Source organism: Micromys minutus (genome assembly GCF_963924665.1).
Source record: "Micromys minutus genome assembly, chromosome: 4".
Lineage (NCBI taxonomy): Eukaryota > Metazoa > Chordata > Mammalia > Rodentia > Muridae > Micromys > Micromys minutus.
In genome coordinates this window covers 16,824,362-17,112,719 of record NC_137973.1, presented here as the reverse complement: position 1 = coordinate 17,112,719, position 288,358 = coordinate 16,824,362, and the positions used below count along the sequence as shown (strand labels likewise).

Sequence of the window (288,358 nt, the reverse complement as noted above, 5' to 3'; positions counted from 1 at the left end):
TCACTGATCTTCACATATACATCTTATGTACACATTCGCTCAAGTGCACATGCGCACATACATACACACACACACACACACACACACACACACACACACACATACACACTAAATAAATAAATTAAAACTAATTCAGGACACAGATAAGCACTGGGTGATGAAGGCAAAACCAAGCATGTAACAGTAGAGGTGTGACAGTGATGTTGGTGACAGTGATATTTTAAAGTTGAAGCTGACATCAGAAGATATCTAACCTGAGACAGAAAGGGGAAAAGGCCAAAATAAGAATAGTCCTCACATCTGAGGGTACGTGGAGAAAGGGAGAATTGGGGAAGATTTCTCTATTTCTAAATAGACTGACTCAGTCAACACTGCCACTTAGGGAGACACGACTCCAGGAAGAAAATGATAGGAAAATGTGTGTTCATCAGAACTCTTGATTAGAAATGGAAGAAAACAACCTACTTAAGCAGAAAGTTACTTACTGCTGCTCGGAGTCCAGGAAAGAATTTTACCAACAACAAAAAAATGGTGTAGCACAGTGTGGTTAGGAACAGTGGGTCTTCTCGGATTGTTATCTACCATCTATAATAATAGTATCTCCCTACTTCTCCTATTTGGGTAAAGCTTATATATGACCTACTCTTACCAAAGATGTAATCTATGAAGGGTCTGGACAGAACTTTTGGCCAAAGTAGTTGGCTTGGAAGTGGTCATTTGACCCTTTCCTTCCCAAGGTCCCTTTGGTCATGGTGTCTCATTACAGCAATAGTAACTAAGACAGTAGTGAAGACAAACTCCTTTATCATTGTCTTTTACACATTTAAGGAATAATTTCAGTGGGTCGCATTTCCTTGATTTCTTTGGACCCCACAGGATCTCAAATTCAGTACCTTTAAAAATTCCATCTTTCCTTCAGTGGCATTTCTGGCTGTGCTCACCCATCTTCTTGGAACAGGTCATGTATATCCTTAGTGTTACTCTGCTCCATAGAGTTTGTAACTGAGTGTTGTCACTTTTACAGGAGTCTGCCTCACGTCACTGGTCCCAATCAAAGAAGATTTTATTCGATTTCTCCATTAACAGAGACTTCTCTCTAGAGGCTTTGTCTTTGGGAAGAAGACTATAGCGGCTTGCTAGACACAATCCTAGAAAAAATCCAGCCCTAAAAAGGCTGATTGAAACTAATTCAAAAGTTGAATCAAGACGAAAAGGGAGAGGCTCAAGGGGTGGCTTCAGTGGTTAAGAGCACTGGCTGCTCTTCCAGAGGACGCAGGTTCGGTTCCCATATAGAGACTTACAACCATTAGTTCCACGGGATCCAATATCTTCTGGCCTCGATGAGCACCAGATAACAATCATATATCCAGCAGAATATTTATATACATAAAATAAATAAATAGAAAATAGAAAAGGGAACTGGATTGAAAGAGAAGCTATTTCTTGTTGCAGTAAATATTAAGAAATAGAACGGGTTTATCTCTTTACCGGCCCTGAGGTCTCATTCCTCAAGCCTGGTTTTAGTTCGGAGCTGCACACTCGCACCCCTCTGGCGCCCGGTCTGAGCCGCTACCACGGCTCAACTTGTCCACGCAACTCCTTTCCTTTGGTGGTTTTCTACCGCCTGTTCTCTGCCTCTGTCCTGGGGTGTTTCTGTACCACAAAATTCCACACAAACACAACTCTACAGCCTGATAGCTTTTCATACAGGTTTATATATTCAACTCTCAATCCACAAATCCTCTACACAACAAGATTGCATCAAATAGACAAAAATACAAACTGTCCTTCTATATGAGATATTAGACCTGTAAAAATCCTTAATGTTCATAGCTTTTTAACACCACTAAATCCCACCTGGGTCCAGCTGGTCCTTGGGAAGCTCCATGTTGCCTTGACCTCTAACCTCCATCCTCCGACCTTCTTCCAACCTCTCAGCCTGCTCTACTTCCCTTCCCCTTCCCAGCCACTGGCTTTCCTTTATTTTACTAATTAAAATGGGAAGGTTCAGTTGGGGTCATGTGACTAGCCAACACTTCTTGGGTAAGTAGAATTAACATTAAAATACAAACAGCTTCAGGACAATCTACATTTTCTGACATGTCAGGCACAGAAAGGGCAGACAAAAGCAACCCTTTCTCTGAGCATGTTAGGTACTTTGATTTCATTGCCAGGCACACTGGAAAGTAAGTTTACTTCTCTCATAAAGTAGTCATCAATGGGTCTCCAAAACCTGCAGTACAAAATTCTGAGCTAATGTTTGCTGAAATCAAGGAAATGTGCCTCACTGAAATTATTGCGCAAATCTGTAGAAGACAACATATTCATTTGATTTTGATAAAAACAGGTTATCTTAACTACTTATCTTAGTTAAGGTTACTATTCCTGTAATGCCCAAGGACAAATGAGATTCAGAGACTGGGTTGTCACTGGCTGGTCCTCTGTTTCTTTGCAACTCTTGGCTCTGGCTTCAGGCCCTGCCACTGTGGATGCCCCCCATAGTTTTGTTTCTCATCTCTTTATCAGGGGGTAACAGTCTTTGTTCTGCTCAGTCTAATGAAGAACTGTAGTTGGCCCACTCTACACCACAAAATAAATTGCTCACTTTAACTATGTTTTTTTTTTAATATTGGTTAAGCTCAGATCAAGTTGATACCCTCAAGCCAATGGGGCCAGTAACAATGAGGTGGACTCCTGTAAAAGTGACAACACTCAGTTGCACACTCACTGAAGCAGAGTAGTGCTAAGAATATACATGACCTGTTCCAAGAAGATGGGTGAGCACAGCCAGACATACCACTGAAGGAAAGATGGCATTTTTAAAGATACTGAATTTGAGAACCTGTGGGGTCCAAAGAAATCAAGGAAATTCATCCCACTGAAATCATTCCTCAAATGTAAAAATGACAATGATAAAGGAGTTTGTCTTCACTACTGTCTTAGTTACTATTGCTGTAATGAGACACCATCACCATGACCAAAGGGACCTTGGGGAGGAAAGGGTTTATTTAGCTTATACTTATACACCACTGGTCATCATAGAAGGAAGCCAGGACAGGAATCTCAAACAGGGCAGGAACCTGATAGCAGAAACTGATGTAGAGGACATGAAGGAATGCTGCTCACTGGCTTGCTCCTCCTGGCTTGCTCAGCCCACTTTCTCACAGAACCCAGGACCATCAGGCCAGGGATAGCACTACCCACAATGAGCTGGGCCCTCCTCCATTAAATTCTAATTAAGAAAATGTCCTAACGGCTTGCATATAGCCCAATCCTATGAAGGCATTTTCCTAATTGGGGTTCCCTCTCAGACGAATTATATTTATATCAAGTTGACACAAAAAAAAATCTATACAGCACAACCATAAATTTCAAATTCCCTTTATAATTGTACTTCTAGATTACCTGCATCTATAATTTAAAAAAAAAAACACACACAACAACCCTTTAAATGAGTATCTGTTATTCACACAGAATAGACAGTGTGAATTAAGAAAAAGGATTGAATTTGAGAATGAAAATTTAGTTATTTCCAAGAGAGTCTTGGGGAAGGGAGTTAGGGACTAATCAAGGGCAAACTACATGTTCAGCAAGTGATGCTCATTGTATAATTCCTTGTCAGGGCTCTTTATCTTATTTTTTATTTTATTTATATATCTCTATTCTTTTTCACCCTCTAGGTTCTTCGCATATGTATCATGGCTTCTTCCTGTTTCGTGTTTTTATGGGATTCCTGAATGTGCAAATGAGTGAATCCTCTGTTTCTTGTCACTTCTCTTTGGCTGGTTTAATTTTTTCTTCTGTATTTTTGTGCCTACATCTGATGTGTTTCATTATAATCCCTTAGAAGTCTGTTTCCTAATAAGAGACAGAAAGTCTGTATTTGGGTGGGAGGGAAAGTAGGGAAGGGCTGAGAGAAATAGAGGGAGGAAAAAAACGTAATCTGAATATATAATATAAAGGAAAAATCTACAAAATGGTTGGGGACAGCTATGGTGGCACAAACCTTTAATCCCAGTACTTTGGAGGCAGAAGCAGGCAGATCTCTGTGAGTCTGGCACCATCCTAGTCTACATATGGAAATCTAGGCCAACTAGGGGTACATAGTAAAAGCCTGTCTCAAAAAGAAAAGGAGGGAGAGATGGAGGGATGGACAAAGGAGGGAGGAGGGAGGGTTGGGGAGGGGATGAGAATCACAGGTACAAAATCTTAAAAGCAAACATCCCTGTCCAATGTTCTCTGTGCTGAACAAAAGACAACAACACAAACATTTTAGAAATTATAGAAGATTAAATATAAGGTATGTTTGGGTATATCTGAATAAGATATTAACATATATAGGGCAAGGTTTCAGAAAAGGATTCTGGACTCCTTAAGACTAGGAGATCAGGAACAATAGGCCAAACCACCTGAGGAGATCGATGAAGGAGGTTGCAGGGCAATGAAGGGAAATGCAGAGAATGTGGTGTCTTTTGCCATGTGAATAGAAAGCTGCAAAAAAAAAAAAAAAAAAAAAAAGTCAGAAATCAGTGGTAGCACAGGCCATTGAAGAGCACAGAGAATTTGTTATTGGCCCTGGAACACGGCTGTTAAGGGTGGTTAGGCAGCTTCTGTAGGTGACTAGTGCAGAGGACATGTCCTGAGACTTGGGTATTGAGCCTTGAATGCCAACCAATCCAGAATAGGCTTTAAATTCAAGAATACACTTTTTTCCTTGCCAGCAGTTGTGGAGGAAGAACTCTAGACACAGAATCACATTAGGTTTTCATGTTGGATGTGTCATCTAGATAAAATGTTGGTTTTAATTAATGAACACAGCCAGTTTTTTCTCAAGCATGTCTGCTCTTTTTCTTATAGCTACTTGGGAACTCTGAAACTTTTTTTTTTTCCGGAACACCGGTTTGTGAACTAGAACAGCACCTATGTGAAATCCTAAAGAGAGAAATCGATGCTCTCAGCATGGAGTGGGAAATTTACTGGAGAAGTAGAAGGGCTGTAGGAACAAAGCCAAAATGAGACTTCGAATTCAGAAATTAAAAGCCACAGGGCACATTGACTGGCAGTGGGGAGGGAGCAGTAGAACCTTTGAATGCACACTTAAAGACATAAGCACCACAGCACATCCTTACTCTACTGAATGTTTTGTGTCAAATTAAGGGGCCAAATGAGGCGCATAATCTCACATTACGTTGAAAAATGTGTTAATCAATAGCTCGGTCACCAGATTCAGAAAGTCTTTGGCTTAAGAACTACACTAACAATATATGGACTGAACAGGTTTACTTAGAAATATGTGTGTGTGTGTGTGTGTGTGTGTGTGTGTGTGTGTGCATGTGTATATACACACACATGTATACGTATACATGCAATAACACTGGGAAAAAGTCATGAATTTGAAGAAGAATGAGAAGGAATATTGTGGGGCTGGAAGGGAGGAACGGGAAGGGAAAAATGTAATTGTCCTATAATCTCAAAACTTTTAAAAAGATAACTCAAAGAAGAAGAGGAAGAGGAGGAGAAAATATTAAGAAAACAAAGTGCTGGGTGGTGGTGGCACAGGCCTTTAATCGCAGCATTTGAGAGGCAGAGACAGGCAGATCTCTCTGAGTTTCAGGACAGCCTGGTCTACAGATTGAGTTCCAGGACAGTAAAAGCTACACAAAGAAACCCTGTATCACAAACAAAGAATAACAAGAGGGAAACAAGGCATATTTTACTAAGTATAATTACGGCTTAATAAATGCTGATTAGTGTGGAACTTTGATCAAGCTGTATATTTTTAAATAAAAAAAGACATATCCTTAGAGTAAGTTCCTCCCTGAGCTGAGGGACCCTCTTCCATTGGATTAACAGTACGTAATGGGCAAAGCAGACAGAACAAGATAATGGACGCAGAGAAGAATCCTTGTGCCTTTGTGCCTTACTTGCCCAAAGAAGATACTCAGTCATTTTTTAACTAACGTAATATTTGTATTGATTCTTTGGGAATTTCCGATCACACACGCTCTTCTCACATCTGCTTCCCTGTCCTTCGCTGTCCTCTCTCCTACCCCTCTTATCCCCCTATCCCACCCCCAGGCAAAGAAGAAGTTCAATTTATGTAATCTATATACTCCCTGGAATGGAGTCAAACTCTCAGTGGCCTGCCCCTTAAATGAAGCTGAGTCCTTCCTTTCCAACATGGCTGCTGGAAGTCATCTGCTGTGGAGGACGACCCCTTAGCATCCTATCAGAGTTTTTACTTTTTCTCCAATGGCTTCCTGTCTAGGCCGTTACAATTTTGGGGAGATAAGGATTCTCAGAGAAGTCTCCCAAGTCCCTCTTTCTCAAATGTGCATCTTTAGTCACTGATATCACTGTGAAAGTAGTTGGCTCGTTACAGACTGTGGGGCGTAGATTATGGGCTTTTACATGGTTTATAGCGTCAGCGCAGACCACAAACAGGGCTTCCGGTTGCAATGGGGTCATGGACCCTGATGCAGCTGGAGGGAATCGTAGACATCAGTGTGGCTTTCAGCTTCAGCACAGACCACTGACATCTGAGTGGCCAAGCAAATGGATCCCTGGTGACAACATTGCCTGTGGACATCAACATGCTTCAGGCTGTAACACAGACCGCGGACATCCATCTGGTTTTCTGTGGTAGCTCAGGTGGTGGCCACCAACACAGCCCTAGCTGCTTTAAGGACGTGGAACCAAACGCGGCCCTCAGTAACAGCCTGGACCTGGTCATCACTATGGTCTCAAGTAGCAATTTAGGCCACTGACATCAGTATGGTCCCCAGGGGTAGCACAGACATGACCACGGACGGACTCAGGCTATGGACCTCGGCCACATTAGTGACTCCCCATGGCCTTCAGCAGCATCACGGGACACAGTAGTCCTTTGATGAGGTCTAATCAAGAAAGTGAACTGTTCCTTATCTCCCGCCTCCATCATTGCCAAGATCTTCAGTGATACTCCGCTGTTCAGGGATTGAGCCCTCATCTGTTTAAGCTCCGGACGACTCCACTGGGCGATGACGTGATCCACTATCGACCTGTGCTCTGTCCCAGCGGTCACAGCTGTCGTGTCCCAGTTCTGCGTCTTTCCACGTGCACCTCCTCCATCACTCCGCATCTCTCAGCCGCCCTTTCCTGGCAGTGGAACCCACAGGGAGGGGCGGGCCGCGAATGCAAGCAGGTGGCATGGGTGTCCCACCCCCGGAGGCTCGTTCAGTGTTGATCACTGGTTAGTACCATCTCAGCTTTGTTCCAAGGCTGTTCCATTTTTTGCCTTTTCTCTTTCTCACTGTGTGGATTCCTGTTTCGTCGCGTCAAGGATGCACCCTCCCACATCCCAGCTGCGCTTTCCCCTCTGCCCTTCCCCCATCATAGACGTACAAAGCTTCCCTGTAAAGCCACTGACTCCGGGAGACGCTTAGTATTGTTTGTTTGTTGTTTTGTTTTTGTAAGTTTTAAGAACTGCTTACCAAAGAGGAGGCGCAGAAGCCAGGAACAAAGTTTCTAAGACTATGAAGGAACTGCTTCAGGGAAACTGTCCTGGGTCTAACCTGCCCCCAAGGCCGGCTCTTGGCAGGCGTTGCCGCTATGAACACAGGGAAAGAGCGCCCCCTGGTGGATTGTCCCTATTACAGCAACAGTAGATGTCCAGACCACGCCTAGCCAGCAGTTGATACCCTGACCAAGCGAGTGTAAACTCGCCACTAACGGAACCCGTTTTAACAATCAGCATGCCTAACTGTGGACCTTAGATGTGAGAATTTCTAAACGTGCTGCAACAGGTATTCTAATTGGGATGCTAATATCAAAATAAAACTATTCCAGTAATAATGAAATGTCCGACTCTTGTGCAGAAGAGCAAAATCCTTGCACAGTAAAGCAGCCTTGATCGTATTCCACCCGGAAGCTTCTGATATGACTATGGTATGTGAACACATTTGGCATCTTGGTTTCCAAGGAAACGGGATCATAGGTCCATTTTGTTGTCCAGAAATGATGCTGATTTCTTGAACTCACTCACATCCACTAAAATAGTTCACTTGATTGCACCCAAGCCTGACTTGCACAGAACTTCACTTTTATCTTAAAGAGACAGCCTACCGATCCTCTGACATCTGACATGTCTCCTTTCTGCCCTCCCTCACACCACAATGAGTCAGTGAACCTAAGACATTCAGTGGTTTTGTCCTTGGTTGGTTTTAGGAAGATTGGGCAAAGACAAGACTTGGTTTGCTGTGTGTCTGTGTGTGTGTTCGTACAAATGTCCACGTGTGCATATGTGTGTGTGCATGTATGATTGTGTGTGTGTGTGTGTGTGTGGTGTGTTCGCACAAGTATTGTATGTGTGTATGTTCATATGTTTGCGGATGGGTGTGTAAGTACAGATTTGCGTGTACTTGTGTGCTTGTGCTTGGGTAGGCCCAAAGCTAATGCCCAGTGTTGTTCTAGATCACTCCCCACTCCCAACTGTAGCTGGTCTGTCAGATGCCATGCCCAGGGATGCCAAGAGCAGGCGGCCACTGCAGCAGACTTCACACTGGCACAGCAAAGTCCTATTCCACGGAGCCATTACTGCAGCCTGCTCTGGTTCTAGTTGCTTCCTTCGAGCACACTTGATTCTCTTCCAATTGCTCTTTATCATATGCAGAAATAACAATTTAACTGCAAACCAAAGAATGATCTGGAAGTTTCCATGCCATCAGTATAAAAAGCCTCTGAAGCAAAAAAAAAAAAAAAAAAGATGTTTATCATAATATATATATATATATATATATATATATATATATATATATATATATATATATATATACTTTTTTCACTTTACAAAATATCAGAATGTGTCTTTTATGATAGAACAATGGTCCAAGGGATGATGGTTTAATATTCTCTCCTAAAAGATGTATTTAAGCACTCCATTTGTGCCCAGAGCCACAGGCAGAGCTGGCACACATCCATCAGGACTTATGGCTTGCCTAAAGAGAGCTGAATACCCAGAGGAGACGCAGGAGCATTCTAACTCCTGAGCCCATGTGTGAGCCTAAACTCTCTCTTCACTGACTATCTGGAAAGAACTCTCAGGGTGTGGGTATCACAGTACTGCTTGGGTCTGTACCCTTCAGACCTCCATTCCATCTGAACCCATTGCCACTGGAACTCACAGCCTGCCCATAGAGAGCTGAACACTGAGGACCAATCTCCCTCCAAAGCCCACGGCCAACAGACGCACAGAAAAAACAAGATCTATTCAGAGACAACAAGATCAACTAACATCACAGATAACAAGATGGCAAGAGGCAAGTGCAAGAATCTAAGCACACAAACCAAGACAACCTGTCAACTTCAGGACCCAGCTTTCCCACCTCAGCAAGTAGTATATATCCCAACTCACCAGAAAAACAAGATTTGGACTTAAAGTCATACCTCATGCTGATGATAGAGGGAGTCAAAAAGCACATAAATAACTCCCTTAAAGAAGTACAGGAGAACACAGAAAAACAAGTACAAGCCCTTAGAGAAACACAGGAAAACACAAGAAAACAGATGAAGTAATTGGACAAAACCATCCAAAATCTAAAAATGAAAATGAAAAAACAAACAAACAAACAAAAAAACAAAGAGAGACAACCCTTAATAGAGAAAACCTAGGGAAGAGATCAGGAGTCATAGACACAAGCATCGCCAACAGAACACAAGAGATGGAAGAGAGACTCTCGGGGCAGAAAATAACACAGAAAGCATTGACACAACAGTCAGAGAAAATGTAAAAATTAAAAAGCTCCTGACCCAAAACATCCAAGAAATCCAGGACAAAATGAGGAGACCAAACCTAAAGATAATAGGTGTAGAAGAAAGCAAAGACTCCCAAAGAAAGGCCCAATAAATTCAACAAAATTATAGGGGAAAAAAAGAAAAGAAATTTCTCTTGACACATAATTGTCAAAACACCAAATGTTCAAAACAAAGAAAGTATACTAAAAGCAGTAAAGGAAAAAGAACAAGTAAAATATAAAGAAAGACCCATCAGAATTACACCAGACATTTCAACAGAGACTGTAAAAGCTAGAAGATCCTGGACTGACATCATACAGACACTAAGAGAACACAAATGCCAACCAAGGTTACTATATCCAGCAAAACTCTCTGTTACTATAGATAATATTCCTGGACCAGACCAAATTTATACAATATCTGTCCACAAATCCAGTCCTACAAGGGATAATAGATAGAAAACTCCAACACAAGGAGAAAAGCTACATCCTAAGAAAAGCAAGAAAATAATTCTCCTGCAACAAAAACAAAAGAAGAAAGTCACACAAACATAATTATACCTCTAACAACAAACAATAACAGGAAACAGTAATCATTATTCCTTAATATCTCTTAATATCAGTGGACTAAATTCCCCAATAAAAAGACATAGACTATCAGACTGGATAAGTAAACAGGACCCAGCATTTTGCTACATACAGGAAACTCATCTCAGAGACAAAGACAAGCACTACCTAAGAGCAAAAAGTTTGGAAAAAACTTTCCAGGCAAATGGTCCAAGAAACAAGCTGGAATAACCATTCTAATATTGAATAAAATAGATTTTCAACCAAAAGTCATTAAAAAAGATAAGTAATGACACTTTTTACTCATCAAAGGAAAAATCTATCAAGATGAACTCTCAATCCTGAACATCTATGCTTTAGATACAAGAGCACTCACATTCATAAAAGAAACTCTACTAAAACTCAAAGCATACATTGCACCAAACACAATACTAGTGGGAGACTTCAACACCTCACTCTCATCAATGGATAGATCATGGAAGTAGAAACTGAACAGAGAAACAGTGAAACTAACAGAAGTTATGAACCAAATGGATTTAACAGACATCTATAGAATATTTCCTCCTTCAACAGAAGAATATACCTTCTTCTCAGCACCTCATGGCACCTTCTCCAAAACTGACCATATAGTCGGTCACAAAACAGGTGGCAACAGATACAAGGACATCAGAATAATCCCATGCATCCTATTCAATCACCAGGGACTAAGGCTCGTCTTCAATAACAAAATAACAACAAAAATCCCACATATACATGGAAGCTGAACAATGCTCTACTCAATGATAGCATGGTCAAGGGAGAAATAAAGAAAGAAATTAAAGATTTTCTAGAATTTAACAAAAATGAAGGCACAGCATACCCAAATTTATGGGATACAATGAAAGCAGTGCTAAGAGGAAAACTCATATGTTGAGAGCCGTTTGTGCCGCACCCAAACATGGCGCCGGCTTCCTGCCCATGACTCAGCAAACAGAGCCCAAGAGACATAGTGCGCATGTGCCACAGATGTCACAGCCCAATCTCGGGGCATGCTAATAAGTTACTGGAGGGTGCACCAATCAGGTAGTGATACGAGTCTCCTGGGCATATTTAAGCAGTGCATTTTCCTTCCACGTGGGTCCCCTGCTCAAGAATATTGTACAATAAAGGTTGTTTGTAGAAGAATCCTGTTGTTGCACGCCATTTCTGCCGGCGGGACATGGGGCTCGAGACACTCATAGCTCTGAGTGCCTCCAAAAAGAAACTGGAGAGAGTATACACTAGCAACTTGACAGCACTCCTGAAAGCTCTAGAACAAAAAGAAGCAGATATACCCAAAAAAAGTAGATGGCAGAAAATAATCAAACAAAGAGCTGAAAACAACAAAATAAAAACAAAATCAACTATACAAAAAAATTAACAAAACAAGGAGCTGGTTCTTTGAGAAAATCAACAAGATTGACAAACCCTTAGCCAGACTAACCAGAGGGCTCAGAGAAAGTATCCAAATTGACACAATCAGAAATGAAAGTGGAAACATAACAACAGAAACTGAGGAAATTCAAGAAATCATCAGATCCTACTACAAAAGCCTATACTCAACAAAACTAGAAAATATAGAGGAAATGGACAATTTTATAGAGAGATACCAGGTACCAAAGTTAAGACAGGACCAGGTAAACCATCTAAATAATCCCATAACACTTAAGGAAATAGAAGCAGTCATCAAAAGCCTCCCAAACAAAAAACAAAACAAAACAAAGAAAAAGCCCAGGACCACATGGGTTCAGTGCAGAATTCTATCAGATATTTATTGCAGATATAACACCAATACTCTCCAAACTATTCAACAAAACAGAGACAGAGTTAGCACTACCCAACTCATTCTTCGAAGCCACAATTACTCTTATTCCTAAACTACACAAAGACCCTAAAAGGAAAGAGAACTTCAGACCAATCTCCCTCATAAACATTGATGCAAAAATACTCAATAAAATTCTTGCAAATCAAATTCAAGAACACATCAAACCGATCATTCATCATGATCAAGTAGGCTTCATCCCAGGGATTCAGGGATGGTTCAATATACGGAAATACATCAACGTAATCCACCATATAAACAGACTCAATGAAAAAAAAACACATGATCATCTCACTAGATGCTGAGAAAGCATTTGACAAAATTCAACACACCTTCATGTTAAAAATCTTGAAAAGATCAAGAATTCAAGGCCCATACTTAAACATAATAAACATAATATACAGCAAACCAGTAACCAACATCAAACTAAATGGTGTGAAACTTGAAGCAATCCCAGTAAAATCGGGGACTAGACAAGGCTGCCCACTCTCCCCCTAAATATTCAATATAATACTCTAAGTACTAGCCAAAGAAATCAGGCAGCAAGAAAGAAGTCAAAGAGGTATAAATTGGAAAAGAAAAAGTTAAAATATCACTATTTGCAAATGATATGATAATATACTTTAATGACCCCAAAAATTCTACCAGAGAACTCCTTCAGATAATAAACAAGTTCAGCAAAGTGTCTGGATATAAAATTAATTCAAGCAAATCGGTAGCCTTCTTCTACTCAAAGGACAAATAGGCTGAGAAAGAAATTAGAAAATAGATACCCTTCACAATAGTCACAAAGAATATAAAATACCTTGGTGTGACCATAACCAAGAAAGTGAATGATCTGTAAGACAAGGACTTCAAATCTCTGAAGAAGGAAATTGAGGAAGATCTCTGAAGGTGGAAAGATCTCCCATGCTCATGGGTTGGAAAGATCAACATAGTAAAAATGGCCATCTTGCCTAAGGCAATCTACAGATTCAATGCAATGGCCATCAAAATTCCAATGCAATTTTTCATAGATATAGAAAGAGCAATTTGCAAATTCATTTGGAATAATAAAAAAACAGAATAGAAAAAACTATTCTCAACAATAAGAAACTTCCGGAGAAATGACCATCCCTGACCTCAAGCTGTATTACAGATCAATTGTGATAGAAACCTCATGGTATTGGTACAGAGACAGGCAGGTAGATCAATGGACTCGAATCAAAGACCTAGAAATGAACCCATTCACGTATAGTCACTTGATCTCTGACCAAGGAGCTAAAAACATTCAATGGAAAAAGGGCAGCCTCTTTAACAAATGGTGCTGGTTCAACTGACAGCATGCAGAAGAATGCAAATCGATCCCTTCTTACCTTCTTGTACAGAGCTCAAGTCCAAGTGGATGAAAGACCTCCACATAAAAACATGTACACTGAAACTAATAGAAAAGAAAATGGGGAAGAGCTCAGAACACATAGGCATAGGAGAAAATTTACTTATCAGAACACCAGTGGCTTATGCCCTAAGATCAAGAATCGACAAATGGGACCTCATGAAATTGAAAGATTTCTGTAAGGCTAAGGACACTGTCAAAAGGACAAAACAGCAACCAACAGATTGAGAAAAGATCTTTGCCAATCCTACATCTGATAGAGGGCTAATATCTAATATATACAAAGAACTCAGGAAGCTAAACTCTAGAGAATCAAATAATCCTATTTAAAAATGAGTACAGAGCTAAACAAAGTAGTCTCAACTAGGAAATATCGAATGTCTGAGAAGCACCTAAAGAAATGCTCATCATCCCTGGTCATCAGGGAAATGCAACTCAAAACCACCCTGGGATTCTACCTCACACCAGTCAAAATGGCTAAGATCAAAAACTCAGGTGACAGCAGATGCTGGTGAGGATGTGGAGAAAGAGGAACACTCCTCCATTGTTGGTGGAATTGAAAATTGGTACAACCACTCTGGAAATCAGTCTGGTGGTTTCTCAGAAAACTGGACATAGTATTACCTGAGGACCCAGCTATTCAACTCCTAGGCATATACTCAAAAGATGCTCCAACATCTAACAAGGACACATGTTCTGCCATATTTATAGCAGCCTTATTTATAACAGCCAAAAGCTGGAAAAAACCCAAATGTCCTTCAACAGAGGAAGGGATACAGAAATTGTGGTACATTTACACAATGAAGTACTAGTCAGCTATTAAAAACAATGACTTCATGAAATTCCTAGGCAAATGGATGGAACTTGAGGCTATCATCCTGAGTGAGGTAACCCAGTCACAAAAGAACACTCATTGTATGTACTCACTGATAAGTGGATACCAGCCCAAAACACTCTGAATACCCAAGAAACAATTTACAGAACTTATGAAGCTCAAAGAGAAGGTAAGCCAGAATGTGGATGCCTCAGTCCTTCTTAGAAGGGAGAACGAAACACTCATGGGAGAAAATAATGGAACAAATAGAGGAGAAAGGATTGGAGAAAAGATTATCCAGAGACTGTCTCACCTGGAGAACCACCCCATATGCAGCTACTAAACCCAAGCACTATTGCTGATTCCAAGTAGTGCTTACTGGCAGGAACCTGATATGGATGCCTCCTCAGAAGTTCTGCCAGAGCCATACTGATACAGAGGAGGATTCTTGCAGCTCACCATCGGACTGAACACAAGGACCCCAATGAAGGAGCTAGAGAAAGGACTGAAGGAGCTGAAAGGATCTGCAACCCCAAGAACAAAATTATCAAATAACAAAACCCTACACAGCTCCCAGGGACTAAAAGACCAACTAATGAGTTCTCATAGAGAGACCCATGGCTCCACAAACATATGCAGCAGAGGATAGCATTCTCTGGGATCAATAAAACAAGGGTCCTTTGGTCCAGTGAAGGCTCGTTTACCCAGTGTAAGGGAATGCCAAGGCGCTGAGTTGGGAGAGGATTAATGGGAGAGGGAGCGCCTTCATGGAGGCAATGAGCTGGGGCGATGGGATTTGGAGAAAAGGGGATAACATCTAAAATGTAAATACAGAGAATATCCAATAAGAAACAAAACAAAAAGAAGATGTATCTAAGCAAGATTATTCACAATAAGCACTAATCACCTACAGAATACTGAGACATCTTAAACACTTATATAGCTCTATCAGCTCCATGTGGTCCTGACTCATGACCTATGACTGTGTTTCCTACCTCACCAGGAAGCAGGAAAGGCCTGGAGAATTCATGCATGAGCTATTCCACACATCTTCCTGCCAGACTCTTCACCACACCCGGGTGTTATGTCACCGTGCATGTGAATACCTGACAAACTGCTCTCCTGGTCTTTCGCACTGGGCTACTTTTACGTGTTCTGGTCCCTTGAGTCTTTTCCTTTTCTCTACTGGGTATCAGACTCCAAAGAGCCCTTGGTGATGGTGGCCTCTAGGTACCCATGCTTTCCTGTGGTCTCTCCTCCCACTGAATAAGGGACATTGTGATGAACAAGGAAGAATTGACAGAGTGTGACCTCAGAGGCCAGCTCACAAGGAAAAATGGACGGACATGCTCAGTTCCCTAAACCTGTCACTCTGTGCAGACCCAGCACCTTGTCAGAATACTCCAGCAGCCCACGTAAGGAGGAACTGAGCTCTCAAGACAGCAACTAGAGCAGCCCATAGTAATGTGGGTAAGATGCCATTTCCAGGCCCCGCCATACCTTGGGTGCTGAGACTCCAAGGTCTAGACAACCTAAGGCTATGGGAGATAACAAAGCTTTTTATATATTTTTTTAAATGTTACACACTTGGGGTGTCTGTAAAAGATGAATTCCATATGATCTGTGATTAGAATACTCTAGGCACTCTGTTTGCCTCAAAAGAGTAGCCAAAGCCTTTCAGAGCTCCAGCTAGCCAGCCAGCCTCTCAGCTGCCCAGTCCAACTTTAGTGTTCTATCTCAGAATCAGCTGCAGCCACACCCTGACATTCCTCAGAGGCCTCAAACTGCCTTTTTTTGGGCCACTCCTCTCCTATCTCACTTTTTCTCTTATCTCAGATTATGTAGAGAAAGTTAAGCTGATTCCATAACAGGCTTGAAATTGGCAGTTTAAAGAGACTAGACCTAAATCTCTGTCTCCAAGAACTGGGCAATTTCAGGCAAGTCCAAGCTTCAGAAGCTGCCCTGTCACCCGGCCTGAGGCAAGGACAATGGGTCAGCAGCAGTTTCCAGGCTTCCTCAGCTACTTCCTCAGCAACAGTTTCCAGACCTCCCCAGCAAGTTTCTAGCCCCCACACTCATGTAAGGGAATGTCCTTAGAGATGGATCCAACAGGTTAACATAGAGGTCACCTACCCTGGAATTCCCTAATGTGCTTTAAATCGGCCCTGTGAGCTCACTATCTTGGTAATGGGAGACCCAAGCATGCTGGACTTCTGCAGATTAAAACACTTTTTATGCTTATATACTTTGAGTCATTCTTCCGAAGAATCAAGGACTCTTACGACATTCCATAGATATCATTCACCGTCGGGTTCCTCTTATTTGATTGTAAGTTAAATTGGTACAGAATGGTTTTTGTTTTGTTTTGTTTTGTTGTCATTTTTTATCTATCCCTGGTGTCATGAACAGTGTCTAGTTCCAAGAATTCATCGGAATTTCTCAAAAGAGTAACATGGATATTTAGACCCGCAGAGCCCCGAGCTGAGCATGGCACAGTGAGAAGGCAGAGGCAGGAGGAGCGTGAGTCTGAACCAGCCTAAGACAGTGAAACACTGATTTAGAGACAAATGAATAAATAAGGGCTAAGAATGGGAAGTAGCTCAGTCAGAATATTTACCTAACATGCCCAAGGCTCTGGATCCTATCCTAAACACATGCTCATCTCAGGACTGCCTGGTAATTCCAGTGTGCTCCCCTTCTCCCTCCCCCCGCCCCCCCCCTCTCTCTCTCACACACACACACACAACACACACACACACACACACACACAATTTAAATGAAAAACGTTTAGAAGCAAATATAAATAAGTAGGTAGTGTTAATGTTTCCTTAAGCTCAAAATGTGTGATTAAAAGTATATTTGTTTTATTTCTAGAATTAATAAAGCTTTAACTCTTAGTCAATCCTGTCTTGAAAAAGTAAAGGTTAAAAGTAAAAGATTAAAAGCTTTAATCTTTATTGGAGTAACTGTTAATCCTAAAATCAGAAAAACCAACTCCAGTGAATGCTTTGGGCCAAATTTGAAGCAAGCTTTATTAAATAGTCAATACTGAGCAAGCGATGGACTTTGATCAGAACCACCCCCAGGAATTTCCCAGCTGGAAATGGCCTGCAGCCACCTGCTGCCGGGATTTATAATGACAAGCCAACAGGTTGCTGTACTTTCCCATGAGGCTTTGTTATTTCCCAAGAACTACAGTTCCCAGAATTCCAGAAAGTTAACTCCTTTGTGGGCAGGTGGGACTTACAGGTTAATTTGGGGGCATTATATAACTTTTATTGTTAAACATTTTGTGTGGAAATTATGCCTTAGGAAGGGCAGAAATATTTATTTCAACTTCAACTCAGCACCATCAATTTTCAATAATTTTCTAGTCCCAAACTGCTTTCGAAAATGTGGATTAGCTTGATTTTATGATAGGATCTTCTAGAAAAGAATATATGGAAGATGATAGAATTGATTTTTTTTTTTTATTAGCGACTTTAAATAGCCCCATTCCCAACACATCAATAAGGTTCTTGTGTTGGGAATGGGGTTAGTTAAAGGTCATATTAGCAAAATATCAGTTCAAAGTGAGGGATGAAAGGCCTCAGTTATGGTTTCAGGGAGCCTCTCACCCCCTGCCTACATGGCAGATGCTAAGGAGCCAGGCCCCAGGTATGTGGGTGGAGGCAGAGCCGTTTTCAGAGACCCAACACTTTTTCCCTCTTTCGTGTTCCTGCTCAAGTTACTGACATGGGACAAATCAAGGAACACTCAGAAGACCCACACATGCCCTGACCCAACAAGGAAGGAGCACATGTCTCTGCACACTTCGTTCACTTGGGTGCACTTGGCCACCCTCTAAGGCAGATCTCTCAGTCCTTCCATGTATAAAAGTGTCACGTGTCTTGTATCCTCCAGACCAACAGGGATCAGATTGTAGCTCAAGTACAATGTAGGGAAATGCTGTGTATTCTCCAGGACAAAATATTGTCCTTGAGTGCAAGATCCAACACATATGCACCACCAGCAACCATGTGACATGTGAGAGAGTCACACCCTGTCCCTGTGTAAAGAAAAAAAAGAGAGAGAAAGTCTTATAGAGAAGATCATTGAGTTTTTCCGACATCCAAGGAAAGAAAGCAGCCACTATATTACCAGGTGCTTGGGGCTCGTCACATTGAAGAACTGCAGGTAACTCTCGTTTCAAAGACAGTAAACTGTACTGGAACCCTGGCAGCAACTTCAGCCTAGAGGTCATTCACTCAGTCTGGGCAATGGTGGCATACACCTTTGATCCCAGCTCGTGGGAGACAGAGATAGGCAGATTATCTGTGAGTTTGAGACCAGCCTGATGTACAGAGGGAGTTCCAGGTCAGCCAGAGAAAAGAAACCCTGTCTCCAAAAACAAACAACCATAAAAAGAAGAGGAAGAGGAGGAGGAGGAGGAAGAAGAAGAGGAGGAAATAAAAAGGAAAAAGAGAGTTCCTGCGACTTTCTTCCTGCTGTGAACATCGTGGCTCTGGCCTCGGTCTCCAGGCCACAACCCTAACGCCATGGCCCCGAAGCGGCAATCTGCGATCCTGCCTCAGTCCAAGAAACCCAGACCCGCTGCTGCCCCGAAGCTGGAGGACAAGTCGGCCTCTCCAGGCCTGCCGAAGGGAGAAAAAGAACAGCAAGAAGCAATTGAACATATTGATGAAGTACAAAATGAAATAGAGAGACTTAATAAACAAGCCAGTGAGGAAATTTTGAAAGTAGAACAAAAATATAACAAACTCCGCCAACCGTTTTTTCAGAAGAGGTCAGAATTGATCGCCAAAATCCCAAATTTTTGGGTAACAACATTTGTCAACCATCCACAAGTGTCTGCACTGCATGGGGAGGAAGATGAGGAGGCCCTGCATTATTTGACCAGAGTCGAAGTGACAGAATTTGAAGACATTAAATCAGGTTACAGAATAGATTTTTATTTTGATGAAAATCCTTACTTAGAAAATAAAGTTCTTTCCAAAGAATTTCATCTGAATGAGAGTGGTGACCCGTCTTCAAAGTCCACCGAGATCAAATGGAAATCTGGAAAGGATCTGACAAAACGCTCGAGTCAAACGCAGAATAAAGCGAGCAGGAAGAGGCAGCACGAGGAGCCGGAGAGCTTCTTCACCTGGTTCACCGACCACTCCGACGCGGGGGCTGATGAGTTAGGGGAGGTCATCAAAGACGACATTTGGCCAAATCTCTTGCAGTACTATTTGGTTCCGGATATGGATGATGAAGAAGGAGAGGCAGAGGATGATGATGATGACGATAAAGAGGAAGAAGGGTTGGAAGATATTGATGAAGAAGGAGATGAGGATGAAGGTGAAGAAGATGATGATGAGGATGAAGGGGAGGAAGGAGAGGAGGATGAAGGCGAGGATGACTAGCACAGAAGACTGATGGATCCAACCTTCTTTTTTATTTTCTTTTTATTTTTTAAATTTCTCCAGTCCCTGGGAGCAAGTTGGCAGTCCTTTCCTCCCTGTCCCTCTGTGCTCGGTCGCCCTGTTTGTGAGGTCTCAACATCATGGTTCTCGACTATTTGGGGGGAAAATATCTTGAGCAAAATACAACAGGAAAAGAATCTCCATGTTTCTGTTCTAAATTTATTTTTATCCTTTCTTGTCTCAAACTGTGGATTCAACGCCTCCACCGTGCTCTGGGGAAAAAAAAGAAAAGCCCTCCAGTTCTCTTGGCTCTGCAGGAGGCTGGAGGGTGCTAGGCCCCTGTGATGTAGTGCATAGAATTCTAGCTTCTTTCTTTTCTCTCTCGGTATATTGGGCTCAGAGATTACACTGTGTCTCTATGTGAATACAGACAGTTAGCATTTACCAACATGGATCTGTCTACTTTCTTTTGTTTAATAAAAGGAAAAAAGGGGGGGTATAGACGGTGAGCAAGGGTGGGTTTGAGGAGTCGGGGGGTAGGTGGGCATTTGACAACATGGCTTCTCCTTTGGCATGTTTAATTGTGATGTTTAAGAGACATCCTTGCAGTAAGGTGACACTTAAAATAAAATTCTCTCCTGATGACCTGAGCCTTGCCACTCAATGGGAGAATCAGCAGAACCTGGAGGGTTTTAATTGGAGTTGGCATTCTCTGTTGTAACTTTATCTTTTTTTTTTTTTTCCTTTTTCCTTTTTTATTTTTATTTTTTTATTTTTTTGGTTTTCACTGGAAGGAAAAAGATGCTCATTTTAAATGTTGAAGTGTACAAGTTGCTTTGTTGCAATAAAATCAATGTGTACACAAAAAAAAAAGGAAAAAGAAAGAAAAGAAGGCAGGAAGGAAGGAAGGAAGGAAGAAAGGAAGGAAAGAAGGAAGGAAGAAAAGAAATTATTAGTCTCTTTTACATAGAGAAACCCTGTTCCAAAAAAGAAAAAGAAAGAAAATAAATCATTAGATCCAGAGAACTTAATGAAAAGAATGGAGCCTGATGGGGGAGGGGTGGGAGAGTGGGGGCTGGGGAAGGTAGAGAAGATGAGTGTGGCTCATGAGCTCATGCTTCCTTGCCTCAGCATGGCTGTTGCTTTCTCATCCTCCATTAAGTCTTTTAGGAAAAATTGGACAGGATACTGTTGAGACTGGGGGAGGAGAGGGAAGGAAAGAAGAGGAAAAGAAAGGAAAGGACACAAGCTAAGTATTTCACATCTTTTAGAACATGAAAAAGCATAATGCAGTGAGACCAGCAGATTTTGCCCTGCCTCCACACAATTCTTAATTTCACATTATACATGGAAATCCTCTGAGAGAAAAGCAGAATCGCTCGATTTGAAATTACTTAGAAAGTAGGGAACCTAAGTAAATAGTTGAAAATTTTAAAAGAAAAAAAAAAGTCTCCCGAAGCCCATTTACTGGAAGAGGTTGTGGTGACGAGTTTCCACACAGCTTTTCTCTCCTCTTAGCTGCCTGTTAGCACTGTGTCTTCTGTATTAACTGTGTTGAAGGTATATGCAATCCACATTGCATACATTATCCTGAAAAAAATGAATAAAAGTGTAAGCTGTACCTTATAGCTAATCTTTATGTTGTGTGTTTTACAAAATGTAGTTGATTTCACTTGCCCTTCATTTGAGCTTGGGAAGAAATAAATTCTGTTGTTCTCGGATGAAATACCATATAACTTCACCCAGGCCAGTTTCACTTTGTCTAATACCGAAGAGAAATGGGGGCCTGATGAACCTCCCTCCTTACGGTTTTCCCAGGTTTGCCTCACAGGCGGGGATGCTGCTGTAAGACACATGAAGCGTTTTCTTAGAAAACTGGCTTTTTCATTATGCAGTGTTGCTCTTAATCTCTGATAATCTCCTGGTCTGTTCTACTTTGAAGATAATGCTGGTACTCCGGCTTCCTCGGGATCTTTTCTCATCTTTCTAAATCTACATGTTTATCGATAAAATGAAGGTGAATTTCTCATCAACAATGTCTACTTAGGTCCTGTAGTTTAGTCTTTGTTACTGATTGTCTTTGATTGTCTTTTCATTGATTTTCTCTTTTTTGCCCTTTCTAATTTTAATTCCACACATTATAAGATTCTGTTTTCTTAGTCTATCAATATACGTCATTCAGAAAAAAAGCTTCCTAGGGGTTGTTCTAATCAGATTTTTCCCCTAATCTCACGTAGACATTATCAACTAATCTAAGTCCACCATTAAATCACACAGTGTCTACATAATCTAATGGAATCAGCAGAGTGTTTTCTGCTATAACACAGTGCCCCATTGCCACACACCTGCTATCCTGGCACTTGGGAGAGTGCAACAGGATAATTAGGAGTCTGATACCAGCCTGGGCTATCTGGTGAGACCTTAAGGCTGAGATGCAGTTCAATGATAGACTTCACTTTGAGTGCTAAAGGAAAACCAAAATCTATAAATCTTACTGTTGTATGCAGTTTATAATTTTGACCATGTGAAAAGATGAAGAAAAGCTAATGTTTAAGAGAAAAAAGATGACTTTTCTGATTTTATTTGCAAGGAAATGGACGGACTGGAGATCATGATGTGCAATGATATCATCCAGACTCAGAAAGACAAATAACCCGTTTTCCCTCATGTACAGATCTAGATTTAAACATGAATGTACATGTACGAGGGAAGCTATGTGGAGGAGGAAAATGTTTAAGTGAGAGAAAGGATGAGAAATGTAACAAAGATGATGTCAAGAATCTTCTCTCATATGCAGTCTATGTTTAAGTATGTGTGCATATGAGGGAGGGAGGGAGGGATGATGAGAGGGAGGGAACAGGGCACAAGGCATAGAATATCTGGGAGAAAAAAGACCAGTAAGGGGGCTTGGGGTGTATGTGGAAATTCTAAAGTGTCTCACCAAGGATACCACATGTTACCAAGGAATTTGTGGATTCTTAGGCTTATTAATAAAATAATTTAATAATTGACTCAGAAGAACACTTCTGAAAAAAGAACTTAAGGGGGGGGGGGAAGCCCAGGATAAGCAAGCTTCAAAAGTCAACAGCTATCCCGAGAAAGATGGAGAAGAGGAAATTAAGCCATCTGAAGGCAGCCACATGGTAGATGATCCGGGGTGGCTTCTGAGAAATAGAGGGGAATGTCATATGTATGCTCTGTCCGAAATTCTAACGAGAGGGACAGAAAGGGATAAGAAAGGAAAGTGACACCTCTGTGAAACCAGATTCAGAAAGGTGGACAGGTAACAGAACCTTAAGGAGGCTTCTCTATACAACCTCATCAGAGGTGTGAGAAAGGCATGCTATCTCCATGAAGAGATAATTATTGTCTCATCTCTTTACCATCCCTTAAGGTAAATCACCCATTCCAGGCACAGTCAGTGAGCCTGCAGCCTGACCAGCCCAACTGGATTAACTCACATGTTCTGGGTATCTTGGAATGTTAACTTTTCACCTGGAGCCATTGAAATGCACTTCTCTTAAGGAGACTCAGTGGAGCACCAGTAACTCTGTAGAGTTCCCCCTCTGAAGAGGTAACCCTAAAATCATTTAGGCAATGGGATAAAGTTGGGCACTAAATATATAGAGCCTTTTTACTGTAAAAATCTAGATATCCAATGCTAAAACTTCACCAGAGGGGATTAGTTCCTGGACTGGAGTTTAGCTTCCAGATTTGGTGCTGGTTAACAAGGAGATAATTCTCCTTACACATCCGCACCAGGGACTTTCCTGGAACTGCCTATAAACTTTTCACCAGTTTCAGCCGCCCGTCCTCATCAGATGGACAGCAGAGAGTGGGAGGGTGAATAGAATTAAGATACAACGACATCATGGATGAAAATATCATAACTAAAATTCATCATTTTTATGCTAAATAAATTTTTTTAAGAAACACTGAAAGTGAGTTTCCTGAAGAAATACTGCTAACAGATGAAGCTAAAGTTAGCATCTAGATCTTATATTATAAACATTTATGCTTATAACAAACATTAGTGCAAAAGGTACATTTTTTGAAAACAAATCTGCAGGGAAGTCTTATATGCTTGGACTTTCTCTTTAGTATGATGTGCAAAACACTAGATAGAAATGTCCATAGAAGGAGTTCTCAGCGCTATTGCTATTGCCAAGAAGTACTTACTGGCAGGAACCAGACAGAGATGCCTCCTCAGGGCCTCTGCCAGAGCCATACAGATACAGCTGACTATTCTTGTAGCTAACCATCAGACTGAACACAGGGATCCCAATGAAGGTGCTAAAGAAAGAACTGAAGGAGCTGAAAGGGGTTGAAACCTCATGGGAAGAACAACATTATCAACCAGCCAAACCCTCCACAAGTCCCATGGACTAAAACACCAACCATTGAGCACACATGGAGAGACCCATGGCTTCAGTTGCATATGTAGCTGAACATAGCAGTGTCTGGCAACAATGTGAGAAGAGGCCTTTGGTCCAGGGAGGGAACGTTTTCCCAGTGTAGGGGAACCCCGTGGAAGGGGCGGGGAATTGTAGGAGCCAGAGGAGCACCAGAACAAGGCCGGCAGAATGAACTAAGCAGGGCTTGTAGAGGCTCACAGAGACTGAAGAAGCAATCACAGAGCCTGCGTGGGTCGGCACTGGGTCCTCTGCAGATACATTATGGTTGTTGCTAAAAACCCCTTAATTTAATGTGGGAAAATTTAAGGAAATTAATTGCAAAGTACGTAAAACTGAACTCAATAAGCAAATCTCTGCCCGTTTAAGTATGTGTGCCCACAAACGGGAAGTTGTTTCTCAATTTTTTTTTTCAATCGCTAAATTAATCATTCCCTTAAGAAAAGTATCTTCTTTCATTCTTCATGATCCTCTGCCTCCTAGTGTGCTTCTCTGATGAACGTAGAGTTAAAAGCAAGGCTTCCTTTTAAGAAACCTTATCTTCCAAAGTCTCCACTTTTCTCTTCTGTCTTGTGAGTCTCACATGACCAGCAGCTAGCTGAGGCTGTCAGCTTAATCCCCTGTCAGCAAGAGGCCCAGCCAGCCTCAAACTCAGACGAGGGCAGAACCTAGCACTTCCTCTTCTTGAAGTCCTCATCTGTGTCCCCTGCGGTGCTAGTATCTGCTCTAGAGAGACAGCATTGCTGTGGTCTGTCACACACACACACACACACACACACACACACACACACACACACGTGGTTTTTAGCTACAGGAGAGTCTACACTCTAACCCATTGATTAAGCTAACTCTGATGATTCTTCCAGTTAAGGTGGGGTGTGATACAGCTATTGATCCGGAATGTGATTCACAGCCTGGTTTCCCAGGAAAGCTTCCCAGGGGATATTTTCAAAGAAATTAACTCCTGGACCAGCTTTATTTTTAGCTACTCCAGTGGGTGGATTTGTATAAAAGCCGCCTCCCTTGACAATTGAAATGTGCCAGGGGGCCACAAAGGCAACGATCCGACAGGTACTAAGTACACACTGCTTTAGCGCACACACGTTAGTCCATTAATTGTTGAAATGTCTTTGTCTAAGCTCCGGATTCCAGCTCCATGGAAGGCTAAGGCTGGAGGATCACAAGCCTACTTCGGCTATGGAGTGAGTGTAAGCCAGTTTAGGCAACCTTGGGATGCCTCAATTTCAAATGGGGAGGGGCGGGGGAGTATTTGGGAGTGCAAATTAGGAGAGCGCTTGCCTAGAAAAAAAGGCAAAACAGGGTGGACTGGTCATTTTTTTATAATGATGTGCGATATCTCCTACTTTGTCCTATCCACAAGCGGCACAATTAAAGGTGTGCCTGCGGTTTAAGAGAAAGTAACTTGCTACTCCCAGACCGATCTTCTCTTTAAGGGTGAAAAAACTCTCTCTGGTTAACTTGCTGATTGACAGAGAGTCTGACTACTCCTTAGTCACCTGGCTGAGCTCCAGCCCTCCCTGGGAGGGACTCTGGTCTCTCTTCCAGATGCCGGCAGGAAGTCGGCACACGTCCAAGGAAGAGCCCTTTGGGACTCTGTAGCCAGTGCAAAATACCCACCTTGTCACCTGAGTCTAATGTGGCCCTGGGTCTGAGAGCCGCCCCGCAACCTGCGCTCCTTGGGGACACTCACAACGCAGAGCAAGTAAGTGCCAGCGCCAGTGACGTCAGCCCAGAGGCAGGCGAAGCTGCCCACAGATTGGAGGGAATTAAAAGAACCCAGAAATGAAGTCTTTGAACTAGAGCAGGCGGAATTATTGATCGAGTGCAGGCACTGTCTTAAACGGAAGGGAGGAGCTACTCAAAACTTAGTAGTCGTAGGAAATTCAGCAGATGTACCAGTAACGAAACTGAAGGAGTAAATTCTTTAGAAAGGATGAGTTTGGCTTAATAAAATATCAGTGGATACTTAACATGGAAACCTTAAGATATATGGACTTGAGACTTTTCAACAGAATGTTTAAAAGCTTTTATCTTGGAGAAACGCAAACTATTCCGGTAACTGCCTCCTGGTTGATAACCTGCCTAAGGTAAAACTGCACGGGCAGGTCACGTGCTACCCGACCCATGTGATATTTATGGTTTTATTGTCCGACTAAAAATGAAACGTTTTTTTAAGTGAATGTGGGGATATATCACAAGTTTAAAGCTTGACTGGGCTTTGGAGTGAATTTAAAGTCTGCCTAGAAAAGCTTGTGAGACTGCCTCAAATCAAACAAAGTAAAAAAGGGGGTTGGGTATAGCTGAGCAGAGCATTTACCGATCACTCTGGACTATTGCTTGCTTTTTTAAAGCAGAGTCTCACTCGTGTAGTCCTAGATGGCCCGGAACTAGCTATGTAAACCAGGCAGGCGACAATCTCAAAGACCTGCCTGCTTCTGCCTTCCGAGTGCTGGAAATTAGTTTGCTACCAACCTGGGCTGAAAAACTACAATTTTTTAAAGGGATCGTTTAGGATAGGTTTGTGCTAAAAGGAATTGGGTGTACATATCTGGTAAACTAATGATGCTTCTCTTTATGACAAAAAATGTCACCAATTTAGAGCGAGATGGAGGGTTCTTGGTAGCAGCCTGGGACTGCCAGTTCACGGGGAATTAGATCATGTGCTTTTTGAATGGCACTGCAGCCGTGTGCTGTGGATGAACATCATTTATCTAAGGCAATAACTGACTGAGGTTGATTCAGCAGTCAAATGAGGTCATGCGCTCTAATTAGCACTACTGATTATTCATTCAATTCCGGCTGAAACCTGTGGCTGCCCATCAGCATCCCTTAGCGGAGTCTGCTATCCTGTGAAATCATCTACCTCATTAAATGGCTAGGCGCTGTCTTCTTATCCATGTACTTGCTCTGCTTGTTTTAATTAAAATGGAAAAGGTGGTTTCTGAGCTATTAAGCCTGCATTTTCAGTGCCATGACAGCTTCCCAAATGGCTGCTGCCTCGTGTTAAAAGTCCTGTTGTTTATTTGTGTATTTATTTGTTAATTCTGGATGGGATCTCCTGCCTCATATTTACAAGCCCTAATATTTATGTGTCTGCCTTATTTATTTAGTGAACAAAGTCCTCTTTGTTCTTTACTCAGTTTCCCAAGTGCTGGGACTGTGGGTATGTGCCAACTTCCCTGACCCTACATCCCTCTTGACCCTTGAGCAGGAGCCATTGGAAGCCACTTAAAGGTATAGGCTTTCTTGGATCCTATAGGCAGTAGAGTCTTTATATTGAACAGTGTTACTGTGATACTTTGTAAATGGGTCTTGGTGTCTCCTCCTTAGCTGCATCCCAGTACAGAAAGTGTTTTCTACCCACTATGATTTTGTTTTTAAGAAGATATATGTATGCATGCTCATATACCAAATAGACCTTTACCTTTCTATTGTAAACGCTTCTTTGAAGTGGTTTCTGTTTTCTGTTAAATCCCCCATAACAATGACAAGACTTCTTGTTGTTGCTTGGGTTTGGGGGTGGGGGGCTGAGGGAATGGAGGGGTGAGGGGGTGAGACAGGATTTCTTTGCTTAGCCTTGGCTGTCCTGGGACACACTCTTTAGGACAGGCTGACCCAGAACTCACAGAGATCCACCTGTCTCTGCCTCCTGAGTGCTGGAATTAAAAGCCTGTGTCACCACCGCCTGGCCAGTATCAGGATGTTATGTATTCTCTACAAGACCATGTAAACAGCCATGCATGGACTTTGAATATTTTTTTCCTTAAGATAGGAAGAAAGATTGGATTCAAGGGTGCCTTCCTTAACACATGCCAACAGGGTATTATCCCTGCATTAAATCTGCAGGGAAAAAAATAAATCTGTACTATTCTGAACTCCATTTCAGAGAGGTTATGGCAAAGGGTCAGCATACAAAATATAAATCTGAAATAAGATTGTGAGAATGAGGTGACAAAGTAGCTGGTGACTCGTGTTCCGCAGGCTTGATCAAAGTGTCTGACTTTTGGTTACTGGTGGGCTTGATCCTTTTGTTTTATGTGTATGTGTATGGCGTGTGTGTGTGTGTGTGTGTGTGTGTGTGTGTGTGTGTGTGTGTGAGTGTGTATGCTTGTGAGTGCGCAGGTGGAGGTCAGAGGAAGACATGAGATGACAGGCTCTACTTTATTGTTACTTTTTAACTGAGGGAATTACAAGACTTTATAAAATATCAAACACTCCATGAATTTGTCATCCTTGGGCAGGGGCCAGCCTGGTTTTTCTCTGTATTGTTTTTAACTCCAGTATCTATGATGCCGACGCAAGCAGCATTTTTAAAAGATTCATTTTTATATTTGTGTGTGTATATGTGTGCAGGTATATGTACCTGTAGAGGCCAGATAATAATGTTGCCTCTTTTGGAGCTGGAGTTAAAGCTTTGGTACAAGGAGCCAAAAGCTCAGGTCTCTGAAAGAGAAGCAAGCGCTGAGCCATCTTTCCAGCCCTTCCACCTAGCGTTTTGAGACAGGGTCTCTCACTAAATCTGAACCATTTAAGCCAAACTGGCTGACCAGTGAGCCCCTTTGAACACCCTCTCTTTTCTGCCTCCCCACCCAGCCACCATTCAGCAAGTTTGAATTTGATTGACACAGCCACCAGTCAAAGTCAATAGAGTCTAGAAACCTGTTCGTCATGGGAAAATGATCCTTGTCATATAGAAAATAAAAACTAGATCCAGAGTCTGTAAAAAGTTAGATTTTCAAACTCGGAAGGGGAAAAATGATAAGTTCCTGATTAAGAAAAGGAATGACAGAACAAATGAGGGACAAAGCAAACGCTCGAGCATCGTCTACAGTCGATGATATCTGCATAGCAACCTGTCTACAAAGAGGAGCCTTTGTCTCCTGTTGACCTTAGACTCCATATCTACATCACAACTGGCTCACAGGTTCACAGTTTCTCACCTTCATTTTTTTTTTTTTTAGAAACTCCTGTAAAACACACATTTAAAGTGAGACGTCTGCTGTCTGCCGTCCAGCAACCATGAGCAATAACGTAACAGACCTCACCACCGGCTACCTCTCCTCTGCTGTAGCAATTCTCCTGTATGGCTCCAACTTTGTACCACTGAAAAAATATGACACTGGGGATGGTAATGGCAACTTCTTCCTTCTTCCTCCCTTACTCTCCCTGTGGTCCCTGCCTCAGACCCCAATCCCAGGACTTCCAGCTCCACCTACCTCTCTTCTGTCCAGCTTCTGTAGGCATCTTTATTAACCAATCAGAGATAACTTGGGGGCAGGGCTTATACAACAGAAGCTGGTATACGTGAGGATCTGCACATCTTAGAGCAACCAAGCTTTGGAGTACAGAATTTAGCATTTGGATACAGGCAGCACTAGGCCAACGCTCTACTAATGTGTCTGTCTGTTTCTGGAAACTGAACCCAAGGCCCCTTCATGTAGTAGAACATTCTAGTCTGAGCCACTGCCAACCCAGCAAGTCTTACCAGTTTTTTGTTTTTAGTTTCTCACTTGTAACATGAAGTTCCTTTTCCACTCCAATACTGCTTGGTTACAAGTCCTGGAGGTTAGCAGACATTTTCCCCCCTCTGTTGTGAAATGAACAGAAATGAAAGTTTTGCAAGTTGCAGCCAAAAATGGCAGTGTAGAAATACAGCTTCCCCCATGCTTTGTTTGTTGTGGAATAAATCTTTTCAGTCCCTGAGAATTTGGTGGCACAGGAGTCTTGAATGGCCACTGCCATGTTCATCCTCTGGTAAGTAGCCAGTAGCACCTTATCTCACAAAAAGCAGAGGAGTGCTGGCTTCAAGAGGTTAAATCTATCTCATCACGGGAATTACACTCCAACTGTGTGAGCCACAAATGGCCAAGTGTATCCCAAGGTTCAAGCACTACTGCGTTGTTGGGAAGTTCTCGGTGCCATGTTTTGACAGTACAGTAAGACTAGTAGCATCAGTGGAGATACAGGCTTCTTCTTCCCAAAATTCTTTAATAGACATTTCTCGATTTGACTAGGAAGTAAGAGAATAGCAAGTTAAGCAGGAACGCATTGTGGATTTCAGTGTCAAGCATCTAGTCCAGTGAGAAGTGTCTCTATCAGATTTTTGACCATATTTGTTTCCTTGATGTCTGAGATTGGCCCCACCCTGACATCAAGTAGCTGAAAGAATAAATAAACCACTTGCCCTCTATGGGGACATGTCATGATTTGTGTCTGTCTCTCTAAGAACATCTTACAGATATTTTTAAACTTGCATATGCTAAAATCTTTTCTGTCAAGTAATGCCAGGTTGTCTTATTTTTAGGGATGTTCCTTCAGTGGGTTCTCTGTGCTGCCATTTGGTTGGTTGCCTTGGTGGCCAACTTAATACTACACTGCCCTAAATTCTGGCCATTTGCAATGCTTGGTGGCTGCATTTGGGCAACAGGTAACGTGCATATTCATTTTATACACGAGTTACACTGTATATTCACAGCTAGGAGAAAAAGCACAGTGGGCTCGTAATCATTAAGTACACATGACAAACATGAAGTGTGTATTGTTTTCCTTTCATATATTTTGGGACATTTCTTTATTCCCCCGCCCCCGTAAATGTTTTAAGTTTCTGCTAGAAAATTATTGAAAATATTTGATCCTTTTAGCACATAACTCAAATGTCATTGTATACATGTGACCTTTCTCCAGCATGTTTATTGGAAAATGTTTATCAGAGAGCAACCTTTTGTTAACATCACTAATGAGCTTATCCTTCAATGGTGGTGTGTAATTGTGTTTTTTGATTTGAGTAAAATTTAGCAAAGAAAACGGACAGTTAAACATCTCTTCATTGCTTTATCAATGCCTTAATGATAGAATCAACTACTCCAGGTAGCCATCAGAAACAGTTTCCCTCTCACTATGGATTCAGCCTGAAAAGTCCTCTTTTTTTTTTTTTAACAGAGAGTTACTGAAAATCTTTAAGAGATGAATTTGTTAAATGCAAATAAAATTTAAAATGTTAAAACGATACTGCTTACCCACTCGAGTCTTTGAGGGATTAAATGACTTAATGAAATTCATTAATCAGAGATCAAAATAAGTAAAGGCTTACCTTGAAGCCAGCAGAACTTTCCCAGTCGGGACAATAAGTGGAGTGTGGTTTCCTCAGAGTCTAAAGCTCCAGCACTGGCCACAGTGGGGACATTAGCTTCGGGCTGCATCAGCAGTTCAAAGCACAGCACTGGGACTCGAGATGGTCGAGACTGGATCTGTGTTAACAGAGTACCTGGACCTCTGATCAACTGCTCCAATCAGGAGACAAAGCTGATTCACAAATCTAAAGAAGAAACCTGGGAGAGCAAACTTACAGGGCTGAGTCGGGTTGCAGAGAGGGTAGTAACTGTTCTACAGGAAGCAGCAGTGAGCTGGGTAGGATGGAGTATCCATTGTCCCAGCTACTAGAAAGGGTGAGATGGGAAGGTCTCTTGAGTCCTAAAATGGGAGACCAGACTGTGTGGCATAGCAAGACTTTGTCTCCATAACAATTATGCTAATGACAACATTCAACGCCATCTTGAATTTGACCCTGAGTGACCCTCAAGAGCGTAATAAGTCAATGGTTGTGAGAATCTGGGGAGTGCCAGAGAGTACATTCTAGAATTGTGTTGAAGCAAAAGTTAAAATTTAAAAAATATATACTAATTTAACTTAGAAATGTATTTGTCGTACGGAAAGTGATCCATGTTTCCTGCATGTTGTATCCACAGGGAACATTGCTGTCGTTCCAATTATCAGAACCATCGGTTTAGGTCTCGGAATCTTAATCTGGGGATCATTTAACACCTTAACTGGCTGGGCAAGCTCAAGGTAACACAGTTGAAACTATCTCAGCTAAGAGTCCTGCACCCTGTAGTCAGTGTAAACTGGGGACTAGCCATTCTGTGAGAAACAACGATTCTTACTCTCAGATTATGGCTGGCACATATAAATGAACTATGCCTATTCTTTGTCTGAAGCTCTTTATAGGTGATCTAGATATTTTTATGAAGATAGAGTAAAAGAAATCAAAAAGTAAAAAGCTGTATCTGGGAGACAAGTGGGGAGAGAGGAAGGCAACTGATGTCTGCTTTCTCTCACTGCTGCCTAACCTGGTACCTGTTCAAATGTAGGTGATGCTTTTCCTTAGAGTCGAGCAACAATCTGTGGCTCCATCTCCCTGGTAGTTTGTAAAGATTTAGTGACATGTAGCCATGCTAAAACATTTAAGGACTTGGGAGGTGGAGGCAGAGTCAGGTGGATCTCTGAATTCCAGGCTAGCCTGGTCTACAAAAGGAGTTCCACCACGGTGAGGTGAAACCCAGTCTTAGGGGAAAAAGAAGGTAAGTATCATTGCCTGTAGCTGCTTTTGCATATAACAGCAGAGAGAAGGGGATACAGCTAGCCACACCTAAAACACCCTGGCTCCTTAAGAACTTCTTCAAGGCTAGCTAGAAAGTTGTGTTGTCCTAAAGGTTAGCAGCAAGTCACCGGTAGCCTTTGTCTGGAAACTTAAGCTAATTAAAATCACAAAGTTGAGCCTTCTGGGTCCTTGTGGCACTAGTACCTTTGCAGAGGCGCTCCCATTCCACACAGGGCAGGGATGGGAACATGTGACACTCCGTGAACAGCGTGTGATGCCCATGGCCAGTATGCTTCAGGCCAGGCTTGCAGAAATGAGAAGTGAGGGTGTTATTCCTGCCTCACTTTAAGGCTTCCCCTCTACTGAAAAGCATTATCCCGCCCCAAAAGAACAAGGCAAACCAGTCTACCAACTTACAGTATATACACCTTTTCCCATCCCTTCTCTCCCAGTGCTCTGGAAATTTGATTTAATACACTGTTTTTTCTCCTCGCCTCGATCTCTTAGCCTTGGGTGGCTCTCCATGATGAGTGCTAATGATTGTGACCAGGTTGAACCATGATGAAAAGAAAAGATGGTAAACTAATGCCCATGAATAGGAATTTTTATCCAAGAAGTCATTTTAAATACCTCAAAGATTTTAGAAGGGCTTGAGATGTAGCTTAGTGTTAGAGTACTGTCTAGCATGTGTAAGGGCCATGAGTCAGGTCCCCAGCAATGAGATACATGTGTGTGCATTTTCCCATGGCTGTTTTTGGATTGGTTTGGGTTCTATTGAGTTGGGTTGGGTTTGTTTGGTGTTTTTTGTTGTTTTGTTTTGTTTTATTTTTGGAATAAGATTGCACTCTGTAGCCTTGGTTGTCCTAGAAATCAACATAGAGACTAAGAGGGTCCCAAATTCACAGAGATCCAACTGCTTCTGCCTCCCAAGTACTATAGCCCAGACTGGCCTTGAGTTCTTCTTGTCTTCTCTGGGGATTGCAAGAATGTACCACTGTGCCTCAATTACTATTCTCTCCACTTTAACTTGGACGTCAGAGGCACGGTGTAAAAAAGTAACTTACTCAATGGAAGATGGTGCATGAGAGAAGCAACTCAGGAGTCTAGTCCCTAGTCCATTCTCATAAGCATTCCTGAGAAGCATTTTAGCAGTATCTGATGTGATGTTCTTCTGGATTTCCAGGTTTGGCTGGTTTGGGATGGATGCAGAAGAAGTGTCCAAGCCAATGCTGAATTATGTTGGAGCTGGGCTGTCAGTAGTAAGGTCTGCAGATGTTTTATATATATATATTTCATTTATTTATTATATATGGGCACACTGCAGCTGTCCTCAGACATACCAGAAGAGGGTATCAGATCTCATCAAAGATGACTGTGAGCCACCATGTGGAGGCTGAGATTTGAACTCAGAACCTCTGGAAAAGCAGTCGGTGCTCTTAACCACTAATTCATCTCTCCAACCCTCAGAGTGTTTTCTAAAGATTTGTTTTATCTTTATTTTTTTGCGTATGAATGTTCTGCCGCTGTGTATGTGCGCCATGTGTGTGCCTGTCAGAGAAGAGTGTCAGATTCCCTGAAACTCAAGTGACAGATGGTTGTGGACTGACATGTGGATGCTTAGAATCAAGTCTTCACCAAGAGCAGCCAGTGCTCTTAACCACTGAGCTATCTCTCCAGCCACACTTTCTAAAGTTTTTTAATACCCTTACATTTTCTTTAAACCTACATTTCATAAAATTTATCTGTTTCCTGATTCTTAATTTTCAATGACAGACCTTACTTCCAGAATAAGACATACCAGATGTGGGGGGGGGGGTCAAGAACCCTAGTTTTAGTTCTCAAAAGCTCTGAGAAGCTCAGAAAAGTCACAGAACTGTTCTGAAGTTCACTCTCAATATCTACACTAGATAGAAAATCAAAATACATTGCGCGTGAATAAGAACCAGGATGTATCGAATGAATTGTTTTGCTTCCCAATGTATGCTATCCAATACTTTTATAGTTTGATAGCTTCAGTAAGATGAAAAAGCTACAAGAAATATCTATCTATGTCTTACAACTTTATGAGTTAGCTTTGTTCAGGTCTTAGAACTGTTACTGTGGTTCTTTCTTCTCTTTGTTTTTTTTTTTTTTTGTTTTTTGTTTTTTTTTTTTTTAAGCTAAGAACGTCTACCTTCTCACTAAAAGGCAACTCTGAATGGCTCCTCTGTGGCACATTGGTTTCTGCCAGCTGGTCTCACCACTCTCGTGATTTGTGCTCACATTAGCTGAATCCAACACTGCAAACCACTGTAGTGGAATTGACGAATGGGATTTCGAGTGACTAAGTGCTGGGTAGTTCTTCAAGGGGGTGAACTGGGCAAAGGGATGCCAGTGCATGCCTCGGGCATCAGACAAGGAGACAGCACCGTGCTATGCAAGGCGGTGCACATGTTAAAATTTAGGGATACGTATACCTTGAGTTTAACATGTCAGATCATGGCTAACCACAGGTAAGGGGGAGCCTTTCTGAGTGTTGATTCCAGCTTCTACTGACCCATTCTCCCATTCCTTCTTATCCCAGTTACAACTCTCTCATATTCTCTTTTGAATACTGAGTTTTCTGCGTTTCTTCCTCTACTTGTCTATACTGTATCAATGAGGATGAACATGACTTTGAATCTCTACACAGTGGAGTTTTGCCAATAAAACTCAAGCAAGAATTGGGTCACCTTAAATTCAGTCACCTTTTCTCCCTGGGTTCCATTTATATCTATGTCAGCTCTGCACATACTGAATAGCATTTCCCTCAAAGACTTCAGTACTTTTTCAGTCCTCTGGGATAGAACAGTATATTTTCCTTCCAGTAATGGTGTCTTTCCCCAGCCACTTTCTCCAGCAATCTCTTTGTCATTGAAATGTTGCCTTAGAGAGAAGTCCCTAGGCAGTTGGGGACGAATAGCAAAGCTTATTCTAAAATTATAAATTCTTGACACACTTGGTTAGAGGCAGTTTTATGTGTTCTATACAGTTCACATGGAATTCCAGCTTTCACTAGTTCTCGGGCAATTTCTTCACATTGTTAAATTCAAATTCAGCATGTCTAGTTTTAACTTAATGGTAATAATTTAATGTTGGCCTATCCAGTACATTAAGCACTTTTCTCCTCCAAATTTATTCTTTATAAACACACAAAAAGAATGTTCCTAAGATTACAAATCAGTTAGTTTCTCATACTCTGAGACTTCTACCCAGATGACCTTGCTCAGATCTCTCCTCAAGTCCTTGGATTTTGTATCCTTAAAAAGGAGGTAATGCTAGTATTAATCTTTTAAGGTAGTTTGAAAAGCAAATGTTTTGAGAGCTTTGCAGACCTTGATACATGGTTTAGGCTCCGCATATAAGATGGTGTCTGATAGCATTCACTATCTACTATCTATCTACTATGTTATGAGATCATCAACATAAGTGAAAAGGTTGTAACAAGTCAGCCCCATGGTTGGGGCTGTGGCGAAGTTGTACAATAGGACCACAGTATATGGAGGAGCAAAGCTATCTACCAGAGGACAACGGAAGTGAAAGACAGGGAGCCCCAACGAACCCCTTTACAGACATGCCCCAAACACCAAACTTCCCGTTAAGTTTCATCTCTGAAAGGCTGACCGCCTGCCCACAGCAAGTAGACCAGTCACCAAACATTTGACATAGCTTTTTAGGGACACTTAGAACCCAAATACCTATTCTATTATATTCATACATAGTTGCCCCTTTGGACATTTGTTGGTGTCTCAACCTAATGTTAAATTAGGGAGTGAACTGGAGGGGTTCTGTAGCAGGAGAAATGCAGGGATCTCTTCCTGTGAAGCATTCAGGCCCCATCTCTATTGCTCTCCTGGGTAGAACTGCACCAAACTGTTATTTAATTAGTTTAACTTAATAGCTTTAATAGGTTCATTTTGAAGGGCACTGGTTGAGTGAATTTAGAACTCATGGTAGTGTGAAGAAACAAAATATAGTGTCATTAGTTACAGAGTGGCTTTGTACTCTCTCTGTCTCTGTCTCTGTCTCTGTCTCTGTCTCTCTCTCTCTCTCTCTGTGTGTGTGTGTGTGTGTGTGTGTGTGTGTGTGTGTGTGTGTTTATGTCTGTATGTGTGCATGCCTATATGTGTATGTGTGGTGCCCCTGTGTCTGTGTGTCTGTGTCTGTGTCTGTGTGTATGTCCCCATACATATTGATGTAAGAATTTGGGTGCACAGGTATCTTGGCACATGTGTGGAGGTCAGAGGATGGCCTCAGCTACTGACCCCTGACTTCCATCTTTTTGAGACCCACCCTCATCTCTCCTGCACATACCAGATTACTTGGCTTACAAGGTCACAGGCACTCTCCTGCCCCAGTTTCCCATCCTTCTGTGGGATTGTTAGGACTCCATACACTCATCGATGTGTTTGCTTTCACATAGTTCTGAGGATTCAAACTTGGGTCCTCATTCTTTCACAGCGCACACTTTGCCCTCTGGACCATCTCTCCAGCTAAGGTGCTATTTTTCCTTTTATAATTAAAAATGATCCTTTCAGTCCACGGTGCAGTCTTTAAAGAACTAGTGAGACAATCTCCAGTTTTACGTTTTTCCTGTATAACATATACTAGTCTGTTTGTTTATACAACAGGAACTACTCTAGGGCTTTGAATCAGCAGAGGATTTATTTGCTTGCTTGCCTGCCTGCCTGCCTCCCTGCCTGCCTGTCTACCTGCTCGCTTGCTTGTATGCTTGTCTTCTTACCTGCTTTCTGCTTGCTTGCCTAAGTGCTCACGAGGTAGTAGTCCAGAATGGCTTTGCACTTGCTGTCCTCTTTCCTCAACTTCCAGACAGATTTCCTTTTCTATTGAAAAATAAAATGATGTGCTGTGGATTATCCAAGAGTCTGCTCTGTTTCTGTCTCCTTTCACCTTCTCTCTGCAGTGTTGTTTTTCCCCAACCTCAGCCATCATTCTGCATTGTGAGGAATTGCAGGTCTTTGTTTCTAGCTTTGCCTTTCATGGGGCAGCAGTCCGTTTGTCTAACTGTGGACCAGGCTGGACAGCCCTACTAAAATCCCACAGTACCTCCATGAGAGACGACAAGCTGGAGGCAAAATTTTAATTAGAAAAATAGAGCTACCTTTAACTTCCTCCTTTACAACACAAAATGTATGCCGCATTTAATCTCATAAAATTCATTCTTTCTGTCATTTTGTTTTCTCGACAAGGTCACTGAACCGTGGTCCTTCCTCCTCTGTTGCTCTCTCAAGTGCTAGGATCACAGGCACTTATGGGTTAGAAGACATCACCTTTCTAGTTTCTCCTCCAGGAAGAGTGTCCTTTATTACAAATGTGACTGTCATATAGAGGTGACCGTCTCTTACAGCTGTCCAACAGGATATTGTCACGTTTTTGGCAGTTGCTTCAGGGTTGTGTTCACTTTCATTTGCACATGGTGCAATGTCACTTATCCAACCTAGGAGAAGTCTCTTGTGTTTGTTCTTTACCCTGCAGGATAAAAGACACCAAGGAGAATGGGGTGTTTAAGAGACAGCAAGCCCCCCTACAGGGGGTGTGTGGAAATAATTCCATAATCAGGACATGGTTTAAGTTTTGGTTTCTCTTAAAAATCGGGTAGCTTGATACAAAGACAAAGCAATCATGTCCCGGCCAGCCTCACCAGAATGTATTTTCCTGCAGTGCCCTCACGTTTTTGTTCATCAAAAGTGAAATTCCAAATACCCCAAGCAGCTCGGACACCACACCGCTGATGACAGAGCCTGTGAGTATTGTGTGGAGCGATTTGGTTTGACATGTAAGGTCAGGGTGTGTCTTAGGGCTTCTGTTGCTGTGAAGAGACATTATGACCACCGCAACTCATAAAAGAAAACACTTAAGTGGGGGCTGGCTTACAGTTCAGAGGTTTAGTCTATTATAATTATGGCAGAAAACATGGCGGCTTGCAGGCTGAAATGGTATATAGGGAGGTATCGAGTTCTACATCTGGATTGGCAGGCAGCTGAAAGAGAGAGAAACACTGACTTGAGCTTCTGCCTCGAGTGACACATTTTTTACAACAAAGCCACATCTATTCCAACAAAGCCATACCTAATAGTGCCACTTTCTGTGGGCCTATAGGGACCCACACTCATACTACCAGAATGTAAAGACAAACCATAACTCTGACCCACATGAGAGAAGGTGGTATCCCCCCCCCCCCATTATAGCCATGAAGTGGATCAGGTCTCCATGGTGATACCCCTTCCCAACCATGAAGCTGACTTTTTTTATCAGTAGACCACTATAAGGTATACGAATGTAGTTTTTCGTTGATGATCCGTTGGGGACTTGCACAGCCCTGCAGGGAGTTGAGAGAGTAACATGGGGAAAGGAGGAAGGAGGCTGAGAAGGAAGCAGAAGGAAGGAATGGGCAGTGGGAGCTAATGATGCTCAGTGAGATCATGTGCCAGTAGGAAATGGTCTAGACTTTTTTTTCCATTTCTGGTTTTATCTTTATCATGTTTTGCTCAATGGCAATGACAGAAAATACAAGGAGACACTGTTTTGACCAGGAAGATATAAGTTGGTTTGGAATAGCCAATCATCATTAAACAAAGCCATTCTTAAAGAGACATGCCACTGTCCAGCTGTCCAGAGTCCGTCCGAGTTGCCAAAAACCCAGTGCAGTTCTTCAGTCTCAGTCACCCTCCCTTCTGCTCAGCACCCTGATCCCACACCCATAGCCACAGGCGTGGCCTCCCTGCAGCTTCTCCCCTGTGCCATGGTTCTGCCCCTCCCCTTCTCTTTCATTCTATCTGAGATGGCTGATACCTTCATTAAACTGACCTAAAAAAGACAGAGAGGGAGAGAGGGATATTGATTCCTGGGCATCTTTAAGAGCTGTGTGCTTCAAGAAAAGATAATTTGGCCCTGAGAGGATGCTCTTGTCCTTCTTACTTGATCCAGGGATATAGATGATGCCTTGCGGTTAGCCAGGCTTGAACAAGGAAACAAAGTTAAAGACAAAAACAAAACCTTGAGAAGAGATATGTGGTGTGCCTAAGCCACCTTCTAAGCCAGGTGGAGGATACAAACAGCCATGATTAAAGATAAGCAAGCTAGAGTGGAAACCTGACTCGGCAGGGACAGTGAATTCAGACCTTGCTTCATATGTACACCAAGAACATGGTCAGCCAGAGGGTTCAAGGATTACAGTCATTAATAGAAATGTTAAATGGTCTTCAAGTTTGCCTCACAGATTTTCCTCAACTTAAAGTAGCAGCCTAACTTTGAGACATGGCTGGAAGCATTTTAATTCAGTAAAACAAAACAAAAATTTTTAAATGAAGCTATTGAGAGAAAAGAGACATTAAAATGCTTATTGATTTTGTGCATTCTACTGTAGAAAGTCTTAGTTTTCCTCGGGTCTAATTTCTTTACGGCTTATTAAGATACACTAGCGAGCTATGAAATCTAAATTTATCAAATAGCTACACATTAATCCGTGGAAAATGTTTAAGTTGAAAACTGGAGGGGTGGAGTCAATACGTGTGTTAATACACGTTTGAGAGGGAAGGAAACCTTGGAAGTCTTGGTGTGGCTCTGAAGTTGTCTGCTGAAGGTCCTTGTATGCGGGTCTCTCTGATGACTTCCACAGGTGATCAACAGAACCGAAGACCCGAGTGTGGATTCCTCCTGGGTGAATAGACTTTCTACCACACACCACCGCATTGTGTAAGACGAGGCAGCTTCCCTCTCCTGTTGTGTTTGGTGTTTTCTAAATCAGAGAGTCCAGAGAGATGTGGTGAAATTCATCTGATCCCAGGAAGAAAGTGGTCATGAAAACTTGTCCCCTCCTAAGGGACTCTGCTGAGATTTAGGTACCAAAGATGGCCCTGATGCACACTTGTATCTGACCAATTAGCCAGTGACGACAGCAACTGTATTTTGTAGAACTTTAGAACCAAAAGTACAACGTTTGCATAAGGACCATGCTGTGAGTACTCAGTCTAATAAAACAGTGTGCCCCGTTTGATCAGTCCATGGCTGCCACCCTTTTTCCCCATGGGACTGTTTATGATCCCATATATCTGTGGTCAAATATAATAGAACATTGTGTGCCTGGGTACGTCCTAGAAAGTGGTTTGGTTTTTTTTTAACTTTAGTTTGTATTTATTATTTTTTAGTATTTCCTGGCGAGCCAAACTATTTTAAACACGCCATAGTGCACAGTTTTCCTTTTACAATCATGGTTGTTTGAACTTTGTGGCAGGATACCTTCTTTGGACCCCCAGTCCATTGAAGTGGTTTCTTGTTTTGTTTTGAGGATGCTAGCCAAACACTGCCATTGAGCTATACACCCACAACCTAAAGGCAGAAGTAGATAAGTTGCCTTCACCATGGGAAAGAAGCCATAGAATAAATGTTTTACTAAATTAAGCAAATTTAGCCCAAAAAAAAAAAAAAAAAAAAAAAAAAAACCACACAATAAAACAATCGAGCTGCAAAAGACAAATATATTGCAATTTTTGCATTCAGGGTGGACTAGTCTCCTAAAAATATTTTTTTTAAATATTTTCATATATTGTCTCACAGAGCATGTCTTTCATTAACAGAATATTTGTGAAGGGGAAGATTTTTAGGGCTGGGGATATAGCTTAAGGATGTAGTTTAAAGCACTCACCTAGGGTTTAAGAGGCCCAGGGATCCATCCCAAGTACCACCTAAAAAGAAATTCTAATTGTCTCTCTATAACTATGTGTCTAGAGCCCTGGCGTCCCGTCCTCACTCAAGTCAGAGGCCTGCAGAGTGCAGGGAATGTATTGTCCACATGGACCGAGAACTCTGGATTCTCATGTCCTTTAAGCATCCTTAGATACAATTATTCAAATTGACAAGGATGTGTTTTCAGGCCTAGGGGAGATTTTAATTTGTTTTATGGTTTTGGTTGTTTGTTAGCTTTTTAACAGACCCTTGGTATGTACTCTATACGGCTTCAAACTTGCAGTCCTCCACTCTCTGAGATCACAGGGTTGTGGCACCATGCGTTGAGGACAGGGGTCTTTTCTAAAATGGCTTCCCTCTTTTAAGTCCTTGTTTGTATGAAGATGGAGAGACTGTCCTAAAACGCCCATCTTCTCCCTCAACCACCCCCACTCCCATAAACCCCAGCTTCTATTCGATGGGTGCAGGGCCCACGGCCAAAGAGTTGGCAGTGTTTGAAATAAAACATTACTTCTTCTCATAAAGGGATTTTTTTTTAACCTTAAATATTCAGATTCTTAGAGTCAGTTAATATTTCTTGACATGGCCATAATCGAGTCTGTCTCTGTGGCCACTGTAAACAAAAAGATGCATTTGTCCATAGTCGGTCCTGGCTCCATGAGGATCTTGGAACGGGTGTCTGAGGGGAACTGGAAGCGTATGTCCATCCACAGATGCCTCATACATCAGTCTATCTGAATGGCGTATGACCCTCAGCTTGTGCATAGCGACCATTTGTAGTAATGGTTCCTTACTCCCTCTGCATGGCATGTCCTTCCACTGTGACACCATAGATGGCTGAGGCTACACTTCTCTCCTCATGACCCACAGAGACCAAGTTAGGGGTCTGGCTTCTGCTAAACTGCTTCAAATTGTCTGGCCAACATGCACAGTGATGGTCTTTTCGTGTCTTAAGGGGCTGCAGCCTTGCAGTGATATCTGGGATGCTCTACGGATCTACATTTGTGCCAATCATCTACATCAAGGACCACAGCAGACGAAACGACAGCATGTACGCAGGCGCCAGCCAGTACGGTGAGCAAAAGGCTTTCCTACCGATAGTCTGTTAATGGAAGAAAGCTCTGTGTGCATTTGTCTCTTCATCTGTAAGTGGTGGACTAGAAGGTACCCGGAGCAAAGGTAGCAGTGGACGTTGAAGTGTTTCCATGGCATCTGTAATATACAAATGGAATCAACTGTAGTCAGGATTCACTTCCGCCGCTGAGATCTCAGCACGGGGTTCCCTGAGATCTCAGCACGGGGTTCCCAGCTTTCCAGTAAAATTCAGAGACTATGAAGAGCCATTAGTGTCTTAAACATGACCTCTAGGAGGAGACATGTATTCTGTGCTTTTAAAAAGTTAAAGTAGGGAACACAGTGTCCTTGAACCAACTAGATGTCAACGTATAAGCCTGTTTAGTCAGAGGATAGTCTTTGTCAAGCACAAAGTGACCCATGTGAAAGTATCGGCACAGTGTCTGCAGCTCTGAAATCAGAGTCTCAAAAGCGAAGCGGACATTCCGCGCAACAGCCCTGAGCAGGCTGAAAGGAAGATGCGAGGGTCCTCTTTGGGGCTCGTCTCCACCGAAGCACAGCAAACTTAAGGAAGCAAGGAGGATAACGTGAGCTTCTGGCTTATGTGATGTAGAAAAATCAATGTGATTTGTTAACTAGGTAAGAGAGGGATTTGAAATGCACAACTCCTAAGACGCAGATAAGACAGGAGTGGAGCCTTCTACTGACCTTTTTTTTTAAGGTTTTTATATAAATTCTTTTTAGATTATTTTTTTAAAGATAATATTTAAATGAAAACTTAATCAAAGTAAGGAGAGAAAAAAAAAGGAAATAAAAACACTTGTACACTTGGCTGAAATCAGAGTTCTCACGGCCACAAAGGAAATCAGTTCGGTCCCAGAAGTCAGCGAACCCTGATGAAAACAATTGACTGTCCCGGTCCTGGGACATCAAAAACAATGCCTGCCACTGTCACCCTATCAATAGACAATGAGTTTTTAGGTGTTGTTCTCACAGTTCTGGCTCGGTGACACAGTGTGACGGGAGCGAACGTTGTTCCAGTTTATTAAACAATAATCCTCAGTGGGCGATACTCTGTCTTGTTTAACAGCACATCTGTATCACACGCTCTGTTGTGAGGATTTTTGCAGAAGCCAACTGGTTTGCCCCTATATCAACTGGCACCTTTTCTATTGGTACTTCTCGGGAGGACTATTAAACTATTAGGCAGTTTCTGAGTCCCGCGTCAGTGAGGAAGGACTCGCCTTCGTGGTCTGGGCCTTTAAAGCACTGTGACCCTTCTGTGGATAGATGGATGGATTTCTACAATATGGTTCTGGGTTCAGAAGAGGAGATAGGCGTTCAGTTGGAGCCTTCATCCGTGAGCACCCCAATCATCCGTGTCGACACTGTCAATGTGGCATCGACTCCGAGGTGGATTTTCTAGCCAAGCTCCCGCAGTGCACCCATCTGGGTGGCACAGTGCCATCTGTTCAGCCTGCCAGTGATATTAGTGTCCCCAGGATGAGCCACCATCACGTGTCATTACCCTTCCTCGTCTTGCAGCTAGTTTGCTGTAAACAGAGAAAACTGTCTTTGGGATAACTTCCAACACTTTATGACCTCCAGCTCAGCTGGGGCACCGATCTCTACAATGTCCTTCTTAAAAGGACACTGGACATCATAGTCGGATGCCATTCAGTTCCTTACTGAGAGTTCCAGGAACAGTCGCCGGATAGACTCCCGCTGTAATTAACTTACTTACCGCTTCTAGATTTTAAATCCGTTTATTAAAATTCAAAACAAACAGCGCATTGGCGATTTAAAATGATTAAGTGTAATGAATGGTCCTGCACATTTAAGGTTAGTTTCTGTTGGTTTTATGTTCAGAAGTTAAAACATGCTGAGGTGGCTGGAATAATGTTTGCATTTCATTTGTTTACATTCGCAGATTTAGACTATGTTTTCGCACACTCCAGCGGCATCTTTCTTACAAGCACAGTCTACTTTGTGGTCTACTGTGTGGCCATGAAAAATAGGCCAAAGCTGTATCCAGGGGCAGTCTTACCAGGTAAGAAAGAATATTTACTACAAAATCTTACATTCTGTGTAAGTGCCAGTCCCACTAAATGAACTGGAATATTTATTAGAGAGGGGGGAAGGGGAAAAAAAAAGAGAAGGTCTCGGAGATGGGGGAAAGGGAGGGGGGAGGGAGAGAGACAGAGACAGAGGGAGAGGGAGAGAGAAAGAGAGAGGAGAGAGTGTTAGGTGTCTTAAGTGTCCTTGCTCAGTTCACCATAAAATATGAAGCACTGAAAAATAAATTAATTAATTAATAAGCAAGAAACCATATACAAGATGTTACATTACTACAGAACCTAAATGGTAAAAAACATTAATTTTGATTTTTTTTTTTTATTAAAGCCTCTTCTATTAGGGTCATCAGTCTTTACTGCTTTATTTTTCCCTACCATTTTAAGATTAGTGTTACATGCTAGCTCCCTGTACCTGTATTTTTAATAAAATACATATCAAGAGATAAGAGTCTGAAGTCACTTAGAAAAGTAGTTTATTCCAAAAGCTCAAAAGGAAAAAAAGTTTCTGGAGCCTTAATAGAAAGTGTGTTTTGGGTCATAAACCTTTCGTTACAATAACAGTTAAAGAGTTTAGTATAATTCAGTATGGAGTGTATCTCCACAAGTAAATATTTTTACATAAAATAAAGCATCTGGTCATTTTGAGTGTCCTGTTGATAAGCAACGGTCTAGCACTTTCTAAATTCCTCTCCCTCCCTCAGTCCCTAACTCAGCTCCTCCCTAACACCCACAAAGGGAGTAACTCCTCCTCCTTCTCCTTTTCACAGCAACCTAGAACAGAGGGATCACTCCTAAAATGACCAGGAAGCATAGCTCCAAACTCCAGAGGGGCCAATGTTGTTTGTAGGAATGCTTTTATCCGTGTGCTTTCTTTCACATTCGCTGGTGGAGGAGGTGGAGGAGGTCCTTAGCAGAGGACCACATGCCTCCCACATATGCTCTCTTGTGTTCCAGGCTTCCTGTCAGGGGTGCTGTGGGCCATTGCCACCTGCTGCTGGTTCATAGCCAACCACTCGCTCAGCCCTGTGATCAGCTTCCCGATCATCACTGCTGTGAGTGGCCAGTTTCCTGGGTTGTTTTCACCATAAAAATAGCCAAACTGCCACTCTCGAGCCGACATGCGCTTGGTGGCTAGGGGGCAAATGTTATGACCACTCTTCTGCATCCCCAAAGTGTTCCCTTCGGTCATTTTACCTAGGGACATCTGGGATACATTATAATTTTCTACCCGTGACTTTCTCGGGCTCATTTGTGTGACATTGTATAAATATAATGTGAGACGAGAAGTTCTTCAAACTCCTCTTGGCTCTCACTGTGTATCCCTGGGTTGGGGAAGTTTTCAGTTCACAGTTTCATTGTGGTGACATTAATCATAAGAGCTGCTGTCTGCTTCCGTGGGTTTGGAGGGCTTAATCCTGTGAAACATAGGCAACAGCCAAAACCAAAATGCTTATTTGGACACAGTATAAATAATGCTAACAGCATCCCCACTTGGAAGATAAAGAAGTCGAGGTGCCAGCAAGAGTGCTGCCTGAATCACAGAACTGATAGAAACCAGGACTTCCGACAACAGTTCCTACAGCTCCTGTGGGCCCCTGGCTCATCACTACACTAGACAGTCTCCAGTCTCTCTTCCTATAGCTATACAGAAAAACAAAACCATGTAAGCAAGTGATGGGAGCCCCTGGAGGAAATGACGAAAGTGAAAAAAGTATAATATATATGTATGTATGTGTGTGTGTGTGTGTATATATATATATATATGCATATATATGCATTCTCATCATTGGTATTTGTAATTCTGTCTATGCATGTGTGCCTGTGTGTGGAGGGACATGTGTGCCTGTGTGTGGAGGGGCATGTGTGCCTGTGTGTGGAGGGACATGTGTGCCTGTGTGTGGAGGGGCATGTGTGCCTGTGTGTGGAGGGGCATGTGTGACGGTGTGTGGAGGGGCATGTGTGCCTGTGTGTGGAGGGACATGTGTGCCTGTGTGTGGAGGGGCATGTGTGCCTGTGTGTGGAGGGACATGTGTGCCTGTGTGTGGAGGGGCATGTGTGCCTGTGTGTGGAGGGGCGTGTGTGACGGTGTGTGGAGGGGCATGTGTGCCTGTGTGTGGAGGGGCATGTGTGACGGTGTGTGGAGGGGCATGTGTGCCTGTGTGTGGAGGGCATGTGTGCCTGTGTGTGGAGGGGCATGTGTGACGGTGTGTGGAGGGGCATGTGTGACGGTGTGTGGAGGGGCATGTGTGACGGTGTGTGGAGGGGCATGTGTGCCTGTGTGTGGAGGGGCATGTGTGCCTGTGTGTGGAGGGGCATGTGTGACGGACGGTGTGTGGAGGGGCATGTGTGACGGTGTGTGGAGGGGCATGTGTGCCTGTGTGTGGAGGGGCATGTGTGCCTGTGTGTGGAGGGGCATGTGTGACGGTGTGTGGAGGGGCGTGTGTGACGGTGTGTGGAGGGACATGTGTGACGGTGTGTGGAGGGGCATGTGTGCCTGTGTGTGGAGGGGCATGTGTGCCTGTGTGTGGAGGGGCATGTGTGCCTGTGTGTGGAGGGCATGTGTGCCTGTGTGTGGAGGGGCATGTGTGACGGTGTGTAGAGGGGCATGTGTGCCTGTGTGTGGAGGGGCATGTGTGCCTGTGTGTGGAGGGGCATGTGTGCCTGTGTGTGGAGGGGCATGTGTGACGGTGTGTGGAGGGGCATGTGTGACGGTGTGTGGAGGGGCATGTGTGCCTGTGTGTGGAGGGGCATGTGTGCCTGTGTGTGGAGGGGCATGTGTGACGGTGTGTGGAGGGGCGTGTGTGACGGTGTGTGGAGGGGCGTGTGTGACGGTGTGTGGAGGGACGTGTGTGACGGTGTGTGGAGGGGCATGTGTGCCTGTGTGTGGAGGGGCATGTGTGCCTGTGTGTGGAGGGGCATGTGTGCCTGTGTGTGGAGGGCATGTGTGCCTGTGTGTGGAGGGGCATGTGTGACGGTGTGTGGAGGGGCATGTGTGCCTGTGTGTGGAGGGCATGTGTGCCTGTGTGTGGAGGGGCATGTGTGCCTGTGTGTGGAGGGGCATGTGTGACGGTGTGTGGAGGGCATGTGTGCCTGTGTGTGGAGGGGCATGTGTGACGGTGTGTGGAGGGCATGTGTGCCTGTGTGTGGAGGGGCATGTGTGACGGTGTGTGGAGGGGCATGTGTGCCTGTGTGTGGAGGGGCATGTGTGACGGTGTGTGGAGGGGCGTGTGTGACGGTGTGTGGAGGGGTATGGGTGCCTGTGTGTGTAGGGGCATGGGTGCCTGTGTGTGGAGGGGCATGTGTGACGGTGTGTGGAGGGGCATGTGTGCCTGTGTGTGGAGGGGCATGGGTGCCTGTGTGTGTAGGGGCATGTGTGCCTGTGTGTGGAGGGGCATGTGTGACGGTGTGTGGAGGGGCATGTGTGATGGTGTGTGGAGGGGCATGTGTGCCTGTGTGTGGAGGGGCATGTGTGCCTGTGTGTGTAGGGGCATGTGTGCCTGTGTGTGGAGGGGCATGTGTGACGGTGTGTGGAGGGGCATGTGTGACGGTGTGTGGAGGGGCGTGTGTGCCTGTGTGTGGAGGGGCATGTGTGCCTGTGTGTGGAGGGGCATGTGTGACGGTGTGTGGAGGGGCATGTGTGCCTGTGTGTGGAGGGGCATGTGTGACGGTGTGTGGAGGGGCATGTGTGACGGTGTGTGGAGGGGCATGTGTGACGGTGTGTGGAGGGGCATGTGTGCCTGTGTGTGGAGGGGCATGTGTGCCTGTGTGTGGAGGGGCATGGGTGCCTGTGTGTGGAGGGGCATGTGTGACGGTGTGTGGAGGGGCATGTGTGCCTGTGTGTGGAGGGGCATGTGTGCCTGTGTGTGGAGGGCATGTGTGACGGTGTGTGGAGGGCATGTGTGACGGTGTGTGGAGGGGCATGTGTGACGGTGTGTGGAGGGGCATGTGTGACGGTGTGTGGAGGGCATGTGTGACGGTGTGTGGAGGGGCATGTGTGACGGTGTGTGGAGGGGCATGTGTGCCTGTGTGAGTACAGATCCGCCTGGAGCTGGAGTCACAGGCAGCTGTGAGCCACACAACATAGATGTTAGGAACAGAGCTTGGGTCCTCAGCAAGAGCAAACAGGGCCCTACCTGTTGAGCCTCCGCCCCTGTGTTCCTCTCTTCTGACAGTTGTTCTCCTGATCCCTAAATAATCACCACAGACATTTCTTCTTTAAGTCAGTTTACTAGCACACCTGTGTAAACCTTAAAAAAAAAAAAAAACATTAAACCTTGGCTAGTCTAAAACAGATTCCATAAAGGCTTGATGTGGGTTTCAAAGAATATTTGCTTCCAAGATGGCGCCTTTGTAGCCCAAGCTAGTCTCAAATTTAAAATCCTCCTACATTAGCCTCCAAAATGTTAGCAATCACATGTCTCACCAAGCCTGGCTCACACAGCATCCTTTGGATTTTTCTATATTCTTTAAATAACCTGCAAACAAAACCAAATTCAAATAAGATCTTAGTGGCTTTTTTGTTTGTTTAAAGGGCTTGCATGTTGGCCTGAAAAGGAAATGCCTAACTCTGCAATTCTCAATAAAAATTTTATTAGATCCAAAGTCTCTATGAAAGGAAGGAGGAGAGGGAGGAGGAGGAAGGAAAGAAGACCCCATTTCCCAGAGCATGGGTCCCCTTGCTCTGTTTCCTTTCTGTCCTGGTGATTCTATAAGTAAATCATTTGGAAAGTTTCGTTTCTTTTTCATTATTAGTACCTGTGTACCAAGCACCATGCTAAGCCCTTTAGGTTTGGCTTCCTAAGACAGAACCAAACCCACCTTCCCCTTCAAATGGGAACACACAGTCCAAGCGTCCGGAGCCGCTGAAGCTGCTGTAAAATGCCCTCACGCCTCCGCTCTCCTTTGCCTGGGCTGTGCTTTCCGCTAGCACAGTCCTAAAAGCACGCATATCTTTACAGCAATGCTCAGGGCATGGCTAAAGGGGTGATTAAAAAGCCATCAGAGACCAGTGGCACCCCTATGACCCTTTTTCCTCTGGAGGAAAATTCATTTTCAGAATGAAGAGGATAAAGACTCCTGAGCAACTATTGTGATATTGGCGTCTCTGCCTACCCTCGCAAGGGCAAGGGCGCGCTTCTCCTTTGAGTTGGATTCCTGGGATCAGCACTTTGCAAATCTGATGTAAGGCGGTTCCTTTGACCTATTCCTCTGGCCCCTTTGATGCTGACTTCCCAGATGGTGATAAATGGAGAACAAGGCATTTTTATTGCTTCCCTTACAGGCTAGAAGCAGAGGAATCAAGCTTTATTGGGCCTGCGCTGTAGACAGTGGGAGTAGCGCTGGGAGAGAACACTGTGGGGTTGTTTATTGAAGCTCTTCCAGAGTCCCCGTGGGGCTTGAAGAGGAGCCATTAAAATTCTGCTCTTGTCTGTCTTCTTCCCCGACCTCACAGCTAAACCAACTCCACTGTTTTCCTTGCTGGTGAAAAACATTCACGCCAGATCTGAACATCTTCACGGTTTCAAATTGTAGAAATGTGCCTTTCCTTGTCTCTTCTTAGTTCTCATTTTGTATACTATTTTTCACCCTTGTCCTTGCCTCCGGAAACTCTCACTGCTTACTTACATGGTTTTGTTTTTATATATGGCTACCGTTAGCGTCCCTTCGGGTTTAGTGTTAGAGAAGATTGGTCTACATGGGAGCTTGGTACTGCCGTTGTCTATCACAGATTTAGATTATAGGGTGTCCCCCCCAAAAAAAAATTTATGTTGCTTGTAGCTTACTGTATTTTTCTATGGTGCAATTATATTTTTAAAATCCAATAAAATTAAAGGATTTTTTTTTACTTTAAGGGTCCCGGACTTATTGCTGCACTTTGGGGGATTTTCATTTTCAAGGAAATACAGGTAAGGATGAAGATATGATCGCTGTTCCCTAATCTCAGTCTCCTTTAGGAAATTAAGAACTTTGTATAGACACTTAAATTCAAAGGGTTAGCAGACCCCATGAGAACATGATTGTTTGCTATGAGATGGGATGAGGCTTGGCAAAGTGCTCCCATAGTCCCGTTAGTGCTCCCATAGTCCCGTTAGTGCTCCCATAGTCCCGTTAGTGCTCCCATAGTCCCGTTAGTGCTCCCATAGTCCCGTTAGTGCTCCCATAATCTGGTTAGTGCTCCCATAGTCCGTTAGTGCTGCCATAGTCCGGTTAGTGCTCCCATAGTCCGGTTAGTGCTCCCATAATCCGGTTAGTGTTCCCATAGTCGGGTTAGTGTTCCCATAGTCGGGTTAGTGTTCCCATAGTCGGGTTAGTACTCCCATACCCTGGTAAGTGCTCCCATAGTCTGGCTACAGCACTTAATAACAGAAGGCTCAGATTTTAAATTTCATTGCATCCCCCCCACTTCTAGTTCACCAAGTCTATCTGGAAATCCCGTGAATGTATTTCTTCTTGAAACAAAGTTGCTGACCGCCTGTCCTGCACTAGCACTAGTAGCTTGGTTAAGACTTCTGAAAACTAAGACAAGGATTTTAGGAGACCTACAGCTCTAGCGTGGGACTCGTCTACCCGTGAGTGTGTCCAACAGGAGCTGGGCTCCACCGGGCAGCTCCGGGTGCTGCTCTTCACTAACAGAGAATTAGACACAGTCTTTAGTGCTGAGGCTTCCAACAAGTTAGACAACTTACCTGGTCTAGACCCAAGTTACAAAGCTCTGATCAAAGGCAAATTAATGTACTCTAACCTGATTCCTTATTAAGTTGCAAAAAAGAGTATGTAAAATCCAGGTCTTTGAATTATATGTTAAGGGTAATTACTAAGTCTTAGAAATAGTTCTTAAATGGGATGCTGCATTCTGGGACTCCCTGGCCTAAGTCACAAGGCCACCGAGGTGGAGTGCGTCTCTAGAATTAGTAAGGCATTATCCCAGTTTTCTCTGAAGTGTACATGTCTTGCCTTGTCATGTACAGAGTCTGTCTGTACAAAGGGGGCGTGAGCACCCACTAGCCATCATTCGGAAAGAACGGCCAAGACAAAGAGGGTGCTGGGAACCATCCTTTGTGAAAAGATGGCTTACAGGGCAAAGACATTGTCCAGAAAGGGATGCTCAGAGATAGAAGATTGTTGTTTCTCGGTGTTTGAGAGTTCAGTCTCAGGAGGGAGCTATTGAAATTGATCTGCGTGTATCCCTGAAGATAAATCTCATGGAAATCAAATATGTCTGCTTACAGCTGGAAGGTATTTCTCTGAGACTCGGATGGTGACTGAGCTGCGTTAGGATGAGGCTGTTCATTTCTTCCATTAACACAAATGCTCATACATAGCAAAATCTAGTGATCTTCCTCGAACCTCCCTCCATCCCTTTAGACCTGTCTCCATCATACCGTCAGTACCCCGTCTCCTTTCTTGTAGGGTTACCTCAATGGTTCATTCTGGTCCCTTCCATCTGATTCACATCAGACTTTCCAGAACACAAATCTAAAATTTCAACACCTATATCTTCCTATTCCTTTAACACCTTCTCTTTGCTCGAAAAAGTAAGACCCATAGGCTCTTGAATACTGGGCGGGCCATTCACTCCCATCCCCACCGTCTTAGGATTTTATTGCTGCGAAGAGACACCATGACCACAGCAAAGGAGAACCGGGGCTGGCTCGTACTTCAGAGGCCTAGGCCATCAGCAGCATGCCATACCACGGTCATGCAGAGGAGCTGAGAGTTCTACATCTGGATCTACAGGCAGCAGGGAGACTGACACACTGGGTGTGGCCTGAGCATCTGAGATCTCAAGACCCTCCCACAGAGACACACCCCTCAGTGAAGCCACACCCACTGTAGCAAGGCCACACCCCCCTGAGGGCCATTCATTCAAACCACCACACACTCACCTCCATGTTCCCACCTGTACTTGCTCCAGACATACTGAAACCACCCTGGAAACAGCCATGCTTCCTAACAACAGCCTTCGCACATAAAATCCTTTCCTCTAGGAATCTCCACTCGCTCTTTTCACTTTCTTGGGCAATACCTAATGTTGGGAACCCAGCTCTACCCTCACAGCCAGCGCCATAAAGAGTCCAGGAACACATGAACAAACGTGGCAGTTGCTTGTTAAAAGCCCTCACCTGCCTTCACCTGTAATGTTCCTTTACTTTGTTTCTCAGGGTGTGGGTTGAGGGTGCTCACATATGTTTATTCGGTGGATGAATTAGGAAGACTCTTGCAGGTTTTCTAAGGAGATTCGTTGATTACTGGGAGAGGACAAAAAAGAAAAAAGGGTGTGTGTGTGTGGAGAGAGAGAGAGAGAGAGAGAGAGAGAGAGAGAGAGAGAGAGAGAGAGAGAGAGAGAGAGACAGAGAGAGAGAGAGAGAATCAGGCCAGCATAGCAATAGCCAGAACATATGATGCGATAAAGATCCATGATCCGTAACAGTCTCTTTAAAATATACGTGTTGTAAATTCAAATTCGACTCACGTTTTATTCAATGCAACCATTCTTGTTTATATTACCCAGGGTCTCCGAAACTACCTACTGATGATGCTCGCTTTCTGCATCATCTTGACTGGGGCCTTGTGCACGGCGTTTTCTAAAATGTAAGCTGTTCACAGCAAGAGCAGCAGATGGCAGCAGCGGCTTGGGGGAACGCCTCTACTGCACCAGCTAACGCTGCGGACAGCCAAGCTGTACAGCAGCGAGTCTCTGCCACTCTGGGAATGAGTGGACAGATGACTGTTTACTCCACAATGTGAGAATGAAGAGAGACCGTGTCTCAACTGAGCGTGTATGAAGACTCCCTCCGATGAGCTGTTACCGAAGGCTGGACCTCGCTGGGTGGCTCAAAGGCGTGCTGCATTCTTGGATCATCCTGTCTGCCGGTTCTGGCTACGTCGGCGTTTACTTAATGTTATAATTCAGAAAATAGAATGGAGTTTGTGCAAAGGGAATTACCATCCAAACTCATAATTTATTAATAAAGAGGGGCAAAAATAAATACTTTCTTGGTTGAGGGAAGGAACACACACGTACCTGGTGAAAGGAATTTAAATTCAAAGATATCGGCCCCTTAGCTAGAGAAAGTAAATGTCATAGTTGCTACCTGAATGTTTAAAAGGCCAGTTCATTATTTTTAGCCAAATTATTACTTTAATATTGCTCAGAACTTTACATTGCCTGCCCTTCCCAGCTCAAAATATTTTGATAATTATTCCAGATAAAACCGATCCTCAGAGAGCAAGCCACCACCATTCATGTATGTGTGATATAATGTGTACATTCAAAAGCGTGTGTGTTGTGTGTGTGTGCACGCGCATGTGCGCACACGCGTGCACACACACATGCATTTTGTTTAACTGCAGAACTATTTTTTGCCCTTAAACATGGTTACTTAAAAAGCCATTTTAACTGGAAGTGTTTGTTTTGATCTTATTTTAACTGATTTTCAGGAGACAAAGAAATGTAGCAAGTGTGTTGATTTGATTCTTTAAGGGAAAACCCTTCGAGCACACACATTCCTCACCCTCCGTCTCTGCAACCTTGACATCATGATGGTGTTCGGCTGTGCGGTTTACGTTCTCCCTGCTGAGGCTGTGGTGCTTTTCCTGCCAGAGAAACAGAGTAGCAACCTGCACCTGCCTAGGCTTAAACCTCAGACGCTCCATTTGTGTTATGTGACTCTGGACCTGAGCATCCTGTGAGACAGGGTCAAAGATAATGTGAGTCTTGAGTTCTGTTGATCAGGGTTTAAATCTCTAACATGTTCACAACTGTCTCCTTGCCTGAGAAACACTGTAAACTTGTTTGCTATTGTTACTACGAGTTAATCAAGGGGACACAAAGTTTACAGTAGGAAAAACCTTAGTATTGAAAACTACTGGACTTACCACCCTCAGCCCAATTAGACTTAGTCTTGCCAAGTCTGAAACGTCACTGGAGTCCCTTCTCATCACTAAATTGCTCACACAAATAATGTTTAATAACAATAATGTCTTTTAACTGTCTCACTTTTTACTTGAAATGTCATTAAATTGTGACGCTATGACAACCTCCGAATAAACTTATAGCAGAAAAGCGATTTTTCTTCTTTAGATATACTTGAGAATTCCATGGTGGGCAGCCTTTAGTTATTCTTTGTGAGGTTTCCAGTTCTAAACAGGAAGTAAGGAAGTTGCAGGGGGAAAAACAGTTAAAGACAAAAAGGGGCCCTTGTTCCTCCCGGAGGTTTTGGTGTCCGTCCGTCTGTCTGTGTCTCTCCCCTTCTGCCAGTTAACCTAAGGGAGCAATTTTGTGGTCTCCATTTTGTCTACCCGCCCTTAGAGGTAGGTTCTGAGGTTCTGATTCCCCTGGTCTGGTGCAGCCAGATTCTGCTGTTTTGACCTTTTCTGCCCGTGCTTTCTGTTGCACCTTAATGGAAATGACAGCTGTGTTTGTTCCAAAGAGCTCCTGCCCCCTAGTGTCCAGAGACAAAAACTGCATAAGAAGCCACCCAGTAAACCTGAACTTTCATTGTGAGACGTGCAGAATAGAAAATAAGGAGTCTTGGGCTTAGCAATACAGCATTTCCTGTGAGCTACTAATGTGTCTTTATTCCTGACTTACTTCACTTAGTGTGACTGACGACTGTACCTCTCGGTGCTAAAAGTCGCACTGAGTTGAAGATAGTTAAATCGTACAACCGTGCGCACAGCATGATACCCTTGAAGAAAATCTGAGCACAATGACCTGCATGTATATTTATATAAAACAGTAAAACCCAATGTCATGTCAGGTGGGGGCAATGCACCCCTTTAATCCCAGCACTTGGGAGGTAGAAGCAGCCGATCTCTCTGTTCCACAGAGTAGGTTCCAGAACAGCCAAGGATACACAGAGAACCCCTGCCTGGAAAACAAACAAACAAAAAAAAAACAAAGCAAACGAAAACAATGTGTCAGTCATAGACATGGCTTTGGGACCGGGAAAGACTGACATATCAGTGTGGGAAGACAAAAGCTGCCAGCATTAAGCAGTCATGTGAATGTACTTAGTGTTGTATCTTTTGACACATTCTGGTTTTTTTTTTTTTTTTTTTTTTTTTTTTTTTTTTTTTTTTGTCTTTTGTAATTTTCAAAAGATTTAAAAGAACTGGATGGGAGCAGGGCACAGGACTTCTCCGGGTATACACAATCTAGTTGAGTCATTGGGTTGAAAATAAACAGATGTGGACGAAGAGGGGAACAGCCCTGGGTGTCCTTGCAGCGTAAGTCAGTCGTGTGCAAGGTTACTGTGCACGATCTCACGGCCATAAAATGACGGAGGGGTGGGTCTGAACAGTCCATTCAGACTCCTGCTCTCTCCAGCACATCCCTTTTACAGCTAGCATGTAGGCACGTATAGCTCTCTGTCAGAACCCTTGGACAAGACACAGCACTGGGAAGGTCTCCTTTTTCAGAAAGGGTGCATGTTCCTGTGTCTCTCTGCACACCATCGACCCTTCCAGTTCCATCCAGACCCCACCTGCCATCCCTTCCAGTATTGCAAAGCAGGGAATGCATTTGAAATGTCCCTTTTCATCCACACTGTGTGTCAGATCCAGGAGCTGCCCAGCACCGGCACCACAGGCTTCTGGACTTCAAACCCATCATAACCCTCCTTAAGTCTGCGAGCATCCTGATTTCACCAGACATTTTCATGTACCTCGTAGTTTCCCCTCGGTGATGTCATCATTAAGTCATTATGAAGTCAAGAAAGTTTACAATTTTTTGGCATCCATTAAGAATCGCTCACACACACACACACACACACACACACACACACACACACACACGATTATACCTCGTGTGAAAGCTATTCTGCTGGAAGACCTTTAAACTCTCTTTAGTCTTCACAGAGCAACAATGGAACAGCAGGTTGACTCAGAGTAAATCAGATGCTTGCCACCAAATCTGACAGCCTGCCTGGGTTGGGTCCTGCAGACTCACAGTGGAAGGATGGAACCATGAGCGTGCACACAACCATGTGAGTGCACACAACCATGAGAATGCAGCTGAGACCCGGACATAGGTTCATGTCCATAAGTAGTGGAAAAGATAAGCAAACTGTGATATCCTTGTAAACTATGGTGGAATACCAATTACAAACAAGAACTAAGCCGCCAACACGTGGACTAAAGTATTCTATCTCCAAAACCATTAGGCAGAGAGGAAAAAACATCTCTAAAGCTTGTCACACTGAGCATCATTCTCTCGTGTAAACTACAAGGAGTCAGCTGGGGAGCTAGAGAGATGGCTCAGCTTTCGCTGATCTTCCAGAGGTCCTGAGTTAAATTCCCAGCAGCCCCATGGAGGCTAAAGACTGTCTATAACTGTAGACTCATGGGATTCGGTGCCTTTTTCTGGGGTACATGTAGGGAAAACACCCATATACATAAAATAAGTCAAGGGCTGGAGAGATTGCTCAGTGGTTATAGCACTGACTGCTCTTCCAGAGGTCAGGAGTTCAATTCCCAGCAACCGCATGGTGGCTCACAACCGTCTGTAATGGGATCCGATGTCCTCTTGTGTGTCTGATGACAGCTAGAGTGTACTCATGTATAAAACAAATATTTTTAATTGAACAACTTTATTTTAAAAACAAAGATAAATGTACAGATTTTAAGCATTTTTGCATAAAAGTATATGAATACATTTTTGTAAATACATGGTTTTTTAAAGGTTTGATAGTATTCATTAAGATCTTACTAGTTACAATGAGCATAAAGTACATGTAAAACAAGATGTAACCTGGAATTAGTCAAAATTTTCTTGGTGTGTAAAGATTAAGCATAATGGTAAAACAAATATTTTTTTAAAATCATCTTAAAAGAAAAGTCCAGGTTTTCTACTTGACTATTATTTACTGCCCACTAAATGCCACGTGTGTCATTCTCCTGAGGACCAAACAGACATTTGCTGACAAGATGTCCAAGCCCTCAAAAGGACAGCTTGGGTCTCAGCCTGATGCCATTATCCATGTCTTCCTTGGAGCCACTGCCAAAGATGGAAAAGTTTGCAAAACTTAAGAATCTCTTCTAAGATAATACATTCAGCTTTAATGACTGAGGAAAATTTGATCAAATGCTTAAAAGGAGTTATTCTCGTAATACCAGGTGCTTGGATGCCCAACTTTAATCTTTAAGGACTATTAATCATTTATTCACATGGAAGCTGCAGTTTCACATTTGACCACCAGAGGGCAGTGTATACCTGCTTGATCATTTGGGATCAGCTCAGAAACTGCCCCACATCCTCTGCCAGCTCTTGCTCTCTCCTACAACTCTCCTCCTCCACATATGTGGCCTGTGAATGACAGTACCGACTGCGTTTGTGTGTTTGAAATCACTAATGTACCATTTATGTCCCAGCTGGGCCTCTAACTCCATGCGCCATCTGTGGCTCAATGATTGTTTTCATCATCCTTTGACTGGTGTTTGGACTTTGTCATGACATTTCCTATAAGGTAGAGACATCACTTACATAGAAGTATGTAAGTGCAGAATGCCACCAACACCCGGGGCACGGCTAAGCCATGCTAGTCTCTGACCACACAGCAATGCGTCCCCACTGGCCCGGCCTCGCTTTTCTCAAAGATGCACTAGTAATTCTTTAGCTTAATTAGATGCTTCAGGTCACAGAGACCTGGAACTATTTGCCCTGTTATTTTTGAAGGCCTTTTTCCAATAAGAGGCTGAAATGTTTCCCCCCTGGGCTCATTAAGTCAAGCACTTGCTGTAACTACAAGTCCAGGGAACGTGGAATCTTACAGACTTAACTCTCCCTGGCAGACTGGGTTGAGAACCCTGTCACTGTCCCTTTCTCCTGGGTGTGGAATTATACTGGGCAAAGGCAATGTGCGGGCGTGAGACCGTGTTTATTTCAGTTCTGAAGCACCTAGTGGAAAATCACAACACAAATTCTACTGAAGACAGAAAGTTGGACATGCCTGACATCTCATCGCAAGGCAAGATGCTTTGCAGAATTGCCTCAGTTACTGGCTTAGAATCATGCCGTGGCCTGTGTTGGGGCACTTTATTCTTCCAGGCTCCCCAACACAGAAGTAATATTCCCTGTGTACCATCTTGGCAATAAATCTGTTCACCTCAACGTAAGAATGAGATATATTTCTTAACTCTGAGGTGAGGAAACATAAAACTCAATATCACTGCATTCCACTGGGTCTGTGCGCATCCTGCGGGGGGGGGGGGGGGGCGTGGAAACACAGGGAAGTTTCATACTGGATACTTGCACACCAGAGAGACTTTCTGGGGCAGCAGACAACACATGCCTCATGATTTCTAGTAGGCGTGTCTCTTCTCAATGGCTGACGCAGCACCTGTGGAGGTCCAGTCACCTAGGATTAACCTTAACACTGGATACTACTTATGTTTCTGCCTGAGGAGATGTTGTTTCAAGGCTACGGAGCCAAGGAAGACAATAGAATTTTCTCAGCTCGTGTGTAGATGTCCCTGGCTCCATTGGCTAGCTCCCTAACTCTATTCAGACAAGAACACACTTTGAGAAGCCCACCAGGGTCCCCATTCCTAGTCGATCCCTTTGCCTAAAAGAGCACACAGACAAAAAGCTGCCCTGCCCATGGGCTGGGGCTCAAAGCTGTCATGAAGAAAACTCTTCCCGGGATGAGAGTCTGATCTTTTCTGAATGATTCTTATGATGAACATCAGTTCTGTCTGGAATGAACATCAATTTCACTAAATTAGTTTTCCTTGTTATTCCAACAAATTTGTCTTCAGAACAGCAGCAATAACTATCACTTTTTAATCTCTCCCAATTGCTAAATTTCTGTCTGTTTGTTTTTCATACAGGCTTAGAAGTTGTTTTCAGTATCTCCCTACCAAGTGTGTTTATCTAACAATACCTGCCTACACATTGTGGGATAGGTACACATTTAAAGTTTTGGTCGATGCTGTCAAAATGCTCTACAAGAACATTGTAGCTAAAGTTCATTCCTACTAACATTCCCTCACACTCTGGCCAAAATAATTTTTTGAATTCCTACTGTGACAGGAGTGACATGTGTGACCACATGTGTGTCATCTGTGTGTGCCTTTGCATCTTAGGCATCAGCCATACTTTCTTTGGGTTCAGTCCCTCTGCTTCCTTTTCTGGAACTTTCTTCTTACATATAACTCTCAATAATGGATTCTCATAAGTTTTGGAATTTAGACTTACAATTTGCAAGAAGGGCCCCTTAGCCCAGAGAATAAAATATGTTCAATCTGTTATTTTTTTCATTTGGGTTGACACTTATCATGCATTACAAACCACAGACAACTCCTAGCTTATTCCCTTGTTGGTGGTGTTGAGTTTGATGACTGGATTAAGAACTTCTTCATCAGATTTACAATCATTGTTTTTATTGTTTTAACTGTGATACAGTTCTCCAACAATGTTTGCCTAACGATTTTAGCAATTAGTGGTAACTTTGCTTAAATAAATGATTGCGTCAACAGTTGCAAAGGGGAGGTTATATGATTATGTTATTAACTATATGTTCATTACCCTTTGTTCTTCTACAGAAACCTCTCCCTGTGTCCATCCTGTGAACTCAGGAATAAATTCCTGCAACATGACCAGCAGGAGCTCCTTGGAATTTCTATCATGATTTACACGCATTTTGCTTTGCCAGACGATGTACCTCGCACTTTCTCTCAACAAATGTGTGTTTAGTTCCTGTTTTCAAGAGATTTATTCCTGTCGCTTAGAAGTGATTCCTAAAGCTAAGAATTGTCTAATTTTTTGTTTTCTGGAGACACAGTTCTGCTTGTCCACCTTTTATCGGCCATTGACTCGCCGTGGTTTGTTTCTTGTGGATGTTTTCTGATACCTGAATAAATTTCCCATGGAAGGCATCCCTGAGCTCCACATTCTTAATCAGACTCCTTTACTGAGGTCTGAATTTACTCAAATATTGTCCTGGGAGAGTCTGAGATTAGTAATCCAGTCTTAATCAAGGTAGAATCTTACAGAATCATTTTCAAGTGTGTCTACGTGTTCCAGGCCTGGAAACTTGTCTCTTCTCATCTTGTGTTATTTCTTCCAAGAAAACAGACCTCCATCCCTGGCGGCCCAGGGGAGGACAAGGCTAAAGAGAAGGCGTGTGACTCCTTACTCCCGTGAGTGTTGCTCTGTTCTGACTCACGTGCCCACCCTCCCCTGCTCTACAGCCAAAAGCAGGCTCCTGTGTGTCACCATGTGTCCCCTTGCTGTCCTACCTAATTTGCTTTCCTCCCCCCCAACTCAAATACTGTCAGTTAAGACTATAACAAACAGTACTAGACCCTTATTTCAAAAAAAACAAAAACAAAAAACAAAACTATAAAATCAGAAATGTGAGTCATCTGTTGAAAGAGGAATTTTCTTCAACTTTAGCCATTTCTTTAAACCTTTAAAATGAGTAGCTTTAGGATTTGATATTAGTTACTATGTCCTGGGGGCCATCCTCTGGTCCTGTTCTTGTCTTAAACTTGAAAACACAAACAAACAAAAAACTTAGAAAGCAACAAAGGCCTAAGATTCTTTGTTTTGTTTTGGGTTTTTTTTTGGGGGGGGGGGTGATTGCTTTGCTTAGTTAGTTAGTTCGTTAGCTTCTTTGTTTTGCCAAAATGCATTAGACTTTAGAACGCAGTGCTTTGTGGGAACTTGAATTATACAAAATTGAGAAACTCGGGATCTTCCCTATTTTCTAAAGAGGCAGATGCAGGCTCTTGGGTGTGTTTTGGGAATGTTTCTGTAGTAAGCACTCAGTGAGAGTGCAAGAGAGGAGATATGATCAGTGAACTGAAGCCAGGACGGCTCCAGAAAGGCTTCAATGCGGGCTCCAGTTTATATCCGAATTTCTACTCTAAAACCGCAGGGTGGGTCAGGAAAGCAGACAAGGTTTTCCAGAGCTTAGTGGCCGTCAGGTTTAAGGACAATGGCCCATTGTCTCATCTATTTCTCCAGGACATTGTGCTCCAGGTAGCAAGTGACGTCATGCTTGGCAGATGCGCAGTGACAAACAGTGCTTTAAGTAAATCACTAAATACATCAATATCTAATAATTGGACTTGTCTGCCTTATTCTATTTCAAGTATTTGCCGAGGTAAGAGCATTGGCCACGTGAGCCAACTGGAAACGTGTGCTTGGCTTCACTCTAGCACGGATCATCTCTTAGCTACGTCTCTTTTGATTTCAAGCAACAGAAACCAACTTGAGGAGAACAGATACTACACAATTTATGTCGTTGTTGTCTCATGGCTATAAGAAAAAACCTTGGAAAGAGCAACCTTGGGAAAGAGGTTTTCTTTTGGCTCATAGTTCCTGGGTACACTCAGTTCATCGTGGCTAGGAAGTCCTGACAGCGGAATCTCTAGGGAGTTGGTCACATAATAGGAATTATTGTTGTGGCAGAAGCCTGATTTGGGCTTAGGGTATATCTTTAATGAAAATGCAAGTCAAATTATTTATTCATGTTTACTGAATGTTCAATTTGGCTTTTCAATTATAGAATCTTACACAGGTCATTTCATGTTCAACAAAGAGCTATGAAATGGTTTTTTTTTTTTTTTTTTTTTTTTTTTTTTTTTTTTTTTTTTGATTAGTAGCATCAATATTGCAAGGGAGGAAAGCCACTAACCTGGACTTCCCCATAAGCAGAATGAACGGTTTACTGGGGATCTGACTGACAAGCTCTGGGGTGAAGAAGGGAACACAGAGAGAAACAGAAAGGAGAAAAAGCATATACATTTCAATGACCAACAAGGTGGAGGTACGCTTGGAATTGACTGGGAACCAGATGCCCTTTCCTGAAATGCAGATTGCCTTTGAGGCAGATTAAACGGAATGTCTGGTGATCTAAGGACAGTTCCTAGCAAATAGAAAGCCACCTCTAGGCCTCCATTTATCCAATAATAGTTCCTCTACTTACCTATTGTAATTGTAATTTTTTTCTGTTTAGGACTTTGTCACTACGAATGTGATTTTTGGGGACAACTTTGGGCCTAACTTTCCAGCCTTTTGTTGATAATAAGACAAGATGCTAGACTTCTGGATGCCTCCTTCTGACCATGAGCTTGGGAAGAGCAAAGTGAGGAATGTTTGCCCAACAGGGGTTAAGTAAGCAGCATATGATCAGAGACACTAGGAAATTCCATCAGAAGCACCTGGTTTACTGGCCACAAGCGGGTTATTTCACTAATTCTCTCCCGGAATAAGTTTTCCCACTGTCAGCTGAGTTAAGGGCTAAGCAGTTTTGCAGGACCCACCTGAAGCTGGAAGATGAGCAATTGCAGAGCTGAAGTTGATCCCTACTGAGTGGAAATCTACTGGGACAGATATAGACTATGGACAGAAAGAACCTGGGAGGATTTTTATCACAGACATATGCTAGAAATCTGTTGGCCTGTCTTGGGTAAGGGATCTAGAGCCCATTTAAGCTGTGACAGATGGATCCAAGTCACACATCCCTAAACCTTACATAATTTTTTAAAAAGTTGACAAGAAGAGACAGACATTTTAGATATGTTAGCAGGATCACTGTCTGTAATCTGTGTTGACACCCCCACTATAGAAAAAGCAATTAATAAATCTACAAAGAGCTTAATTGGATTCACACTTTTGACCATAGCAAAAATAAGGCCTGAAGGTTATTAATGTGATAGAAGCGTGAACATTCATCTGTAGCAAGACAGAAATGTCTTGGGAGGGAAGGGAACAAATTGGAAGACAAGATTGGGGACTCAGAAGATGGTCCTAGGGTCGAAACAAAAACACCCATTCCTCTTGGACAAAGCACTGTGTAGATAGAGATTGGATAGAGATGTTTTCAGCACAGTGAGAGGCACTTTAAAGCCTAGATTTAGAAAATAAGCAAAGGAAATTAAATTTTTTTCAAGCCTGAGACTATGATAATTTTATTTTCTTAAGAGCTTTAGTGGCCAGTGTTTCTAAATATCACCAAGACTAAATTAATAACTTATCAGAACTCTGTTGATGTTAAACTCAGAGCTTTGAGTTTAATTTAACATAACATGTATTATTTTGTCTCATTTTCCACATGCATTAAGTCACTTTCTCAGATCCCCACTACTTGCATAAACAATCTATTTTTCTTTCCCTTTGAAACATCCAATTGCTTTAGTCTTTACTACAACTTGAATATTGAGAGTAGTTATAGAGGAAGTAAGTCATTTTAAATCATCATTGAGAATAAAGGACAAGTAAAAAGCATTTTATTTTTGCAAAAAGCAATTTTTACATAACAGCTGCATTGCAGTTTTGAGTTTGTGTTTTAATGAAACCTGAGCTCGTAGCCCAGTGGTTCACAATCCGAGTTGATGCCTCTTTTGCAAACCTCTACCTCCAAAAAATATAGACATTACAAATTCGTAACAGAAGTAAAATTACACTTAATAATTTCATGGTCGGGGCTCACCACAACATGGGGGATTGTATTAGAGGGTTGCAGTATTAGGAAGGTTGAGAATCACTCTAACTCTAAGAAAAAGCAAGTCTTGACTTTCACACTTGAAAGCAATTTAGGCTGGCAGGTAATTGGGCCTCAGATTTGAAGCTTTTTTATTTAAGTAACCTAGTGTCATGGTCCTACCAGGTGAAGGCCAAGTGAATCTGGGTGTGAATGAATGGTCAATAAATGAGTGCCCTTCCTGTCTATAACAGGAAATTAAAACACAGAATGGGAGTTAAGGAAAGGATTGAACATCGCTGGGTGTATAGGAGCAACACCCCATTACTAATTCTGAGGTCCTGAGCAGGGGTTAGGAGTCTTCAGGTTTTAGGACAGGCAAGATTGGGCTGGTATAGGGTGAGGGGGTAGTTGTGTGAATAGCTTTATTATGAAGACATTGCATGATAGGTTTTAAGGCTTACCCATGTTTTTAAAGATAGGGTATTGAGAGTGACAGTGTTATGAGGAAGGGTCCCAGACTAGAATCGTAGAATCATATATCATAGAGTCAAAGAATCATAGACTATGATTCTAGCCACTGAGGAAGAGGAGATAGCTCATTCTTTAGGGTCAGTGAGGAAGTCCGAAAGAGGACGGGGCAAAGTATTAGTGTCATTCAGTAGACAAAAAAAATTCTTCTGAGGCTAGGAGAAGAAAGAAAATTCTGGAAGGAGTTAGATGAACACAAAAGGAGAAGTGTAATTTAGTCACAAGATTCCCACACAGTAATGGAGTTGAAGAAGGAGTAGTCAGCAAGGTGGCCCTGGGAGATTTATTCATCTTCTATTTAAGTTTCTTAAATATATGCATAACTGCTTTTTGGGAGTCCTTATTCTTTGATTCAACTATGCTGAATTTATCAAAGCCTACTCTAGTAGAGTTACTGAGTTCTGGTGGAGGCATTCTGTCTTAGCTGTTAATGTTTGTTTTGACACTGTTGTCTAGGCATCTAGCACTGGGATGGTTGAGATAATTCTAGGTGTGAATATCAGGACTGGTCTTTGTTGAATCTTAGGAAAACTGTGGTAGCTTGGCTTGAGGGCTTCTGCAGGGCCATGGGTCACAGAGAGGAAGAGAGGTGGTCTAGGAGAAAAGCCTGACAGGGACATCAAGAAAGAGCTAAGGGGATCCTGTAAACAAGAGGCTGGGTCTCTAAATACTTGGAGGTGTGGTAGGAATTAGGGATCCTGTAAGTAGGTTACAATAAGGCAAAGAAACTCTGTAGAGACAGGGATAAAAAGGTTGGATCTGAAAAAAGCATTGGAGTCTCCAGGAATGGAGTTGAGATGGGAATATGGTCATATATAAGCAGTTACTGGACTGAGGGCAAGACTAGAGAGATCAGAACAGAGGCCAGAATAATAATGTGATTCATCTACCTGACAGTGGAGCTCCTGTAGGGACCAGGTAGAAAAAGTGTATAGGTACTGGGAGGGTAGCAGAAAGGAAGGGGGTTGGGTTAAAAGTTGGGTCCACAGGAAGGAGGAAATCTGGGTCCAAACCACCAAGGCTTGGCAGATAGGACTGGGGGAAGGGTGGGAGGAGTGGCATCTTCAAAAAGGTTGATATAAGATTGGGAAAGAAACAGAAGAGCTTGGAAGGTTAAAATGGAGGACGGGAAGGAGCTTGAGAGTCTCAGACTCAAAAGTTTTAGAAAGTTATCAGTGCCACATTTAGAATTATATGTTAAAGAAAATATAGGTATATCTTCAAATAATTTTTCTTCTGAAGTGTGGCAACCATTTGAGAGAATTTATTCTTTTTGTGATTGGTTATAGGTAGAACCGTGTAAGAGAAGACCACTATTGCCTTTTCAAAAATGTGTATCTACCATGTTTGCGCTGACTAGGTTTGTTGTGACACAAGCCAGTCATCTGAGAAGAAAGAATTAGAAAAATGATTCTATCAGAATGGCCTATGGGCAAATCAGTAGGCCTACAGGCAAATCTTGACTAGTAATTGATTGGGGTGGAAGTCAGCATTTTGTAGATGGCACCATCTCTAGGAAGGTGATCCTGGATTGTGTAAGGAAACAAGATGAATCAGCCATGAGGAGCAAGCCAGTAAGCAGCACTCTTCCATGGTCTCTGCTTCAGTTCCTGCCTCCAGGTTCCTGCTTTAAGTTCCTGTGCTGATTTCCCTTCATGACAGATTGTAAACTGTAAGCTATAATAAACCACTTAATCTGATTTGCTTTTGGTCCTGCCTTTTATCATAACAACAGAAAGCAAACTAGGACATTTTGCACAAGAAAATGACACAGACTTGATAAAATCATCTCTTACGAGCAAAACTTTGGAATACTTAATGCCACAATTTTTATAAACATTGCAGAGCAATGGTGATAGTGGAGACAATACCATGTCAAAATGCAACAAAATGAAAGAAAAGGTGTCATTACCAGTGGTTCCAAGTATCAAGTCATGCTTAGCTGAAGTACATCCTACTGGTCTACCTTTGACTTGTTCTTATGAGATGTATACTTATCAGCCAGTGGCTTGAGGAAACCTGGACCTCTACAAACCCTACACAGAGAAACACCATCAACTTCTTCCTCTGAAATTTCTTCTGTTGAATTGATGGGACTTTTGACAAGACTTTCCTTATGTGCATGGCTGCAGGGTAATGAATGGGGACTCTCCACTCACATCCAACATGCACATGTTATACCTGCATCTATGTACGTGTTCCATGTATGTGCGTGGTGCCTGTGGAGGTCAGAAGAGAGCATCAGATCTTCTGCAGCTGGATTCATGGATGGTTGTAAGCCACTCTGCTAGTGCTAAGCATCAAGCCTGGGTTTCTGCAAGAGCAACAAATACATTTAATGGTTGAGCCAACTCTCCAGCCCAGTGTCAACAATTTTTAAGAAAGATAAATTAGCTGGCTAGAAAGGAAACACCCAAGTGCCAACACCCGAAGAGCCACTATAATGAGTGAACAAGTGCCCAAGAGATGGGAAAGAGGGAGTGCATGATGGAGAGACTTGAGAGGAAGCAAAGCCGAGTTGCTCCTGCACTGTGGAGAGAGGCAGAACTGGAAACTCAAAATGGCTAAGAAACAGGCAGTTATGAGAAGCCCATACAACCACCTGAGACCAGATTGATGGTGAGCCCAAGCTGCAGCCAAGGGTTGCCTGGGTCCATGGCCTTACTGCTGCTGGGATATGTGCTCTTTGTGGCCCAAGTTACCACTGAAAGCCATCTGGATGTCAGTGGTCTGGGCTGCTGCCTGAGATTATATTGATGTCTGGGGACTGTACTGATGCCAAGAACCAAACTGATTTGAGTGGCCTGTGCTGCCAGCTGAGGCCATGGTGACATCCTGGCCTGAGTTACCGCTGAGGCCCATGTCTGGGTTCATATTCCTGCTGCAGCTGGGGTTGGTGTCGATGCCCATGGTCCAAGTTACCACCAAAGGCCACACAGATATTCTTGATTTGTATAAGCACTATACTGATCTGGCTCCACCCAGTCGCCTGGGAAGCATGGCAGAGCTGGCTCTGGTGGTGTCAGTGCAAGTGCTGGCCATGATGGAATGAGCTCAGGAGCTGGCCCTGCCCCTCATCTGTTATGCAACAGGTCCTCCCACTACCTCCACCTGCAGCAGGAGGGTGAGATGACCCACCCCTCATCCGCAGCAGCACTCAAGACTGAGCTCTTTGCCTGAGCAAATTGGGACAGCTGGTCCTGGTGGTATGGGTGCAGTGAAGCTGATAGGCTGACCAACTCAACTACCACCCAGGCCCAGATCCAGGGCTTTGACTTGGCTCACCCCAACATCCACCCCATCCATGTATGAACTGCTGGAGCACATGAAGGGCCCAATCCTGCAGATTCAAAACTGCAGGGTCACCATGACACAGGTGAATATACCTGAGAGGAGTCCTGGTGAGGATCCAGAATTAATAGTGTAGCAGAAACCAGAGGGGTCAAACCAGGCCAATGACTCATCGCAATGAATGTTTGCAAGTAAAGCTGTGTGGGCATGACCCACTGTAACACACCACAGCTTCAACAATGAGATTTGGTGGTGGTAGTGCTGGTGGAGGTGGTGGTGGTGGTGGTGGTGGTAATGGTGGTGGTGGTTCTCAACTTTATTTTTTGTTTTCTTTTGGAGGAGAGGTTGCAAGAGTGGAGGGTGGTTATGGTGGTGAGTGGGACTAGAATGAAGGATGGGAAATTCACAAAGAAGCAATAAAAAATTTTTAAAAAGAAATATGGAACTTAGAAGAACTACAAAATAAAAGAAACAGATTGTTCTCTCTCTCAGTTTGTGTGTGTGTGTATGTGTATGTGTGTGTGTGTGTGTATGTGTGTGTGTGTGTGTGTGTGTGTGCTTATTTCCCAGTGTAGAAAACAATAAGTTAAAAATTATTTTTAAAAAATCTTGACATAGGACCAACTAAATGATGCTGTCAGATGGTTTTGAACTCTATATGAGTTTCTAATTTATGAAACATACAACATTATTTATAAACACATAGGCTAATATTAAGGTGAGGTTTAACAATCATAGCTAATGAAAATATTTTCCTTTGAAGAATTGATCTGCCACAAAATGAGATACGTTCTTTCTCTATACTAAGAAACTTGGCCTTCATGTTTGTTCTAAAGAAAGCAATGAACTGAAAGCCTTTCTGCAAATGTGACTTGTTGATCATCTTTTAAATTTTAAAGGTAGATTACAACTACCCATCAAAAATAAACCATGTTGCTGAAAGCAATATATACTCAATAGTTTTAAGAGACAATACAATATCTAGAAAGAAAGCTTTAAGTGAACTTAATTATCCTTGAAAATTAAGCACTAGCAACCTAACTCCAGTTATACTGTTTCTTTTCCCTATCGATACATCTTTCAGGCCTCTGCTATTATAGCAATTTTGAATTCTTCTTAAGAAGACTGGCTCAATGGGGAGCAAATCTAAGTCATGTTAGACACTGTAACCACAGAACACAAAATACAGAGCTTTAAAATACCAGGTTATTTGTGCAACAAACCTGTTACCCTGATTTTATGAGGGAAAATAATTCTTTTCTATTCCAGTAGTTTTATGTGCTACTCCAGACTCTAAAAAACCCAGTTTCCCTCTCCCTAAGTGTGTTCTGCTGGAAATAAAGCTCTTCATATAAATGTCTGAACCACTTTGCTCCCTGCTCAAGTCTCACATCATCTGAAAACTTCACTTCTAATTCATCCCCAGTGCTTTCTGCTAAAGATGGAAAATGTGATGAGGTCGTCGAGCTTTGGTTCCAGGAAGAGGGTGGAGAAGGTCAGCATTCTATGCACTAACCGTACAGAGGAGAACAAAATCAGGTACAGCGGGTTCCACCAGCATCTGCTCCCTTTCTCTTCCCTAGTCTCACTTTAGTGAGCTGCAATATTCTGAATGTTCATGGTAGGACAGGAGAACAAGGCAGTCTGCTTACAACGTTGTTTGGCTGTAGTCTTGCCATTAGCCTGGGCAGAATGAAGGAAAGAATACATTGTTTGATATGAGAAGAAGAGAGGGTTTTCCCTTTTTTCTTCTGATGAACAGGAGCAATGGAACAGCTGTTGGTAGCTTCTCCATTTGAAAATCATAATTCACTGCCCTCTTTCCAAACCTGGGTCAATTTTCATGTTCCAAGCTCACTAACTGAACTATACCCTGTCATAAGGACCCTGTATCTCTAGAGCAATGATGTAATGCTGTAGTCTCTGGTAATGATGTCTCATACTTCACAGAAATGTACAACCACTTGCTACCCAACTTGGCTTGGGAAATGGTAGCCATATATGGAGCACGGTCAGATACAGAGTCTGAGTTTACATTAGGATCAATGCATAGATTTCTGAGACCACACTGTAACCCACTCATGTGAAATACAGTAAAAAGTTGAACAAGGACCTTGTATTGAAGGAGTTTATGTCATATATAGTCATAAACAATAAATACATTAGTATTACGTGCATGTGGGCATACACACACAGAGAAAGAGAGAAAAGGAGGGAGGGAGAAGAGTGAAATAGTAGTTTGTGTCTCCTGGAGATAGATAAGTTGCACAGAAAAAATGTATACAATGAATTACATACTTTAAAATTCATAATAGTGCTTATTACTTTAAAATTACCACTCTTCTAAAGATAATTTTTAGATATTTTTCATGATTGCCTCTCTCTAGAAAAATGAAATAATTAGTTAAAGAAAGAAAAATCTGCTGCATAGATTCAGGCTGTGGAGAGCCACCAACCACTGCAACATTTAAGATTGTTCACGTTTCCCTCACCCAAGAACCAACCCCTTAAGGTACACTTGGAGGAACAGACCCCTGAGGGTGTGAAGGAGTGTCCCTGTACAGTGTAGAAAGGAGACTTTCAGAAGAAGGGTAGGAAAGTCTATCAGGAAGTAAAACAAAATGGTTTTGAAATACATTTATAATTTGTTTACAAAATGAAAGCAGCTGCCAGGTGTTGTGAAACATGCCTGTATCCCAGCATCCTGGACGGTAAGGGAAGAGGATCACAAATGTGGGTTCAAGGTTAGCCTTTACCATATAGCAAGAAACTAGGGAGTTAGAGCAAGGGAGAGAAAGGGAGGGTGGAGGACAGGCTGAGGGAGATCCCCATGAGTGCAAGGCTGAGAGAGGAAAGAACCTGAGTTCTTAAGAGGCTCCCCTATTACATATTCCTTAGCTGTAGTGAGTGATGTGCAAGTTCTGCCACAGAGGAAGACTGAGAGCATTCTGGAGCTAGCTGAACTATTCTGTGGTCAGCTGGACTACTCTGGAGCTAGCTGGACTACTCTGGAGCTAGCTGGACTACTCTGGAGCTAGCTGGACTACTCTGGAGCTAGCTGGACTACTCTGAAGCTAGTTGGACTACTCTGGAGCTAACACTACTACTCTGGAGCTAGCTGGACCACTCTGGAGCTCACTGGACTACTTTGGAGCTAGTTGGACTACTCTGGAGCTAGCTGGACTACTCTGGAGATAGCTGGACTACTCTGGAGCTAGCTGGACTACTCTGGAGCTAACATGACTACTCTGGAGCTAGCTGGACTACTCTGGAGTTAGTTGAACTACTCTGCGGTCAGCTGAAATAGTCTGAGGCTGACTAGACAGGTAATTATAAATAGAAAATGTAAGCAATGTGAGAGTTGCTTTGTTTTTAGAAGTATTTTTACATTTGATTCGTTTCTTGTTATCGATAATACAGAGGATTCCTAAATTGCCAAGGAGTTTGAAAACCAACTATAAACACAATCAATAATAAGTTCCTAAGGGTAAACTTAGTAAGGTAGTTTCTGTTGGAAGGATTCCTAGTCAAAAAACATTTGTTAGCAGTATCAACAGTTTCCTAACAGGAACTTACAGTGTGCTTGTGTTTTAATAAACAAAACATTAACCAGAAAATAAAAAGCAAAAGGAAAATGCCCCCAGTTCATTCCACCTGTGTTGGATGGCCTACGTCCTCAGGTCACGTGGCAGTGGGTTTTCAGCCCTTTTTCTTTGTTTCTGAGAATGTGTACCATTGTTTCATAAGTCTATACATACCTGTCAAAGGTTAGATTGAGTGTCTTGTGAATGTGTGTGTGTGTGTGTGTGTGTGTGTGTGTGTGTGTGCATGTGTGTGTGTGTATGCATGTGTGTCTGTGCATGTGTGTGTGTCTCTGTGTGTCTATATACTGCCATATCTACTGCACAAACGTTCAGCCAATTTTAGGTTCTCATGTTTCTCATGAAGTAGATGAAACTTGATCACATTATAATTAAAGAACTCCTACCCTTCACTGGCTGGAGAGATGGCTCAGTGGTTTGGAGCATTTGCTGCTGCAGAGAACCTAGATTTTATTCTCAGCCCAAATAGCAGCTTAAAACCAGCTGTAACCCCAATTCCTGGATATTTGCTGCCCTCTTCTAGCTTCTACAGGCCCCGGGTGCACATGCTGCACAGAGGCATGTAGGCAAAATATTCAGACATGTCAAGTAAAATAAACCTTTATAAAAATTAAAGACAACCCTCCCCAGTCATGGAACAATAGGAGATCTTTGTTTTTGGAACTAGAAATCAATAGGACACTGCCCCCCCCAAAAGCAGGCTTAGAATATCTTCTTTAAGAAATTCTATTTATAATCACAACTGTGATTTACGGTTTTCTAAAATTTTAATCACCATTGGTCTTCAATTTAACCACTGATGAGAAGAACTGCCCAAAGTGTTGGAAGGGTTTCAAAAAGCTTTTAATAATATAAGCAAAATATTTGTTGTGCAGATTAATAAATAAAATGATTCTTATAACCATAATATCTTGTATCTATGTTTCAAGATCTAGTCAAGTGTGCACCACCTCTCCCTTTCCTTTCTCTCCCCACCTCTTTCTCTCTTGCGCACATAACTATCTTTACTAGCCAGCCTCCAGGGCTTAGACCTTCTAGTCCTTCATGCCTCCTGGCTCCTCTTGGACAATGGTGTGTCTCAGGCATCACAGTGAATTACTCCAGTTGTCTACATCATTGCTTCTCAGTTCTCTTTCTTCCATAGAGCACACTTCACTCTGTTACCTACTTCATCGTGAGGGGAAAAACTGACAAAAGTGACTTAAGAGAGATGTATTTTGTGTCATTTTGTCTCAGCTTCAGGGAAGCCTGGTGGAAGATGTGGCCCTGGCTGTCTGTAGGAGCATCACACAGGCAGGAAGCAGAAAGAGCAAGACTTGACCCAGGGTTGGACCTTCCATGGCCTACCAGGCCATGCCTCCTCAGCCTTCACAGTCTTCCAGTGTCACCAACTGGGGGCCAAGTGCTCAGACACATGAGCCAGTGAAACTTTACCTCTTGATTTGACTCAGTCTTCCTGTTCCATTTGAGAACCCAAGGTGGAGAAACTATCAGACCCACAGAGCTAGAAACTTCTAGCAGGGTGGCCATATCTCTTCACACTATGTTTGCATCCCATGGTCTTAGAGGCAGAAGCCCTTTTTGTTTAAAACATAAGAAAAAACATGGCTAACCTCCATTTTCTCTGAACCTACAGTGGAAGTTGAGGGGTAGGGATGCATTTTACCTGCAGATAAACATGTTCTGTAATTTCTTTAAAAAAAAAAAAAAAAACCAAGGCTGAGACTAGAAGAGCATGCCTCAATATAGAGTTAAACCTTCTCACAAGTTGTTAAAAATTTAAAAACTGTAAAAGAGATGGCCTATAGCTCAGTGGCAGAGCACTTGCCTAGTGTGTTTAAAGGCCTAAGTTCAATCAAAGTACCACAAAAACTAAGATAATCAATCACCAAAGAGTTTCATGTGTGGGGCTGCTGGGTGCAAGGGCCCAACCAAGTCATCAAAGACTCACCTGGCTTTCTTTTCTCTGCTGTCTTCATTTCATGCACTCTCAAGCCCACCCCACACCCCCAGAGAAAACTGTGCAAGATTCAAGAAGCAGGTCTAGATATGGCAGCAGCCAAAAAAATAAAGACATGAGCTATCCAGACTATAGCTCCTTTTTAAAATATAAAACTCCCCGCCCCTACAGTTCACTTTCCTCAGGTCTCCTTGAGTCATCTTGAGTCATGTGACCTGCACTAAGCCAACTTCCAAAAAAAGCATTTCTGATATATATATTTATTTGAGGACAACAACCATCGGGTTTAGAGCAGAGGCTGTAAGAAACAGTCAAATTCAAATGGGACCTCATATAATTACAAAGCTTCTGTAAGGCAAAGGACACTGTCAATAGAACAAAATGGCAACCAACACATTGGGAAAAGATTTTTACCAATCCTACATCTGATAGAGGGCTAATATCCAATATATACAAAGAACTCAAGAAGTTAGACTCCAGAGAATGAAATAACCCTATTAAAAATGGGGGACAGAGCAAAACAAAAAATTCTCAAATGAGAAATATCAAATGGCCCAGAAGCACCTAAAGAAATGCTCAACAACTTTAGTCATCAGGGAAATACAAATGAAAACAACCCTGAGATTTTACCTCACACCAGTCAAATGGCTAAGATCAAAAATTCAGGTGACAGCAGATGCTGGCAAGGATGTGGAGAAAGAGGAACACTCCTCCACTGTTGGTGGGATTTCACTCTGGAAATCAGTCTGGCAGTTTCTCAGAAATTTGGACAAAGTGCTGCCTGAGGACCCAGCTATACCACTCCTGGGTATAAACCCAAAAGATGCTCCAACATATAACAAAGACACATGCTCCACTATGTTTGTAACAGCCTTACTTATAATAACCAGAAGCTGGAAGGAACCCAGATGTCTTTCAACAGAGGAATAGATACAGAAAGTGTGGTACATTTACACAATGAAGTACCACTTAGCTATTAGAAACAATGACTTCATTTAAAATTTAAAATTTTTAGTTCATGAAATTTCTTAGGCAAATGGATGGATCTAGAAAATATCATCCTGAGTGAGGAAACCCAGTTACAAAGGAACACACATGGTATGCACTCACTGAGAAGTAGACATTAGCCCAAAAGCTTGGAATACCCAAGATACAATTTACAGACCACATGAAGCTCAAGAAGAAGGAGGACCAAAATGTGAATAGTTTAGTCCATTTTAGAAGGGGGAGCAAAATACTTACAGGAGGAAATACAGAGACAGAGACTGAAGAAAAGGTCATTCAGAGACTGCTCCACCTGGGGATCCATTCCAAATGCAGCCACCAAACCCAGTCTCTATTGCTGATGCCAAGAAGTGCTTGCTGACAGGAGCCTGATATGGATGTCTCCTGGGAGGCTCTGCCAGAGCCTTATGGATACATATGAGGATGCTTGCAGCTAACCATTGAACTGAGCACGAGGACCCCAAAGGAGGAGTTAGAAAAAGAACTGAAGGAGCTGAAGGGGTTTGCAACCTCATAGAAAGAACAACAATTTTAACCAACCAGACAACCCCCTCCCCACAGAGCTTCCAGGAACTAAATCACCAACCAAAGTGTGCACATGGAGAGACCCATGGCTTCAGCTGCCTATGTAGCAGAGGATGGCACTGTCTGGCATCAATGGGAGAGGCCTTTGGTCCTGTGAAGGCTTGTTTCCCCAGTGTAGGGAAATGCCAGGGAGGTGAGGTGGGAGTGGGGGTTTGGGAGGGGAAGCATCCTCATAGAAACAGAGGGAGGGGAGATGGGGATGGGAGAGGGAGAAAGGGAGATAAAATTTTAAGTGTAAATAAATAAAATATCCAATAAAAAAGGAACAGTCAAATTTACACAGATGATTCTTTACTTGGCAAAAAGAAATAATAATAATAATTAATAATAATAGTCAATTCAATAAACAAATGTTCATGGCATCTGAGCAAAGGGAAAAGCTTGGCACTAAAAGAAACAAACATTAAAACTCAACATAGTCTTTTCCTCAGAGTTCTTCATAGCTAGTGGAGAACCAGACAATGCCACAAGTATTTGATTTGTATCAGGGACAAGGGACTGAGGTGCATATTTTACATATCAAAGCAGTCCTGGCCTCCAGCTTCTCCCAGCATCCCTCAGTCCCTCCCAGCATACCTTGCCCCAAATCCTGAACTTTCCAGCCTGGTGACTGGGCTGTTCATCCCTAGATAATCCAGATATTTTTGGTCCTTCTCCCTCTCCTTTCCCCTTACTTTCCCCCTCTCTCCCCCTTTTCCCTCCCCTTTCTCCCTCTCCCCCCTCTCTCTATCTCCTTCTCTCTCTGCCCTCTTTCTCTCTTTTCCCTTCTCCCCTTTTCCATGACAACTTCTTCGGTCACCTTCCTTGGAGCCAGTGATCTCGTGAGCCCCCCCCCCCCCCAGCAGCTTCCCAATAAACCCCTACTTAATATTATCTAATCTGGCTTTCCCTGACTCCTTCCACCAGCAGAGAAATAGCATCAACTACCTACCATGAAAGGGACTTAAGGACCACACTGGGCACACCACTGAGAGACTGACTCCAGTTGTAAAGCCTTTCTCAGTCTGGACACAATTCAGCCCTTTCCCAAAGCGCTGGCCTCACTTCACAGCCACCACGTGTCCCCAAGCCCAGCTCTGTTTTACTGGGGCAACCTGCGCTTTTAGAATGTTCCCAAATGTTTCTGGAACCTGTTGTCTATTTCTGGAAAATGACAAATGACCAGACTTATTTTTTTTTAAGCGACTCTTCTCTGGAAATAGAAGCTTTGGGTTTTGCTGCCAACTCCAAACAGATAATTTACAAGCTGCACTCGAAAAGAATCAGAGGGAAACAAAAAGGGATAAGAGTCTCCGGGCTGGACTCTAAAGGACCCGCTTACACAGAGCAGTTCTGGTACCCGCCCCCTATCCAAGTCTGTGCCACAAGCTGTAAGACTTTCGGGTCGTTTAAGTTTTCTCATTCTAAATCTACAATTGGATCAAAGAGTGGCTCTTATGACCGGTCTGTCATAGTTCTTTCCCAACACACTTCGGAAGATCAAACACTGATGATAAATTTCAGTGGGTACATCTATAAAAATCACTTTATTTCCATCTCTGGCAAATCAAAGCAGGTTCACTGGGCAGGTGGTGTTTAGCCTTGTCATCTCTGCTGACACTAACCAGGAGACAAACGGCCCCGGGAAGGCTGGAGCTGCAGATGAAAGCGCTGCTGCGTGCCCCTCCAGCAGCTGTTGGGTACCGTGAATCTCCGACCTAAGCCAACTCCAGCAGACTGGCAGGAGCTGGCTGTAGTCACGGCTCTTCCCTCCTGTGCCTCTAAAAACACTCACAACAACAACAATAACAAATCCTAAACTACTCACTATCGTTTAGTTTAAATAGTTGGCTTTTACTGTGATCTTAAAATGTTTAAGAAATACAAAATTTATTTAAAAACTAGGAAAAAGAAAAGAACCTTAAAGATTTATAATTCTAACAACTCAGAGACCCCTTGATGCATTTGTTTCCAGAACTTTCTGTGCATCAAAACAGATCTACACATTTACATATTGTTTTGACCAAAAGATCATATTCATTTTTCACTTACTAAATATATCTCACTCAATACCGTTTCCCATGGCTATATCTTCCATTATTTAGCTATATATTAATTTAACAAACTGTCATTATCTTCTAAGCTATAGATATATTACTTTGTCCATTGATCTTGTTAAAGCAACATCTTAAAGAATGTCTATTTCTATTTAGTAACATTTTTACTTTTTAAAGAAAATGTGCTTTAAAATGCCATATTTTTCTATACTTTTTTCTAAAAGTACATTTTCTAAAATGAAAAAAGAGGCAAACAATCTTATGTCACTTGCCATATTAAGTATAATATAAATGTCACCTGGGCACGGGAATGTAACTATATTTCATGATTATAGCTCTTTGGGTATTGCTGCTGCATTTTGTTGTTGTTGTTGTTATTGTTGTTGTTTAGACAGGGCCTTTCTATGTAGCCTTGGCTACCCTGAAACTCACTATGTAGACTAGGTTGGCCTTGAACATACAGATATTGGCTTTCTTCTGTCTCTTAAGTGCTGGGATTAAAGACAAGCATGCCCATGCCTGGCTGATTGATGGTTTTAAAATTATGTATTTCCAACAGTGCACTGAGACTGGTTTTAAGTGGGTTAATAGATATGCACTTAGGAAAGCATCCACGTGTCATACTAGAATAGAAAAGATGAAGCAGGAACAAAATCAAGCAGCCAGGTATTGGTCTTGATATTATAAAAGCCACAGAGGAAGCTTTGGGGGTGGTGATTTGTGTAGTCTGACATTTTCTTTGGGTCCTAGAGATTCAGAAGGGTATCCTGTTTACCTACCTGTATGTGAAGACATCAAAAGATCTGTTCATCTAACCTTTTTTCTTTCTAAAGCTAAGAGTATGTGATATTAAGTATATTTCAAGTAAAAAGAAAGCTTTTGTAGCAAAATCTAATGCAGTCTAAACAGAGGCTTCTGACCTAATTTCATACAAGTGTCCAGTTGCAGGAGCTCATTTTATCATATCCACCTGTGACTTCCAAACATCCCTTCATTCAGCCATACATGGGACAGAACCTAAAGAAGGACTCCAGGACTTTTGGGGATCAATATTGACTTCAAACCTTTGTGTTTGTCCAAAGCCCGCACAATCATGAAATTCAACTTCAGAAATTAAGATTTGGTAAACAGAGCCTGGCGCTTCCGTCACAGAGTGTCAGGAACTGCTTGGACCACATAACTCCCAGGTGTGAATTGGGGTAAGCAGAAGTTGCCAGCTCAGAAGCCCACAGCTGTCACTCAGTGTGAACAGGGACTGCTACAAGCAGCCATGAACTGAAGACGCTTTTCTCAAAGCATCTTTTCTGTCCGGAGGACATGGATTTGAACCCCATTTCACCCGCCTTCATTCTGCAGGAAATCGAATGGAGAATTCGTGTGCACACTATGCCCCATGCCCTATCTTGGCTTTGTTAATGGTTTCTGCTGTTGTGAGACTGTTGTGCATACTAGAGCAGAGGCAAACCAGTAAACTTTTCTCTCTCTATTCAAGCCCCAATTCAGTAAAGACTCGCTGAGAGACAGCGATGATATGGAAGAGAAGAAAGGAGTGATCATTCCTAATTCAAAGCGAATACTCCTGGGAAAATGACATTTGGCTAAGTTTTCTTTTGTTTGTTTGTTTTGTTTTTATGTTTAGTATTTGCTGGGGTCAAACAATTTATTCTTTCAACCCTAATGCCTTACCACATATTTTTTTTTAAATGTGTCTTTTTTTTTTTACCATTTTAAATATTTTCTTTAAATTAGATAACTAAATTCTGACCACATAAGTACACATTGATTCTTCTATGCCATCATGTTGAAAATACAACAAACTCACAGAAAGAAAAAAAAAACTATCGATGTAGAACTTTCTTCTCCCTCTACCCATTGGTGTTAAAGTGTGGGCCGAGGAGACCATGGTAAGGCACACAGACGTAAGAGCTTGCACAGCACACAGCAGAAGCTGGGGGTCTGGGCTAGAGCTGACCCAGGGAAAACATGGAGAAACAAGAAGATGCACAACACATGTAGGAGACTGCGGAAATGTGCCAGAGCTGACCCAGAGTAGAGCATCCAATGCAGAGAGCCACACCAGAGGATGGGGAGAGCCGAGGTCAGCTGGAGGATAGTAACTGTTAGTGCACGCAGTGGCAGACTGTCAGAGGAAGGCTTGGAACAGAGCCTGTGGCCCTGAATACCAGCCTCACAGAGGAAAACCACGACTCAAGCTTACCAGGACTTAGTTCTCTACCAAACACTTTTGGAAATCCTTCCACTGAAAGGAGAATGGTGATGTGAGTTCAAAGACAGGGAGCAAGGAAGAAAAAAGTACGAAGGACAGGAAGAAAGACATTGAAATCAACAGACTCCAGACATAGTATACAAAACAAAGCAGACCTGATGGAAACAAACCGTCTCTCCCAAAAATTACTAATGCCATAGTAATTAGCTTCAGTGAGAATGACCTTGAAGAGCTTCCAGAGAACCCCAAAGAATGACTGTAACTGTGTCCACGTCTCAGACAAGATGCGCATATGCTCTTTAAAAAACGAAAACAAAGAGCCCACTGAAGAAAATAAGGTTCTTGATCTTACAAGTTTTATGTCAACTTGACACAAGCTAGAGTCTTTGGAATGGGGGAGCCTCCATAAGGTTGGGATGTAGACAAGCTAGTAGGGCATTTTCTTAATTTGGGATTGATGTGGGAAGGCCCATACCATGGTATATGCTGACATCCATAGGCTGGTGGTCCTGGGTTTTATAAGAAAGCAAGCTGAGAAAAATTATGAGAACAAGTCAGTAAGCAGCACCTCTCCACGGCCTCTTCATCAGCTCCTGCCTCCAGTTCCTGACCTGCTTAGGTTCCTGTCCTGATGAACTGTGATGTGGAAGTGTAAAGCCAAGTAAACTCTTTCCTGCCTGAGTTGCTTTGATCATGGTGTTTCATCACAGAAAGTATAACCCTAACTAAGGTAACTTGGTACCAAGGTAATGATGTATTGCTTTGATTGCCTGACTGTGTTTGAGGGGGCAGGACTGTAGAAAGATTAGAAACTTTGGGCTAAAAGCCTCATTTGAATTGAGAGCTCAGTGGGCTGTTCTATCAGAGTTTGGATGATAGAAATGTTGAAAACAGTGCAGATGATGGGACCCTGGCTTTTGCAGCTTCAAAGGGAAATCTAACAACTCTACCGGGCCATTTGATATTTTGAATGAAAATTCTGTCCTTCTGGTCAACTGGGGGATCAAGAGTCAGGCATGATTAACAAGAGACCAGAACCATTGGAGTGATACTTTTGTGTTACTGGGCCAATTGATGCTGGTCAGCTGGAGCTGGGGAATTAGTGGTGATTAAGAAGAGACCAGCATCACTAAAGTAAAATCTTTTGCAAAGTGTTTCTCAGGGTCAGTACACAGAAGCTTTGTTCCAGAAGAGGCCAAGGTTGTACCTTATGCTAGCAGTTGAACCTGGTGGTGTAAGAGTCACCCAGGTGGTACTGGTTTTGAAGGCTTGAGTCATGGGCGACAGCTGAGGCTAAATGCTGTATGGCAGTGCTGGAGTCCCGAGAAGAGCCCAGGGGAAGCTATTGCTCAAAGTGCAGGCCAATTGAAGCAAGGTACCCCAGCAGTTTTGGAGATGCCAGTACCACGGGATGACCACCAAGAATGGCAGCAGCAATGGAGTGGAGCCAACGTAAGCCTAGAAGACAAGCTGTGTGTGCTGCAGAGGGCAGAGCTGGGAAAGTGACCCAAGCCCTTGGAGGAGCCAAGAAGACTGGGAGTCTATGACAGATCCTGAGCATTGGGTTATTTACACTATTGAAACTTGGTCTTGCTTGGCTCAGATTGTCACCATATCCTGATTCTCCCCTCTTGAAGAAAAGGGGAAGAACTTAATTTTGATTTTTACAGGAACCCACAGCTGAAAGACTTTGAACTTTTGAAAAAAAATTTTTGGATTTTTAAAGAGCTGATATTTAAAAGAGACTGAGCTTTTAACTAGTTTGAATTTGTAAACAGTGTGGAACTTTTAAAGTTGTTTATGTTTTATATTGTGATATTAATATTAATGGTCCGTCTGGGAGTAAATGAGAAAGGAAAGGTTCTAATTGAAAAGTGATGCATTCGTATGTCAGGTTGACAAGTGGTCCGTTGTACTGGCTGGTTTTATGTCAATTTGACACAGCTAAAGTCATCAGGGAGGAGAGAGCCTCAATTGAGAAAAGATCAGGATGTAAGCAAGCCTGTAGGTGTGGGTGGTGCCACCCCTGGGCTGGTGGTCTTGGGTGCTATAAGAAAGCAAGTTGAGCAAGCCATAAAAAACAAACCAGTAAGCAACATGCTTCTATGGTCTCTGCATCAGCTCCTGCTTTCAGATTCCTGACCTATGTTGGTTCCTGTCCTGACTTCCTTTGCTAATAATCTGTGACATAGATAAGCCCCTCCCTCCCTAAGTTGCTTTGGTCATGGTATTTCATTGCAACAATACTAACTCTAACTAAGACAGTGGTCATTATAACATTACAAAACAGAATTCAAAAGAGACATATAAAGAAAAGTATAGACCAATCTCCCTGAAAAACATAGTTTTAAAGTCTCAGTAAAATGCTTGCAAACCAAATTCGAGATCACATACAAAAAAAATTAATTCTCGTGACCAAGTTGGCTTCAATCCAGCAATGCAAAGTGGTTAAACATGTGTAAATTAATAGATATACTTTATTCATAAACAGGCTCAGAGACAGAAGATATCTTATCTCATAGTACACCACACAAAAGTTCTTTCTCAAAATCTAATATCTCTTCATTTTAAAAAGTGATAGAGAGATGAGCAATGAAAGAAGCTTGCCTCAACATAATAAAAGCTACATGCAACAAACTTCCAACACCATGCTAAATAGAAAAAAATCTAAAAACATTCCCACTGAGATCAGGATAAAGACAAGGGTGCCCATTCTCTCTTCTTCTATTCAGTACAGTATTTGAATCCTTAGCTAGAGCAATAAGACAAGAAAACAAAAAAAAGTGTAAATAGAAAAAGATGAAGACAAAATATCTCTTTTTACAGATGATATGATTCTATATGTAAGAAACTCCAAAGACTATACAATCGTCTAGACAACTAAAACTTTAAGGCTTTGAATAAAGATACTGGACAATGGAATTCCCATAAGACCAGAAGACTTTCAAATACGTTTCTTCTTACAGTCCTGTGGGCTAGGGACTGAGATGTTACTAATAACACGAGTCTTTGAAGGACATTCCACATCCGTACAACAGCAATACTGACACATAGAAATATTGCTATATATACACATATTAGGTATTTTCAATCCTTTATAACCAAAGGTTATATGGGCGAGGCATGACCTAGAGAAGCTATAGGTAACTAAAGTCCTGCTTATGAAGAAACGGCATGGAAGCTTGTCAGAGAAAAAAGGTTAATTTTAAACACACAGCTCACCAATGTGTTATAATTTATTGTAATTTAAGTGCCAAATGACTTTGTCTTCCTAGTATAAACTCCAAAACTGCTGAAATAGCTTAGCTTCCATAGCTGGGTTACTGGTTTCTTAATATCCTAGGATGACTCCACAGGCATTTTGTACTCAGCAAACTTCCATTTCCAATAACAATGATTCAGATATTAACACTTTTTAAAACCTGGGTGTCATACTTAGTTCAAATCTCCTTTAGACACCATTCCCTTATGTCACCTGATTCAAACATGGTGTCTAAAGTGTAGGAGGGTATATAATTACCTCTGACTGCCTTCATTGCTCCCTTGCTACAAGCATTTGCCATCCTGGATTCAAAGGAGACCAGGACTTCAGATACACAATGACACTCTATGTGATTGTGGTTGACGTGTTGGTTAGGAAGTATCCCTGCTCTTGCCCTGGTTCAGGTTGACTTTCAATGACTGTGATGACCTCCCATCATGGCATATATATATGGTGTGAATGTGAAGCTTCAGGCTAGGTCTTTCTGTATCTAAAACCTTCTCAAACTCTAGAAGCCCCTCCAAAGACTAGCTTACTTCCTACTTCATCACAAGTATGTGTCAAAACATCCAGAACCACAGCCACACTATCCCATCTCTTCCCAAAACAAAGGAGAAAATTTGAGAAGTAAATCATATATTCAGCAACAGAACATGTTTCAAGATTCTGCACCTAAGTAAATATTTGGAGGGAGAGGCTGACAATCTCTACTTTCCCAAGATGGCCCCAATCTGCATGAGGATGTTATTAAGACTGAGTCACTTGGCTCTCTGGGCAGAAAAGCTCTACTGGCTCCTCCGAGGGCAAGGAAAGGAAAGCATCAGCCATAAATTTTGATTGTTTACCCTCCCTCAAATTCTGGGAAAGCACAAAGAAATGGGGTGGTTGGGGTGACTAGTAATAAGTAATGGTGACAACTGTCATGTAGTAAGCCCCGGTGGCCATTAGTGGCTTAGAGAATCTTAGTGCCATGTGTTGTCAGCTCAGGTTTTAACAACAATTCTGGGACAACAAGAAAAATATCATATTCTGTTACATGCTAGATGGGTATTAAAACCATCCTTAACTGTGTGTCTTAAAGTTTCTATCTTCTCACAGTAAAGGTTTTAGTAGTTTAAAGGTATGTTCCAGAAGCGTCTCCCAGTCATACTAAATGAAACCATCTGCTTTTTAATACTTCACATTTTATGGCTTCAAATGTGCTGTGTGCAGCCAACCTCAGAGTAGAGCAGCCCTAACTCACATGGACAGAGATGGGGCATGAACCTGGCCTTCTTACAAGACCTGAAAGAAAGTATAGGCCACTTGAGTCAGCCACTGGCTACAAATGAGTATAGCAATTCACAGGAGGGGGGCGGGTCACAAGAAGAGTGACTTCTACCTGAGAACTAGAGGATTTCTCATGAACAATGGACATGTTCATCAAACGAACCAACTCTAACACAGCTTTAACAAGCATTGGCCTCACATCTGCTCTGAGCAGATGACAGTTATCTCAGCTCTATATCAACTCTGTTGATTTCAGCAAGAAGCAAAGCTTTTCGTTTCTCCTTGTAAATGCATATAAAATGCCTAGTAGGTAGCCTTGAAGATAATGTAGGGTCATGAAAATGCATGGCTTATACTACACACACAGCTATCTTTATTTACTAGTTTTTAATTATTGAATGGTCTTGGGATTGAAATTCAAGGGAGGCACTGAGGATGATTTCATTTGGGGTAAAAAAAATTACTAGAAGAGTTATTAACACTGTGGGCATATATACAGAAATCCAGATGACAGTGTGGTGGGGAAACGAGTGAAACTTCAGGCCTCAGCACCATAGCAAGACAGATAGCAGGGTAGGACTATTCAAGTCCACAAGGCAGAAGAGGGGTCTCTTCTGGTAGGTCTCAAAGAAAGGGGAAAGATTTCTCAGCAAGATCTGAAGCTGGGAAAACGAGAATAAAGGAAATTTTAGGAAAATTCTATGTGATTCCAAAAATATATGGAGAATCAAGGAGAGGGACAGAATGATTCATGTGTACATATTAAATAGTTAGAGCATGTGTTAACACTCCAATGTCCTAGGGAATCTGGCAACCTGAAGTCTATAAACTGCTTTGGGGAACTGAGAATGAACCAGCCATTCACCTGAGAATCTATGGGGGAAGAGGATTTAGAGCTTTACAGTCATACTCTTACTAGGGGACAGACCATATCCCTACAGCTACAGTCCTTATCGAAAAGCAGCTCCTGCAGGCAGACATGGCCAAAGAAAGAGTAATCTTCTCTGGACCCTAACAACTATGAATTATAGTCTCATAGAATTAACTTATAAATTCTTTTAAAGGTTTTAGAAATGTGTGTGTGTGTGTGTGTGTGTGTGTGTGTGTGTGTGTGTGTGTAATACGTTAATTCTTTTTCTGTTGCTACAATATAAAGATCTAATATAATAAAAATATCTAATGTGGTTTGAATAAGAAATGTACACCATAAGACTCATATATTTGATCACTTGATTTCCCAGTTGGTGGCACTGTTTAGAGAAGTTATGGAACTTTTGGAAGGTATAGCCTTGCAGAATGAATGTTTCACTGGGGGCAGACTTCAGCGGGTTCTAGCCTCCCAGTTGCTGTTTTGTGTCCTGTGTCTGATCTCTGTTTCCTACTGCTGTCAAAATATCAGTTCTTCAGTGTCCTTGTGCACTCTATCCTTACAGAACCATGAGCTAAAATAAACTCTTCCTTAAGTTGTTTTTGTCAAAATGCTTTATCACAGCAACAACAACAAAAAAAAAAAATGGTGGTTTGAATAAAAATGGCCCCATAGGCCAATATATTTGAATATTTTAGTCACCAGGGAGTAGTACTATTTGAAAGAATTAGCAGGTGTGTGGAGGAAGTATGTCACTGAGTTGGGCTTTGAGGTTTCAAAAGCAATGTCAGCAAAAATCTGTATCCAAAGGCTTTCTCTTTTCCTGCTGCCTTTGGATACAGATTTAGTATTCCCAGCTATCATGGCTGTCTATAGGCAGCCATGTTCTCCATTGTGAGGATAATGAACTAAATCTTTAAGACTGTAAGCAAGCCCCAAGTAAATAGTTTATTATATAAGACTTGCCATGATCATGATGTCTCTTCACATCAGTAAAACACTGACTAAGACAGAAGTTGGTACTAGGGAGTGAGGTATTGCTGTAACAGGCCTGACTATGCTGCTTGTTGACACAATGTGGACTTTGAAAAGTAGGATTAGGAAAGCAGTGGGTCACTGTAATTAGGGCTCAATGGGCCATCCTAGAGAGAACATGAAAGGCAGTGGTGTAGAGAGCAATGTAGATTATGAGGGCCTAGCTCAAGAGATTCTGGAAGAGAAGAATGTTAGTAAGTGGCTTAGAGACAATTCTTGGGATATTTTGGCAAAGAATATAACTGGTTTTGTTCTAAATATCTCCCAGAGGCTAAATTGAAGAGTTTGGAACTAATGACATTGGCAGAGGAGATTTCAAGACAGCCTATGTCACATGATTATAATTTTATAATAACTATACCATGTGTCACATAAGTCACTTTTATGTGGGCTTGGAAAAAAATGAAGTTTTGCAAGAAAAAAATATACAAATGTATAGTTTGAGGGGGAAAGGCATACCAGGAAGTGTTATGGAATTAAATCCTGTTCTCAAGGAGGGAAAAACAATTAATGCCAGATGCTAAATGAAAAAAAAAAAAACAAAACAAAAGAGAGAACGAGAGAATAAAGAACTCATGATAAGATTCTATCCAGCTAAGCTTCCCATTTGTAAAAAGGAATTAAAGGAAAGCTTAAGCAAGAAAGGAAACCATTAAAAACAGAAAGTTGAAAAAATTGAGCAAGGAGGCCATGTTCCATCCCCAGCAAGCAGTAGAACTTGGCAGCTTTTACTATATGGCTCTTCCTCGGAGTCAAGGATACAAGAAAGGTTGTGCAATCTCTGTTGCTAAGAAAGTCACTCAGGCCAGACATGTGTCAGGATGTCCCTGCATGGAGGTCTAGAGAGAGGCCATCATGTGGAGCTGGATTTCATTGGAGATTTCAAGAGATGCCAGAGTTGTGGGATACCTGCCAAGGAGATCTGGAACAGTGAATGGAATCAGCCCAAGAGAGAGAAGTATGTTGCAATGAAGAAAGCTGAAAGGAATTGGAGATCTGAAGAGTGTTTTTGCATCAGACCTAGAGAAGCAGACTTTGGAGTTTGTCCAGCTCATTTTCTCGCTTGCTTTGGACCAATGTGTCCCTCACTGTGCTGTGCTCCTTTTCTTCTCCTTTGGAATGGAAATGTATCTTCTGTGCCATTGTATATTGGAGTTTTGTGATCTGCTGTTTGATTTTGGTTTTGCAGAAGGTTATAATTAAGAGATTGTCATGTGTCTCACACAAGACTTTGAACTTTGAGACAGTGTTTAAACTGTAAAATACTAAGAGGACTTTGGAAGCTGGGATAAATGCAGTTTGCATTATAATATAGCTACCAGCCTATGGTAACCAAGAAGTAGAATGTGGTGGATTGACTAGGAATGACACTCATAGGTTTATATAGTTGAATGCTTGGATACCATGAAGTGGCACTTTCAAGAGATTGGAAAATGTGTACTTGTTGGAGGAAGTGTGTCACTGAGGGTGAGCTTTGAGGTTTCAAAAGCAAAGCCAGTCCCTGTAGCACTCTCCTCCTGCTGCCTTTGGATCTGGATTTAGAGCTCTCAGCTACCATATCTGGCTGTATGCAGCCATGCTCCCCATATGAGAATAGTGGATTAAATCTCTGAAACTAGCAAGTCCAGATTAAATGTTTCTTCTTATAAGATTTGGCATGGTCATGGTATCCCCTCACAGCAATAAAGCACTGACTATGACAGTAAGTAATACAGAAACTGATACCTAGAAAGTAAAGCTGTATCTGTGAAAAAAAAAATTGATCATATCGTGTTTTGGAGGAGTATATTTTAGTTAGAAAAGCAATGAAATGCTGTGTGCAGAGCTCAACAAACCATTGTAGTAATGGCCTAGGGGAAGTGGTGCTGAGAATAATATGAACAGTTGAAACGGTACGAAGAATTCAAAAGTGGGGGCAAGGGTACACCCATTCATGTGATATTCTGGCAAAGAATCTGTCTATATTATACCCATGTCTAAAAATTTTTCATAAGGTTAAATTAGAATATAATAAATTATTTTATCTGATGAAAGAAATTTTGAAACAATAGAATGTTGAGTCTCTGGTGTAGTTATTGCTGATTATACTTATTCATGTTTATAAGGAAAAAGAGATACAAGTGTCACAGAAAGAAAGGCTTTAAATGTTCAGTCTGTAAAGAGAAGACTGGGCATCACTGTTACGGCAAAGCTATGTGCTACAGAACAGAGTCAAGGTAGCACCATTAAGAAGAAGAGACCTACTCTACACAGAAACAGTAGACAAGACCCTACCCAATTGAGGAAGAGACCCTAAATGGGTTCCTGCTCCAAGAAAGCAATTGCTTCAGTGTACAGAAAGTGTCCAGGGTGTATAATAGACCTGTGTCATTTCATGTTGGAATCATAGAATTTGCCTTTATATTTTACAGAGGATAACAGTGAAGAGATTGCCTTGAACCTCAAAAGAGACTATTGACACAGGAACATTATTGACACTGTTAACGACTATGGGGACCTTAAGGTTGGAAAAAAATATATTTTGTGTGGGAGTGAGGGGAAATATGACGGTTTGGTTAGAGACTTCACCAATAACCTCGTGTACTTGAGCACTTAGTTCCCAGTTGGTGACTGTTTTCAGGAAGGTTATAGAATCTTTAACGGTACAACCTTGCTGAAAGAAGTTGGTCATTTAGGGTAGATTTGAAACTTTCTACTCTCTCTCTCTCTCTCTCTCTCTCTCTCTCTCTCTCTCTCTCTCTCTCTCTCTCTCTCTCTCTCTCTCACCTGTTATCCCAGTGTCCTGCCCCTATGACCATGCTATTCCTTCTCTGCCATTATAAACACTATTACTTTGGGTCCTACAAAGGAACTCTTCTATGAGTTGCTTTTTTGGAAGGCTTTATCACACCAACAAGAAAGTAGCTGATATACTAAGATAATTGATTTATAAGGAAAATAAAATTTATATCTTGCCTCAAATTCAAGAAGTTTATACTTTCTGTGGTACTGAGAAAGACTAAACTAATAAAGTCATAAAAGAGTCAAAATAATTGACCCTTAAACCAAAAATACACAAAATTATTGCAAAGCTGCTTATTGGTAGGATTGTACTAGCTTCATCCTTTAACTTCACTAAATGTTTTATCCTTGTAGAAAATGACAGTTATAATGACTGCAACTATTCAGTGTAGTTTTGAAGAATTTCTAATATTAATAGTTCTTTAGAGTAGCATAACTTGTAGATAAATCTTTCTCTCTCTCTCTCTCACTCTTTCTCTCTTTCACACACATACACAATTTATTAGAAACACCTAAAGGCTGAGGCCCAGCTAATTCAATAATGGCTACCAGTGAATGGAAAATCCAAGAGTCCAGTAGTTGTTCAGTGCAGTAGGCTGGTTGTATCAGACAGCCTTCAATATATTTGAGAATCCCAAAGAAGTTCTAATGCCCGTGAAGGAATGGAGTTGCTAGCCAGGTGAGGACAAGCAGTCAAAAAGCAAGTTTTCTCCTCTGTGTCCACATACAGGCTTCCAGCAGAAGGCACGGCCCAGATTAGATCTGGATTTAAGATCTAGATTAAAACTGTGTTATTCCAATTCAAAGATCCAGATTAGAAATATATCTTCTTATTTCAAATTAAGTAAAAATCATTCACAAGTGTGATCTCTATTTTGGGCATTTTAGTTCCAGATATAACATCACTGAGTTGACAACCAAAATTATCCACCACACCTCGGCTATCTGTATAGGCGTCTGTGTTTTTAATCTGTGTCTATGCTCCTATGTTTATATATTGTTTCTATTTGTGTCTATGCTTCCTCTCTATGTCTAAGTTTCCTTCTGCATCTATATTCTTATCTGTATATATGGTTTCTGTCTTTGACTATGGTTTCTAACTGTGTCTGCTGTTCTTATCTATGTCACAGTTCCTGTCTATGTCTATGTTCTTACAGGGGTCTGTGTTCCTCTCTGTATATTATATTGTTATTTGTCCTATTGTTCCTATCTCTGTTTAGGATCCTATATGTGCCTATTGCCCCTCTATTTGTCTATGATTGCATCTGTGTCTATGGGTTCTGCCTGTGGTTTGAATCCTTATCCATGCTTATGTTCCTGTCTATGTTTCTCTCCATTCTTGTGTCTGTTTCTATCTCTGTGTGTGTTCCTATCTGTGTGTATGCTCTTGTCTCTGTCTATGCTACTATCCATATCCATGGCTTCTTTCTGTGTCTACATTCTCAATCATACTTATTTTTCTGCCCATGTCTATGGTTCATAATCACGTTCATGTTTCTATTTTTATTCATGCTTCTATATATGTGATAGAAGTATAGAAAGAGATAGAAACACTGACACAGATAGAACCAAGTGACATGGAAACGAAAATATATGCAGATAGAACCAATTAACGTGGGTAGAAACACAAACAGAGACAGGAATACTAGACACTGATAACAACAGAGACAAATATAGGAACCTAGACATAGGGAGAAACCATAGTCGTAACAGAGACACAGAGAGAAACATAGACACATACAGGAATACAGGCAGAGACAGAAACCATAGACACAGATAGAAACCTTAGACACAGGAATATAGACACAGGAAGGAGCACATAGCAGAATATAAATACAGAAAGAAACCATAGTCACATATAGGAACCTTTGGCACAGATAAAAACAACCACAGGATGGAAGACTAGACATATATGGGGTCATAAATACAGATAGGAACCACAGTCACAGGGTAACAACCAACAAAGGGATCAGAGGCACAGATAAGAACTTAGACACAAGGAAGGAACAATAAGCAAAGATAGAATCCTGCCTATGATGAGATGATAACATTTTGAATTTTCACATGAGAATACAATGAAAAATGTGTAATAACTTTATTCATAATCTTGCCTTAGGTCAGAACCTGTGACTTTGGACACATCCATTTCAAGTCGTGACATCCTGGAAGAAACCTAAGTAGGTGGACTTACAGCTGGATTGTCTCTTTGCAGGTCCAGCAGCAAACACTAACAAGAGTCCCTGCTCCATCTCAGTCTCTACAGACAAACATTACCTCATTGTCCAGCCTAAGTTGACCTTCATTCAGCCTTACTTCTCATTTAATACCTCCAAACAGTCATGCCACCAAGTAACATATCCCTTCTAGTAAAAGCTAGCTCTCGTCTTACAGCATCCTTTTGTCTAGACACTTATAAATGTAAGATATTCCCATGTTTCTCTGGCACCCAAGCATCTGTGTCTCTCTTCAGGAACCCCGCAACACTATCCACGATGGCTGTCTTTGATAATGAAGCTCTTCTTTGTGCCCAAAAGCTTACTCTCACCCTTCCCACCATCATGGTCTGGAAAATAATACTACAACTCTCCCAGGAAAGCTTTTATGGTGGTGCCTTTCTGCAGATCCTTAAATGTTGTATTATTTAAGTAAGACCCACAATTATGATTTTATATTTCATTGTTAAATCTTTCCTGAAACTCGAGGTTTCATGAAATCTTATGGGGAATAGAAGAAAATTAAAATCACTGTGGAAGTTAAGTCATCAACTAAACGTCATTGCTTGTGGGGAAAATTAGAAAAAGCCCATTGTTGCGAAAATAACAAACAGGAGTAAGAAAGAAAGGCTGAATGGCTTGTCTCCACAGCACATTCCTTCACTAACTAATCCTTTCTAATTAAGACTTTCTCAGGACCCTCAAAATTACTGATCTGCATGCACTTGGAACTCAGTTTAACACTGTGTTCTATAATGATAATTTTTATTAATTTACACAGAGCTTTTTAAATTGTACTGTAATGTCACAATCATCATTATTATACACAAGATATTATAGATGTATATAATATGTTTATAATATACATTCCATGTTATAATTTATGTGCTATTTAGAGTTACTATATGAAGTTAGTATGTAAGAAATGTATTATCTGTTGTTACAAAAAATGTATTTACGTTCAATATAAAGTCATTATTTTATTTGTTTAAAAAATAAATAAATAAATTGAAAATTTACAAAAAAAAGCACTCAGTTTAATAACTGTACACCTTTCTACCATTATTGATCCCATATATACTGATTCCCTAAACCTGGTGTGTATGGTAGGTTATTTTTACATTCTGTAACATTGCCTGAAATGTCTTTTACTAATTGTGTTCTACATAAACCTAATCCCTAATTCCTTTCTCTCATGAGAGTCCCCCAAGAGAGCATTTAACTGAAGAATTGACAAAATTACCAAGATTCAACATCTAGTTTGAAATTAGACATTAAAATGTATGAGAAAAAATATTGGAAAGATGCAAAGGATAGTCATACATATGCAAATATATGGAAATTAAAGAAACTGAATCCATTTCACTGGTCAATAAGAAGGCAATGAGAAATTTAATAACCGGCTTCAGGTTAGGGGGGAAATTACAAAGCAATACTACCTTAACCCTTAATATGTCATGCGAGGTTTAGGGGGAGAAGGAGAACACTTCCTTCTACTGAGAACTGACTGACTCTCAGAGCTTACTGGAAATCCTAAATCAGCAAATGGGTTTGTTTTTCTGAACAGTTTTTCCAAACATTGGTCACATCCTTCAAGACCGCTCTGCTACTCACTCTTTCTGAAAGGATATGCCAGAGAGATCCACGTGTAAACAATTCGAGTGAAGTTGCAAAACAGGGGGCACGATGAATGGGTGACTGAGAGTTGTGATGGCCCCTGGGAATGGGAAGAATGGGGTTCTACCCCAGTGAACGCTGCTGCTACTCCTGGTGGTAATACTATGCAAGAAAAGCTCAGGGGTGGGAGAGAAGAGAGAGTGGAAACTGAAGCAGTGTGAGTTCCTCCCAGACATTGTCAAGCAATGCTTTTGAGACAAGCAGTAGATATGGCCTGCAAGAAAAAACAACGGGCAGATTCAGAGAGTACATCTGTGGTTATCATGGCAGAAGGCATGCCAGTCAGGCACGGCTGTTGTCAGAGCAGTAGCTGAGACCTTACATCTTAGTCTACAAGTGCAAGGCATAGACACATACACAGAGAGACAGAGAGAGAGAGACACAGAGACAGAGGGACACAGAGACAGAGAGACACAGAGACAGAGACAGAGACAGAGACACAGAGAGACAGAGACACAGAGAGACACAGAGACAGAGAGACACAGAGATACAGAGACAGAGAGACGGAGACACAGAGAGACACACAGAGACACACAGAGACACAGAGACAGAGACGGAGACACAGAGAGACAGAGAGAGATGGAGAGAGACACAGAGACAGAGAGACACAGAAACAGAGAGACAGAGAGACACAGAGACAGAGGGACACAGAGACAGAGAGACACAGAGACAGAGAGACACAGAGACACAGAGACAGAGAGACACAGAGACAGAGAGACACAGAGACAGAGAGACACAGAGACACAGAGACAGAGACAGAAAGACAGAGACAGAGAGAGATACAGAGAGACACAGAGACACACAGACAGAGACAGAAAAACAGAGACAGAGACAGAGAGAGAGAATATGATATATGCTTTTAAAACCTCAAGGCCCATTCCCAGTGACACATCTCCAACAAGCCATACCTCTTAATTCTTCCCAAATAGCTCTATCAACTGGGGACCAAATACCTTCAAGTTTACAAGCATATGTAGGTATGAGTTACCTACTTACAATACACAGTGGCACAGAGCAAACATTCCCATTGCAGGTGGGAAGACTAGCAAGATGGCAGCTGAAGACTGGACTAAAGCGTGACTGACACCTGAAACACACAAGACTGTAGCTCTGTGTTCAGCCCTGTGGTGAGCTCCTGATGCCATCACCTGTATTCTACCAGACTTGGAACCTCCTACTTTTCCAGCTTCGTTTCCAGAAACATATGTAAACACTCATAGGCTGATTCCACTTTTAACTCAGTCATATTCTTTCCCACCAAGTTTCACATGTTCCTGCCTTTTTGTTCCGTTCACTCGCCATAGGTCTGGCTGATGTCAGAGAGCAGGAACCACATGATAGCCTGAATGTTGTACTGTCTTCCAACTTCCCCCATCAAACAACTTAGTCTTTGACTTTTCAATTTAGTCTCATTTAAATTTTTGAGGCAGAGTCATCAGTTCCCCATAGGGTATCTTTCACCTTTGAAACCCCATAAGGCAGACCCCCCACTGTCCACATTTCTCATGGCCTTGTGGTCTTCCAAACTTCTAGCAGGATGCTCCCCTAATCTCTGCTTACAGCATTCTATGGCCTCTTCAGTCCAAAGTTCCAAAGTTTCCCCCATAGCTCCACTAACTAATCTGAAAGCCTGTGAACCGTGTGGTCAAGTTTATCACAACCATCCATGTCTCAATAGCCAGTTTTCTGTACGTGTTAATTTTCTTGTTGCTGTGATCAGATACCCAACAAGAAGCAACATAAGGAAGGAAGGGTGTAGTCTAGCTTACAGTGTGAGGGTACACCTGGTCGTAGCAGGGAAAACATGGTAGCAGCCTTCGGTGGTGGTGGCAAAAGCATGGGGCGACTCATTCACATCTAGCCCAATCAGCAAGTAGAGATGGAGTGCCACCATCCAGCCAGTACTGTCTGGAGCCCCATAAGTTTGCTATCCAAAAAGTCTTGAACCAGATATCTTTATTTTGAAGTGAAGGTAGCCAGGAAGCATGCTTTGAAGATAAAGAAAGACCTGACACGGAAGTAGGAGCAAAGCAGAGGCCTGGGAAGTTATCAGCAAGAAAGGAGAAACCTTTCGGGTATGAGAAAGTCCATTTTACCATACAGGGTACTAGTAAGTTAACTCTCAAGCAAGGCCCTCTCTTAGTTCATCCGTCCATACACCTGCTTCTCCCCACTGACATGAAACACCCTGGTGTGTGGGCAGGAACCCTGAATCTGAGTGCTTGGAGGAAAAAACAAAGATTAGTAGAGATGTTCATTGAAAGATGCATAGCCTTGCATTAAAAACTCAAAAGTTTTAATTTTTATCCTTAAGTGTTTATGATTGAATGGCTAAATAAACAAATGAGAATAATTCTCCAGTTTGTTATATATATATATATATAACAAATATAGCAACAATAGAGCCAAGGGGCCACTGTGGAATATGATACAGAGGGGAGAGATCCGAAATTAAGCAACAAAGTCACCAAACGAATTAAGTTAATAAACTTGATAGTCAGTCTTGGATTCTGTTACTAGCAGTTATTTTTAGTAAATGTTATTCTTTTACTGTACTCTGTAAAGGAAGAGATTCAGGCTATTAACCACTCCTAAGCCACAGTATACAGAAAAGCACATCTTCGTAACAAGCCAAACATGGAAAATCACCTGGGGTGCTTAAATGAGACGCTGTAAGAGTCCATTAAAAAAGAGGAAATTTGTTTCACTAGCCACTTTAAACAAAAAGAACAGTAGTAATTTCTACCCACTTCCAATTAAACATCTTATTCCTCAAAGTCACAGAACAATTCATCGCTGAAAATAGACTTTTTCTTACTATTATTAAAGCCATGTTTAATATTTGCTCTAAATAAATTACAAAGCTATCATTTGGGGTCAAACATTTCTTATTTCCACTTGCCAGGGATCATAACAACATTTGAATTCGATTTTGAAACATTTAAAGTGGCTTAATGTAGAGTGACCTCACATGTGCAAGGCCTAATTTCCCAGTCCCCAACTCTGAAAAAGAAAAGCATCAAACCCTAATTTTTGAGATGCAAGTGAATTTAATGAATGAACCAGTGATAAGGGAAAACATGTGGGTAATAATGGTTCAAGGCCTTTGTAACCAGAGAGTTTAGAAACTAATGCTTGATTCTCTTTGTCTCTGTCTATCCCTCCCCATCATTACTCTCTCTCTCTCTCTCTCTCTCTCTCTCTCTCTCTCTCTCTCTCTCTCTCTGTGTGTGTGTGTGTGTGTGTGTGTGTGTGTGTGTGTTGCTATGCATGGAACTCAGGCCCTTGAGTATGCTTGAGTATGGTAGGCCGCTATTCAATATATTACTTGTTTAAAGGTTTGTCTAAAATGAATACTCTTAGAGAAAGTGGCAAAACCATTAAAACCAAGGACAAAACAAGGCTGTCCACTCTGTCCACTCTCTCCTTATCTCTTTGATATAGTACTTTGGGTTCTAGCTAGAGCAATAAGAAAACTGTAGTAGATCAAGAGGATACAAATAGGAAAGGAAGAAGTCGAGGTATCACAGTTCAGAGATTAGTATGACAGTATATATAAGTAATCCCCAAATTCTCCTAGCAGACTCCTACAGCTGACAAACACCTTCTGCAAAGTGGCTGGATACAAAATTAACTCAAAGAAATCAGTAGCCCTCCTTTATAAAAAGGATAAATGGGCTGAGAAAGAAGTTAGGGAGACAACACCCTTCACAATAGTCACAAATAATACAAAATACCTCTAACCAAGCAAGTGAAAGACCTGTAGAACAAGAGCTTCAAGTCTCTGAAGAAAGAAAGTGAAGAAGATGGCAGGAGATGAGATCTCCCATGCTCATGAATCGGTAGGATTAAGAGAGTGAAAATAGCCATCTTACCAAAAGAATCTACAGATTCAATGCAATTCCCATCAAACTTCTAACACAAGTTTTTACAGCTCTGGAAAGAACAATTCTCAACTTCATTAGGAAGAACAAAGCAGCAGCCGCAGCCTCGTTCTTCTGTGAACTCGTGAGAAGGGGTGGAAAACTGGCTCCTGTGTGCTGCCTTGTGCTGGTACAGACAGAGCCAGGAACAGAACCTGCAGACCAGGTGCCAACGGAAAGCTTGGTACCTTTTTCAAAACACAGGAGGACATTTCCATTTTTAATATGTATAATATATTATAAATCCATATAAAATCTTACTGTGTCTAGCTTCTCTGTGTGTCTCTATTATAATACTGTAATTTTATTGTCTGTTAGTGTTATCATAGGAAAGGAAAAATTAAAAATTTAAATTGTTAACATGAATTTTTGGCATTATTTTTTGTATTGTGCAATTCCAGTTTTAAAATCTAACCATAAGAACATTTACCTTGTATGCAAGATCATCAAAATTACAAAATTCTTACTTCAGGTTCACACATGAATATTTATTTTGCTCTTTAAAAAACAAACTAACCATTGTGTGGACCACTGATTTTACTTTTGCTTTCTTATTGCATTCCGTGAACATTCTTGACCTGGATTAAACCAGGAAAGACTTAAACAACAAGAAACTATGAACATCTTCCCTTTTGTACATGTATGTATTCATATATGTACGATGCTTGTGTGTGTGTGCATATATAAAGGTCAAAGGTTGACTCAACTGTCTTCTGTAATCACTCACTCCTACATCTTTTTTTAATTTTTCTGATTTATATGTATGATTATTTGCCCGCATGTACTACATGCATACTTGTTGCCCACAGAGGCCAGGAGAGGATGTTAAATTTTCTAGAACTGGAATTATAGACAGTTGTGAGCCACCATGTGGGTGCTGGGAACCAAACTGGAGTCCTTTGCAAGAGCAGCAAGTACTCTTGCTGAGCCATGTCTCTACCTGCTCCTCACGTGACTTTTTTGAATCATGGTCTCTCATCAAACCTGGAGCTTGTCACTCTGGCTAGACCATGTGGCCCACTAGCTCCAGGGCTCCTCCCGTCTCCCTTCCGGTGCTATGGTTGTAAATGTGCGGCACCAGGCCCAATATAGCTTCGCTTTTTACTTTCTTTTGTGTCGTGATTTTCAAATTGTTAGCTTGTAAAGAGAAGCTGCAAGAATAGCGAGGGAGGAACATGCTGGTGAGTCATGGCTGTCGGTACTTCTTAGAATTGTGCTGTCCACTTTTAAGACATTTCTGATTCTAAGGAAAAGCAAACCTCTCAGGGCTATCAACACCCCACTCCATCATAAATAGGACATTATGTTTGTGTTCCTATTGTTTTTTTTTTTTTTTTTTTTTTTTTGAGATTTACTTTCATTTATATGAGTACACTGTAGCTGTCTTCAGACACACCAGAAGAGGACATCAGACCCCATTACAGATGGTTGTGAGCCACCATGTGGTTACTGGGAAGTGGACTCAGGACCTCTGGAAGAGCAGTCAGTGCTCTTAACCACTGAACCATCTCTCCAGCCCCACCATTGGGTTTTGGTTAGTTCCCACGCATCATGTGTCTGCTGTATCCCTGTGACTCTAGAGTTTTGCAAAGGTTATAGGCAAAGGGAGTGCCAAGGTATTGAAGACATATAATGTGCATGTATCTCTTCTGCATACACATGTTCTCCATTTCTCACCAGACTCACGTAGCATAAAGTCAAAGTTTAAGTTATCAGATGGATAAACAGATAAAAGAAAATACAATATATGCGTACAGTGGGAAATTTTAAGCAGCCTTTAAAAATGTATAAAATTCTGCAATTTGCAATAGACTGGATAGATACAGAGGCTACCATGATAAGTGAAATAAATCAAACTCAGAGAGACAAATTCTATATGCTGTCACATGTGGAATTTAAAATAAGCAAACTTATGAAACCAGAAAAATAGTGTGGTGAGGAGATCTGGAGACAGTAAAGAGAATAGACAGGTGAGGGTCAACGTTTTAGTTATGCAGGGTAAATCATATTTGAAGACTGAGGATTCAGTACAAAGTATGTCTAACCATGTTATACTGAATATTTGAAAAAACTTAAGTAGGCAGATCTCAGAGGTTCATACCAGAGACATTATTATGTGTGGTTCAATGTCTGCACATAAAAGACATAAAAATGAGGGACCACACCAGTTAGATTGCTTTGTATCATCTAATGCAAACCCAGTGACTGCTTACAACCACTTTCAAAATATCTCTTTCTGGACATGAAATACACATATCGACCCTGTCTTCTTCTTACACTGCTGTGGTTTCATCTCCAAGTACAGACTTCCAGAGCAACAAGAGGAAATCATTCATGGTTTTCCGATGCTTTGGAGATGGATAGCCCTTAACCGGTTGAGTCTTTCTGCTCCAAGAAAGAGCAGAGTCTAAACCTGCAGACAGAAACATCATCATCACCTCATCACACAAACAACATCAGAAAGGTCTCAAGCCTTTCTACGCCTGTGGCTCTCAAGCTTGATCGAGTGGAGTGACTAACCAGAGGGTAACACTAAGCCACACACACACACCACTGGGCCCATTGCTTCTCTAAAAAAAAAAACTGTAGTAACTGTCAGATCCAAGAAGGGAACAAACACCATGATTTAAAAAAATAATAAATTGGGCTCACTAAACTGACGATCAGGGAGCTTGCATGGGTCTGTCCTAGGCCCAGCGCACACATGCTATGGTTGGGTAGCTTGGTCTTTTGGTACGGCTCCTAACAGTGGGAGCAGGGGTTGTCTCTGAAGTTTTTACCTGGTTTTTTGGACCCCTTTCTTTCTACTGGGTTGCCTCCTCCAGCTTTCATATGAGGGAAGTGCCTAGTCTTATTGCAATTTGATACTCTATATTTGGTTGCTCTCCCTAAGATGGCCGCCTGCCGTTTTCTGAAGGGAAATAGAGAAAGAGTGGGTGAGGAGGGGAAGTGGGGGGCGGGGACTGGGAGGAGAGGAGGGAGGAGAAACTGGGTTCTGGATGTAATACAAGAGAGAACAAATAATCATTTCAGTCGTTAAACCGAATGAAAACATTCCTACCTCCAACTCTAAAATTTATCTTCTGACCTCACGAGTTTTCTTAAGTGATTTTTAGTAACAGTCATGGAAGTATCTATTTTTGTTTTGTTCTTAGGATTTTAATCTTTATTTTATTTATTGTGGTTACCAGGAGCCCCACAGTATGGTATGGAATCTGAGGACCACTTAGCGACTGGTTCTGTCCTTTTACCTTGTGAGTTCTGGGGCTCAGACCGATGTTGGCAGGCTTGCTCAGCAAGCACTTCTACACACTGCACCGCCTCTCTGGCCCCAGTATGCATCCTCAAACATCAAACGATGTCTAGCACCAGCACAATGAATCTCTTTTTTGTCTTCATATTTAGAAGTTTAGGCATAGCCACTTATTTTTAGCTTAGCAATTTTGGAAAGAGTATGAGTTTTTCAGTTCAATGTACCACACAATAAAAGAAATTATACTGAATTCAAATAAAAACTCATTTAAATTTTATTTTCACAAAGCCAGGTGTGGGGGTGTGTATACCTATAATCCTTGCACTCAGAAGCTGAGACAGGAGGGTCACAAGTTCAAGACCAGCCTAAGATAAGATTTTTGTCTTAAATTATTTCCACACATATTTAAATTTTTTGCAAACTTTAAAAATCAGCATTATATGTAAAGTAAGCTTTTCTGAGGAGATTAATAATAACAAAGTTATGGTTTCTACCAATTATGTATACTTCTTGTTAAGCAGAAACCACGTGTTAAAATACATACTTCAAGGTATCTCTTGTCATTTCTAGTATGATAACTAAAAATAAAAATTAATACACCCTTGAGAACTAAATATTTACTACAAAAATAAAGAATATTATAATTGCAATAATTGTACCAAATATTAGTTTTATAAATGTATGCTGTATATCAACATCCAAAGGAAGTATTTTTATTTAGTAATTAAGGATTTGAAACTGCCAATTACTAAGTACTGGTGTTTAAATTTAGGTTTAATTGATTTCACACTCCATATATTTTTATATTTACCAAAACAGGTTTTTTTTTTTTTTTTCATGTGACGGCTCATGTTTGTTTTACTGCCAGCCAGTATTTGGCTCTCCAAAATTTCTTCCTTCAATTGCATGGTTAAGTAAGATAAAAAAAATTTTGTCATTGTTGTGACATATCTTTTGATGAAGTTGCTTTTTAGGATTTAATGTTTCACTTAATAACTAGTCACGGTTCGTAGCAACAACCCCTCCAGGAAATTTGTTTTGGTGATGCATCCTGGTCCTCTGAGGAATATAAAAAGCATTACTGTGCTGTGTGTGGATTTACAAGCTATTGGCTAAAGTTAACCAAATGAATAAATTGTTCGAGCTGGTGACTAGCTGGTTAGCACGAAGGAAAGCAGTGTGCAGCCACCGTAGATATGAACGTGGGGAGGGTTGTCTGTCGGTTGAGTACCCTGACAGGAAGCACCTACATTCATCATCATATAGCCAACCTGTTTCTCCTAATCCTGTAATACAGCAGCGTTTCTTCCAGCTCCTCTCCTCCACATCCATCACTCCGGGTACTCAACCCCAGATGATGTCCACAAGATCTCACCAGCTGCTTAAAAACAACCTCAGATGCAAGAGGCTCAGCACACTAAACCGACCCAGACAGCTGGGGCCCAATTCTTCTCCCTCCTGTCCTTCTCACTAGGTAAACGTCAGCGTTCAACACTCTGAGTTTCTGTCAGTTTTTCTCTTGGTGTTTCTAGCTTGATTTCCCCCATCACATGATGTTTACGTAACACGTGGAATGTGACTACAACCATCACGCTAAGAAAGCAAATAGCTATGCAACGAAGCTCGCGAGTTTTTACATGAAGACAGATCAATTCTGTTGCATTACATTTCTTCTTCAGACTCTACAAACAGAACGGCTTGTTGGAGCAGTTCCATGACATACCTGTCTGTGGTATGGCTGCGATGCACCCGGCATCCTCTCTCTGCCCCACCTCGTTCCAGCACTCTCACGCATCTTAGAAGCATTTAAATAATGTGGTGAGGTATTTGATTCCTTTAAGTGTGTGACTAGCTGACGAGCTTAGACACAGACAGGCTGTCGGGGGAAAAATGATTTAGAAAGTGAAGAGAATCCTGAGAATGTAATGCCAGCAAGAGACAGAGAGTCTATCTTCATTAGCGTTTTCCCCCTCAGATGCCTTTGTGTGAAGTAGTCTGTTAATCTCCAGAAGCACCAATAGATGAGAGGTTTCTATGACTTCTGCATGGTATCCAAACACAAGCAGTAGAAACTTATCTGGGACGTAGATGAAATATCTTAGGAGCTCCAGTTAGAACAATTTATTCTGAAGATTAAGTGAGAAATAGATGACCTGACTTTATCCTCAAAGGAGGGCTGCTTACGCCAGCAAGATGTCTTATTAGTAGAGTCTGAAGAGCCGACCCTCACCAGAGGAGATGTAATATAACAGAACCTGTCTTCACATGCAAAGATCACAATCTGAATTGTATGGTTAACATGGTGAATTACATGTTAATGGCAATTAATAACATAACATAGCTAACAACAGAATAATAACATAGTTAGCATTTGCATGGAGACGGGATGGTCATGAGTACATTCTCTCTGTGACACAAACAGGCCTTATTCTGCTCACACTAATGATCCCTCTGTTGCTTTTGGGGCTTTCCTTTGACAGTTTCTTTTCCCCTTGGTCTCTCCTCACTTCCCCTTTCTCTTACCCACTCCCCCTGTTACCTTGGTTTGTTTTATCATTATTATTGTGTACTGTTGAGTTTTTAGTACAAGGCCTTGTTATCTATTCTAGGCTGACTTGCAGCTCACAGTGTAGTCTAGGCTGGATCCAAAGTCATAACCCTCTTGCCTAGGCATCGCTCCTGCTAGGTTTGCAAGTGTGAGTCAACACACCCGGTTCCACTAACTCTTAGCATGTCGAATCTCTTCAGACCTAGTATGATCTCCTTTTATAGCTACTGGCCTAGGTGACTTCAGTACATCGATTAAACCATCAATTCGACCTCCAATTTTGGGCCATCAGTTTCTTTACAGTGGTGTCCCATAATCAAGAACAGTTCCTAAAGTAAGGCCGTGAGCCCCTAGACGCAACTCTTTGTTGAGATTAAAACAGTAGCCCAGTCAGAGAAGAGTCACACTAGTCCTCAAGAACCTTTGAAGGTATGTATGTCCTTGCTCTGATGAGCACAGATCTGAAAGAGAAAACCCAGAGCCCACCAGCAGCCATGTAGCCAAGCACACAGAGAAAGTCCTTCTGCGCTAAGAGAAAACAGAAAGTCGAGAGACTAGGAGAGAAAGGCTAAAGGTGCACGATGGGGAGATCAGAAGCAGTCGTGGTAGAAGATCTGTGGACCTCAGTTGAATTGGACTCCTGCCACCTGCACTCCAGTTAATCAGACAAATTCAGAATTGGGAAGAGCTGGAAGCAGCTGGCAGACGGGCATTGCTGACCGGACAGGAAACCGTGAGCTGGGCTTTCCATAACAATGCTTGCCACTAAGCCAGACCAAGTGAGTTCCATCTGCTGGACCTGCATAACTGTGGGAAGCCACTGCATTCGCCATTACAAGATGGCGCCCAGCCGGAAGGGAGGGTGGCCAGTTTTGAGATAAACAACCTAAGTGCGCATGCACACATGCCTGTTTTGCTGACTCGTGCTGACTCCGAGTATGCTAATTAGGGCGCACAGAATGCACCAATCAGGTGGCAACACAGTCCTCCTAAGCATATATAAGGAGGGCTGCTTTCTGGGCTCGGGGTCTTTCACCACTGCAATCAAACCCGCAATAAACGACTGTAGAAGGATCCTGTTGTGGCTCGTCTTCCTTGCCGGCGAGATAGGCGATCGCTACACATGACAAGGAAGGAAAGAGCCAACTCTCTGAAGCTGTCTTCTTACCTCTACATATGTGCAGCGGCATTACACTCCAAGCCCCTCCCACATACATACATTCATAAAGGTAATGAAGTGTAATTTTCTAACAGACACCAAACATTTACCCAGAAGCTGAGATTGTCACCAGATGATCTCTAGCACCCATCACACAATTCTCCACACTATGCTGTGACCTTCCTGCCTAATCTTCCTAACAACGTGTTTGGAAAGTGTCTTGATGTGTGGCCTCTTCTGTTGCTGACTGTGGAAGTGCATCTCACTGTCTCCATGCTGGACCACACCGCTGTAAGCAGCCTGTATGTACCCACACTCCCGGGTGATTGCCACGTACATTCAGCTCAAAATAACTCCTCTCTCGTTCTCTTCGTGGTGAGAATTATGTTTAGCAGTGACAGGTGAAAAATTATAAGTTGTGGCCCTAGACTGGGAAGCCAGTAGCTTAGTTAATTATTATTATTATTAGTTTTTTAAAATCCTTTCATACCTGGGAAGATTTGGCAGAGAGAAATGAATATAATCAAAACATGTATGGAATTCTTAAAAAAATAATAAGATGTTTTTTAAAAAGTAATCCAAAGGCATATTCTATTACTGATAACAATTTTTCGAAAGTATTCCAAAGGTAATTCAAAGTTTTGTGGAAATATTCATTAGTATGTGATATTTTAGCATCAATTTCCTATACACTCTGAAACTAAAGGCTACAGAAGAGGAGGCTGAATGGGTGTGTAATCATAAAGTAAAGGGGTTTGGGGTAAAGATCATATCAAAGAAACTGTGAAAAGATTATTTGGCATACTGTTTGGTGAACTTTTCAAGTAAAAGGAAAAAGCATCCTAAGCTTAATTAGAATGCAAATGAGACACAGCCTCTGATTAAACAGTTGCCTCTGAGTTTTATGCCGCTGGCATTATTTGTCACCTCCCCCCACACACACAGAACCGTGGGACTGTGTAACCAGCCAGAGTCTTATCAGCTTGAGTCTCTGACTGAGCATAATGTGAGAAATAAGCTGGAAGCAGAGGTGGGGGCTGGGGTAGGGGGAAGGGGCGGCCATCAGTGTGTTCCCACCTAGCATATGCTAACTGACTGTAAAGACGGCAGCTAGAAGTGGTGTGTTACGATTTATATGACATTATTTATAAGATGTATTATAACGTGGTGCACATATGTGTACAGGCAGTATTGGCGTGGAGGCTGGTGACAACCAGGAAGGACACCTCGGAAGCAGACCCTGAGACTGGCAAGCTTGTTAATCATGATAAGGCATCTATGGTCATCGTTTCCAATGACAACTCGGTCAGCAGACAACGGTGATCAATTTGTAATCCTGGGACTACAGATCACGCAAACTTCATGATGAATGTTAGCTTCCTTGTTTCACGTACATTTACGAAGAAGCAAAGTAGCTTATTACCAATTAGTTTAATAAAGGGAGTGGAAGGGGAGATGGCTCAGTGGGTAAAGGCACTTGCCTCAAAAGCATGGAGCCTGTGTTAGATCCCTGGCACCATGCCAAGGTAGAAAGAGAAAACAAATTGAACGAGGTTGTCCTCTGCCTCCAAATCTGCACCATGGTATCCCCCTGTACCTCTGCACACAGACAGACAACTATAAGAAATGATTTTTTTTTAAGAATAGAAGGAAACTTGAAAGAAAAAATAACAGTCTAGAAACTCAGAATGCCATGACTTAAAGCAACTCTTTTACAGCTGCTTCTTCATCACGGCCAGTAAAAGATAAAATGGAAAACTTCTCTTACCAACAAAGGTCAACTCAAAGCAGTCTTCCAAGAAGAACTAGGGGGAGCTGGGTCATTATGTCATTGCTAAAAATATCTCTGAAACACCCCCTAAATTTAAGAGGACGAGACCACCTATTAGTGCAGCCCTGAACCTCCTCCTAAACCAGTAACTCTATAGAGAAGACAAAAGAACTGACTGTCTAACCACAGCCTAGTGGAGGCAAGGTACCCACAGTGAGTTCATTAAATGAGGAGAAAGGAAGGGAACAGCACAGCAAACCAGAGAGCTGTGCCCACAGAACCACCCTGAGGAAATACTAGGTAGCTATTGACATGTGAAATTCACTGGAATGAGAAAGTAAAAATCCAGTGATATTAATTCAGTGTGGGTTACTCCAGAGATTATTGTTCTAGCTAACAAACTACGAGACTGCTAGGTTTGCTTACAGCATGCTCTGATCCAGTAGGTCTCCAAAGAGGGCCCATCTTCCCACATACACTTCAAACATAGATTCTCAGGGTAGTCAAAGGAAAGGCCTCCCAAAGAGCTGGGAAGTGGTCTTGAACTCCTGATTCTCCCACTCAGGCTCCCAAGTGTTGGGCTTACAAGCATGTGCAATCACACCCTGATCCGTCAATATTTTTAAAGATTTCCACCACCACTTGAACCTGGAGGTGGTGTGTCTCACAGTTGTTTTTACTCATCTGAAGGGCAGCGTGAGGAATACAGTGTGACCGTCTTAATGAAATGAAATGCACCCAACTTAAAGAGCTGATTAATGTCCAAAGAGTGACTTTCCTAACTTTGTAATATTAAAATCGCATTGCATGTATAGAATGGTTATGAAAATAAAGAGTAGCTTTCATTGTTATTGCTCACATTTTTATATAATAACATTGACTTTGTCAACTTCATACTATCCATAAGTCCAAAGCCTCTTCTAAACTCAAGCCAATCTCATGTGAAATTTTTCTGTCAAAAATAAATTACGTTTGCCTAATCTGAACTATCCATCTTTCATAGCCAGGCAGTATTCCCAGTGGTGGGACTAGGTTGCGTTGGGTTGTGTTGTTAGCCAAGGGGTTCTGTGGAGAACCCCAAACGATCCAGGCTGATGCTAGGACAGAGGGTTGGTCTCTGAAAACTGACTGTGAGGTGCCATTGCTAGGACAACTCCACATAGCCCACTGATTGTTGAGAGGTCCCGCTGGTGCCTGCGTAGAGCCTTCAGCCCTATGCTCTAGTGTCTTTGGAGCAGGGAGGTGCTCTGTAGACTATGGAAAGAGAAGCCTGGACATCAACACAGCTACAAAGCCCTCCACCTACAATCTGTCCTGCCCGAAAGATGTGTTGGGGCAATGGTAGAACAGAACTTGTGGGAGTGAGCGACCAATGTTTGATTTTACTTGAGGCCCACTCCACAAGAGGGAGCCCATGCTCTATGCTGCATGGATTGTCAGGAACAGGAGACTGGGCACAGAGATCTATGGTAGAACTAAACAGAACAGTCAAAAACTTAAGTAAATGAAGTGACATGATTCCTCATGATAATCTGCTGTCCTCACAGACTGGTGCCTTATCCAGTCATCAACAGAGAGGCTTCCTTTGGTAGCATATGGGAGTGGGTATAGAGACCCACAGCCAGACATTATGCACGGAAAGAGTCTAAATGGGAGGGACTCCTTCAAGTCCCTCCCCTCAAAAGAAGGGAAGGCAACATTATAGAAATCAGAGGTGATAGAGGACACTAGGAGAACATGGTCCACTGATTCAGTTAGGTAGGGCTCATATGTGCTCACAGGGACTTGGAAGCATGGAACCTGCCTAGGTCTCTACCGGAGTCCATGTGATGGTTGATAGCCTGCTGACTTTGTGAGACTTCTAACAGTGAGAACAGATGTGTATCTCTGACTCTTGTCTGCTCTTGGGGCTCATTTCCTTCTATCAAGTTGCCTTGTCCCGCCTCAATATGAGGGCATCTTGCTTGGTTGTATTGTCCTGTTTGGTTGTTGTCTGTTAGAGGCTTGCTCTTTCCTGAAGAGGAAACAGAGGGAAAAAAAATGCATCTGTGAGAGAGGGAAATTGAGTGGTAGCTAAAAGGAATGCAGGGAGGTGAAACTGTGGTAAGGATGTATTGTATGAGAGAAAAATCTATTTTCAATTAAAATAAATAAGTAGATAAACTTATGTATTTATAATATAATAGAAGAGATTAAATATTATCTTTGGAAAAAATATCATAGCAAAACTCAAAAGGACAAAGATCAAACTTCAAAGCCCATGGTCTGGCATCTGTGGGATTATGATGGCATCATTGGGACTGCAAGTAGGGTTGGGTAGACCACTCTTTTACCTTTGTTGCCTACAACACACATGCTCTATGTGTGTGTGTGTGTGTGTGTGTGTGTGTGTGTGTGTCAGTCCAGTTTCTTCTGTTAGATTCAGCTCTCTGCAACTGGCCTCTTACAGTTGAAGGCATCTCCAATGTACTGGGGGGAGGGGTCTCTGTTTCACACTTATAGTCTCACATGAAGCTGTCTCAGAAGCTCTATAGGGAAGTTATACCATACTTCATATCGCCTAACCTTGTTGGCTTTTTGGAACCTTGATGCAAGATAACCCTCCAACTCTTAACGGTTCTCGTGCCTATAAAATCAGTACCATGTGGACTATGTCAGTTTCTGCTGAGAGCTGGGCAAGTGCCCCTAGCCCCTTGGACCACAACTGCAATGTTCTCTATGTCCTTTCAAAGCTGACCTATGAAAAGACTTCTCTAGGAAGTCCTGTTGAGAAGGATGTTCTTAGGGGAGAGTCCCTTTGTTCAAGCACTCTTCCTTTTTTCTTTTTAATGAAAGTTCTGGAAATGTGTTTGCTCCCTGCAGCTCTTCATTGACTGGGTCAAAGTATGAATTTTTCTTAACTGCACTAATCGCATTAATAATACAGTCTCAGTCAGCACAGGTCCTGCCTACAACTTTAAATCCTTCCCTCACCAAAAACTTTTTTCATATCTTCTGTTTTATTTTCTTTATTCTCTTTTACTAAAATATGAGTAAATGCAGTGAAAACCATGTCACTGGCTGAATGATTTATTGTCTTGGAATTTCCACTAGGCAAGTTTAGTCCATTGCTTTTTAAGTTTACTCTCATTGGAGTTTTGGGGGACATTCACAGAATTCAGTCAAGACACAACATGAATGACATCTAGTCCTGTTCCTGATAGATTCTTTGTTTTTGCTTTCCAACTTTATAAGACCAGTCTTTGCTGTTCACATTTTTATCAGCATCCTGGTCTTCTGTTTCCTTCTTAATGGCCCATTAATCTCTGCTTACGTCACTTTAAGACTTCTCTAGCAGGCAGGTCTAAACTCTTCTGCATTCCTCCCACAAATTAGTTCCAAAGGCTTGTAAATCACAGTGAGGTAGGTAGTCACAGCAAAGACTCTCTATCTGGTACCAATTTTGTGTATTTATGACCTTGATTTTCGGAATAATATTTTCACGTATTCTTTAATTTCAGACATGTATGTAATGTGTTTTGAGCTGTCATGTTCACTTCCTCCTCTTCTTCTTTGCATATTAGTTATTTTTAATTAGTACGGTGGCCAAACACCTCACAAAGAAGCAAGCAAGGGGAGAATACTTATTTGGACTCATAGTTTTAGGTACAATCTCTCACAACAGAAAAGAGAAGACCCCCTCAAACCTGTGGCAGTGGACACTTCTTCACATCCCTCACATCTGGGCATTTTGGAAAACAGAGATAAGACAGAAAGTAGGAAATACTATAATCTGATTATCTCATGAATAACTTCTTTCAAATATTTCCCATTTTGCTAGTGTTTCACAGCCTCCCAAAAAAAGTGTTAGCACTTAAGGATCAAGTATTCAAACATATGAGCCTGTAAGAAACATGTAGCATTCCGCATAGCATTAATATATTGGGTATGTTGATCTTAATAAGATTTATCATTAAAAATAAAGTCATTTGATTTTTATTTTACTTCCTTGATGTAGGTCCTAAAAACCCTTAAAATTGTATATATAGCTCACATTTATTTCTGTTAGGCATCCCTGTTCTAAAATCAAACTCTTATTATTATTAAATACAATTAAGATAATTCTCTTAGTTCATTATAGTGGGGCGTGTCTGCAATACCAACACTCTGGATACTGTGGGGCTGTAGGATCATGAGTTTAAGGCTAACCTGAGTATATAGTAAGATATCTCAAAGGAAAAAATAGACTGTTTTTTATAATGTCTTTTGATTGCACACTGCATATTCATAGCAAACTATAAACTACAAAAGCTTAGCATTATGTAGCATTTTTTTTTCTGAGATTAAAATCTCCCATCTTGGATAGAGGCTCCTAATGGATATTGCTGCTTACGGTCATACCCAAGATTATACTACTGGACTCAAATCAGATGAGCGTAACTTAGGTAGAATGAGGAAACCAATTAAGACACAGTTAATAATCCTAAGGTCTTCACGGAGTTTGTACTTAACAAATACCATTTAGTTTTATTTACTTTAAAACGATGGGAAAATAAATAACAGATACATACATGCCTCTACACACATCCACACAGAGGGAGTCTTTAGCCCTGCCCTCTTCCTCTTAATACTATCAGTTCTGCAGAGGAATACTAAATTCTGCTTCCCTGCTATATCCCTCGATGGGACATTCGGCAATACAAAAATTGAGAGTTGTTTTTCTACTTAGTAGATAATTTTCTGCAACAATAATGTTTCTGGTCACTTTCCATCAAAGACAAATTTGCTTGGATTTTTCATAAAACATCTTTAGAAACACCTGTACCTAGTGACTACTCCATCCAATTCCATGTTCGGCAATGAATGTCAATATCATCCTTCAAAAGTCATCTTATATTTGGATTAGTTCGATTGATGCTAAATTAAGATAGCTAAAATTGTCTTTGGGTGGAACTTACAAATGATGGATTGGCACCTGTCACCTGTGATAGAAATGGAACCACAAGATGAGCAATTTGACAGATTGCTTCTTATGCCCTTGGCTTGTGCTTAAATGTTCTTCATTTGTGGTTAGTAAATTACAGACTCTCTCTATCCCATGGAACTCTGAGTGAGCTTTCATGAGCTTCTGACCTTGGGAAAACTCGGGTCTACAATCTAAAGGCATTAACAAAATGGCTGTCTCTACCGTTGCCCACGGTAATGACTGGCAGGTGCAGGAGGCCATGGTGAGCAGGGATGAGAAGGCCATGGAGTCTCGCAGGTCTAACAAATGGAAGTGTGGCTGGACAAAAGGCTTTGCTGGCTTGACTCCCTGGGTTGTTACAAGGAGTAATTTTTAAGCAGGGGCTTTGCTATGACTCAGAGTGCTTCTGTAGGAGTGCTTCATAAGGAACCTCTGAGATAAGACAGCACATAGCTCCATTAACCTAAATCAGCACTAAGTCTGAAAGGAAGCCAGGACAATGCTTAGCTATGCAGAGGCTCTGGCACCGTGGATACTATCCTACCAGTCAAGTTTGTTTACAATCAACCAGATTCTTGGTTTTGTTGTTCATTGTGGTGTGTGTGTGTATGTGTGTGTGTGTGTGTGTGTGTGTGTGTGTGTGTGTGTGTGTGTGTGTGGTCTCCAAATTGCAAAACAAGAAAATTTACTGTCTTAGTCAGGGTTTCTATTCCTGCACAAAACATCATAACCAAGAAGCAAGTTTGGGGAGAGAAGGCTTTATTCAGCTTACACTTCCACATTGCTGTTTATTACCAAAGGAAGTCAGGACTGGAACTCAAGCAGGACAGAAATCAGGAGCTGATGCAGAGGCCATGGAGGGATGTTACTTACTGGCTTGCTTTTCTGGATTGCTTAGCTTGCTACCAGCCCAGGGATGGCACCACCCACAATGGGCTGGGCCCTTTCTCCTTGATCACTAGTTGAGAAAATGCCTTACAGCTAGATCTCATGGAGGCATCTTCTCAACTGAGGCTCCTTTCTCTGTGATTAACTCCGGCTTGTGTCAAGTTGACACATAAAACCAGCCAGTACATTCACTTTAATCCAAAGCCTATGTAAAAATAATTTGATGTCAATACTCAGACATTAAAAAAATAAGTCTAGCCGGGCAGTGGTAGTACACATCTTTAATCCCAGAACATAAGAGGAAGAGGCTTGCAGAGTTCCAGGTTCAAGGACAGCCTGTTCTGCCAAGTGAGTTCCAAGACACCCAGAGCTACACAGAAAAACCCTGCCTCGAAACCACAAAAACAAAACAATATCTAAACATTATTCAAGAGAATGTACAACTAAAATACAGTAACTCTTAACTACAACAATTTTTCAGCCAAGGAGCTTTTTCCAATGTCTGAAGAGAATAGAGTCTAAAATAATTTATTTCACTCACTTTAATATGTGAAGCCTATCTCTAAATAGTAGCTAAAAAGTTACTTTAAGTATCTTTTCTCTCCTGTAGAAATAATTTATGTCATAGAAAGAAAATTATGATCATGAGTTTTGACTGAGTTTACCAGGTATGAATTCCCTTCTGTTTTCTCCACAGACCTCAAACCAATCAGAGAATACATGGTTATCCTCATAAACAGTCTTACCACCATTGTGACAGTGGGCACATCACGTCTGGTAGGTCAGTATTTCCACAGACAGGGTTCTAGATAAGACTATTTGTGCCTTTTCTCCCCCAGTCACCTTGCTGTTATAAGAAATACAAAGTGTTTCCTGCTCAACTCAAGATCTGTATCTCTATGTCTTACAATCAAAGTGTGGGTGTCTTCAAGCAAAAGAGTCTTACCATCCAGTTACAGGAGCAATGGCAATAACCCCCACTTTTGTGAGTGCCTCTGGGCCTTCCTAAACAATAACTTATAGAGAGGTAACCTGTGTCTCTGGTAACATAGGTTTTCATTTTAAATTCATGTCCTCTGGGGAAAGCTTTGTTATGTATGTGGTTCCTCTATTTAAACTCCAGGGTAGATAAATCCTGGAACCTCCTGTAGAGCAGGCTGGCCTCAGACTCAAAGATCCACCTGCCTTTTCCTGCTGAGTACTGGGCTTAAAGGCATGAGCCACTGCTGCCCAGATTTTGGTTATACTTTATGATTAGTTTTCAAACTAGTATAGAAAATATTATAAGGTTTCTTTATATACTCTTAACTTGGTTAACACAGCCCTGATCTCTCTATTCCCTTACCCATCCCTCATCCCTGCTTAACTCTTTGGCTGGTGGTATACACCAACACCACCCCAGTTCTTATATATAACATGTGCTCTAAAATCCACACATATATTTTGTATTGGGGTTCAAGATGATCCGTTCTCCATCCCCTTTCAAAGCCTTATGTGATGACGATAATCACTGATTCTAGGAATTCACTACTAAGTTAAAAATAAAAATCGCATATGCTGGCTATAACAAAATGCTGCTCACAGAAATGTGGTCGGTATTTCTCCACTTGTCTTCTTCCCATGCGGACCAGATTAAAGCTTGTCACGTGATTGCCTGCCATTTAGTAGTTACGTGCTATGCACTAGGGCCTGTGCCACACGTCCAGTGTGCCCTGTGCACACTCCTGAGCCATCTGGCTGAACAAGACTCTTATTCCTGAAAACCAGGTTCAGGTGACAGCTACCAGCCCCAAAGCGTCAGAATCCCTGAGATTTGGACCCAGGAAGACGTCAGTGCTCAGCGACAGTATTTCAAGGGCTCTACTGAAGTAAAATGCAGGAGTACAGAAGGCTTTTGAGATAGGTGAACTTTATGTTTTTGTTTGAGCCATATCTATTGCTCAAACTTCCAAACTGACTTAAAATGCCACTGCAGTCACACCTTAATTCCTCCTTTATAGTGTGCCACAAAAGCATTCGTGGGGGGGTTGCCTCAGTTCAAGTTGTTTCTAACAGCGTGGCTTTGATCAAGTCAGTGTCCATATAAGTATGTGGAGGCGTTTGTGGAGCATAGAAAAAAGATGTTTAGCGTAAACAGAGCCTATGTGCTCTCAGAAACTTTCTTTGCCACTAATCTCTCCCTCTCCCTCCACCCCTCTCTTCTTCGTGGGTGTGTGTGTGTGTGTGTGTGTGAGAGAGAGAGAGAGAGAGAGAGAGAGAGAGAGAGAGAGAGAGAGAAGAAAGATAGTAAGACTTTCAGAAAAGGAACTCAAGAGAGAAAAGAAGGAGGGGCAGAAGGATGAAGGAAGGGAGGAAATGAGGGAGGGACAGAGAGAGAGAGAAAGAGAGAGAGGGAGAGAGATCTGCCTTATAGCTGCTAAGACTGCAGACGGAAATAGCTCAGTGACTGTGAGCTGTGCGCGACTCATTTTATCCAGGACCACGTTTTATCTTTCATTAATCAGTTGCCCAGAAAGAAGGAAATGACATCTGGTCCATTCTTCTTCTGCATCTTCGTTATTGGAAAATACTGTGAGTACGCTCAGCGTCTAATTTTATGTGCCTTAGTGCTTTGGGAAATAGTCTCAAGTACAAAAGCTCCTTCCTTACATTTATGCTTTGAAGCTAAAATGCATGCTCTGATAAAAATTGCAAGCTCACATTTAGAATCATTCTTCTTAGTATATTTCTGATATTTGTACTAGAATATCTCTGTCATAGTCAAAAGTTGAGCAAAACTAATATATTTTATAAGTCTATGCTTTATTACAGCCAACTTTTATCACTGATAAGCAGTATTTCAATATTTAAAGAGTCTGTAAGCTCTGTGCAAGGACTATGCCCCTTACTCTACCCCAGAGAGGTCCTAATATTTGTTTATTTCTTTGTGATTGTGCACATTGCAGTCCTGTGGTGAGCTGCCTGGGGCTGGCATCCACACAGAGATTCAGCCATGTAACTCTTCTGGCAGGTTTTTATACTGTTCCTTGAAAGAAAAGCAAGGCAAAGCATAAAGAAATGAAAACCACAGAGACTCAAGGAAATAAAAACTTTTGCTATAATGGCAAATTTTTTTTGAATATTAAGCCATGGTTTTTTTTTTTTTTTTAATCTTAAAGTTCTAGGAAAAGGGTTGTTATACATTATACCTCATTAAATTGTCTAAATTACGAAAACATCTATGCTTGTTAGAACAATGAAATAAGCCAACCTCAGGACAGAATGAAAGCTTGAGTCTCTTTAATACATTAGGAGTGTGGGGATAGATTTGTTGTGAACATCATCAAATTTAAAGCATACACATGTTTATATTTTTCTGTCTCTCAAATTCTATGAAAGTGGTATTTATACTAAGATAGTCTACTAAATTTCTCAAGGCTACATTCTATCTTAAATCTCTTAATTCTGGTAGTATATGCTATACTTTGATGATTTTTTTTCTCCTTTTTTCCTTTGACCACAATACAACTAAGTAAAGATTAAGACAATTTCAAAACTAGAGAAATGACTAGGAATCTCTGAGACTGTTCTGCTCCTAATTTTCTATATCTCAATCTTAACTGTGGCATTCATATTTTTATCAGAGGTAACAAAAACTCAAACTGCAAATCATAATAAAAGTTTGGATCTTTCCAATTATAACCCAGCAGTACTTAAGGTATCAAGGCTACACACACACACACACACAGGAGCTATATCTGGGCTTTTAATATTTGCAGCAAAAGCCCACTGAAATTAATGGTTAATTTTAACATTTTTTCTATTTAATATCAAAGAGTTGAATAGATTAAAAGATCCCAGGGAATTCTTCCACAACAGGTATTCTAGTAGAAAGAACTTAAGATGTATAAAAGGTGTTCAGATCAGGATAAGAAGAAAATTTGACTGATGTGATACTAAAAATGTTCCAGACTATAAAAAAAAATCTCCATGCTAAATTCTTTTCTTAATTTTTTTTTTTTTTGAGAAAGGGTTTCTTTGCATAGCCCTTGTTGTCCTACAGCTCACTCTATAGACCAGGTTGGCCTTGAACTCCCAGAGATTTACCTGCCTCTGTCTCCTGAGTGCTGGCATTAAAGGCATGCATCACCACTGCCCTGCAATAAGTTATCTTCATGAGCAAAACTTTGAAAGTGATAAAGATGATGATGATATCAGAACCCTCCATTCTTTTACATGTACGTTCTCTTTAGGTTTAAGAAACACCAACAACAACAAAAATAACAAGCAACAACCACAGCGAAAACAGAAAACACTGTTAATACTTGCATAGTTGAACGTACCAGATTCTCAACATTCCATGCTTTCCCCTGGGGTGAGGGCAACACAGGGATGAGCGGTGGCACTTCAGACTGCTGTACTGTCTGGGCAACTGGGGGGGAGCCATTGCAGAACCCCCGAAATCATAACCCATAATAACTCAGCCCACCATTATTGTACCCCATCACTCAAATCCACCTAAGTTTCTGTGCTCACCAAAAGGACATCAACAGCCACAGTCAGGCCTGGCTAACCCTCCACCGAAACCCTGAGCTGGCATTGTTTGCTCTGTTTACTGGTTTGCTTTGTTTGGCTTGTTTGGTTGTTGTGTTATGTTGTTATATTGTGTTGTGGTTCGGTTGTTTTGTGTTGATCCTGACCTCTGGTACTTTGGAAAGATCATGTGACACCATGGAAGACACCATCTTACCACGTGCAGCTGTCGAGCTATGTCCTGGTTCCATGATTCTCGGCCATCAATTTACCGTCTTTGAACCTTAGTTTGAAAATGGCAATTCAATATATTTTATTCTAACTACTTCCCAGGCCTCATGTATTCAGGCTTTGCTAGGGGGGAAAAAAACTTGAATCTTCACAATGATGATCACGTAGAACCAATTCAACCAGACCTAAGGACATTGTGTGCCTTGCCACAAGGCTCACACTAATAAGTGTCAAGAGTTGAGTGATTTGGATTCATGCTTTTTCCCCCGGTAGCACAAATAATTGGGCCTTGAAAACAGCTAAACTCCCTATAGATGTAGAGCTATTGGCCATGTGCTAGCTGAAAACACAAGTGAATACCAGATACTTTAATAAGCAATAAGATAAAGCTTCATCCTTGCTCCGAAGGGACAGCGTGCTGACAGCAGTACCTTAACCCAGGATTGCCGTCCAGTGACACACTGAAGCTGATCTGGGCTCAGAAGAACGGACGTTCAGTCTTCTACCTATATCCATGAGTCACAAGGAACCAAAGTTAGTCTGTATTTTGATACTAGCTAGACTATGTAAAGTTATGCATCAGAGGAGGCTGAGCAAAGGGCGTGGGGGACCCCACTGAGGTATTTTCCAAAGTTGTTGTCAGTCTATGGTTATTTCAGAATTACACATTTTAAAAACATCCTCAGAATGTGCTGTATCATAAATCTTTTTCGGAGAGTTTTATTACTTATTAAACAATATCTCAAGCAAAACAATCGCTTTATGTAACACTTTAGGTGGGGACGAAACAACTAAGTGGGAAGTAGAGTGCATAAAGAAGCCTGATCCACTTCAGGGTTCCTAAGGGACTGGCCCAGATGCTGAGGGCTGAGCTCCAGAATCCCATGGAAACTTAGCTGACTGCCTGGTCTCTGTGCTAGACCTATCTCCTGCTCCGTATAACCTCTTACCATCTCTCTAAGTAAGGAAGTAAGGGAAAGACAGACATCCCACAAAAGCCACATAAACTTGAGGAAGACATTAAAACAGACACACAAAGACATACTTACCCATGTCCAAATGTAGGAAGATAAATTACCAGTGCACAGAGCACAGGACATACAATGTTCTCGGTCAATTGTGTGGAGGTTGGTTGCTACAACTTTGTGTCGTTCCTACTCTGAATCTACTTAGACTTAACATTTTTAAGTTTGAACTAAAAAGAAAATTAATAAATCTGTGTAGTACATTACCATCTGGAGGAAGATTACAAATTATGTGTGTAAAATAAATAGGCAGTCAAGCATAATTTCACACACCAAAACAAACTTGTTCAGCTGAAGTGTCTGGAGATGGGTAGTTCTGTTAACTTTGGTCTTTTTCTTTTCTTTTTTTAACAACAAAGAAAAGTTATTAGCATTTCAGCAACTTAATTTCTAGCTTTGTGGTAATGTTTTTTTTTTTATTTTCCATTTGCTGTGAGCTTTCCATGAACAAGGGACCATGTTAAATGTCCACAAACATCTCATGTTCCCCCCATAACTTATGAGATGCTCCTACCTTAAAGTAGAAAACAGTAAATGAGGATTTCTCTCCAGTACATGGCTCTACTTTCTAAAAAGTGTTGCAAAAGAGACTTGAATCCAAGCCAATCTCCTTAATGTGTGACTTGGTTCTAATGCTTCCAAAATTACAGTCTCCCTAAATGAAAAGGTACTTTTCAGACACCCTGATGGGGCTCACCTGATCACGTGTCACACGAATTTGGTAGTGCCCACTTCAGAGCCTGAGCTGCCCAGGGTCTCAAAGCCAGAAATCCAGGTTTTCTACCATGTAGGATGAGGTCAGGCTGGTTTTACCCTCAGCATCCACCCATCTCTTCTTCCAGGCTGGAGTGAAGTTCTATATACCAGTCAATGCACACCAGCAACAAATGGATTAGGATACGAATTGTATATATAGAAAACACTTTTGTTTCTGACCATATAGCAAAGGCCAATCAACATCAGCTCAAGTCCTGTGTCAGCTCCCTCCTCCCTCCTCCTGGGCTGTGTCCTCACTCACTAACTCCCCAGCTCTGGAATTGCCATCTTTAACCTGATGTACAGAGATCCAAAGCCTCCTCTTCCAGTTCAGTTTTACAGCTTCTGGTACTGCCCTGGTCAGAAGACCTAGAACCCACCCTTGACACCAGGAATCCCCTTTCTTCTTTGCTCACAGGCAACAGTAAGTTATAAAGACTTCAGATTTAGGTTATGATCTCCAACATACCCAAAAGTATCAAGTAACAAAGAGAGGAAAGTATAAAGCATTCTCTTACCTCTTTTGATATTTTCTTGTTAATAGTTATGATCTATAGTATTGTGTCTGTTGTTAGTGGATTTCATTTCATAATTGGTTCAATTTTTATCTGAATTAACTGGAGTCCCTCATTTCTTTATGTTTCTTTAATAATGAATGCAATCTTTTGGAAGTAATCAAAAACTACCTGAGAGTCTATCATTGAGAAGAGGACTCACAGAACTCTCTCACTGGCCGAGCAGCATCCCTACCTCTGGCTGAGACACCTGTCCCTTCCCGTCTGTCCCTCCATATGGTCTTCAGGAATGACAGTATTCATGTAACAGTATAGAACTCTGGCCCCAGCCTTTCCCCAAACTCAGTTCCAGGTCCACCTTTAGTCAGGACACCCTGTTACAGCCAACCTCACCCTCATGATGAAGTACAGAAAGGGACATCAGAGGCTCTGGCACATTCTTCAGTGATGAGATTTGCTGGTTTTAGTAGGTAGTCTGCATTTGAAGTAATTAGATGGTTTTGTTAAAGGGCGTGTGGGCACTTGAGCTGAGAGTCTGCATAACTGTGAACAACTGAGTATAACATCGGGTTGCATGGAGGTCTTCTAACCATCTTTTCCCTGGACTCTCATTTGAGTCACTTAAGGAGAAATAATGTGAACTTTCCCTTTTTGCTGTCTGGGAACTAAATCCCAAGTGCACTACTGTTGTCTTAGGCAATTTCATAAGTATTTTTTAAATTTCAGTTTTATGAAATTAAAGCTTCCTTGAGTTGGACAGAAACATAATGATTTCAGAGGATAACATTCCTCTCTGACATAGGAAGAGGCTAAGGCTATTTCTCTTCACTTCATTGTCTTGGCTCACTTCTAAACATGGCTCTCCAGTTGCATGCATGGTCCATAAAGGACAGGAAATAACTAAAGGGCAAAGTATTGCCTAAAAATAGAAATAATTTAGATTGAACTTATTAAATTTATTATCTACCAAAATCCCAGCCTCAAATTAAATGACCTAGTCAATATCCTGCCCTATTAGTCACTTGTCTTGCATGTACCTGGTAAAGAAACACTTCAAATCTTTCTCACAGCTATTGAGAAAGGTTCTGGTCCAACCTGCCAAGTGCCATATTTACAGTCAGACCCTTTGCTGGAAACAACCCTGTTCTCCAACTCCCCAAGTCACTACTTTTCCCAGTTTCGGTAGTTGAGTAGCCACTGAACTCCTGTGTATCTCAGCTCTCCCAGACCCTTCCTTCCTGCAGAAAGAATGTCACCTCCCTGCCTTCCCACTTGTATCTGGTACCATACAATTAGGACACAGCATCACCTGAACCCACTCTGGTCCTCTTGTTCCCTTTCCAGTTTGCAGAGGCGGATGATGTGTTTGGATGATGTGTTTTCTCTTTTATACGGTGTAAAAGGTGCTTGAGGCACATGCAGTGAGTCTTCATTATTGTGGAAAACCACCTCAGGCTTTAACAAGTCATGGCTTGCTACGTTGTTAATCCTACAGTGGTAGTGGACTATCCATTCATAGACATCTGACTTCTTATTCATTATACAAGGTAAGACTGTCATTGCATCGGGGATAAAAGCTCTGGGATGAAATGGGCACATGAAAACCTAGCTGCTATCCGAGGCTTCTTTCCAGTCTCTTCCAGTTTGTTTCTTCTGTGTGTTCTGGTCCTTCTCCCTTCTCCCCAACAAGAAAGCTCCTGGCTGTCCAATGTGCTTGTGCATTTCCTTTCCCACCTCTAGGCAGCCCAGATTATGGGTGTGAAAGGATCAGACATGCCCTCTTGTTCCTGTAGTGTCATTTCTACTGTCTGTCTTTTCACTGTTTTCCTTAATCTCACTGTGACTCCTAATAAAATATTCACAGTGAGATGTTCTCCTCAAATGATCTCAAAACCTACCCACCTCATGAACCCAAACTTTTACAAAAGAGTTGTGTGACACATACTTAGAGCACTACACACACAAATACACACACTCACACTCACAGACACATATACATGCACACACACACACACATCTGAATTCATAAGTCTTGAGGCTGAGTTGTTTAGTAAATTAATTCCAACATTTTCCCTAAACATATAAGGAAACTATTATCCTTCAGGTTTCTGTGGCTTCGAATTTAAACAAATAAACCTGACTTCACAGGTTTGAAATTAAAATGTTATGAGATAAAGATGAATATGAGCTTCCAGATCTTAATAAAAATGTACATATCTTGATCTACATACATCAAATAAGCTGTCCTATAATGATTTTCTGAGAGTTTCTGTCCAGGCCACACATTTCCAATATGCTAATGAAAGTAGCTGATCAAGTCCTCAGTACATCAGACACCAGCTTCAGGGACTGAGCACAAATCTCTGTCCCCACACTCCCTCACAAGTCCTGGCCCTTTGCCTTTCTACTTTCCTCATTCATTGCTGCTGTTTTATTTGTGGTGGCTTCTTGGCTGTGAATACTTTAATATGTTTTCCCAATGTGGTCTGGAAATGCTTGGTGTGTTTTGAATGGTCCAGAAGATTGACTGGGCATTTTTACTTTCCCAGTTGTGGCTAATTTGTTAGAAATTGCAAATGGCCTCGTGGTTTATAACTACTTCTACTTTCTCACACATTTCAAACTTGGGAAGACGACGATGTTTTCAGGCATGCTGTCTGTAGGCTTCTCCTAATCTCTTCTGGCTTTCCTCTTTGCGTTAAGGTCCAAAGAGGTTGCCAGTGGCTCCGTTAAAATTGATGTTTTTATCTCTGTTCTTCTGACTGTAGTTCTCACCCTTGACCTTGTAAGCTAACAGCCCAATTTAAGTCTGTGAAAAAGAGAGTGATTTTATTTTTGGTTTCAATGGTATTCTTGACAACTGAATTCATCCCAGAAGCAATGCAGTAGCATTTGGCCACCAAATCCACTTTAATGTGAGAAGCTGCAAATGTTACTTCTGAGTTGCTCTTGGGCATCTGCTTTCGAGTTTCTGTGCTATCATACATAACTGCGTGATAGAGACATTCAGATAGACACAAACTTGACTTACTAAAGTATGAGGAGAAAGACATTCCAATATTGGGTATTATCATTACCTTCCCCTATGTTCACACACACACACACACACACACACACACAATAATGCCTGAAGAGATAAAAATGGATGAATTAGTAAGTATGGTATTGATGAAGGAAACTGAAATTTAGCAAGATAGTGAACTTTGGGAGAAAAGAAAAAAATGAAGGATGACGAAACTGAGTAAAAACAAATGCTAATTCGAGCAGTTATAGGCACAGAGAAAGCTCCAAGGTATAAAAGAAGGTCTCTCGTGGCAGGCCAAGACTTAGGACCAGAGTGGGCATGGCTTAAGGTTAGAGTGGGTGTGGTTTAAGGCCAGAGTGGACATGGCTTGGGGTCAAGTGGGCCTGGCTTGAGGCCAGAGTGGGCACGGCTTAGGGTCAAGTGGGCGTGGCTTGAGGCCATGTAGTGGGCATGGCTTGGGCCAGTGTGAGTGTTAAACCAAGTATTGCATGTTAGAGATGATGTATAACTGCTGTTCCATGTCCTTCCCCAGAATGGTTTGTCACTCCCTCTAGGATGGGTAAAAGAATGGTTCTCTTTAGTAACCACACTGCCCTGTTCTGAACTATGAAAGAAACCACATTGGAGTGTGTCATAAAATCAGAGAGCATTTGACAGTAAGAGCTGTAACCACAAAGCCAAGAGTACTTTGAGATATAACTGTAATGAAAATCGGGGTGAAGTATGAACTCATAGCACCAGAGTTTTAGCCATGTTCCAGCCATGACCTTGGGACACCAGTGACTTTAACGAGTGATGTTAACCCTCACTCTGTGAGATTATACAAGAAAATCCAAATCTGCAGAGCTTTCACAATGGGAATGCTAACTCACTGTAGCAAAGAAGCACCTTTACTGAGAAGCAAAAGCTGTGTCTGACCAGCTCAAATCAAACTCAAATATCTTGACTCAAAGTCCTGTATCATTTAGGTGACATTTCTCCATATTCTTCTGTCTGTCTTAATGGCCTGTCTGCTGCTGTGAAGAGATACTATGACCAAGGCAACTTATAAGAGTTAAAGTGGCTTACAGGCTTACAGAGGATTAGAGTATGTATCCATTGTGACAGGGAGCAGGGCAGCAGCAGGCAACCACGGCTGGTGTTGAGCAGTTTCTCAGAGCTTATGTCCTATTGACATGTCTCATCCAAGAAGGCCATACCTCCTACTTCTTCCCAAACATTTCCACTAACTGGGGACCAAATTACTTACACACACACACACACACACACACACACACACACACACACACACTATATATATAAATACAGTCTTATGGAGACCATTCTCATTCAAATCACCATAGTTGCCCAAACTGGTTCCCTTTGCTTTACCTTTGCTTAGGGCTACCTACTTTGCATGTAAATTTCATTTTCAATTCCCGCTCCTCAGTTTCTGAGCCAGTTTTACTTTTGTATCATCTGGATTAAGATATCTGGAAGACCTTGGGAGGCGACATTATGTGATGGGTTCACATGTTCAGATGACTCAGCCCATAGGTGCTTGGCCCCCTGTGCTTGGGCAGAGCACCATGGGAATGGTACTGCGTAGTCAGAGATGCTTCATCTCATCCTTTCAGACAGAAGCAGAGATTTAAGAGTCTGAATACGCAGTATAAACTCCCAAGTTCTGTGACATACTTCCTCCAGCCCAGCATCCCAACACGTTCACAGCCTCCCCAGATACTACCAACACCTGAGGACCAAGTTTCTAAAGCATAAACCCAGGGGGAGGATGTTTCATATTGAAACCATAAAGAGAACAACACGTGCATTGTATATGCTCTTTTTCCTTTTTTCTAACAATGCTATTCAGAGGATTATAAAATAAAATAACCGAATTCAGAAATGTTTCTCTAAATATCAAAAATTCATAATGGCTAGGGTTACTTATTAATTTTATTATACAATTTTTCCAATGAAGTCCCTAAAGCAACATGATGTGTAATCTATAATTGCAAAGAGCAAAGAATAGTCCAATGTGGTAATCTCCTTAGCTTGGAAGCTGAGCTGTCTGATTAGTCACTGAGAAATACATTTCACTTTAACATTTGCACTGGGGAAATCACAAGACATTTTTAATATGAGTTGTAATATTCTTTATTCTATGTACTTAAATACACAAATGTTCTAGGTCAAAGTCACTGCACTTTGGTTGTTAGTGTGAACTATTGACCTTACTCAAGTTGTAGCACCATCAGTTAAACTGTTGAAGTTCTATTTAAAGGCCAATGCAAGTAACATTTAGTTAAACCATGGAAGGCATTATATACAGCTTTGTATCTTCTAAGGCAAGACACAGTTTCAGAGGGATATGTGAACTTGCCTACGTCACAGGCTCACAAAATACTCTGAGTTGAACTCAAGGTCATCTAACTCCCAAGTCAGGTGTTTCTTTCTGATCACCATGCCAATACCAAAAGACATGTTATCCATGTTTTTATGCATGTTATATACATGATCTGTCATTTTGTTCAGCTGATCCTACAAGCAGCAGACAGATCTGCCGGGTTTCACTCCCCCAGAAGGAGGAAGGAAATACACAAATAGTGGTGGTGTAGCATATTCTAGGTTTCCGGGACGGCATGGCAGCTGAAGAAAATGACTCGTCCTTCAGTGGCTTACGAAAGACTGAGACACATGCTTGAAGAAAGCTGCAGAGGGTGGTGGCAACCAGAACATGCAGGCCTTTGGCCACCTCACTCCGTAATTCAGACTGCAGGAAATAAATACTTGGAACAGAATTTTTTTTCACAAAATGATATCAGGAAATATTTGCCTTGGGAAGTAGCTCTTGTGAATTAAAAGAAAATGAGCTAGAATGGGAAGCTCCAATAGAGCCCTTGAAAGAAGCCTGGCTGTTACACTGAGTCACTGAAAAAGTACATCAACCAGTTCAGTTGCTGACCTAACATTTCCTAGGGCCTCTTTATGTTTTCAATGTATCTTCTTCCTGTAAGAGCCGGATGTAATAGACCTAAAAGCCGAAGCTGCACTGTTCAAAATGTGGCAGGAATGCTCTCTCTCTCTCTCTGCACAGTTTTTAATTTCCATAAGAGCTGTGCAACTGTAGTCATGCTAACTAATTAGTTCTTTAAAATAAGAAAAGACATCGTGTCATTCTTACAAGAAATTAATAATATAGTCAGAATATATCTGAAAGCAGGCTTTTTGTGAATAGTGTACACACCAGATAACATTGATGATAGCTTCTAGTGTGACTGGACAAAATATATATTCATTAGAAAATGTCTGAGCTGCTTCAATATATTTATAAAGATTGGGGACTCACCTTCAGCTGAACTAAGTCATACTCCTCTAATGGGTAAATCGCTTGCTGGTATAAATTAAATCCGTACTTGTGAATTGTGTGCATGATCTCAAAATGACACAACCAGGAAATCAAATATATTCTGGAGTCTCAAGATTAGTGAAATAAATAAAGTTTACGCTGATGGGCTAAAGAAAGGTCATAAATGGGGAATATACCATTTTACCATGTTCTATAAACAGTGCTTACTGCTACAGCTACTTTTCTTATTCTGTGTTAAAATACCATGGCATTCTGGAGGATTAGAGTCCTTGATGGCGGAGCAAACACAGCAGGTGGCTGGCAGATGGAGCAGCCTTTGAGAGCTCTCGTCTCAATCCAACAGGAAGCCGAGAGAGCTCAGTGGAAGTGGCTGGAGTCCTTTAAAACCACCACACCCACCCACAGTGACACATTTTCACCAGCAAGGCCACACCTCCTAATCCTCCCTAAACATTAGCCAACAACTAAGGATCTTGAGACTTAGATGCTGGGGGCAGGGCATGTCTCAAAATCACAAGTACCACTCCAATGTATAGGAACCAACCTAATCTAGAAAATCCAGATATCCGCACAGACGGACTGTCTCATACCTGGAAGTAAGGCCAAGTTGAGAACACAGAGTGGACAGTGCCGAAAAGAAGTGGGGAAAGAAGGAAAGAAGGGAGCCAACAGACAGTGGCGAACGACCTCTTCATGTATGACCTAAGGGTAAAGGCGGAAAGGTGAAATGCTATTCTAAGGACAGGAGAATTTTGGACCCTTTGTGATCTCAGGTTTTGAAGAACCTTATGTCCCTGTGTTGGCCAGGTTGGAAAGAGGCTGAGTAGAAAGGCGGTTGCTAAGGAGAAGACTCCAGTTCAGACTACTTGGTTACTGGTAGAGATAAGGAGTTGATACATTAATAACAGTTGTAGAGGAAAGTTCTTGAAAACTGGGTGAAAGGTGAGAAAAGGAATAGCTTAACCCTAAAAATACGAGGAGGCAAAAGGACTCAGAAGAAAGCCAGTCGTTTTCTGTAAAAAAGCATAGAGTCAGGCAGTGGTGGCAAACCTGTAATCCCAGCGCTAGGGTGGCAGAGGCAGGTGGATCTCTGTGTGTACCAAGACAGCCTGATCCACAGAGATGGTTCCAGGACAGCCAGGGCTAGACAGAGAAATACTGTCTTGAAAAAACAACCTCCTCCCCCACCCGAGACTATGTAGGAATCTAGACTGTCTCTCCCTAATAACTAATGATAGAGGATGGTGTTGCCTCTTACCTACGACAGGTGTGTATCTAACCCGCTTAATGATCTTGTGAGTTGGGTACAGATAGGTGATCAATGGGCAGTCACACAAAGCCAGGCCAGATGTCAACAGCTGTAACCAAGTATAGTGAAGGGGGAGAAAATAAACCCTCTCTCACTACTTAACCCCATGACCCGAATCAGCAACCACATCCATCACAAGTTTTACTCTTAATGTGAGGTGACAGCATGGACAGAGAAAGGAGGCCATGACGCCAGCAACAGAAACTAAGTGCTTGCTAGAAGGCATGTTCATTACAGAGCAATCAGGAAGAGCATTGGAGGCACCTCACAAAGAGCATAAATGTTGGCTAGTTCCTGATGGGCGTTTATAAGGCAAAATCAAAGAGGTCTGTAATCTCTATGTGTTAGGAAAATGGCCCTTTCCTTCCATGAGGACCATGTGTGACAGCATGTATTTGACATATGGTGCTTATAAATTTATGGGTTGATGGTTGGTGGGATGCTGGGCATGAAGTCCCTGAAAGGTGACTTTTGCAGAAAAAGGCAGCGTACTGCACTTAATACCTGGGAGGTATTGAACCTTATTTCTAAAATACACATTTAAGAATCTGTTCAGAGGTTGTACAGACAGTTTAGAGTTCAGAAAATTTACTGTTCTTGCGAGGGACACAGGTCCCAGTCCCCAAACTCAAATGGCAGCTACATGTTGTAATAGAATGTAAAATAACTGCCTGTAACTCCAGTTCCAGAGGATCCAACAGCCCTCTCCTGGATCCTGGGGTCACTAAGCATGCTTGCAGTGCACATACAAACAGGCAGGCAGAAGCTCGTACACATAATAAAAACAAATATAAAAGGTCTTAAGATACTTTTTAAAATTTACTTTATTTTGTATGATAAATGCTTTGCCTATGTACATACCTGGTGTCTGTAAAAGCCAGAATAGAGTATCAGATCCCCTGGAGCTGGGATTATGAATAAATCTGAGCCACCACATATGTGGATGTTAGGAATTGAACCCTGGTCCTCTGGAAGAGCAGCCAGTGCTCTCAACTGCTGGGTCAAATCGTACCTCTGAAACAAAACAAAAAACTGTGTGTGTGTGTGTGTGTGTGTGTGTGTGTGTGTGTGTGTGTGTGTGTGTGTGTGTTTGTGGTTTTAAGTTTTAAATCCTGTACAAAGAACACAGTGGTACAACTGGATCATTCTCAGATAACTGTCACAGACACAGCAGCCAGTCAGTCTATGCAGGGATCCTGCTCGAAATGTGGAGAGCAATCATAGCCACTCCTTCTGTCTGAGACTACAGTAATCTCAAGAGAGGGTATAATGGAAAAAACACAGTTTTTAATTACATTTAAATAAGCCTCTTTCTTTTGATTAATTGTTAGTAGCTACAGGAAACAGATTTAAATTAAGCCTTTAATAGACATCACTAAAAAAAAATAGTAGGACCATGTGACTCCTAAGGAAGCCTTGGCCACCTAACTTGTAGCCTTGTAGGCATTCCCTGAGCCTAGACACTTCCCTACATGACCCAAAAACATGCATCCAGGATCTCCACTGCACACCATGTCTAGCTCTCACAAATGTTATGTGCCTTCGAGACTGTCTCATTCTCGAGAGCTTTCCCAAAATCACACATTCCAAATATAAGCATACAGGTGAAATAAACTATCTTATGAACAATATTCCTAGCAAATAAAGTCTTTCTATTTCATTCCCAGAATTCTCAGAGAACTTAACATACACACACATGTATGATGCCTGGGTCATTTTCTATTTTCTCAAAGCTGGTGTATGAAGCCCAAACTCAACGTAGATAGGAGTAAAACATCCACAAACACTGAAAATCTGAAAATTTTGGAATAACCATTTTCAGCCTCCAATAAACATTACTGTTAAAAAAACTTTACCAAACTTATTTTTAACTTTTTCATACATCCAGAAATAATATTTAAAATTCTTTTCTCTGGATTATTTTTCTTATACTTGACCTCATCATTCACCAAGCATACATTTCTTTGCTGAATGATTTCAGAATAAATTGCACTGGGACTGCTCATGGCAAAACAGTTGAGTATGTGTTTCTGAGAATTATATTATCTTAGCCCCCATACAATTACTAAATGCTGCAAATTTATCATTAATAAAATGATGCTATTTAATGTAAAATCCATCTTCATATTTCATCAGCTGCCCCAGTCCTGTATCATACATGACATTCTCAGCACATAAAGATAGGAGGGAGAAGCAGTGGTATATTATAAAAGTACCTTTTATTTGCCAGATGTGATTGTCATCTTGGAGGCTTACTGCCTCCATTTCCAAATTAGGCCTAGTCCTGGAAGCTTCTAGCCTCCAAACCATCTTATCTAGGTCTAAAATGTGTTCAGCCTCTGAGTCTTACTGCTGAATAAGCTCAGCCTTTCTAGTTCTTTCCAAACTCTGGATGGCTGGTTCAACTCAGCTGTTCTGGCTCAAGCTTCTCTCTTAGCTGAATGATTCAAACTGGCTTCTCTCAGCTTCTGACTGAATTGCTCTGCTTGGTCTCATACTAACTCAGGCAACATGCTCTAATCTTCTGTTTTCTTCTCATTCTCTGGCTCTGGGTCATTTTCTATTTTCTGTCTTCATTGTGTTTAGCTTGTGCTTCTTCTTTTTCTTCTTCTTCTTCTTCTTCTTCTTCTTCTTCTTCTTCTTCTTCTTCTTCTTCTTCTTCTTCTTCTTCTTCTTCTTGTTCTTCTTGTTCTTCTTGTTCTTCTTCTTCTTCTTCTTCTTCTTCTTCTTCTTCTTCTTTCTTCTCTCTCTCCCCTTCCCTCCCTCCCTCCCTCCCTCCCTCCCTCCCTCCCTCCCTCTCTCTCTCTCTCTCTCTGCAACCTGTGTCTAAAACTCTCCTGATAAAACTGCCTCCTTTTTCTCCATCTGTGCCACTGTCTCTTAAGTAGCCTCTCTTTCCTCCCTGTTCTCCTGAGAGTTTGGAATATCCTAGTCTGTCAATTCTTTCACTGATTCGTCATTTTGTCTGCCTCTCAATTAGACATCACTTTCAAACATGGTGCCTCCTTCTAAAACCTAATTTTACCTTCATTGTTTGGGATTAAAAGTGTGTACTAAGGGCATGTCTACACTCCATCCTGAAGAATTAAAGATATGTGGTTTCTTGTCAAAGCAACCATGTTGCTGGATTACGATTCCTTTACAGTAAATAATGCCATGTTCCTCAGTTTGAGTTTGCTGGTCCAAACATATTTTTAGTCCACTAGAAACACAGACCACTGGAAAACTGTCCAAAGACCAGTCACAAAAAAAACCCAAAAAAACAAAAAAAAAAAAAAAACAAAAAAAAAAAAAAAACAGCATGTTGAGTTATAGCAACTTTTCACAATTACCTCAATTTACCTTTAAAACCATTGTTCATGGGAGTTCCTGTTTTTCATATCCATGGTCTTCTAATTGTTCTCAGCCGTCGTTCACGGTGAAACATCTCCTCTAGCTTTCAAAGTTAATTTGTGGAGTGGCAATGTTTCTGTGTACATGTGTGTACAGGTAAATCTGTGCACATGTTTACAAATGCAGAGACAAACGATCAGTGTTGGGTGTTCTTCACTCACTCCTCACCTTATTTTTTGAAACAACTTCTCTCACTGAACTTGGAATTCGCTGATTAGGCGTGGCTAATCCAAGGACACAGTGCTTCTGGCCACCTCCCCACAATGCTGGAGATACTGGAATAAGCTACCACACCAAGCTGTTTTATGCCGCTGCTGGGAATCCAAGCTTAACTATTCATCCTTGCATGGCAAAACCTTCACTGAGCTCTCTCCATAGCCCACAGCATCATTTCTAAAGCATGATCCTCTCTAATCCAACTCTTTGCCTTGGCGTTGAGACAAATTATTCTAGGAGTCTTTTGTTAAAAACCCACTCCTTGCTTTCTTCAAGGAAGAAATCTGATTGCTTTCAATCTCTTCAAATTGGTTGGGAATGCATTCTACATGCAACAGAATGAAATACCAAACAGCAGTGACTTAAATAAAGATTTTTTTCACACACTTGTGGGAGCATCAAGTCAGCAGCTCAGCCAACTCCAGAGGGTCACATGCCCTTGCCATTCTACATCCTTTAGGTTTATAAAGTTCAAATCTTCAATATTCTACAGAAAACAAAATGATGTTCATAAGCCATTGTCTTCAAGGAAGCCAGTGTTCCACATGAATCAAGACTATAGGGTTTGCCTCTTCAACATTTCTGTAGAGAAATAATAATGGAAGGTTTGTTTTGATTCAGGATCCTCCACCCCCACTTTGGACCTGGATGGGAAATACCTTTAAAATCCCTGAAGAAACAAATGAAAAGGAACAGACTTCTTTTTTATCTTTGCAATGAAGGCTTACAGAGAGTGGACAGAGCATCTACAGGAAAATAACTAAACTAAACAAGAATTAGAAAATAAAATTAGCCTTGATCGTTGAAGAATAAGACTGGGATCGGGGAGGCAAAGGCATTCCATACATGTAAAGAACGTTTAACAAGATGTAAGTCTAAATATATTTCCCCCCCTGACAAGTTCTGTGGCCTCTGAGCAGTTTGCATCTCTGAGCTGTGGCTTGTGGACTCATAAAATCAGGATGCTCTCAACAGTGTTTGACAGCCTTGTGACAAGGGTAAAGGGAAACAGACACGGAGCATGCTCAGCCTGTCTACCTAAGACACGCGAAAAACTGCACCTACCAGAGCAAAGCATGAATGAAAAAAACTAGAAGGTTTTAAAGGTGGGTTGTAGTCCTTGTGGTTCATTAACAGTTTGTAGGGAAACATAACATTTTTTAAGACTTATTTATTTTATTTATATAAGTACACTGTAGCTGTCTTCAGACACACTGAAAGAGGGTATGAGATCCCATTACAGATGGTTGTGAGCCACCATGTGGTTGCTGGGAATTGAACTCAGGACCTCTGGAAGAGCAGCCAGTGCTCTAACCATTTAGCCATCTCTGCAGCCTGAAACATAACCTTAAAAGAAGATGAAATCTTGGGCCAAGGAGATGGCTGAGTGTGTATAGGTGATTACCCTAAAGCCTGGCAAACTGAATCCTATTCCTAGAACCCATGTAAAGGTGAGAACTGACTCCTCAAAGTTTCTCTGACATGATACAGCCATGACATGTGTATCTGTACACATGTCACGAATATAAATAATAATAACCACAATTTGAAAAATGAACTTGCAAGCCAGGTGGTATTGTTGCATGCCTTTAATCCCAGCACTCTGAAGGTAGAGGCAGGTGGATCTCTGTGAGTTCGAGGACAGCCTGGTCTACAGAGTGAGTTCCAGGACAGCCAGGGCTACACAGAGAAACCCTATCTCAACAAACAAATAAACAAACTTACAAAATCAAGAGAAGGAATATTATCGTTTGTGACAAAGTGGATGATCCTGGAAGACATTGTGCTAAGTAAAATGAGTAAGAGACAGAAAGACACATCTGCACAGTCTTCCTGGTGTATGCCACCTGCAGCAGTCAGCTGAGCACGAGAGGAGGGTAGGTAGAACGGTGGGTGCCAGAGTAATGGAGCAGACAGTATACAGGCCAAGACATGAACAGTTCAATAGCATGAGTTTGCTTCAGATCCATTATATTAGATTATATCACAATCACTAAGTATGAAAAGTGTATTGTGTAGTATATATTTAGAAATCCCCTAGCATAGATTTTTAAATGAAAAACAAACAAATAAATAAGTGCTTGAGTTGATTTAATCATTTTACTCTATGTCATTATATCACAAAGGTATATAAAAGGTACACAAACATACACAAACTAGAAATGATTATTTTTAAATACGGATTAAGGTTGTAGCTCGATGGTAAGGTGCGTGCCTAGGATGTACAAAGGCTCTAGACTCAAACTCCAGCATTGTAATAATACTAATAATAATTCAATAATAATTTATTGAAGTCACATTCCTTAGGGAAAAAGAAGGTTGTCACCATGGCTGATCAGGGAGACTTTGACCATAAGGCTAAGCAGTATACAAAAGACCTTTTTGACTCCTGGACATGAGCTAGTACAGATTGAAATGGTAGATGAGACAGTAAGAGCAGAAATTAATGTTAAATGAAACAATATTGAGAAGAAATACAGCTCAAGTGCCCTTGGTTTCAGATCTTACTTCCTGGCTGCTCCAACAGAATCACTGATGAAACTGCGCATTCCCACATCACAGAGAAAGAATGGAATGAGATTGTTTGATGGTGTAAGAATGCCACAAGCCTAAGACATGCTAGAAATACATACACGCAAAACACAGAAATTTCTACTCTTCTGTATTAGGAAATGGGCGTATTCATGTGTTTATTGTACAAATAGTGAGCCCAGATTAATATGGAGGACATCTCACAATTGAGGGTTTTTGGGTTTTTTATTTTTGTCTTTTAATCCTCAACTCTCAAAAACTGGTTCTTAGCATCACAGACATTAAAGAACAAAGAAAAAAGAGAAGGTAATTTGTGTTGACTCAGAGCATTTCTGGTCACTCTTTATACAGAGAACTAACAGTCATGAGAATCTGTCTTCAGCTGCAGCACACTCAGACGTTAAGAGGCCGGAACTGTAGTGGTGATATCGCAGAGCCAGACAGGTTAATGACACAGTGGGTGGCTGGTGAAAATACAGGGAGGAAATCTAACTAAAGATGACAGAGCTCCAGAGGACATAGAATAAAAATCAATTAGGCCTAAAAGCATTCTGGACTGTTCCACAGAGTAGATGTCCCACTCGAGGAACTGTGGAAACTTCGGAAGTAAAGCTAAGCCAACAGGAGTCTATCAGATCTTAGCCATTCTGACTGGTGTGAGATGGGATCTCAGGGTTGTTTTGATTTGCATTTCCCTGATGACTAGAGATGTTGAGCATTTCCTTAGGTGCTCCTCAGCCATTAGATATTCCTCAGTTGAGAATTCTTTGTTTAGCTCTGTATCCCATTTTTCAAAGAATTTTTTTGATTCTCTGGAGTCTAACTTTTTGAGTTCTTTGTATGTATTGGATATTAGACCTCTATCAGACATGGGATTGGTGAAGATCTTATCCAGTCTGTTGGCTGCCGTTTTGTTTTCTTGACAATATCCTTAGCCTTACAGAAACTTGCATCATAAAAGGTCCCATTTATTGATTCTTGATCTTGGAGTATAGGCCATTGCTGTTCTGTTCATGAAATTTTCCCCTGTGCCTATGTGTTCTAAGGTTTCCCCTACTTTCTCTTCTATTAGTTTCAGTGTACCTGGTTTAATGTGGAGATCTTTGATCTACTTGGACTTGAGCTTTGTACAAGGAGATAAGAAAGGATCGATTTGTATTCCTCTGCATGCTGAGTGCCAGTTGAACCAACACCATTTGTTGAAGAGGCTGTCCTTTTTCCATTGAATGTTTTTAGCTCCTTTGTCAGAGATCAAGTGACCATATGTGTGAGGGTTCATTTCTGGATTTTCAGTTCTGTTCCATTGATCTACCTGCCTATCTCTGTACCAATACCATGTAGTTTTTAACACAATTATTTTGTAATATAGCTTGAGGTCAGAGATGGTGATTCCTGAAGAAGTTTTCTTGTTGTTGAAAATAGATTTTGCTATCCTAGGTTTTTGTAATTCCAGATGAGTTTGCAAATTGCTCTTTCCAACTCTACAAAGAATTGAGGTGGAATTTTGATGGAGTAGTAAGCTGGTACAACCACTCTGAAAATCAGTCTGGCGGTTCCTCAGAAAATTGGACATAGTACTACATGAAGACCCAGCTAGAAGAAGATTCCACTTCTAGGCATATACCCAAAAGATGCTCCAACATATAACAAGGACACATGCTCCACCATGTTCATAGCAGCCTTATTTATGATATAGCCAGAAGCTAGAAAGAACGAAGATGTCCTTCAATAGATGAATGAATACAGAAGTTGTGTTATATATATATACAATGGAGTACTACTCAGCTATTAGAAACAACGACTTTACGAAATTCCTAGGCAAATAGATGGAACTAGAGACTATCATCCTGAGTGAGGTAACCCAGTCACAAAAGAACACACGTGGTATGCTTTCACTGATAATTGGATACTAGCCCCGGAAAGTTCTGAATACCCAAGAAACAACTCTCAGACCATATGAAGCTCAAAAAGAAGGAAGGCCAAATGTGGAAGCTTCAGTTCTTCTTAGAAAAAAAAAAAAGAAGAAAGAAAAAAATGTGTATTCATTATATATTATTATGTAACAAATTTTGTGAGCTATAATAATATTTTATAAAATAAATAAATTAACAAAAAAACAAAAAGCAAAAAGAGTCTATTAGAGACAATGGTGTGGAACTCTGTCAAACATTTTACTATAAGAAAGATATAAGAAACAGGGATCTAAGTGAAATGGAAAAGAAGAGCAAAAAAAAAAAAAACCCTTGTTTTCCTTAATTGAAAAATTTTAAATATATTCTGATCACTGTTTTCCCTAACCCGTCTTCTCCCAGGCCCTTCCCACCTCCCCACCTGCCCAACTCCTTACCTTACCTTCTTGATCTCTTTCTTTAAAAAACAGTCAACAAAAGGAAAGAAAAAAAGAGTAAGAAATACAAACACAACACATACATGCATACACATAGAAACAGAATTAGGAGTTGAAACACACAAATAGAAGATTAGCTAGATTTTTTTAATGCCCAAGAAATGTAATATGAGGGGAAAAAACTAAAAAAGTAATCATTTTGTTGGCCATCTACTGCTAACCTTGTGGTCTACCCTTAAGTGTGGTTTATATACCCAGCAAGACTCCACTGGGAAAAACTAATTTTTCCTTAGCAAGATAATGCCATTTAGAGGCAGCTTCGGGGTTAGGGATGGGGGCTTGTGTCTACTTTTTAAGTGATGGAGCCCTGTCTGACTTGAACCAGTGCAGGTCTAGTTCATGCTGCCACAGTCTGAGTTCATATGTGTGTCAGTTTTGTGGTGTCTTAAAATCTCTGCTTCCTTGATGTCATTCATACCCCCTGGTTCTTACAATCTTTCCACTTCCTCTTCCCCATAGATCCCTGAGCCCTAAGAGGAGGAGTTTGATAGAGACATCTCGTTTAGAGCTGAGTGTTCTATGGTCTCTCACTCTCTGTGCATTGTCAGTTGTGGGTCTCTGCATTAGTTCACACCCACTGCAAGAGGAAGTTTTTCTGATGGTGGTGTGGCTAGACACTGGTCTATGGGTGTAGCAGAATATACATAGAAGTTGTTTTGTTGCTAATTCCTTCAACAGAGCAATGCTATTTGATTTCCCCTTAGGCCCATGGTCAATCAAGACATAGGTTCCAAGCCACCCAAACAGTGTCAGCTATAGGTCCCATCTCATGGGGTGGGCCTGAAATCTAATCAGTGTGCCACTGATGTCATTGACACATAGCATAGAGGCAGGATACTGTTGCATATTGTAGGGTCTGTGGCTAGGTTGATGGTTACCTTTCCTGACTGGTAACATGTAGAGTACCTTACAGTACCATGAAAATTAAGTCAGTAGGGCTGAAGGTTCTAGTAAGACACCAACCTGACTTCTCCATGTTGAATGAAATTTGTAAGTATTTTCTTCAGTAATAAGGCCTTACCATCAATTTGTGGAGAGCAACCAATAGCCCTGCCAATAGCCTGACTTGTTTGAGCATTTCTATAGAACCTCTTTAGGAAGCAACTCAATTAGATGTAACTCATTTCTGGCATATCTCTCTCTCTCTCTCTCTCTCTCTCTCTCTCTCTCTCTCTCTCTCTCTCTCTCTCTCTCTCTCAGATGTTAGCGTTAGACTTTGCAGTATTTGTTTTCTCCCTTGACCCCCCTTCATTTATCATCCCCATCTAATCTTTCTGTTTCAGTCTCCCTCTCCTTGTCTTTCCCTAGCTATATAGTCTATTTCTCCTTCCTTGGAAGATACTTACACACACACACACACACACACACACACACACACTTACTTTATACCTAATTTCTGAGGTTATGTGAATTGTACTATGCCTTTCAAAGACTTCAAAGCTAAAATCCAAGTTTAAGAGGCAGACACCATATTTGTCTTTGGAATCAATGTTGCTTCATCAAGAATGATTTTTTTTAGCTCCATTCATTTATCTGGAAATTTCACTTTTTAAACAGCTAAGCAATATTTCACTGTGCACATGTGTCACATTTTCTTTATCCATTCATGTTTTGGTGAACATGTAGGCTGTTTCCAATTTCTGGCCATTATGAATAAAGTAGCTATGAAAATGATTCAGCAAATGTCTCCAGGGTAAAAGTTATAATCCTTTGGGTATATGTACAAGAGTATACCTGGATCTTGAGGTAGATCTATTTCCATCTTCCTGAGGAACCAGCACACTAATTTTTATAATGTATGTACAAGTTTTCACTCCCACCAACAATAAATGAGAGTTTCCTGTATTCCATATCTTCATTTGTTATATTGGTTTTGGCCATCCTTAATGTTGTAAATCATTTTGATCTGCATTTCCCTAGTGACGAAGGAAGTTGAACATCTTATTTGTGCTTCATCTCTTAAGCATTATCTCTTATTAATTAGTTTATTTATTTGCTTGTTTATTTATATTTTTATTTAGAGACGGGGTTTCTCCTCACCTGTCCTGGAACTCACTCTGTAGACCAGGTTGGCCTTGAATTCACAGAGATCTGCCTTCCTCTGTCTCCCAAGTGCTAGGATTAAAGTCATGTATTACCAGCACCCAGCAATACCCCATATTTGTTTTCTTTTTAATTTATTTTTATTTTGTGTGTATTGGCGTTTTGCCTGTATGACTGTGTGAGGGTGTTGGATCCCATGGAACTGCTACAAACAGTTGTGAGTTGCCATGTGGGTACTGGGAATTGAACTCACATCCTCTGGAAAAGCAGGTTTTAAATGTTGAGGCTGGTCTCTATCTCTTGTTTTATTGATGTCCAGTTTTTTTATTCTTTATCTATTTTAGATATTTTCCTATTCTATAAGCCGCCACACTATCCATTGCTGTACAGAGCTTCCTATGAGGTCCCATTTTTTATTATAGTGCCTGTGTTAACAGTGTTCTGTTCAGAAAGTCTTTTCATGAACCAGTGAGTTCAAAGCTTTCTTGTACTTTCTCTTCTATCAGACTCAGTGTACCTAGCCTGATCTCAAGGTGTTTGGTCCACTTGGAGTTGACCTTAGTGCAGTGCAGAATATGGATCTATCTGGATTCTACACTCAGCTGTCCAATTTGACCCTCACTATTTGTAGGATTTACTGTTTCATTTTATCAGTGTGTATTTCTAAATTCTTTGTCAAAAATCAGGTGTCCATAGATGTGTGGACTTATGTCTAAGTTTTCCCTTAGATTCCATTGATCAACATGTCTGTTTTTAGGTTAGTACTATGCTGTTTTTATTACTATAGCTCTGTAGAATAACTTGAAATCTGAGATGCTGAGACCTCCAGCAGTTCTTTTATTGTTCAGGATTGTTTTAGCTCTCCTGGGTGTCTGTGTGTGTGTGTGTGTGTGTGTGTGTGTGTGAGAGAGAGAGAGAGAGAGAGAGAGAGAGAGAGAGAGAGAGAGAGAGAGAGAGAGAGATTGAGCTTCAAGTACTTTATTGAACGATGGGGAGAGAGTAGACAGCCTTGTTCCTGATTTTTTGTGAAAATGCTTTGGGTTTCTATCCATTTAGGTTGACATTGGCTATGAGCTTGCTGTAAATTGGCTTTATTGTCTGTCCCTTTAATCCCTAGTATCTCCAGGACTCTTAGCATGGAGGTATGTTGGATTTGTCAAAGGCCTTCACTGCATCTGAAATGACCATGTGGTTTTTGACTTTCAATGTGTTTATGAGGTAGATTGCATTTACAAATTTACATATGGGATCATGCTTACTTCATCGTGGAGGATAATCTTTTCCTGATGTGATCTTAAATTTGGTTTGCAAGTATTTTGCTGAGAAATGTTGTAGCTTGCTCTTAAGGAAAACTGGTCTGTAATTCTGTCTTTGTCTATTGGTTCACAGAGATATAGACAGCTCTGTGGAATCAGGATTGCCTAGAAAGACTCTGATGTGGGGGGGGGACAAGCTGGGTGGAGTAGAGGTCCAGAGGAGCTGTGTGCCTAAGCTTTTCATGGCCTCTCTGTTAGGCATTTCTTCTTCTCAAGTAGGGCAGGCATCCCACAGAAAATCTCTGACCTACTATGGGACGAGGGCAGGTCACAGAAGCTCTTTATGGCCAATCCTCACTCATAAAAAGCAAGGGGAAGTCAAGGCATTATTTTTAGATTTTCTTACTGGCTTTTGGAAACATTCTGGTTTCTATGACCTACGATGGCAAAGAAGAATACCAGTTTCTATGGATTGTTTAATGAAGAGGAGGAGAAATGGAGATGAGAGGCAGGAAAGCAAGAGAAAAGCAGAGCCTGTGCTTCCAAGCCTGCTTCTGACTTCACTTCGGGACAGTGTTTCTCAACCGTCCTAAAGCTGTGACCATTTAATACAGTTCCTTATATTGTGGTGATTCCCAACCATAACAGTAGTTCATTGCTACCTCAGAATTTTTTTTACAGAACTGTAATTTTGCTACAATTATGAATCATAATGTAAATACTTTTGAAGCTAGAGGTTTGCCAAAGAGATCATAAACCACGGGTTGAGAACCACTGCTGTAGGGTCTCATTTTTCTGAGCCGAACATGCTTCCCCAGCCCCCAAAAAGTAGAATTATGCTTTAAGTCTAGTTAGGTATAAATTCCACCTTCTCTAAATTAACAAAATCTATATTCTGAAATATTTACTATTCTGGTCTGACATTTAGTCATTTAATAAAAATTTACCACATCAAGGTGTTATGTGAAATCACAGTACACACATCTCAAATCTCATATAACTTCAGTTGATGTTATTCATGGGTTTGTGAAGCTAATGCATGCTTCCTGAAAATATCCTGTGGCTGTCTTTTCCTTGAGCAGGACAGACTTGAGCTGTATAACTTTTCAAAACCTCTGAAATTATTTTAGTTTCTTAGCCCATTCTTTAATAACCCTCACAGCTAAGAAATGATTCCTTATCAGTAACATGGATATTCCCCTCTGGAACTAGTGACATTAACTTCAGTCTCTTTTCCAAGACACTTATTCAGAACAAAAGCCATCACTGCTCCTAGAAGACCCAAACAGCTGCACTTGCCCACTGCTTGCTCCTGTCCGCTACTTTCAAATTCTCTTGAGATCAATTATAAAATCCAAACAATAAGACAAGGAGCCAGAAAAATAGCTAACTACCTGTTCTATAATGAGCAGTCTGTGGATATTTCCATCACACACTGCTGTGGTTTGAAAGTGTCCTCCAACACTGTACATTCGACAGTGACTCTAATAGGAAGTAGTGTCATCTTAAAGAGGTAGGTCCTCATGGAAGGATGCTAGATCATCGGGGATATGCATTCAAAGAGGGTGTCAGGATCCCAGAACTTCTCACTCTCTGCTGACTAGCTGCCATGAGATAACACATTACTCTTTCATACACTCCACCATGATGTATTGACCTATGCAACAGGCCAATGGCCATAGACTGACACCCCAAAAATTTAATCTAAATTACCCTCTCTTCATTTTAGGATTTTTTTCACCTACTTTGTGGCAATGATGGAAAGGCAGCTACTCCAGACCTAATTCAGCATCTTTCATCCCAGGCTTGTCTGAGATTTTAGGACAGATAAACTGTCCTGTGAATGTAGCATGTTTATCTGAATCCCTGGATTCTACCTACTAGATGTCAGTAATACACTCTACATTCAGACAAAGGTTTTTTTCCAGGCATATTAAATCGTGACTACCAATAGTCTGAGTTCCATGAAAGGCGTATTAGTCAGGGTTCTCTGGAGAAACATTACTAACTGATACAAGATATATTAGATTTATATTTATTTATATTTATTGTATTTATATATATATTTATTTATATATCACATAATAAGATCTAGGTAGTTTAACAATGGCTGCCTCACACTAGAGATGTCAAGAATGTGGAAGTTGCTTCACTAGGAATGTCTCAACTGTCTCAATATGGCACTGAGGGCCTGGAAGAATTTTGGAGAGCTGTTGGTCTTGGGTCAACTTTGGAAGTCCAAGATATCTGGTTATATCAAGAAGACAATACAGTAATGTCAACAATGTAGATGAATTTGACAGCAAGAGTGAAGTCAAGCAAGCCAAGGGCAACATTACTTCTTCAGCCCTTTCATCCTTGCTCTTCAGCTTCTGCCTTTAAACCACACCAACACTCAGTAAGAAGACTCCTGGGTTTGCAGAACCCAGCTGCTTTCCCTCCCTGTGTACACAGTTCACACAGACCCCGGGAACACATTCAATCATACAAAAATAGCAGCAACTCCAGGACAGAAAACAAAACAAAAACACTGGTGCCCACCAACCTCCTTGTTTCTCACTTGATAATCAGTAGACATGATTGTTCATCTCTTTTAACTGCTACCCAGTCTCCAAGAACTCCCAAGAAAGACAAGGCTTAAATGATTCAGGGGAAAAAGTTATCCTGTGAAAGCAAACACCCGGGAGAGTAAGGAGACAGCTTACAGGACAGGAAAGATACCTGCCAGGGATGAATGCATCCTAGAATCTAAAACGAACTAAAAATTAAACATATGAAAAAATCTCATGGGCTGGAGAGATGGCTCAGTGATTAAGAGCACTGACTGCTCTTCCAGAGGTCCTGAGTTCAATTCCCAGCAACCACATGGTGGATCACAGCCATCTGTAACGGGATCTGATGCCCTCCTCTGGTGTGTCTGAAGACAGCTACAGTGGACTTATATATAATAAGTAAATAACTGTTAAAAAGAACATAATTTTTTAATCTCATAAACAAATCAGCAAATGAACCTAATAGTTTTCAAGAGAAGAACTACATTTGGGCAAGGATGAATATGACATACCTGTGATCTTAGCACTCAAGAGCAGAATCAGGAAGATCTCTGTCAGTTCAAGGCTAACCCAGGGCTACCTAGTGAAACCCTGACATAAATACATGCGTATTACAAACACATGTGTATGTCTATGTCTTATCATCAAGCAACTACAAATGAAAATTACCTTGAGATTCTATCTCATCTCAATTAGAATAGTTATTCTCAACTGTTTATCGATAGGAACTGGAATAACTTGCAATTACTATGGAAGTTCCTCAGAAAAACAAGAATAGAATTACCATATGACCAAACTATTCTGCTCCTGAGCATATGCCCAAAGGAACCATCGGCACACCACAGAGATATCCGAGCATCCATGTTTTCCACATTTATTGCAACACTAGCCACAATAGCTAAAGTATAGACTCAGACCATTAATAGATAAAGAAAAACATCAACTGGGTGAATGGAAGTATGTAATTCAGCAAAATGAGCGGAACTGGAAATCATCATATCAAATAAAATAATCTAGTCTGAAAAAGACAAATAGTGTATGTCTCTCATAAGCAGAAGCAAGATTTAACTATTTTACACACACACATGTAAGACATAAATACATAAATATAGAGAAAAGAATGGAAAGGTGGTCAAAAAGAGTGAGAAAAACAAGAGACCCTTGGGAGATAGAAAGACAAAACTGCATTTTCTCTTTTCCATATACTGAACCTAGATTTAACTATATGATATGACATGAAACAGCTGAGGGACTGTTAGCGTGAAGGAAAGCCATTTAATCACTGTGACTGCTGATTTTCCACATCATGAAAGTGAAGGTCAAGGCCTTCATAAGTTCACAGAGATATGGAAGTGACAGGTGAAGGCTGGGCCCCTAGTCCATGGAGTCCCACCGCTCACTGCTTTTCTTCCACCATACCAGAGGCAGGTGTGCTTTGCAAATATCAGTGTAACGATTCAGCATCCAGTATGAAACAAGTGGCTGCAAATTCTCAATTAATGGCTTGTTAACAAAGAAAAATTGCTTTTCTTTTCTAATATAAAGTGCAAGATTATAACTTGCAAACTGGGACAAAAGGAAGCTGGTCAAGGTGCAGTTGTCTTTTCAGGAGAAAATTAACATTCCTATAAGATTCTACAGCCGTGTTAAATGCTTTCCTCTGCTCCAGGGATATTATTGAATTGGCATGAGTTTGGTACATAAAATTAAATGACAAGTGAAATTTACCATCCGGTCAAAGGAACCTCAGAACTGTGACTATTCATTCACAGAAAACCAAGGTATAAAGCTTGCAAAACATTTAATATGCAATGAAACTTTTCTCTCTCAGAGGAAGGGCAAGCTCTCTCCTCCTTAACCTGGGATACTGGCATTACATTGGCAGGAAGCAGAAGGGTCCATGTTCTCCTTTAGCTGCTCCTCCTCAGCTTCTATGGAGAATGTGAACTTGAGGCTTCAAGGCTGCTGTTAAACAGAATGGAGCACACCTGCATGCCAGGCCTACAGTCTGCCCAGTGTCTCTTTGTTTCCATCTGGCTAGGCACCAGGAAATATGGAATAGTTGTAATCGGTCTTGATCAAATCGGGCCAGGAAGGATCCCACCTCTGCAAGCTCCTGCTACTTCAGTGTTGCAGCCTCCGTAGTCTACTCGATGATCCTGCAGTCCTCTCAAATCCATTGCCAATCTGAGATTTTACACCTTTGAAAGGAAACATGGTGAAAAAAGACACGTGTGTTTCTGGTTGGTTGGTTGGTTGGTTGGTTGGTTGGTTGGTTGGTTGGTTGGTTGGTTTGGTTTGGTTTGGTTTGGTTTGGTTTGATTTGGTTTGTGGTTTGGTTTGGTTTGATTTGGTTTGAGTCATGATCTCACTATATAGCTCTGGCTGTCCTGAAACTCACTCTGTAGACCAGACTGGCCAGCCTAAAATTTAGATATTCACCTGCCTCTGCTTCCCAAGTGTTGGGAAGCTTGATATATAAAGGGCATGCATGTACCACCTACCCAGATTATTAGAAATAAATTTATTAGTAGAAAACAGTCTGATCCTATCACAGTCTAAAATGAAAGGGTTTATTCTTCTCACTGAAAGGAGTCTGGTGGGCTAGGGAGATGGCTCAGCAGTTAAGAGCACTGGCTGCTCTTCCAGAGCTCCTGAGTTCAAATCCCAGCAACCATATGGTGGCTCACAGCCATTTGTCATGGGATCCGATGCCCTCTTCTGGTGTATCTGAAGATAGCGACAGTGTACTCACATACATTAAATAAATAAATAAATAAATAAATAAATAAATAAATAAATAAATAAATAAATAAATCTGTTTAATAAAAATAAATAAATAAATAAATTGCTCAGACTAAGACATTTAGAAAGAAACAAACAAACAAAGAAAAAAGGAAGGAAGGAAGGAAGGAAGGAAGGAAGGAGTCTGGTGGGCTGGCGATTCTAAGCTCGGGTACGTCTCAGAATATGTTAGTTTCCTTGGTTTCACCGGTGCCGGTTAAATCACAGCTGCTGTGGTTGGGTTGTGCATCATCTCACGTTGGAGGCTGGAATACAGAAAGGATAACAACGGTGTCATCTGCTTTTTGTCTCAGGAAAGCTGCCTCCTCCAGGACTTCCTAGGGAGCCCATACAGCCACAAGGGCGAGAAGACTGCACTGTAGCTGCCTGAAAGCGAGAAAGCTAGGGCAGGTGTTCTTTCCAGTCTCTTCAAGGGAAGGAAGTGAAAAGACAGGGTTTCTGGAACCACCGATTGATCAGCTAATCAGCAGTGCCAGCCACACTTACATCTAAAAATAATGAGTTTGTTATGCATACAAATCCAAATGCTTTCTTCCCTTGAAGCCTTTCTGTTTTCAGATCTTATTGCTCTATTCACAATCTTTTTATTTTAATTTTTAAAGGTTTTAGTTTATGTGTATGAGTACACTGTAACTGTCTTCAGACACACCAGAAGAGGGCATCGAATCCCATTACAGATGGTTGTGAGCCACAATGTGGTTGCTGGGATTTGAACTCAGGACCTCTGGAAGAGCAGCCACTGTTCTTAACCACTGAGCTGTCTCTCCAGCCCCAACTCATGATCTTTTAAGAAGGGAAACCATCTTTACTTTCTAACTTACAAACTTCAGCTTACATTGAATGAACTGAGCTCCAACACTTAGTCCCCTTCACAAATATATTGAGCTATTATTTGGAGAAAATCTTACATGTGAACTAGTTTTTATCTTACATGGCTTAAATGTTTGCTTAAAACTCTAGGAAAAAAAATCTAATAAAATGCATTTTAAATACAGCAAATGTCAACTTTTCTTAGGCGTTTCAATGCTGCTTATATACCTCACTTCATTTTTTGTTTCTCATTAAAGTGCACATATAGAAGCAGACATGGTGATGCTTACTTATAACCATGGGCACTTGGGAATCGGACGTAAAAGGGTGAGAGTTCAAAGCCAGATTGGACAATATAACAACACAGTGTCTCAATGAGAAAAAAAAAAGAAAAGAAGGGAGGGAGGGAGGGAGGGAGGGAGAGGAGAGGAGAGGAGAGGAGAACTAAGAATACCTGGGGCTGGGAAGGTAGTTCAGTGGCTAAGAAATAATATTATTCTTCCACGGCATCCAAGTTGGTTCTCTACACTATGGTTGGGTAGCTCACAACTGCCTGTTACTTCAGCTCCAGGGTATCCAACAACACCCTTTGCTGGCCTCCTCTGTACTCACATGTATGTGATAGAGGGACACACACACACACACACACACACACACACACACACATATAACATTTTAAGAAAAAAAATCTAAGAAACCAAAAGACAGAAAATACACATATCCTTTAAGGGAGAATTGTACAAGTCAGGCAGAGCTTGGTCTCAGACAAGCAAGTACAAGGATGTGTGTGTGTGGCGTGTGTATGTTCTCGTGCATGTGGCACAACATACATGTGAATGTCAGAGAACAACCTCCGAGAGTGGTTCTCTCCTACTCCCTTGTGGGTTTCAGGATGGAAGCTAGGTCATCATGCTTGGTGGCAAGCATCTTCACACAGTAAGCCAGCACACTTGCCCAAAAAGATCTTTTATGTATTATTTATATATATTATACTTACAATTTATGAACTTATTTTGCATCAGGCCGCAGTTCCCCTCCCCCAGTTGCTCCTCCACATCTCCCATCCTCCCATCCACTTATCCTTCATGTCTCTTCAGAAAAAGGTTGGCTTCGATGGATAGCACCGAACCATAGCATATTAAGTTGCAGTAAGACTAGGCACCTCCTTGTCTATTAAAGCTGAACAAGGCAACTCGGTAGAGATGAAGCGTCCCAAAGGCAGGCAACAGACTCAGATAGCTCTTGTACCCACTGTTAGGAATCCCACAAGAAGATCAAGCTACACAATTGTAATGTGTGTGGAGGACCTGTGTCAGCGCAAAGTTAGAGTTCTTGTGGTGTCCTTGACACCTCTGGCTCCCACAATCCTTCCTCCCCTCCTCCTCCTCCTCCTCCAAGGAATTCTCCAAGCTCTGAGTAATGTTTGGCTGTGGATCTCTGAACCCGATTCCATCAGTTGTTCAATGAAGCCTCTCTGATAACAGTTATGCTAGGCACCAGTCTGTGAGCATAGCAAAATATTATTAGAAATCATTTCACTGGCTTTTTTTCTTTCACATTTGTTTGACTCTATCATAGATCACTAGGCTATCCAGCCTCTGGCTCCTGGTCCTGTGGGCAGTGTAAGAATGGGCTTCCTCTTGTGGCATGTGTCTGAAGCTAGACCAGTCACTGGCTGGCTGCTCCCACAATTTCTGCTCCACCTGTACCCCAGCACACCTTATAGGCAGGACAAATTGTAGGCCGAGACTTTTGAGGCTGGGTTAGTGTCCCAATTCCTCCACTGTAAGTCTAGAATAATTACAGGAGATGGTTGGTTCAGGCTCCACATCCCCCATTTTGAGGAGTCTTTGCTAGGGTAACCCTCAACAATTCCTTGGAGTTTCCATTGCCCTGCACTTCTAGCTTGTCCCAGACATGCTCCCCAGTTTCAATTTTCTCTCCCAGTACTTTCTCCCTCCATCCTCCCCACACCTGATCCCTCCTGTTCTCTTTCCCATTCCCTACCCCGTACAGTTTCTTCTCCCCATCCACCCATGATGTCTATTCTGTTTTCTCTTCTTGGTGAGATTCATGGGTGCCCCCTGCTACCCCCGAGCCCTCCTTTTCACTTGGCTTCTTTGGGTCTGTATTGTAACATGGTTATTCTTTAATTTATGGGCTGGAAAGATGCCTCAGTGGTTAAGAGCACTGACTACTACTCTTCCAGAGGTCCTGAGTTCAAATCCTAGCAACCACATATTACAACCATCTGTAATAGGATCTGATGTCCTCTTCTGGTGTGTCTGAGGACAGTGATAGTGTATCCACATACATGAAGTAAACAAATTTTTTAAAAAAGCAGAACCTTGAATTTGTGACTCATATTCACTTATAGATGAGTATATGTCATGTTTCTCTGGGTCTGGATAACCTCACTCAGGATAATCTTTTATAGTTCCATCCAGTTGCCAGCAAACTTCATGATGTTTTTAATAACTTAGTAATAGTCTATTGTGTAACTGTACCATATCATCTTGATCTATTCTTTAGGCAAGGAAAATCTAGGTTGTTGCCATTTTCTGGCTATTATGAATAAAGTTGCTATGAACATATTTGAATAAGTGCCCTTATGGTATGGTGGAACATCCTTTGGGTGCATACCCAGGAGTGGTATAGCAAGGTCTTTATTGATTTCCAATTTTCTGAGAAATTGTCATATTGATTTCCAAAGTGACTGTACAAGTTTGCACTCCCACCAGCAATGGAGGTGAATTCCGCTTGCTCTACATCCTCACCATCATGAGCTGTCACTTGTAACTTTGATCTTGGTCATTATGACAGGTATAAGATAGACTCTCAGCATCATTTTGATTTGCATTTCTCTGATGGCTAAGAATTTTGAACATTTCTTTAAGTGCTCTTGGCTCCTTGAGATTCTTCTGTTGGAGAATTCTCCATTTAGGTCTGTACCCCATTTTTAATTGGTCTATTTGGATTGTTGATGTCTAATTTCTTGAGTTATTTATATATTTTTTATATCAGCCCTCTGTCAGAGGTGGATCTGGTAAATATCTTTTCCCATTCTGTAGGCTGCCATTTTTTCCTTTGATGGTGTCTTTTCTCTTACAGAAGCATTTTGGTTTCATCCCATTTATTGTTGATCTGGGTGCCTGCCCAATTGGTGTTCTGTTTAGGAAATTATCTCCTGAAGAAATGTGTTTAAGATTATTCCCCACTTTCTTTTTTATCAGGGTCAGTGTATCTGGTTTTATGTTGAAGTCTTTGATCTACTTGGACGGAGTTTTGTGTAAGGTGATAGATATGGGTCTATTTACATTGTTCTATATGCAGATATCCATTTAGACCAGCACCATTTGTTGAAGATGCTTTCCTTTTTCCATTGTATATTTCTGGCTTCTTTATCAAAAATCAAGTGTCTAGAGATGTGTGGATTTACTTTGGAGTCTTTGATTTGATTCAATTGATCAGCCTGTCTGTTTTTATGCCAATACTATTGCTCTATAGTACAGTTTGAAATCAGGGATGGTGATACCTCCAGAAGTTCTTTTATTGTACAAGATACTTTTTACCTATCGTAGACTTTTTGGTTTTCCATATGTAACTGAGTATTGTTCTTTCAAGTTCTATAAATAATTGTTTTGGAATTTTTATAGAAATTGCATTGAATTTCTAGATTGTTTTTGGTAAGATGACTGTTTTAGTATGTTGATCCTACTGATCCATGAGCATGGGAAATCTTCGAATTTTCCAATATCTCCTTAACTCTCTTTTTTTCAGAGACTTGAAGTTTCTGTCTTACGGGTCTTTCACTTATTTGGGAGATTGAAGAATACATAATAGGGTCTTGGGAAACCAAATCCAAGGAGCTAGGCAACTCAGCTGGCAGAGCCTCATTCATCTGTTCTTCTAACTAGTTTCCCAAAGAGGTTTTTAAGAAAACAAATGGTAAATAAGAAAGTCTGTGATATCTCTATCTGTGTGGATTTGATGTGGGTCTCTATCTATTCTTTGGGACTGTCCTTGTTACTGTTCTATTGTTGTGAAAAGACACCATGTCCAAGCAAATGCTTATAAATAGAAAGCATTTAATTGGGGCTTGCTTACAGTTTTAGAGGGTTAGTCCATTATCATCATGAAGGGGAGCAGAAGGCATGGCACTGGAGTAGTAGCTGAGAGCTTTGCATCCTGATTGATAGTCAGTTGCAGGGGTTGTGGGGGGGGCATTGGGTCTGGCAGAGGCTTTTGAAACCTCAGAGCCCACTCCTAGTGACACACTTCCTCCAACAAGGCCACAATTCCTAATCCTTCTCAGACAGTTCTACTCCCTGATAACATCCAACTATATGAGCCTTTGGGGGCCATTCTCCAACATTCTAAGGACTGCAGAATACTCCCAAGAAATGAACTTAGTGGGGAATTTGCCTTTGTCCTCTCTCCTGAAAGTAGACTGGCTCCAAAGAAAGGGCCAACCCCAACTTTATTTCCCTGAAGTTTCTGCTGTTAGTCAAATAAATGAGCTCTGAGACGTCATATCTCTCCATCTGCTGAGTCTCAAATGTCTTCAGCTCAAAATATCAACTTTGGAACTCCAAGTAAATCCCCACACCTGTTAAAGAATAATTTAACAAGAATTGGGGGAAATAAGAGATAAAAGTCATGAGTTGTACAGATATAAAATCAAAATGTCTTGAAGATATTAATAAGAGAACCAGTGGTAACTCAGGAGATGTGTGGGGGTTTGCTTAGTCAATAAAAATGCTGGAATAAAAGCATATAAAATCAATCAGTAACATGGGGCAATAATTAATGCATCTTACCATCTCATTTCTATCACAGAAAATCTGTATTTCTAACAACAATGGTTATTTGCATTTTTATATATCAGAGAGGAGGAAAGTTGTCAATATAATTATGTTGAAGTAATAGAAAGTAGGTTCCTCACTGTTAGAAAGGTGGGTAAAGAGCCTTAAGAGGGGAAAACTAAACTTGGTACTGTGGTACTTCATGGGAGTGGGGGTGAGTAAGGGAGGTGCCCATAGTTCATTAATGAGAGATGTACTGATAAGCAAATGCAGATATCTGTGTCCACAAGTCTTAATAACTACACAGTCCCCCACTTGCTGAGGACACTGGGAACAGCGACATCCCAGGAGCAATGTGTACACCCAGAGTCTTTATCTTGGTTTCTAAATATGGTTCAACCCTAGTTGAAGCCAGAACTCAGAGACATGGTGGATTATAGAGCTGTATCAAGGAAAACAGATGATTCTGAAATATCATTCAGAGTCAGAAAGAATGGAAGTCCTCCAAGACCAGTGGGTTCTGCTGAGGCTTGAGAGGATCAAAGACAGCTTGAGGTTGATACCACAGGCAAACAGGGCTGGGGGGCGGGGGGGGAAATAAGCCAGCTCGACAGGTCAAGGCACTTGTCACCAGATGAGTTTCTGGAACCTACATGAGTCCACAGAGTTGTCCACTGGCCTGCACACATGTGCTGTGGTACACATGTGCACTCATACCCACATTACACACGCACATACACAAAAATAATTTTTAAAGGCAATGAAAGTGGTTCCAGCTAAAAACTAGAGACATAAATTATCTCAAGGGACGAGTCCAAATTAGATACTTGGGACCCACAGCTTGAACAGAAGCTGAGGATTCTTGATGAATTTAATCCAATTTTGATGATTAGGTCATGCTATGGGAGAATATCTTTGCTTGTAGGGAATATACATCAAAATGTCAAAGGGTAATATCAGTTGGATACTTTACACTCAGATAGTTCAGGGAGATAAAAAGACTTTTATCCTAAATTGGTAAGTTCTGTGTCAGCTTGACAATTTAAATTTCTAAATTAGCATTAATCTAATAAAATACTAATTATATTCTAATTATAACAAAATATCTAAGGCTTTTGATATATATATATATATATATATATATTCTGATATATATATATAATCATAATGTTAAGGAAATAGGCTATTTTCAGGGCACTGTTGCTGTGGTAAATGTTCATGTGTTACTGTTCCACACCTCCTACCTCACTGCTTCTGACCTGTGTGGTCCATGAGCCACAAAGCTACAGAGCCACGGTCTGTGAGCCACCCAGCATGGCAACCCGCCACAATTCCCTTGGTGGGTTGTTACCTTGCAAGGCATACATACCTCAATTCTGAGGCAGGCTTGGTTCACCCCGCCATCACGCTTTCTCTTGAACTCAATTAAGTCAACATATGAGAGAACACAGCACACAATATCTATAATTCAATTGACAAGATATAAATTTCCCATCTAGAAAACACAAAATCCTTTTAAAATATATTAGTAACTTGTGTCTATATACAGAAAAGAATTTTAGCAGCTGCCTCCATCTTCTCCCTCTCTCCCACTTTGGCTCCTTCCTCTGCTCCTCAAACTTTGTCTCCGCCCATCCTTTCCTCTCATCCTCACTTTATCCTGGACCTGCCTTCCTGCATAATGACATCATCTTCACACTGTCATTGAAAATCTGTATTCGCCAATTAACATAAATTTAAATTTAAGAGATAAGCTGTAAACTGGGAATTTATCTCAGTAGCAGATTGTATGTTCAGCATTCCAGAGGCCTGGGATTAACCTTGGTACCGTCAACAATGAAAAGATTATTAAATCTATTTTTGATAGTATACATCTTTTTAATTTTATTGGATATTCTCTGTATTTACATTTCAAATGTTATACCCTTCCCACCACTCCCCTCTCTCCTCCCCCTTAACTTGTTTTCGTAAAGGTGCTCCCTCTCCCAATCATCCTCTCCACCTCAGTGCCTTGGCTGATGATGATGTTGTTCTTCCCATGAGGGAGCAAATCTTTAAGCTATTTCAGTCCTTTTTCTAGCTCTTTCATTGGGGTCCCTGTGTTCAGTCTAATGTTTAGCTGCAAGTGTTCTCATCTGTATCTGTATGACTCTGGGAGAACCTCTGAGGAGACATCCATGTCTGGTTCCTGCCAGTAAACACTTCTTGGCATCAGCAATAGTGCTTGGGTTTGGTGGCTGCATGTGGGGTGGTTCTCCAGGTGAGGCAGTCTCTGTAGCTCTTTTCTTTACTTCCTGCTCCTCTATTTGGCCTTATATTTCCTCCCCTGTTCTGTTCTCCTTTCTAAGAAGGATTGAGGCATCCACATTCTGGTCTTCCTTCTTTGAGCTTCATAAATTCTGTGGATGGTTTCTTGGGTATTCCAAGATTTTTTTTTGAGGGTTGGGGGGCTAGTATCTGCTTATGAGTGAGTACATACCATGAGTTTTCTTTTGTGAATGGGTTACCTCATTCAGGATGATAGCTTCAAGTTAAATCCATTTGCCAAGGAATTTCATGAACTCGTTTTTCATAGCTGAATAGTACTACACTGTGTATATGTACCACACTTTCTGTATTCATTCCTCTGTTGAGGGACATCTTGGTTCTTTCCAGCTTCTGGCTATTATAAATAAGACTGCTATGAACATTGTTAGCATGTGTCCTTGTTAAATACTGAAGCTACTTTTGGATATATGGCCAGGAGTGGTATAGCTGGGCCCTCAGGTAGTACTATATCCAATTTTCTGAAAAACTGCCAGACTGATTTCAAGAGTGGTTACATGAGTTTACAATCCCACCAACAGTGGAGAAATGTTCCTCTTTCTCTATATCCATGCCAGCATCTGCTGTCACCTGAGTTTTTGATCTTAGCCATTCTAACTTGTGTGAGGTGGAATCTTAGAGTTGCTTTGATTTGAATTTCCCTGATGACTAGGGATGTTGAGAATTTTAGGTTCTTCTCAGCCATTCGTTCATTAAGAAGTCTCTGTGTAGCTCTGTACCCTGTTTTTTAATAGGAACCTTTGATTCTCTAGGGAATAGCTTCTTGATTTTCTTGTGTATACTGGGTATTAGCCCTCTATCAGATGTAGGATTGGTAAAGATCTTTCCCAATCTACTGGTTGCCATTTTGTCCTTTTGACAGTGTCCTTGGCATTACAGAAGTTTTGCAATTTTATGAGGTCCCATTTGTTGATTCTTGATCTTAGAGCATAAGCCATTGATTTTCTGTTCAGGAAAATTTCCCCTGTGCCTATGTATTCTAAGCTCTTCCTTGCTTTCTGTTCTAATAGTTTCAGTGTACCTGGTTTTATGTGGAGGTCTTTGATCTACTTGGACTTGGAGCTTTGTACAAGAAGATAAGAAAAAATTGATTTTCATTCTTCTGCATGCTGACTGCCAGTTGAACCAGCACTATTTGTTGAAGAGTCTGTCCTTTTTCCATTGAATGATTTTAGCTCCTTTGTCAAAGATCAAGTGACCATAGGTGTGTGGGTTCATTTCTGGGTCTTCGAAGATCATCAAATCATAGTTGTCACTAAAGCAAATGACTCAGAATATCAAAACAGCATCATGAACATACAACCATGTTCATCCAGCTAAAACTTTAAGCAGTTGCTGTAGCTGGATATCCACAATTTGTTGTCAAAGACTTTTATTTTTAATCTTGATCTTTAAAGTTCAGTTTGTAAAGCTTAATTAAGAAGTTATTAAAAAAATCAATGTCAACAGGAATGTGCTTTTGATATCTCTGTTCTAGGATCCACAACCCTTAGTTTCTAACGTGGTTTAATTAATAGTTGGAGGAAATGATGAGCTGATGAATTTTATGATAACTCCCCACGTGAAAACACTATTCACAGAACAATGTATGACACAGGGGTTACAATTCCTCTGCCAGATTTCTCCTGGGGATGGGGGCTGGAGGCTGCAGATGCATGTGTGTACATCCATATGGGAGAATGCACATGAGTGCAGGTACCCACAGAGGTCAGTTGTATCTCCCTGCAGCTGGGGTTATAAGCAGTTGTGAGCCTCCCAACATGGCTGCCTGGAACCAAACTCAGGCCCTCTGTAACGACAACGTGCTCATAGCCACAAAGCCATCTCTCCAGGTCCTAGAGTCTAGTTTTATATCACAACAGTACAATCATGGTGAATACACATTTACATCTTTGCCAAAATCTCATTTGTCAAGACCAAGAATGAGCTATGCTGTAAAGGACTGTCAGTAACGTGTGTCCATTGTATAACAAATGGACCACTCTAATGGAGGACTCTGATGGTGGAAGAGGTTCTGCTTGTGTGGGTATGAAAAAAAAAAAAAAAAAAAAAAAAACCATAAAGGAAAGTACCCTCTACTTTATTTTGCTGTGCAACAAAAAAAAAAAAAAAAAAAAAAAAAAAAACTGGTTCTGAATAATAAAATCTACTTTACCCTCATATGTGGTTACCCTTCAAAGTCGGAACAGGGTAAACAAACATTCTCAAGTATCTGGACCTTCCTATTCTTTCACTAGCTTCAAGACAAAGGCACGAAGTTCCTGTGTTTGCTCCATACACTCTCTTCCAAGTGTCTATGGGCAAGTGTTACTCCTCATGTCTGCATCTCTAATGCTCCTATTCAGCATGACCTGAAGGGGCAAACAATGTCAGGAACTTTGTTACAGTGTTTCTTTCTCCTATCATCATAAGATGAAAAACACACACACATAGGAGGATTTGATAACCAAATTATAATGGCCTTTGGTTAACTGCTTTTGGTTTAACTTGGGGTCTAGAAGGAGCAAATGTGCCCAACTCTTTGAAGTTCCGAAGTTCCCATAGTCCTCTTTGTTTTATTATGTGCTCATAGGGCTGTAGTCATTTCATTTTAAATTGGTTTGGGACATTCAGAACACATTATCTCCTTAAAACATGATTTCAAATTGTAACTAATTTTCTATCAATCGATAAATGAATATTTACCCTAGGATGAGTATAATCTCACCTAGAAGCAAGACATTCTGAGGCAGGAATTCCAGCTAGACTGTACTCTAGCTCTCCAAAGAAAGGGTTAAGAGAGAGGATGGGGGGGGTGTCCCAGGAACTGCCAAAGGGATGAAACTGGGAAGCACAGCTGGAAAGGGAGATGGGTTCCTGCTTCTCCAAAAGGTGGTGTGATGGGAGTGAATCTGACACTGAGTAAGAAAGCGGCATGTCCCATGTCCAGGCTCAGGTGACGAATGGAACCGAGAGGGAATGTGCCACTTGTCTCCTCGCAGCCCATCATATCCTAAGAGACTGAGTAAAGATGCAGTCTGGCCCCTTGGCTGTCCCAGCTCTTTCCACTGTCTCTTCCACCTGTGTGTGTGAAATGTGAGTTCGGTCCAGGCTATAACTCCATCGTCTTTTAGCTGGATCGCCACAGTCTCCTCAGCAGCCGTCTAGAGCTCACACTTGCCCTCTGACCACACCCCAGCAACCAAAAGAATGTTAGGAAAGCTCATGCCCTCCCTAACTGAAGGGCCAGGTCCACCTTCTGTTTCACTTGCATTTTAAATAAAGCCCGAGGTCTTCTCCCTTATCTGCCTCCTCAGCTTCAGCTTAGGCCACACATGCCTGCTCACTGTGCCCCTCAGAACCTCATTAAACTACCTGATCCTCAGCCCAAACCTACTCACCATACACACCCCTGCTCACCTCCTCTCACACCCCTACCTCCTCCTGCTGTGCTGGTTCTTCTTTTGTTTTCCTCTCAGTTTACTCAGACCCATTTCTCAGAGGCCCACCGTACAGATCCCAGCAGTTGTGCCCACGAGAGCTCAGGGTTTATTTCTTGGTACGCCTCTCTGTTGGGAATCATTTATTGTCTTTTGTTATTCAGTTGTGTCTTTCCAACGGAGAACAGTCCTTGCCAGGACGGCAGTTGGGTGTTAGCCAAAGTCCCGGCACCATCTTGCCAGGGCCTCACACTTAGGATCATTCGCTATAAAAATGAGCAGGTGGCACACGCTTCCCGATGCCCTCGACTCAGAGCTGCCTTGACTGTGAGTCCATAGGAAAGATACAGTAAATTCTTGATTTCAAAAACAAACAAAACTGAACGTTTCCTATAGACGAGAGGAACAGATGAAGTTAAAGTATGAACATCCCTTAGTGAAAAGGAGAGCTAATGAAACATCGCCAGAGTTGGGAGCTGGAAACAAGGTTTAGTGGTAGAATGTTTGCCTAGCAAGCAGTAGGTCATAGGTTCAATCCTCACCACGTTGGCACTGGAAGATCCTAGGAAAGGAAGCTAATAAGAGCTTCCCACTGAGGCAGAACTCTGAAAAGCATCCATGTCCCTAGTGATAGCAATGTTAGGTTTCTACGCTAACCAGACCAAGGGACACACATGTGGGAGCTGCGGCTGGGCCTGCCTTGGGTGCTGAGCTTGTATTAACCTTTCCAGCTGTCATGTTGCTCTCTCTCTCTTTCCCCAGTCACACTTGGAAGTGCACAGGATGTCAGTTGTCCCCTTGGCTCCTTCCCCTGTGGGAACATCACCAAGTGCCTGCCTCAGTTGCTTCACTGCAATGGCGTGGATGACTGTGGGAACCAAGCTGATGAGGACAACTGTGGTGAGTGAGGAGCTGAGTCACTGCCCGCTCTAACTAGAGCGAGAACTCAGAGAACACGTTGACAAACAGTCGGTTCGCTTCAGTATCTGCTCTATTTGCTTTGCCTGTTTGCTATTTTGAAATAAGATCTACCTTAAAGCCCAGGCTGGCCTGGAGCTCACTAAGAAACTCAGGCTGACATATCAAAACAATCCTCCTGCCTCTGCTTCCCAGGTGCTGTTATTACAGTGACCAGACGCCATATCCAATGCCCGCAGGTTTTCTTAATTTTTTTTAATGTTATCTCCAATATTTCAGAAATGGAGTTACTTGGCACAGTTAAGTGTTTTAAGCCAAGAAGCCTGCAAAGTTCATGTCTTTGAGGCTCAATGGTGTCAAAGTGGAAATATGGTCTCCAGAGACTGAACCTAGGAACCAAATTAACCAATTAGGCAGACTTTTTAGAGTACTTCTTGACCTCTGTGTGCCTTAGTTTTTTTTTTTTTTTTTTTTTTTTTTTTTTTTTTTTTTTTTTGTAAGGGGGTTTAGTTATTGTGCCTCAACTGTGAGACTTTAGGGAGATTAAGTAGTAAAGATCCAGAAGGTGGCAGGCATACGAACAGGACTCACAACATGTTAGATACTATTGTTCTGTTCGGTACAGATGGGAGGAAACGTGAAAAGGCATGAAAACAAAAGTAGGTACATGGGACTTCCGTGTCCCGGCAACAACCTGCCCCTTGGCCTTACAAGGCCAATGAGTGAGGCTGTTCACCAAGTAGAATATTTAGAAAACCAGCAGTTGAGATTGTTGTTCAAAGTTCTGAAACTTTAAAATGCAAATTTATCAAAACAAATGTATCCAGCACGAAAGCCGGCCCACTGTAAAACTAATCTGTTAATTGACACACAAGTTGAGAATGTTCTCAGGGCTGGAGAGATGGCTCAACGGTTAAGAGCACTGACTGTTCTTCCAGAGAGCCTGAGTTCAAGTCCCAGCAGCCACGTGGTGGCTCACGACTGTCTGTAAAAGGATTCGATGCCCTCTTCTGCTGAGTCTGAAGACAGCTACAGTGCACTCACATACATACAATACGGATATTCTCACTTGTGGGGAAATACAGTAGTATTTTTTAGGTGACAGAAATATACGTACACCACTAACATTGGAAGCACTGTATAAATGATGAGCCTAGGGGGAGGTCTTGCTGACCCAACTCTGGACATTAAGTTTGTACAATGCACCACCCTGAATGAATTAAGCCTTTTTATTTATTTATTTATTTTACAAATAAAATTAGAGGGAGACAAAGCTTTAAAACTCCACTGTGGGTAAGCAAAGTTTCACCCAGCTTACGTTGTAAGACTGATGCTTGAGCCTAAGAGAAATGGGTCATTTCTTGACAGTGAATCTTGTAATCACAAACAAAACTAAGTCATCTTCCTAAGGGGTACAAAGTAACTCTTTTCACCCAACGTCTACATATGGGGATGCCCAGGGCAGTAGCCAAGTCTGTACAGTGCTAACAATGCCCTCACCTTCACTTCCTAAACCTCCTCCGGCTGAGCATCTTGCCTGGGCTAAGGTGCCAATAGCAAGATGTACTTTCCAGCCTCAGGTTTCTATGGTTTGGTTTGGTTTGGTTTGGTCTGGTCTGGTCTGGTCTGGTCTGGTTTGGTTTGGTTTTAGTACCTTCCCCTGGCTATATTTCAGAACTGTCTGGAACACTTGCTCTATATTGGTAGACACTTAAACCGATCAGTGAGAACTACTCTTCCCTTTGAGTTAGAGGGTAGCAAACGTTTTAAATAACAGCATTTGTTAAAATGCCTGAATATTGCACAGTTCTTGAAGATTAAAACATAGTGGTGGTCTGCAGGCTGCCAACCACTTGTCTCTGCCCCTGTTGATTGTTTGGACACAGTCCTAGGCAAAGTCCCATCAAGTGGAATGCTTCCAGGAAGCAGAAGCTCAGAGGCTGTCTCAAATTCACCCACTGAAACAGGTCTTTGGCATGAAGGAAACTAACTTTGGTGGAAACTTTGAAGGGACCAGACTGGAAAATGATAATAGTAAGTAACAGTCCGTGTGAATAATAAGAACTTCGTCAGGTGCTTTCCTCGGACCCCTCAGGCAGCAGCTCAAACAAAGACAATAAGGTATTTGATACAGCTGACTCAGCCTCCAAGATGTCTACTCCATGACGGTATGGTAGGTGGTGAGCAACGCCCCTTCTCTACTTCGGAAAATGGCAATAAAAGAGAACCTGTGGCCACAGGTTGCTAACAGAATTTAATGAAGGCTGGAGACAGGCTTAGCAATTAAGACCACTTACTACTCTTGCCGAGGACCCAAGTTCGGTTCCCAGTACCCATAGTGGGTGACTCAGAAATCTCTAACTCCAGCTCCAGAGGGACTTCCTCCAAGGGTAAAACAAACAAACACATACAAACAGAGGGGATGGAGGGAGAGGGAGGGGAAGTTTAACATAAGATAAATACAAAGCATTTGCCCCACCCCCAAGTTAATGCTACCCTCTAACATGTTAAAATGTTAACTCTGATCAATCCTCTAATGTCTGAGCATGTGCAGTTGCCGGCTGTCCAGGCTAGAGCAGGCTGGACTGCTCAGGAAGAGTAGCGGAATGTCACACCACCTGTCCAGTCAGGTGATAAAAACTAGAAACCTGAGTTATTTCTGACTCCTGTTGTTCCAACTTCCTTTGCCAGCTGGGCCTTTTCTTCCTCTTCTTCTTTTCCAGGTATCTGGATAATTTATGCTAGCTACCAAGGCTGCTCATTTTTAAGACATTCATATTTAAATTCTTGCTAATGCTAATTAAATTAAACTAGAAATTTTGTCTTTTCAGAATATATAAACTTCATGCATATTTGATGGTATTAGACTATATATACATATATATGGTCAATAATTTTTAAAATGATCATTCTCAATAAAAAGTGTATCATCAAATAAAACATCCTTTTTTATGTGGAAGAGAACGTTTTTCCTTAAGAAAGAATTCAAGGTAAAACTTAACTCAAAATGCCTACATTCAGGAAGCAGAAGCAGACAGGTCTTTGTGAAATGGGATCCAGACTGATCTGTAGTTGTCATGACTGACTACAGTTATCCATTTGACAGGACCCAGCATCATCTGGGAGGCAAACGTCTGGGAACACCTGTGAGGGGCTTCTAGCTGGGGTTTACTGAGGTGAGATCACCCATCCTAAACATGCAAAGCACCTTCCCATGTCTGAAGCTCCAAATGAATAAGGAGGAAGTGAGCCATGTGCACGTGCCAGTCTCTCTCTTCCCTACACATAATTACAATGCGACCTGCTTCTCAGACCCCTGCTGCCCATTCCTGCCTCAATTGGATCGTACCCTCAAATTGTGAGCAAGAAGAAACCCTTCGTTCTTTAAGTCACTTTTGTTAGACATTTCGTCATAGCAATGAACATTAAAGAGAACTAATACAGGCCCTTGAGGGATTGGCTTAGCGTAAGAGCACTTGCTGCTCTTCCAGAGGACCAGAGTTCAATCCTAGCACCTACCTGGAGGATAACAACGGCCTGTAATTCCAGCTTCAGGAAATCTGCTTTTCCTTCTGGACCCACACACATACACATAACATTTTTTTAGAAAGTAGGTGCCAGGAAGTGACACCTTTGCTGTGATTAGCATGACCCCTGGTTTATAGGCTTTTAAAACAGTTTTGTGGGAGGAATGCAGACCAGTTTGCAAGTGCAGGGTTAGGAAGTCGTGGACCACTGTGAGCAGAGCTTAAGTGGCTGTTCTGATGGGAGGTTAAGAGACCAGAATGCCAAGGGAAAGGTGAACGGTGGAGACCCAGTTCCAAGAGTCTTTGAAAGAACAAGGCTAGTATTCGCTCTGGAAGAGATTTTGACTCCATTCTGCCTGTGCCCCGGTCTTAACTGTGATCACACCTCTAAGATGTCCAGGTATGTTCATGTCAGAGTGGTCAGGAAGAACTTCATCATTGTCTGTAGAGAGAGAAGATTTAAAAGAAAAAAAAAAAAAAAACCGAGGAGTTCTGCTGAACTCCAAAGTGATGGACTTTTTGGTGAGCAAAGACTCAGATGAACCTGTGGCATGACTACTCCTCACTCCCTTGCTCAGATCTATAGGGAAAGAGAGAAGAAAGACACAGAAACTGAATCCAGCAAGGAAAGGAGTGTCAGCATATTTGAGGTGATGGGCTAAATGTAGCAGATGAACTTTAGCACATAAATAGATACAAAATAAACATCATGTTCTGCAATGGAACAATAGGAAATGTGCCCTGGACAAGATCCTACCTAGCAAAGCTTCCAACGTGTAAAACACAAATTAATTTGGACGGAAAGAGCATAAACTAAGAATACTCAGTTCTTTGTTCCAAAGCAATCCCTTGAAGAAGAATTACCTCAGCCTCAACGGCACACAGCCATGGCTATAGTTTAAGAGAGCCAGACTACACCTGGAGCTGGCAGCCAAATTTGGCAGCAGCATCTGTGTGGTGCTGACAAGGAAGCATCTGTGTGGTGCTGACAAGAATAAGGGAGTCATGTGGGCTGGCAGCAAGATCCTAAAAAGTGGATCGAGCCATCCAACCTGTGCCAGGGTTGAAGTCCCCATAAGGAGACTGAAAAATGGTTCAGTTGCACGAAGTTGGAAAGGTAAAGCCTACATTGCAGTAGAGATTCCAAGATGCTGGAGGTGCCACCAAGGAAAGCTGCAGGCACGAGAAAGAATATGTATGCTGCAGGTAGCAGAGCTGGAGAAACAAGGCTAATACAGCCCTTTGGAGCCCAGATGATTTGGTCGAAAGTCCTAGTTGCCAAATAGTAAGCTGCAGGATTTGTTGTTTTCCCTCCTGGGTTTTTGTCTGATTTGGTTTGCCCTTCTTAGTTAGGGTTTTACTGCTGTGAACAGACACCATGACCAAGGCAACTCCTATAAGGACATTATTTAATTGGGGCTGGCTTACAGGTTTAACAGTTCAGTCTATTATCATCAAGGTGGGAGCATGGAAGCATCCAGGCAGACCTGATGCAGGTGGAGCTGAGGATTCAACATCTTCATGTGAAGACTGCTAGTGGAAGACTGACTTCTAGGCAGCTAAGAGGTTGTAAGCCCACACACACAGTGACACACCTTCTCCAAAAAGGACATAACCTCCTAATAGTGCCACTCCCTGGGCCAAGCATATACAAGCCATCACACCTTCGCTTTCTATATCCTCATTCTTTCTTGTTGGAATGGAAATGTTTAGTCTATACCACTGTATATTAAAGGTGGGCATTGTTGTCTATCTTTATAATAAGAGGTCATAGTTAAGAGATTGTCTTGAGTCTCACACAAGACTTGGATTTGGGACTTTTAAGCCATCTTGGAACTGTTTCTAAAAAATGGCTTAGAGGTTAAGAGTACTGAGTGCTCTTCCAGAGGCCCTGAGTTCAATTCCCAGCTACCACATGGTGGCCCATAATCATCTGCAATGGGATCCAATGTTCTCTTCTGGTGTGTCTGAAAGATAGCTACAGTGTACTCATAAACATAAAATAAATAAATATATAACAATTATGGGGGACTTTTGTAATTGGACTAGATTATTTTTTCATAAGCCTATGGGTACCAAAAAACAGGAGTGGCTTCAAATTGATATATTTGTGTGTCAAGCTTACAAGAGATAGATTTGCAGTAGTTAACCCTGATTGTCAACCTGAAAAAAATCTAGAATTACCAAAGAGGGCAATTTCTAGGCACATCTGTGAGGCAGTTTTTAGACTGAGGTAGGAAGACATACCCCAGCTATGTGGACACCATAACATGGGCTGGGGCCCCAAACTGAATAAAATGGAGAAAGCAAACTAAACACAAGCATTCATCTTTGTCTGAGTTCTCACTGTAGTTCCAAGGTGACCAGCGCCCTCAGTCTTCGGACATGATTCCCACACCAAGATTCACTCCCTTGAACTGTGAGACAAAGTACACTCTCCTTCTTTAAGCTATTTTTATTGGGAATTTCATCCCAACAGTAAAAAGAATAGCAAACACAATAACCAAGTCTCAAGAATGAAACACCTGATACAAAATCATTAAAACATTATTAAACCAGTGAATATTTTCATGGGCATGATTCAAGCCTAAGTAATAATAATAATACATTTATAACCTTTCAGTTGGGGTTAAAGATGGGAAATAATCCCATCTTTCTAAAAATTTAAGAAATGTAAAGATTATGCATGTAATGTAAAACTTAGATCAGACAATTACTGTCTAGTTAATGTTTAATTACAATTAGACATTTTTAATTATTTAGAGAGAAAAACTTACTTCTCCAAGTTCACATATTTAACAGTTTCTGTACTTTATGCCATGTGTCACTAATCTAGTTTTCATCTCTCCTGAGACTTTTCATAAACACATTATGAGTACAGGCCAAGCAAACCTTCAAAGTCATCAGAGCAGAATTTGGTGTGTCAGTTGCAAAGCAGACAAACCTTTCCTTTTTGAGACAGAATGATCAGACGTTTGGGAGGACATGTCTTGGTAAACACCAAGGGAATTTGACTACAACATGTTGATGGGTCTCATGCAGAAATCACGTTCTGGTCATTTCAAACGGGGTGCCAACCCGGAAGTGAATGTGTAAAGTTAAAATAGCATCAAATTCCTGAGTGAGGGCTGGAGGGAAACTCAGTTGTAGCTGTTGTCTAACATGTTCAAGGTCCTAGTATCCAGTACCTTGTGTGTGTGTATGTGTGTGTGTGTGTTTCAGATCTTATATATATATATATATATATATATATATATATATATATATATATATATATATATATATATATATATATATGTATATATGTTTGTATGTACATATGTTTGTATGCATGTATGTATGTAGATGATCAATTAACCACAACTAGATGTCCACTTGAAAGACTTCTGCATGCCCAACATTTCTTCATGTTTTCTAAGCTGAGACAATACACAAAGCCACCCCCCACTTCAGCTACAACATCTCATTCCAAGGTATGCTGCTCCCTCTACTATGGAGATCAGACAAGCAAAATCATCATGCCTGTCCTTGCTAGATTTGCTCTTTGAACATCTCTTGTCTTGTCTACATCTCTGCAGCCATTTAGTCATCCACTGAAATGAATGAAGACATATGAGTCTGTTTCTACACTAGCATTTCTGTAAGCCATAGAAGAAATGGGATGAGTCCTCTCCCGATATGTCTGTAATGGTATACAGTAGGGAGACGGTATTTAACAAAGTTGTGTGTCCTCCTGGAACCTAAGAATATGACCTTATTCACAATCAGAGTCTCTTAAAATACAATAAAGACAAGGACCAAGACCATGCTCAGATTTAATCATTAGGCTAGACCCCTAAGCCAATGAGAGTGCCCTTGCAAGAAAGAGAAAATGACTACAGAGGTGTAGTAGCCATGGGCAGAAAGAGCCAAAGGCTAGAGTTTTGCCAGCACATTAGAAATAAGCAAAAGCCCAAAGGGGCAAGAGAAGCTCTAGAACCTGGGAGAATGAGGAACCCTGCTGACACCTTGAGTTTATAAGCTGGCATCTAAAACCATGAGATATTACATTTCTATTGTTTCAAGCCACCAGACTGACGCAATTTGTCCACAGGGGACACAAAACAGGAAAAGTTCGTCCTTCAGTAAAACTGAATCCCAGTCCAGATAAACACAATCTGGATCCTGGACACTGTTTCTAATGAGTCAACCTTATACCTTACTGCATGTAGCAGAAACTCCCTGGAGATAAGTTCTCTTCATGCATAGCTGCCCTAAACTTAAAAGACATTTTTTTCTGAATACTCTACATTTTTGATGGGATGATTAGTCATACACAGCCACATGAGAGGCACAGGATAGGAATAGAGAAGAATATTCCTTACATTTATAGAGACAAGAGGCAGAGGTCCCCACGCAGAGCACCCAGGAAAGACATCAAATGATTAGGAAACAGACAGAAGAAAGGAAAAGCCTTAGACCAGAGTCTTTGATGAGAGCGCCATTGAAAAAGAAAAGCAAACTGAACAAGCTACGGTTGAATAACTTCAAAGGACTCCATGTGGCCTAACAAGTGGTCCTTGGATGTCTCTGGTCTCCTTGTTCCTAGGCTTAGATGTTTCAAGCAAAGAAAGTTGTCTTCCTGTGCCCTTGGACCAAATAGATGAGCTACTTTGGTAGATCATTGTTGTTTCACATGTAATTGGACGAAATATATTTTTTATTTTTAGATGGTCATGAACCTTTCTCACAGCAGTGGGAGTTTTTGTTTGTTTGTTTGTTTGTTTTCTTTTTTGGTTTGTTATTTTTGGTTTTGGTATTGTTTGTTTGTTTTTGTTTGTTTGTTTGTTCTCTTTGAGAACTATCTGGACCTTGGCTAGCCAGCTGTCCCCAGCCAGAAAGGTTAGTTGCATAACCTTACTGGGCACATGCACACAAAAAATTAGTATGTAGTACCACAGGTCTTTGTGAGTTTAGTTGTGAATTCCCTGCCTTCCTGCTCACAAGCACACACACAAAAGTTATCAGAAACCAAAAGTCAGCTTTGAAGGCAGAGCAATGTGCTTCCCCAGGGAAGCTACCAGCAAAGACAGGGGTGATTCCTTATGGAATTTTTATTGTAGTTGTGTGATAGCTTCCTGGTCCTATAACCATCCCCTAAGAAAATTCATTACTAAGCCTACAAAGATGAAAGGTTTATTCTTTCTGATTTTTAATTAGATACTCTGTATTTATATTTGAGATGTTATCCCTCCCACACTGTTCCCGTCCCCCCTCCCCCTTCATTTGACTTCACAAAGGTGCACTCCCTTCTAATCACCCTCTCCACACCATTGCCTTGACAATCCCCTACATTGGGAAAACATGCCCTCCCTGGACAAAAGTCTTTTCTCATATTGATGCTAGACACTGGTATCTTCAGCTACATATGCAACTGGATCAATAGGTCTCTCAATGTGTGCTCAAAGGTTGGTGTTTTAGTCCATGGGAGTTTTAGAGGGTTTGGTAGGTTGATAATGTTGTTCTTCCTGTGAGTTTGCAACTCCTTTTAGCTCCTTTAGTCCTTTCTTTTGTATCCTCATCCCCATGTTCAGTCCGATGGTTAGCTACAAGCATGCTCAGTTGTGTTTATATTACTCTGACATAGTCCCTGAGGAGGCATCTCTATCTGGTTCCTGCCAGTAAGTACTTCTTGGCATCATATAGTGTTTGGATTTGGTGGCTGCATATGTGGTGAATCCCTGGGTGAGGCAGCTTCTAACTGATCTTTTCTTCAATCTCTGCTCCTCTATTTGACCTTGCATTTCCTCCCATGAGTGTTTTGTTTTCCCTTCTAAGAAGGACTGAGACATCCACCTTTTAGTCTTCCTTCTCTTTGAGCTTCATTATACCTTTGAATTGTTTCTTGTGTATTCAGAGACTTCTGGGGCTAGTATCCAATAATTAGTGACTGCATATCATGTGTGTTCTTTTGTGAATGGGTTACCTCACTGAGGATGATAGTCTCTAGTTCCTTCCATTTGCCTAAGAATTTCATGAAGTCATTGTTTCTAATAGCTGAGTAGTACTCCATTGTGGAAATGTACCAACTTTCTATTTCCATTCCTCTGTTGAAGGATATCTGGGTTCTTTCCAGCTCTGGCTATTATAAATAAGGCTCTATAAGCATGTGGAGCACAAGTCTTTGTTATATGTTGGAGCACCTTTGGGGTATATGCCCAGGAGTGGAATAGCTGGGTTTTCAGGTAGTACTATGTCTAGTTTTCTGGTGAACCACCAGACTGGTTTCTAGAGTGGTTGTACCAGCTTACAACCTCACCAAGAGTGAATGAGTGTTCCTCTTTCTCCACATTCTCACCAGCATCTGCTGTCACCTGAGTTTTTGATCTTAGCCATTCTAAGTGGTATGAGATGGATCTCGGTGTTGTTTTGATTTGCATTTTGCTGATGACTAGGAATGTTGAGCATTTCCTTAGGTTTTTCCAAGCCATACGATAGTCCTCAACTGATAATTCTTTGTGAAGCTCTGTACTCTACTTTTAATAAGATTATTTGATTCTCTAGAGTCTAGCTTCTTGAGTTCTTTGTATATATTGGATACAAGCCCTCAATTAGATGTAGGATTGGTAAAAATTCTTTCCCAATCTGTTGAATGCCTTTTTGTCTTCTTGACAGTGTCTTCAGCCTTATAGAAGCTTTGCAATTTCATGAGGTCCCATTTGTCAATTCTTGATCTCAGAACATAAGCCTCTGGGGTTCTGTTCAGAAAATTTTGCCCTGTGCCTATGTGTTCTAAGCTCTTCCCTATTTTCTCTTCTAATAGTTTCAGTGTACCTGGTTTTATGTGGAGGTCTTTGATCCACTTGGACTTGAGCTTTGTACAAAAAAATAAGAAAGTACCAATTTGCATTCTTCTGCATGCTGACTGGCAGTTTTTAGCTCCTTTGTCAAAGAACAAATGATCATAGGTGTGTGGGTTCATTTCGGGGTCTTCAGTTCTATTCCATTGATGTACCTGCTTGTCGCTCTACCAATACCATGCAGTGTTTATCACAATAGCTTTGTAATATAGCTTGAGATCAGAGATGGTGCTTTCCCCAGACGCTTTTTTTATTGTTAAGAATAGATTTCGCTATTCTAGGTTTTTTTGTTATTTCAGATGAATTTGAAAATTGCTCTTTTCAACACTATGAAAAATTGAGTTGGATTTTTGATGGAGATTGCATTGAATCTCTAGATTGCTTTTGGCTAGATGGCCATTTTTACAATGTTGATCCTTCCAGTCCAAGAGCATGAGAGATCTTTCTATCTTCTGAGATCTTCTTCAATTTCCTTCTTAGGAGTCTTGAAGTTCTTGTCATACAGATCCTTTATTTGCTTGGTTAGAGTATTTTGTAATCTTTGTAACTTTTGTTTAGGGTGTCAATTCTCTAATTTCTTTCTTAGCCTGTTTATCCTTTGAGTAGAGGAAGCTGGTTGATTTGTTTGAGTTAATTTTATATCCAGCAACTTTGCTGAAGTTGTTTATCAGATGTAAAAGTTCTCTGTTGAAATTTTTCAGGTCACTAAAGTGTACTATCATATCATCTGCAAATAGTGATATTTTGACTTCTTCCTTTTCAATGTGTATCCCTTTGACTTCTTTTTTGTTGTCTAATTGCTCTGTCCAGGACTTCCAGTACTATATTGAATAGGTAGGGGGAGAGTGGGCAGCCTTGTTTAGTCCCTGATTTTAGTGGTATTGCTTCAGGTTTCTCTCCATTTAGTTTCATGTTGGCTGCTGGTTTGCTGTATATTACTTTTACTGTGTTTAGGTATGGGCCTTGGATTCCTGTTCTTTCAAAGACTTTTATTATGAAGGGCTGTTGAATTTTGTCAAATGCTTTCTCAGCATCTAGCGAGATGCTCATGTGATTTTTTTCTTTGAGTTTGTTTATATGGTGGAATACATTGATGGGTTTCCATATATTGAAAACTATCCCTGCATCCCTGGGATAAAGTCTACTTGATCATAGTATAATTGTTATGATGTGTTCTTAGATTCAGTTTGCAAGAATTTTATTGAGTATTTTTGGGTCAATGTTCATGAGGGAGATTGGTCTGAAGTTCTCTATTTTTTGTAATGTCTTTGTGTGGTTTACGTATGAGAGTAATTGTGACTTCGAAGAATGAGTTGGATAGTGTTCCTTTAGTTTCTATTTTGTGGAATAGTTTGAAAAGTATTGGTATTAAGTCTTCTGTAAAAGTCTGATAAAATTCTGCACTAAACTTATCTGGTCCTGGGCTTTTTGGTTTGGAGGCTTTTGATGACTGCTTCTATTTCTTTAAGTGTTATGGGACTGTTTAGATGGTTTATCTGATCCTGATTTAATTTTGGTATCTGGTATCTGTCTAGGAATTTGTTCATTTCCTCCAGATTTTCCAGTTTTGTTGAGTATAAGCTTTTGTAGTAGGATCTGATAATATCTTGAATTTCCTCAGTTTCTGTTGTTATGTCTCCTTTTTCATTTCTGATTTTGTTAATTTGAATAAACTCTCTCTGCCCTCTAGTTAGTCTGACTATTTATTGATCTTGTCGACTTTCTCAAAGAACCAGCTACTGATTTTGTTTATTCTTTGTATAGTTCTTTTTGTCTCTATTTGGTTGATTTCTGCTCTGGGTTTGATTATTTCCTGCTGTCTACTCCTTTTGGGTGTATTTGCTTCCTTTTGTTCTAGAGCTTTCAGGTGTGCTGTCAAGCTGCTAGTGTATGCTCTCGCCAGTTTCATTTTGGAGGCATTCAGAGCTATGAGTTTTCCTCTTAGTACTGCCTTCATTGCATCTCGTAAGTTTGGGTATGTAGTGCTGTCGTTTTCATTAAATTCTAAACAATCCTTTATTTTTTCTTTATTTCTTCCCTGACCATGTTATCATTGAGCAGAACAAAGTTCAGCTTCCATGTGTATATGGGCTTTTTGTTGTTTTTGTTGTTATTATTAAAGACAAGAATTAGTCCGTGGTAATCTGATAGGATGCATGGGAGTATTTTGATCTTCTTGTATGTGTTGAGTCCTGTTTTGTAACCAACTATATGGTCAATTTTGGAAAAGGTACCATGGGGTACTGAGAAGAAAGTGTATTCTTCTGTTTTAGGATGAAATGTCCTGTAGATATCTCTTAATTCCAATTGGTTCATAACCTCTTCTAATTTCGCTGTGTCTCTGTTCGGTTTCTGCTTCCATGATCTGTCTATTGATTAGAATGGGGTGTTGAAATCTCCCACTATTATTGTGTGTGGTGCAATATATGCTTTGAACTTTAGTAGGATTTCTTTGATGTATGTGGGTGCCCTTGTATTTGGAGCATAGATGTTCAAGATTGAGAGTTCATCTTGATAGATTTTTCCTGTGATGAGTAAAATGTGTCATTCCTTATCTTTTTTGATAACTTTTGGTTAAAAATCTATTTTATTACATATTAGAGTAGCTACTCCAGTTTGATTTCTGGGACCATTTTCTTGGAAGGTTTTTTCTTAGCCTTTTACTCTGAGGTAGTGTTTATCCTTGTCTCTGGGATGAGTTTCCTATATGCAGCAAAATTCTGGATCCTGTTTACAAATCCAGTCTGATAGTCTATGTCTTTTTATTGGGGAATTAAGTCTGTTCATGTTAAGAGACATTACATGATTAGTTAATAATAAGAGAATAGTGATTGTTGTTTCCTCTTATTTTTGTGGTTAGAGGTAGAATTATGTTTGTGTGCTTTTCTTCTTTTGGTTTTCTTGCTTGATTTTTTTTTTTTTTTGCTTTCCCTTGGGTGTAGTTTGCTCCTTGTGTTAGATTTTTTCCATCTATTATCCTTTGTAGGGCTGGATTTGTGGTCAGATATTGTGTAAATTTGGGGTTTTTTTTCCTGGAATATCTTGGTTTCTCCATTTATGGTAATTTAGAGTTTTACTGGATATAGTAACCTGGGCTGGCATTTGTGTTCTCTTAGGGTCTGTATGATGTCTGTTCAGGATCTTCTAGATTTTATAGTCTCTGTTGAAAAGTCTGTTGTAATTCTGATTGGTCTGCCTTTATATGTTACTTGTAATTTTTCCATTACAGCTTTTAGGTTTCTTTCTTTGTTTTGAACATTTGGTGTTTTGACTACTATGTGTCAGGAGTTTTTTGTTTGTTTGTTTGTTTTTTGTTTTTTCTTTTTGTTTTGTTTTTTTTCTTGTCCAATCTATTTAGAGTTCTGTAGCCTTCTTGCATGTTCATGGTCATCTAGTTCTTAAGGGTAAGGAACTTTTCTTCTATGATTTTGTTGAAGATATTTATTGTGCCTTTTAGTGAAAAGTCTTTGCCCTCTTCTATACCTATTTTCCTTAGGTTTGGTCTTCTCATTGTGTCCTGGATCTCCTGGACATTTTGGGTTAGGAGCTTTTTGGCTTTTGTATTTTCTCTGACTATGTGTCAATGTTTTCTATCTTGTCTTCTGCTCCTGAAATCTTCTCTTCCATCTCTTGTTGTCTGTTGGTGATGCTTGCATCTATGACTCCTGAATCCTCTTTTAGGTTTTCTATCTCCAGGGTTGTCTCTTGTGATTTATTTTATTTATTTATTTTTTTTTTTAAAAAGAGGGATACATATACAGATTTTAAAGGCATTTTGGCATAACATAATATAAATATTTTTGTCAGTACTTAATTCTTTTAGAGGTTTGATAACATGCATTGAAATCCCACTAGTTACCATAAGCATGAAGTACATGTAGGACAGAACATAACATGGAAACAGATTAAGCCTAATGATCTGTAAATACCAAAAATTGCCACAAGGCTATTATCTTAGCTCTTGGATTATTAATGATTTGAGGTCCAGGTGTACTACACTCTGAGAGGGTGCAATTTTTTTTCCCCAAGAAGGACTGAGGCTTTCTTTCTTTCTTTCTTTCTTTCTTCTTTTTTTTTTTTTTTTTTTTTTTTTTTTTTTTTTTTTTTTTTTTTTTGGCCTTTGTTTTTCTTGAGCTTCATATAATCTGTGAGTTGTTTCTGGGATGTTCAGAGCTTTCTAGCATTAGTATCCAATTATCAGTGGCTGCATATTATGTCTGTTCTTTTGTGACTGAGTTACCTCATTCAGGATGATATTCTTTAGATGCATCCATTTTCTTAGGAATTTCATAAAGTCATTGTTTCTGATAGCTGTAAATATACCACAATTTTTGTATCCATTCATCTACTGAAGGACATCTGGGTTCTTTCCAGCTTCTGGCTATTATAAATAGGGCTGCTATGAACATTGTGGTGCATGTATGTGTCTTTGTGATTTCTTTATTGTTTCTATTTCCGTTTTAAATTTCTTCACCTGTTTGGTTGTGTTTTCCTTTAGTTCTTTGAGTAATTTTTGTGTTTTCTCTTTAAGGTCTTCTATTTGTTTATGTATTTTCTCCTGTAATTGTTTAAGGGAGTTATTCACAAGCTTCTCAAAGATCTTCATCATCATGAAGTATGATTTCAAGGCTAAGTCTTGTTTTTCTGGTGTATTGGGATATCCACTACTTGCTGTGGTGGGAGAGCTGGGTTCTGATGTTGCCAGGTTGTCTTGGTTTCCATTGCTTAGGTTCTTTCGCTTTTCTCTTGCCATCTTGTTATCTGTAATTATAAGTGATCTTCTTATCTCTGACTAGAGCCTGTCTCTCCTGTGGGTCTGAGGGCCCATGGGCTCAGGAAAGAGATTGCTTCTGGGTGTTTGGTTCTTTGCGGGCAGCCAGTGAGTTCTGATGGCCATGACTTTGTTCTGTCTCTGTGGGCTCAGGTAGGAAAGCACTTGAGAGGTTGTTCTGGGAGCTCCACTGTCTGGGGGCAGGTCCTGAGTCCTTTTGGTGGCCACCCGGACATCTCTCATTCTGGAAAGAACCTGATCCCAGCATACACCACCCTATCTTCCCTCTGTGAGTTCCAGAAGTTTCCTCCTGGGACAGCCGGTAGGGTGTGTGACAGGCTCCCTGTGGGCTGAGGTGGGAGAGCACTTGCAAAGCTGTTCTGGTGCATGTGAGTCCTGAGTCTTGATGGAGGTCTGAGAATTTTATTTTGACTCACAGATTGGTCACATACCAGTTGGACCCAGACCAGCCCATGGGTTCTTGTCCATGACTGATGGACCAGGCAGAGGCACATAGCAGAGCAGAAAGTAAAACACAAAAAGAAAGGAATGATGGCCCTCTTCCAGGCTACATCCCCAAACATCTATAGACTTCTAACTAGGCTCCACCACATAAAAATTCCATTACCAGTACTATTAGGACCAAGCCTTGACACGTGGAGCTTTGGGAAATAGGCAACACTTGGAACTCAGCAAGCTCTTTGCAGATTTTACTTTAAGTCTTTCTCCTTTGTGCCTCCCTCTACACATGAATTGTTAATAACACACTTTATTTGCCAATATCCCTATGCTCTAGAGATCACATATTTGAATAGCTTTCTTATGTTTCTTCTTACTCTCTTGGCAGTATTTGATGTTATCTAATAAGAGGTATAAATAAATTATCTCCTATGCCTGGGTACTTTTGTGTGTCAGACACAATATAAGTCCTTCATATGATTCCTTGCATTTCATCCTCACTGTAGTTAGATATATTAGAATATATCCATTCTATAAATAAAGAAAATGGAAATGCAGAAAGATTATGTAAGTCCCCTGATAACAGTTTCTTCAGAATTTCATCCCAACTGCTCGGCTTGTGTGGTCCCTTCTCATCACTCTGCGCACACTTCAGATAATCAGCCTGTTAACAGATGATGGCTCATCTGGGACTAGAGCTTGGGAAGTTTCAGTTCATGATCACTTTGCCCTTATTGCTTTCAGCCTACAGCAAGGTAGAATGCTGTGACAGGAGCATGTAGTAAGAAAATTGCTTATGGTCAAGAACCCAAAGGGATTAGGGTCCCCTTCAAGGACTATTCTAAGTGGCCTAAAATTTCCAGTTGGTCCCAGTTCTCAAGAGTTTCATCACCTCTGAGTAATGGCATGGGTTAAGGGCCAAAGCTCTATTAGCACATGGACCTATGAGGGACACATATAGAGACACAGAGACTATTAGCACATGGACCTTTGAGGGACACTTATACAAACACAGAGGCTCTATTAGCACATGGACCTTTGAGGGACACATATACAAACACAGAGGCTCTATTAGCACATGGACATTTGAGGGACAATTATACAGACACAGAGGCTCTATTAGCACATGGGCTGTTGAGGGACACATATACAAACACAGAGACTCTATTAGCACATGGACCTTTGAGGGACACATATACAGTCACAGAGGCTCTATTAGCACATGGACGTTTGAGGGACACATATACAAACATAGATGCTTCTTACATTCTGGTTTTGCCTGGATAGAAGAACAGTGCCCATGCTGTTATTTGTTATGTGATAATGATCATATGTAAATTTGCCTTCCAACAAATCTTTTGTTCATAAAATTTAAACTGGATGAAGCCTCCCTTTACATGATATATAAAACATTTAAAAATTTCTAAAGGAAAGTATTTTTAAGTTTCCTCTTAGAAAAGTACTATATTAGGAATTAGCTATATCTCCAAATTTAAAATGGCAGGAATGAGTTGATGTTTTTAACCATAGTTACTAACTATAAAATACTATTCTAAGTGTGTATTTTGTCTCACTTAATCCTGACAATCTTTGAAGAAGGAACGGTTTCAGTATCTCTCAAGTCGGGAAACTGAAGTCTGTACTATGCATGAACTGGGAATGTCAGCTCAAATTCCCAGATGAATAACAATCTTTATTCATGCAAACCTTTCTCTGCACAAAGGTTGTTGCTATTACAAGCTTCCACCCTTCCAAAAGACAGAAACCACTTAAGAGTCTCATCCATTTCCCTTCTATTGGGATTCCAGCTGAGCTCGTGAATGTCTGTGGTGTCAGAATACTATATGGGGTCCACAGGGACAGAGGTCAGACTGGCTGTCACCATGTGAAACCACAGAACCCCCCCCCCCAGATATGCAAGAATCAATCTGGTCTTCTGCCATAAACACCTCTGATTAGTCACTAGCTGTCACAGACACCATCACACCTGCATCCTTAGCCCTCCAGGGATGAAGGGAAACATTTCATTGTTCCTGAGACAGCTGTGCCCCTAGAGAACTTTTGTGATCATGTTGATGATGCTCAGCTGCCATGCCGTTGTAGCCATTCCTACTCTGCTGCTCCAACGTCAAGCCAGGCCCTGCCGCAATTGTCCAATGGTCCCAGGCCACCCTGCTCCAGAATCCAGTGAGGAAAATATGATCCAAGAAATGGAGGACCCTCAAACTGTCCTTTTCTGGCTCAGGTTTGTTGTCTACTTTGTCACCAGAAAAATCTCAAAGCCTCTCTTTAATATACTTGCAAAGTCATTGTCAAAGGTCTGACTTGGGCATCTTAAAATAAAGTTCCAAGAATTTAATCCCTCTGTGAACCTTTGAAATTCTGTATCATCCTTTTTCAGATGACAGAAGTGTAAAAGTCTAGTGCCATAAGACAGGAAAGGGACAGAAAGCAAGACATTTTACAGAAGAAAACCGTTTTAACACCAGAGAGTGTATTTCTGAGGCTGGCTTAGCATTTACTAATCTATGAGAACCAGATAAACAGTGTCTATTTTGGGGTGTGATGGTGATGATATATATTTTTAATAGGATTAGAAAACGAAGTATATTCAAGGACTCTTAATGTTAATTTGTCCTGCACTTAAAGTTCAGAAACACTAAATGTTCCATAGCTTTGTAAATAAGCTGCTTATGTTGCTCTTGGGAGGACGGCTGTGCCCAGTGGTGCGAACAGGAGTCAGTTCCCATTTCTGAATACTACACTAAAGTTGGTGGTTTCTCTTTCTTAATGTTAAAAGCAAAGGAAGTGACATCAGTCATGATTCTGGTATTAATGTATAATTACGCTTGGGTATTTAAATCTAGCCAGCAGCTTAGAATCATGTATTTTATGTTTAAAACTAATTGGTTTTATATTCAGTAGTCTCTAAAGTACAAGGAGTAGAAAGCCTGCCTGTTCTAAAATTATCAGCCTGATTTTCACTTCAGGTACGTTTGTCTTTATCCAACAATGTTCAGAGCCAGGCACAGGAGCACCCAGCTATTGTCTCAGATACCTGAAAACCTAAGAAGGAAGATAACCTGAAACCAGGCATTTGAGGCCAGTGTAGGCAACAAAATGGATCCTATCTGAAAATATCTGAAAGTAATACGTAAGTCATGACTAGGCTATCCCCTTGGAATTTTCTTCCCAGAACACATCTTACTAGATAAGAAGTGAGGGATGGTAGTTCTTTTCCGTGACCTTAGTTTGCACTAAAAGTTGCCCAAGATAATGGCCCACTCCTTGGCATCTTCAAATGTTTGCCTCTGGTGGCACTAAGACCACAGGCATGTTCATTCCATACATCAAACGACCGTTCCTGTTAAAATTCAAATAGACTCCAGACAGCTGCTTTAACAAACTGCTGAGCTCAGACACTCTTCATCCCCAGGCTCATTCCAGTAGTTTGGAGCATCTCTCTTTTTAAGGACAATCACATTTTTAGCAAATGATGCTCCACTCTTTTCCAAAAATGTGTGCTGAATGTTGAATGTCTATGTGAGCACCGAGAATGCTCTGGTTTGCAGAACTCCTTATTAATGAACCCCTACTTGTTCATCAGCCAATATGATGTACACTTTGCAGACTATCCAATGAATTCCTCCATATTAATGAAGCAGCAGGCCATTTAACATGAGGCGGCATCACACCCGGCTTTGTTCTAGGCTCCTCTCCAATGGGAACATGTCTTTCAATTTTTGATTATTCAAAATTAAAAAGTGGGTGTTTCAAAGCTATAAAGAACGTACCGTGTACTCAAGGTTCAGGGTTCCAACCTCATCACCTCTAAAGAGAAATCCAAACATCAGAGAACCCAGAAGCAACCTCTGAAGTGTGTAGGGGAGACTTCCGAAGTATACAGGGGTCCACATAAGCAGAACAATGGTTTGCTACAACTTTTCAACTTTACAACAGTGTGAAAGTGATATACATTTGGTTAAAGCACACACACACACACACACACATACATTGAATTCTGAATTTTGCTAGTGGTATATCATATAACATTTTATAGTGTTGTACAGCAGCAGTAACCCTTGGTTTGATGTCAAGATACACACATGTAGGAAAAACTCCAGTATGCTCAAGTGTTCTATGCACTGACATGTGATGTCCAGTAGATTTTATATATATATGTTTATATATATCCTCTTAAAATATGCTTCATTGTGTACAATGATCATAGATGGGCCTGTGTTGTAGGACATGTTCACACCAGTGTATATGACGTTCTGAGCAAATCTCCCCAAACCCCCATGCTGTGTTTTCTCAGCTGTCTCCTTACTCTTTTTCCCTAGACAGTTTCACTTCGACTTTCACAGCATTCATACAAGTGTGATTTTATGTATCTATATAAATTCTAGAAACCAAATGTGAGAGAACGTCTTGATATTTGTCTTTCTGCAGGTGGCCTAATTCACTAATGTTATCTGAGAAATGTGTCTTCATTTTCCTGCACGTGACACAGCTTTTCTTCCTTGTGGGTAAAAAAACTCCAGTGTGTACATAAACCATATTTCCCTATACATGCCTCTGTGATTAGACATCTAGCCTTGGTGCTATAACTCAGTGACTGTGAGTAGTGCTGCAGTAAACATTGATGTACAAGCACCTCTTTTATGTTTGCTTCAGGTCCTTCTGCCACATGCCAAAGGTGGTGTAACAAAGGCACATGGTAGATCTCTTGATTTGAGAGACCTGATAGAATTTTCCACAGTAGATGGATGAATTTTCATCCCGCTCCCTCACCCCCATCCCACCCCACTCCCCACCCCACCCTACCCCGTGAGCAGAGTAGAAATGTATCCTTCTGTTCACATCCTCACCAGCACTTGTTGTTATTTGTTTTCTTAATGATGGCTATTCTAACTGGGTGAGATGGAACCTCAAAGTACTTTTAATGTGTACATTCTCTGATGGCTGGCAAGCTAGAAATTTTTTTTCATATATTTATTGACCATTTGTATTTTATCTTTTGAAGACTGTTCATTTGTTAAAACCAACTTGGTCCTGGTGAAGGACCCTTCCACATATTCTTGAATTGAATGTACAAGTATTTCTTTATTGCGAATCTTTGCATCTGTTTCCATCAGGAAGGTTGGTCTATCATTTCTTCCTTTTTCTTGTTTCTTTATCTGGATATCAGCATAACACTGGCTTCACCAAATGCAGTTTGGTAGCTTTCCTATTCTACTCTGGACCAGAATGAAAAGCAAATGTGTTAGTTTGTGAAAGATCTGGTAGAATTCGGCAGAGAATCCATCTGGACCTGGGCTTTTTTCAGCTGGGAAAATTTTTATTCATATTTTTAGTCTTGCTGCTTGCAGATTCATCTTAAATTGTCTCAGATTAATTAAATATGTCACATGTGTCTAGAAATATGTCTATTTCTTTCAGGTTTTCCTATTTTGGGGAATATGCAGTTTTTAGATACATCTCGCATTTCATATTTAGTTTTAGTAACTTCAGCCTTTCCTTTCTCTTTAGTTTGGCTAAGGATTCAACAATCTTGTCTTTTCAAAAGCTTAAGTCCTAGTTCCTCTGGTTCTGTGTATTGTCTTTTTCCTTCCACTTCATTCATTTCTTCCCTGACCTGATTTTGTTTCATTCTGTCATACGTTACATTCTAACTGGTTTCCCCTCTTCCACTCCTTCCAGTCCCTCTTCCCCGATTCCCTGCACTCCAAGATCCACTTCTCTTCCATTTCCCTTAAAAAACAAAAGCAGAGCAGGCCTCCCTGAGATATCTCCTGACTGTGGCATAACAGGATAGGAGACTGGGCACAAACCCTCATATCAAAAAGATGTCTGAAAGAGGCCAACTGAAGGAGAAAGGGTTCCCAAGCACAGAAAAAAAAAGTCAGAGACATCCTCATTCCCATTGTTGAGAGTCCCACAAAAACACAAAGCTACACAACCATAAGGTGTATATATAGAAGATCTAGCTCAGAACTATACAGGGTCCATATTTGTCCCTTCAGCCTGTTGGAGCCCCATCCTGCTTAGTTGATTTTGTGAGCCATGTACTCCTGTTTTCCTGAACCTCTGTCTCCCATAATCCCTTCTGCTCCTCTTCTGCAGGGTCCCCCTGCCTCCACCTAACATTTGACTGTGGATCTATGCATCTGTTCCCAGCAGTTGCTGGGCAAAGCCTCTCTGATGACAATTGAGTTAGTCATCTATCTATGAGTATAGCAGACTATCATTAGTGGCCAACTTCCTCTTTCACAATCAATTGATATAGCTAATTTTTCTGGGTCTAATAGTCCGGGTTGGCTTTTGTGTTTTAGAGCTCAAAATAAGATCATTCAAGGTCTTCTTCGCTTTAAAGGTTTGGTTTGCTTTATTTCGTTTGAGAAATCTGCTGCTATTAGGATGGGCCTGTGTTTATATGTGGCTTTATGTTCCTCTATTACAAGTTTCAGCATTATTTCTTTATTCTGGATATTTAGTACTTTACCTAATATGATGTGGGAAATTATTTTCTTATCTTGTTTCATTGGTATCTTCAATGCCTTGTATACCTGAATGGGCATCCTTTTCCTAGATTTAGGAAAATTTCTGCTGTAATTTTATTGAAACTATTTTCTAATACCTTTTGGAATAAATTCATATCATTCTTCTATGTTCACGATTCCGAGATCTTCTCTTTTCATAATGTTATAAAGATTGGATCCCTTAGAACTGGGTTCACCAGTGATTGTAAGCCACCTGACTAGAAATCAAACTCAGGTCCTCAGGAAGAACCACACAGGCTCCTAACCACTGAGCTATCTCTCCAACTCATATGACAGTTTCCTATAGAGTTTTTTCACTTGACTCATAGAATTCTTCAGTGTTTCAGTTTAGTTTTTCTTCAGTGTTTCTATCTCTTGCTGGTATTTTACTTTCACATCCTATGCTGACTTTCTTTTGTCATTCAAGTGATTGTATTCTCCTGGAATTCATTCAAGAGTTTGTTCCTCTTTCATTTCTTTTTAATTCTTTGTCAGAGATTCTGCCTGATTCACTCTCGCTGGAGGTAGAGCCTTGGATGCTCATGCTTCCTGCTTACTGCATTTAGACTTTTTGAAACAGGTCATTGGTTGGCTGGTTGGTTGGTTGGTTGAGTTTTGTTATTTTTGTTGTTGTTGCTTGGTTGGTTTGGGGGTTTTATTTTTCACTACCCTTCTTTCAGCAGAAGTAGTTGCAAACTTCAAGGAGGACTAGGTTGTAGTAACATTGAGATTTCCTTTTCCTCTGTTATGTAGGGCATCAGGCTTACTCCCCATTACAATCCTATGAGAAGAATGCTATTCTCAAAAGCTATCACTACCGAAGGGTTGGCGCACTTTGAAAATACTATAATATCAAATTGTTCCCCAAAGACTTGACCTAAAACTCAGCCAAGATATAGAAAATGAATATTCCCAGGCCCCACACTGGCAAAACAGATGAGAACTGTAACAAAGGAATCCACGTTCTTGGTAAATTTCTTGATTTCCAACTTCTATTGTCACAAAGAAGACTGGGTTTTCACTGGTATATATCCAAGTGCTCCATCCATTCAGTGAATATTCTCCCTAACTCTTTTGTCAATATAAGGTATTCTGTAGATTACCCTAGATCTCCTACCCCCAAAAAAATGGCAGAGAATTAAATCCCTGCAGTAGTTACTAATGTATAAAAAATTGTGTATCCTTAAAATATCAAGCATATATGAGTTAAAATATAGAAACACGTAATACTAAAAAGCTGTTCTCTTAAAAATGCTAACTCCAACTTCTCAATTCTGGCCAAATGTCTCGTGTTCTGTGGGCCTGCCTTCTGCTGGGAGGAAGTAAAGGCTAGGAAGGAGAAAATGCCTTGGCAAGCAAAAGAAGGTAAAAACTAATTACCAAGAGGCTTGGTTCTGTGAATATTTTATTATTTAAAAAGAGATTTCTACAAAATGCATGTTCTGGATTCAAAAAGAATAAGGTTTGTACTGTTTCTGCTAGTCTAAAATTCCTTGCAGCTGTTCCGACTTCACTTTCACCTTTTTCTGGTTTTCCCACTGCATTCTGTATGTGTGTGTGCCAGGGGTGGGGGAGGAAGGTGGAAAAGAGTGCAGAGAAGTAAGAATGAGCACAAGAAAGAGTAGGAGTGGCTCTATTCCAACCTCAAGTGTCCACTCGGTGTGTCAAGGGCACTGTCCCAGACATAGCAGTTGGTTTGAAGCCAAAACTCTTGATTCGTGAGCTTATCTGGATCTATCATTACAGCAGCTCAACTTTAGCAGTCACTGGAAATGACAAGAAGAAGTTCAGTGAGCAGCAGATATGCAGGCATTCCACTCCATAATACGCATGCTGTCCAGCATGTCACCTTTGAGAAGGTCACCAGCCTGACAGCCGCCATAATGAAGGGGAAGAATCCTCAGTGAAATGAATATGGAGGCCACCAACATCATGGTCACCTACTGTACCTCAGCGGCCGCTGTGCTGCATGAGCAGCTCATCTATATCCAGTTCTTTTACCACTAATCGGGCTACAGGTGTCCCCATATCTAACACCCAGGACCCCACCCCCTTCCCATGCCACTCGTGGTAACCATGACAATAACAAATGGAATTGCCATCACTTTCCCGATGACCAGCTCTACACTCAGCCTGACCCCATGGCTCCATAAAGAAGTATAAAAAGAGTATAAATATTTAAGTTTCTTATACCTGTTATGAAGCAGACAGCATGTGGTGGGTTTTATGGGGACACATACATCAGTATCACCTGCCATAGGGTCAATGTTGTCTGTGAAACTACCCTTGCTTTCAACAGTCCACTTGGTTCAAGATGGTGTCCCAGCAAAAGCCCCATTAAGATAGTTTTTAGGAAAAATAAAAGAAGAAGAAGAAAGATTGAGCAACAAGAGTTGAGTTGCATTACACCACTTGAACTTGTTTGACAAAATTGTTGCAACAAAGTTTACAGTGATGGCCAACACTAATTGTCACTGGGACAAACTTAGAACCGTCTGATAAATAGGTAAATAGGGGGTTATTAGACTAGATTAACTGAGGAAATGACGCCATTTCCTCAACCAAGTTTTCTGGGTCTTGTAAAGGGATAGAAAAGAGCCTGCAGGCAGTGGCATGAAGTAATTCAGCGCAGTGTAACAGTGAGGTTATGACTTCCCCCAAAGCCATGGATTGTAACCTGGGAGCTAAACTGAGCTCTCTCTTTAATTTGCTTTTGTTGGCATATTTTATCACACAGCTACAGTAAGGAAACTAAGATAATCACATACATGGCATTCCTTAAAACAGAAGAAGGGCAAGAGGGCAGTCATAAAAGACGAATAACCAGGAAAGGGCACCAAGCCCATGGTGCTAAGTCACTCCACAGGGTATAGTAAACATGTGACAACTTAAAATAGTCCACTTGTTTAAAAGCCGAGTTAAATATAGGACCTGCTAAAGAAGTACTGCAAATGACAATGTGTCAGTCACTGGCAGGCCCATCACTCTCGGCAGGAATGAGGTGTCACCTCCTGAACAGCCCCGTGTTCCAGAGAGCTGTCTTGTCACCTGCTTTCCCTCAGCCCCATCCCTACACTACTTCTGAATGGGAATATCTGACCAGGTGAGCTGCAGCCACCTCCATCCACACTTTCACAAGGCCTGGCAGCCTGAAGGGTCAGTTTTTCAGACCCTCCTAAGACATGGTCATCCTCTCACTGAGTCATCTGTAGCTGTGATGGGAAAAGCAACCTGGGTTGGAAGAACAAGCTCCCTAGGGTAGAGTCCAAGCCTGGTGTGTGCGTGAGTTCCTGGACTGATCTTTAATGCCCCACCAAAAGAAGAAAGAAAAGAGGGGGAGGCAGGAGAAAGGAGGGGAAAGGGGAAAAAAGAGGGGGGAAGAAAAGGAAAAAGAGGAGGAAACAGCAGCCCTTACTATCAGCAGAGATCAGTGAGTCACCTACCTCTACATTTCATTCATAAATACATAACACCTCATAAGAGGACTCTGAAAATGAATCTATGTGGAAAATTCTTGCAAACACTGTAAATTACAATACTTTCTTCAAGTCTAACAATAATAAACTTAAATTTCAATTCCCAAATGCTTCTGTGTTGATTAGAAGAGCCAATTAAATGTTTGTAAAGGAGTCAACAAACTGCCAAGTCTAGAAAAGGAGAAATGCTAATACTATAGACCCCACAACCTGATAGACACACGTGATACTATAGATTCAACCCAAAAACTCACACACACACACACACACACACACACACACACACACACACACACACCAGTCTGCTTGTTCTTATAACCAAGGTTGCTTTTTCTATCACAGCTTCAGAGGACTCAGTGAGAGGATGTGCAGGTCTTAGGAGGGTCTTCTTGTTGCAACAAAGTGCCTGGCAAATGGGACTAAGAGTACACAGCTTTACTGTTGACACACATCAAGGGTACAGTTCATTAAAGAGGGGTCCCAGTGGCCAGAGGCTTGGGGCAGCTGGTCACATTTACATCCACCGTCAAGAAGCACAGAGATGAGACATGTAGAACATTTGCCTCATAGGCTGGAATAGATTCCTTCCTCAGTGCTGGAGAAAAAAGGGGGCACAAAAGGTGATAAATTATTATACTCAACCTACTTCATTTTTATTCAGTCTGGAGCCCTAACCTAGTTCTACAGTCATTCTGCAAACATCTAGTGGGGGTTCTCCAACCTCAACTAACTCAACCCAATAATCCCTCACAAATATGCCCAGAAGCTTGTATTTTTAGTGACCCAGGGTTCTGTCAAGTTGACACTGCAAAATATCACAAGTTTACACCTTATCAGTTTGACAGTTAATTATATCTGTTAGGCAATAACTGTTCTTTGTCACTGTAGACTCATGGCCATCTCATAATTCAGGATGAGTCCATTCCAACTTCAAAAGACTACACAGGCTTTAACAGTCTCAACATCATTTCAAAGTCCAAAGTCTTTTGACACTAGAGTCAATGCCTTAACTGTGAACTTCCATAAAGTTACAGATGAATTCTACTATTCAATGGCACAGAATAACTGCTCCCATTCCAACAGAGACGTTGCATTGTCCAGAAAAGATTAGACCAGAGCAGGACCAAATACCAAGTCATACAGCTCCATGTCCAGCCTCTGGAGCTCTTGACAAAACAGTCTGGGCTCCAAAGGACTCTGGTGGCTGCTTTCTCCAGCTCTGCTGCCTGCAGTGTGGTCTTTGCCTTGAGTCAGCTCTATTTCTTAGAGTCAGCATTTCTGTCTTCTCTTCCCTAACACTAGAATTACAAGAACATGTCATTATACCCATCTGTTTTGTTTAATTTTGGTTTTGGGTCTGGTTTTGGTTTTGTTTGTTTGTTTTAATGTGGGTTCTGGAAACTAAACTCAGGTGTGTGGAGAAACACTTTTCCAGTTGAGATAGCTCTCTGACCTGCTGCTTTGCATGTTCAATACAATCATTCCACCCATCTTGGTTTTCTAATATTATGAAGAGACATCGTGATCAAGGTGACTCATAAAAGGAAGCATTTAATTGGGGGTTTGCTTACAGTTTCATAGAATTAGTCTATGCTCATTGTGGTGCTGAGGACTTACCATTCTGGTTTGAAGGCAGCAGGCAAAGATAAAGAGACACTGGACTTGGTGTGGGTTTTTGAAACCTCAAAGACCACCCCCAGTGACACTCTTTCTCTAACAAGGCCACATCTATTCCAGCAAGGCCACTAAACCACTTACCAACTAGAGACTAAGCACGAATGGTTGGAAGAGGGTCTAATTCAACCCACCACAACTGCCTATCCATGTCTATACATTCCCCAAACAAGTTTAGGTGAATAAAGATGGCGTGTCTACACATTCTGAGAATCAATTTCAGCTCATTAAGGTGGTCTAGGGAAACATAAAACAGGGTGGAGAAAGCATGGTATACCACATCGACGCATATTTGACCATCGATGGCCCAAATGTGGTAAGTAGAACTTGCAGGAAGCTACTATAGCATTTGATAAATATGGAGATTGGGGCCACCCCAGTCTTCCAACTGGGGACAGAAATGTACACCTGTAGGAAGTCCTTGAGGATAATTAACTACCTTCAAGACTCACTGCCTTATTTTAGAGGAACTACTTTTGCCAAGATAGTAAAATATATTGGCCTGGTTTTCTTTTTTAACTTCCTCGATGTTGGGTTTGTCTTTACAGGAGACAACAATGGGTGGTCTCTGCAACTGGACAAATATTTTGCTAATTACTACAAACTGGCTTCCACAAATTCCTTTGAGGCAGAAACTTCCGAATGCTGTAAGTAACCACAGCAGCTGAGCCTCCCCTTTGATGAGGTCATGCTAAGATTCTATGATTTTACTTTCTAGATACAACATTTCGCTTTCAAACGTCAATTATGGTTTTCAGGTTGCAAGCATTGTAAGAAAGGAAACTCAGTTTAATTCTGTTCTTAAGAGTACCAGGAATCAATCAAATGAGGTATTGAAAACAAAATCAATGTCAGTGGCCAGGGTTGCTATTTGATGTAATGTCCTTTCTGCCATCACAGGCAATTTTTTTTTTCCTTTTCCTATTTTTCTTATTTTATTTTTTATTTTATTTTTATAGGGGACGTTACAAGGGTGAGAAATGAGTGGTATTGGGAAGCATAATGTGAAATTCCCAAAATATCAATTTAATAATTTATGTTAAAAAGAAAAGGCAGAGAGAGAGAGGTGGGGGAAGGACTGTGCAGTGAGAGAAAGCAAGGAAATGAAGGGGCAGAGCAGCTGCCCGGTCCTGATGTCTACAAACCAAAAGGTGCCTAGGTCTCCAGCCAGGGCTCCAAGCCACAGCCCTTTAAAAGCCTTGACTGCATTTCACTCCTGCAGTCCCTGCTGAACACTTGCAGGTATTGCCTGGGGTGTGGAAGGGAGAACGCCTGAAGAATAGCTTCTTCATGGTTTTAAAAATTCATTCTAAAATAATTCCCTTTAAATACATTTTGTCTAGTTAATAAATTTTGCAACTATATCTACATGAGTGCCTTGGACCTATAATTTCCAAAACTATACTCATACACCAATGGTTGGGGAGGGTAACTCTTTGGCTGTATTCTTTTTCTTGTTGTTCTACCACAAATTTAAAGTTTAGCTTTTCACACTGATCATATGTTTTTACCTTCACTACTCAAATGAGAATAAAAGACTACCAACCACCCCCCAATGTACTGGTATACACGTCTCTACCGATAACCCCTAAAGTATGTCTCTCCCAACAACGCCCCAATGTACTGGTATGCACATCTCTCCCATAAATTATACGACTGCCCAGCAATGTTTGTCAGCATCATACCTGCCTCTCAAAGGTGGGAAACCAAATAATTTAATCATCAGAAAGCAAACATTCAGCTGGTGACGTAGCTCTCTGGCAGAGCACTTGCCTAGCATGTATGAGGTTCTAGGTTTAATTCCTAATTTTGCTGAAAGAATATGCCAAAACCATTTTTAAATGTAAAAGGCATAGCATTGTTATTGATATAATACAAAAACATAAACTAAGTATATTATCTGAAAATGTAACTTCATTTTTGTATTTTATATATTATTTTCAATTCTAATATTTAAATTGAAATTTCATCTCACTCTGCTAAAAAAATTGAATTCAATCTTATATCTTATATTCCAAAAATATTTTACCAATTTAATTTTACAGAATTAAATCATTAACACATTAACAAGTTATAAAAAGCAAACATTAAATGACAAAAAAAGGTAATAGCAAAAAAATTAATCCATAAACAAATGCTCAGTGTGGTCTGATAGTCCATACCTACATGAATGTCAGACATAAACTTCTCAAGGGTAAAATGGTATAAAGCCAGCAACACCAGACGCTTGGTCAGTAGATCTGATGTTCAAGGGCATCCTGGGCCACACTGGATGAAAACACTGGAAAGAGAGAGGGAAAGAGAGAAGGAAGGAAAGCAAGAAACAAAATGAAGGAAAAGAGGGAGAGAAAGGGAGGGTAGGAGAGAGGGGGTGCACTCTTGTTGAAGAGAATTCAGCAGCTGCATCCAAAGCTCATTAAGGTCAAAGAGAGAAATGTCAGCTTGCGTACCCCATACTACAGTTTGTAAGAAAAGCACAGGTGTCACCCAAGCAACCCTGTTTTGCCTACTCTGTTACTGTGGAAGAGATTTATCACAAGTTACCATTCAAGAAGTGTGGCACTACACAATAAATGGTAGATTGAGATTAATACAGAGGTAAATTTTTTTCAGTGCCTAGAAGACATCAAAAGGCTCAATTTTTAATTAGATTTCTTTAGAGAGAGTGGGGATTACAATTGCTGAGTTAAACATCTTTTCAAGTAGTACATGAAATAACGGTGGGGTGAAACTTAAATTAAGGTTCCTGTTTTAACGCTTTTCTCACGTCCGATTCTCATTAGAAATGAACCCAAGATCAGCTCAGAAACATTTTGAACACTTGAAAGAATGTGAGCAATTTACATTTTAAAGTTACCTCTTCAGAGAAATGTCATGGACAGATCATATGTCAGATAGCCAATGCATGATTAAAGTTCAGCTTTGAAGGATTTGAGGGGAGAAATTGTTTATCCGTTGTCTATAAGCATTACCCTGCTCATGAAGTAAGGTCAAGACCAGGCCAGTCAAGCATTAACATTAGACAATTAGATCCCATCGCTCTTTCCTTTTTAAAAGATTTTTTTAAATTTGTGTGTGTGTGTGTGTCCGTGGGTGCCTCGGAGAACATAGGATTCCTTGTTGCAGGTTACAGGTGGTTGTGGGCAAACTGTGGAACCTTAATTTAAAGCGTTCACCCAAGTGCTTAAGTAAAGCATGACATGCTGCCACCGTGGGCGATGTTCTCATGCCTTTGCCTTTCTTTCTCTTCGTCCCCTCTTCCCCTGGCCCCTCGCTTCATTACTCCTCCCACCTCCCCTCTGTTCAGTGGTTGGCTCTGTGCCCATGCATTGTTTGTGCCGAGACCTAGAACTTGACTGTGACGAAGCCAATTTACGAGGTGTCCCATCAGTTTCTTCCAATGTGACTGTAATGTAAGTAGCAAAGATGGGCTCGTCCTTAAGGCTGGATAGTGCTGCAGCGAACCTTGTAGACTAACACTGGGTCATCACCGAGAGTGCGTTTTGGGTTCAAAGACGGTTTCATCCCTAAATCAGTTATGATGGATTTTCACACATGGCTTGAAATACTTTTGAATGTTAGGCCTCACCTTAAATTACTGCATAAGCAAGTCTGGGAAGTGTTGATTACTTGCAATATTTCACCTAAGCAAAGGATGCCATCCGTTTCTCTTGCTATGGGGTGGGGGAAAGGCCAGATACATACTACTCACAACTTTCTCAGTACACAGAATTTTTATTCGATGCTTATTGCAAGAGCTGTTTTAGAGTTATTATGTTTATTATAAGCAAAGAAGCTTTAGTGTACTCGTGTACAAATAAAGAAAAACAAGCAAAATAAATTGGAAGAAATAAAGAACTTCACATTTAAATTAACTTCTAAATCACATTTTGATGCAGACATATTGATGTTGTGGTCTTTTCCCACACAATTCAAACTTACCTATAGACAAGAAAAGGGGGCGTATAAAAAGTGTCCAGCTGAGTTGAACATTTGTGATGCTAAGTTTCCGGTCCTGGTCATTTGACTTCGCCAGACCTCAGCAGCACACAAACAAAGATTTTGATCCAGTTTTTTTTTTAAATAACTCTACAGAAAATAGAGGCTTCGGTGTATTTTTATTGAGTTTGTTGGGCTTTGGGTTTTGTTTGTGTGGGTTCTTCATCCATGTGTTTTAATATCTTGTGACTCTGACTTTTTGGTTCACGCAGACACAGTGAGAATAACCCTTGGGTATACAGGTGTTGCCTTTCTCAAACCACCTACACCACAACTCAGATGCTTGGCACCCAGGTAAAGGGGCTGCAGCAGGGTCACCAAGTTCACAGAATCTGGGTGCTGCCCAGTAGATCTCAGTCTGGGAACATAAACTGAGAACCTGGGGAAAGTCATCCACAAAGCTTGCTCTCTGAAGGAAGTGACATTTCCTAGACAAAGAGGAAGCATCCTCTAGTGTCCTTTCTTCCTCACCTCCCACGATTGTCACAGCAATCAGTCCACTAGAGGAGAATAATGGCTCCCATAAAGAAACTGACGAAGGTCCTGGGAAGAGCTTCTATGAATTCATTTCTAACTCTAGAAAGAAAGAATTATCACCCCCACTGCCTACACTGAGTTACTGGAAAATCCAAATGAAAGTCTGATGCAGCCCACCTCAGATATTCATTTTCCCACAAGCAATATTGGAATTCGTTTGCCAGCAATCGAACTAATCTTCGTGAAAGGAGCAGAGAAAGGATGCTAGAGGGATGGGGGTGGGGAAAGTAGAGTAAATGATGCAGATAAAGTATGATTCAAATTAAAAAAAAATATTCTGGCCGTATATGTATAACATGTATACAAAAATAGATATGTATCAGCCATCTTTAACGCAGGAAGGAAAGAAAGAAGGGAAGGAGGGAGTGAGGAGGGAGGGAGCGAGGAAGGAAGAGAGAGAAAAAAGGACAGTTAAAAACTAAACCTTAGATCATAGTCTACAAGAACACAAATAAAAAAAAAAACTATAAAGTGGCTTCAAGGCACCTGCCCTGAATTTCAGATTGATGGAAGAAAGGGAGGCCAGGTCCCAGGAAATGCTAGATTTTGTTATTTCAATTTACCTTTAACAGGCTACTCAGTAGTTACTCGACAGGCATTCGTAGATGTAGGTATAACACTCAGAGGTTTAAATCTACAATGTTTGGGTATTTCTAAGGGAAAAAAATGGGAAAGAAACAAAGAAACAAAGAAGGAGAAAACAGTATTATCAGACTTGAAGTAACTCAGTAATATTGTACTTGCTTAACATATACAAGGCCCTGAATTCATGTCATGACTGTACACACACACACACACACTGCAACTCTGACTCTATATAATACGAGAGACACAGCTATACGGCATTGCCTTATACTGTTGACTAAACCACTTGACTCCAGTTGTCCGTGTGGACTTTTCTTGCAGATCCCTGGCTCTACTGCATACCTAGTTCCAGTCTGTTCTGTTCCAGACAGGGAAAGAGCCCTGGGCTTTAATGTAAATGCATTACAAGACTAATATTGTATGTTTCGCTAGTAAGGTAGTTTTTCCAGATGTTAAGCTGCAACTATTGTAGTGAAATGTCAGAAACAGCCTAAGTCGTATGTAAGTTAAGTATCAAAGCCAGTGAGTGTTTATTGAAGTCAAGGCTTTCTTAAAATATTTCACATAAATGCTAAAGAGTGAGGTGAACAGACACAGAAAGCTGTAAATATTTATACATTGTTCCAGCTCAATAAATGTCAGCTTTTTCTGAGAGCTGACTTTTATCCCTGAACATAACAAGTAAAAAGCAGAGCCCTGGCTTGTGCTTCCTCCGTACAACATGCACACACTGCACATGAGTGCTTTGTGAAGAACCAAACAGGACATCCAAATCCAAGGTATAAAGATATCTGACCTGACAGCGTGTGGGGTCTTCCTAATCAATGAAACAATATCCACCCTCTTCATATGTATCATTTAGGAAGAACGTGCTTAGAAGCCCTGGGTGTGCGTTAATAAGGATCCAGCATTACAAGAGAGATCTCTTGCAAGTTCCTGTGTTCAAACCATTCCACTCAAGAGTGCTTGGAGTCTCTCATAGACTGTCACTTGTACCTCTTTTTAGGGATATTAATGTGCTTCCTCGCACAGTCTTTGGAGTCCTACCCTCACATGAAAAGGGAAAACGTATCAGCTCCATACTTTCTAGACATCTTCCAAAATTCCCAACACATTGACATAATCACGTTGGAACAGACATGTTCATAAGCAAACACAGTAGCGACAGACAACAAATTGCCTCCTCAACCCTGGGGAACGGGGATAAGACTCTCTGGGAGAGTCCTCAAGTTTATAGATGAGAAATATCATTAGTCATCCACATAGAGAACAAAGATACGGGTTTTCCTTACAAAAGTACATGTCGGGAGTTGAATAGGCATTTATTGAGAGAAGGATAAATGAAGGAAGAAGCAGGTTGGTAGATGAACAAACACTCTTTTAAGAGCACGCCAAACTTTCACCTAGGTCATTAAAACCAAATTCAAGTATTTAACAATTTATCTTTCCACAATAAGAACGATGAAAGGCTGACTTTGGTTTGGAAGCTAAGTCAGAAGGCTGAGAGAAAAAGGAGTCTCAGAAAACTAGGAGAATGAAGAGAGAAGATTTAGTGGTAGCTCGGCCTCCCAGACTGACTTAGAGAAAACGTGACTAGTCAGGCTTCCTGGGTCATTCATTTAAAATACATCACTAAGTCAGGCTACAGTGCATCCAGCCCAGAATCTAGCCCAAGTTTGTCAATGTTATAATTAGAAGTAAGACTTTAAAGTGAAAAGCCAGTTAGCAAGACTGAACTGTGTGTGTGTTTCAGGTCCCTGCAATGGAATTCCATCAGAACACTCCCTCCCAATGGCTTCAGGAAGTACCATGAGCTGCAAAAACTGTAAGGAAAACTTTAACTCTGGGTTTACCGTGACCCTTCAGTCTTGTGTACCCATTTCTTGTTTCTGTAACAGCATCATACTACATATTATGTCTTGTAGTCCCACCTTATCCCTTAAACGAAGACATGCCAGTGAGACTTGTGGGTGTCTTTTAGGAGAGATTCTAAGAAAACCTCAGATAACTATTCCTAAACAAGCAGGAGCATGTGGGTCCTCTGCCATGCTTCACAGAAGGAAATAAGTCCTACCTCCTCCTTGTCACAAGTCAGCTCAATGCTCATGTCAAAGAAAGGTGTGCTGAACATAGGGCAGTAAGAAGGCTCAGTGTCTATTCGCCTTATGAGCCCAGGTAAAATGGTAAGGCCTAGATGGAATGCTGAGGCCTAGTTAGCCTGTCATTATAAAGGACGTTTCTCATTTGTTTCTGCTGTTACTAGGAAACGTTCAAATGCCAAGTTGATTACATATTCTGTTGTGTTCTGTGCTCTTGGAAACCAGTCATGGTAGAAGTCAGTAGAATTGTTTTGTACAATAAGCTTGGACCTGAGCCCAAATGCTCTTCCTGAACCTATGTATAAGCTTTTATGGTATAAGCTGCCTCTGGGATGGACCCCAACATAAGAGAAATACCTGCATAAATATAAGAAATTATTTAGAATAAGATGCCCATGCCGTGTGGTGGTCGAGTAAAGTTTAAGTTCCTAAGAACTCCTGGAAACTGACATCCTAGTTGGCTGAAAGAGACATGTATGTGGGTAACTGACATCCTGGTTGGCAAGTTAAGACATGAATGTCAGATAAGGCAAGTCCCCTGCAACAATCCAATACCCCAACCAACAGGAGCAGGATATGTGTACAACAAAGACATGTTCCTAAGGAAACCCCCATCCCTAAATCCTGATTGGTGGAATAACTTGGCGCAAATGTTTATATATCTTGGGCTTAAAAGCCCTGCAGAGCCTTAACTCAGGGTCACAATCCAGTTTCTGAATCTGGACTCTGGCCCTGGACAATCAGTCCTGGGACATATGCTCAATAAACTATCCCTGTCTGACTGAGATTGGTGTTCATATGGTTTGTGAGGTGATTTCTGGACCCCCAGTAGGTCAGGGTTCTCTAGAGTAACATGAATGAATGAAACTGCCCAGAAAGGGCATCAAGCCTAATGATCTGACAACAACCCTTGGAAAGAGAGGAATGACTCCCAAAGGTTTTCCTCTGATCCCTGTATATACTGCATGGTGTGTGTGTGTGTGTGTGTGTGTGTGTGTGTGTGTGCGCGCGCGCGCGCGTGCGTGCACATGCGCGCATACAGAGATTTTTAAAATGCAAAGAAGAAGAAATGGGGACCACAGATATGAGTGAGTTAAGAATGAGCATCACTTTTTTCAGAACAGATTCAGATCCCAGCCCAAGTTGGCCACACACAACTGTTTGTAACACCAGCTCCAGGTGATCCAACAGCTCTGGCCTCTAGGGAGACCCACTCACATGCACATATGAACATAAACACCTGTGCGTAACTGCGTAACTAAAAGTAAAATCAGTCTTTTAAAAGAATTTTTAAAGATGTGGTGATCTGCAGCAAGATCCACTATCACGACTAAACAGTGGGCAAGAGATGTGGCTCTGGGGAAGAACACTCCGTCAGTATGTGCACCGCACTGGCTTTAATCAGCACCACAGGTTAAAGGGGGGAAAAAAGTTTAAATCATGAAGAATTTGTCTTAGTCCATGTTCTGTTGCTGTGAAGAGGCACCGTGACCACAGCAACTCTTACAAAGGAAATCATGTAATCAGGGCTGGCTTTCTGCTCAGAGGCTGAGTCCGTTATCGTCATGGCAGGAAGCGTGGCAGACATGGTGCAGGATAAGTGGCTGAGAGTTCCACATCCAGATCCACAGGCAGCAGAAAGAAAGAGACACTGGGTCTGGCTTGAGCTTTTAAAGCCACAAAGCCAACCGGAAGTGACATACTTCTTCCAACAAGGCCACACCTCTTAATCCCTGTCCCCACTCCCTAATGACCACTCAAATATTGTGAGCCGATGGGGGATGTTACCATTCAAACCACCACAGAATTTTCCCATGTGTTAGCAAATTCAGATCAGCAAGTTCATTCTTGTATTGATCTTGATCAATATTGGATGTGCTTGCCTCTCTTCGGGTTACCTTCACAAATGCGAACTCAAAATTCACATTAACCAAGGCGATCTCTATATGACTTAGGTCAACTTTATGTTTGAGTCATAAGTAATTAGTGACTTATTGGATGATCTGTCCCTGAAGCATACTATCAAGAAAACATCTTGGAACTTCTTTTCTGCTTATGGACACCTTGATTTCATTTTGGTGGATTAATACAGATGTGTACTTTCTTCAGATAATAAATAGATGGAGTGAGTATAAACACACTATAATCATCAACAGTCACCAAAGCTGCACAGCCTGGAACCGGCTGGACCTGAAGAGGACTGAGGCCAGTGCCAAAGGCAGGAAGGGGTGGCATTTTCTTAACTCTGTCCATCCTCTGGGCTTGAGACTTCATTTCCAAAGTGGCGTCACAAAATTGTGAACTTGAATGACTCATATATATGAGAGGACATATTCTCAACAGTATACATCAGCTCAGCCTCTAAGAGGACATGCTGGTACCTCATAGCCCTCAGATGACCAAGCATCAGCCATGAGCTACCACCTCCTGCTTGCAAGGACCATCTCCCAAGCAAAACACCTGTGACTCTGTTCGTGGCCGTCTATGTAGGTAACTTCTCCTGGAGAGTTGTCTGTGGAAAGAGATTTCCGGGTGTACTCTAGATGCCCTCATCACAATGTGGACGACACACCAGCAGCTAATCCAGGCTCTTTGCTCCATGAGAGTCCCTGATATGAGAGTTGAGATGTACAGAGAGTCACGCAAATGCCTTGTCTAAGAGGATGCTGAAACGGGGGTGCCCTCTGAGAACTTTATCCATGAACTGTTGGAACTCTTTCCAGGAAAAGTTTGTAATGAAGAAAAAGTGGACCTGAGCCCGGCCACTCCTCAGAACCAGCGGGAGCTCTTCCAGGAAAAGGCCTTAGTCCACGAGGGGTCAGCCAGCTAGCCCCGGACAGCAGCAACCAGCACTCGGATCTGTTCATGTTGCTCAAAATTAAGATCCATCCTTTCCAAGGAAGGAGCCAGCGCATGAGAGACACCGTGAGATGGGTTGGGATCGGCACCATCAAGAAAGGCATCTGGCTAGAAGAAAATGGTTCTAAATGGGTTTGTTTCACCTCCCTTAATCAGGACTGAAAGATAGGGGGCTCCACACCCCTCACCTCCTCCAAACACCCAGGTGATACCTCTGCCTACAGGATTGAAGACAGCCTGCCCCGCCCCCAGCCCCCAACTCCATACCTCCTCCTGTCAAGGGAAAAGATCTAAGTCACGGCATGGTTCCTTGGGCTACTCCTTGCGCTGAGTAGGGCAGATTTAACAAGGCAGCAGTTGCCTCCATTTTGAGTACAGAAGCAGGGGCAGGATTACTCCGGCTCAGGGCTGTGGTTTGAATATGAATTGTCCTCCTTAGGCTCAAGTGCTTAAACTCCTGTTGTCTAGCTGGTGGTGAAGGTTATGGAGTTTCCCGGGTCGAGCCTCACTGGAGGAAGTGGACGACTGGGATTTTGTAGCCTATTTCCTGTTCTGCCTCCGGTCTCTTGCCTGAAGATACCGACGACTGTCTGCCTCCTGCTCCTCCTGCCCTGCATTCCCCGACTTGAACCCCTCCCCCACACTGCAAGCCAGGATAAACCCATCCTCCTCTAAGTTGTTCTTTGTCGCGTGTTTTGTCACAGCATCGAAAACGAAGGTAACTAATCCTATCAGGTCTGTGTGCATACACACCACTGCTGTAGAGCACAAACCATGAGACCCTGTCTGATAAGCAACTTACTTCTGCGCGTGAAAGAATACCACGCCTCAACTCATCTAAGTTGTGTGGGAGTTTGTGGGTATATGGTGTAATCAGACCACAGCCTGAAGCTGAGACTCATGAACTTTCTGAACCACAAGACCAACAGAGAGTGAGACATCCTCAGCTAACTCTGTCGTCTGAGCATCCTGTGCTACGCGGAGGGACACACACTCAGAGAGTCCCAAGGCCTTCAGCTCAGCACGGTCACCGCTATCCATCATCCATCCAAATGTAGTGTTTCCCCTCCTCAGTCCTATGCCTGAGCTCTGTGGCTGAGCCTGCCTTCAGCAAATCTCCAACTACATCTGCTGATGTTTCATCTACGCATCCCCATCAGCTCTGTCTCCGCCTTCAGTAAAGTCCTGTGAATTACAGCCTCTATAACCACGCCCCCTTGTGAGTGTGTGCGCATGCGTGCGCGTGCAGGTTGTGAGTCGGGGGTTTTCTAGGAGTTAATATTGGTAATGGATGAACCTGTGATTGACAGAGCTATGTTGTAAAGCTGTGGTTCTCAAGCTTCTTCATGCTGCGTTACTTCATTGCTACTTCGTAACTGTTATGAATCGTAATATAAATATCTGATATGAAACTACTGCTATAAAGACCTATCAGAAGAACTCTTTTATAAACCACAGCCAACAAAAACAATAAATCTTACAAATGTGTTGTTATCCAGTAAGTTCTGACGGGGTGAAAAGACACAAGTATGTCCGTCTGTGTTTCTGACATTGTGTGCTTATGACAGACATTATTCTTCAGCTTTATCTTCTGATAACAAAATAAAAATAAATGCATAGTCCTCAAAAGCCAAGGCCTGCCTCGTGTTGTCTTTCTGATAGTTTAAACTGTGCGATAAACTCAGTGGTTTTTGGTTTTTGGTTTTTTTGTTTTTTGTTTTTTTTTTATAATAGATTGAAACAGAGGGAACCCAAATGAAAAATCAGTTACTTCATACAAGTAAACTATTCTAAAGCACCAAATAGCCTGAAGAAAGATGCGTTTCATGTTTGAAAATAAAACTCAGATGACAATCCATTTTTCAGAATCTCAATAAAATGGCTTTTCAGGGCAACTCCCTGAATCCTCCGGCGTCCTAAGGCTCTTCCTGATATCTAGCACCCCTTGTGGCCACATATTTAAATAACAGTTCTATAGCATTCATTCCCAAAAACATTTTGTTTGTTTTTGTTTGTTTTTATGTGTGCCACCACGTGCATGCCTAGTGCCTGTGCAGACCAGAAGAATGGCTTTGGATTTGTGGATGCTGGGAATAGATCCTAGGTCTTCTGAAGAGCAGCCAGTGCCTTCAACTGCTGAGCCATCTCTCCATCCCCTGCTTGTGTTTTGAGACAAGACTCACTCTGTAGATCCAGCTTGTCTAGAACTAAGAGAAGTCCTCCTGCCTCAGTGTCCCCAGCATTCGGATTACAGGCATAAGCTTCCACTCCAAATCATTCCTAGCAACAAGAATCCAAAGCATTCCATCCAGTTTCTAAAGGCTGACCTTGACTCCACGTACAGATACTGTGCGATCTGCTTTTCTCTGGATGCTCAGAACAGCTGAAGACGCAACACTCCATCTCGAGCTTCCCTGTGTATTAGTAAAGATGTGTTTCCTACCACACAACTGGGCCACAGCATGTCCCATGAAATAATCAATTCATAGCTGCATTTTTCAGGTAGAATCAGGGTTACACCTTTGCATCAAATATCAAACCAACTGAAGTCCATTCCTATCGATTTCTCTCTTTTTGCTCCTGACAAGTCATATATAAATTTAAGACGTTCTCCAGAACAATAGTGATCTGGATTCCAGTCCCACCCGCCATCTTTGCTTCAGCTCTTGAAACCACAGGGGTGCCACGCTACACACAGGTACATGGAATGGGAGAGCTTGGCCCTTGGTCCTGTTCCTTCTGATACGCAGTCAAGTGTGGAGTGCAAACATCCAGGGTGACTCGAGATTTTTGCGTTTTTGTCTTGACATCCCAATCTAGTTTGCTGACCATTTAAGCCCCTTATCGGTTGTCTCAAGGGCTTTTGCGAACAAGGTTTAGGGTGTCGGATTACTCAGACTAAACTTGGTTTATTAGGATTTTGGGTTGCTTTGCAATAAGATTTGTGGTATTATGAGTCACAGACATTTTTTTGGTCTGGTTCTATGAAAGCACTTATAAATCTGAATAGCTATAACAGGAAATTTGAAAAGTCTGGCTTTTGGAATCATGTGATCAGTGAGTTCTTTTCTCTGCATTACTTCCAGTCTAGAAAAGTCTAGATGGCAACGTTAGCTCCTCCTGGGGTGCCTTTACAACTTCAGATTCTTGTAGTAGTTTTACTAATTGAGAATTTCATGCAATGTATTTTTATCATATTCATCCCACGGTCCTCCCAGATTCATGCCCACCTCTCTCCTAACTATGTGACTTCTTTTTCTGTGTTTTTTAAATGACCCCCTGAGTCCAATTTGTATTGTCCTTAAACTTGGGGTGTGTGAAAGGGGGCATCCCCTGGAGCAGAGTCAACCTATCAGAGCCCACACTCTTAAAGAAAACTGCATGTCCCTCCCACTAAAAGCCATCACCTGCCAGTACCTTATCAGCTAAGGGCGGGGGAAGGGGGTCTTGATCTCCTCACTTCCCCTCCCCCATCCTAGCACATTGACCGGCTTGATCTTGTGCAAAGCAGCAGCTGCTGTCAAGTACCAAACACACTGCTTCATTCCTGACCTCCAGACCTCTGGCTCCGCCCCCACAATGGTCCCTGAGCCTTGGGCTGAGCTGTGATGGAGACTTCCCACATAGCGTAGCTGAGCGCTCTCCCCTGCCCGTGTTCTCTGAACACTGACCAGTTTTAAGTATCCGCTGCACAAAGAAGCTTCCCTGGTGAGGTCTGACAGCCGCACTAACCTTTGAGTAGAGATATAAGCTTGGGGGGCCGCTTGATGCCGCTTCCGTTTATAGCTTCACCCTGACCCAAGCACACATGAATTTGACAGCAAAATGCCAGTTTGGGCCAGTTATTCCTCTGGGTCTCCCTTTTCTCTCAGGTCAATTTCTAATTTCAGTAAAATACACTCAAGAAGATTCACCATCTCAGCTGTGCCAGGGACAAGTGTGTGCCACGGTCGCCTCCGACTATGTGTGCCAGGGCCTTTTACCTTGTGGAGCTGACATTCTTTTGTTGTCTTCTTTTTGACTACTCTTGGTCACAGGTGTCTGCAAAACAATAAGATCCGCTCAGTAAGTGTCTCTGCCTTCAAAGGACTGCACAGCCTCACTAAACTGTAAGTGGGGGAGGGGTTGTAAAATGGCTCCCTGGACCAACAGCATTCAGTCAGGCTAATCCATTCCAGTCCAAACCAGTTCTCATGCCCAGAAAAGTGGCGGGGACCTGCTAGTAGTGCTGAAGGGACAGTGTGGTAGGGGGCCTCAAGTGTGGGATTGGGAGCACACTGTGTCCAGGATGAGCCTTGATGTCACTGGTCAAGGAGTGGCCTTGGGCATTGGCTCCCTCTAGGTTTCCCTAATTGTGCCAACTCCGGGCTGTTCTGGGAACAAATTTTAAAAAACTGGAAATGGCCGGGACAGGTGAAGTTTCCAGTTAAGTGACAGCTAGATTTCTCCATGTTCTAGGCCACTGATGTGGCGTCTTCAGCAGTAGGGCCTTAATGTCATGGTGTGGAGCCTACCTAATAGCTCTGTCGATAGTCTATAGCGTTTGGTGATGTCTATGGAACCTCTTCGGCCAAAGTCCCCAAAATGTAACTCATTCTCGATGCGGGGGGGGGGGGGGGGAGGGGCCAGGGACATGGTGGTGTATGATGTCTCTTTAGGGCATTGTCTTTCTCCATCATATGGTGGCTCCATTCAGGCTCTTTTTAGGTAGAAGGTTTCTACAGTTGTGTGTCTTCACATGGGTTTCCAAAGGGCCTTTGGAGTTAGTCCTCCCCACACTCTCTCCTGTACCTTGACCTCCATCCCCACCCGTCTACTCCTACTGTCCCATCTCCACCCCTTCACTCCCTGTGTTCTAGCTTCTCCATTATTCCTTTATAGCATTATCTTCTTCTCCTCTTCCTGGGCAGCCTAACCATTTTCATCCCCCACCAACAGCACACAAGAGTCACCCTCGCCCTCTCCCCGGCCCCGTCCTAACCTCATCTCTACCCCACCCCATACCCTCCCCCTCATCCCCGTCCCTGCCCCTCCCCCCCATGCCCTCACCCACTTAAAGGGAAGGAAAAGGCTTCAGAAATCCATCACTGCAGACAGCATGGTGCAACGTCCATGGGAAGTGTCCACTGGCGTCCTGTAAGACCTGTCACAATGTAGTTTACTTATCTGCTGCATGCTTGTTGACGGTCAGAACAGGTATTCTGTGAGAAGTGATCGTTTCTGATCTAGAACATTGAAGGCTGGCTCTCTGAGACATAAAGAGGATGAGAGTACAGGTGTGTGAGGTGCAAGGGTGGAGCAGTTGTCACGTACTGAGCATAGAACATTCATGAGAGAGCCCTACAACGTTCTTGGATGTGCTAAAGCTATTCCCTCAGTCCTGTGCCTACGTGGCATCCAGGCCTGAAGAGGAGACGGCTTAACATGAAACAAACAAGTCAGAGTCAAACCTGACCAAAAGGGCAGACTCCTGGTAGGGAAATGCAGGTTGTCAGCTCCAAGGTGTGAGAAAATCAAAGAAAAGGGGAGTTGTTTTTTAATGGGGAGCTGGGGATGAGAGTGCTTGCCTGACATACACAAAGCTCTGGTTTTGATCCCCAACCACTTAACCAGGTATAGTTGTACATTCCTATAGTACAAACCCTTGGCAGGCAGAGGTGGGTAGATCAAGAATTCAAAGCAAGGGGGCTGGAGAGATGGCCCAGCAGTTAAGAGCACCAACTGCTCTTCCAGAGGTTCTGAGTTCAATTCCCAGCAACCACATGGTGGCTCACCATCATCTATAATGGGATCTGATGCCCTCTTCTGGTGTGTGTGTACTCATATAAATACAATAAATAAATAAATCTTTTTTAAAAATTCCTCCCAAAAGGATAAGAATTGAGAAGAGGTGTCAGTGTGTTCCATTTATCTGGGCAAGTGAAACTTGAACAAGTACTTGCACGTGCACCATAGGCAGGGATGTGGGCAGAAAGTGTTGTCATAGTGATATATGCAGATGTGGCTACAACATTATGAGGAAGGAAGTGCTACGCACATCTTAGAAATGAAGGAGCTAAAGCTCACCGGAAGCAACTGTTCAAGGCCCCACTGTTAATAATCGATAGAAGAGCCAGAAACCATCAGCTGATAACAGACTCAAATCAAAGATCCCTTCATGAAAGAGACCGAGATATAAACAGACAGGGTCAACATGACACCGGCTAGTTTTGCAGGGAGAGGGGCGAGGTGGGTAGGAAGCAGGACTCAAATTTATTAACAAACCGTGCACAGCGCCCTCTAGCTTCCGACTTCTTTCCAGGGTCCTGTCGTGATGAGGCAAACCCTTATTTCTGTATACTCTATCTTCTCTGCCATGTTTCCACCCAAGATGCTTCTCAACTGTGCCTCCTTCCCCCATCCCCTGCCCCGTTCCCCTGTATCCCTCAGTTTCCAATCTTTACAGATCAGGCACCTTCCGCAAATAAGTGACCACAAATCTGTACACATCTCTCTGGGTTTTGTGCGTTGCCTAGTCACTTTTTCACATCCTGTCTGCCTCTCCAGGGGACTCAATATTTTTCATCAAATAGGCTGATATACCTGCTAGAACTACCCCAAGAGCTCTCACTTTTGAGGTCTGTGATTGGCTGGCTCCATGACTTTGAGCCTATGGTGAGGCAGCACAAGGGGGTGGGAACTCCTGGCATAACACTTCCCCACCTCAAGCAGTAAAGTAAGGAAGAGAAACACATCATTTAAGAGCACCACGGAGGGTTTGGTTGGTTGATACTGTTGTTCTTTCTGTAGAAATGCAGACCCTTTCAACTCCTTCAGTCCTTTCTCTAGCTCCTTCATTGGGGTCCCAGTGTTCAGTCCAAAACTGAATTATACGGTCAGCTGTATCTGAATGACTCTGGCAGAGCCTCTGAGGAGGCATCCATATCTGGTTACTGCCAGTAAGCGCTTCTTGGCATCAGCAATAGTGCTTGGGTTTGGTGGCTGCATGTGGGGTGTATCCCCTAGGGGAACGCCAAGGCACTGAGGTGGAGAGTGTGACTGGGAGAAGGAGCACCTTTATAGAAGCCAAATAGAAAGGGAGGGGGATGGGATTGGTGGAAAGGGGATAATACCTGAATTGTAAATACAGAGAATATCCAATATAATAATAATAATAATAATAATAATAATAATAATAATAACACAGAAAAGCACAACCTACCTAAATTACCTGAGGAGACACACAGGGTCCTCCTTTCAGCCCCTCCCAACTGTGCCCCCTTTGACTGATCACAGGCTGATACCTATCTAGGTAACAGCAGAGTAGGTCACTACATCATAGACCAATTCATTAGCTAACTGTGGAAATTTTAAAGCTAGAAATGATGTGTTAAATGGTAAGGATCCTCAGCAGTTCACAGGCAGGAGGTGGTGTGGGGTCAGCGAGGTACAGGAGAGGCCACGGCAGGCATTACTTTCCCTCCTGTAAAACATCCAAGAATAAACTCACTGCTGTGATGTCTCCTTTCCAGGTATCTCAGTCATAACAGGATAACCTTCCTAAAGCCAGGAGTTTTTGAAGATCTCCACAGACTGGAATGGCTGTATGTTTCGTTTGTGTGGTGTTTCCTTGTACTGGTTTTTGAAGGTTCTGAAAATACACACATAACTTTATTACTCTGTTGCTGACAGGATAATTGAAGACAATCACCTCAGTCGAATTTCCCCACTCACATTTTACGGACTAAATTCTCTTATTCTGTTGTAAGTACTCGGTGAAAACAAACAGGGAGGGGAGATGGCCCAGAGAGAGAAGGTGATCACCACCAAGCCTGACTGCCTGAGTTCAATCCCCAGGTAGAAAGATTCAACCCTGCAGTCTGTCAGCTCTTCATGAGAACTGTAGCATACTCTGTTAGTTAGAGTTTCTACAGCAACTCTCAGAAAGGAAAACACTTCACTGTGGCAGTGGCGGAGAACATGGTGGTATGCAGGCAGACAGGCGCTGGAGAAGGAGCTATGAGTTCTACACCTTGATCAACAGGCATCAGAGGGAGACCTAGCCTGAGCTTCTGAGACACCAAAGCCTAACCCCATAAGTGACACACTCCCCCAACCCCATCAAGGCCACACCTCCTCATAGTGACACTCCCTATGGACCAAGGATTCAAACACATGAATTTATGGGAGTCATTCCTATTCAAGACACCACAGATACATCACACACACACACACACACACACACACACACACACACAGGCACACCAATAAATAAGTAGGTCAATGTAATAAAAAATTTAAATTATCTCATCTGAAGAAAGAGACAAAAATAAAACATTAAAACTTTAAGCGTGGTAGCATTAATTTATAACTATTAAGGCCTAGTAGAAGCTTTCTTGACTTAAAACCACCTTGACCACATTCTCTAAGGCAACTTAGAGGTCTGACTGTCTTGTAACGATGTTCAGCCAGCCCACCAGATCTGAGCACAGGCTACCACCGTACTGTACTGACGTGTGCTTAAAGCACCAGTACTCCCATACAACCTCAGCAAAGGAAGAGCCTCCTACCAAGGTCACCTTATTTGCCCAGCCTGCTGCCGATGGGCACCGGCTTTTGTTCAGAGACTAAAATTGCTGTCTCCTGTGGGAGAACCGATGTACGTAGAAATGTTCTTACTACCAAAGCACTTCAATACCGCAGGGCATGCAGAGGAAAGGTGGTGGGCAAGATGTGTAGCATCAGGTTCTTGTGGTTTCTGAACAGTAACAGTAACACTGTGTTGGCCTGGAGACAGAAAAGAAGCAGAAAATGTAAATTTTTTTGTGGTTTCTTTCCTTTTTAGAGTGCTGATGAATAATGCCCTCACCCGTTTGCCTGACAAACCCCTCTGTCAGCACATGCCCCGGCTGCACTGGCTGTAAGTCAGTCTCCCTCTCCCTATCCATCCATCCATCCATCCATCCATCCATCTATCTATCTATCTATCTATCTATCTATCTATCTACCCATCCATCCATCCATCCATCCATCCATTCATCTATCTATCTATCTATCCATCCATCTATCTATCTAACCATAGATCTATTTATCCATCTATCTGCCTATCCACCCATCCATCCACCTATCCACCTATCTATCCACCTACCCACCCATCTATCCACCTATCCACCCATCTATCCACCTATCCATTTATCCATCCATCTATCTATCTATCTATTTATCTATCTATCTATCTATCTATCTATCTATCTATCCATCCATCCATCCATCCATCTATCTATCTAACCATAGATCTATTTATCCATCTATCTGCCTATCCACCCATCCATCCACCTACCCACCCATCTATCCACCTATCCATCCATCTATCCACCTATCCATTTATTCATCTATTTGTCTATCTATCCATCTATCTATTCATCCATCTATTCATCTATTCATCTATCTATCCATCTATCTATCTGCCTATCTACCCATCCATTCATCTACCCACCCATCCATCCACCTACCCACCCATCTATCCACCTATCCATTTATCCATCTGTCTATCTATCTATCTATCTCTCTATCTATCTATCTATCTATCTATCTATCTATCCATAGGTCTTCTGGCACAGCTAGCTAGTGCATCAAGTTTCTTTGAATTATTTTGTTATTGTATTTTTATATTAAACTCCCTCACTGGCTAACTTCTCTAAGCTTTCACCAAAATGCAATACCTGAAAGACAAAAGTATTTTGGAACCCAGAAGAAGGAAGATGAAAGGGATGTCACATGGTCTGGGTCCCTCCCTCTTCCCACTGTCAATCACTCACCTATTACGTTGATGCAGAAAGCTAACTCTTAGTTTTATCCCTAGATTCTGAGTGGGAAAAAAAATGTGTTGCATAGCACTTATCACAATACAGTGGGGGCTGTATATGTTTTGAGAAAGCCCCTTACTTGTTCTGTGTAATAGGTTGGCACGGTGGCTTCGCATAATAATATTATTCCACTAGTTAGAATTCGATCAGCCAGTAAATATGCCTGTTCAGAAGGAGGATTTGGCCTGGTGTGGTGGCTCACACGTGTAATCTTAGGAGGCTAAAGCAAGAGGCTGAGGAAAAAGGGCTCCTACAAGCTCAAGGCCAGTCTGGGGTACAGAGTGAGGCCCTCCTATCAAAACAAATAAATAAACTACAGAGGGTTGTTTGTTTGATTGACTGGCTAATTTTAGATTTTTGGGTTTTGGGGTTTTGGTTGTTTTTGGTGTTTTTTATTTTGGTTTTGTTGTTGTTGTTTGGGTTTGTTGGGGTATTTTTTCTTTTGTTTTATGTTTTTGTTTTTCTAAAGAAATGACCAAATTTGCTATTTTAAAGTTCAATCGACAAGCTGCCTACTGGAATCAAGAGAACTCCCTTTATCACCTGTTTTGTAAGAAATTTTCCAAAGCTGATTGTTTGGTATCCAAGTTTACAGCAAACTGGACGTGCTGAGCATCGGAATCAGGAAGATAATGAGAAACTTAGCAGCTAAACACAGTGGAGCAGTACTCACAGAAGCAATCGACAGTTAAACCCCCGTGGGGCTGTGGCTTGACGGTTGCGGGCTAACTTTGAGCAAAGGGTCCTGAGTTGAATCCTACGCACCCAAAAAGAAAGATGTGAATATTTTTTTAAACAGGGTCTCATTATGTAGCCCAGACTGGCCTTAAACTCACTCTCAGGTATCCTCCTGACCTTGTCTTCCTACTGCTGAGATTACAGGTGGGAACCGCTGCAGGCGACTTTTAATAATATATTCTTTGATTTGGAGTCGAACACTGCCATCTCGTGGTAGGTTCATGAATAACCATAAGCAATAAAATAAAAAGGTAGAAGGACAAACCAAAAGCCTGAACCAAGACAAGACTAAAGAAACGGGACTCTAATCGTTTAGCAGCCATAGAACGAGAAACTCTTCCTCCAGAAGAACAATCTACTGTTCATTCTACAACCTGACTTTAAATATTTTCCTTTTATGTTACTCTCCATTGTAAACATACCTTCTTTAATGTATTCAGTGTTTAGATCCCTTAATTCCTGATCTTCCCAATCTTTTGGATATATTTCACCCTATCAATATCAGCTTCAGGATAGGTCCCATAGCAAGGCCAACAGTGGCCTTTCCCTAGAGCCTTGGAAGTTTTCCTTGGAGGTTTTAGTGGCTCTCACACATCTTTACCCTGCTTCTGAGTAACGTTATGACACCTGGCAACCATTAAACTATACAATGGCTCCCAGCAGTGGCAGCCTGTTCGGAATCTTTTCTAGAACTACTTAAGTTGGGGAGAACTAACTATGTTCTTCGGGAGACTATCACAAAAAACCACAACCAACCGTGAAAATGCAGAAAACACTGGTCATGGCGTGCCCAGTCCCAACACAACTTCTGCAGCCATGGCACTAAAGGGACATATTACGAGGGGAGGGGGCAGAAAGAGTGTCAAAGCAAAAGGACCAGCCATAAGACTGTGTCTCCCAGAATAGACAGGAAGCTACACTCACAATGCCACAACAATGTGGCCAGCTAAACAACACTCTATCAATGAGAACACCAATAAACATGCTAAAGTCTAAGGGGAAACTCTCACTGGGTCCCGCCCCTAGAGAAGGCAGTTAAAGACTTCTGAGGGAAGAAGGATTAGTCTTCCCGGTGAGCACCTAATTGGTTATCGAATAGCAAGTGGTCACACATATGAATATGTGTGTATCGGATTGCATTTACATATTTATGTATGTATATGTGTGTGTATATATAGCATTAAAAAAATCAAAGAAAAGGAGGTCAGCAATTTGACAGGGAGGGACTGAGGAAAGATGGAAGAGATTAAAGGGAGAAAAGAAAAGGGGAATATGATAAACCTCACATACTTTTTACTATTGCTACAGAAGACAAACACTAATGCTGCATGTATATAGCATAGATTATTATATATGTATATTCAGCTACTATTCAAATTATTATAAACAGAATATGAAAATGATATTTTATTTGATAGCACATAATTCCTAGACAATTTATTTCTGACTATGAATTTAATTTGTGTTTTATTTTTATGTTCTAGGGACTTTGAAGGAAACCATATCCATAATTTAAGAAATTTGACTTTTATTTCCTGCAATAATTTAACTGTTTTGTAAGTACTATCTTTTTTTAAGTAATAGTGACTTTCCTTACAAACCAAATGAATCCTTTATGTGAAACTTAGATAATAGTCAGATACGTACATACATACACACATAAATACATACACACATACACAAACAGACAGATACATAGATATAGAAAGATAAATAGAAATATGATATTAAATAATATTAATGATTAAATGATATTAAAATAATATTAAATGATAAATAGTGAAAATGTCTATATATAACCTTTATATATATATATATGAAACAATCAGTGAACAAAGAGAATATGAGTTTGAAAAAGAGCAAGAAGGGGTATGAGGAAGGGAAGGGAGAAATGATGTAATTCAAATCTCAAGAATAAAAGAAAAACAAATCAATGCCTTTAGTTCTAGTATTCCAGAGACAGGAATATCTCTAAGAGTTTAAGGCTATTCTGGACTACAGAGTGATTCCCAAGCCATCTAGATGTAGATAGATAGATGATAGATGGATAGATAGATGATAGATGGATAGATAGATAGATAGACCTTGTTTAATATAAATATATAACCCACTCATAACTATAACCTGCTCAGTCTGTGTAATTTTACTCATATATCTGTTCTCAGGAATGACCATATGGTATTGGCATCGACTTTTAAACTTCTTTATGGAAAAAAACTCATTTGGGTTTCTCCTAGGAGGTATCTACGGCTTAGGTCCAGAGTCACTAGGAGAAGGTGACAATGTTCTGTAGTGATGGAAGGAGTTTGACATGTAGAGCACAAGGCTAGGTGAAGACATGTCACACAGGATTCAAGTAACTGCACCGAGTAGATCAGACTTAGAGGAAAGAAGACAGATGCCCATTTCTCGCTTCTGCTGTGATAAAAGACCAATTTAGGGGATGAAGGGCTTATTCTAGCTTACAGTTCATCGTTACAGAGAATTCATAGCAGCAGGACTTGAGGCGTCTTACCTCCTTGCTCAAGAGCAGAGAGAAATAACGCACGTGTGATTAATGTTCTGCCAGATCTCTCTACTTCTCCTACAGTCCAGGATGCCAAGGAAGTGGTGCTGCCCACTTTCAGGCTAGGTCTTCTTATAGGAATTAAGGCAATTGTGATGGTTCAAAATGTTTGGCTCAGGGAGTGGGACTATTTGAGGTATAGCCTTGTTGGAGTAGGTATGGCCTTGGAGTAGGTGTGTCACTGTAGGCTGGGCTTTAAGACCCTAGTCCTAGCTACCTGGAAGCCAGTTGTCTCCTAGCTGCCTTCAGAACTAGAGGTAGAACTCTCAGCTCCTTCTGCACCATGCCTGCCTGGATGCTGCCATGCTCCTGCCCTAATGATAATGGACTGAACCTCTGAACCTGTAAGCCATCCTCTGTTAAATGCTGTCTCTATAAGAATTACCTTAGTCATGGTGTCTGCTCACAGCAATAAAACCCTAAGACAGAAGTTGGTACCAGAAGTGGGGTATCGCTGTGATAGGCCTGACCATGCTTTTGTTTGGAAGAATGTGGATTTTAAGTTTTTTGGATTTCAAAAACAGTAAAATACTATAAGAGGGCTTACTGGGCCATCCTAGTAGGAATATGGAAGTCTTTGTTGCTGAGAGTAATTTGAACTGGGGAAGCCTGACTCTGGAGGTTTCAGAGAATTTTATTGTGTGGCCAAGGGACTGTTTTTGTGGATTTTGGTGAAGAGCGTTGCTGCTTATTGCCATTGGCTGAAGAGTCTGCCTGGGGCTAAGGTAAAGAGATTTAGATTAATTGTTTTGAAAATGGAAGTCTCAAAATACCCTGGTATAAATTATGTTGTGTGGTTACTAAAGTTCATTCTTATGAAGAGTGTTTTCATGAAAATGAGTGAGCTGATAAAGAAAAAATACAAAATATATGGTTCAAGTATTAAAGGGCACCAGGAAGTGGAATGGAGCTGAAGCCTATTTTCTAAGAGATAAGAGATTTAGGGAGTAGGACTTTGGGGCAAGATCCCACCCAGCTAATTTTAAGTTCAGATGTGGTGGTACACCTTTAATCCCAGAAGAGAGAGCCTTGCAGATCTCTGAGTACGAGATCAATTTACAGAGCAAGTCTATAAAGCAAGTTCCAGGACAGCCAAGCAGTGAGGGAGTTGGGAAACAGAAAGCTGGTAACAAATTAAGGGGACCATGTTCCAGCCCCAGGAAGCAGCACAACTCAGCAGCTTAGGCCTTGTGACTCTGGCTTTAGAGTCAAGAATAGAAGGGACTCCTGGGACAATAGATGTTGATTATCTGGTGCTAAAAAATTAGCAGTGATTAAGAAGAGACCAGCATCACTGAGGTGAAATCTTCTGGGTAGTGTTTTCTGAGAGCACAGAAAAGCTGTATTCCAACGATAGCTGAGGTTGTACCTCATGCTACAGCTGGAATAAGTAATAACATATTGAATATAGTCCATGAAAATATAGCAGTAAATTTCCCAGATCTAGACAAAGAATGAAAATGCAAAAAAAAAAAAAATTGCAAAGCAGGATTGGAAATATGGCTGAGCAGATCTTGAAGTGGACTTAAATTCTGATTTCCAGCATCCATATAGGACAGTTTACAACCACCTGTCCCAGGGCATTCTTCTGGCCTACTCGAGCCCACAGGCTTATTCACATGCTACCACAAGAGACAGCCACAGATACCTAGAAATAAAAAATATTTTAATGAAACAAATTAACAGTAACAAATTCTGGTAGGGATATGGGAAAAAGTAATGTTTATACAATTTTGTTTGGATTATGCAAAGGTGTCGTCAAAATAGAAGTCAGTATGAAGTTTCTTCAACCATCTGAAAACAGAATTATACAAGCCAGACATATGGCTTGTGAATTTATACCAAAAGGACTATTAAGTTGATAAGACACAAAGATACCTATGCATCCATGTTTATTGCTGTAGTGGTCATAATAGCTAGTGGAACAAATATATATGTCCATCTAGATAAAGGGTTAAAGAAATGTGTTTCATATGGAACACATTTATTCAACAATTATGGCATTGGCAAGAAAAAAATAATGCAAATGGGATATTATGTTAAGCGAAATATGCCAGACTCATAAAGACAAATACTACATGCTTTCTCACATAAATGAAGTCTAATTTACGTTTGTAAGCCTGTGTGCATGTGTGTTTGTGTGTAAGTGTGTGCACGTGTGTGTGTGTGTGCGCGCGCACGTGTGTGTTTGTCTGCATGTGTGTGTGTTCTGAAAATAGAAAACAGACCATTGTGAGGAGGGAGAACTCTTAAGGGGGTGGGGAGAAGGGCAAAGACTGTCGTAACACACATGTGATATCAAAGCAAAATAAAGAACTGTGTGGATAGAGGAGGGAGCCAGCAAGAGTGAAGCAGGCAGGATGGAGGACAAAGGGCTCACGGTATGAACATAAATATGGTATTGTGGCATATACGTATAAAAATGCCGTAACGAGTCCATTATCTTATATGCTGAGCAAAAATAAATAAATATATAAATGAAAGGGTCGCTTCAAAAACAACCGGAAGCCCTTTAAAATGTCCTAAATGAGTTATTCGTGCTGGCGGTCAGCACAGAGATCCTCAGAGATTCGGATGAGGTGTGAGATCAGCGGTAAGTGCCCAACACATATGAGGTCCTGTGCTCAACCCTCTTCTCTCTCACACACGTAAGCAGTCCAGAGCAAGGGCTACAGTCCTGATCGTGTTATTTTGCAAATATACATGTTTGGAAAAACTAATGAGACACCGCGTTGGCCCCCTCAGGCCAGTCTTTCTCTGGCAGCTCCGCCCAGACTCCACGTACTAGCAGATAAGATGTCTGAGGTGCGTGGAGCCATTTTTAGATAAGACACTTTGCAGGCTGAGGAGGCAAGTCTGAAACAACGCAGGACGCTCGCCTTTTGTTCTGCCGGGGTCCCTCTCCATTTCTAATCACCAATTCGGATTGCATTTTCATATTGTCCCTATTGAAAGATTTGAGAAATTTAAAAATGAACTCAGACTGAAGCTAGGCATGGTGGCACACAGCTGTAGTAGCAACACTCAGGAGGCTGAAAACACTCAGGAGGCTGAAAACACTCAGGAGGCTGAAAACACTCAGGAGGCTGAAAACACTCAGGAGGCTGAAAACACTCAGGAGGCTGAAAACACTCAGGAGGCTGATGCTCAAAGATCATGAGTTTGAGGCCAGCCAGGGCTGCATAGCTGAGACTGTGTTTTAAGGAGTTACATTTAGTTATCGGATTATAATTATACCCATGTGTTAACATGTTTTTTTTTCAATTTTCAGGGTAATGAGGAAAAACAAAATCAATCACTTAAATGAACATGCATTTACACACCTCCAGAAACTAGATGAATTGTAAGTCTAACTAAATAAGCATTAAGATGTTATTTTCCAGCTTTACTTTATATCAGTTACACATATAATGTTTCTATATTTAAAAATATTAATTTCCTATTTTCCAGACAGTATTATATGTACCCATGGATCACAAAACAAGTCAGGTAGCTGACCAAAGTAAATACAAAATAAAATATGTGACAAATACTTGAGAAACATCAGATTAAAAAATAGCTTTAGACAAAGAATAAAGCCAGGCTAAAGTTAATAAATAAAATACAGCCTATGCCGTTCTGTTTTATTGCTCCAAAGAGGCAGGATACCTGTCTTTAACTTTCCCACATTTTTTTCTCCTGCCTTACCCCTCCCTGGAGGTAGATGGGAGAAGTTACCTTTTCTGTTGTAACTCACAATCTCCTAATTCAAACTCAGGGAGACTGTCTTGTTCAAAAGAAGTTTGAGACTTTCTCACTTCACAGACACTGCTGCTGAAAGCCCCTTAGGATTTCAAGGTGACATCATGTTAGACACCCCCTCTGCACACATATGTCCTACCCAGGAAAGTATGAGCCTATGCGTCTCTCTGAAAGAAACTTGGACCTCCAATTGCATGCGTTGAGGTAACCGTTAAGAAACCCGGACAGAAAGAAAAACCAGGGCTTGGAACTGTGTTTTTGCTCCAACAGAAATGGAGAAAGGGGGAGGAAAAAGGAGGAAGTCTGGAGTAGGACTTAAAAAACGGCACTGTTGCAAAGCTGTAAATGGTTTCCGAATGACTCTTCGACCAAAGAAGGAAGCCTTCAAACTATGTGACATGTTTGCAATTGTTTCCCTAGGGACTTAGGAAGTAATAAGATTGAAACCCTTCCAGCGAACGTATTTAAGGACCTGAAGGAGCTGACACAATTGTAAGACATCACCTTACCTCTTCGTTTCTTTGTCTTATTTTTCCGTTGTGGTAAAATAGACATAGCATTGGGTTATTTGTCGGTTTCTGTGTCACTGGGTCACATAGAGATATTCCGCATTGCTGTTCAACTCTCACTGACATTCACCTATGTAGGTTTTTTTTTTTTTTTAATCTTAGTGCAAATCCGAAACTCTGTAACCATCCAGCACAAATTCTACATCCATCCAGCCCCAGCCCTGGTGACCATGATCCTTCTTGCTCTCACCATGTCCATGGTTGCTATTTTGTGACTGGCTTACCATACCGGCAAGGCATATCAATACTGTCGTATGTGTCTGAATTCTCTTTTCCTTTAAGGCTGAACAATAAATCCTCGTACACTGTGTGACACCCTCTGGCACATGGACACTTGGATAGTTTCCACCTTTTGGATAGTTTGAGTTATGAACACATGTGCACGTTCCTGTCTGGATGTCTACATTCAGTTATTTGGGCTCTATGCTCCTTGTTTGTTTTTTAAAAAAAAAAGATTTATTTATTTTATGTATATGCATACACTATTGCTGTCTTCAGACACGCCAGAAGAGGGCATCAGATCTCCTTACAAATGGTTGTGAGCCACCATGTGGCTGCTGGGAATTGAACTCAGAACCTCTGGAAGAGCAGTCAGTGCTCTTAACCACTGAGTCATCTCTCCATCCCTTTGTGCTCCTTCCTAACTCACAGCAACCTTAAATATACCTAACGAAGACGCCATAAATCAGAACTATTGTCTTTAAAGCTCATTTAATGTTACTACCCTCTCAACCATTGTGAATTAGGAGCCAGCGCACTGCAGACTGTCCACTTTGTACTCTTGAGTGTCTATGGCTGTCTGGGAGCTGCAGCACACACACCGTATCATGACACATACTACAAGCCCAAGAGAAGGTATTAAAGAGACTCCCCTTTTTATTCGTCCCTTTGTACCTCCCTTCCTTAATATTACTGTATCAAGACAGTAATACTGTATTCAGGGATGAATGGTGCATATTAGGCAAGCATTCTACCACTAAACCATACAACCATCCTTAAAGTGCAGCTTCCACTGCAGGTATATTGCTTTTATTCTGCTATGAAGTGAAGAATCCTGAGCCAGAGACCACCTGCACACGCCCAGAAATTAGGTGACTGGGTCACACGGTAGTTCTAGTTTTGCTCTGTTTAGTTGTATTTCCCACCAGAGCTGTGCCATTGTACATCTCTTCTCCCTGTTCACAGGGCTCCAGTGTCTACAGTCTTCCAACACCTGTTGTTTTCATTTCTCTGGCTCACAGCCATCTTAGCTGAGAATGCTTGAGGATCTGATTTACACTGCTCCAAAAACAGTTTTTCCCATGTGTTTAGTCACTTGCCTGTCTTCCAAGGGAAGAAACTACTCAAGCGCTTCATTCATTTTTATGTGAGCTCCTTTGCAGTTGCTGAGTTTTCATTCTTTCTATGCCCGGTATATCCTATAGACAGCCCTATGTCCTGCAGACAGAGGACTCACATGTGTTTTCCCACCTGTTATAAATGACATTTCCCTCTATCACAGCGTCCCTTCATTTTAATACACTGCCATCTTTGTATCTTTCACTTGCCTGTCTATGCTTTCAGTTTCCCGTCTAAGTCCCTGTCAAATCCACTCGATGAAATTTTCTCCCTGCATTTTCTTCTAGTTTGATAGCTTTACATTTTTTTTTTGAAAATGAACTCCAATCTTTATTGATAGAGAAAACAAAAGCTTCTACCGTTTTAATGCTAAATGAATTAAACTCAAGTTTGTAAGGAAAAAAAAAAAGTTTTGTTCCTTCTAATAAGACTAAGCCTGCCTTGTTATTAAGAAAGGACCTGTTCTGTCCCATGGTAGGGAGAAGCCTGCCTGTTCCTTCTGCTTTCTGCAGCTTTTTCTGTCTTCTTGTTTTATGTTGATAGCTTTACATTTAAGCACATGATCCTTTTTGAGTAAGCTTGGGTACATGGTCCGGTAAAGGTCTAATTCTAGTCTTTTGAACAAGGTTTTCTAATTTTCCCAACACTGTTGGAAAGACATCCTTTCCTTGTTGAATGCCTTTGGCACCGATGTCAACAGTTAGCTGATTCTGTCTGAGAGAGGACGTCCCTGGGCTCTGTAGTTGATCCCTTTGGTCTACACAGATGTCGATTAGTATGCAAACCCCAACACTGTTGTTTTTTTTTCCAATACTGCTTTTGCTATTTGGGCTCCTTTGATATTTTATATAAATTTATAAACTTTAATAGAGACTGAGCCTTCCAATGCCATGAACAAGAAGTTTTCCCTTCATTGCTGTTGATCTAGGTCATTTTCTGCTACTATAACAAAATACAAGAGCCTGCCAAATATATAACCAATAGAATTGCTTGAGGATAAGAAGTTCAAAAGTCAAGGCCAAATCTTGTGAAGTACAATGTCATCCTCAGCTACGCTCTGTCTCTAATAAATAAATTAGCATTTTTCTGATTAATACTGATTCTGAGGTTGCTTTATATATCTGTTGGCCACTTGTGTGTCTTCTTTTAGGAAATATCTACTCATGTTCTTTGTCTATTTCTTTATCAGATTATTTGTCTTATGTTTCTATTGCATTGAGTTTCCTATATTTTTTTTAGATATTAATCCATCCTTGATAGATGCTCTGTAGGGATAAGGAGTGGTGGAGTGTGTGCTTACCACAGTGTGTACAGAACCAAACAAAGAAGTAGAGGAAGAGAGAAAAAAAGAAGAGAGAGCCTTGCAAATCGTTTTTCCATGCTATAGACTTCTTTCATGATATGAAGAAGCTTTTGGGTTTGATATAGCCCTTGTTGGCTCTTGTTGATTTTACTGCTTGTTATTTTGAAAATCACACCCAAAGAAGTCACAGCCAGGCCACTGTCATGGATATCTTCCTCTGTGGTCTTAGAATTTATGTTTAATTTTCCAATCTACTTTAGGTTGTACTATAATTTCTTGGTAAATGTCTCAAATTCATTCAACGTCAACAAATATATTCTCTTTGCCCAAACTATTTTTAGAAATGACTTATGACTATCTTTTTTTAACTCAGGAATATATCTTATAACCCAATCCAGAAGATTGAAATAAATCAATTTGATTATCTCGCCAAACTCAAGTCTCTGTAAGTAAATGCACATACAGTTTTATTTCAATACTAATAGCAGACATGCTCTTGTGTCTTTTCATTATGTTTTGTTTACAGCTCCACAAAAATACATGAGTCCTTAATGAACTACAGACATATAGTTCCTGCTCCTATATCATGTGTTCATAAGATAAAAATCAAATGATAATGAACCGCTACATCTTTCTGTGGCACCAGGATTAAGATACTGAATTGTGCATTTATGTTCTCTGAATGTACGAGGCATATTCATTGCTCCATTGATTCTGGGCAGTTAAGATTTACTATAGGTATCTTTCCTAGTTGATATCTCCATTGCTGCAATAAAACAATGACCAAAATCAATTTGGGGAGAAGAGATTATTTAGCCTACAGGTTACAATCCATCACCGAGGGAAGCCAAAGCAGGAACTCAAGGCTTGAAGCAGAAACCACAAAGGAACATCAGTCACTAAAACAAAATAATAATGCCCCACAGATATGCCCACCAACCAAAACAGTGAGGGCAGCTTCCACAGCTGAGGTTCTCTCTTCCCAAGTGTGTCAAGTTGACAACAAAGATTAGCATGCTTACCCTAAAATGGAATTTTTCTATCTAAACTATGTTAATCATGACTCCCACAAAACACACACACACACACACACACACACAAAGTTCTGTTAATATCTAATTGTCTTTAAAAGATAAGCCTAAAAAAAAAAGATAAGCCTCAGTTCATCTTACCTAAATATTCAACAGTAAAATAGCACTTTACTAGAAAGAAAAAAGTATGACATAAAAGGTATTTAAAAAATTAAAGATGTCCAGAATATAATGTGTATGCCCTTATTCTACAAGCATTTATTGACTAGTTAGCATGCATTGAACATTGTATTATGAGCTGTGAGAATTTTTTAATGGATATACATGCCTATTAACCAGTAAAGTGTCTAGATAGGCTGACTAAAGGCAAGTTGCAACATTGTCTTTCACAAAAATAATTGTTTTATTATACATATGTGGATAACATATGTTCTTTTAACTATTACTTGTTTTTTTAGCAGTCTTGAAGGAATAGAAATTTCAAATATTCAACAAAGGATGTTCAGACCTCTCATAAATCTCTCTCACATGTAAGTAAATGCTTTCTTATTGTTCACCTTGGTTTTAATTTTTATGTCCCCACATAATACACCCACACCAAATATAAATAAAATATTAACAATTTCTACTAATTTGTGTCTGTATAGTTAGTATTTGTATTGCTCTTTCAACACGTGTGTTGTGATCTTAACCCCAAAGTGATGGTATTATTAAAAGGTAAAGCCTTGAAAAACTGACTAGTTTCTGAGTGCAGAGCCTTCATGAACAGCATCAGTACCACTTTTAAAGAGAGCACTACCTTTAATCCCAGCAACTTGGAGGCAGAGGTGGTGGGTCTCTAAGTTGGGAGTCAGCCTGGTCTACATGGAGAATTCAAAGCTAGTCATGGCTTCATTGTGATATTCTGTCTCAAAACAAAAATGAATTTAAGAAAGGCTGGAGCTAGTACATCAAAGCCCTGGGTTTGATGAATTTCCACAAGAGGGAGGAGAAAAGGGAAGAGGGAGGTGTCCTGGGTGGGAAGAGAGTTCACTTGGGGAAAGTGCTATGAAAACATGAGGACCCGAGTTCAACAGCACCCATGTGAGCCTATAACCATGTGAGCCTATAACCATGTGAGCCTAGAACCATGTGAGCCTATAGCCATGTGAGCCTAGAACCATGTGAGTCCATAGTCATGTGAGCCTAGAGCCATGTGAGCCTAGAACCATGTGAGCCTAGAGCCATGTGAGCCTAGAACCATGTGAGCCTAGAACCATGTGAGCCTAGAGCCATGTGAGCCTAGAACCATGTGAGCCTAGAACCATGTGAGCCTAGAACCATGTGAGTCTAGAACCATGTGAGTCCATAGCCATGTGGCTCTATAACCATAATAACCTATAGCTATATGAGCCTAGAACCATATGAGCCTAGAACCATGTGAGCCTATAGCCATGCGAGCCTCAACCATAAATTACACCCAAAAGGGTGAAAATAAGAAAGCTAAAAGTATCAAACTTTAGGAGAGACAAGAAGGAAGGAAGGAGGGAGCAAGGAAATGAAAGAGGGAGGATTGCTCTTGCACCATCCACTGTGTGAGGACACATAGAGTGTGTCAGGAAGCAGCACTTCACCAGGTGCCTAATAAACTAAGGCCTTGACCTTGCCCATCCCAGCATGGGAACTGAGAAATAAATGTTTATTGTTTAAATTCCCAGGCTATGGAATTTTTCAGCCACCTAGGCAGTCTCAGACAGCAGTATTCAATAATTAACTCTCAGAGTTTGACATTGGCTAGATAGATTTTAGTTTTCCACACTCCGGTAAAAATATTCCCCGGGAAAAATGTCAAATACCAAGAAACATGAATGTAAGAGGGGTCAACTCGGTCTTACAAAACTCGCGCGTCTCTGATAATCATTTCAGATGCTGGTATTTACCTGACAAGCTAGTGATGTATACACACTGAGTGAGCGCCACCAGATCAGGAAGTAAGGACGGATATAAGTAATATGAAAGGATTACAAATGAGGCTGACGAGGTGGATCAGCAGGCAAAAGTGCCTGGGTTCGAGTTCCCAGAACCCAAGTACAACACAGAAGAGGTGGTGTGTGTGTGTATGATCTCGGCACTCCCCCAGTGAGCAGGGACACGGGGACAGGACAGTCCAACCAGAAACTCGGGAATCTGAAGTACAGCAACAAACAAGAGAAGCTCCGCCTCAAAATCAAGGTAGAAGGTCAGGATCAACACCTGAAGCCATTTTTGACCTACATATCCATGCGTAGGACACACAAGTCAGGTCTATACACACATTGCACACAACACACGCATTAATTTGTAGAAATTATTTATTTCTTATTTTTAAATATGTTTGTATATCATAAATGCGTAATATATAGATATAATATAATGTGTAATATACAACGCATATTTAAAATAGATAGAAACAATTGCTACAAATTGAAGAAGGTGGGAGAACTCTTCCCTAGAGAAAATTGTCCCTAATATCAGAGTTTGCGAGGGTAAAATGGTAACCTTTGTGAATTCCAATACATTGTGTCTAGTTTTGCATTGATCATAAGCCTTATAAATATTTTGAGTTGAGTTTCTATCATAGCAAGCACTAGATCGTTCTTCACGCTGTGGTGATTTTTCAATAACTTAGAAGTGTCTTATCAACCACTCTGTATTCTTCCTCGAACCGTAAGTCTAACACAGGGCATTGTTTCTGTTTCCCATGATTCCTCAGAGACAAGGCTTTCATCTGCTTCTTTGCTTGCTTACGACAGAACAGTCTGGCCAAGAAGTTTACTGCTAGAGACTGGTGCAGCTCACAGAATCTAGAAATAAAAATAAAGAAAAGCCAGACGTGGGCAGGAATCATGGGAACAAGAGTTGAACCATGGTCTTGACCAAGCCCTGCTGAAATAAGCCATACGCATGCCATCAACAAGGCTCAGGGTTCCTCTTAGGGTATGTGCCTGAACCAGGGAGGGCCTCCACTGAACATCCACCACGATTCCTGAGGCTGGAGAATGGCTTCCCTCAGAAATAAAGACACTACTGTCAAAGATGAGTCTATGCTAAGCAAATTAACTAGCAAGCAAGTACCCACTGAGGTGAAAGTGGTTCAGCCTCAGACTCTTAAAACGAGAAAAAAAAAAAAAAAAATCACACCCATCCTTCTATTCTTCTCCACCCCATCATAGCTCCCAGAGAAATGTCCACAACCAGATGGACATAGCAGCAACTGTCCTGCCTTTGTGCAAGATACAAAATGGCCTCCACCTTGCCTCCTTTACTACTGCAACTGTTCACATTCTAGAGATCATGTCCATGTGTTGCCATCACTCTTTGACTGGAAGGCAGACCGACACTGTTTGAATTCCAGTCTCTACTATTCCTAGAAAAATCCCTGACTAGCAGTTCTCTTCCATTGAAGATTCCTCTCCTATTACAGTATTGCTAACACTGATCTCATGGAGTTCATGAGAGAAGGTATCCCTGGTATATTTAAAACATGCTCAGGAAGTGGTGTTCACGTTGCTGCTGATGATGAACATGCTGCATGTTTATCCAGGTGATGTCTTTATCCAATCACGTATCTCCATAGATGAAAAAACTCACTCAGCACTTAATTCTTCATCCTGTTTCAAAATCTAGTGTGAGCAATAGATGCAGTTAGTAATTATAGATAATAATGTAACGTAACAATGTAACCTCTGTCACAGAAAAACCACTGGAGCAGCAAACAGAAAGAATGTAATTTTTCCCTAAGAGCTAAAAAGTAAGATCAGCTGTGGTGAAGCTAAGGTTGTGTGATCTTCATCACCATGTGTTAATACCAGTTATATCCTTGAATACAGTTCTCATGTTGTGGGTCATTCGACTCTCAAAGGGGTCACCACGACCCACAGTTTGAGAACCACTGGTTTGTATGGACTGAATTCTGGAAATGGCCATAGAAAGGTTCTTTGTATGAATCCCTTCTCTTGTTCACAAGCTAACCATTTATGTATATGCTAAGACATGTCTAACATGCACTCATTAAACCTGCTTGCAGTTCGTACCCACACATTCTTGTACTATAAAGTCAAGTGATTAATAGTTAAATTTTGAACCTCAGAATTATGAGAGAAATGTTTTCTCTTCCACTGAATCTTATATGAACGCGTTTTTCTTTTTTTTTCCTTTTTTTAATTTTTTTCAACTTTATTTTTAAAAACAGATACATATACAGACTATTAAAAGCATTTTAGCATAAATATATATGAATATATTTTTCACTGTACTTGATTTTTTAAAGGTTTGATAATATGCTTTAGAATCTTACTATTTACAAAGATTATAAAGTATATGTAAAACAAAACTTAACATGGAAATAGTCAAAGTTTTAGTATGTAAAGATCAAACATAATGATTTTTAACTACCAAAAATTGCAACAAGGCTAACTTCTTAGTTTTTAAGTTATTAATAGTTTAAGGTCTAGGTATACCCCACTCTGAGAGGGTGCTATATACTTTTTTTTTTTTTCTAAAAAGGACTGAGGTTTTCACTTTTTGGTCTTTTTTTTGTTTTGTTTTGTTTTTTGTTTGTTTGTTTGTTTTTTTGAGCTTCATATTGTCTGTGAGTTATTTTCTTGGGTGTTCAGAGCTTTCTGAGGCTAGTATTCAATTATCAGTGACTGCATATCATGTCTGTTCTTTTGTGACTGGGTTACCTTACTCAAGATGATATTCTCTAGATACATCCATTTTCCTAGGAATTTAATAAAGTCATTGTTTCTAATAGCTGAGTAGTACTCCATTGTGTAAATACCACAATTTTTGTATCCATTCATCTACTGAAGGATATCTGGGCTCTTTCCAGCTTCTGGCTATTATAAATAAGACTGCTATGAACATGGTGGAGCATGTGTCCTTAGTATATGTTGGAGCATCTTTGGGGTATATGCCCAGAAGTGGAATAACTGGGTCTTCAGGTGGTACTATGTCCAATTTTCTGAGGAACTACCAGACTGATTTCCAGAGTGATTGTATCAGTTTACAACCCCACCAACAGTGGAGAAGTGTTCCTCTTTCTCCACATCCTCGCCAGCATGTGCTGTCATCTGAGTTTTTATCTTAGCCATTCTGACTGGTGTGAGGTGAAATCTCAGAGTTGTTTTGATTTGCATTTCCCTGATGACCAGGGATATTGAGCATTTCTTTAGGTGCTTCTCGGCCATTCGATATTCCTCAACTGAGAATTCTTTGTTTAGCTTGTACCCCATTTTTTAATAGGATTGTTTGATTCTCTGGAGTCTAGCTTTTTGAGTTCTTTGTATATATTGGATATTAGGCCTCTGTCTGATGTGGTGTTGGTAAAGATCTTTTCCCACTCTGTTGATTGTCGTTTCATTTTCTTGACAGTGTCCTTAGCCTTACAGAAACTTTGCAATCTCATAAAGTCCCATTTGTTTAGTCTTGATCTTAGAGCACAAACCATTGGTGTTCTGTTCAGGAAATTTTCCCCTGTGCCTACGTGGACACATTTTTCTACAGATAAAATGTGAAAGCATACGTCAATGATGGCATTAAGTTAAATATATGTCCCAATTTTGTCTTCTCTTTGTAATCAGATACTTTAAGAAATTTCAGTACTGTGGCTATGCACCCCACGTGCGCAGCTGTAAGCCCAACACGGATGGGATTTCATCTCTTGAGAACCTCTTGGCAAGCATCATCCAGAGAGTCTTCGTCTGGGTTGTATCTGCAGTCACCTGCTTTGGAAACATTTTTGTTATTTGTATGCGGCCGTACATCAGGTCTGAGAACAAGCTGCACGCCATGTCTCTCATTTCTCTCTGCTGTGAGTATTTCCTGGTTAAAGAGTAACCCGGCTTGAGCTGTGCAAAATCGTTGCTATGAGGAAACAAGTTCTGTGGGGGCTGGAGAGGTGGCGGAGTGCTTGAAAGCACACACCGCTCTTCCAGAGGACCCAAGCTGTGTCCCCACCACCCACATGAGGTGGCTGACAATAGCTTATAACTTCAGTATCACTAGCCTCCAAAGGCACCTGCAAGCATGCGCACATACACACACACACACACACACACACACACACACACAGCTGTACACACATGTAATAAAATAAGAATAAAGTATTTTTAAAGAGGCAGACAGACAGACAGTCATGACCCCCAGTTTGAGAGAGGGAGAGACTGAGGCTGGAGAAATGAATCCACGGTTAAGAGTACATGTAGTTCTCTCAGAGGTCTCATTTCCGATCCCAGCACCCACATGGTAGTTTACAACTAACCATAACGCCACTTCCAAGGGATCCAACACACTCTTCTGACCTCTGTCCACACCAGGCACCCACATGATACACATTCTTACATGCAAGCAAACACACTCATGCTCAAAATAAATAAATCTTAAAAGAACATTTAAGAGAGAAAACAAGTTCCCTGAGCTTTAGAATTATGAGATGTAAAAATCTTTCTTCCTTTTGTTTATATGGTATCTAGGGTAAAAACACAAACCACTTTATCGTACGAAAATTAGTTTTTAGAGGAAGAAAAGATAGAGGTGGGAGAAATTATTTCACAACCACCTGTAACTCCAGTTCCACAGGATCCAATACTTTTATCTAGCCCCTACATATATGGACAGGTAGGCACACACACACACCCACACACACACACACAAATATAGAATAAATAAATCTTTTTTCAATCTGAATGATTTTACTATAAATGAGATTGTTGCCTTCCCCTCTGAGTCAACTAAGCAGGGCACATAGGAGCTCCCGGAGACTGAAGCAGCGGCACAGAGCCTGCACAGCGCTGCACCACGTCTTCTGTGGATGTACCTCAGCTATTAGCTTAGTGTTTTTGTGGGACTCATGTATTTTAAGGACTGTGACAAGAGTGAGCCTCTGACTCTTGTTCTTGCTCCTGGGGACTCTCTTCCTCCTGTGGGATTGCCATGTTCAATTTTAATGTAATAATATTGCTTTATCTTATCATGTTTTATTTCGTCTCGTTTAGTTGTTATCTCTTAGAAGTCTGTCCTTTTCTAATGAGAGATAGGAAGGGAGCGGGGCCGAGCGGAGTGGCACAGCGGAGAGGGACTGGGAGAAGCAGATGGAGGGGAAACTATATCTCGGGCTACACTGCATGAGAAAAGAATCTATTTTCAAGGAAAGAAAAAGAGAAACTGTTGCTTTTCATAGTCACACCCACAGCTGCTTTTGCATGTCCAGACTGGTTTGCATGTCCAGTTCATAAACCCTGACTTTGCAGATGGGCATTTTTCAGTTCCCTGGACTACTAAAATAATCTTCACTCACAGCTTGTAAACTGTAAATACTCTCCAAGTGGGATTTTTTTTTAAGTTTTCAAAATACGATTGTAAAGTATTATGTTAAATGAAGACTACAAAGAAAAAGAACAAAAAAAAAAAAAAAAAACCTCAGACTTCAGGATGTTTACAGCCTGAGTCCCAAAGCCGAGGGTACATCTGTAGCCCCTCAAGTAAGTAAAGCAGCCCTTTATAGATGTCTACCATTTCATGAGTGGCCACGTTTACTAATACAGACACTGTGCAAAGTCTGAGTTCTAATGTATTTTCTTTGTGAGCTATGTGAGAAACAGAATTCATAAATTGTCGACAACTCTGTATGGTTAGCTATAAAATTCTGAGTCAAGTTCAATTTCCCTGGGCAAGACTGGAAGACAAGGCTACATTATTTTTAAAAATAGAGTCAGTGTTCACACTGGAGAAAAATTAGCTTTTCTAATGGAGTCTCATTAGGGTATATTAGCCACACTCAGACTCCATGCAAGAGTAATTAGGCAACACAAGCAAAGTCAGTGGTCTTTTTGTGGACTTTTGCCTCATATTGCTTTGTTTTTGGATTTTCTTTTGTCTTGTTCTTTTGCTGGTATATTTTGGGGTGTGAGTGTTTGTGTTCTCCTTGGGGTTTATTAATTTATTAATTAATTTATTTATTTAAAAAGACAGAAAGGGTGTGGAGTTGAGTGGGTGGGGAGTTAGGATCTAGGAAGAGTTAGGAGAGGAGAAAGCATAATTAGAATCTATGGTATGAAATTGTTTTTAATTTTTAAAAAATGGATTTCAGGAGGCTGGAGAGATGAGTCGGAGGGTAAGAACTCTGGCTGCTCTTCCTTACTCGTGCTGAGAAAGCACTCTACTGACAGGCTATATAACCAACCTGTGGGTTTTTTTTTAAGATTTATTTATTTATTTACTTATTTATTATATGTAAGTACACTGTAGGTGTCTTCAGACACACCAGAAGAGGGCATCAGATCTCATTACAGATGGGTATGAGCCACCATGTGGTTGCTGGGATTTGAACTCAGTACATCTGGAAGAACAGTCGGTGCTCTTAACCACTGAGCCATCTCTGCAGCCCAACTTGTGAATTCTTAAGAGGAGAAAATGTCTTGGTAATATTGAGAAATGGGTCATTTAAAATGTTTCGTGTAAACAAAACACATACTATGTGTTTCTCTGAACCTATAAACTTCGAACCCTTGTAGGTGCTGACTGCCTCATGGGAGTATATTTATTCGTGATTGGCGCCTTTGACCTCAAGTTTCGGGGAGAATACAACAAGCATGCGCAGCCGTGGATGGAGAGCGCTCACTGTCAGTTCATGGGGTCCTTGGCCATTCTGTCCACAGAAGTATCCGTTTTACTTTTAACATTTCTGACATTGGAAAAATACATCTGCATTGTGTATCCTTTTCGGTGTTTAAGGCCTCGAAAATGCAGAACAATCACGGTTCTGATTTTCATTTGGATTATTGGGTTCATAGTGGCTTTTGCTCCACTTGGCAATAAGGAATTTTTCAAAAACTACTATGGCACCAATGGAGTATGCTTTCCTCTTCATTCCGAAGACACGGGAAGTACTGGAGCCCAGATTTATTCAGTGGTAATTTTTCTTGGTAAGAAACCCTGCGTTGCGAGTCTTCCTGTGTTCCAGCTCTTGCTAGAGTATCTCACAGCATGAAACTCGTTTATGACTTCCATTGTCTACAAACTTCTGTCTTTCTAACCCAATGTTTCTCAACTTCCTAATGCCAAGACTGTTAGTTCCTTATGTGTGGCGACTCCGACCATAGAATTATTTTCATTGATACTCCATAACTATAATTTTGCTGCTGTTATAAATCATGATGGACTATATCTGTGTTTTCCAATGATCTTAGACAATCCCTGTGAAAGGGACACTCAACCTCAAGGCTCAAGGGAGTAGTGACCCTTGTGTTGAGAAATCCTCTTTTAGTGACTTCTCCAGAGGATTTCATAGATAAATTTGGTTTTATTGGGAGATGTCTTCTTTCTCCGTTTATTCTGACTGGAAAGTTTTGCTGGCTATAGTTTTCCAAAATGGTGTCTCTGTTTGTCACTTAGAGTTAGCAAAACATCTATTTAGGCCCTTCTGGCTGTCAGTCTCCACTGAGAGAAGTCAGAGTTATTCTAATAGGTCTGATTTTATATGTTAGTTGATCTCCTGTTTAATGTTTTGATCATATGTCATAGGAAATTTCTGGTCCAGTCTATTTGGTGTTATGTATGCTTCATGTATAGGCACTTCTTCAGGTTAGAGAAATTTTCTTCTATGATTTCATTGAAAACATTTTCTGTGTCCTTGACCTGGGTTTCTTCTCCTTCCTCTATTTCTACCACTCATTGATTTGGTCTTTTCATGATGTCTCGGATTTCTAAAATGTCTTGTGCTTAGATTTTTTTTTTTTTAGAGTTAATATTTTCTTTGATCTTGGTATTCATTTCTTGAATGCCCTAAATCTTCTCCTCCGTGTCTTCTACTCTGTTGGTGACATTTATCTCTGAAGATTTTGTTTGACTTCCTGAATTTTTCATTTCCAGTGTCTTACCTGAGTTTCCATTTTCTTCAGTGATTCTATTGCTACTACATGTCTTGAATCATTCTGATCATTTTTTTTCTGCTGTTAGTTTGTGTTCTCTCAGACTGATTAGATTTATTTGTACCCTCTTTAAGGTCCTTGAGCATATTCATAATAGCTATTTTAAAATAAATCCTTGTTTTTGCTACAACTATATTGCTTTTTTAGGGCTCACTCCAGTGGGGTTATTGGGTTCTGGTGAAGAAACAGTATCTTGGCTGCTCATGACTGTGGGGTTGTGTTAGAACTGATGTCCAAGCATCAGGGTTTGAGATCATTGTGATTCTATGCATTGATATCAGGTCTTGTCTTTGTTGGTTGAGTACTCCACTCCTTGGTTTCCATTGCCCTGTCTGGATCTTGGAAGAGTGTGGCAGCTATGGGTTGCCTGGTAAGGAGTGCTTTTGATTCCCTCCCTGGTGTGGCCACTGGAGTCCCAGGTTGAATGTGTTTCTAGGTTTGGGGAGCTAACATGAAGGAACAGGCCTGGGCTGTAAGGAAGATGGAGCTGAAAGGGACTAGAGGAAAGAGAAAAGATGGGTCTGCTGCAAGGTTTGTTAGAGTTTCCAGAGAGTAGAGTCAGAGAGGGACAGGCCCTTGAAGGTGCTCTGCTGCTGGGCTGAACATGAGACTGGGGAACTGGAATCAAAAGACAAGGAGAGTAAAGATTGCCTATTTGATTCTCACTGGCCAGCATGTGCCTAGGTAGAGAGTGTCTCCGGGTACTGGTGGCTGACACAAAGGGTGGGGTAAGAGAGGAAGCCTGGGTCCAGAGGAACTGCAGAATCCCCAGCAAATGGAGGCAGCGAGAAATGGCAAGACCTTTTGAGACACTAACTGAGACGGGGATGGGGATGAGACTGTGTAATTGGAAATGGAGGTCAAGAAGGAGATATAGTAGACATTTGTAATCTGAGGCCAGAGGAGCGTGTGTTGGTGTCCAGCCTAGACTACCTAGTCAACTTGAAGTCCACAGTAAGGCCTTGTCAAAAAATAAGTGAATAAATAAATACCACCTAATGGGCTCTGTGGTCTTCGATAGTAACGTCTAAGCGATGTTTTATGTGTTTGTCTTGAGAGATGCTAACATACACTATTAATATTCTTCATGGTCTAAACAGGTATTAACCTGGTGGCATTTATCATCATTGTGTTCTCCTATGGAAGCATGTTTTACAGTGTCCATCAAAGCACCACAACAGCAACTGAAATCCAGAAGCACGTGAAGAAGGAGATGATCCTTGCCAAACGCTTCTTCTTCATCGTGTTTACTGATGCGTTGTGCTGGATTCCCATCTTTATACTGAAATTTCTCTCACTGCTTCAGGTGGAAATACCAGGTACAATCCTTTCCTGGGAAGAATAAATCTATGCACAGTTCTTCTTTTAAAACAACTTGTTTCAAGAATTATTAGTCAGAGTGATGTGGACTCCGGCTCTTTTGTTGATGAAGTGCTTACGGAGAGGAGCAGTTCAGTTCTCCCCACAAGTCCCTAGTGCCACAGTTCTCAAGGAAACAAAGGGACCAAAATAAATGGTATACAGAGCTTGAATTGGCTGCCTGCTTAAAATGGCCACAAAGATAAACAACCCGATAGTTACCAGGTCACAAATTTACATTTTAGAATCTGATTAATGTTTCTTTCTACAATACATATGATACAGGACACTGGAGTGTGACGTAATAGAATACAACATGGCATTGTAAAATAATGGACATCACACGCATCACAGTGGCTGTGACATTAGGCAACCGAATATGAATATGTTGGTGAGGAGGAGAAATTCGACACCTTGTGCATTGATAGTAGGATCTGAACATGGTGCAGCTACTGTAGAAGAATGTTCTAGAGACTGCAAAATATTACCTATAGAGTTGCCATACAATCCAGCCATTCCACTCTGGATATGTACAATAGGGAGTTGAAAGCCAGAACTAAAGTAGATGTGAACACACACATGTTGAAGCAGCATTGGTAGGCAGAAGCAGTACCGTGTCTACACATGAACGGACAAATAAACCATAGCAAACATGTACATGGATCATATAGTGTCTACTGATGGACAAACAAAATGTAGCAAACATATACATAAAGAAAGGAAGTTCTTCTTAAAGTTTCTTTACATTTATAATGTTGTGTGTGTGTGTACATGCATGCACATGTGTGCTATGACACACATGTAAAAGTCACTGGACAATCAGCTGGAGTCAACTCTCCCTTTTCACCATATATATTCTGGGCATCAAACTTAGGTTGTCAGACATGGTACCAAGAACCTTTCCCCACTGAGCCTTCTCATCAGCCCTTAGAGGAAATTCTGGCACATGCTGCATTACACATGGATCTTGAAGGTGTTGTATTGAGTAAATTTCCCTGACGGAAAAGGACCACATGTTCTATGATTCAACTCTTTGTGAGACTCCTGGAATAGTCAAATTCATAGACAGAACACAAACTGTGGTTGTGGGAGGATAGAACGGGAAGAGCGGGAGGCATCATTAACAGGCACACTTTCCTTTGGAAACACTCTGAGACCAGTGGTGGTGGTGAAAGACACCCAACAATGTAGATGTAGTTAGCACCACAGAACTGCACACTTAAAAAGGTTGACATGCAAAGTTTATGTTATTCCTATTTTATTTTGTCATATCAAAGTTTATGTCATGCATATTCAAAGTTTATGTCATGCATATATCATGCAATGTACAAGCATCCCCTGCTGACTGCATATGTAATCCAGTGTATATTCACAGTTGGACATCTATATATGCATAATTTAGTCCTGTTTGATCCCACAGGTGATGATAATAGAATCTGACAATTTATGAAGGATAAGAGGGACAACAGTATCAAATATATCAGGACAAGAACCTGAGTATTTTTTAGTTCTATATGCATAAAGGTGATTTTTAAAATAGGATTAGGAAGTTGCAGAGATGGCTTGGAAGGATTAGCTCTTCTTCTAGGGAGCAGAAGGTCAGTTCCCAGTGCCTACATGAGGAGCTTCACAACCAACTGCAACCCCAATCCCCTGGGTATCCAACTCCCTCCTCTGACATCCTTAGGTACCCACACACATGTGGCATATACACAGACAGGCACATACCAGTCAAAATTATTCTTCCAAAAGGGATAGAGTTAGTTAAATATGTTTGGGGATTTTCGTTTTTGTAACGCTTTGCTTTATGTTTTGGGTCGTTTATTTGTGGTACTGGGATTAAACCTAGGGCCTCATAACACTAGGCAAGAACTCTACCACCCAACTATATCTCTAGATCTTTTCCCCCATTTTTTATGTTGAGGCGTGGTCATGTTAAGTTGCTTCATTCATTCTATAACTCAGAATGTCCATGCACTTCTCTTGGCCTCTTGGGGGTGGGGAGACGGTGTTTAAGACACGGTTTCTTCATGTGGCTTTGGCTGTCCTGGAACTGAATATATAGAAGGCCTTGAACTCAGAGATCTGCCTGCCTCTGCCTCGGGTGCTGAGATTAAAGAGGTGCACCATCACATCTGGTTTGTCTCAGGCTCTTATTAGTTGGGGTTTTAGGCTGGTGTTACTATCTACTCAATAATATTTTAGTGAAATGAATACTTGGTCAAAAGCCTAAAAATGTTGCAGGCTGAGATGGCTCAGTTTTTAAGATGCTTGCCACAAAGGCAGGAGTTTGGGTTCCCTGGTAACATGAAAAGCAAAGTGCATGGGAATAGACAGAGATGAGGGAATCCTAGGAATTACTGGCCAGACAGCCTATCCCATGTGGCAAGTTCTAGGCTCACTGAGAGGTCCTGTTTCAAAAAATAATGTGGAGTAAAATGGGGGGAAAAGCACCTAACATTGACCTCTGGCCTCCACATGCATGAGCACTTGTGTTCACATGTACCTGCATGAACCACTCACTCACACACATATGCATACACACATGTGTACAGACTTAAAATATGTGCCCACTTTAAAAATGAACAGGCCTGGGAGCCAGTAGAATACTCGTCTGGCATGTATAACACCCTCGGATCAGTCCCTAGCAATGCCATAAAGAAAAACAGAAGAAAATCAAATACATAACAAACAAGAAATTCATTCAAGACCAATCTACATATTCTGAGAAATACTACTTGTCCCTTCTATTGGTTAAAACATATGCAAATGCTGATAAATGCTAAGTAGCATGGTCTGTCTTTAAATGGACTCACAGTGATATGTCAGAACTCTGCATAAATACTCCCAACAGTGCTCTTTGGTCGGCATTCTGATGTTTTCAGAAAGAGCCTCTGGTCAAGAGCCCCGTGCCTTCACCCAGATGTTTCATCTTTCTCTTCCAGATACTATTACCTCTTGGGTGGTGATTTTCATTCTGCCCATCAACAGCGCTTTGAACCCAATTATCTACACGTTGACCACTAGACCTTTCAAAGAAATGATCCATCAACTCTGGTACAACTACAGGCGAAGAAGGTCTGTTGACAGAAAAGGGACTCAGAAGGAATATGCTCCATCGTTCATCTGGGTGGAAATGTGGCCCTTGAAGGAGATGGCCACTGAGTTCATGAAGCCGGAGGCCTTCACAGACCCCTGTGACCTGTCGCTAGTTTCGCGGTCATCTAGACTCAATTCTTATTCGTAACTGGCTCTGGAAACCACTTATTCTCAAGAATACTGTGAAGTGCTTCTGAAGGGATTTGCTGATCTGAAGCAAATACAGCAAAATGTATATCTAAGACAAGTTAGCTTAGCGCGGCACGAGGGAGGGAAAGGCGGCTGGTGTTCATACAAAGAGAAGTGATTATACTGACAATGTGTGCATGTATAATAGTACATATTTGCATAGCAGATGAAGGGAAATCTATTTCTAGCATGCATCGATGCACACTGCATGGAGGTAAAGTGCTGAGCACGCAATGTAGAGCCTTTTTAATCTATATATTGTGTTCAACTATTAACACCACAAATTCTACCCACAGCCCCTAGACTTCTGTTGTGCATATCAGCAAACATAAGACCCACAGACACCTTTAAATTAAAGTCAAAGTTTTATAATATTCAAAGATAACAGCATCGGTGAGATGCTCAGTGAAGAACAGTGATTACTATATAAGTGTGCTGACCTGAGCTCAATTATCTGGAACCCATGGAAGGGTAGAAGAAAATGAACTCTGGAAAATTGTCCTCCACTTGTGCACCATGGTATGTGTGTGCACACATGCGCATCACACACATACATACACACACACACACACACACACACACACACACACACACACACAAAGAAGAGAGGCAAGCTTTGCTATAAACTCAGAACCAGCATTTTTCTATCACTCCCTATGAGCTTGCCAGTGGCTTTGCTTTAAGTTAGTGCTGTCATGAGGAAACTGAACAGGACAGTAGACAGAACATTGCTAAGGGGAAGCCAGAGAAGCAGAACTGAGAGCATTTAGAGCAATGGACTCAGATCCAAAGTCCAGAAATAAGCCTCTGTGTTTCAGTCAATTGATTGTTTCAATGGGTTGCGAGACACATGTAACCTAACGAAATGAAAACCAGAGGATATAAACAACTTAATCCACAACCAGCAAACAAACCTCTAAAGAAAAGCGAACACTGACACTAACCAAACTGTTCCTCAGAGGAAAGTGAAGGAGCACGAGCAAACATACTCTACGAACCCAGCACAGCCCTGATCAAAGCCAGAAAAGAGAACAATAAAAGAGAAAAATTTTTGATCAATCCCTTACAAACATCAATCAGTCAAAGTCAAGAACAGATTGCAGATTGGGGAAATTGCGCACTGTGACCCAGTTTTTTTATGCAGGGATGACACTTTGTTAATCCATTATATACAAATCAATAAATCTGACATAACATGGAAGTAGAAGAGGATAGATATCATGTGATTAATTCAAGACAAACACACACAAACACACACACACACACAAGGATTGGATATCCCTCGTTATAAAATTGGATATCCTCCATGATAAAAGCCCTGTGGAAACAAGAATAGAAAGAGCCAAAGCTAACATAATAACAGTCGCATAAAACAGGGCTGTAGGTGACTGAACCAAGCGGGAACTGAGCGAAGGCCTTTCCTCCAAAGCAGGGAATGAGATAACAGTGCCCGTTCGTTCGGGACCTCAGCAGTATCACGACCAGCAGGTAAACCATCCATGTGAGGTGAAGAAGGAAACTCGAATCAGCAACAAAATTTCCAGAACCCGACCTTTGAATTTATTTTTCTTACACATTTAAGCACAGTAATACTTGGGGGAAAGTTTCCATGGGACGGTTATCACAATGAAAGCTTTAGCCACAGCTACTTAGAAAATCCCTAAGAGAGTAGCAAAGTGTCTGTGACCTTTCCAATAAGAATAAATTTGATTGGCTGATAAACGGTGCTGGAGGGGATGTTGCCTGAAATGGATTTGTAATAATAGTAGATTACTGATGGAGGTTACAAAGTACATTAAGCCTCTTTGGTAAGTTGAGTTCTATTCACTGAGAGACAAGGCTCAGGAGTAGGGCCTACACAATGCTCACGATATGACAGGGGGTGGGGGATTCAGGAAGGCTGGCTCTATAGAACAGTAAAAACACGATCACGATCACCAAGTTGTCAGACACCTACCCCAGCTTTCTAGCTGACCAGGTATCAGTGTTTAGCTTCCTCTGAAGAAAAGAGGCACGCATGGTTAGCAAGTCTGGTTCTTCAAATGCTTTCTCCTGTATCTATGCTCCTCTTCCTACACTGTGCCTCCTACAAGTGCCCACCTACATAATTCTTATTCGGTATATCTTTCAAAGTTTTAGCTTGAGAAAAAATAAAGAGATAAAATGGAAATATGACAGGGAGAAATCAATATACCCCTATTGTAGACAACCCAAAGCTACGTTTAAAAGACCCTAAAGATTCCATTAGAAAGTTCGTGAACCTTAACATTTTCCCTATAGTGTTTCTAAAAGTAGAACTAGTCTGTGATCTAGCTAGTCAACTCATGGGTATACACTCAAAGTGCTCTGTGTTAACACAGCACAAAGATGCTTGTATATCCATATTTATTACAATGCTCACCAAAAAAAAAAAAAAAAAAAAAAAAAGGAAAGAAAACAAAAAGGAAACCAGGAACAGCCTAGACATTAATTGAAAGAAAAGATTTATGTATTGACAAAAAATTCAGTAGCCTTCCTATCTATCTGTAAGAAACCTCATTCGAGGTAAGTTCATCATGTGTACAGAAATACTACTGATTTTTGTGTTTATTCTGCATTCTATTTTTTATCATCGAAATCGCCAGTTGCATCCATCTTCCTGAAAATGTCTTTTCTTTCCATCTCGGTGGCTGAATAAAGTTTCATTATGCATATGTTAAATGAAATAAGACAGACTCAAAGGATAAATACTATGTGTTCTTTCTCGTACTCTCTCTCTCTCTGTGTGTGTGTGTGTGTGTGTGTGTGTGTGTGTGAGCGTGTGTTCGTGCAAATGTATGTGAAGGGAAACTACAAAGGAACGTGTGAGAGGGAAGGAGTATTGAGAGGTGTGAGAAGGATGGGGAGGCCAGTTGGGGAAGAAGGTAGTATTTGTGTGAAGGAGTCAAAGGCTCAAAGACTGATAGTGAGAACAAAGCATACCCATGTGTGAAAATGCCATCTAACGTCATCATTTTGTATGTTGACCTAAAAATAACTTCCAAAGCTCTTAGAAGAAACACGGGGATAATTCCTTGAGATTTTGGATTTGGTGATGGATTCCTAGCAATGCAAAACTGAGAGCAAACAAAAGGAGAAAAACCGCTTCATCTAAGTTCAAACCTTCATGCAGTATTTCTTGCAGCACTTTTTATAAGAGCCAGCATACGGAAAGCCCAGTGCCAACAACTAAAGAATGGGGGATCAAAGTGCATAACACAATCCATTTCAGCAGAATGTTATTCTGCCATTAGAAGAAATGAGGTCGTGATAAACGCTATAGCATGAGGATGCAATAGAAGCCAGGTCTGAAAAAAAGGAACAGACCTAAGCCGGCAATCCCTTGACCTAGCACTAAGATTTTCATGACAGATGGACAGGGAGTCTGTAGAATCCAGAAGATTTATCCATGTAGAGACAGAGTTCTGATGCTGGAGAAAGATGATTGCCCTGGTGATGAAAGGTGGGCAGAAGCCCTCGGTGGCTGTGGAGAGGTGGAGTAAAAGCCATGGTGGGACAGCCAGAAGCCCTGGATGGAGCAACTCACGTATACACACCACCCACACCACATAATTGCTTTGGAGGTCCTTCTGTTCTTGTGTAGAATGATCCCAGTACATTTTCCTAATTTTCTCTCATAAAGGTTTCTGGGATCCATGTACTTCTCTTTGCCTGATACCCAATGCCTTCATCTGGACTATCTATCCATGACATCATGAATATTTGCAGTAACCTAACATGTCTGTTAGTTTACAGCTGATAGTTTTAATCTATCAGCTGATCATCATAGGTTTTGAAAGTTCTCAAAAAACGTATCTGGGGGGGGTGGATGTTATATAAATATTATCATCCACTACTTGTGCATAATAACTCAACTCTCCAAAGACATATGTACATGCAAAAGCACTTACACATCTTAAAGATAATTACAAGGGACAGTCGCATATAATTCTGTCAAGTCTGAAGGGTGACAGGTTACTGCAAAATCAGAAGTCATCAGTGATCAAAGGCTGACAGGACTCTCCTGAGGGCCTTTCCTCTACTTAGTTGTCTCCTGTTTGATTGAAGTTCACCACTTTACCTTGAACTTGATTTGCTTAATTTTAAAAAATTTACCTCAACCTGGCTACACCTATCCCAGCAGCACTTGAGAGGCAGAGTCAGGATGAGGACTCTGTGACCGGCAGTGGGTACATATAGAATTTGAAGCTACACGGGGATATATGAGAGACCTTGCTTTAAACAGAAACAACTAGTCTCAGGGTCTAAGGTTAACAATATATGCAGTTTCTTAGGTTTGATCTCAGTTTCAATTTTATACACATACACACATGTATGTACACAAAAGGGGGCAGGAATAGACTTAAACCTTATCTATATCCTCATGGTGGGGGAACAAAACAAAACCGAAAATCAGGCCAAATATCTGAGTACCTGCGACACACCACATGAAGAGACTAAAATGAGACCTGAACTCTAACATGTCTCCAATCTGCCATGTGGCCAGATGTAATACAAACAAGCATTAATAATTTGATGTCACTGGAAAGTAAGGGTTTTAAGAGATCTGAGGAAGGGTTCACCTGTATGTGTGTATGCACAACCACATTCATCCCTAGTGTCCAAAGAGGCCAGAAAAGTATGTCAGGTCATCTGGAACCAGAGCTACAGATGGTTGTGAGCCACCATGGGGGTGCTAGGAACCAAATCTGGATCCTCTTGCAAGAGCAGCAAGTGCTCTTAACCACTGAAACATCTCTCTGGCCCTGGGAATGTTTGATCTCAGTTTCCATGTATGAACAGATGTCACTTTCCTCAGAGCAAAAGAGTTTATATGAAATTCACACAAATTCTAACACAGTACGCATGACACAGTCCACATCACATCAACAAGCCCATTAAACTCTCCTATGAAGTTTCTAATGAAATACTTGCCAAGTCAAAAGGTAATTCTTTCAGTGGCAATGCCTTTCATCTCAGCACTCAGCAGGGAGAGGCAAGTGGATCTCTGTGAGTTCAAGGTTAGCCTGATCTACAGAGCTAGTTCCAGGACAGCCAGAGGTACCCTGTCTCAAAAAACAAAACAAAAAAGAATCGTAGGTCTTTAAGAAAATAATTATCCTCAAACTTTCTCACTAAAGCACATAGTTTATAAAAGGGAACAATTTTTTTCTTTAGTTTATATGAGCACACTGTCACTATCTTCAGACACACCAGAAGAGAGCATCAGATCCCATTACAGATGGGTGTGAGTCACCATGTGGTTGCTGGGAATTGAACTCAGGACCTCTGGAAGAGCAGCCAGTGCTCTTAACTGCTGAGCCATCTCTCCAGCCCAAGGGGACAATTAATCCCAGCACTTGGGAAGTAGAGGCAAGGTAGGAATTTAAGGTCATTTTTGACTATGTGGCAACTCCAAGGTCAGTCTAGTGTACATTAAAAGCCAATGTCTCAGAAACAAAACACCTCTAAGTATGGGAAACTTCAAAACACAAGTTAAGGGCCCAAGGAGTGCCTACTTAGCACACACAAGGCCCTGGATTCAGTCCTCAGCAAGGCTGGAAGTGGTAAGGGTAAACAACTATTTAATACCATTTAATCAAAAATTAGCCAAAAAAAAAAAGAACATTTCTGAAACAGTGGCTATGGTGAGAAAAACAAGGGGAAGGGTGTAAGAGGTAGCAATGTAAAGTTTCAGTGAGACTAACACTTGGGGACAAGGGGATGGCTGAAAATATAAAAATACAAACTTAGCCCTGCATTGGAATACATGGGAATTCTTTAAATCAGTCACCTCTTCTGTATGGTTGAACTATCTCATACAATTTTCAATAATTAAGTCTAAAGAAACAAAAGTTTACTTGTAATACATTTATTTTTATATACTTTTAAATTACAGTTTTCAGAATATATAAATATTACTCTTATACAGAAATAAGCCTTCTTTGGTACGGAAACCACACCATATGTATTGTGTGATCTTAATTTAAAGAAAAAAAAATCACTATGACTGTGTCAAAACTAGTGTCCATCCTCTTGTCCCTTACCATAGCTCCCCAGTAAGACTTTAGAACAGAGTTCTATTCACATCAATGTATCAACACAGACATCACATCAAAGATCCTTCAAGGTCCTACGTATCAGGATAGCACGTGGCTTGAAGACAGATGGCATTAAATATATAAAATACAGTACAGATAAATGGGAGCCTGAACACTAACGGCAACCGATAGCAAACCCATAGGAACAGTTAAATGTCATATACTGGAAACCAACTTTACAATTATGTAAATAACTTGCAAAATGCCATTAAATAATACCTAGCATACGGGCATATATTTGATATGGTATTTCAAAGAACAACAAGAGAAATATTAACTATGAAAGCAGTTAACTATAAAAATAAATAGGAAAAAAGAGCATGCTCTCCATAAAGGTTTTCATTTTAAGAAGTAAACACTTTTTAAAATTGGAGTCATAGAATGTATAAAAATGTATTTTAAAATCATCATCAAAATTCAAAACTGTCTACTGGCCACAGTGTTGCACACTGGTAGTCCTGGCCCTCAAGAGACGAAGACAGAAGCCTCGCCTTCACAGGAAGATTGGTTCAAGACCAAAAGAAAATGTTAAATTCCCATTTTTTTTAAAAAGTATTTTTTCCTTCAAGTCAATGAAGTTTAGAGTCAAACCATTTTCTTAGAGAAAGTATTCATCCTAAAAAAAAAGTCATCAAAAGTAGCTTTTAATTCTACTCATTAAGTCTTATTCACAGACAGTGAGTGATGTGGGATGTGGCTGTGGGTATTGGGTAAGGAAGTAAATAAAACGCCACCACCAATTTCAGTAGGTGTCCTGTGGACCACGCCCCTGAAATCTTCATCACCTGCCTTAGGAGACACACCAAGCTCAACTCCCAACTCAAGCATTTTTCATCATCTTCTCACAAAACAAATAATGATCTGGAGGCAGAGGCACTATTATGACAGTTACTGATGGAATTAACTTTCATAAAGGAGGCTACAAAAGGATAGAGGGCAGAAAGCACTAAAGGTAAATACTGCCGTCCCACAGAGAGCACACAAGCAAAGAATACCAAGGAGAGTTTCATTCTCAGCACAAATGTCTGGAGACAGGCAGCCCCACCCATGTGGTCCATGTGCAAACGTCTTGTGTGTGAGTCATCAAGAGACTACATCTGCAAGTCAGTTGTCGGCTTTCAGGGAATCATAGCCTTCCTTCAGGAGGTCTCGCCACGTTTTCAGGAAACGTGCATTTTCTGTACACTTCAGGGCAAGTTCTTCCACTTGAGCTGAGACCGCAGATGTGGCTTCAAGAAGTTTGGTTAATGAAAATGCTGCCTGAAATTTAATGAAAGAAAAAAAAAAAGTCAAACAGGTTTGTCTGTGGTGCTAGAACCCAGGACCTCCAGTGCTGAGCTACACTCCGAACCTCACTCAGGCTTATTTTTTAATTTTCATTTAACTTCATAGTCTAAATATAGCTTAAAACCATCAATCAAATGCCCACATGTTTTTCTTTAAAAGAAATAAATTTTCAGAAAAACAGTTTTTTTCTTTAACTCAGAGACTCAGAGCATGGGAGGCATAGCTCTCCCTGGTTACACTCATAACCTCTAAACGTTTTTCACTATGTAACTTTGAGGAAACATACCTGCCATAAAAATACTCGCTAAATATGACAACTCAGTATCTTTAACAGAAAACACACCCAACTCTTGTATACTTCACCAAGTCTCAAAGTGACAGAGCCACCCAAAGGACTTCCTCAGAAACCACTTTTGCTGGTAAGTAGGTAAGAAAATGTGCTGTTCCACCATTTTCACCCATAAACATTTATTTTTGAACTACAAAAAAAAAAAAAAAATTCAGAGAACTGATATTCTGAGCTGAGCTGACAGAGCATCTAACATCACACACAGCTATGAAAAACTCACTTTTAAATCAAATGTTCTCTTTACCAAAAATATAAAATGATGATTTTTTAACACGTCAGCATTTATTCTGCCCATTTGTTTGCAACCGGTATTGTTTTGGGGGGAAAAAATTAAAAACCTGGACCAGCACTTTAGTCATCTCCTTTGACGAAACAACAAAAACCTGTCACCCAGGTCTAGTTGCCAATCGTTAGTGTGGTTATTCCACAATGCTCTCCCAGAAAGGTTGTGTGCTACATACTTCATTCCTCTCTCCCTCTCCTGAGTCCTTATAAAGCGACACTGTGACCCTCCAAGCTCCTGAGTGCTAATATGTGTTGGGGATCAGGAAGTGATTTCTGAAAATTCGAGATTAGAACAAAAACTTCACAGAATGTTTGCATTGCAGGAATCGGTCTAATCCATCAGTGAAACCAATGATCTCCGCGGCCGGATGTGATTATCCCTGGTCCACTCAAATCCAAAACAGAGCAAGTATGCGACACACAATAGCATCACCAGATGGCCCTGGGCTGGTGACCAACTAGAAGCGCAGGCTCGAGTCCCTTAGAAAGCACCAATGGGCAGGGAGGCTATACCTCCCAAAAAGCTCCGAAGGATGGGAGGAGGCGGAGAGAGGAGCCCGGTAGCGGTGCTGCGGGTGACTGCAAGCAGAAGGAGAAGGAAAGAAAGATGCGTGCGGAGAGAGCCGAGGCTAGCCCTCAACTCCAAGAACCGCCGGCGGGAGCATCCTAGCCGCAAGCAGCTCCCGGCCGCAGCGGCGACACTCACGTCTCCGATCTGCAGCTCCACTTGCTCCAGCGGGTCCACCGTTGGACCGGGGCTCCGGCTCGGACCCCGCCAACCCAAACTCACTGGCATGCTGAGGGTCGACGAAGAGGCGCCTGACGACGGAGACGAGGGAGGCGGCGGCGGTGGCGAAGAAGCTCGAAACTCCTCAGAGTCAGCCATTGGGACGAGCTGGTGACGCCGGGACAGGACCAAGCAACCGAACCCACACCAACTGCCTTTCGACCGCTCGCGCCCAAAGCCCATAGGCTCCGCCTCCTCCCACACGGAGTCCCGCCCCATCTTCTCGTTCGCCTCTGCCCTGGACCACAAGTACTTTTCGTTTTTTTTCCAGGCAGCCAATCAGATATCAAGCCGGGCGTTCGCACGCCTCAGGTCGGAATCCGGAGACACTTGAGCTGAACACTACAACTCCCAGAATGCCAAGCGAATTATCCTGGCTATGCTTCTAGTGCGCATGCGTACACGCGAGCGCTTGTGGGCCTCTTCCGCACACTAGGTTCCTGGACGAGGATGACTGGGAGATGGAGTCTTCAGTCTTCGCTTGTACGTGACCCGGAAACCTTACTGGCCATCGTGTCCTCTGTGGCGCCGGCGCAAAGCAGAAGAGGGGCGGGTACGCCGCGAAGCAAAGGCGGTCGGTGGAGCCCAGAGACTGACAGACGCTGAGCAGTAGGGGCTTCTTAGCAGGTGATGGCGCCCCTCGTGGCCTAGAAGTCCAGCGCGGTCGGCAAGCCACAGACCCTCCTCTCTTCCTTTGTCAAGTCTCCGGGTCGCTTTGAACATGTTGTTGATGCGACTAACCAAGCCGTCCTGCCCTGGTGAGACTAAACTCCTGGTGGGGACAGATGGAGCAAGGTGGATAAGTTGGGACAAAACAGACTGGGGCCACACCTGCAAGCACCTCTCTCCTTGTCTGTTTTCTTAGGCCAAATTAGGGCAAAGGTCAATGCAGTCAGCCTGTCGGCGGACCCTGACTTACCGACCTTGGAGTTGCCCCAGTTGGCAGAATTAACATCTAGGCTAAAGGTCATGAGAAGAGGAAAATTGTCAACACTGCCCCCACAGTGGAGTTCTCCCAAATGCCTGTCCTGATTTTTACCCCAAGGCTCAGGTATTATCTGCAGCCTTATTAGGAATGGGAACGAAAGAAAAACTTGTGTGGGTTCTCCTTGGCTCTGACCTGACCTTCATCTTTGCAGCCATAATAGTCCAATCTTAACTGAAGTCTGGGCTGTCATATTGTGTTAACTCATGTATCAACAATTATGTCTGGAGTCGGAAATTTTTCTGCATTATCATCAGTTAACTCCAGGCATTTCTGTTATGGGTGACTCTTAAAGCAGTTACAGGGTAGTTTTAAGTTTTTACTTAGAAACAACCCCTAATTCAAACAAGTTTAGAGGATCTTGAATTCTGTTGTAACTAGCTTAATATAAATCTTTACTAAAGTAAATTTGGCTGTGGGACTTTTAAACTAGTATATGTTTTGTATTCAAACCAAATATCTATTACACACAGGATATTTTATGCTTTTAGAGCCATCAATGTATCAGATGCTGTCTTTTATTACAGCCTAATTTAGTCTTGGATCCAGTTTGTGACTTTTCGTTGAATGCTAATTTGTTACATTTTCATAACTCAGTGTTACCTCTAGTGGCGACAACTAAGTGTATTTAAGTATGTAATGTGTATGGCTGATCGGTGTTCAGTGGACTCTGACTTTGCTTCTCTACCATAACTCTGTTTCCGTGCCTAAATGTTCAGATGGCTCATGAGAGATACCGTGCTCATTTAAGCATAAATGTTATGCCTTTTTAAATTTCTCTGGTGGAAATCAGAGGCCATCATTCCAATTAGTAGATGTACAAATAATAGAAGTGAAATTTGTCACATTCCACTCATTAATTTTCAGAAGTAAATGATAACTTGTATTTGGTAAATTACAGTGTATAATAAATACTCTTTTTAAATGATAGTATGTTTACACTCAAACTGAATTTGCCTATAGTTGTTTATAGATAATCTTTTACCCCCATGATTTGGGGTAAATAAAGATTTAATCTTGGTCTTAATAAAGTACTCCAATATCATTGATTGATTGATCTTTCGAGACAGGGTTTCTATGTGTGGTCTATGCTGCCCTGGAACTGGCTCTGTAGACCAGGCTGGCCCCAGCCACACAGCGATCCACCCACTTGCCTCTGCCTGCTGAGATTAAAGGCATGCACCACCACTGTTCCGCAATAGTATGATGTTTAGTGTGCAAAACAAGCTAGAGAAGACTTGTTTCCCTACCAGTTTAAAACTATAAAAAGAAATGTGTAGTACTTACAAGATATTAGACTTATACTCCAAATGTTTTTTCTCACTTCATTCAACCTAACATTTATTGTCCTTTTCAGGTATCACTTGAGAAACTATTTTGTTGAAATATTTAAAAATATTAACCATGTAACTGGTGCTAAAAGACAAAATTAGTTTACATAAGGTTAATCTTTGTTAAAAAAAAGATTTCTTCTTTTTATGTAATTAAAAGAAAAAAATTTACCATGGCCTTCCATGACTTCAGAGATAATTTCAGATCAGTTACTCTTCAGAATTTGACAGGTATTAGAAGAAACTCTCTGAATTTCTATTTACCTGCAGTAAATAGAATATCTGTAGCTCTTGTATTTCAGTCTTTGATCAACCTATCTTGGTGTTCTTTATTTAACTTTTTAGTTTGAACTTGCTTTAGGCTTTCAGATGAATTGCAGAGTAAATACAGAGTTCCCATGTGTCTTTCGCAACCTTAACATCGTACATAATCATGGTGAATATTAGGACTAAGGAACTAACACTGATGAAATGTTTTATACTACAAAATCATTCAGGTTGCCATTTTCTGGTCCAAGATCTAGTCCGTGTACCTTTTAGTTAGCATACCTCCATCTGTTTTATTGAGACCGTTCCTCTGCTTCTTGTCATTTGTGATCTTGATGCAAGCATTTTGAGTGCCTCTCAATCTAAATTTACCTAGTGGTTTCTCATGGTTCTCTGATTAGACTGAGGTGTAAGGATTTTGAGGGTATGTACCACACAAGTAAAGAATCTTTCTCATTGCATCATATCAGTGGCATGTGATATCAGTGTGTTGCTGGTCATATTTAAATGGCATTTGATTCAAATACGATTTGACTCACTTAATTCAAATTGTAACTACAATATTTTTACTATAAAGTGAGGCTTTTCTCCTTTAATATTCCACTTATTAGAAACAAGTAAGGTCCAGTCCACACTCAATAGGGGAAGAATAAAAGAATATAATAATATGTATATTTTATAAATTAGGAGTTTGTCTATAAAATCTGTGAGTAAGCTTGCTATCGTGGTGAGAACACATCTAATTTCAGCTTTTGGGAGGCAGAGGCAGGTGGATTTCTGTACTTCAAATCCAGTATCCTCTATTTAACAAGTTCCAAGCCAGCCTGGGCTATATGAGATCATGTCTCAATCAAAAAAAAAGAAAAATGGATTGAATGGAATTTATTTGACATAAAGAACAATGTATACATTCTTTCCAAATGCTTTTGGGAAAACAAAACAAACAAAAATAGAAAAAAAAAACATGTTTTTAATTTAATTATCTATCCTCTGAGTAATGAGTAACTATCCCCTGCACATATTCAAGTCATTTTTTGTTTCACATGATCTCTTACTTGTTTTATGATATGAAGGTTTGCTTCATGAGCAGAAGTCAGCTGTATCACTCATATAAGAAAAAGCATATTCCTTTTTGACCTGTGTCAGTTATTAGGAGTGTTTGTTCAGCTTAGAGACTTCTCAGTATACAACAAATGGAAACTGATTTTCAAAGATGCCTCTCTTCATTTTTATGTAGCCTATCAGTGGTTTCATGCCTTAAAAATTAAGAAGTGCCTACCTCTGTGTGTTCCAAGATGCTCTTCAACTTCTGCTGTGCCTCAAATTACCACTCACTACACTGTTCATCCCCGGGAAAAAGACAAAAGATGGGAAGGTAGGTGGAAATTTTCATAAAATTCTTGAGACCTTCCTAGATACTTTATATTATCTTGTTTAAATACTAAAAATGGTATCTTATTTTTCATGATAAAAAAAAGCATCCAATGTATATTACAGCTTTATCAACTGTGTTACACATTACTGCTCACATACGTAAAACTTTTTTGTCATTATTTGTTTCCTTTAGAACAAGACTTCATGTAGTGGCCTGACCTTGAACTCCTGGTTCTCCTGTTATTACCACCCAGTTGTGATTATAAGTGTGAACCACCATGCCTTCTAAATTTATAATAGTGAATTTCAAAGCCAAAAGTCTGTTCACAGGAACCAAAATAAAATGCATACTGAAATAGAACCTAAGAGAACCTGAATTATTATATATTTACTTTAATTATTAGGCATAACCCAGAGAGACTATCTATAAATTATACTCTAAAGCATAGTGAGCACACTAAAATACATCTTAAGTATCCTAAACCAGCATAGGACTTACGTGGTCATGTGGTCATGTTAATCCCTGGGTTGTTCTCTGTCTCTACCGTGTTTTCCTCCCAGGAGTGAATATGGAGAGATTTGCAGAAGAAGCAGATGTGGTAATAGTTGGTGCTGGCCCAGCAGGGCTCTCTGCAGCTATTCGGCTAAAGCAGCTGGCTGCTGAACAGGACAAGGACATCCGTGTGTGTCTGGTGGAGAAAGCTGCTCAGATAGGCGCTCATACGCTCTCGGGGGCCTGCCTTGATCCAGCTGCTTTTAAAGAGCTCTTCCCAGACTGGAAGGAGAAGGGGGTAAGTTGATTCTTACCCAAGGTCTAATCTATGCTGTCTCTATTTTCAAATTAATAAAATAAAGCCATTTTCACATAAATCTCAATTGTTTTATACACACACACACACACACACACACACACACACACACTTAAGTTATTTTTTTAACTTAAAAAGGACAAAAGAAAAGGAGCCTAAGGCTATAGCTAAGCGGTATAACATGGTGACATGTATGGCAAGACCTGAGTTCAGTTTCCAGCACCACACACAAATAGCTGGAGCGCCAAACGTAGTTGAATGCTCTTGTATTCTTACCATGGAGGAAGCAGAGGCAGGTTAATGAACTCAAGGCCAGCCTGGCCACACAGCAAGACCCAATCTAAAACAAGAAAGTCGTAACAGAGTTATAACTTGACATAGTAACACATTTGTAAGTTGTATGTATTTACTTACTATCTTTTGTATATGAAAGTTTTGCCTGCATGTATGGTTGTGTATCACTTGTGTACCTGGTGACTGTGACGTCAGAAGAGGAGTCACAGACGGTTGAGAGCCACCATGTGGGTTCCGGAAATTAAACCCAGGTCCTCTGGAAGAACAGCCAGTGCTCTTAACCTCTGAGCCACCTCTCCAGCCTGTAACTCCTGTTTTATGCAATGCTGCCTATGTGTCACATGTATATACTGAACATATGCCAGGATCTTTGAGAATTTTTTGAACAATTTACCTAATATAACACTTTCTGTTTTAAATGTGTGCCTAGTAAAGTATTATGTTGACTTTTCTGGTGTAATGCAATATCTAAAACCAAAGAGGAAAGTCTTAATTTTCTTTTTTTTTAAATTTATTTTAGACTTTTATTTTATACGTATGAGTATTTGCCTGCATATTAGTTGATGCCCACAGAGGTTAGAAGAGGGCATTGCATCTCCTTGGAGCTTGAATTACAGATAGTTGTGGGTGCTAGGAACTGAACTCAGGTCCTATATAAGAGCTAGCGCTTTTACCAGTGAGTCAACTCTCTGGCACCTGAAATCAATTGTCTAAAGAAATAATTAATGTGGTTTCTTCTAATCTAGCAGAAAAGGCTACAGGTATGACATACAGAAAATTAATGTTAGGTTTCATTGCTTTCAAAATTTCTTTTGTAGAATGAGTTATATTTGTCCTACATCTAAAGTTAGAATATTCGTGAATACCCTTAATAAAGGTTGAATAAGTATGTAGATGTTATTTGCACTCATTTTTTATGGAATAAACTATCATCTAAACTTCCTTTGTGCACTTTTTCCCAAAAATAGCATGTTTAAAAAAAAAGAAAAAGGGCCGTATTCTGTCTTCAGTGTATGAGGAACCACTGTGGTTAGACTGGTACAATGTCAGCTCTAACGTCAAAGCCCTCTGTTGCCTTGAGAACCCCAACACACCTGTCAGTTCTACATACATGTTGATTGTCTTTAACCCCAAAAGGACAACTTTTCTCATTTTTTCCCTCCAACAAGGCAGGGAATTTTAACGTGGGGCAGGCACCTAGGCCCACAGAGACAGGGAAATATGATGTACACGGTTCACACGTTTCAAGAGGCCTCTCAAAAAGAGGTTGCTAGTACAAAACTACCAAGAGCTATGGGTTAGCTTTTAAGGTTTTCATCTTAGGACTGGAGAGATGGCTCCGTGGCTAAGAGCACTGATTACTTTTCCAGAGGACCAAAGTTCCCAGCACCCATATGGCAGCTCACAAATAACTCTTAACTGCAAAGCTACCTCAGGCCCCTGTCAGCCCCAGGCACATAAACAGTCCACAGCTGCACATGCGAGCAAAACACCCTCACACATTTTTAGGAGGAAAAGATTTCTGTTTTCAACACACATTAAAGAAATATTCTTTACAAGGTTTTCAAAGGAATGGATGAAAGAAAAGTGAAAAAGAGAGGAGTTCCTTTTTTCTCTTTCAGAGGTATTCACCCTACACACACAACTAAAATCATCTCCTTCCTGTTCTCCTTTGTTCCTAGGCTCCACTTAACACTCCTGTGACAGAAGACAGGTTTGCGATTTTAACAGAGAAACACAGAATTCCTGTGCCGATTCTCCCAGGTAGAGTATGGTGTAGCATAAAAGCATGACCCCGCAGCTGGGAGGAGCTGCATTTCAGGGTGGAAACCCTCCTTTGCAGATGAGAAAACAGAAGCCCAGAGAGAGCCAGCTTGTGAGAAAACCAGACTAGGATGCAGTTCTTTTGTCTTTGTGTCTAAAAGAGCCTTTGAAAGCCAGCCAGGAATTTTTTATTTCAGGCTTTAATATTGATTTTAATAAACTAGAACTTTAACCAAACTTAAAAAAAATGCATTATAGCAAAAAGATGTTATATTTATGCAGCAGTGCACACTGGTTAGAATTTTTTAATTAGGTATATTAGATTATCAAAGTGCCTTAGCAATAAAATGTTAGGTTTTAAACGACTTGAACAATTGCAGGTCTTCCGATGAACAACCATGGCAATTACATTGTACGCCTAGGACATCTAGTAAGCTGGATGGGAGAGCAGGCAGAGGCTCTTGGAGTCGAAGTGTATCCTGGATATGCTGCTGCTGAGGTCTGTATAGTTTTATTTTGGTGTTTTAACATTTATAGGAAACAATCTCTTTTTTTCTTACAAAAGTAAACCAATAATTTCACAGAGGTAAATTGTTTAGAAAAATCTTAGGATTTTAGAATTGTAGGACTCGGGAAAATACTAAAACTGCTAATCCAAAGAGGAATCGAATTTCTTCTGTTGCCCCCACCATGTGATTGAATGTCATGGGGATATGAACTTCCTCTGGATTCCTGGTCATCATCTCATTTATTCAGTGGGAATCACCCGCTGTGTGCTTTGCAGAGCAGGTCTATGCCACCTTCCAAGGACACTCACTCTTCTTGTCCTTTCCACTCTTCTCCCCCTTACTCACCAGGTCTTAGTTTCCCTGTGTAACCTGATCGCCCTCAATACTATTGTGCTCCACTAAACACATTCCTTTCCCTTTTTAAAAGTAGTACCATGATAAATAAACTAGTTCAAGCCTTGTGTAGACTATTCTTCATTCTAAAAACTTCTGATGGTTCCCATAGAGGAATAGTTTTTGGCAACCAGTTCAAACTGTTGTCCCCAAGAAATTAAATTTGAAAATTCAAAAGAACCTTCATAACTTGTAAAAAAAAGAAAATGTTTGAATCAATTTAATATTCAATGAGCAATAAATCAAAACTGCCACTATTTTCACACATTAAGAAAGAAATATCCTTTTAAATAGCCAGGCCCCTGGGCATGATCCCAGTACTCATGAGGCAGAGACAAGCAGATCACTATGAATTTGAGGCCAGCCTGGTCTACATTAGGCTACCCAGGCCTATATAATGAGACCCTGTCTCTGTAACAAAGGAAAGGGCTGGAAGGATGAAGCCGTTAAAAGCACTGGCTGTTTCTCCAGAGGATCCAGGTGTAGTTCCTGCACCTACATGCCAGCACACACAACTGTCTTTTAGTCCACAATCTGCCATCCTCTTCTGTGTGGCGGTAAATATTAAAAATTGTACCGTGCCACACTACCTACGCAGCAGTGATCTCACTGCCATGGCTAGTCATGGTGGGCTGCTGCCATGCCCCATGTAACAGCCTTGCATCTCGTGGTTAACTTTCACAAACCCCTGTAACCCAGTAAAATCAAAACTCTAGAAGCTTGTAATTTATCAATCAGATTTATATCAGTAAATTCTAACCCTGCATAACGTCCACACAATCAACTCAATTGATACTGATGTAAACTGCCCACCTAGATAAATTGTCTCGTAATAATCCATCCCTTATGAGATATTCATATCTACTTGTGGCTATTTAAAGCCACACAGGGATGGTTCATTCTTTTCTTCCTCCACCTTGGTTTTCCTCCTCCTTCTCTCCTATCTCTCTGTCCCCACCTCTAAAATTCTGTCCCTGCCTCTCTTTTTCACTGCCCAATCACAGGCCTTGCCTATCTTGTGCCTGCCCTCACCTACATACAGACATCAACCACACTCTGGCCTCTAAAGGCACAGTGTGAACATTCAGGCAAAACATAAAATATAAACATAAAATAAAACATAAACATAAAATTTTTTTGAAGAAATTTAACTGGAAGAAGTAATGAAAGAAGAATGAAGGATAAGAAATTCTTGAGGCTGGAGAGATTGCTCAGTGGTTAGAGCACTGACTGTTCTTCCAGAGGTCCTGAGTTCAATTCCCAGCAACCGCATAGTGGCTCATAACCATCTGTGATGGGATCTGATGCCCTCTTCTGGTGTGTCTGAAGACAGAAATAGTGTACTCACATACATGAAATAAATTTTTTTTTAAAAAGAAGAAATTCTTTTATCTTTGTGTCAGAGAAATTTAATTATTTTATAAATTAAAGCCAAGTAAAAAACATTTGTAGTTGCTAAAATTTGTTTCCCCAGTCCATACATATATGTATTTGGGTTTTTAGACCTCAGTGTGGAATTTTCCGTTGCTTCTTTGTTAAACACTCTTAGCCTGGCTCTATGTCAGAGTCACAGATGGGCAACTTATTAATACCTGGTATCTTCTTTTGTGTATGCATACTAATTGTCTCTAATACAGTTTCTCTTTTATCCCATTCTTTTCTGATTGCTTTTAGCTGTAGTGGTAGTTATACCAGTTTGGCTCCTGTCTGGTCATACTCCACCCACCCACCCAGGAGCACTTTGAGTTTACAAATGAATGGGTTTATACACACACACACACACACACACACACACACACACACACACACATCCACCAGTTAGTTTTTGACATGCTGTAACTAGCAAAGGCTGGGCACTCCTTACCTTCCCCTGCTAACAAATGCTCCTCCCCTCCAGTACTCCTGAGACTCCTAAACCTTCCCTGTTACCCCAGGCTTAGCAGGGAAGGCCACCTACCCTAATTCTTACATAACTGGCTGATTTCTTTCTTGCAGCTCTTCTGTCCCATCTTTATGTCCCTCTCCTGCAACCGTCCCCTTCCCCCTCCCCCTGGTGATTCTCTCCTTCTTCTCTTTCCATCCCTAGCCCACACAAATCCAAAGGTCCCACCGTAATCTACCTGCCCAGCCATTGGCTATTGTCTCTTTATTGATTGATTAAAAACCAAATTGGGGAAAATACCTTCAACATTTGGACATGCAGATTCTTAGTTTTGGAAGCCGGATTAATTCGAAGCATTAGAACCAATCCCCAACAGTTAGCAGGTTTTATTGTTTGGTTTAGTGCTCCAAGCCAGACCTCAGTTCCCTTTGTTCCCGTTCTCCATTGCTACTATCCTCAGGTCAGTGTCTGCCTGCTGGCTTTCTACAGTCCCGTGTGATTCCAGGGTGCATTTTGTACTTGGCTATCCAGAGAACATTTTTCTCTAGAGGAAATAAATAAGGGTGTCAGAATAGTACAGTTTCTCATCTTTATGATTATGCTTCATGATTATTTCCTTCCTCCATCCCCTTCTTGCTTCAAAAATAAACTGTAATCACCATCATTTCAAACATGTCAAAGTTACTGTGAATCTGAGGTAATAATAAATTTGTTTTAGGTTTTTTGTTTTGTTTTGTTTTGTTTTGTTTCTAGGTCCTTTATCATGAAGATGGTAGTGTAAAAGGAATCGCCACTAATGATGTAGGAATACAGAAGGATGGTGCACCAAAGGTATGCCTATTGATAACAGTTATGTGCTGAACAAGAGGTGGCAGGGCATGGTGCACATCTGCAGTCCCAGTACATGAGAGGCTGAGGTTCAAGGCCAGCCTAAGCTACCTACACACAAGATCCCTTCTCAGCAAAAAGAACCAACTCAAGCTAACTGCACAATATGTGGGTTTTAGAATATAATTAAGAATAGTGTTTCTTACAGTTGTTTTTTAAAAAGCAGGCAAATTTGAGCTCAACATAGTAGAACATGTTTAAGAATCATTTTTAAAAGCTAAAATGTGAGTCAAATACATATGAAACAAACATGAAAGCTTGTATTTTATTCACTTAATGAGAGACTTAGTAAGTCGTTGCAACTAGCACAGTCATCTGCATCCACTCTGCTAACAGCAGCAGTCGGGAAGTTTAACACTGGTCACCTTCCTCTCCTTCACAGCGTCAGTCTGACAGAGTGAGCACAGAGGCAATGTAGAGCCCATACTACAAAACTGGAGAAGTTGCTCAGACTCATAGACTCACTACTTAGATCAGTAATTAAACTACACATTTAACAGGCATAGCTAGAACCAAGCATGGTAGCACATACCTGTTATCCTGCTATTTGGGAGGTTGAGGCAGAGGGATGGCTGTGAGACCAGCCTGGGATACAGATGAGACTGTTTAAAAGGAAAAGAAAACCAAGATAGATTAAAATAGAAGGTTTTGTGTAAGCCTAAATAGACTGGAGCTTCAAAAGAAAAGAATTACAGAGCTCTCAACTGTCAGGTTCTTTTCCTACCATAAGAATAAACACAAATTCATGTCACAGTCTATTGTCCATCTGTGTTTATTACCTAATCTCCCAACTACACTCTCAAGAAAAAGGCAGGTTACCAATCAAAGTGAAAGGTGGGCTAGTTCTCTGAGTGTGCTTAGTACTGAGGTAGTTCTAACTATTGAGACTGAAGAATTCACTCACTGGTTCTGGGTTCACTGCCAGCTTGGCCTTCATGGCAAGACAGAAACAAAAACTTAAGGTAGAGCCTGGAGAGATGGCTCAGTGGTTAAGAGCACTGACTGCTCTTCCAGAGGTCCTGAGTTCAATTCCCAGCAACCACATGGTGGCTCACAACCATCTGTGATGGGATCTGATGCCCTCTTCTGGTGCGTCTGAAGACAGCTACAGCGTACTCATATATAAATCTTAAAAAAAAAAAAAAGTTAAGGTAATCTATTGGACCATTAAAAATGAGTGCTTCATTTCTGGTACAATGCGTATAATATGCATACACTTATCACTTATGATGTGTAAACAGTTATGAAGCATTACTTTGGTATAAACCTATTAATTATATAAATAAATATATCTGTATACACGTATACATAATCAGAAAAACATCAAGAAAATACATTGTATAATGGATTTCCTTAATTATTGTTTTTAACTGTCATGTGCCAGATATAAATGCAGTTAGAAAAAAGTCTAATTATAGTCCATCTTTGTTATATTTTGAAATGTAGTCTCTTATGGCCTAAGCTGATCTCAAATTCACAATTCTCCTGACTTGGTCTCTCAAGTTCTGGGATTACAGACGTATGCACCATGCTTAGTATTTATATACATGCATACATACTTGATTGCTCTTTTAGTGAGAGGGAAAATTTATTTTACAATACTATATGTTGAACAATAGGGCACAGGTTAAAGTAAACAAAGCAAGTAGATGCAGAGTGTGTTGAGTGCAGTCTAATGCTTAAAACAGTGTAACTAGGCTGGTGGGATGCACTGGCTGTTTGCTCTTCCAGACGTCCTGAGTTAAATCCACAGCACAACATAGTGATGTGACGCCCTCTTCCGGCATGCAGGCATACATGCAGACTGCACTCCCATTTAAAAAAGGATGCAATTAGATTCTATATGTTATTTAATTCATGTCTTCTTTTTATGACTCATAAGAAACCTACTGCCTTTGTTTCTGCTGGTCAAAGCGAACTCAGGAATGTATGGAGATGGGAGAGTCAGATTCTACTTATACTAGATAATCCTGATAGTTCTCCTTCCAGCACATAGGTCTGCCATGTCTTGTGTGCCTAAATTGTTGCTTAGCTTATTTTATCAAATTTTTTTAACAAGATTTTGCTTTTCAGACAACATTTGAGAGAGGACTGGAACTACATGCCAAAGTCACAGTCTTTGCAGAAGGTTGCCATGGACACCTAGCCAAGCAGCTTTATAAGAAGTTTGATTTGAGGGCCAGCTGTGAAGCCCAGACTTACGGAATTGGTTTAAAGGAGGTATCCTGGTTTGTTTCTACAATTGTAATCTTAAATGATGGGATTTAATTTGTATTATCACATAGTTTGTAATACTGATTTAATTTTACACTTTCATTTTTTCATTAATTTAACTATTTATTATAACTAAAACTAAACAGGTCAAATTATTGCCTAAATTATATCTACAGCAACTCATAAACCTGAAAATATTTGAACCTTAATATGTTTAATAACATGCCCTTTTATGGCTGTCTCATGTGCTGTTTGGAGAATAGCCATATCCTACAAAGAATTATTTATTCAAGATTATGTGAAAATATTTCAGGAAATACTCAGACATTGTATATTATTCTATAATTTAGTAAAGTTAAATGTATATTTTCTTAATTTATTCTATACTCTATTAGACCTTTAAACTTATTTTTGTTTGCTTGTTTGTTTGTTTGCTTTGTAGTGCTAGGTATTAAACTCAGGACCTTGAACATGTTAGGCAAGCATTCAACTATAGTACATCCCACACTGGTTTAAGAATTTTCTAAATCTTCCTGCCTGCCTCCCAAAGGCTTGCACCATCATGACCAGAAGATAGATAGATAGATAGATAGATAGATAGATAGATAGTTATTAAAGGGCTGGGGATGTCATAGAATGCTTGCCTAAAATGTATGAGGGCCTGATTTCAATATACAGCATTGGAAAAATAAGTAAATAAATATTTGTGAATAAAAGCTTGCAGTGAACAATGATCTTATTGTAAGATGGCTGAAGTAAGGAAGATAAAGTGAGAGATCTGAAACACACCCACAACAGTCAGCATGCTTAAGTAGCCAGCACTCCAGAAATACTGCAATAATCTTTTCTATACTCCCACAAAAGAAATTCTTAATTTGAAGTGCTAATGAGTTCATAACTTTTATGACCCATTTCTTTATGTTGGCTTAACATGCAGTCATTTAATTATATTTTTGATGTACAAACTAAGTTTTGTGCTGTTTTCATGTAATTAATATTACATGAACATAAAGTAATATAATTAATACTGTAAGACTTCATGGACTTTGTGTTTTTGGTTTTAGTTATGGATTATTGATGAAAAGAAGTGGAAACCTGGGAGAGTAGATCACACTGTTGGCTGGCCTTTGGACAGACATACTTATGGAGGCTCTTTCCTTTATCATTTAAATGAAGGTGAACCTCTAGTAGCTATTGGTTTTGTGGTAAGTTATCTCCCTTTGCAAAAGATTTTAGTAGAGGTATAGAGTGATCAGTGTGAAAAATAGAGTTTTATATCTAGAGAATACTTTTCCAATAGAAAGGTGGCTTTTGAACTTCTCAGCATGTAAAATCTCTATGGCTTCTGTAGATATTCACAAACTTACTTAGCTGTAATACTAGTAGCTACTGTACTCCAGGCACTGTTCTAGAAGCTTTGTGGATATTGGTTAGTCAATTTTGTAGCTATCCTGTAATATGAAGCATGCCCTTATTATGAGCAAATTTAATGTCTATCCTAATGCCACAGTAACTCCTTGTCTTAGTTACTGTTCTCTTGCTGTGAGAAGACACCATATCCAGAGCAACTGTTATAAAAGAAAGCATTTAAAAAGAAGCTTCCTTACAGTTTCAGAAGTTTAGTCCATGATCATCAATGGTGTTAGAGCAGTAGCTGAGAGCTTTATACCCTAATCTGAAGCAGAGAGAGAGAAACTGAGCCTAGTCTAGTCTTTTTACATCACCAAGCCCATCTCCAGTTGCAGCCTTCCTCCAACAGGCCACACCTCCTAATCCTTCCCAAGCAGTTCAACTAACTGGGAACAAAGCATTCAAATATATGAATTTAAAGGGGCCATTTTCATGCAAACTCCTACAATGATGGAGGTGGGATTCATGCCTGATAGTGACTTTAGAGCCCACTTCCACTATGGCACTCTGCTACTAAAATTAAATTGTCCCACAGTCTGAACCTGATATAAAAACAAACAAACAAAGAACAACAACAAAACAAACCATAATTTCCTCTTCTATCTTAAACATTCTGAACAATGTAAACTATCAAATTTCTACATCTTATAGCTGACAGCAATGTCAAGGTTTCATATCATAATTCTTTATACTGCACATCACTAGATTTATGCACAGTACATAATTTAACACCATTAGTCAGGTTTTAGTGTGTCACCCTGTGGCACTTACCCTAGTGACTCAGTCTTATGAAACAAAAAAGGTGTAGCTATTCATTTCAGCACTGATACTGCTATAAAAGCTGTACTTCCTCCCACTGTTTTTCTGAATACAATTTACATCACTTCAAGTCTGCACTAGTAGTACTGTAATATAGATTTTACTCTTGTTTTTCGTTTTTGTTTTAAGACAGGGGTTCTGTGTGTAGCTGTGGCTATCCTGGAACTCTCTGTAGACCAGACTTGCCTCCAAATGAGATCCACCTGCTTCTGCCTCCCAAGTCCTAGGACTAAAGGTGTGCACCACCACTGCCTGGCCTGGATTACTATCTTACTTGTAGAGTTGGTATTGATAAATAAGTAATGTAATCACAACTCCATTTGTGGATACTTATTTACAAATGACATTGAGAATCATTTGTTTTTCTTAATTTGGACTTTGATTTCCAAAGCACAATGGTTTCCTGATATTTTCTTAATTTTTAAAGTTTTCGTAGTTATAAATGCATAATTATCCTTTTGCTTACTTTCTTACCCTCAGTTTAAAGGTTATCTTTGTTTTGGTGTAAGGTTGGCCTAGACTATCAGAATCCATACCTGAGTCCATTCAGAGAGTTCCAGAGGTGGAAGCATCACCCCAGCATCCAACCAACCCTGGAAGGTGGGAAGAGGATCGCCTATGGAGCCCGAGCACTCAATGAAGGTGGCTTGCAGGTAGCTCCCAGCACTTAGTCTCAGTTTTTATGTAGTAACTTAAATCACTAAAAACATAATTTTTATTTCATAGGACAAAAATCTAAAGAGTTTAACAAAATACAGTTATGCATAAACACAGTAATTACAGTATACCATGAATTTAGTTTCAGGAGTATATTGAAGATGGTTCAGTGGTTAAGAGCACTTGTTCTGCAGAGAACTCAGGTTCAGTTCCCAGCATCTGTAACACAGCTCACAACGCCCACAACTCCAGTTCCAAGGCATCTGATACTTGCTTCCGACCTTCTCCGTCACCAGGCGCACACATGGTACACAGGCATACAGCAAAACACTCATACACATAGAAGGGAAAAAAGAATGTATTGGTTGGGTATGGTGGTGCATGCCTTTAACCTCAGCACTTGGTTGGCTGAGGCAGGTGGATTTCTTGAGCTTGAAGCCAGACAAGAATGGTGAGACCCTGTCTCTATAATACATATGTGTATTTCTAGAGAAATATTCATGGGCCTCTTTACCTTTTTACAGAAAAATAATGTGATTCATACTATTTCCTTTATTATTTTACTTACACCAGGAAACTGAAAAGAAAATTTATCTTTCAAAAATGATTTATCCCAACTAACTCTTTCAGGTAGCCTGTTAAGACTCTACCACTATTAGATTCTGTTAGTATACACTCAAGGTAAGTATTCTGGAGTGATTATTTTGTTGAGTACATGTTAAATGATGAAATAAGAACTAAATAACCAAATAAAAGCTGTTAGTACTCTTATGAAAGATATCAGTGAAACAGGTAAGATACTCTGAAAAAGCAGCTCTAAACGTTAGACCAAATGACCTGGAAGAGGACAGCTTCTCTGCTTTCAGGATATTTAAGACATGATCACTTCTGCGTCTTATAGTCTAGATTCTTGAACTATTTTAGAAATTGGTATTTGGGTTTTTTTTTTTTTAAATCTTTTTTTTAACATGGAGGTTACTTAACTTTAAAATAAAGCTTTGAAGACACTGTTACTATAACAATAATTCATAGTTAAGGGAGGGGCATCTGAGATGTGTCCATCCCAGCCTACTGCTGTCCCCATCAGTATTATAAACAAGGCCATTCAGATATGTGTGCAAGTACACATGCAGACAGGCATGAGGTCAGAGGACAACTAGTGGGAGTCAGTTCTCTCCTTCCATGTGTGGATTCTGAGGATTGAACTCAAGTCATTGAATTCAACAGCAAGCTTTACCCACTGAACTACCTCAGCGACCCTGGCACAATCTATTTCTGATTCCTTCTGCACTCAGGTTTTGCTTCTTTCACTAGAATTCTACCATTGGTAGGAGATGTGGCCACACATCCTTCCCAGGGCCACTTTTGCAGCTGATGGCAAGTTTTGTGTCTCAACTAACACCAAACTGTACCACTCCACCACCCTCTCAACAAATGCCTGTCTATGGCAGAATTACTTCCTTTTTAAACTATAGTTCAGCTTGCTTAGAGTAGTACGGAGACATTGTAATGCCATTAGAGAATATCCTTTACCTCTACATGTCAGACCAAAATAACGATTTGGAATCATTTTCCAAAATACATGTAATGGAAGTTACAATTTTCACCTAGACTTAGAAAATGTTTGAACTGTGACAGATACACATAAATAAAAGCATATTAAATATATTGTTTTGACAATTCTGTCCCATAGAAGACAGGCATGGGATAGGAAGAGGGAAACAAAGGTAGAAAAGTGGCCCCAGTCCTAACTGTCCATCCCCGGCTGTTCCCTTTCCTTGCCGCACTCTTCACCTGCTTACTCCATGCCTACAGCTTCAGGTCTGGAGTGTGTTCGTTCTGCTTCATTTGAGCTGACAAATGTATTATTCTGAACCTTCTTTCCAGTCCATACCAAAACTCACTTTTCCTGGCGGCTTACTAATTGGTTGTAGTCCCGGCTTCATGAATGTTCCCAAGATCAAAGGTACCCACACAGCAATGAAAAGTGGAAGCTTGGCAGCAGAAGCAATTTTTAAGCAACTAACTAATGAAAATCTCCAGTCAAAGACAACAGGTGAGACACTCCTATATGAAAGAAATGCTAAGACAGGCAGAATTCTTCTAAAGATCTATTTATTTTTTGCATATGAGTACACGGTAGCTGTCTTCAGACACTCCAGAAGGGGAGCATTGGATCCCATTACAGATGGTTGTGAGCCACCATGTGGTTGCTGGGAATTGAACTCAGGACCTTTGGAAGAGCAGCCGGTGCTCTTAACCACTGAGCCATCTCTCCAGCCCCTACAGTCAGAAATTAACTGTCATTTTCACAACCAAAGTAGAGTACCAGTGGTACATATGCACCGCATATATGGAATGATTCAAAAAGGTATCCCACAAATTCCCCACATTTCCATAAATTAGAAACAACACTGAAAATGGCAAAATCAGTCTCCTATTCTTAGTAAACATTGTAAGTATAATCACATGACTGCTGTGGCAGAAAACAATACAGCCACCATAGTAAAGAAAGAAGCTGTGTAACTGGGCCTGGTGGCACACATTCTTAAAGGAGAAAGAGAAGATTTCTGAGTTCCATGCCAATCCAGACCATGCAATGAGACCCTGTCTCTAAGTCAATTAATTACAAAATGACCCCTAGCAAGTTTCTTATTCTGAAACCAAGTTTTCTCTGATTTCATTTTCTTTATTATAGTATGTTATTTATTATTTATACTATTATAATTATGTAATTTATGAATTAGTATACTATTATATATTCACTTTTGAATTATTTGCCTATATATTATAAAATGGTATATATAATGTTATATACTATATACTGCTATGTTTAAATATTAGCTATGTTTTACTATTACAATGTTTACTGTTTTATTATTTGCTACTATCTATTTTTACTATTATTACGGTACATGTAACATGTAGGAGTTAGGCATGTATAAGCCATGTATGACACATTTAAAGGTCAGAAAGCTTTGAAAAAATTTAATTAATCATTGTTTACTTGAGTATGTAGGTCTATACACATGAATGCAAGTTCCTGTACCCCCTTTCCCGGAGCTGGGAATTAGAGGCAGTTGTGAGCCCCCTAATGTGGCTGGGAATCAAGCTCAGGTCTTTTGGACAAGTATTACATGTTTCTAACTACACGTCATCTCTCTAGTTCCATAGGAAATCAGTTCTCTCATACATTTATGCAGGTTTTAGGAATGTTCTGCTTACTTGGCAAGTGCTTTTACTGCTCTCAAAAGAAAGCTTACAAGAAACACTGTAATTACATAAAGTATTGCCAGTGGAACCTCAGCTCCATGGGTTGCCAGTTTGGGGTTTGTTTGGCTGGTTGCTTTGGGGAGGGCTTTTTGTTTTGTTTATTTTTCCTTGCCAGTACTGGAGATTGAACCTAGGATTCTACCACTAAGCTATATTTCCAGCTGTTGACTTCATTTCCAGTCCTGCATTGCAACCACTGGTCTCCAGTTCCTGAACATGTCATGGCATGGTCTTTGCCTTTGTCCAGACAGCTCTCTGGTAGCCTCTCCAAATCACACCAATTGGGATTTACATGGCCTCATACTTTGAACTATATCACATGCCATCATGTGACACACTATGTATTTGGCTTAATTTATCTACTGTTTCCTGGCACCTGGACAAAAACTCCACCAAAGGCTTTCTTCATTTTCAGTTCTAAACACTGACTATAAACCTAGTCCTTAGAATTACAGATAACCAATGTTTCTCTACTAAGAATTAGCAGGTCAGGGACTTGGGGTATGGCTCAATGGTTGAAAGATTGCATAGCATGAACAAGACTCTGGGTTTGATTGTTCCCAGGCACTGAAAAAAAAGTATTAAGTGCAGCTTGATTATGCCTTCAAGTATCTTAAGAATGAAGATCTAGCGCATGGGCTTAAGAGGTAAGAAAACCAATAAAAGCCAAGGAGATACTTTAGACAAGGCAGGATAGACAAGGTGAAATACAAAAGGTAGGTAGAATGCTCTGTTTTCATCAAGTACTGTTCCTATGGAACATAAACCCTATTGTAGCTGTACCATGTATACATAGTACCAGATAACCCTGGAGTTTAGTGTTATAAAACACAGAAAACCATTAACTAAAGAGTGTAACCACTTTGTGGTTTGTGTATGTCAGTTAAGGAGTAATTGTTCCCCTAAAGTCTAAATGCGCCATACTAGATGTCCTACTTGCCCAGTGTTCATGAAGCAGATTTAATCCCTAGCGTCTGCACCCTATCCCCCAAAAGATGGATTTCTTGGTTGTACTTTTAACAAACTAGGTGACTTTAAACAAGTTCTTTACAAATTCCTCAGCAGGAGGTTCAAAATCAAGGCACATGCTCTGTGAAGTGTCCATTTCCCCTTACCCATCTCGATTTATGTATTTTCTTCCATTCTCCGCCTGTCTTCACCTCACCATGTCTGTCTCTTGTAAAGTGAACATGTCTAATAGATTAGAGACCTACTCTATTCCACAAAAAGACCCCAATGTCTGTTATAGTCAGTTAGGTATACGGGCTGAGTCCATTGGGACCATGAAAGAGATTCTTGCAGGGACACAATTCCATTCACAATAAGTTTAGTGACAGCTTTGTTTCTTTTTAAAGCACATTTGTAAATAAGCCTGAATTTGTATTAAGTTTCCTTTTTCAAACCAATTTTTTATGCTTCCAGTATAAAATTTAAGGTATTTTTGCCTACTATGCACAAAGTCCTAGTGCCAGCCCTAGAGGTAAATCAAACTACACACCTACACACACCTACACCTACCTTTGTTGTTGAATGAAACAATTCTGCATGGTCCCGTGACCATGTTTTTAAAAACTAAGCCTCACCATCTACGTCTCACTTAATATTTATCTTTCATAAAGGACTCCATGTAACTGAGTATGAGGAAAACTTGAAGGAATCCTGGGTATGGAAAGAGCTACATGCTGTTAGAAATATAAGGCCATCCTGCCATGGAATCCTGGGAGTCTATGGAGGGATGATTTACACTGGAATATTTTACTGGATATTGAGAGGAATGGAGCCATGGACTCTAAAACATAAAGGTAATTCTGATATACTTAGTGCTAGTATTGATCTTAAATACCTGTATATGGAAAAATGTATGTGTGGGGTGCACTTATTAAGAGAGAGTATAACCTTGTTACAGGGGTGGGGTTTTGTTTCTTTGATAGTGTTAGGGACCTCAGGCTACATGGCTGCTCACCATCAAACACTTCCATTAAGCTCATCTCCACCTTCACATTCTAAACTTGTCAGAGACATGGTAAATATGACTGTTTGGGAATTGGGGGAGTTTATTTTGAGACAAGATAGGCATGGGAAGGTAAAGGCAAAACAGTTAAGTTCAAGGCCAGTCTGGACTACATAGCAAGACTAAGCTCAATGGTAAAGGACTATTAGTGTCTCTTGCTCTTGCCTTCCTGCCCCTGCTCTGTGCGCCCATCCCCACCCCACCCCCCGACATCCCGACATGCTCATGGCCAGCCTCGCTTCTCTTCCTCTCTCTTTCTGCCTCTACTATCCCCGATTCCCCTCCGCCATGCTCTGAATAAATTATTCTATACTTTAAAAAAAAATTAGCATGAGCTGCCCGACTCACCAATACCAAAAAAAAAAGGGGGGGGGGGTGAGTCCTGGAAAATTATGTTTATTAAACATCTTCCTCAAAATTGCTTAAGGCTCAGATTCTGAACAGCTCAAACCAGCCAAGGATTGTACACCCATTGAGTATCCAAAACCTGACGGACAGATCAGTTTTGACCTCTTATCCTCTGTGGCTTTGAGTGGTACTAATCATGAACATGACCAGCCGGCACATTTAACCTTAAAGGATGACAGCATACCTGTTAATAGAAATCTGTCAATATATGATGGGCCTGAGCAGCGATTCTGCCCTGCAGGTAACAATTTCATTATGTTCCTAAACATTTAACAATTTCCCAGTTCAAGATGCTCCATTTCCATTGCAAAGAGACCATTAAAACACATACACACATGTGCACATACACACTTCTGTGTTCAGCACCCTTAACAAAACTCATTTCTTGAATGTCCTAATTAACAATGATAAAAAAGTAGGGATTTTGGTTAGGTCTACTTTGGGTGCCCTATCTCCAAATTGCTTTCATGTCTACCCTCATACAAACAAACTATAGAAAACAAATACCTGTTCTTGGGTCTTTTTTAAATCTATTCTGAAATGATGGTTTATGTGTACATATACAGACATAACCACACTGAGTTCAATGACTGACATTAAATCCCTTAGGTGCTAAGAGGTTTCAGTTAAAATTAACGAGAACAAGACCTAAGTAATACGGCAGAATAAGCAGTACTAAGATATATGAAAAAGGTATGCTCAAGTGAGATTAGAAGAAGGAAAATAACACTAAGAATAGGATCCTACCTTGACTTTTGCCTTTTGTATAGCTCAATATGTGATTTTTTTACAGGGGTTTATGAATTTGTTCCTTTGGAACAAGGTGATGGATTTCGATTACAGATAAACGCTCAGAACTGTGTGCACTGTAAGACATGTGATATCAAAGACCCAAGTCAAAATATTAACTGGGTGGTCCCAGAAGGTGGAGGAGGACCTGCTTACAATGGCATGTAAAAGCCACAAGTGCCTTCATTTACTGGCACATTTGATAGCCAGTTTCTACAAAACTGTTAATGTATGCCAAACTAACTTCCTGTATGTTTAGAAAACTTCTGAACAAGTGTCCTTCAAGAATTATTGAAGTAAAGGCCTTTGTATCTAAAGTTGTCCCATAAAAATCATGAAATATTTGTCATAAATAAAGCTTTATAAATAAATGACGGAGTATCTACTTACCTCTCAAGTTCTTCTAGTGCCAACAGAAACTTTTACTACTAGGCTTCTACAATATATTTGTCTTGCAAAACTTAAAATCTACTAGTATAAAAACAAATGTGTATTCTACACCAAGTCAACACTTACAATTTTATTGAGACATAGCCACGCCCGCTGTTTGTACACATAATTGTGACAGGTTACATCTGTAGTTCTCAACCTTCCTAGTGCTGCAACCTTTTAGTAAAGTTCTTCATGTGGTGACCCCAAACATAGACTTATTTTGCTACTGTTCTGAACTATAATGTAAAATTCTGTGTTTTCCAGTGGACCCACAGGTTGAGAACTACTGGACTAGATGGTCCACGAAACCTATACAGCTTAGTGAGAGTTAGAGTTTCACACTGACCAGATACCACTCTTGGTGAAACTGCAGACAAACACTTTAAAATGAGACTCACTGCATTTCGTAACACTTTATTTAAGAAGGAACCTATGTCTGCACTGCTATGGAAACAATGATGAAGACCAAGGGAAACACATCGGGGACAGTGCAGACAGTGATATACATTGTCCAATATTTAATCAATGTATAACAGTCAAGGAAAGTCTTGTCCTTATTAAGCGAACATTTTTGCATACACCGCCTTCTCTTTATCTTTCTGTGCCTTTATCATTTGTTTGACTTTAAGCAATTCTGCCTGGATAGCTGGGGGAGAAAAATGGAAACAATTAATTTTCAAAGCATCTAAAAACTGGACAAAAGACCAACAACCTAGTAGTGACAAGGACTCTTCTGGGAATTTTTAGTTTAGACACAGTGTCACTCTTATCTAGATTATCTCTCTACCTTAGCTACTCAGCAACATTACCCATACACAGAATGTCTGGTCACAGCCACCCTCAGCTTGAGGAAGCAATGTCCCGAAGTTTAAGATCACAATGAATACTTTCTTACTGTTGACCTGTTGACTAGCGCTGATGTAATAAACCTGCACCTGAACAAGGTTCACAGAAGCAGTATGAAGTCATAGTAAAAAGCTAGTAAATTGATGAGCAGAATTAAAATGTAAGCTCTGCATAAGGCAGGGACGTTAGATATTTGTCTATTTACTATAATAATCGGTGCCTGGCCCAATAAGAGGTGCTCTACAATATAAATGTCTTAACTAGTAAGATTTCAATGCATACTATCATACCTTTAGAAAAATCAAGTACTGACAAAAATATATTCACATAGTTTTATGCCAAAATGCTTTTAAAAATCTGTACATATATCTCTCTTTTTTTAAAAAATAAAGTTGTAAGAAAAAAATATCTGACAAGGTTAAGTGTACATTGGCTCATGAGTATCCACTTTCAAAAAACAAAAGGAGTTACTATAAAATCTTGAAATTCACCTTTATCTCCTGGGGCTATCTCCTGCGCCTTCTTAAGATCAGCCTTCAATGGTGGAGAGAATTTAAGAAACATTAGACATTAAGACTTTTAAGGTGATTATTATAAAACAATAATAACAAAATTTACCAATGCTTGATCATATTCTTTTAATCCTTGCCATCCTTGCGCTTTTCGGTACAATGCTTTCGTATTTGAAGGGTCCATTTCAAGAGCCTATAAAAACGGCATATGATCAGTATTTGCATCTATAAGCACCTGCTATCCACTGGCTCCAACTCTCTGGAGCTAGAGCACCTGAGCCTGCACAAGGTAGGTTTGCCAGAAGAGAGCTGTAAGTGGATATGGAAAAGAAGGATAGGTTTCTTATCAGTCTCCAGAGTGCTGTTCTCAGCACTGTTTCTAGCCCCAAGTGGACCCAGACTATTAAAGAAAAAAAATTTTTTAAATAAAAGTTTAAATACAGTCGTCATCTTCTGGTATCCTGTCACTGGTTCAAGGATAGTCTACCACCTCCTGAAAACCAAAATCCAGAGGTACACAAGTCACACAAATGTCATGTAAATATGTGCCCAGCTAAATTTATAGGAAATGAGGAAAATAAGTAAACATATTTATCTTCGAACCCAAGGACATGGGGGAGGGGGACCACTAATACTATAAACATGAACAACTTTTAACAGGTCTCTCCCCAGAAACATTATTAAAGCAATATATTCTGTTTGGCATGACAACTCTTAAGAGGGCCTTACAGAAGCAGAGATCCAGAGTGGACCTTCTCTTTTGCACTTTCCTCTATTTTGTGTCCCTTTAAATATGAGTATACATTTCTTATCATTTATTCCATCGACTTAAGCAAAGGCTGGGGGATGGCTGACCCTATAACCTACACAAGTACTGCTGTACCACTAAGCTGCACATCCAGGCTTACTTTAGTTCTTGCTGAGCATTGATACATGCTCTAAGAATATTGTGCAAAACATTTAGTCTGGAAATTTTTCAAAGTAACTGGGTGGCCTACATTAGGACAGTGTTTTTCTGTGTATTTTAACAATATCTAGTCTGGACCCCAAATAGAAACTGTCTGCCCACTGTGTCCTATCCATAGCTTTTTGATGATGTAGGCTTTTAAAAAGTAAATAAAACTGGCCAGCAAGATGGCTCCATAGATAAAGGCACTTGCCATGCAAGCCTGAACCTAGGCTCAATCTCTGGAGTCTTCCTAAGGGTAGAAAGAGAAGAACAACTCCACAAATACTACTTTCTGATCCTTATACATGCACCATGGCCATATAGACACAATAGGTACAAAAATGAGACAAGCCCAGGATGGTGGTAACTTGCTTGACCCCAGCACTTCAAAGGCCAGGCAAGAATGAAGCAGCCTAAAGGACATGAGACCCCATTTCAAAAGTCATATATAACTCAAGTCATAAAGCAAAGCAGAAAACCCTGCACACATATGCTTTAGTTTAGTCTAGCCTTTGAGAGTGTCTCTCTCATAGCACTGAGGGCTCTGACTTTCTCATTTTCCTACCTTACCTCCACAGTGCTGGGATTACAGTGTGGGTCATACTCACACCTATACTCTTACTCATTCCAGACTTTATGTGCATATGCCTAGCTCATAAATACAAATCAATAAGCAGATAAACATGCTTTGATAAATAAAAGCAAAGTACTTAGTACATATTAGGTAACAATGTTAAAAGCAAAATTAATGAATTTTTAGAAAGAACTGGCAATCCAGAGACAGGATGACTTATATCACATTTTGTCAACTCTCACTAGGTGCTAGGCAATTAAAATGCATTAAGTACTATTGCCTTTTTCTAACTTGATAAGCAAAAAATTAAAAAAGAAAAAAAAATCACACAGACTTACCTCCAAGCAACTGTCAATTGCCCCCTGCCAATTTGACATCTTCAATTTACAAGCACCAATATTTAGCACACAACTTAAGGCTATAGGTTGCAGTCTGGATATATCTGCTTTCTCAATAACGGCCTTTGAACTATCCACGTACCTAGAAAACATGAGTAAAAGTAATGTATAACTCCACACTGCTTCTTCAGCATCGTGTCTAATGTTAAAGATCCATCTAATACTTGATGACCACAATTTTTTGATCTTGTATTCTCTTCAGATGCAAGAAATTAAGCCCAGAGCCTGCTAAGCACACCTTCCCACCACCAAGCTGCACTCCTAGCTCTGTTTCTCCAGAGGTTATTTTTACATCAACTTTCCCCCAAAGCTAACAACTAATACTAAAGCCCATACCAGTTGTGTACAACTCAGGTTCCTAGTATTCCTATATTAGAACAATTCAATGGGAAGAGGCAAAGAACTATGTAATGTTGGGGTGTGTGTGTGTCACTGTGGATTTCAGGAAGTTAGGTCACAGGTTCGATTAGGAAGTGATTTTACTCACTAAGCTATTTTGCCAGCCATGTAATATTGACTTAACTCTTTCCTGAAAAGATCCTAGAGGTTGAGCTGGGGGTCTGGTCCCTAGAATTTAGTTTCTAGTTTCCTTTCTCCAAAAGGAATCAACTTAGAGAAACTGCTTATTCCAGATAATAAAACAAAGTAGTTATAAGAGCATCCTAAAGCAGGAGCTAAGGTATTGATTGATACAGCATGTCAAACTGAGGCTGAGTGTAGCTCAGAGTGCTTATTTAACGTGCCAGGGGCTGGGATCACCAGTACCTTAAACCACAGGGAGGAACTTGTCTAAAGTATGCAATTGATGTCCCACTCTTTCTTGTTTTAAGACAGGGTTTCTTTGTGTAGCCCTGCTAGCTCTGTAGACCAGGCTAGCTTCCTCCAACCCAAAGGTCTAACCTGCCTCTCTGCCTTCCCAGTGTACCACACGCAGCAAGAAATGCTACTCTTGCAAAACAGCTGTCATTTACACAAATAACTTGCTAAATGAGTGATTCTGAGTTTAGTTCATAATAATTCCATTTATTCTCTAAAAATAACTTATTAAAAATACTTTATTACCTTAAAACCTTCGCATATTTTTTAATAGCCATCTCCCAGTTCTGAGACTTGAAAAAAGTATTTCCAATGTTTTTTAAGTCTTCAGATATTAATAAAATTTTATCTACCTGTATAAAAGGACATAAATATGTTGGGTGTTAGTAAATAAAGTGACGTAACACTAAGGTTCTATCATATGATAGGCTAACCAAGCTTTTAGTAAATATTTTAATTCACTTTAGGACTAAAGCGGATTCATCTGAAAGTACTCACATCTTTTAGATCTATATCTGCATCCTCAGGGAAATCTGGATGACTGTCACCAGAGCCATCTTTGGGGAATATGCCCCAGTCATCCCCTTCTTTCAGTTCTCCGCATTCTGCAATCACACACAGCTGTGAAGACATTAAGCAGAAGTGAGTCGACCTTTGCAGGGCAGCTCAGCTGTGTGCACCAGTACTCGTGTCAGACTTGTCAGGGATGCATCTCTCCACTGTGATCACAGCAGCCTCTCTCTATGTACACTCCCACTGATACGACACTGTCACTCCGCTATGAACAGTGAGTTGAGAACCACGTCACTGTGCATGAGGCTGTCTCGGGTGATAGTCTGTCGTGTACTACTGGCATACTTCCTACAGGTAGCTGGGTTTCTAATTCCTGTGCGCTTGGTTGCTTTATGGGTCTCTCATAGTCACCTTGCTTCATGGGCATTTAGAATACAATATAACCTGAAACAACTGAGCACTGTATGCAAGATATAAAAGCAGATCAAGAAAAGTAAAGATCTATGCAAACCTCCAGCTAAACAGTGTGCTCACTACCTTCTTTCCAGTGTGTATTACAGCTAATTACCACTGACTAAAAGTCGCATGGTTATGGGAAGACTTAAGCAATCTAATACAGATCATTCTGTTAGATCACACTGAAGCTGGTAAGTATCAAAACTGCTTTATTAAGCATAGTAGTTAATCCTAGCACTAAAGTAGGGTTAGCACAGAGTAAAGGACTGAAACTTATGGACAATTCAAAGAAAGCCAGATCTCAAAGAAAAAAATAAATATATCTCCTTTAAACTAATCTTGAACTTTAAAAAAAAAGTTCCAAGGAAAGATGCCAATCCAGGCCCTACTGCCGTCCAGGTTCCTACAGCAAAAGCGTCCTAACTTCTTTCCTACTTTGCTAAGACAACAGTCATCTGGCCTTGCAACATTTCTCCGACATGTAACTAGCTGCTATGTTTATTTCACTGTAACTTTTTACTTACTTTAGCAGGCTTTTCACCATTCACTTCTACATTCTCAAGCATCCTTGCCACACCTAGTCCTTTTATTACTTGACCAAATACCACATGTTTCCCATCCAAATGAGGAGTTGGAACTGTTGTGATAAAGAACTGAGAGCCATTTGTATTGGGGCCTGCATTTGCCATGCTCAGCAAACCCTCCCGGTCATGCTGCAGAGACAAAAATCATTAAAAGAAAAACAAGTTAGAGGCCTAGTATCAATTTCCTTTTATTGACTATTCACCTAAAACAGACTACTAAACTTTCACATCAATTTCACTTATAAATGTTTAAGTAAGTACCTTTTGCTCTGGTTTTACTTTAAAAACTACCACCTTAAATGAACACAATTTTTAAGTGTCAGTTTAACAAGATGTAGGTCATTTCTAAACTGGCCATCTGCAAGAGATGCTTACACTTCAATCTTAAAGATGAAGATGCCACACTAAAGACATCTAATAATTAACTTTGTACTTTCTGTGATAGCTACTATCTTTCTGAGAACCCCTATAGTCTTCCCACCATCAGAAATAGGCCTATGATTCTTTTTTTCACCAACTGAGAATAGTAATGTCACAGTGATTTTAGACAAGTTATTTAGATTAAGTACTTCCCTAGTTTAGAAAATAATTCCAATCTACAGGTTTCACTCAGGTATTGAGTGATTCAGAAACTATACAAAAGAACAGGCTGCACTAAGTCTGTTCACGTGCAAGCCAGTGTCTCTGCTCCTCTGCTCGGCATGGCTTAGGCTTTCTGCATCACACCTCTAGTGCGTGCCTCATACCTCGTTACTCTCCCCACTAAGACACCTCTATCCATCAGTCTACTCTGCTTTCAAGGTCACTGAATTTGCACAATGCCACACAAGTTTTCTTTTCCTTTTACTTCCTTTCTTTTAATCAATGCAGTGGTGGAACAAGCTGTTATCCCTCTGACAGCCTTCCTGGTGCTTTCTTTCCTTGGCCTTCTACTGTCTTTCCCCATTGCTGCCATCACTTCATTTTGAAATCTGTATTTCTAGTCCAGCCTACTCTAGGTCCAGTTTGCCCAGTTCAAACATCCTCATTGTCTCTCCTACCTACTAACTTGAACTATCTAAACCTTTTCCTATCACATGGGCCAGGTGCGGTCCCATGTGCTTTTAAACCTGAGCACTCAGGATGCAGATAGTGATCTCAAAGTTCAAGGCCAGCTTGGTCTGCACAGCTAGTACCAACCTAAAAGTTGAACGTCTGTAATCTGAAATCAAATTCAGACATGTTGAACCTTCTGAGTCACAACTTTCACATTGTAGATAAGGAATACTCAACCTATAAAATCTACACAAATATTTCAAAATACAACTAACACTGGCATATTTCTAGCATAGAGCATTTTATATAAGAGATACTCAACTTGTATCAAAGTCATACTTAGCATTCACATGTGTTAAACTATATATTATTTTCCTTCACAACGCCTTGTATTTTAATCTTGACTCTGAGGTAAGATTATAAACAGCCTCTCATTTTTAAAATAAGCTCTCTGGTATAGTGACAGAACTGACCAATAAAAATTCTCTTTCCACGTCACCCTAATTACCTGGCTTATATTCCTCATGCCAAAGACATCACTTTACTTTTGTACTTACATGTCTGTTCTTAAAACGGGAATGGTGCAATACACCCCGAACATTAACCATATCCGCTAGGTGGAAAATCCCCTGACATCCTGGATATTAGCGATGGTTTTGTTGTTCTTCAAATTCAAGGATAAAGATGCACAAGTTACCATCCTTACAATAATGAGAACATTTTTCCTGGGATCAATTTTGCCATATGGAAGCTTAAAAACTCATCGGCTTAACTGAAGCATATAAAAACTGATTGTAGTGAACTAAGTACAGTATTTTTGCCAAAATATCATACTGGCCAGGCATAAACTGGACAAACTGCTGTTTATCTGTCACTCCAGTACTCGGGAGGCAAACTGCAGGAGGATGGTAAATTCAAGACCACCTGGATTACAGGAAAACCTTGTCTCAAAAAACAAACTGTTACTAGACAAATCCTCAAGTGGCTCACGTGGTAGAGAACTTGCCTAGCATGCACAAGACCCTGAGCTCATCCCCGGTGCCACACACATCCTTAGAAATGCCTATTTGTAAAAATCTCTTCCATAAGAAAAGTATTATCCATACCAGGCTTGCTGACACAGGTTTATTAGCTCAGTGCCTAAGGAGGCTAAGTAGAAGGGACTGGGAGTTCAAGGCCTGGCTAAGCTAGAATGAGTTTAAGGCTAACCTGAGCAACTCAGTCTCAAAACAGAAAATGGGAAAGGGCAGCTGAATGATGAACAGCTGGCATAAGAGGCCCCAGTACGAGGGCGGGTGGGGATGACAGAAATATGGCCGCATCCAAAGTTATTTTTAGTGTCTTAATCCAAGTATATTTCAAATGCATGGTTTTTATATTAGCAAAAACAAGATTTTTTTCTTTACCTTATAATGAAAATTCTCATCTTCAAATTTTTCACCATAAATACTTTCTCCTCCTGTCCCATTCTGATTTGAGAAGTCTCCACCCTGAATCATAAATTTCTTAATAACTGCAGGAAAAAAAAAAAAAGAGTATGACCATTAGTAACTGAAGCCAAGTGATTTCAGCAGTGCTAACTAATGAATGACAACTTTCTAAGTTCCCTTCAGTAGTGCCCCTGGCCTTCTTCCCCTCCTCCCAGCCATCAACTCTACTTGAAGAGTTCTTACAGTCTAACTCCAACATACTTCTTACGCCCCACCTCTCAAGAAATTAAGTCAAAGGTAGCTCCCTGCATCTCAAACTGCTACCAGAACACAGAAGGAAGACTTAGTTTCTATCATTACGCAAACTCTAATTCCATTTTATTACATGTAATAATCTTGTCTTTTCCAACAATGAGTTCCTTAGATATCATCTTATTCTTTGAACAAGAAAAAAAAAAAAGAGATAGTAAGGCCCGCTAAACACTAAAGATCCCTACTAGTGTTGAACACTCATGAGGACTAGACAGCCCACCCATGTTCGTAGAACCCTAGGTTCAGAGGACTCAGCATTGGACTACACTGATATATACACGTTGCTAGCCAACAGACAGAGTTGGGAGGTAGATATGTGCAGCTTCTTTAGACTCTCTCCCTCTCAAAGTGTTACACAGCTTACATCTCTCATAACAACAAAAATTCAGAAAGCCTGTGATAACTCTGCCCAAGAAGTCCAGGCAAAATTCTATCACCCCAAAAAAATTATACTAAATTTATATAAATCATAACAGTATTCTCTGCCTAACATGTTCCAAAATTCAAGACTAAAGAGCAGATGTTCATATCAATTACATTTGCAAAAACAGTGTAAACCCAATCATTAACCTTAGATTTAAGGAAAGGTTCAAGGGCCTAGTTCCTAACCCTAGCCAACTGCTTTTTGTAAGAATAGCTAAGCCAACTTTTATAAGCAATGCTGAATCCACTATGTAAACTACTTTCTTCTTAGCATTATTTATATGTATATGTGAGTCTGTGTATGTGTATGCCACATATGTGCAGTGCCTGTAGGGGCCGGGTGTTTGATTTCCTGAAGCAAATTACAAATGGTTGTGAACCAACAAGCATAGATATGAACACCCACCTTGGGTCCTCTCAGAAGAGCAGTAAGTGTTCCTAACTGTTCTACCACCCTTCCCTTCCCATCTTAACTGTCTTCTAGATACACTTTTATTAGAACACACACACACACACACACACACACATACATACACACACACACACACACACACACACACATGAAAGTAAGTTTAAAACATTTTAAAACTCAGTGTTCATTTTCTCTTTTTCTTTTGGTTTTCTCAAAACAGGGTTCTCTGTCCTAGAACTGGTGATCCACCTGCCTCTGCCCTCAAGTGTCAGAATTAAAGGCATGCACAATCATTACCTGGCTCATTTTTCTTAATAAGTAGCATTTAAGAAAATCAAACTGCTAGATAAGGTGTGTTAATCAGGTGTGTAGTATCACCCTAGATTCAATGTCACTTACTTGTTTAAATATTTACTGTGTTTACTTAGACTTTCATTAGCTGAGAAAACAAAATGGTAAGTGCACGTGGCTCCTGAACTCTAATGAACCTAGACACCACTGGGACAACAGGCCAGTAATCTATGTGAAATAACAGTTTAATCTCACATTACCAAGGTGTCCCAGACACCAAATGTCAAATACTTCTCAAACTATTCTGCCCAGCCTGTCAAATGACCTAAGGTCACTTGTTTATCTATCTGTCATGGTTTCTTTTCCCAATGAAATGAAATGGAGTTAGAGGTGATACCCAAACTGTCCAGATAAACTGTAGTGCGATCCCACAATCAATCCTACTGCACACCACCTTTACGACACTGAGCTGCCATTGTGTCCAAGTATCCTTCAAGAAATTAACATTCTCCTTCCATTCCCAAGAGCAGGACTAATATCTGCATCAGGATATTAGGACAGAGAAAGTTTATATACATACTTCGATGAAAAGGACATCCTTTAAAATGGAGAGGTTTCCCAGTTGTGGATCCAGTGCCTTTTTCTCCTGTACACAATGCACGAAAATTTTCTGCAGTTTTGGGAACGATATCTGCAAACAACTCTAAAACAATTCGTCCAACTGAAGGAAAAGAAAAGGATATCTTATCAGTTTAGTTTCTTAGTCTTTCAGTTCTAAGCACACATTACTAACTGTAGTCACAATGCTGTGTAACAGGTCTGAACTCAGCTCTCTTTAAATGAAACTGTGCACCTTTCACTGACATCTCCCCTGGCAATGGAACCTCTCATGCTACTTCTGAGTTCAACTTTTTAAAAGTCCACAAAAGTGAGATTCTATAGTGAGTTTATTTCACTCAAAATAACATGCTCTGGATTCAACTTCAAAGTTATAAATGAGCTTTCCTTCCTTTAAAAGGCAGTGTTATAGTCTGATTCGCATACAGCATGCCATGTTTTCATGTGCTGACACTAGACTGTTGCTCTGGCTACTGTGAACGATGCCGCCGCGGCGCCACAGGTACGCATGCAAACCTCATCTCCCAACCACAGGACTGTTAGATCTCACTGTCGGTTTTCTAATATTCCTATTTAGTTTGAGGAAAGCTTTGCATATCTAAATTTGATACACCACACTTAAGATTACAGCTACAGCATCAGGTGATTAGAAGCATAGGAAGGTCACCACGGTTTAATGTCTAAATGGTTTAAAATCCTGAACCATTGCAATATTCAGAGGTAGAGTTTGTTTGTTCTATATGTGAGGCTGAGGCATGCAGTGTGGAGATCATGGGACAATTTCTGGCATACAGGGTTGATGGTTAGGCACCTGCTGAGCTATCTCACTCAGGGGCCCTGTACTCAGAATTTCTAATCTATAAGTAACTAACAGAAGACACAGTCCAAAAAAGGTATTAAGCCGCTCTCTGTGATCTATGGAAACTGCCTCTTGTAACCTCAGAAACAGTTCCCTTCTCAACAATCCAAAACAGGAACAGTAAAATCTGTTACAAAACAAAGTGAATGCACATGTAAATATGGTGTACTCATTCCAGTAGGTCTGACCTACAACTCCCACGTGTTTCAGAACACGCCCAATTCAGTTACACAAGCAGTACGTTCCCACCTAGTTCACAGGGCTTGTGACTGTTTCTCAACTTTCTTAATGCTTCCACCCTTTAATTCAGTTCCTCAACATAACTGTAATACGCAATCCGGTGAAAGGGTCGTTTAACAACCTCCCTCCCAGGAGTCTCGACCCACCGATTAAGCTTCTTAGCTCTTAATCTTAGGTAACCAAACAGACACGGCGCTCAATTCCAAGATGCCAAAACAGCAAAAACAGTTGCCTAGCTAAACTGCTCCTATAATCAGTAATGAGGAAAAAGCACTAAGCATATGTAAAGGCCTTGGCAGCTCCCGAAGTATTTCGTGTACCAAGAGGCACATGGCGTGATTAGAGAGCCCCGCAGGCTCATATCCAGTAAGCGTACCGAACTATCCACCACACTCTCGTCAAATCATCTTATAGTAAGTGATGATGCAAAGGTTGCAGGGAAGTGCGACCAAATAAAGAGACAAACGTAAGGGGCGCCACGAGTCCTTGAAGAGAAATTTCCAGAAACTTCCACCGGAACTACGGCCATCGCCTGCAAGGGAGAGGGCTCAATCTGAACTCGTGGACGCCAGGTCTTGCTCCGGGTGGGATTCAGGGTGGTATCTCCCTTCACATCACAGGCCCAGAGCCGCCGAACAGCCAGTAGGCCGAGAAGAGCCGCAGCAGGGAGGCCCCCAGCGCGGGAACGGCCGAGCCGTCCGCGCCGCTCACCTCGCTCCCCGCCGATGTCCACGTCAAAGAAGACTCGCGGGTTCTTGGAATTGGAGGGCTTGGATGCTGGGGATGGGTGGGACATCTTCACTGCCGGCACTGGAAAGCGTGACACTGGGCGAGAGGGGCTCGAACTCTACTGCACCTCTACGTTACAAGCTGGCGACACGCGGAGAAGCCACTTCCTGCGCACAGCCGGAAGCTGCGCTCTGGTTTCCGGTGACGTCTTCAACTTCCGGTTTCTACGCCTGGCCCCTACTGGTCTCTGGTGGCTAGAGTGACGGTCAGTTTTTTTGGTTTTTTTTTTTTTTTTTCTTTTTTTTTTTTTTTTAGTGTAGTCTCTTCGCTGTTTCGCAGTCTTTACTACATCGATGGGTGGATTATTTAGAAACCATTCCTGCCTCAGCTCTGCCACGAACTGCCAATAACTGCTCCGAAACTCTTGCCATTAACTATTCCGAAACTTTTTACTCGTCTATAAAATGGGGATAAAAATGCCTACTCTGAACAAACAGGATGGCTCAGAGGCACGTAACTGTACTTGACGACCTGCGTCTGATCCTCAGAATTCACAGGGTGGAAGGAAAAAATGCTATAACACCCAGTTGCCAATCTGATCTCCACAAATATGTTGTAACATGTAGACAGGAGCGCACGTACATAAATTAGTTTCTTCTTTTTCTTAATACCTACCTACTTCGGGAAGGCGTTTTGGCGATTCAAGACACAAATGCCTTATCAGGATGTGTGACATAAACTTGTGGCCCCTAATAAATAACAGCTGTCCTGTTACTATCACCGTGTTACTGTCATTTGGCCATCACGTTGTAAATGACACAGTCTAGAGCAAAGGTTCCAGATGCGCTGATGTTGAGAATCCAGAAAAGGATGGTTTTGACTTCTGTTAAAACTGGATACACTATTATAGTCTGCCTTTTCCCCCTAATGCCCTTGGTGTAAAATGTACATCTTAAAGCTAAATGTTGTTATTCAGTGCTGAGGAGGTAGAGGCAGGAGGATCCATGTGAGTTCCAGGCCAGCCCGAGCCATGCAAGGACGACCTTGTTTCAAAGAATAAAAAAGGACATTTAGAACGAGTGGCTTTAGCATAGGCCTGTTATGCCAGTAGTTGATCTCAAGCCAGGAGGATCCAGAGTTCAAGTCAGCCTAGGCTATGCTAAAGAGGCGCTCGCCCCAAGAAGAAAAAAAGGAAATAAAACACTTTTAAAACTGGCCAGGAGACACCTCCTTGTATACTCAGCACCTAGGAGGTAGAAACAGGAAGGTGGACAGTCCTGGATTAGTCAGGACTACAGAACGAGACCTTATCTTAAAAATAAATAAATAAACAAGCCCAGGTTGGTACCCAGCACCTATAATCTCAGCACTAGAGGCAAGAGTATCAGGAGCTATACACCCAAACAAGCTCTTTCTTCTGTAAGTTGCCTTGTTGATGGATTAATCACAGCAACAGAAAGTAATTAGTACAGATAACCAGGACAGCTAAAATCTTGGTCTCATGTCTGGGCAGCCAACTGTTCATTTATATTCTGTCTTACATATTACAATGATAAACTAATGCAAATATGTGCCATGGGGTCTGGGGAGATGTCCCACTCAATATGCAGGAGGATCACCAGCACCCACACACAAGCTGGGTGGGGTGGGCACACCTGTGGTGCCAGTGCTAAAGAAGATGATTCCTAGAGCTCATTGGCCAGGTTAAATGAGAGACCCTATTTCAAAAAATAAGATGGAGACCTATGATACCCCATATCAAACTTGGGTCTCTTCATTAATACACATATCCTGATAATCCAGATAAACATGTGCAGACAACACCAAACACACACACACACACACACACACACACAAATTGTCATTCTGATCTACTAGCTTGAATGAAATCAATGTGAGGGCAGCCTATAGTACATAGACTGTCTTAAAAGGGAACACTAGAAAAGAGGAGAGAGAGACAGAGAGGGGGGGGGGGAGGGAGAGAGAGAGAAGGAGGGAGAGAGAGAAGGGGGGGGAGATATGGGGGGAGTGGCAAAAGTGTGTCAAGAATGCTGCTTCATTCTTGTAAGAAGAAAGCTGGGCAGGATAATTCTTTTGTTGTACAAACATTTAGGTGTAAAAATTAATCCAAATGTTACTTTCCTACTATCTAGTTTTTGCCATAGCATGATGGTTTGAGTATGCTTGGCCCAGAGAGTGGGACTATGAGAAGGTGTGGCTCTGTTAGAGTAGGTGTGTCACTGTGGGTGTAGACTTTAAGACCCTCACTCATCCTAGCTGCCTGGAGCCCAGTATTTTGCTAGCAGCCTTCAGATGAAGGTGTAGAACTCTCAGCTCCTCTTGCACCATGCCTGCCTGGATGTTGCCATGTTCCTGCCTTGATGATAATGGACTGAACCTGCAAATCAGCACCAATTAAATGTTGTCCTTATAAGAGTTGCCTTGGTCATGGTGTCTGTTCACAGCAGGAAAACCCTAACTAAGATATACAGTAAATCGGTGGCTTTTTATGAAATTCATACTATTAGAACCAAACCAAATGAAAGAATCAAACTTGGGGGCTGATGTCTCAGTGGTTAAGAGCACTGACTGCTCTTCCAGAGGTCCTGAGTTCAAATCCCAGCAACCACACAGTGGCTCATAACCATCTGTAATGAGATCTGATGCCCTCCTCTGGTGTGTCTGAAAATAACTACAGTGTGCTTACATATAATAAATAAATAAATCTTTTAAAAAAGAATCAAACTTTAAAAACAGATTATGTGTTTGTGTCTGGGTTTGTGTATGTGAATTCATATGCCCACAGGGACCAGAAGAGGGTGTTGGCTCCCCTGGAGTTGCCATCATAGTTAGTCATGATCCTGCTTTTGTAGGTACTAGGAGCCAAACTCCAGCCCTCTGGAAGAGCAGCAAGCTCTCTTGATCTCTGAGGCCAACTCTTTGGCCCTAACAATCCAGCCTCTGAAATCACTGAAAACTAGATCTCTAGTGAGAAGACCACACTGTCAAAAACCGCTTACTCCATCAAGTCTGCTCCCTCTGGACAGGTCACCTGGGCTCTGACATCTCAATGAGCAATAAAGCAGAAGAGCTATTTCCTAAGGCTGAGGGCCTGGTTTCACCTAGACAGAGAAGGGCCTTGTCTGAGCATTACCATTATTATTTTATTCTTTCTGCTTTTCATAAGCATGGAATGATGACACTAACACATCCCACTCCAGTCTTTTTTTACTTCCTGTTGCACATCACTCCACCCCAGACAGGCAGCTGAGCATTCTGTGTTCACTGCTTCAAGAGAAAGTGGTGCCTTCCAGGCCTTGGTGTTGCAGACAACTTGATTTTTCAGGAATGGAAGATATCTTTGGCCTAGTAAAAGTTGGAAGAGAAAAAAAAAAAAAAAAAAAAAAAAAAAAACTTCAGTTTTTGTTTGTTTCCAATACAGGGTTTATCTATGTAGACCTGGCCTCTCCGGAACTTACTCTGTAGATCAGGCTGGCCTCAGACTCAGATCCACCTGTGCCCGACACCACTGCCTCCCTCCAAACCCATCTTTTATAAGACCATGTTTTATTCTCTCAAAAGAAAATAAAACAGGGCATGATGGTCTATACCCATAATCCCAGCACCCAAGAGGCAAAGGCTGGTGGATCTCTGTATGAGCCTGATCTGCTCTAAATAATGAGGTCCAGGCCATTCAGAGCTATAGAGAAAAACCAACTAAATCCACAGGAAATGCCCACCCCTGGATTAGAAAAGAAGGGATTGGGGACGACAGAAGAGAGTAAGAAGGGAAGCAAGTAAACGACAGCTTGCCACTTGACGAGAGTGGGGGAGATTGATTGATTGATTGATATATTAACCATCATATCTCTGGGAATGTACAAGCATTCACAAACAAGGTGGGAGCAGAGAGATTAGGCATGCTGGTGTCTGAACAGCTCAAGCTGGGCTGCAGGCCACAGAGAGCAAGTTATGGCTCATGAAGCAAGCAAGAAGCTGGGGAGTAGACAGGTTCCCAACATTCCTTGGTATTCAAATGTTTTGGACAAAGGGGGGGAAAAAACAGGCAGGGTGTTGTAGTACACACCTGTAAGCCCAGCATTTAAAAGGCTTAAGGAAAGAAAAGTATAAACTTGAGACTTCCCTAAGACCTAAGATCATCAGGGGAAAAGAAAGGGAAAACAACCCTGAACTCGGGGACTTTGCAGGAGGGAATTCTGAACTCAGTAGAAGAACATGACAAGGGATGACTGAGTTCAGCTGCTGAGTTGGATGTGTGTGTCTGGATGGCCTGGAGGGATGGAAGCCCCAAACCCACTTGCCAGTATGTAGGACCTTCTGACATTCAGATTTAACCTCGGGAAAGAGGGATTCCATAAGTTGACAACGATCAAATTACCAGTACTCTGGAAGAGACAAACTGAAATTAGGGGTGTAATCCCAGTTCTTGGGAGGCAGAGGAAGTCAGATTGTAAGTAAAGCCAGACTGAGCTACACAGTCTCAAATAACTAAGAAGGGGGCAGAGGGACATGGGAGGGCAAGGAAGCAGGAAGGGAGGAAAGGAAGGAGGAAGGGAAGGGAGGGAGGGAAAAAGAAAGGGAGAAAGGAAGGAAGGGGATAAGGGAGGAAGGGAGGGAGGGAGGAAGGAGGACAGAAAATAAGAAAAAGAAAACAACAACCCCAAATTAAAATCTAAAGTGAGTTACAGACAAATAGGTGTATTTCAAACATGGCAGAGGTAATGCTGTTACAGGGGCACAGGCCATGGATCACTGAAGTTCCTATCAGGACCTGAGGCAAATTTAAAACAGTACACAACCACTTTCTCAAAGGTAACAGATTAGAAAGGACCCCAAAGATGAGCAAAGACGTTCCACTGTCCCGTGTGTACTGTCAGGCTCTGATCGCATAACTGGACCTACAAAAGGGGTTAATGGTTGGTATCATATGCAGGTGGTTACATACAGGCAGGACTTCCTCCCCCAGAGCTGGGCTCTCAGTCCTGCAGAGATCCACTACAGGAGGCAGGATAAGAAGGCAATTTCAGAGCAGGTTTTCTGAGCTGCAACAGAACCAAGGAAAGGCAGCAGATGCCACCAGGGGGCAGCAGAGCCTTTGTTGCCATCAACTCTGCCCAAAAAAAAAAAAAAAAAAAAAAAAAAAGCAGCATCCTGGAGTTTGTGCCTGTGAACTCTCCAAGTGTGAGAGTCTTCGACCAGGGGCTGAATCTCAGACAGCAAGGGGCTGTCTTTACTCATTTGGAGGTTTATGAATATGTATTAGCAATTTTTTTGAGGAGCAACGAGATTGTTTTCTTTTCTCGGAAGTGATAGTTAAAGTTAATTTTCACTGTTTTCCATTGTAAAATGTGTGCGTATCCTTAGTTGATAACACCAATCCAGTGACAAACTTGTTCACATCAGGATCTCCAAGGGCACAATTACATTAGCACAATTACATTTCTTTCTTTCTGTTTTCTGGTACTGAGAATTGGACCTGGAAACTTGTACGTGAAAGACATACACTCAACCAACTCTCTGAAGGCCTCGAAGATGTAAACACTGTAATTGGTAATACTACCAATCAAAAAGGGATTGATTCTGATCATGAAGCTCTGAAATCTAACAAAACACTTGCCAAGCATATAAAAGACTCTAAACGTAATCCCCATTCGACCATATGGCTGAATAAGTAAATGAACACATCTTTTAAGGCTTACTGTAGCTGTTGGGGGAAAAAAACACTAAATCCTCAGCATGTCCACAGAGGTCTTATCCATCAGTAAGACCTAATAGACTGCCTGTCTGCTTAAGCTCCTCTGCTTGGTATAGGCCCTTTCAGAGACACCAGGACCTGTGACTTGCATAGCTTTGTTTCTTGTTTCTTTTTTTAAAATTTATATTATTTTTAATTGTGTGTATGTGTGAGTCTGTGTGTGGGTATGGACACATGAGTGCAGATGTCTGAGGAAGCCAGAGGTGTCAGGTTCTCCTGGATAAGTAATTAAGGCAGTCGGGAGTAGCTAATGTAGGCTCTGGGAAATGAACTAGGGTCCTCAAGTACTACATCAGCTCTGCAGCCCCCAGATCCTCATTTCTCTTGACTTCAGTTTTTGGCCACAGTTAAAGAAGCGTCTGGAGGTAAAGACTGACACCAGCTCTTACTCTGCAAAACGAGTGGGCGGATATTTTTCACTTTCTATGGGAAAATTGTTTTATTTGCTTCCATTCATGTTCTATAATTATAAAATATAAATGTATAAAAGCCAAATCAATTTGTTGCATCAGATCAAAGTCAAATACATAAAGATAAGAAATACATAAAGATAAGAGAGATTTCGTATTAGTGTCAGAAGGACATCTACACACACACACATACACACACCCATACACACACATACATACACACATTCACACACATACACACACACATACACACACACACACACATACACACACATACACACACACACATACATACACACACATACACACACACTCACACACACACATATACACACACATTTGGCTGGCTTTCAACCCTTTATCTTCCTGACCCTACCTATTGAGTGCTGGGATTTCAGGTATACACCACCACACTATTGTAGGGTTTTTGCAAATATTTAAGCCTTTAAAGACGTTAGATTTGGCCTGGCTGTGTGGTCCAGTTGTAGAGCACTTTGCCCAGAGCGAAACCCTGGATTCCACCCCATCACCATGCACACCAAGGGAAAATTCTGTCTTTCTAGCACATAGTGCATCAGCTTTAGAATCACACTGGACAACATTTGAAACCTTAGCAGTCTAATAAGTGAGATAGGATAATAAGGTTATATCACACAGTTATTTGAGGACTCAAGGTATCATTTAAAAACATTCACCATACAGTGAAAACTAATAAAAAAAAGTCACCAAAACATTTTTAAGAAAAAATCTTTCTGGAACACGCTTTTATTCCCAGCACTCAGAAGGAGAGGCAGCTGGATCTCTGTGAATTTAAGGCCTACCTGGTCTACAGAGAGAGCTCCAGGACAGCCAGGGCTATGACACAGAGAAACACTGTCTCAAATAAATAAACAAGGAAAGAAATAAAGATTTCAGGGATAATTTAAAACTTTTTTCAGGATATTTTATTTTAATGGACAGTAAACAGCACAATGAGATTGAACTTTTAAATAAAATGATTATTTTATGACATGAGTGTTTTGTATCGTTTCAAATGGATTGATTAATTTATTTAGATGTACATATATGTGTGGCACAAGCAAGTGTGTGCACATGTGGGTGTGGGCACACTCGATGATGTAGTGCTTGTCAAAAGGTTGATATGAACGTTTCTGTTGTAGAAACTTTTAATCCCAATCCGGGCTTTCTACCCCCCCCCCTTTGACCATTTTGTTGCTGGGGAAAAAAGCATACACAACCTATATCAACAATAAGCCTTAAACAGCACAAGAACTTGGTAGATATCTACCCTCTGTGCTATTAACGTCTACTTTCCTACGGATAACATGAGTTATTAGTTATATTTCATCAGGGCTGCTCTTCTCTCCAATTGGCCGGCCCTCAGGGACACATTTTCATGAACTCCACTAACTCATGGCGGCCTCTCCCTCCCCCTCTCCTTCTCTCCCTGGTGGTTCCCCTTAAAAACATTTATATCAATTTCCATTCCCTTCTTTGGAGATTAATATCTGTTATGGTTTGCATATGTTTGCCCCAGGGAGTGGCACTATTAGAAGGTGTGCTCTTGTTGGAGGAAGTGTGTCACTCTGGGGGTGGGCTTGGAGACACTCCTCCTAGCTGCTTGAGGATGCTCAGACTGTTCCTGGCTTCCTTTGGATGAAGATGTATAACTCTGAGTTCCTCCTGCACCATGCCTGCCTGGATGCTGCCATGCTTCTGCCTTGATACTAGACTGAACCTCTGAACCTGTAAGCCAGCCTCAATTAAATGTTTTTATTTATAAGACTTGCCTTGGTCATGGTGCCTGTTCACAGCAATAAAACCCTAACTAAGACAATATCTCTGTGGATAAATATACTTATATCCTTTTTTAATATTTAATAATTTGGAATTCCCGACAGGAAAGTAGATTCTAATAAAAGGTACATGTCTGCCCAGCTCTTGTGATGTTTAAGGGTTACTGTGAATATAAAGGTGTGTGTGTCTTTTATCTGAAAACTGAATGGTCAAAGGTAGGGTAGACACCCCCATCAGGATTAAAAATCTCTAAAACAACATCTTTGTTAATAGTTTACCCCTCTTGTTTTTGGAGACAGGGTACCTCACTGAACCTGGAGCTTGTCCCCGCTGGCAGGTCAACAAGTGGCAGAGATTCTCCTGTCTCCACGCTCTCAGAGGTGGGACTACAGACACACAGTGAACATGGGTGCTGAGGAGCCAGACTGGAGTTTGTTTTTTTCTAAGTTACACATTCAGCAGATAGAGGGAAAGTTTGATTGGTAAACTGCTTGCCTGGCAAACACAAGGACCTGAGTGCAATCCCCAGAACCTACTTAAAGGAAGCCAGGCACGGAGACACTTGTAATCTTAGCAGTAGAAAAACAAAAGCAGGTGGGTGGGTCCAGACTATTTTATGAGCTCCAAGCTCAATGAGAGATCTTGTCGATTTTTAAAAAGATTTATTTTATTTATATGAACACACTGTAGCTGTCTTCAGACATGCCGGAAGAGGGCATTAGATTCCTTTACAGATGGTTGTGAGCCACCCTGTGGTTGCTAGGATTTGAACTCAGGACCTCTGGAAGAGCAGTCAGTGCTCTTAACCACCCAGCCATCTCTCTCTAGCCCCTTTGTTTTTTCTTTGAAAGGGGGGGGAGGGAGAAAGGGAGGGAGGGAGAGAGGGAGAGAAGGAAGGGGGGAGGGAGAGAGAGACAGAGAGAGACAGGAGGGGGTGGAGAGAGAGAGAGAGAGAGAGAGAGACTAAGTTACTTTGTTTTTCTTGTATAAAACCCCTTACATGGAATCAATAGCAGTAACCTGGATCCTCTGAACAGAGAGAGTCTCGTGTGGGTTTTCACAGATGGTCAGTGAATTGCTGACAAGGACACTTGGTGAACACAGTCTCTTTCTAGAGGTCAGAGGACAAGTAGCTGTGGGTCTTGGAGATGGCATCAAACGTGGTCTTGGCAAAGTTTCCCAGGGTGTTGCTGCAGCCCCTAGCTAGTGAGTAGCAGTCATCAATACTGGCCAGCAGCAACAGCTTCTTGGGCACAGGAACACAGACAGATGCCAGTGCCTCGGGGTGCAGGAATGAGACACACCAGCACAGAGTCATAGCAAACTGTCGCCTTGTATGTGACAGTGTGGGGTTTATTCCCCCAGCAACCCTCCACACAGACACAATGGAAATCGTGGCCAAGATGATGGCCCCTCAAATGGTAGCAGCTACCTCCTTGGATCACATAACACCGAGACCATCATAGTCCCCAATAGTGACAAAAGTCTTGAAACTGGTCCACTGGGCAGTCCGAGTCTGCTTCTGCACTGACATGACCTCATCCTTCAGAGATACACCCACGAAAATGTAAATAATATCAGAGTCCTTAATGGGCAAGAAGAACAGGTAGATCTCTTCCATTTTCATGGTTTTGATCATGTGGCCCAGCTTGGTGCCAGGGGTCCACTCCCTGTCTTTGGCTTTACCTCTATGAGCATCAGTGGCCTCCTAAGCCTGAGCCCCCAGACACTCTAAGCCCTACTACTATCCAGTATCAATATCCATTTGATGTTTTCCTGAAGAAGAGATATAGTCTTTCTAGTCTTTGTTTGTTCCAAAGTTTGTTTTTGTTTTGTTTTGTTTTGTTTTGTTTGAGACAGGGTTTCTCCTTGTAACCCCAGCTGGCATCTCAAACTCAGAGATGCACCTGCTTCTGCCTCCCAAGTGCTGGGATTAAAGTCTGTGCACAGCCTACCTTGAGACCTTGTCTTTAAAAAATAAAACAAACAAACAAAAATGATGGATGGCCTGAAGAACAACACCTAAAGCTACAAAATATACCTAACATTCATGCACATAGAGAATTGAATTCACATAAACACCACACACACACACACACACACACACACACACACACACACACGAAGCTTTCTAGTCATCCAGGTACCAAATTCTAGATTTAAAGACAATATCTTCATTTTCTTGAGTGATGGGATTGCACAAAGATGCACATGCAGGTGTGGCCCTGTAGCTCAGTGATGGAGTGCTTGCCCAGCACCTACAGTGCTCAGGGATTAATCTGTGCCACTGACACTTTATACTGTTTTGCACTTTGTGTCTTAGTCAGGGTTTTCTATTCCTGCACAAAACATCATGACCTAGAAGCAAGCTGGGGAGGAAAGGGTTTATTCAGCTTACACTTCCACATTGCTGTTCATCACCAGAGGAAGTCAGGACTGGAACCCAAACAGGTCAGGAAGCAGGAGCTGATGCAGAGGCCATGGAGGGATGTCACTTACTGGCTTGCTTCCCCTGGCTTGCTCAGCCTGCTTTCTTATAGAACCCAGGACCACCAGCCCAGGGATGGCTCCACCCACAATGGACTGGCCCCCCTCCCCACTCGATCACTAGTTGAGAAAATGCCTTACAGCTGGATCTCATGGAGGCATTTCCTCAGCTGAGACTCCTTTCTCTGTGATAACTCCAGCTTGTGTCAAGTTGACACACAAAACCAGCCAGTACACTTTGCTTCTTTGCTTGGTAATGCATACACATTACCCACACACACACACACACACACACACACACACACACACACTCCGACAGGCCCATGCTTTGTGTTCCTGGTGGCCTGAAACTCACTCTGTAGACCAGGCTAGCACTGACCTCACAGAGATCCTAGCCTCTGCCTCCCGAGTGCAGAATCAAAGGTGCGTGCTACCATGCCTGGCTCTTTACTCTTTTGTAAGCAATATGTTTGATTGTTGAGTCCTTTAAAAAAAAATAGGTCCCTTGTGGGTGGAAGTTTGTGTTTCTGTGCTTTTTCTACTATGTCCACATAGAAATATCTAAGCAATTATTTTTTACAATCATGTATAAGCGTGTGTGTGTGTGTGTGTGTGTGTGTGTGTGTGTATGTGTGTGTGTGTAGTCATGTAAATGCAGGTACCAGAGGAATCAGAAGAGGGGGTAAGATTCTCTAGAGCTAGAGTGATAAATTATAGAGAAAGAAATTGGTAGTCAACAGAATATGTGTAGATTTTAATTTTTGGTAGCTATTATCAAGCTGTTTTGTATGATGGCTGTACTGATTTATATATTCTATATTTCCCCAAACAACACACAGAAAGCTGTCTCACATAAAGAGCTGCCCCTACCAAACTATCACTAAAAGTGAATTTTTTAATTTGTCTGTCTGCCTGTGTTTTGAAACAGGGTCTCAGGTAGCCCAGGCTGGGACTAAACTTGCTGTGTAGCTGAAGTTAGCTTTGAACTCTTGAACCTCTGACTTCTACTTTCCAAGTTCTAGGATTACACGTGTGTACTACCACCCCTGGCTTTTCCTCTTTTTCTTTCTTTCTTTTCTTTTTCCAGGTTTTAGTCCTTGTGAATCAGATTTGGAAAGTCCCTTAACATTTAAAAACTTCTAAAGTGCAAACCTTAAATGTGCTCCTTCCTAATTCCTGTAACAGCAATACTATCATTGTTTCGCATATGAGAAAAATAAAACTTATTGAAATCAAATGACGTGCTCCAATCCTTCCTATAAAAACAGCTAAATTATATACCTTGTAACAATTATTTTTGATAATTCAAGGCTTATGTCAAACAGTTGCATCATATGTAGTGGAGCAACCAAGAGGCTGGGGCAAGAGGTCTGTCACAAGTCCAAGACCAGCCTGGGCTACATATCGAGTTTCAGTCTAGTTCAGAATTTTTCAGTAACTTCCTGCCCTTGCTATCCAGAGGACAGTCACTGAGTTATAGATATGTGCCCCAGTTTAAGTACATCTCAGTACGCAGATGTTAGTATACTGCCTTTAGCAGTCTCATGGAATCACCAACTTTGAAATGTCATTCTTAGTCCAAAGCAGAGGCCTTATCATCCCCACAGCTAGCTGCACAAAGATAGATAAATGTATACTACCTTACGAAAACGTCACTAATCCTAGCATGCTGAAGTCACAAGAATAACATGCTTGAAGTCTGTACTCTTTGTACCCACGATTCAGTGATTTCTGAGAAACAAAAGGTCTGGTCTCGCTCCTATGTATCTGGAGTCAGTGGCAGGAGAAATCACCAGAAACCATTTAATAGTCCCTGACACCCCATGTCACGACTGGAGAGAAGGTGTGTGGGGTGATGGCACTAGTTACACAAGAATCATGCACTTATGTTATGTACAGATACAATTTGGAGACATTATACACACATTTATTAAGTGTGGGCCTTCAGCACTCTGTAGATTTGACTTATCTGAAGTTCTCATTAACATATCTGAGGTTTCTGCCACAGAGTTCACAAAATAAAAAATAGTATTACCTCAACTTGAACTCAGCTCTTAAGGTCTCCCAAAGAATCTCCTAGGTGGTATTTCTGTGGAGAAAAGAGAACATCCAGAAAATGAGTGGCCACATCAAATACACGGTGAAGCTGTATGTTACATCTGCACCAAGTGCATTCCATGTGAACGAGATGCACACAGGATTGTAGAGTTTGATTAAGGGCTGGAGAGATGGCTCAGTGGTTAGAGCACTGACTGCTCTTCCAGAGGTCCTGAGTTCAATTCCAAGCAACCACATGGTGGCTCACAACCATCTGTAAAAATACATATTATGTGTGTGTGTGTGTGTGTGTGTGTGTGTGTGTGTGTGTGTAATAAATGAGGGGGGAGCAAAGGAGGGAACTAGGAGAAGCCTTTTAAAAGTATAATTGACTATTCAGAACCTATGGCATTAAATATTAACAAGTAAGACTTCCATATTAAAAATTTTTCATAAGTAGCATACCACCAGGGCCATAAGGATAACTCAGTAGGTAAAGGTACTTGTCACCAACTGACAAGCAGTGTTCAGTCCTGGGTGCTCACAGGTGGAAGGAGAGAGTCTCCACTTTCCTGCTGTAGCAATACACTTACATACATATACATACATACACAAACATACATACATACATACATACATACGTACATACAATTTAAAAACAAATGCCCACCACAAATAAAGCCAAACGACATACTAGAAAATGTCCATCCCACCCCATGTCATAGAACAAATGCTCACTTCCTGATGCACAAAGAGCCTTACAAATAAGGAAGAGAAAGCAACAGCACCAGTGTCGTGGGCAGGGGACTAAACCATTTTTTTAACAAGTGGCTTTTAAACTGATGTCCAAACTTGCTCACAAATAAACTGGCAAATTAAAACTACACTCTGTCACAACTCCAGCGTCAGCCAGGGATGGGGGTTACAGGTTACAGGTCTGTAATCCCAGCACTCAGGAGGCAGAGACAGGAAGATGACCACAATTGCTCTGGTATTTATAGCAACTTGCTGGACAGCTTGGGCTACTTAGAGAGACCCCGTCTAAAGACCAAATCGAACAACCCCCCCATTCAAACCGAAAAGTCAATAGCTGCTGTTGACAGGTTGTGGGAAACTGACATGTTCCTATGTTATTAGTAGAAGAAATCTGCTGCAACCTTCATCAAAACACAAAGTCTAGCCAGGCATACCTGCAGTCCTAGAACATCAGTGCCTAAGATGGGGGGCTCGCCCAGAGTTTGAAGCTAGCCTGGGTTATTTATATTTAATAAGACTGTGTCTCAAATAAATAAGCAAAACCACAAAGGCCTTTGACCCTCTCCGTTCTAGGGGACTGCAGTTCTGAACAGGATGGTTTGAAACCATTCACAGAGGAGGAAATGAGCTGCCCTGACATCCGGGAAAGGAGCTTGTGCCGAACACTAGTGCCTTACTTGAGAGCAGAGCACAAGATGTGTTCTGTAAACTGCAGGAAAGCCTGTGGGCTGGCTCAGAATAAGCAACAAGAGTACTGGGAGGCAGGTGAGAGCTGGTTTGGGGAGCACAACTGGGAGGGACTGGTAAGTCTCTCTAAGGCAAGGAAAAATCGCTGAGGTATCGAACTGAGGCCCTACTAAACATGACCTGCATATTTTATTTTATTTTATTTTATTAATATTTATTTATTTTATGTATATTAGTACACTATAGCTGTCCTCAGACACAGCAGAAGAGGACATCAGATCTCATTACAGATGGTTGTGAGCCACCATGTGGTTGCTGGGAATTGAACTCAGGACCTCTGGAAGAGCAGCCAGTGCTCTTAACCTCTGAGCCATCTCTCCAGCCCAACCTGCATATTTTAAAAGAGAAGCCTACTGTCACAAAAGGAATGAAGCAGGTGTGTGTGTGTGTGTGTGTGTGTGTGTGTGTGTGTGTGTGTGAAGAACAGTTGGTAGGGAGAGATGACGGGATTGAATGGAATAGCAGCAGTAGTGGGGTTAAATAGCCAGGCTATGAGCACCTTGTGATTGACAGGTTTGTTTGGTTGTTCCGTTGAGATGTTTCTTGGTTTCTGGCAGCTCAGGTGACCAACCGAACCTAAGGCCTTGCACATACGAAGCATGTACTGTGCCATCAGAGCCACCAGGAAGTGCCATCAGCTGAATATGAGATATACAGAAAGGATCTAAAAGTGATCCTAAGATTCTTGGCATGAACAACTGGAAAAGCAACGTGTTTTTTTTTTTTTTTTTTTTTTTTTTTCTGATGCAGAGAAGAAGGCGAAGAAAGTTGCAGATTTGGAGATGTTGGGTGTTAAAGAATGGACACGTGGCTTGGGCATGGAGCTCATACTTACTACAATCACAGTGAGTCTGAGGGCACCTGAAGCTACACAACAAGCAAACAGACAAATAAATGATGGGTCTAATCAACTGTACATGTGTAGAAAAGCTGTGAAGCCAAGGCCAGGCTGGGCTCTGTGGGGAGACTGTGTCAAAGAGAGGAGGGATGGTCCTGGGCATGTGGGGCACAGCTTGAACCCCAGCACTCAGGAGGCCGGTCTCTGGGAATTCAAGGCCAGCCTGTTCTATAAAGTGATTCCCAGTTCAGCTATGGCCACGCACTGAGACTCTCTCCAAAAAAATTAATTAATAAAAAAGAGGAGCGATGCTTGTTAGCTACTCAGGGACTTGTGTTTCCTGGGAGCCATCTAGGCTGAGGCTGTCAATCAGCACTGGGTGTAAAAATATCTGTTACAGCCGGAGAAGTAGGTGAGAAAGGCAGCAGAGACGATGTAGACAGAAAGAGCTGAGGTTTCAGGAAGCTCGCCCAGAATCGGTCTCATGGTACAGACCGAGGGAGCAGGGATAACTTGTCTGACAGACTAGGCGTTACAGGAGCAGAGGCATGCTGATGTGAGACTGCAGAGGAATGACCAAGACAGAATATGGGTTACAGGGTGAAGGAAGGGAGATGCGGACACCCTAGGAGTCCAGAGCTTCTTACAGTGTTGACAGAAACAAACAAGGAGAGGGGGCAATGGAACTGAACCTCATGGAACTATAAGACAGGATCAAGGGGTCAAGGACAGAAAGAGACAGACAGACTGACAGAGAGACAGACACACACACACCACACACAGGGGGACAGGAAGAGTGGAAGGAGAGACACACATAGAGAGACAGAGACAGTCAGAGGAGGAGAGGAAGGATGGGAGGAGCGGATGAGGAAGGGGAGGAGGGGGAAGAAGAGCTGTGTGGGAGGCTGCTCTGAGCTACTGCATGCAGGAATAGGACACAGTAGTCCTAACTTGAAGAGAGGGGGAAAACACTTTAAAGAAAGGGCTAGCTTCTCAGGTTTCTGGGTCTGGGCATCTAGGACTCCCAGTGGCTTCTTCTCAGCCTCATTTTGAGACCAAGAAGCAGAGCAGCCCATAGAACAAGCAGCTCAGGTCAGTTCTGTAGGCACGTTGTCTAGGCTCTGCCTCATAGTTGCCTGGCAACAGCCAGGTATGCCTGACTCACATGAATGGGACTGCCTGCCCCTCCTTTCTCTCTTGCCTTCTTGCTTTTGCTCTGTCCTCTTGCTCCTTCTCCTCCTCCTCTCTCTCCATTCCCCTCCCTGTCTCTCTTATGCTTATGACCGGTCTCTACGCCTCTTCTCTCTGTCTCTGTCTCTCTGTCTCTCTCTGCCTTTATCTGTCTCTACCTTCTCAACTCCCCTCCCCACGCCCTGACTAAGCTCTATTCTATACTATACCATTGTAAGGCTGGTCCCTCAGGGGGAAGGGATCTTGGACCCACGGAGGCACCCCTTCCCCCATACCTGGTTACACATCCACCAAACATACTCCTTCCCTCTTTATCTTTATAAAACACAGGTTCTTTCACAAGACTCCACAGGCTGAGTGGGCCATGGCTGGCTCCTCACAAGGGTCAGAGGAAACTCCGACAGCATGGTTCCACCGCACCTCGGTCTGTCATCCATTTTCTAGGGTTTAGGATTCTTTGAGGCTTTTTTTCTGGCACATCCCCAGAGCCTTCATGAATGAAGTCTTTCATCCATTCATGTCTCCAACAAGTGTGTTTTCATTAGCAACCTATCGAGCTTTATGCCACACACCTAGGGAATTACCACTAACAATCTCTTTAGAGTTTCCAGTCTGTTTGAGAAGACGAAAGAAAAAGATGAGAAGGAAAAGAAAAAGCATGTTTAAAGGAACCCATACTGAGAGGAGCTAGAGTTTGAGAGAAGCCTGGGCTACTTAACCTACAGCCTCACTTAGGCACTTAGTGAGACCATATCTTAAAAATAATATGTAAATAAATAAATAAACCAAAGTGTTATTTTAAGCTTGTGGTAACCTCAGTGGTAGGTAGTATACCTAACATGCGCCAGGCTCTGTATTCATCCCCAGTATCTAGCACACACACACACACACACACACACACACACACACACACACACACACAAAGTTACCATTTTAATCATTGCCTTGTTTGAGATAGTATATCACTAG

General features: G+C 41.2%; 6 protein-coding genes across 7 annotated transcripts; 4 read left to right on the top strand and 2 right to left on the bottom strand.

Annotated features, from left to right (window-relative positions):
- Positions 1–18,904: 18,904 nt before the first annotated feature.
- On the top strand, positions 18,905–20,036 carry LOC308420520 (protein SET-like; the record flags this gene model as incomplete). Its single annotated transcript, XM_080916589.1, has 1 exon — positions 18,905–20,036. The coding sequence occupies one exon, from the start codon at positions 18,905–18,907 to the stop codon at positions 19,772–19,774; it is 870 nt and encodes a 289-aa protein (XP_080772715.1). The 3' UTR covers positions 19,775–20,036.
- A 5,783-nt stretch (positions 20,037–25,819) lies between these two features.
- On the top strand, positions 25,820–53,095 carry TMEM144 (transmembrane protein 144). Its single transcript, XM_080915599.1, has 12 exons — positions 25,820–25,909; positions 29,169–29,335; positions 30,512–30,634; positions 31,953–32,052; positions 33,768–33,848; positions 38,285–38,366; positions 40,242–40,318; positions 42,264–42,382; positions 44,313–44,432; positions 45,412–45,509; positions 50,310–50,363; positions 52,970–53,095. The coding sequence occupies exons 2-12, from the start codon at positions 29,227–29,229 to the stop codon at positions 53,051–53,053; spliced, it is 1,047 nt and encodes a 348-aa protein (XP_080771725.1). The 5' UTR covers positions 25,820–25,909; positions 29,169–29,226; the 3' UTR covers positions 53,054–53,095.
- A 60,146-nt stretch (positions 53,096–113,241) lies between these two features.
- RXFP1 (relaxin family peptide receptor 1) lies at positions 113,242–227,976 on the top strand (the record flags this gene model as incomplete). Its single annotated transcript, XM_080916567.1, has 18 exons — positions 113,242–113,290; positions 154,767–154,904; positions 182,759–182,857; positions 185,518–185,623; positions 189,085–189,156; positions 196,327–196,398; positions 199,801–199,872; positions 199,961–200,032; positions 201,114–201,188; positions 204,357–204,428; positions 208,710–208,781; positions 209,600–209,671; positions 212,763–212,834; positions 213,879–213,950; positions 219,024–219,253; positions 221,955–222,365; positions 224,471–224,689; positions 227,675–227,976. The coding sequence occupies 18 exons, from the start codon at positions 113,242–113,244 to the stop codon at positions 227,974–227,976; spliced, it is 2,277 nt and encodes a 758-aa protein (XP_080772693.1).
- A 7,071-nt stretch (positions 227,977–235,047) lies between these two features.
- On the bottom strand, positions 235,048–236,975 carry LOC308419423 (uncharacterized protein C4orf46 homolog). Its single transcript, XM_080915151.1, has 2 exons — positions 236,764–236,975; positions 235,048–235,396 (listed from the first exon to the last, which is right to left on the bottom strand). Exons 1-2 carry the CDS (start codon positions 236,941–236,943, stop codon positions 235,241–235,243), a joined length of 336 nt encoding a protein of 111 aa, XP_080771277.1. The 5' UTR covers positions 236,944–236,975; the 3' UTR covers positions 235,048–235,240.
- Positions 236,976–237,369: 394 nt separating this feature from the next.
- Positions 237,370–259,306, top strand: ETFDH (electron transfer flavoprotein dehydrogenase). Its single transcript, XM_080915121.1, has 13 exons — positions 237,370–237,602; positions 240,665–240,802; positions 241,363–241,592; positions 243,587–243,668; positions 244,049–244,167; positions 247,206–247,283; positions 249,414–249,560; positions 250,619–250,759; positions 252,293–252,436; positions 254,328–254,496; positions 257,333–257,515; positions 258,152–258,373; positions 258,926–259,306. Exons 1-13 carry the CDS (start codon positions 237,566–237,568, stop codon positions 259,087–259,089), a joined length of 1,854 nt encoding a protein of 617 aa, XP_080771247.1. The 5' UTR covers positions 237,370–237,565; the 3' UTR covers positions 259,090–259,306.
- A 283-nt stretch (positions 259,307–259,589) lies between these two features.
- Positions 259,590–271,503, bottom strand: PPID (peptidylprolyl isomerase D). Of its 2 annotated transcripts, XM_080916229.1 has the most exons (10): positions 271,333–271,503; positions 269,485–269,625; positions 267,443–267,549; positions 264,942–265,130; positions 263,947–264,069; positions 263,695–263,801; positions 262,573–262,714; positions 260,818–260,904; positions 260,691–260,733; positions 259,596–259,999 (listed from the first exon to the last, which is right to left on the bottom strand). In XM_080916229.1, the coding sequence occupies exons 1-10, from the start codon at positions 271,415–271,417 to the stop codon at positions 259,911–259,913; spliced, it is 1,113 nt and encodes a 370-aa protein (XP_080772355.1). In that variant the 5' UTR covers positions 271,418–271,503; the 3' UTR covers positions 259,596–259,910. The 2 variants fall into 2 exon arrangements, with proteins under 2 accessions (XP_080772356.1, XP_080772355.1); XM_080916230.1 differs by lacking the exons at positions 267,443–267,549; positions 269,485–269,625; positions 271,333–271,503 and adding an exon at positions 266,594–267,398 and having other exon boundaries at positions 259,590–259,999.
- Between the last annotated feature and the right edge of the window lie 16,855 nt (positions 271,504–288,358).

Excerpts from the sequence above, each read along its gene's own strand:
- ETFDH (XM_080915121.1), top strand. The coding sequence starts at position 237,566 with ATGTTGTTGATGCGACTAACCAAGCCGTCCTGCCCTG. Across the intron at positions 237,603-240,664 it reads AACCAAGCCGTCCTGCCCTG|CCTATCAGTGGTTTCATGCC; the intron begins GTGAGACTAAAC and ends ATTTTTATGTAG. Across the intron at positions 244,168-247,205 it reads CTGGATATGCTGCTGCTGAG|GTCCTTTATCATGAAGATGG; the intron begins GTCTGTATAGTT and ends TTTTGTTTCTAG.
- PPID (XM_080916229.1), bottom strand. The coding sequence starts at position 271,417 with ATGTCCCACCCATCCCCAGCATCCAAGCCCTCCAATTCCAAGAACCCG. Across the intron at positions 260,905-262,572 it reads CAATTGACAGTTGCTTGGAG|GCTCTTGAAATGGACCCTTC; the intron begins GTAAGTCTGTGT and ends CCGTTTTTATAG. Across the intron at positions 260,734-260,817 it reads AAGAATATGATCAAGCATTG|GCTGATCTTAAGAAGGCGCA; the intron begins GTAAATTTTGTT and ends CCACCATTGAAG.
- LOC308419423 (XM_080915151.1), bottom strand. The coding sequence starts at position 236,943 with ATGGCTGACTCTGAGGAGTTTCGAGCTTCTTCGCCACCGCCGCCGCCT. Across the intron at positions 235,397-236,763 it reads TGGAGCTGCAGATCGGAGAC|GCAGCATTTTCATTAACCAA; the intron begins GTGAGTGTCGCC and ends ATTAAATTTCAG.
- TMEM144 (XM_080915599.1), top strand. The coding sequence starts at position 29,227 with ATGAGCAATAACGTAACAGACCTCACCACCGGCTACCTCTCCTCTGCT. Across the intron at positions 29,336-30,511 it reads AAAATATGACACTGGGGATG|GGATGTTCCTTCAGTGGGTT; the intron begins GTAATGGCAACT and ends TCTTATTTTTAG. Across the intron at positions 30,635-31,952 it reads TGGCTGCATTTGGGCAACAG|GGAACATTGCTGTCGTTCCA; the intron begins GTAACGTGCATA and ends TTGTATCCACAG.